The following is a 288358-nucleotide window of genomic DNA, read 5'->3' as shown; positions in this document are numbered from 1 at the left end:
ATAAGCCCAAAATAGGAAATTACTAAACTATCAAGAGCTGACAGGATCAGGTGAAAATAAACAGTATTTGTTACTGAGAATACTTGAATGACATGCAAACATCCACCAGATACACAAACTTGGGCAGAAGGGACATCCCAAGAGGAAATGCATAAGCAGCAATTCAGAAAAGCTGAACACAACAAAAACATTGAATAAATGCCTGTGTTCTTTTGAAAGATGATCCACCTTCAGAGCTGTTTTGTTACTCAGGTAATATTATCAGATCAGATCAGATCAGATCAGTCACTCAGTTGTGTCTGACTCCTTGCGACCCCATGAATCACAGCACGCCAGGCCTCCCTGTCCATCACCAACTCCTGGAGTTCACTCAGACTCATGTCCATCGAGTCAGTGATGCCATCCAGCCATCTCATCCTCTGTCGTCCCCTTCTCCTCCTGCCCCCAATACCTCCCAGTATCAGAGTCTTTTCCAATGAGTCAACTCTTCACACGAGGTGGCCAAAGTATTGGAGTTTCAGCTTTAGCATCATTCCTTCCAAAGAAATCCCAGGGATGATCTCCCTCAGAATGGACTGGTTGGATGTCCTCGCAGTCCAAGGGACTCTCAAGAGTCTTCTCCAACACCACAGGTCAAAAGCATCAATGCTTTGGCGCTCAGCCTTCTTCACAGTCCAACTCTCACATTGATACGTGACCACAGGAAAAACCATAGCCTTGACTAGACAAACCTTTGTTGGCAAAGTAATGTCTCTGCTTTTGAATATGCTATCTAGGTTGGTCATAACTTTCCTTCCAAGGAGTAAGTGTCTTTTAATTTCATGACTGCAGTCACCATCTGCAGTGATTTTTGAGCCTGGGTATCCTATAAATTTTTCCATTCATTTGTTTTTACAGTCTCAAAGCAATAAAACCACAGTAAATCCAAAATTAAAATGGTTGTCTTTTGAAATTATGCTATGGGATTTGTTATTACTCTACATTTGCTGACATACCAGGAAATATAAAAAGAGACGAAAATATTCCACATCTGATCCCTCAGAAAGTACAGATGATTTCCTTTGAAAATAAATAATTTCAAGGCAAATATTTGAACTTAATTTGCCCTTCATGCCTTGGCTATGGTTTGTGCCTGATGGGAAAAATAAAAAAGGAAATTCTTGTTTCTAGACATCCGTAAAGTCTCTGACTCCTATTTCTTAGCTCAAATATTCATCATAGAATCTTTGAGACTCAGTGTAGTGTCCAGCTTATAGTAGGCTTTCAGTGATATTTATTAAATGGATACATGAATGAACAAAAACATTAATAAAAATCCACACATTTTCATTTTTTCAATGATACTTTTCATTTGTGAATACACAGACATGTTCATGTTTATGATCAAATAACTTGAAAAATAAAAGAAAATAAATTTCCCATCATAAAATCTATATATTTAAAATATCCCTATACTAGTACATGCCAAGTCACTTTAGTTGTGTCTGACTCTTTGAAACCCTATGGACTGTGGCCCACCAGGATTCTCAGTCCATGGGATTCTCCAGACAGGAAAACTGGAGTGGGTTGCCATTTCCTTCTCCAGGGGATCTTCCCAACCTAGGGATCAAACTTGCATCTCTTACATCTCTTGCATTGGAAGGTGGGTTCTTTACAACTGGTGCCACCTGGGAAGCATTATACTGGAATGTTTACTAAGTCATAAAGTCATATCATATGCTAGCATTGATGATGAGGTCTCCAGAATTTATTCATCTTTTAACTGTTTTTTTGTTGTTATTGTTGTTGTTTTAAAGACTAATAGAGTTTTGCCAAGAAAATGCACTGGTCATAGCAAACACCCTCTTCCAACAACACAAGAGAAGACTCTACACATGGACATCACCAGATGGTCAACACCGAAATCAGACTGATTATATTCTTTGCAGCCAAAGATGGAGAAGCTCTATACAGGCAGCAAAAACAAGACCGAGAGCTGACTGTGGCTCAGATCATGAACCCCTTATTACCAAATTCAGACTTAAATTGAAGAAAGTAGGGAAAACCACCAGACCATTCAGGTATGACCTAAATCAAATCCCTTATGATTATACAGTGGAAGTGAGAAATAGATTTAAGGGACTACATCTGATAGATAGAGTGCCTGATGAACTATGGAATGAGGTTCATGACATAGTACAGCAGACAGGGATCAAGACCATCCCCATGGAAAAGAAATGCAAAAAAAGCAAAATGGCTGTCTGGGGAGGCCTTACAAATAGCTGTGAAAAGAAGAGAAGTGAAAAGCAAAGGAGAAAAGGAAAGATATAAGCATCTGAATGCAGAGTTCCAAAGAATAGCAAGAAGAGATAAGAAAGTCTTCCTCAGCGATCAGAAATAGAGGAAAACAACAGAATGGGAAAGACTAGAGATCTCTTCAAGAAAATTAGAGATACCAAGGGAACATTTCATGCAAAGATGGGCTCAATAAAGGACAGAAATGGTATGGACCTAACAGAAGCAGAAGATATTAAGAAGAGATGGCAAGAATACACAGAAGAATAGTACAAAAAAGATCTTCACGGCCCAGATAATCATGATCATGTGATCACTGACCTAGAGGCAGGCATCTTGGAATGTGAAGTCAAGTGGGCCTTAAAAAGCATCACTACGAACAAAGCTAGTGGAGGTGATGGAATTCCAGTTGAGCTATTTCAAATCCTGAAAGATGATACTGTGAAAGTTCTATACTCAATATGCCAGCAAATTTGGAAAACTCAGCAGTGACCCAGGACTGGAAAAGGTCAGTTTTCATTCCAATCCCAAAGAAAGGCAATGCCAAAGAATGCTCAAACTACCACACAATTGCACTCATCTCACATGCTAGTAAAGTAATGCTCAAAATTCTCCAAGCCAGGCTTCAGCAATACATGAACTATGAAATTCCTGATGTTCAAGCTGGTTTTAGAAAAGGCAGAGGAACCAGAGATCAAATTGCCAACATCCACCGGATCATGAAAAAAAGCAAGAGAGTTCCAGAAAAACATCTATTTCTGCTTTATTAACTATGCCAAAGCCTTTGACTGTGTGGATCTCAATTAACTGTGGAAAATTCTGAAAGAGATGGGAATACCAGACCACCGGACCTGCCTTTTGAGAAATCTGCATGCAGGTCAGGAAGCAACAGTTAGAACTGCACATGGAACAACAGACTGCTTCCAAAGAGGAAAAGGAGTACATCAAGGCTGTATATTGTCAGCCTGCTTATTTAACTTATATGCAGAGTACATCATGAGAAACGCTGGACTGGAAGAAACACAAGCTGGAATCAAGATTGCCAGGAGAAATATCAATAACCTCAGATATGCAGATGACACCACCTTTATGGTAGAAAGTGAAGAGGAACTAAAAAGCCTCTTGATTAAAGTGAAAGAAGAGAGTGAAAAAGTTGGTTTATAGCTCAACATTCAGAAAACGAAGATCATGGCATCTGGTCCCATATCTTCATGGGAAATAGATGGGGAAACAGTGGAAACAGTGTCAGATTTTATTTTTTTGGGCTCCAGAATCACTGCAGATGGTGACTGCAGCCATGAAATTAAAAGATGCTTACTCCTTGGAAGGAAAGTTATGACCAACCTAGATAGCATATTGAAAAGCAGAGACATTACTTTGCCAACAAAGGTTCATCTAGTCAAGGCTATGGTTTTTCCTGTGGTCATGTATGTATGTGAGAGTTGGACTGTGAAGAAGGCTGAGTGCCAAAGAATTGATGTTTTTGAACTGTGATGTTGGAGAAGACTCTTGAGAGTCCCTTGGACTGCAGGGAGATCCAACCAGTCCATTCTGAAGGAGATTATCCCTGGGATTTCTTTGGAAGGAATGATGCTAAAGCTGAAACTCCAGTACTCTGGCCTCCTCATGTGAAGAGTTGACTCATTGGAAAAGACTCTGATGCTGGGAGGGATTGGGGGCAGGAGGAGAAGGGAATGAGTGAGGATGAGATGGCTGGATGGCATCACTGACTCGAAGGACATGAGTCTCAGTGAACTCTGGGAGTTGGTGAGGGACAGGGAGGCCTGGCGTGCTGCGATTCATGGGGTCGCAAAGAGTCAGACACGACTGAGCAACTGAACTGAACTGAACCAGCCTCTCTTCATCTTCCCTACCCTCCAGTCTCTGGGAATCACTATTCTATTTCTACAAGTTTGCTTCTTTTAGATTTCATATACAAGTGAGAACAGACAATATTTGCCTTTTTCTGTCTTATTTCATTTGGCATAATTCTCTCAAGGTTCATCTATGTTGCTACAAATGGCAGAATTTCCTTCTTTTTATTACTGAATAATAACGCATTATATGCATCCCTTTTTTTTATCCATTCATACTTTATTGGACACAGGTAATTTCCATGTCTTGCCTATTAGGAGTAATGTTGCAATAAACATGGGGGGACAGTTATCTCTTTGAGATAGTAATTCAATTTCATTTGGATCTATATGCAGAAGTGGAGTTACTGGATCATATGGTAGTTCCATTTTCAATTTCTTGAGTAGCCTCCATAGAATTTTTCACAGTGATTTTTATAGCCCCACCAACAGTGCATGAAGTTTCTCTTTTCTGTACATCTTCAACCCATTATCTCTTGTCTTTTTGGCTAAAGCCATTATAATTGTTGAGTGGTGATATTTCATTATGGTTTTGACTTGAATTTTCTTTTTTTTTTTTTTTAACTTTACAATATTTCATTGGTTTTGCCATATATCAACATGAATCCACCACAGGTATACACATGTTCCCCATCCTAAACCCTCCTCCCTCCTCCCTCCCCATACCATCCCTCTGGGTTGTCCAGTGCACCAGCCCCAAGCATCCAGTATCATGCATCAAACCTGGACTGGCAACTCATTTCATATATGATATTATACATGTTTCAATGCCATACTCCCAAATCATCCCACCCTCTCCCTCTCCCAAAGAGTCCAAAAGACTGTTCTATACATCAGTGTCTCTTTTGCTGTCTCATATACAGGGTTATTGTTACCATCTTTCTAAATTCCATAGATATGCATTAGTATGCAATGGCACCCCACTCCAGTACTCTTGTTTAGAAAAATCCCATGGATGGAGGAGCCTGTTAGGCTGCAATCCATGGGGTCGCTAAGAGTCGGACACGACTGAGTGACTTCACTTTCACTTTTCACTTTCATGCATTGGAGAAGGAAATGGCAGCCCACTCCAGTGTTCTTGCCTGGAGAATCCCAGGGACGGGGGAGCCTGGTGGGCTGCCGTCTATGGGGTCGCACAGAGTCGGACACGACTGAAGTGACTTAGCATAGCATATACTGTATTGGTGTTTTTCTTTCTGGCTTACTTCACTCTGTATAATAGGCTCCAGTTTCATCCACTTCATTAGAACTGATTCAAATGTATTCTTTTAATTGGCTAAGTAATACTCCATTGTGTATATGTACCACAGCTTTCTTATCCATTCATCTGTTGATGGACATCTAGGTTGCTTCCATGTCCTGGCTATTATAAACAGTGCTGCGATGAACACTGGGGTACACGTGTCTCTTTCAATTCTGGTTTCCTCAGTGTGTATGCCCAGCAGTGGGATTGCTGGATCATAAGGCAGTTCTATTTCCAGTTTTTTAAGGAATCTCCACACTGTTCTCCATAGTGGCTGTACTAGCTTGCATTCCTACTAACAGTGTAAGAGGGTTCCCTTTTCTCCACACCCTCTCCAGCATTTATTGCTTGTAGAGTCTTGGATCACAGCCATTCTAACTGGCATGAAATGGTGCCTCATGTTGTCTACAAGAGACCCACCTCAAAACAGAGGACACATACAGACTGAAAGTGAAGGGCTGGAAAAAGATGTTCCATGCAAATAGGGACCAAAATAAACCAGGAGTAGCAATACTTATATCAGATAAAATAGACTTTAAAACAAAGGCTGTGAAAAGAGACAAAGAAGGTCACTACATAATGATCAAAGGATCAATCCAAGAAGAAGATATAACAATTATAAATATATATGCACCCAACACAGGAGCACCGCAATATGTAAGACAAACACTAACAAGTATGAAAGGGGAAATTAACAATAACACAATAATAGTGGGAGACTTTAATACCCCACTCACACCTATGGATAGATCAACTAAACAGAAAATTAACAAGGAAACACAAACTTTAAACGATACAATAGAACAGTTAGACCTAATTGATATCTATAGGACATTTCACCCCAAAACAATAAATTTCACCTTTTTCTCAAGCGCACACGGAACCTTCTCCAGGATAGATCACATTCCGGGCCATAAATCTAGCCTTGGTAAATTCAAAAAAATTGAAATCATTCCAAGCATCTTTTCTGACCACAATGCAGTAAGATTAGATCTCAATTACAGGAGAAAAACTATTAAAAATTCCAACATATGGAGGCTGAACAACACGCTGCTGAATAACCAACAAATCACAGAAGAAATCAAAAAAAGAAATCAAAATTTGCATAGAAATGAATGAAAATGAAAACACAACAACCCAAAACCTGTGGGACAGTGTAAAAGCAGTCCTCAGGGGAAAGTTCATAGCAATACAGGCATTTTCTTGATGATTAGTGATGTTGAGCATCTTTTAATGAAACTTTTGGTTACATGGCTTCTTTGAAGAAATGTATATTTAAGCCCACTGTCATTTTTTAAAAAAATCAAACTATTTGAAGTATTTTTCTGATTGTACAAGCAACTTATATAGTTTGGATGTTTTATATATTTTGGATGTTACCCTCTTACTAGAAAGATAGTTTGCAAATATTTTCTCCAATTCTGTAGGTTTCCTTTTCAGTTTATTAAAGATTGCCTTAGCTATTTGGGGGTATTTTGTGGTTCTATTTGAAATTTAGGATTGTTTCTCTATTTCTGTGGAAAATGCCAATGGAATTTGGAGAGAAAATACATTGAATTGTTTTATTATGTATCTTTTAACAATGCTAATTTTTCTGATCCATGAAGTCAAAAAATCTTTTAATTTATTTTATCTTCTTAAATTTCTTTCAACAATGTCTTACAGTTTTCAGTATACAGATCTTTCATATTTTTGGTTAAATTTATTTCTAAGTATTTTATCAATATTGATAGTACTGTAAATGATATAATGTTCTTAATCTTTTGTAAGCTATTTTTAGCATACAGAAATACACCTGATTTTTTATAGGGATTTTGTATTCTGAAACTTTACTGAATTTGTTAAATAATGCTTTTTTGGTAGAGTCTTCATATTCTCTATACATAAGATAGTGTTATCTACAGACAGTTTTATATCTTTCTTTCTTATTTTAAATACTTCTTCTATCTTTTGCTTCCTAATTGCCCTGGTGGGGACTTTCAGTGATGTGCAAATATGAGTGGTGGGAATGGACACCCATGTCTTGTTCCTGATTTTAGTGAGAAGGACTTCAGCCTTTCACTGGGGCATATAATGTTGGCTGTGGATTTGTCATATATGGCCTTTATTCTATCTCTGTATATTACATCAAGGTTCATCTCTCCTTGATCTGATTTACTGAGAGATTTTTATCATGAATTGATGTTGAGTGTCATCAAATGCTTTTTATGTATCTCCTGAGATAATTTTATAATTTTTACCTTGTATTCTGTTAATGTGACCCATAATATTATTTCATTTGTGCATGTTGAACCACATTTGCATCCTAAGAATAAATCCCACTTGATTATGTGCAGTTGAATTTAGTTTGCTAGAATTTTGTTGAGAATTTTTGTTCATAGAGAATATTGGCTTGTATTTTTCTTGTCATTTCCTTATCTGGTGATTGTATCAAGGTAATATTGGCCTTGTAAAATGAGTTAAGATTATTCTCTTCTCTGCAATTTTTGGGAAGATTTTGAGACAGACTGGTGAAAGTTCTTTATAAAATAATTGTTAGATTGACCAGTGATACCATCTGGACCTGCTGCTGCTGCTAAGTCGCTTCGGTCGTGTCCGACTCTGTGTGACCCCATAGACAGCAGCTCACCTGGCTCCCCCGTCCCTGGGATTCTCCAGGCAAGAATACTGGAGTGGGTTGCCATTTCCTTCTCCAGTGCATGAAAAGTGAAAAGTGAAAGTGAAGTCGCTCAGTCGTGTCCGACTCTTAGCGACCCCATGGACTGCAGCCTACCAGGCTCCTCCACCCATGGGATTTTCTAAGCAAGAATACTGGAGTGGGGTTCCATTGTCTTCTCCGATCTGGACCTGAACTTTTCTTTATTTGGAGAATTTTGATTACTGATTAAATATTCTTACTGGTAATATGTCTGTTCAGATTTTTTTTTTTTTCTGATTCAGTCTGTTTCTAGGAATTTATTCAAACCTAGGTCATCCAGTTTGTTGGTATATAATTGTAGTATTATCATGATCTTTTTTATTTCTGTGGTATCAACTATAATGTCTCCTCTTTCATTTCTGATTATTTGAATCTTTTCTCTTTTTTCCTTAGTCTAGCTAAAGGTTTGTCAATTTTGTTTATCTTTTTAAAAACAGCTCTTATTTTTGTTGATCTTTCCTATTGTTTTTCTGGTCTCTCTTTTGTTCATTTCTGCTTTGATTTCCTTCTTTCTGTTAATTCTAGGCTTAGTTTTATTCTAATTTTTATTCTATTATTTTATTCTAGTTCTAGCTCTTTGAGTTATAAAGTGAGGCTGTTTATTAAAATATTTTTCTAGTTCCTTGAGATATAAAGAGAGTTTGTTTAAGCTCTTTTCTCTTAATGTGGATCTTTTTTCACTATAAACTCCCTTCTTAGAACTGCACTTGCAGCAGTGTATAAGTTGGCAGAGTTGTTTTTCCATTTTTGTTTTAAACATATTTTAAAATTTCCCTTTGATTTCTTCTTTGATCCACTGATTGTACAGGAGTGATTTATTGATTTTTCCCATATTTTAGAATTTTCCAGCTTTCATGTTAGTGATTTCTAGTTTTGTAGTACTGTATTTGGAAAAGGTATAGGGTATGATTTCAGACTTGCTACATTTGCTTAGGCTTATTTTGTGACCTTATTTGTGATCTATCCAGGAGAGTGCTTCATACTATTTGAGAGAAAGTGTATCCCGCTACCATTGAGAGAAATGTTCTTTATATGTCTATTTATTCAGTCTATTTGATATAAAGGTATAGTTAACCTGGTTTTCATTCTGAGGGATAAGGATAAGAGGCTTATAGAAGTTTCTTGATGGGAGAGACTGACTGTGGGGGAAACTGGGTCATGTTCTGATGGGCAGGGCCATGCTCAGTAAATCTTTCATCCAATTTTCTGTTGATGGGCGGGACTGTGTTCCCTCTCTGTTGTTGACCTGAGACCAAACTATGGTGGAGGTAAAGAAGATAATGGCGACCTCCTTCAAAAGGTCCCATGCGTGCACTGCCACACTCGGTGCCCCCAGCCCTGCAGCAGGCCACCACTGACCCATGCCTCCACCAGAGACCCCTAAACACTAATGGGCAAGTCTGGGTCAGTCTCTTGTGGGGTCACTGCTTCTTTCTCCTGGGTCTTGGAGAGCACAAGGTTTTGTCTGTGCCTTCCAAGAGTCTGTTTCCCCAGTCCCGTGTAAGTTCTGGTGGGTCTATGGTGGGTTAATGGCTACCACCTTCAAGAGGGCATATGCCACACCCAGGTCTGCTGCACCCAGAGCCCCCACCCCTGTGGCAGGCCACTGCTGATCCATAATCCACAGGAGACACTCACTGAAAGGCAGGTCTGGCTCAGTCGCTGTGGGGTCTCCTGGTGTGCACAAGGTTTTGCTTGAGCCCTCCAAGTGTCTCTGGCAGGTATGGAGTTTGATTCTTTCAGGGGAGTGTGTAATTTCCTCAGTTCTGTCTTGCCGCAGCAAAAATTTGAAGCAACAGATGGACTAGTGTTACAGCTCAGTATTACACTCACTTTTATTTGTCAAGCAAAGGAAAATACATCCTCGAGGCATGAGGGTGGGCTGACCTAAAAGAAGTGAAGAGAAGAGAAGCGGTGGGGTGCGGGGAGCTCAATTTTTGGCTCTTCTTTTTTATGTTTTTTCTTCTCCCCCTGAGCCTGCACTATATAAATTGGGCTAGCAAACAGGGCTGTTTGCTTCACCTGATGTTCTCACTCCAGTCCTCAGACCTTCCTTTGTTCTATTTTCATGGGCTTTTTCCTTTCTTTGTCTTTTAGCCCCTGCTGTTTTGGACTCCTTTTTCCTATTCTAGCTACCTAACAATTCTAAATGTGATTTCACCCCTCCTACCATCTTGTTGGGGATTCTGCTTTGCCCTTGGACATGGGGTATCTTTTTTGGTGGATCCAACATTCTCCTAGCAATGGCTGTTCAACAGTGAGTTATAATTTTGGAGTTCTCACAGGAGAAGATGAGCTCACATCTTTCTACTTTCCATCTTGAGTGGTTTTAAAACGATAAACAAAATTGACAAATCTTTAGCTAGACTAAGGATAAAGAGAAAAGACTCAAATTGCCAACACTGGTGGATCATCAAGAAAGCAAGAGAGTTCCAGAAATCATCTACTTCTGCTTTACTGACTAAGCCAAAGGCTTTGACTGTGTGGATCACAACAAACTGTGGAAAATTCTAAAAGGGATGGGAATATCTACCACCTTACCTGCCTTCTGAGAAATATGTATGCCGGTCAAGAAGCAACAGTTAGAACTGGACATGGAAAATCAGACTGGTTTCAAATTGGGAAAGGAGTACATCAAGGCTGTATATTGTCACCCTGCATATTTAACTTATATGCAGAGTATATCATGTGAAACACCAGGCTGGATGAAGCACAAGCTGGAATCAAGATTGCCCAGAGAAATATCAGTAACCTCAGAAACGCAGATGACACCACCCTTATGGCAGAAAGTGAAGATGAACTAAAGAACCTATTGTTGAAAGTGAAAGAAGAGAGTGAAAAAGTTGGCTTAAAACTCAACATTCAGAAAACTAAGATCATGGCATCTAATCCCATCACTTCATGGCAAATAAGTGGGGAAACAATGGAAACTGTGACACACTTTACTTTGCGGGGCTCCAAAATCACTGCAGATGATGACTGCAGCCATGAAATTGAAAGATACTTGCTCCTTTGAAGAAACGTTGTGACCAACCTAGACAGCATATTTAAGAGCAGAGACATTACTTTGCCAACAAAGGTCTGTCTAGTCAAAGCTATGGTTTTTCCAGGAGTCATGTATGGATTTGAGAGTTAGACTATAAAGAAACTTGAGCACCAAAGAATTGATGCTTTTGAACTGTGGTGTTGGAGAAGACTTTTGAGAGTCCCTTGGACTAAGGAAATCAGTCCTGAATATTCATTGGGAGGACAGATGCTGAAGCTGAAACTCCAATACTTTGGCCACCTCATGCGAAGAACTGACTCATTTGAAAAGACCCTGGTGCTGGGAAAGACTAAAGACAGAAGGAGAAGGGGACAACAGAAGAGGAGATGGTTGGATGGCATCACCGACTCAATGGACATGAGTTTGGGCAGGCTCCAAGTGTTGGTGATGGACAGGGAAGCCTAGTGTGCTGCAGTCCATGGTGTCACAAAGAGTTGTACACAACTGAGTGACTGAACTGAACTGAATAGTTAAAGTACAAGGTTTCTTAACTGATAATCTGTCTGGATGATCTATGGATTGTTGAAAATGAAGTTAAAAATCCCCACTATCATAGTGTTGTCTATTTCTCCTTTCAGATGTGTATTTGCTTAGTATAATTAAATGCTCTGATGCTGGGTAAACAGGTATTAATACTTGCAGTATCCTCTTGATGAATTGACAACTTTATCATTATATAATGACCTTTGTCTCTTCTTAATGTTTCTGACTTAAAGTCCATTTTGTTTATATAAATACACCTACCCCTATATTGAACACATATTTTCAAGTATCTGTATTATGCCAGGGAACTAGCTATGACCTAGAGATTATTAAGTGAACCAAATAAACTGAATCATTGAATTTGTCTCCTATAAAATTTTAAATGGTCAAATACTACTTACATAGTTGCAATTATTAATGTATAAATTTATGCACAAGCACACAAACATACATACACAATTAGAATACTCAATGTTGAAAATTTTGGTAGGAATACAGTGAAAAATTGCTAATGAAATGAGAATTGACACTTCAACCTTAGAAAAGTATGAGAATATATTTTGAGTCATAAAAATTACTTGTACTATTTGATTCATTAGCAACTTCAAAGAAATTTCATGAGCAACAATTTAACCAAAGGAAAAGTATAAAATATGTTTATCACGTTTCATAGTGAAAAAGCATTTTTTCATACATAGGAATTTATATGTACTGAAGAAAATAGAAAAAAATAGTTAAAAGTAGAAAGCAGTGGAGAATGGGCATTATTCTTAGTAACATCTCCCTAAGACAGCCTTTGAAATGTTAATTCAGGTTAAATGGAAGAATATTACAAAATATAACACTGTTTGTAATTTGAGGGTTTAAATATTCCATCTTATTTAACTTGCAATCAAATGTTTGGTATCCATAAATAAAAATTTTGTCATATGTTTCCCTAAGTAGAATATATTTTATCTTAATTTCTCAACGTGCTGTCAAGACCAGATTAAACATACTTACTCTCCAATACCATTACCATAAACCAATCTCCCACCTACAACTCACTCTAAAAAGCACTCATCCCTGTGTACGAGACAGCAAAAGAGACACTGATGTATAGATCAGTCTTATGGACTCTGTGGGAGAGGGAGAGGGTCGGGAGATTTGGGAGAATAGCATTGAAACATGTATAGTATCATGTATGAAACCAGTCGCCAGTCCAGGTTCGATGCACGATACTGGATGCTTGGGGCTGGTGCACTGGGACGACCCAGAGGGAGGGTATGGGGAGGGAGAAGGGAGGAGGGTTCAGGATGGGGAACCCAGGTATACCTGTGGCGGATTCATTTCGATATTTGGCAAAACTAATACAATATTGTAAAGTTTTAAAAATAAAATTAAAAAAATTAAAAAATAAAAAGCACTCATCTAACACTTCTTACTCTCCTATATTGCCCAACCTGCCTTCTCATGGGAATGTCTCCCTGACTCATGGCATTTCTTCATTTTGCCTTATATGTCATCTCTGCATTTGAGAAGGAAATAGCAACCACTTCAGTACTCTTGCCTTGACATTCCAGGGACAGAGGAACCAGGCAGGGTACAATCCATGGGATCACAAAGAGTTGGACACTAGCTATACACACTGAAATCATATTCCTTCTTAAGGAACTATCTAAAATGCCAGCTCATTGGTAAAACGTTTCCAAATTCTGGCAGTAAGTCCCAATTTGGTTTTTTGGTGCTCTTTACTTATATTTGCCACATTTCTTTTGTTTTTTTTTTTTATGGATAGTCCCCTATATATTTTTCTGTCCAGTTAGGATATAAGTCTTTCAAAGTAGGATTTGTGCTTGTAAGGTTATATTCCTCAAAATAAAAACTAAAAACAATGTATTTTTCTCCTGGGAACAGAATTGATTCAGTATTGGTGTATGTCTCCGTGAATATGCTTCCCATTGGAACATAACAACTGAAGAGTCAATGCAGGAATATATAATTTCACACAATTTAATTTGTGCTCGAAAGTATCCAAATTTAAAAAAAAAAAAAAATTGCAGACCAAAAATCAGTATCCTATTGTTTTAACAAACTGTTATACTCTTATGACAGCAAATCCTATAAATCTGTGTAGGTGCTTCATTAATATAATGTTTGTGATCTACAAATTAAATTTCATATTTAATAAACATCAGTCTAAATGTAGTGTTTCTGGACTTTGTCTTTTCTTGTTTATCTCCATGTTCACATTGGGTGAACTCTTTTAGTCAAATTTATTATATATCATCTATATCAATAAACATTTCTAGCTTTGATTTGACTAGAATTAATTTATTTACTCTATGATATAGCCAACTAATGTCAAGTGGGCATTTTAAAATGTTGCCTAACACATCATTTTAAATCAGGATCTTTTCAAGTCCTCCATAGGAACCAAGAGGTGTCTCATTTGTTCATGATAAAATGTTCTGAACAATTGAGTGGCTTCTGATATTTCCTTTCTCTCTTGGTCTGACTCTTTCACTACTGCCACTGTGATGCACCCACTGATAAACTGTAAAGGTAACGATATAATTAACTACTCCCTAAATGACACACGAGTGTCTCACTGCTTCCGTATCAATAGCAGCCCTATAGTTACCCAGGGCCCTGTGATCCTTCTATACCTTCCATAAAATGCACTCTCATTGCCTCCTGCCAGTTACCGATGACACTAGTGTGGCATCGTACATCACTGCCCTTACAAGAAATAAATTAACAGCTCAGAATTGAATTGTAACCCAAGATGGTTGTTAGATTATCATTCCAAAAATCACTAAACTATGTTTTTACACACAATCTGTGTGGTACTTTTTAAAAATATTAAGACAATGTTTTTAGGGAAGTTAAATGTTCATAGCAAAATTGACAGCAAAGAACAGAAATTTCTGACACTTCCTGCCCCACACATACATGGCCTCTTTTATTTATCACCAATCCCCACCAAGCTAGTACACTCCTTTCAGCTGATGAACATACAATGATATGCCACGATCACCCAAAGTCCACAGTTGACATTAAGGTTCATTTTTTGTTGGGGCACATTCTATGGCCTTGGACAAATGCATAACAACAATTATCATCATTATGTATTATAAAGAATACTTTTACTGGCCTAAAAATCTGTGTTCCTTCTTTTCATCCCCATCCTCCAAGTCCTGGCAACCACTGACTTTTATACTGTCCATAGTTCTGACTTCTGCAAAATGTCAAATAGTTGGAATGATACAGTGTACAGCCTGTTCAAGCCTGCTTTTGTTTACTTATGTGCTCCTCTTTATCTTTTCATGGTTTGATAGCTCATTTCTTTTTTATGATGAATAATATTTCATTGTCTTTATGTGCCACAGTTTATTTATCCACTTACCAAATGAAGGACATCTTGATTATTTCCAAGTTTTGGCAATTATGAACAAAGCTGCTAAAAAACATTTGTCTTAAGGTTTTTGTGTGGACATAGTCTTCAGTGAATGATACTTTAATAATAATTTTCTTTAATAATGTCATTAGCTTGCGTGATTTTGAGCATTATCATTAGCAATTTAAGCTGCTTTTATCTTGAGTAGGATTCATCTAATTGAAAGCATGTTAAGGATTGAATCTTTCCCTCCAAAGCTGATCGTGACTGAATTAAATTTTTGATCCCATTAATTGCATATTTCAATATAGTAATATAAAAGTGCATTTTTAATGTGTGAAAAAGAGATTATTCTTGCTATCTAATCTAAGTCTTCCGTATTAAATAGTTCCTCTTTGAAGTCTTATCCCATTAGGACTTAACCTCTCCTTTCAGGCTTTAGCTTCTCAGGTAGCACAGTAATAAAGAACCATCTGCCAATGTAGGAGCCACAGGAAACATGGCTTTGATTCCTAGGTAGGCAGGATTCCCTGGAGGAGGAAATGGCAATGCACTCCAACATTCTTGCCTGAAAAATCACAGGGACAGAGGAGCCTGATGGGCTATAAAGAGTCAAAAACAGCTGAGCACAACACAAGGAGGCACATAGATATTTTTAAAAATCCATTATTTATGACTAGTCAAAATAACTGACTACCTAAAGCTTTACCTTACTTCCCTCACTAAAAGCCATTGGAATGACAGAAGAAAACCTCCTAGAAAAAAGGAAGTGTATCTTCAGAGGGCAAAGGTTATTGAAGAATTTCTTAAAGATATAAAGCAGATGGGATTTCATTGGAAAAGAAACCCCATAGAGGTGAACAACTGACAACTCCATAGGGACTTCTGAAAAAAGAAAAAGTTTCCAAATGTAACACCAGAAAACTCCCTAGGATCAGAGCAAGTCTGGCTTGGGAATCAGAGCAGTCCCCGGGGCAAATGGCAAAGTAATTAATTAAAATACTCATGGAAATTCTGTACCAGGACACAGCTCTCAGGTACAAGCTATGCTGTGCTACGCTCAGTGGTGTCCAACTCTTTGTGATCCTATGGACTATAGCCTACCAGGCTACTGGAATGGGTTGTCATTTCCTTCTCCAGGGGATCTTCTTGACCCAGGCATCAAACCAGTGTCTCTTGAATCTCCAGCATTGGCAGGAGGATTATTTACCGTTATGCCACTTGGGAAGCCCTAGTGAGCTCTAAATTTAATGGAGGATGCACTTTAGGGCACTACCAGGGTGGGCTTGGTGCCAGGAAGGCAGGGAGAGCAATGGTCAGCCTCCAGTTATACAGTAGATACTGAGTCCTTGCAAGTGGATCAATGAAATAAAACTAAAAACATACACAAAATTTTAAAATCTCAATAAAAATATGGTAAATATTCATGGAATTTGGGATGATAAAAAATATTATAAGCCTAATACAAATTCCAGAAGTCATAAAAGAAGGACTTGTATATTTGACCACATAATTAGTTTCACCTTCATTTTGACCAACCATATCACGAGGAAAGGTAAAAGACAAATTAAAGCACGGGAAGCATATTAACATTAAATGTAACAGACAAAAATTAAACTTCCTAATAGGCAAAACTGATGTAAATCAGTAACAGAAAGACAACCTAGTAGAAAAATGTCATATGAACATATATATATATATATATCCCTCAATATTTTAGACTATTAATTAGACTATATGTTTTTAAAATTACACATGATCAGGCAATGAAAGTAAAGATAATAATGCACTAATTGGCAAACATAAAAATAATATACAATGCTGGAAAAGTGGTGAGAAAAACAGCACTCTCATCTTACTTATTCTTGAACATAAATAAATTTATATAAATGTTTTAGAGCACAATTTGGCAGGTTTTACCAAAATTTAGTGCTATTAAATTGAATAAAGTTGGGGAAATCACTAGGCCATTCAGGTGTGACCAAAATCAAATCCCTTATGATTATACACTGAAAGTGACAAACAGATTAAAGGGATTAAGCCTGATAGAGTGCCTGAAGAACTATGGATGGAGGCTTGTAACACTGTACAGAAGGCAGTGACCAACACCATCCCTACAAAAAGAAAAGCAAGAAGGCAAAATGGTTGTCTGAGGAGGCCTTACAAATAACTGAAAAAATAAGAGAAGCTAAAGGCAAAGGAGAAAGGGAAAAATATACCCAACTAAATGCAGAGCTCCAAAGAATAGCAAGGAGAGATAAGAAAGCCTTCTTAAGTGAACAATGAGAAGAAATGAAGGAGAACAATAGAATGGGAAAGACTAGAGATCTCTTCAAGAAAATTAGAGATACTAAGAGAATGTTTCAAGCAAAGATGGCCTCAATAAAGGACAGAACAACAAAGAACTAAAAGAACTAATAGAAGCAGAAGATATTAAGAAGAGGTGGCAAGAATACACAGAAGAACTGTACAAAAAAAAAAAAAGATCTTGATGACCTCCTGGTCATTTATGATGGTGTGGTCACTCACCTAGAGCCAGACATCCTGAAGTCAAGTGGGCCTTGGGAAGTATTACTATGAACAAAGCTAGTGGAGGTGATGTAATTACAACCAAGCTACTTCAAATCCTAAAAGATGATATGTTATCCTGTTAAAGTAATGCACTCAGTATGCCAGCAAATTTGGAAAACTCAGCAGTGGCCACAGGACTGGAAAAGGTTCATTTTCATTCCAATCCCATGGAAGGGCAATGCCAAAGAATGTTCAAACTACAGCACAATTGTACTCATTTCACATATTAGTAAGGTAATGCTCAAATTTCTTTAATCTAGGCTTCAACAACACATGAACTGAGAACTTTCAGATTTTAAAGCTGGATTTAGAAAAGGCAGAGGAACCAGAGATCAAATTGCCATTATCCATTGGATCACAGAGAAACCAAGGGAATTCCAGGAAAACATATACTTCTGCTTCATTGACTATGCTAAATTCTTCAATTGTGTGGATGAAAACAAACTGTGGAAAATTCTTACAGATATGGGAAAACCAGAGCATCTTACCTACCTCCTGAGAAACCTGTTTGTAGGTCAAGAAGCAACAGTTAGAGCTAGACATGAAATAATGAAATGGTTCAAAATCCTGAAAGGAGTTTATGAAGGCTATATATTGTCACCCTGCTTATTTAACTTGTATGCAGAGTAATCATGTGAAATGCTGGGCTGGATGAAACACAAGCTGGAATCAAGATTGCCAGGAAGATATCAACAACCTCAGATATTTAGATGATACCATGCTAATGGCAGAAAGTGAAGAGGAAATAAAGATCCTCTTGATAAAGGTGAACGAGAAGAATGAAATATCTGGCTTAAAACTCAACATTCAAAAAAATGAAGACCATGGCCTCTGGTCCCATCACTTCATGGCAAATATGTGGGGAAAAGATGGAAACAGTGACAGACTTTATATCCTCGAGTTCCAAAATCACTGCAGATGGTGACTGCTGCTATAAAAGCAAAAGACACTTGCTCCTTGGAAGAAAAGCTATGACAAAGCTAGACAGTATATTAAAAAGCAGGGACATTACTTTGCTGACAAAGGTCCGTATAGTCAAAGCTATGCTTTTTACAGTAGTCATGTACAGATGTGAGAGAGGAACCATAAAGAAGACCGAGGGTGAAAGAACTGCTGCTTTCAAACTGTGGTGCTGGAGAAGACTCTTGAGATTCTCTTGGACAGTGAGGAGGTCACACCAGTCAATCTTAAAGGAAATGAACCTTGAATATTCATTGGAAGGACTGATGCTGAACCTGAAGCTGCAATCCTTTGGCCACCCGATGCAAAGAGTTGACTCATTGGAAAAGACCCTGATGCTTGGAAAGATTGAGGGCAAGAGGAGAAGGGGACAACAGAGGATGAGATGGGGGGTGGTATCAGTTGCTCAATGGATGGAAATTTGAGCAAACTCCAGGAGATAGTAAATGACAGGGAAGCCTGGCTCAGTTGATAAGGCTGCAAAGAGTCAGACACAACTTAGTGACTGAAAAATAACAATAGACAAAATATTTGTGCCCTCCAAAAATTCATACGTTGAATTTCACCATGATGATGCTATTAGGAGGGTCTTTGGGAGGCAATTGGGCTTTCCTTCTGGCTCAAAAAGAAAGAATCTGTCCTCAAGTCAGGAGACCCGGGTTCAATTCCTGGTTTCAGAAAATCCCCTGGAGAAGGGAATGGCTACCCACTCCAGTATGCTTGCCTGGAGAATTCCATGGACAGGGAAACCTGGAGAGCTACAGTCCATGGGTTCACAAATAGTCAGACACGACTAAACAACTGAAGACAGCACAGCACACAAAATTCTATGAACGAATGATCACAGTAGCTTTACTTTTAATAGCTCCAAACTGAAAAAAACACCCAGATGTCCTTCAATGGGTAAATGATTAAACATAATGTCATACCATGATCCATATGTAAGAAAATGTTGTACCATGGAATACTGCTTAGCTATCAAAAGGAACAAATTATTGATAGACATGACAACCTGGATGAATCTCCAGATATTTATGTTTAAGAAAAATTCTAATCCTAAAAGATTATATACTCTATGATACCACATATATAACATTTTTGAAATAATATTATAGAGCAGAGGAATAGATTAGTAGTTGCCAGGGCTTGCTAGGGAAGGAAAGGAGATAGCTCTGATGGTAAAAGGGAACATGAGCAATCTTCATGATAGAACCATTCAGTCTCTTGACTGTGGTTCAGTTCAGTTCAGTTCAGTCGCTCAGTCGTGTCCGACTCTTTGCAACCCCGTGAATTGCAGCACGCCAGGCCTTTCTGTCCATCACCAACTCCCAGAGTTCACTCAGATTCACATCCTTTGAGTCAGTGATGCCATCCAGCCATCTCACCCTCTGTCATCTCCTTCTCCTCCTGCCCCCAATCCCTCCCAGCATCAGTCTTTTCCAATGAGTCAACTCTTTGCATGAAGTGGCCAAAGTACTGGAGTTTCAGCTTTAGCATCATTCCTTCCAAAGAATACCCAGGACCAATCTCCTTTAGAATGGACTGGTTGGATATCCTTGCAGTCCAAGGGACTCTCAAGAGTCTTCTCCAACACCACATTTTAAAAGCATCAATTCTTCTGTGCTCAGCTTTCTTGACAGTCCAACTCTCACATCCATACATGACCACTGGAAAAACCATAGCCTTGACTAGATGGACCTTTGTTGGCAAAGTAATGTCTCTGCTTTTGAATATGCTGTCTAGGTTGGTCATAACTTTCCTTCCAAGGAGTAAGTGGTAGACGCTACACAAAAATTTGCGTAGCAATAATACGTAGAGATGAACACACACCTACAAAGGCATGCATGCAAAATCAGTGAAATCTGAATAAGGTAAATGAATTGTATTAAAGTCAATTTCCCGATTAATGTACCGTGCTATAGTTATACAAGTGGTTACCTTTGGTAGAAACTGAGTGAAGGGTGCAGAATATTAGGTCCGTGTTGTGTCTGACTCCTGCATATTCATCTGCCTTATTGTTGTCATTTAGTCACTAAGTCACATCCAACTCTTTCATGACTCTGTGGACTTTAGCCCACTGGACTTCTTTGTCCATGGGATTTCCCAGCAAGAATACTGGAGAGGGTTGCCATTCCCTTCTCCAGTGAATCTTCCCAACCCAGTGATCGAACCTGTATCTCTTGCATTGTAGGCAGAGACTCTTTACCACTGAGTCACCCGGGACTGCCATTATTTCAAATAATCTGCCATTATTTCAAAATAAAAAGTTAAAAAAAAAAAGAGTCAAAAAAAAAAAGAAAAAAGCCTAGGTCTATTTCACAGACTTATTTTGTTAAATAAGGGCAAAGGAATGTGGTAGGTTTTTGTTTTTGTTTTTTTTAAGTTCTTTAGGTAAATCTATGTGAATGACGTTAATAACTATAGCTAGATGTTATTACCCAGTTTAGACTGAATCTATTGCCATAGCATTTGCCTGAGGTTTGTCTGAATCTGCTGTTGTGTGAACTGTCTTAGACTGCATGGCTGTTCTTTCGGATTCCACCATTGCAGTGCAAAGGGCTTTCCAGATGATGCTAGTGGTAAAGAATCCACCTGCCAATGCAGGATATAAGAGACTTGGATTCAATCCCTGGGTCGGGAAGATCCCCTGGAGGAGGGCATGGCAACCCACTCTAGTATTCTAGCCCTGGAGAATCCCATGGAAAGAGGAGCCTGGTGGGCTACAGTGCATAGGGTCTCAGAGAGTTGGACACAGCTGAGTGACTAAGCACACAGACTGCAGTGCAAAATCACCCATGTCTTCCTCCCTCCTTCTCTCCCGCTCCTCTAGACTGAGTCTAGACTGCAGTCCCAGCCTACACTACTCAAAGCCAGATAATATCATGACATGCATTGCTATGTTTTTCTCAGTATTACTGTCAGTAACGTAACATTTTTAGACTTCTAATATATTATGTAAAGCATGCCAACAAACATGGTTTTTCAAAGGATGAGTATAAAATATTTCAATAACAATTCCAGAGATATTAACTGTTTTTGATTGTCTTGTTTTCACTGCTTTCATGTACTAGAGGTGATACTAGTTTGGTCTCATTTAAGGAAGCATTTTTATATAGTTTTCATGTGTTTTTCAATTTTTTGTTCTAAAACACAAGAGCTATGTCTAAAACATATGGTACTATAGACACTGGTAAACACTATTGGCAAATAAAAATGATAAAAGACAGGTCAAGTCTTATTTGGGTAGTACAGTTGTAGTGAATATCTATACACACACACATACATACAAACACACAGAGCTCATATTTTAGCTCACTTGTTTGAAACAAGTTGATTTTTCGATGACAGCTAACAATGTTGAACAGTCCTTTAGAGACTACTGTCATCAAATCAGGCTTGAGTCAGAAGTGAAAATGAATCTATGTTTTACTTCCTCCTAAATGTTTTTCTAGGCAACAGACAGTCTGAAATAAAGACTGTCAGAAGGAGCTGGCAAAAAATTACAGATTATAGTTCTAAAGCCACACAGCTTCTTTGTCACAGTTATTTTCAACCGTATTGTTTGTCTGGTTGGAGGCCTAAAAGGGATGTTAGAGAGGATCCCCAGAGTCATTTTTGATGGCATGGCACTGAAATTGCTTTTCGAACTGTGATAATCACTGCTACTGCCTTTGAGTGCCAGTGTATTTCTTAGAGAACCTTTTTCCCAAACAGGCTTGCAGTGCATTTCCTGTGAGCCTAGCATAGCTGATGGCCTCAGTAGTAATGGATGTCTTGGGTCACTGTTTTTTAATACCTTGTGATTACCCTTTCCTCTGACAGCTATGTAGGCTAAATGGCACTCCAGTAATTATGATTGCGGCAACCCAGAATTGGAATCAAATCACAGAACTAAAAGCCTGCCCTGACAACCACACAGCAAGTGCTCTTTTTTCTCATGATCATACAATTTATTGTTCTGTATTTAAAGCTTGGTCTTGTGCTTCTGTTGCTTAATGAGCAATGAGTGAATGAATCAATGGAGTTATTAAAAGAGTATTTAAAAGACTGAATATTATAAGAATCAAAAGAAACTGAAAAAAAAATGTGGCCAATACTGAGTTTTGCTAGAAACATAATCATTCCTTTTTTAAAAGGGAATATTTTTCTGGTGATAGTTTGGGGAAACCATGTAAATTCCTGGACTCCATCCCCAAAAGTTCTGAGTCAGCCTCGGGTAGCACATAGCAATTTTAACCTAGGCTTAAGCAAAGGGTTCTTAAACTTGAGAGTGAATAAAGGATCCATAAAGGAGTAAATGTGATAAACAGGTACATGTGATGAACTTGGTCTTTGAATGATACTTCTGAAAACAGAGTTTTAAGGTTTAAAAGCAGGCTGATAAAAAATAATCACAAAACATTCTATTTAATCCATGTTCACCAGATAGATGACCAGGTAGAAGTTCATGATAGAAACACTGCTCAGAATTAAGGAATATAAATTTAAAACTATGCATTCATTATACCTCCTGGAGACTGAAGAAACTGGGTGGATTCAGGTACAGTGGCTGACAAGAACATAAGACTTTGGCTTACTATTGTGTGGTTGTGGCATTCAAACGTATGCCCAAACCCTAGGCTTTTCGCCTTACACCTCATTCCATTTCCCATCCCTGCCACATGTGCTGGAGCTCTAAATCACAATTGTGCTGCTGCCTTAGTGTTCATGCCTGAGTTCTTTTTCGAATTTTTTACATTTAGACCAACATTTTCGCAGTTTTGGTGGCCTCCCTAATTTTTGTCATTCTCTCTCCATTCTCTCTGGGGTCACTTGGATATGATCCTGGGTATCACATTTCTTCCAGAGTAAAGAAATTATTCTCCCCTGTCTCTCTTTTTTTTTTTCCAGAGTAAAGGAACTGTTCTCCTTAGTCCAGTCTATATTCTGCTAAGTCTACCTGGAATGATGCGCTGTTGGTACTCTTTTTTTTTTTTTCTATTCCTTACTGGATCCCCAGAACACCTCCCCTTAGGACTAGGGTCTGTCTCTCTACCAGCTTAGTTCCAAAGCCCTGCTTCAAATGCTACTTATCTGGTTCTTTCATCACAGCCGATCTGAGATTCACAATGTCTTAATACACTTTGTCAAAGGCCACTAAATTTGCTAGAACAATTGTGGATGGATTATCCTCCCTAATTCATTCATCCAGCCAAATCATGGTAAGCTGTCAATACCAAGCATTTAAAAGAGAAAAGGAACCTTTTAATCAGGCATGATGGATAAAATAAATTGGAGGTAATGACAAGCATTTATCAGCTGTATTTTTCTAGTAATGGATCCAGAAAAGGCTATCAAAATAAAGGCATTTTATCCTTTAAAGTAACAGGGCTAGAAAAAGCATCAGCAACTCGTCTGGGTCCCTGTCTTTAAGGACATAGTAAAAATGAATATGTTCATTTTAGACTACATTATAAATTATAGGGCTTTCCTTGGTGGTTGAGAGGGTAAAGAATCTGTCTGCAATGCAGGAGACCTGGGTTTGATCCCTGGGTTGGACAGATCCCCCGAAGGAGGGCATGGCTACCCACTCCTGTATTCTTGCCTGGAGAATCCCCATGGACAGAGGAACCTGGCGGGTTACAGTCCATTGGGTCACAAAGAGTCAGATATGACTGAGTTGACTAAGTACACAGCATGATAACTTATAAATATCCCTGAGCGTAGCTCAAGGTCTTATAGCATCATGTCTTCTCTTGACAAATAAAACAAGATCCGCTTTTCTCCGGCCCATCTATGCCAAGGCTGTAACTCCTGAAATTATTTTCTCTTTAGACACATTCAGAGAAAGTAAGAAGTTCATTTTTATTGGATCATCTACTTTAACTTCCTTGCAAACATACCATTTTTCTAACACTGGAGTTATATGGTAAAAAGTAGGGTTGAAATTCATTTTATTTCTTGTGGATATTCCAGCACAATTTGTTAAAAAACTTTTTCCTTTCCCCATTGAAATGATTCATTCTCCTTTGTTGAAAATGAATGGACTGTACAAGTAAAACTATTTCTGAGTTCTGTTCCACTGGTCTATCATTCCTTATGCAATTACTCTGCTATATTGATTATTCTAACTTAGTAGGTGATTTCTGAATTCAGCTTATATAAGCCTTCCAAGTATATTTTTTCTTTTCTAATTTTCAGGGTTATAGATTCTTTGTGTTTCCATATAAATTTCAGAATTAGCTCATCAAATTCAAAAAGAGGGAGCAAAGGAAGAAGGGATGGAAGGAGGGAGAGAGAGATTGAGGGAAGGAAGAAGAAAGAAAAAAAGGAGAAGAAAGGAAGGAAGACTGTTAGACTAATAACTGAGAATGTGTTCAATTTATATATTATTTTGGTGAAAACTGACATCTTTATAACAGTGTCCTCCAACAAATACATTTGTTTTGTATTGTTTAATTTCCATTGTTTAAGTGGTATTTAATTTCTCTAAGTAATGTTTTCAGTGTTGAGGATTAATATGACTTTCATCAAATTTATTACTAAATATTTTATATTTATTGCCTCTTCAATATTTAGACTTATTTTAAAATTTCATACCAATTATTTGTCACTGTATAAAAATGTAATTTTTTAAATTAAGCTTCTACCCTGATAATTTGTTAAATTTATTCTTAGTTATAATTTTCAGAAGATTACTTAGGACATTCTGCATACAATCATCATACAATCATATAACATACAAATAGAGAAACTTCCCTTCTTTTCAATATTTATATTTTAATTTTCCATTTCTAGATTCACTTCTGTAGCTAGACTTAGCAGTAGAAAACTTATTGAGAGTTAAGTGTGATCATCTCATGAAGCAGGGCACTCAAAGCTGGTGCTCTCAGACAACCCAGAGGGATAGGGTGGGGAGCGACGTGGGAGGGGGATTCAGGATGAGGGGACACATGTACACCCATGGCTGATTCATGTCGATGTATGACAAAAGCCATCACAATATTGTAAAGTAATTATCCTCCAATGAAAATAAATAAATTAATTTTTTAAAAAGAACACTTAGAAGAAATAACATCTCAAAAAAAAAAAAAAAAAAGAGTGAGCATCTTTGCCTTGTTCTAATTTTAGGAGGAAAATAATTAGCATTTCACAATTTGGTATGATGTTACCTATACTTTAGTAACAAATGCCCTTGAATAGATTGAAAAATCATTTTATTCCAAGGTTTTTGCAAATTTTTGAGTAAGTATTAAAGGTTGTCCAATGTTTTTACTATATGTTTAAATGGTCATTGATTATTTTTCCTTAAAATCAAGCATTAAATTCATTGATCTTGAATATTAAATTATATGGGCTTCCCTGATAACTCAGTTGGTAAATAATCCGCCTGCAATGCAGGAGACCTGGTTTCAATCCCTGGGTTGGGAAGATCCCCTGGAGAAGGGGAAGGCTATCCATTCTAGTATTCTGGCCTGGAGAATTCCAAGGGCTGCATAGTCCATGGGGTCACAAAGATGGACACGATTGAGTACATGACTTTTTACATGACTTTTTGTAAATCTTTGAATAAATATTAAAGGTTGTTAAATGTGTTTACTATGTCTATTGAAATGGTTATTGAATATTTTTCCTTACAATCAAGCATTACAGTGAATGATTTTGAATATTAAATTAATCTTGCATTTCTGAGATAATTTAAATATATTTTGTTATTGACTTTGTAATTTGGGGGGAGTGGCTTTTAAGTTTATGCTGACTTCATAAAGCAAGTTGAAATGTATCCATTCCTTCCTTATTTTCTGATGTGTGCACTCAGTCATTTCAGTCATTGTGGCTGTATGGACTGTAGCCCACCAGGGTCCCCTATATATGGGGTTCTCCAGGCAAGAATATTGGAGTGGGTTGCAAAGCCCTCCTCCAGGGAATCTTTCCAAATCAGGGATTGAACCCACATCTTTTAGGTTTCCTGCATTGGCAGGCAGATTCTTTACCACTAGCACAACCTGGAAAGCCTATTTTCTGATTGACTACAGGAAATCATTACTTCCTTTAATATTTTATAGAATTCCACAGTAAATCATCTAGGACTGGATTCTTCTTTCTGAAAAAGTTTTTGATAATGAGTACAATGTCCTTAATACATATAGTTTCAGTTCAGTTCAGTCACTCAGTCGTGTCTGACTCTTTGTGACACCATGAATCGCAGTACGCCAGGCCTCCCTGTCCATCACCAACTCCCAGAGTTCACTCAGACTCGCGTCCATCGAGTCAGTGATGCCATGCAGCCATCTCATCCTCTGTAGTCCCTTTCTCCTCCTGCCCCCAATCCCTCCCAGCATCAGAGTCTTTTCCAATGAGTCAACTCTTCGCATGAGGTGGCCAAGTACTGGAGTTTCAGCTTCAGCATCATTTCTTCCAAAGAAATCCCAGGGCTGATCTCCTTCAGAATGGACTGGTTGGCTCTCCTTGCAGTCCAAGGGACTCTCAAGAGTCTTCTCCAACACCACAGTTCAAAAGCATCAATTGTTCAGTGCTCAGCCTTCTTCACAGTCCAACTCTCACATCCATACATGACCACTGGAAAAACCATAGCCTTGACTAGAAGGACCTTTGTTGGCAAAGTAATGTCTCTGCTTTTGAATATGCTATCTAGGTTGGTCATAACTTTCCTTCCAAGGAGTAAGTGGCTTGGATCACTTGGCTGCAAGCCAATCACTTGGCTGGATCCAATCACTTGGATCATGGCTGCAATCACCATCTGCAGTGATTTTGGAGCGCAAAAAAATAAAGTCTGACACTGTTTCTACTGTTTCCCCATCTATTTCCCATGAAGTGATGGGACCGGATGCCATGATCTTCGTTTTCTGAATGTTGAGCTTTAAGCCAACGTTTTCACTCTCCTCTTTTACTTTCATTAAGAGGCTTTTGAGTTCCTCTTCACTTTCTGCCATAAGGGTGGTGTCATCTGCATATCTGAGGTTATTGATATTTCTCCCGGCAATCTTGATTCCAACTTGTGCTTCTTCGAGTCCAACGTTTCTCATGATGTACTCTGCATATAAGTTAAATAAGCAGGGTGACAATATACAGCCTTAACGTACTCCTTTTCCTATTTGGAACCAGTCTGTTGTTCCATGTCCAGTTCTAACTGTTGCTTCCTGACCTGCAAACACATTTCTCAAGAGGCAGATCAGGTGGTCTGGTATTCCCAACTCTTTCAGAATTTTCCACAGTTTATTGTGATCCACACAGTCAAAGGCTTTGGCATCATCAATAAAGCAGAAATAGATGTTTTTCTGGAACCCTCTTGCTTTTTCCATGATCCAGCGGATGTTGGCAATTTGATTTCTGGTTCCTCTGCCTTTTCTAAAACCAGCTTGAACATCAGGAATTTCACAGTTCATGTATTGCTGAAGCCTGGCTTGGAGAAGTTTGAGCATTACTTTACTAGCATGTGAGATGAGTGCAATGCAAAGAAATAGAGGAAAACAACAGAATGGGAAAGACTAGAGATCTCTTCAAGAAAATTAGAGATACCAAGGGAACATTTCATGCAAAGATGGGCTCGATAAAGGACAGAAATGGTATGGACCTAACAGAAGCAGAAGATATTAAGAAGAGGTGGCAAGAACACACAGAAGAACTGTACAAAAAAGATCTTCATGACCCAGATAATCACAATGATGTGATCACTGACCTAGAGCCAGACATCCTGGAATGTGAAGTCAAGTAGGCCTTAGAAAGCATCACTACGAACAAAGCTAGTGGAGGTGATGGAATTCCAGTTGAGCTATTTCAAATCCTGAAAGATGATGCTATGAAAGTGCTGCACTCAATATGCCAGCAAATTTGGAAAACTCAGCGGTGGCCACAGGACTGGAAAAGGTCAGTTTTCGTTCCAATCCCAAAGAAAGGCAATGCCAAAGAATGCTCAAACTACCGCACATATAGTTTCCTCAACTATCAAATATGGATAATAATGCTATACCCTTTGAGGGGTTTTAATAAAAATTAGTTAATTTGTTACTTGTAAAACCCCTAGAGTACATCAGGCACGTAGGAAAGGATTAACAGATGTCTGTTAATAAAGTTTCTGTTAACATGTTAATGATTTATATTAAAATGTTTTGTGCATATATATTTCATATATGCTTTTATATAATACTAAAAACAAAATTTAGGTTATAATATATATGAATTATATATTCTTAAAATTCATTTTCTCATACCATTAATTCTTTGTAATTATATAATGGATAAGTTATACATATATCCCCATAACATACTGAAATATTTCTACTACTTAGAGAATTAAATCCTATCCAATGCTCATTTTTAAAATAAGGTATTAATATGAAATTTCCGAGTTAGATGCCTTGAACATATTTACATTCTTTGTATTAGTTATCAATGTTTTCCAAAAGATTGTCCCTTACCAAAAGTTTTTAATTGTACATTCATTTTGACACTGGATTCTATTATAATTCCCCCTGTTGCCTACTTCATTTGCAAACTTGAACAATTTTTGCTTTAATTTTAAAATTTCTAAGTGAGTTATGTTGAACATTTTTTTTATTACTTCTGTTGAAAATTATTTTATCATTTAGTTAGCCCTTCTTTTATATTTACCCTTGAGTTTTATTCATGTCTTTTGTCCATTTTCTACTACAACGTTAGAATTTTTATATGTTCATTTTTTAAATCTTATCATTTACCTTTGGTTTTGTTACCTGACACACCAAATGTTTCCTTTCCCAAGTTTATGAGTCAAAGCATTTAGTAATTAGCAATTTCCTTCATTTCTATTTATACAATTGTTGAAAATGATTTTAAAATCCAATACTCAATTTTCTAGTTTTTACTACATGTTAATTTTTTATCTTATAATTTTTCAGTACCCTCATTTTTTTTATTTATGATTTAAAAAGGGGCTTCCCAGGTGGCTCAGTGGTAAAGAATCCACCTGTCAATGCAGGAGACACAGGTTTGATCCCTGGGTTGGGAAGATCCCCTGGAGGAGGAAATGGCAATCCACTCCAATATACTTGCCTGGAAAATTCCATGGACAGAGGAGCCTGGTGGGCTACCAAAGAGTTGGACATGACTGAGTGAGAACACACACACGTAATTAAAAGAAAAAAAAAATCATGAAACATTTTATCATCTTCACTTAGCAGTGATTCCCAAAAGGACTACTTGACTTAGCCAGAAAGCATAGTTAGTAAGTAGAGCTGTGATTGTACCATCTAATTCCCCTGTTCCAGTGTCCATGCCTAAACTGAGGACAAGCATGCTGCCCAATCACCCATATATTTTTTTTAGTTTGCTTTCTCAATGTAAAATTTTAAGTGAACATATAAAGACATGTTCATGCTCTAAAATACATTTACTTTACATGTATTTATTCACAGATTGTTCAACTGTGAAACAGACTACCATAGGGTCCACTCAGAAGGGCATTGTGGGGGGGTGGTTATAAGGTGAGATGCCTTCAGGACCAGTTAGAAAATGTTATTCATACATATGAAGTGCAGTGCCATAAAACTGGTTAAACTTATGGTAAAATATAGAGAGCCTATTTTTCTCCTAAGTGTGTAAAAATTGTTTTTTTTGAACACTTGGTGTTCATACCAAGAAAGTCTGCAGAGCTGGACCCCAGGGTACCTTTAGATCCTTACCTTAATGTGTCTACTGATCTTAAACTATTATGTCACAATCTTTGCCCAATGCCAAGCAGTTCCCTACTTTCAAAGACTCAAACCTCTTGAGCACAAACCCCCAAATGCTATAGATGATCTCTGTCTCACCCCTCTTGAGAGATTACTGGGACTTTCATTATGGCATTCTCCCTCATGGGAGTGAATTCTAATCAGCTAGGCTTTGATTTACGAACAGGCTGTTCAGGATGTTTGAGGATTTTAATTCTTGCAAGAAAATGATATTAAGATTGAAGGTATGAACTTTGGTACATTGTGAGGAAAAACTGTTTTACTCAATTCCAAGTCCCCCCACCCATCGCCCCCCGCCCCGGCCCAATCCATGCTTGGTTTATATCTAACTGAGAGTAATAAGAAAGCAACAATACCGTGAAAATGCACACTGACAATCTGAAGAGGGAATAGGAAGAACTTTTTATACATGGTCATCCTGAAATCTGTGTGGGGCTTGGAGTTTTCTCATCAGGTAGATTATTTGCTGAGTTTTCTCATCAGGTCGATTACTTTTGCCCTTGAATAATTCCATAAAATGTTTAACCTCATTATTATTTAAAGACATTTACACTAAAAGCTATACTATTTTGTACTTGGTTTGTACTTTTGTACTTTTTTGTACTTGTAAAGATAATGCATGAAAATAAAGAAAGGGGGGGGGGACGAGATGGTGGAGGGGTAGGTGGACGTGGAGTATATATCTCTCCATGGATACATCAGATACACACCTTCAGACACAAATGTGCATGCAGAACACCAGCTAAGAGTGGACAGGAGTACCTGACCAGCGGTCGGGGTGAATAGAACCACGCAAAACTCAGTAGAAGAAAGGAAGCAGGGGAAAATACAGGAGTGTTAGTAGGACTGGACCTGCCCTCAGTGGGTGGGGGAACTGAGGCAGGGGTCCGATCCCAACATTGGGGCAACTGTCTGAGTCAGAGGAGAAACATTTAAGCCTGAGAGTGAAACAGCCGATCTGTAGCAGCCTAAATGGAATGAGAATCAGACAGTCCTTGCCGCAGCCATACATACCCTGAACATGGACTCAGGTACCCTGGAAGGCGCAGCAGTTGGGAGCTGGAGTTTAGGGATTGTGGAGCACCAGGGCGAGGACTGCTGTTGACTCCAGAGAGACAGATTGAGGGCATGTGAGGGAGAAGATTGTAGTGGGAAATGCCTGTAGAGGAAAGCCTGGCAGCCATGGAAGCAAGGCGATACTGCTGAGTCACGCATAGTGGGTGGAGCCATCACCATAGCCTCTCTCCCCCCACACACCAGCTTTGGCAGCTGAACAACAGAGTGGCTGTCCCATCAAATGCCTGACGCACTAAACTACAGAGTAGGACCCACCCAAGTGCCTGATGCACTGATGTACAGAGTAGGACCCCAGCCAGGGGGGCCCCTCTATCCCCAGGCAAGGGACCCTCTAAGTGCCTGAAGGGGCAGAGCTATGGAGAAAGACAGGCCAAAGAAGCCTTCTGATCGCCGGCTACAGCAGGCTCAAAAAAAGACTCTGAAAGGACCATAACTTCTGCAGCAGACGCAGTCCGTGTCCCTGCACACTTGGTGCCACCAGGGACCCCGAAAGCCAAGCTGCTGTGCCACCTTCATATTCAACTCTCACTAGGACAGAGCTGCCACAGGCAAAATTCTTGCGTCTATGTATTCGGGGTCGCTTTGGTCATGTCCAACTCTTTGCAACCCTGTAGATTGCGGCCTGCCAGGCTTCTCTGTCAGGGAGGTTCTCCAGGCAAGAACACTGGTGCATATTGGCCATACTGGTTGCTATACCCTTCTAGAGCACTATATTTCCTGCTGCCCTATCTGCCAACTCCCCTGAGTACCTGGTGCTGCCAGAACCCCTGAGACCCAAACAGCTGCACCATCTTCACACCTGGCCCTCACAGGGGCAAACCAAAGTCCTCCAAGGCAGCCTCAGGAGCAAACCCCAGTGGATGAACCACATGCAGAATTGGAAATAAAACCACAATTGAAACCCAGGGCAGTGTGGCTAAGGAAGAAGACCCAAAACCTTCCCACCAGCTATACAAGCTACAGATTAAATCCACATGATCAAGTAGGCTGACTCTGTGTGTATGGAATATATAAAAGGACATTGAAAGCTCTCACCAAAGAAAACTCACTAGTTCTGATAGCTGTGGACATTGGAGGCAAGAACACACAGGAGTAGGACCAGATTAGAATCTGAGATGTCCCCACAGCAGGTCCAGAGATCAGCACAGTTTTGGAGGTCATCCTAGGGAGGTGAGGTGGACTGTGACTCCCAGTGAAGGAAAGGACTCTGACAACAGTGATTCAAGAAAAACATTTATTATTTGTATGTTTTCACTTGCTCTGTAGATTCTTTTGGATTTTTTTTTCTGTTTTTTTTTTTTCCCCCTTTTTTATCCCCTTCTGTTGTAGTTGTCAATTTTATTGGCACTATGAAATCTAATTAAGTTTTTGAACTTTTTTCTTTTTCCTCAGTCACATTTTTTATTGTCATTATAAACCTCTGCCTCTACATTGGATTTTTGCAGTTCTGTGGAGTTTTCCCTTTTTTTTTTTCTTTTCTCTTTTTTTAATTTTAATTTTTATTTTTTTTTCTAATTTTATTTTATTTTTAAACTTTACATAATTGTATTAGTTTTGCCAAATAATTTTTAAACCTACTATTTTTCTACAATTATTCTTGTGTTTGCTTTTCCTACTGTTCTTTTCCCCTTGCAGTTAATCTTTAATGTATATAAATCTTCTTTATCTACCTCTGTTTAACTTTGCATATCTATTCTTTGTTTCTTTTCTTTTGTTCCTTTCCTCTCAACATATTTGTTAGTTTTATTTTCAGTGCTTTATTCCCCAATTGATACCTTGATTTAGTTTTCCAGCTTGTGCTTTAGTTAGTTTTGTTCTTAACTGGCAAATATAATTTTTGGTTTCCATTGTTCTCTGAGTCAATCTATGGTACTTTATTTTTGGTGGACTGTTTTGATTTTGCTTATGGGTGTATATGTATACGTGTATATTCATCACACTTTTTATTTTTGTTATAAAATCTCTGCCTCTACATTGCACTTTTGCAGTTCTGTGGAGTTTTGTTTCATTTGTTTTTTCTTTCTTCTTCCTTTTTAAAAAATTATTCCACGTTTTATAATTTTAACTTTAAATTTTTTTAACCTTTTATATGCTTTCTACATTTATTCCTTTGTTTATCTTTCCTACTGTTATTTTCCCCTTACACTTAATCTTTAATGTATATAAATCTTCAACTATCTCTGTTTAACTTTGCATAACTATTCTTTCTTTCTTTCCTTTCCTATCAACATACTTGTAAGTTTTGTTTTCATTGCTTTATACCCCCTTGGCACCTTACTTTAGTTTTGCTTTCCAGTTTATGCTTTAGTTAGTTTTGTTCTTAACTGGTAAATATAATTTTTGATTTCCTTTGTTTGCCAGGTCAATCTACTGTACTTTATTTTTGGTGGACTGTTTTGACTATGCTCATGTGTGTGTGTGTGTGTATATTCCATTATATTAATAATCATTTGCCTGATTTTTTAACTGCCATTTGACTGGGGTTCATCTCAGTTTCTCATTTTGGGGTATTTGTTTTAATCTCACTTAACGCCATAACAAACCACTTGTGGAATCTTCGCTCCTGACCAGGGATCAAGCCCTGAGCCTTTCGAGTGGGAGCACTGACTCCAAGACCCTAGATTACCAGAGAACTAACCCCAGGGAGTATAAAAGTGAGAACTCACACAAAGGAAACCACTTGAATACAAGACCCGGCACCACCCAACCACCAGTAGCACCCTGCAGGATACCTCATCTAAACAACAAGCAAAACAAAAATACAAATCAATCATAAGCAGACAGGATGACCACCTCACTCAGCCTTGCCCGTCAGAGGAAAAACAAACAAACGAATAAACAAAAAAGCTCAGCACAAATCTCACCCTATACAAAGCTTACACAAACTACTGGACCAACCTTGCTGCTGCTGCTGCTAAGTCGCTTCAGTCGTGTCCCGACTCTGTGCGACTCCATAGACAGAAGCCCACCAGCCTCCCCTGTCCCTGGGATTCTCCAGGCAAGAGCACTGGAGTGGGTTGCCATTTCCTTCTCCAATGCATGAAAGTGAAAAGTGAAAGGGAAGTTGCTCAGTCGTGTCCGACTCTTAGCGACCCCATGGACTACAGCCTACCAGGCTCCTCCATCCATGGGATTTTCCAGGCAAGAGTACTGAAGTGGGGTGCCATTGCAACCTTAGGAGGGCAGAAACCAAAAGGAAGAAAGAAATCAGCCTTGAAGCCTTGGAAAAGGAGACCTCAAACACAATAATTTAAAAAACAAATAGTGAAAAGGCAGAGAAATACTACACAAATAACGGAACAAACTAGAAACACAGAAGTCCAAACAAATGATGATGAAATAGGCAAACTACCTGAAAAAGAATTCAGAATAATGATAGAAAAATGATCAAAAACCTTGAAAAGAAAATGGAGAAAATGCAAGAATCAATTAACAAAGACCTAGGAGAATTAAAGAATAAACATACAGAGAAAAGCAACACAATTACTGAAGTTAAAAATACTCTAGAAGAAATCAATAGCAGAATATCTGAAGCAGAAGAATGAATCAGTGAGCTGGAAGATAAAATGGTAGAAATAACTTCTGAAGAGCAGAATAAAGAAAAAAGAATGAAAAGAAATGAGGATAGTCTCAGAGACCTCTGAAACAATATCAAACACACCAATATTTGAATTATAGGGGTCCAGAAGAAGAAGAGAAAAACAAAGGGCATGAGAAAACTTTTGAAGAGAGTATAGTTGAAAATTTCCCCAACATGGAAAAGGAAATACTCGATCAAGTCCAAGAGGCACAGAGTCCCATACAGGATAAACCCAAGGAGAAACACTCCAAGACACATACTAATCAAACTAACAAAGACTAAACTCCCTTGTTGCAAGGGAGGAGCAACAAGTAACATACAATGGAAACCCCATATGCTTAATAGCTGATCTTTCAGAAACTCTGAAGGCCAGAAGGGAATGGCAGAATATCTTTAAAGTATTGAAAGGGAAAAATCTACAACCAAGATTACCATACCCAGCAAGGATCTCATTCAAAACTGATGGAGACATAAAAAGCTTTTCAGACAAGCAAAAGTTAAGAGAATTCAATACCACCAAACCAGCTCCACAGCAAATGTTAAAGGGACTTATATAGTCAAGAAATACAAGAGAAGAAAAAAGATCTATGAAATCAACCCCAAACAATTAAGAAAATGGCAACTGGAACATATATATCAATAATTACTTTAAATGTAAATGGATTAAATACTCCAACCAAAAGACACAGACTGGTTGAATGCATACAAAAACAAGATCCATATATATGCTGTCTGCAAGAAACCCACTTCAGATCTCAAGATACATAGACTGAAAGTGAGAGGACAGAAATATATATTCCATGCAAATGGGAAGCAAAAGAAAGCCAGAGTATCAATCCTCATACCAGACAAAATAGATCCTAAAATAAAGATTAGAAGAGATAAGGAAGGACACTACATAATGATTAAGAGATCAATCCAAGAGGAAGATATAACAATTGTAAATATCTATGCACCCAACTTAGAAGCACCTCAATACATAAGACAAATACTAACAGACATAAGAGGAGAAGTTGACAGCAACACAATAATATAGGAGGCTTTAACAAAACACTCACACCAATGGACAGATCATCAAAACATAGAATTAATAAGGGAACACAAGTCTTAAATGATACATTGAATGAGGTGGATCTCATTGATATCTTCAGGACATTCCATCCAAATACAGAAGAATACAGCTTCTTCTCAAGGGCACATGGAACATTCTCCAGGATAGACCACATCTTGGGTCACAAATCAAACCTCGGGAAATTTAAGAAAATTGAAATCATATCAAGCATCTTCTCTGACCACAATGCTATGAGACAATATATCAACTACAAGAAAAAAACTGTAAGAAACACAAACATGGAAATTAAACAGCACGTTTCTTAATAACCAACAGGCTACTGAAGAAATCAAAAGGGAAATCAAAAATTTCTAGAAACAAATGACAATGAAAACACTACAACTCAAAACCTACAGCATGCAGCAAAAGCAGTTCTCAAGAGGGAAGTTTATAGCAATACAATCCTACCTCAAGAAACAAGAAAAATATCGAATGGACAGCCTAACTTTACACCTAAAACAACTGGGAAAAGAACAACAACAGAAAAAAATCCCAAAATTAGTAGAAGGAAAGAAATCATATAGAGCCAAGCAGAAATAAACAAAAAAGAAATGAAAGAAACAATAGTAAAGATTAATAAAGCTAAAATCTGATTAACTGAGAAGATAAACAAAATTGACAAATCTTTAGACAGATTATAAAGAGAAAATAATCAACAAAATTAGAAATGAAAAAGGAGAGGTTACAACAGACAACTAAGACATACAAAGGATTATAAGAGACTATTGTGAACAACTATATGGCAATAAAATGGATAACACACAAGACATGGACAGATTCTTAGAAAAGTTCAATCTTCCCAGATTGAACCAGGAAGAAACAGAAATTATGAACAACCCAATTACAAGCACTGAAATTGAAGCTGTGATAAAAAATTTCTCAAAAAACAAAAGTCCAGGTCAGAGGCTTCACAGGAGAATTCTATCAAACATTTAGAGAAGAGCTAATGCCTATCCTTCTAAAACTCTTTGAAAAAGCTGCAAAGGAACACTTTCAAACTCATTCTATGAGGTCACCATCACCCTGATACCAAAACCAGACAAAGACAACACAAAAAAAGAAAACTACAGGCCAATATCCCTGATGATCATAGATGCAAAAATCCTCAACAAAATTTTAATGAACAGAATTCAGGAACACATCAAAAAGCTCATACGTCAGGATGAAGTTGGTTTATTCCAGGGATGCAAGGATGTATATTCTTAAACAGAGGCAAACCAATCAATGTGATACACCATATTAACAAATTGAAAGACAAAAATCATATGATAATTTCAATAGATGCAGAAAAAGCCTTTGACAAAATTCAGCACCCACTTATGATTAAAACTCTTCAAAAATTGAGCATAGAAAGAACCTACCTCAACATAGTAAAGGCCATATATGATAAGTCTACAGCAAACATTCTCAATGGTGAAAAACTGAAAGCATTCCCCCTAAGATCAGGAACAAGACAAGGGTGTCTACTTTCACCACTGTTATTCAACATAGTTCTGGAGGTCCTAGCTACAGCAATCAGAGAAAAAAAAGAAGTAAAAGGCATCCAGATAGGAAAAGAAGAAGTAAAACTCTCACTACAGATGACGTTATACTGTACATAGAAAACCCTAAAGATAGTATCAGAAAACTGCTAGAGCTAATCAGTGAATTTAGCAAAGTTGCAGGATACAAAATCAATACACAGAAATAACTTGTATTTCTATATATAACAATGATAAATCAGAAAGAGAAATTAAGGAATCATCCCATTCACCACTGAAACAAGAAGAATTAAATATCTAGGAATAAACTTACCTAAGGAGACAAAATAACTGTACACAGAAAATTATATGACACTAATGAAAGAAATCAAAGATGACATAAACTTATCAAGAGATATTCCATGTTCCTGGGTAAGAAGAATCAATACTGTGAAAATGACTATACTACCAAACACAATCTACAGATTCAATATGTGATCCCTATCAAATTATCAATGACATTTTTCACAGAACTAGAACAAAAAATTTCACAATTCATATGGAAACACAAAAGACCCTGAATAGCCAAAGCAGTCTTGAGAAAGAAGAATGAAGCTGGAGGAATCAGCCTTCCTGACTTTGGATTATACTACAAAGCTAGAGTCATCAAGAGAGTATGGTACTGGCACAAAAACAGAAATTTAGACCAATGGAACAAAACAGAAAGCCCAGAAATAAACCCCAGCACCTATGGGTACCTTATTTTTGACAAAGGAGTCAAGAATATATAATGGGGCAAAGACAGCCTCTTCAATAAATGGTGCTGGGAAAACTGGACAGCTACATGTAAAATAATGAAATTAGAACACTTCCTAACACCATACACAAAGATAAACTCAAAATGCGTTAAAGACCTAAATGGAAGACAAGAAACTATAAAGGTTTTAGAGGAAAACATAGGCAGAACACTCGAGACATAAATCAAAGCAAGATCTTCTATGACCCATCTCCTAGAGTAACAGAAATAAAAGCAAAAGTAAACAAGTGGGACCTAATTAAACGTAAAAGCTTTTCAACAGCAAAGGAAACTATAAGCAAGGTGAAAAGACAACCCTCAGAATGGGAGAAAATAATAGCAAATGAAACAACTGACAAAGGATTAATTTGCAAAATATACAAGGACTTCATACAATTCAATACAAGAAAAACAAACAACCCAATCAAAAAGTGAGAAAAAGATCTAAACAGACATTTCTCCAAATAAGATATACAGATGGCTAACTGGATCATCAAAAGAGCAAGAGTTTTCCAGAAAAACATCTATTTCTGCTTTATTGATGATGTCAAAGCCTTTGACTGTGTGGATCACAAGAAACTGTAGAAAATTCTGAAAGAGATGGGAATACCAGACCACCTGACCCGCCTCTTGAGAAACCTATATGCAGGTCAAGAAGCAACAGTTAGAACTGGCCATGGAACAACAGACTGGTTCCAAAGAGGAAAAGGAGTATGTCAAGGCTGTATATTGTCACCCTGCTTATTTAACTTATATGTAGAGTACATCATGAGAAACACTGGGCTGGAAGAAGCACAAGCTGGAATCAAGACTGCCAGGAGAAATATCAATAAGCTCAGATATGCAGATGATACCACTTATGGCAGAAAGTGAAGAGGAACTCAAAAGCCTCTTGATGAAAGTGAAAGAGGAGAGTGAAAAAGTTGGCTTAAAGCTCAACATTCAGAAAACGAAGATCATGGCATCCGGTCCCATCACTTCATGGGAAATAGATGGGGAAACAGTGGAAACAGTGTCAGACTTTATTTTTTGGGGCTCCAAAATCACTGCATATGGTGACAGCAGCCATGAAATTATAAGACGCTTACTCCTTGGAAGGAAAGTTATGACCAACCTAGACAGCATAGTAAAAAGCAGAGACATTACTTTGTCGACAAAGGTTTATCTAGTCAAGGATATGGTTATTCCAGTGGTCATGCATGGATGTGAGAGTTGGACTGTGAAGAAAGCTGAGCGCTGAAGAATTGATGCTTTTGAACTGTGGTGTTGGAGAATTGAGAGTCCCTGGACTGCAAGGAGATCCAACCAGTCCATTCTAAAGGAGATCAGTCCTAGGTGTTCATTGGAAGGACTGATGCTAAAGCTGAAACTCCAACACTTTGGCCACCTTATGAGAAGAGTTGACTTATTGGAAAAGACCCTGATGCTGGGAGGGATTGGGGACAGGAGGAGAAGGGGATGACAGAGGATGAGCTGGCTGGATGGCATCACTGACTCGATGGACATGAGTTTGAGTAAACTCTGGGAGTTGGTGATGGACAGGGTGGCCTGGCGTGCTGTGATTCATGGGGTTGCAAAGAGTTGGACACAACTGAGCAACTGATCTGAACTGATCTGATCTGATCTGATGGCTGATTCATGTTGTGGTTTGACAGAAAAAAATAAAATTCTGTAAAGCAATTATTCTTCAACAAAAAATTAATTAATTAAAAAAAAAAGAAAGGAGGGGTGTTCCTTAGTATGATTAAATGTTAACCCAAATTAAAGAAGATGAAAATAGAATGAGGATGGATGGGCTGACCTTTAAGGATGGATTCACTTAACATAAATACTTTCAATAATAAAATATTACCAAATATATATTTGACAGTGGTATACCAAGTCTACAGGAATGATGTAAAGAAAATAATCTGTCCCAAAGAGAAGGAATATTTTATGACTGACATTTTTTTAGAATTGCCAGCACATCGTGAAAAAAGAAAGAACAAATTTTAGTTGGTTTTGAGTTTTAATATCATTTAAAATTTTCCATGGAAAATAATTCTTTTGGTGTCTCCACTATGACCAATCGCTCACAACACACAACACCCTCCCCAATTGCTTAATATGCTATCATTTATTGGCACTTTATAGATCTCAATTTTTATAAGAAATGCTGAGATCACTTCATGACAAAATTTAATTTTGGCTAGTACACTGAAGGAATGGTCTTCTGTATCAGAAGTTATTATAATTTCTAAATAAGATGAAGTGCCATGTGTGTCATAAAATCATATTTTCAGATAGGGAATAAACATCATACATGAGAAAACTGATAGTAATTGTTTGGAAAAGTTACAACTGTCTATTGTGTAACAAAACATAAATGCTTAGAGATTTTTCAACTTGTTTCTCTTTAACTTTTAAGAATGGACTACATATAACAGAATCCATAGAAGTAGTACATATAGTTTGGCCCTCCCAGAATAGCTTTTAATAAATAATATTAATCATTGAATTTCTAAATAGTAAATAAAAAAATAATTCACAGGAATTTACAAGAGAAACAGATTCACAGGATGGGTTATTGAATTTGAGAACTGCAGTCTTATTCAATAGAGCCCAAGGGGTGATTATGGTTCTCATTAGGAAAAAATGCCTTTGTTAGTTCTCCCAGAAAAAAATTTCCTAGTATTTTTCAGTTGCTGAGCATAGTTATTAACCTAAGTTTTAATACAGGATTCTCAATAAAATAGACTGTATTAAATCAAAAGACTTATCTTTCATTATAGAATAACTCAATTCTCAAGAATCTTAACTAAAAAAAAATAAACAACTACCAAATAAATGAAAATAATCAATGCCTCATGGATTCTAATGATTTTATTATTAATCCTGGTTAATATTTAAAATTCTTCTTAAAATTTAGGCCACTTTTTATCTTGTGTTGTATAATATGCTAAAATATATCCAAAGACTTGACAATTTAAGATTATGATATAAACATTGATTCATAAAAGTATTACCAAATTATAAATACATCAGTTCAGTTCAGTTGCTCAGTTGTGTCTAATTCTTTGCCACCCCATGGACTGCAGCACACCAGGCCTCCCTGTCCATCACCAACTCCCAGAGTTTACCCAAACTCATGTCCATTGAGTTGGTGGTGCCATCCAACTATCTCATCCTCTGTCCTTCCCTTCTCCTCCCACCTTCAGTCAATCCCAGCATCAGGGTCTTTTCCAATGAGTCAGCTCTTTGCATCAAGTGGCCAAAGTACTGGAGTTTCAGCTTCTTCCAATGAACACCCAGGACTGATTTCCTTTAGGATGGACTGGTTGGATATCCTTGCAGTCCAAGGGACTCTCAAGAGTCTTCTCCAACACCACAGTTCAAAAGCATTAATTCTTTGGCACTCAGCTTTCTTTATAGTCCAACTCTCACATCCATACATGACTACTGGAAAAACCATAGCCTTGACTAGATGGACCTTTGTTGGCAAAGTAATGTCTCTGCTTTTTAATATGTTGTCTAGGTTGGTCATGACTTTCCTTCCTAGGAGTAAGCATCTTAATTTCATGGCTACGGTCAACATCTGCAGTGATTTTGGAGCCCCCAAAATGTACAACTATATAGCGGCCCAAATTTCATTTTTCATTCTTCAAGTGTCTATTCAAGACCTGCTTCTCTTTACCAGGATTTGGGTAGACAGCCTAAGACATAAAAATAATGACTCTCTCCTTTTTTAATAATAATGAAAGCACATTTATAGAGCCTTTCTCTTTTCTTCTTTTGGCTGCATGGCATGAGGTGGGAGGATCTTAGTTTCCAACCAGAAATTGAACCCATGCCCTCTGCAGTGGATGGGGCAGATTATTAACCACTGGACTGCTAGGGAACTCAGCCAAGGGCCTTTTTTAATTATAAAGAAAATATTCAAATTCATCTTTATGAATCCAGATCTCTGCAAAAGGGATCCTAGATTTGATTGGCTCAGTGAGTGGAATTAAATCATGATGAAGCATTTCAGCTAGCAACATTCTCCAGGAAACTCACCAGCAGAGAAAACCTACCTCGACCATTCTGATTACAAATAGAAATATTCCTCTACACCTTTTTCTTCAGGTGCTGGCATAAGTTCACTTTTGTTAAATATCTAGGCCCACACATATGTTTAACATGTTGCTCTTCATGTTAAAAAAAAAAAGGCATTCATAGATGAAGTTTAAAGAGCTGTTAAATATCTCTTCCAGAGAGAGTAGATAGTATTCATCATAAGGTCTTCAAAGTTTTGATTTCCCACTAAAGATACACATACATGTAAAATTTGTTAACTGAGAGTTAACTGAACTTTGCCAGAAAAACATGTTATGAAAATGAAAGAACTCTATGACAACCTAGAGGGGTAGAATGTGGGGTTGGGAGGGATATAGTTACAAATGATGCACATTACTATATAATGATGCAGAAACCAACACAAAACATTGTAAAGCAATTATCCTCAATTAAAAAATAAAATTAATAAAAAATCAAAGAGAAAATATACATCATGCCATGTTTCTGATGAGGGAGAAGACAGGCTTTGCTATGCGTATATAACCACATTCCCAAGTACAAATCTCTGAAACAAGAAATCATGAAAAGTGTTGGATAAGGAACATTCTGTACACTAAAGAAAATTTGTGAAAATTACACAAAGGAGTTCAATATAAGTGATGAGAATTCTCTCTCTTTTGTAAACAAAGACTGTTACCCAGATGTTCAGGCTGAATAAAACATAACCATGAAGATGTCCAAAGAATTCTTTTTTGGCCTTATCCAATAGACTGATTAATCACTGGGATGAAACTGATCACAGATTAAATGACAAATTTATCTCCATTGGTTAAGGTGGTGTCAGCTCTGAGATAATGTAATACATGGACATTAACGTTAGGGATATATTTGTTAGAACACTGGTGATTTAATTTACTAGCCATGTGACTTCAGGCACTAAACTTTAAATTTCTGAACGTCATTTTGTCCTTCCATACAATGGGAATAATAATACACTGACCTACATTAGTCTGAAGATAAGGTGTGACTGCTGCTTATCATATGTACTATTTCTTAGATCCCCTCCCACAGGCTTAGGCTGAACACATGTGATTCAGAAGGGCAGGGTATAGTGTATTTTGAAATCTTAAGAGCTGATAACATTTTAAAAATTCATTTTCTATCTGGAAATCAATTTAAATTTTAAATACATTTCTATTTGAATTACATTGTAACATCTTTCTTTTTCAATTACCTAGCCAGTAAAATTAAATGCAAAAAAAAAAAAAATTTACTGCAACTGTAATTGTAACAGGTGGCCTGGATTTTACCTCCTACCTAGTTCTAAATTTAATCAATATGTCTCCATCACCAGCACTAAAATCATATTATTTTCCTTATGTAAGCCTTGTAAGATTTCAAAACTGCAACAAACTATTCTGGCTATTCATAGGAAAATGAAATCTAAATGTATTCCTTTTACTGAATTTCCCTGGAAACTACTAAATATAAAGGCACTGATTTTCTCATATTTATCTTTATATCAAAGTGGACCCACTTACAACTTTGCAAATACGTCATTGAACATACTGTGGAAAATTGCTGAGATGATAAGATAGACATTTGGAATCTATTTTTCCTTTTCCCTAAGAAGCAGGAGTATTAGCTAGTGATTAGTTGTTTCCATGACTAAATCCTTTCTTAACGTCAGTTATAAATTTAGTAAGCTAAATGGCAACCCACTCCAGTACTCTTGCCTGGAAAATCCCATGGATGGAGGAGCGTAGTAGGCTACAGTCCATGGGGTCACAAAGAGTCGGACATGACCGAGCGACTTCACTTCACTTCAAGCTAAAACTAATGCTACCAATATAGATAAGGGTAGACTAAGGAAAACAGAGCTTCAATTAAATGCTGAAAACTTTTTTTAACCTTAAAACATAAAGAAGTTAGTTATTCATTTAGGCTCAGTGGTGAATGAGAAAGGAAGAATTAAAAAAAAGTTACTATCATAATGAAAAAAATCTATTCTGAATCCTTCCTGTTACAGCTGCAGTTTTGGTACCTGCTCCCCACTCCCCCATATACATAACATCCCTTAAAGAAATATGTATGCAAGGAACCAGTTCAGACAAATGCATACAAACTTTTATCATTAACAAGATTTTGGACCCAGTACTCTATGTTATCTGTAGGCAAGCTAGACTCAAATAAAGTGTGACCCACTGGGCCCCTATTCAAACAGAAAGGAAATCTAGGTCAATCTGTCATATTAGTTGTATGGAATTTCAGCAGAAATAATAAGGACAGTGAAGTTGAAGAAATTTTCATTTTAAAAATTGGAATACAAGTAGACCTCTGTCAAAGAAGGACACATTTTGACTCTCTTACTTATCACTTTAAATCGCCCATTGCCTCAAATGTTGGACCAATGCATTTCCTGTACTGAACCCATCTCTAGCAATACTTTTCTGTCTTGAGGGTAAAGACCTTTGAACATCTAACAATGAAAACATAGCAATAAAAATTGAAGTAAAATTGAAGTTCTTTAAGAAGTCTTTGAGAAGGACTGACTAGGTCTAAACAGTCAATCAGGGGGAACAATCTTATTTTCTCTTAAATACAAATATAAAATTTTGTATTTCTATTCTGAAAATTTGCAAACACTCCTGTGCATCTCTGTGTGAATAAATGAGATGAGGATGTTTATTTCATAATTTAAAAAACTTTTTTTCTTTATTTTTTTGCTTGCACCAGGTCTTCGTTGCTGCACCTGCCTCTAGTTGCAGTGAATGGGGGCTACTCTTAAACATTGCAGTGCACGGGCTTATTGCAGTGGCTTCTCTTGTTGCAGAGCACAGGCTCTAGGCACATGGGCTCAGTAGTTGTGGCACACAGCCTTAGTTGCTTCGGGTCATGTGGAATCTTCCCGGACCAAAGATCCAACCCATATACCCTGCATTTGCAGACGGAGTCTTATCCATTGTGCCACCAGGGAAGTCCTCATACACGTTTTAATGAATGTTTCTTTGATGTCTCCTCCAAAACTTACTGAAATAGGTCAGGAAAAGACTTTTCTTAAATCTGCTTCAGTTCAATAGAAGACCACTCTCCATGCTAAACTAAGAAATCATCCCTATTCCATCTTGCATGTCAGGTTTTATTCATATAAAAGAGGCGATTACAACAAGCAGAATTCCCTGGCATCTCCCTGATGGATGGACAGTATGGCCAAGAAACAAATATGTATTGTTTTAATCCACTGAGATTTTAGAATTGCTTGTTGTTCTGAATAATCTGGAATCTCTCTTCTGAAGAATACACAGAGTACAAAGAGAATGAAGTTCAATTACCCACAAGATAATGTATTCTTCATTTTTCAATTCACACAAGAATAATCATATTAGCCCCTTGTAATAAAACCCTTGATGCTAGAAAGAAATTAAGTTCTCACTCAATATAGAAAACATCACTTTAAAGCATTTCTTTCTATTCTATTCAGATATAACCAGAGGGATCTCATTAATATACCCAGTTGGAATGTAAGTTTCTTTGTTAGTATCTGAAGCCAGAGCTTTCTTCATCTGGAACTCATGTAGATTTTTAAGCATATCCAAAGTTAGGCTACTCAAACTGCAAATCTCTAATATGATCCAATTTTCCAAAGTTCCATATAGACAAAAGGAAATGAAAGAAAATCATCGCACTAGTTCAACATCACCAATTCTAGAAAACACAAACACATCCCAGAATCAATTCTAATTACTGCATTTGCTTACTCTCTGCAGAATTATTTGACCATTACTGAATATTTTCCAAACTAAAATAGTGTGGCCCCAAACCACTTATAATTACCACAATTCTGGGCAGCCCCTTGGCCTCTCTTAAGCCACCATTGCCTTTTAAAGGAAAGCAAATTCAGCATCTTTTTGCTAAAATGATCTGAAATGAGGAAGGAGGAAGATTGTATACTTTCATCCACAAATATTTTTCTGATCCCTGGTTTCATAATTTTATATAGCACTTAGACTCTAGTCTCAAACAACACTGTTATTCTCTGCCACTGATATTAAGGAAGATAGTGTTTTATTTTTGTGAGCCAGAAGAAAAAGGAAGGAGAAGTTTTCCTGATTTCGACCCTTACTGTATGTAAATCAAGTCAGGCTATCTATCCAAAGTTCATCCCTGTTCATAGAGACAGAAATTCTAATTATGATCCTACAATTTTAATATCTAAGGAGACAAACAAAAGACATCACTATTAAAGATTCTTCCTTATGGAACAGCACCAAAATATATCTTGATCATTTTGTTTCTTTCTCTTTATACACACATGCATGATTATGAGCACACATACTCACACACATGTGTGTGTGCCCTGCGCCTAAGACTCTAGAATCCTTTGCTTATGTAAAGAACAACCTCAATGAAACAACCATGTGGTTGGAGTATCTCATCAAGACTGCACACAGGCTAAACAGATCTCCCATTTTAGTCCCACCAGGTGTCTCTACTCAGTGCTGAATGAAATTACAAAAAGAATCCATAAAAAGGTACAAAGAACACAGTCATGTCATCTGGGGCAGTCAGTTCTTTGCCACCCACAGCATGTAGTTCGGTTTAGTTACTCAGTCGTGTCCAACTCTTTGTGACCCCATGAACTGCAGCATGCCAGGCCTCCCTGTCCAACACCAACTCCCGGAGTCCACCCAAACCCATGTCCATCGAGTTGGTGATGCCATCCAACCGTCTCATCCTCTGTCGTCCCTTTCTCCTCCTGCCCTCAATCTTTCCCAGCATCAGGGTCTTTTCAAATGAGTCAGTTCTTCGCATCAGGCGGCCAAAGTATTGAAGTTTCAGCTTCAACATGAGTCCCTCCAATGAACACCCAGGACTGATCTCCTTTAAGATGGACTGGTTGGATCTCCTTACAGTCCAAGGGACTCTCAAGAGTTTTCTCCAACACCACAGTTCAAAAGCATCAATTCTTCAGTGCTCAGCTTTCTGTATAGTGCAACTCTCATATCCATACATGACCACTGGAAAAACTATAGCCTTGACTAGATGGACCTTTGTTGACAAAGTAATGTCTCTATTTTTTAATATGCTGTCTAGGTTGGTCATGAGGTTCTGGTAATTTAAGAGGTTTTCAGGCATTTTCTGACCATAAAGGAGTTGAGTCTGACAAACCATCTTTAGCATCACTCCCTGCCAAGGTGACAAAACTGTCCTGCTGTAACCTTTTATCATTAGTTGGTCCAGTGATCCATACAGCTAGGAAACTCTGGGAAGTTGGTTTAGAGTTCCTAACTTTTATTTCCATTTGGTCCCTTGCAGGGCACAGGAACATGAAGCAATGACTGAGACTTTCAAGTATACATACCAGGAAAGGCTAGTAGGCAGGGCCCTAAGAAGAGACCCAACTGCAAGCTACCAACTTTACATTTAGAAATGTGGGAAAGGTGAGACCTAAAATCGCTTACTACAAGAAGGCAGAAAATGACTGAAAGAGAAAATCCATTTCCCTAACTTTTTATTTTTTTTAATTTGTTTATTTTAATTGGAGGCTAATTACTTTACAACATTGTAGTGGGTTTTGCCATACATTGACATGAATCAGCCATAGGTGTACATGTGTTCCCCATCCTGAACCCTCCTCTCACCTCCCTCCCCATCCCATCCCTCTGGGTCATCCCAGTGCACCAGCCCTGAGCACCCAGTCTCATGCATCAAACCTGGACTGGCGATCTGTTTCACATATGATAATACACATGTTTCAATGCTATTCTCTCAAATCATGCCACCCTCACCTTCTCCCACCGAGAAGGATTCTTGCCAACAGGAAAGAACAATTTCTTTCCCTAAGAGATAAGAGCTAGAAGACAATGGAAGAAACAAACATGATTCCATGCAGACCAAGTCAAGCCTTCACTCTGCCATAAGCCTATGTCATCAACATCAGTCTATGGCCTCCCTTACCACTGGCCGCACTGTGTCAGTATCACTGTTATCACATCTTTCTATCGTCTGGTTTTGGCAGTGCTCTTGTATGTCTTTCCCCTACTAGCTTGAAAGCCCTAGAATGAGGAAGCTACTCTTTACAAATTCCAACTAGGGCTTACAATCCTAATGGTCTTCTCCTGAGTATACACTCAGATACTGGAGAAATGGAAAGCCAAGGGTTTATTCTAAACATATTTATCAGAGATGAGAAAACATTTCTCATAAGTACATAAATATTTTGAATGCCTTATATTTCCTTTCATTTCTCAGAATCTGATGGGCTGATGGAAATGAGAGAAACTTTACAAAAATGTCAGAATAATACACTGGGAATGGTAGATACACTAATGTTTTGCTTATTTTCACTTGGTTCAAGTAGCTACTAACTACAGAGATGCTTGAAATGATCTGTTTTATTCTAAGCTTGATTACCTACACATCCCTAAATTATTCTATCACAAATGACAGCTTATACTTAATGAAAGGGGCCACTTATTTAACTGCTGATTATTTCTGAGAAACCATTTTAACCTACTTCCCTATTTAAATGAAAATGGGGGGGAAATATACTTTCACAAATCTTCAAAGGAATGCATTTCTGCTTTTTATAGAAAGGAGAGTGGGATGAATACAGCAAGGCTTTCCTCCTACACACCCGTGTTAGGCCTAGAGATTAATATATATAAGTACTAATAAAAGCACCTTCTCCTGGGTATATATGATCCTCCAGAGACCACCAAGGGGGCTAAGAGAGTGGTGACCAGACATAGAAAGTCACGTGACCTCAGTCCCTGTGTTGGTTTCCCTGTATCACTGCAAATGGCCCTGACACTCCTGGGGAGGTTGTGCTGTTGATGTTTAGAGAGTAAGCTCAGATATAATTCTGTGAGGAGTAAGACAGTTTTCTTTTTTTAGGGCAAGATAATAGGTTTTATCCCTTCCCATAATTCTGAGCATTCTTTGCTTATGCTATTTCTAAGTGTGGTGAAAAGCTATTTAAATATGACTTTGATAGTGATAACCTTTCTACTGACAAATCTAATCATGAATCCCTCATGCATTGTATAATAAGTAGAATGAAACTATCAAAAAATCTAAGAATTTTCTTGTTATAGGTGGATAGTATGGATTTGGTGTTAGTCATTATTTTCTAAAAAAAAATGATGTACTTGTTCCTATATTAGTAATTTGCAATTGATTATGGAGATAATCTGTAAAATTATGGAGATAGTTTCCCTTTTTTCCCCAGTGTGTGTTTTATACTTAGAGTGCATCTTAACTCACACTAGTCAGATTTCAAGTACTCAGTTGCCACATGTGGCTTAAGGCTACCATATTGGACAGTACAGCTAGTTCTATGGAGTCACAGAAGTCTGTCAAAAGAATTTGGGATTACATTGGAGTTACAGTTTCTCATACATTTTGCTTGATCTTGAGGAAAGTAAATTGATCACTTAGGCTATAAGGCTGGAAGCTTTAAAAAAAAAATGTCTGCATTCTTAAGTTACTTAATATCACCTAAGTCAGTTAAATTTAGGGCAGATTCAAAGATATGTGATAATCAGTGCAAGTAAATTGTGTGTGTGTACACTCAGGTAGTTAGTCATGTCCAACTCTTTGCAACTCACCTAAGAATTACTTCCCACTGCCAGCCTGAGTCTAGACACTTGTATACCAGTCTCTATTATTTTGCACTAAGGTGCCTCCTAATTAGATCACCTGGATAAATTAACAGTCCATTCTTGATCTTTCCACCTACAGTTGTCCTGTTCAGTTCAGTACAGTTCAGTCGCTCAGTCGTGTCCGACTCTTTGCGACCCCATGAATCGCAGCACGCCAGGCCTCCCTGTCCATCACCAACTCCTGGAGTTTACTCAGAATCATGTCCATCGAGTTGGTGATGCCATCCAGCCATCTCATCCTTTGTCGTCCCCTTCTTCTCCTGCCCGCAATCCCTCCCAGCATCAGAGTCTTTTCCAATGAATCAACTCTTCACATGATGTGGCCAAAGTATTGGAGTTTCAGCTTCAGCATCAGTCCTTCCAATGAACACCCAGGACCGATCTCCTTTAGGATGGACTGATTGGATCTCTGTGAAATTAAAAGACACTTAGTCCTTGGGAGGAAAGTTATGACCAACCTGGATAACATATTAAAAACCAGAGACATTACTTTGCCAACAAAGGTCTGTCTAGTCAAGGCTATGGTTTTTCCAGTGGTCATGTATGGATGTGAGAGTTGGACTGTGAAGAAAGATGAGCACTGAAGAATTGATGCTTTTAAACTGTGGTGTTGGAGAATACTCTTGAGAGTCCCTTGGACTGCAAGGAGATCCAACCAGTCCATTCTGAAGGAGATCAGTCCTGGGTGTTCTTTGGAAGGACTGATACTAAGGCTGAAACTCCAGTACTTTGGCCACCTCATGCGAAGAGTTGACTCATTGGAAAAGACCCTGATGCTGGGAGGGATTGGGGGCAGGAGGAGAAGAGGAGGACAGAGGATGAGCTGGCTGGATGGCATCACTGACTCAATGGACATGATTCTGAGTAAACTCCAGGAGTTGGTGATGGACAGGGAGGCCTGGCGTGCTGCGATTCATGGGGTCGCAAAGAGTTGGACACGAGTAAGCGACTGAACTCAACTGAACTGAAGAGTTGTTCAGCTGACCCCAAAACAAGATTTGTTCTCCGTCTGCCCCTAAATTCCTTTTTCTTAGCAATCCTAAAGGGTAACTGCCTTCCACTCCCCAGAGGAATGTCTTGGTGGAATTGATTACAAGTCAAGTTTCCTTTTAACACACAACTCATGAACCCCCATCCAATCATCCTGAGCCACCATTTTTCTCCAGTAGCATGTTCAGGCTGGTCCATGGCACAGAAGACACCAGCAGCTACTCACTGTGTGATCTGAAGAAACCCTCAAAGCCGTCGCTGGTTTCTAACTAGGCTTCCCAGGTTGGCAATAGTGGTAGAGAACCCACCTGCCAATGCAGGGGACATAAGACATGCAGGTTCAATCCTTGAATTGGAAAGATCCCCCTGGAGGAGGGCATAACAACCCATTCCAGTATTCTTGACTGCAGAATCCCATGGACAGAGGAGCCTAGCAGACCACAGTCTATAATGAGTCCTCTCATTTAAAGAAAAAAAAAAAAACAAACAGAAAACAATTCTAATACCCACCACTCTGATATTTTCTTCTAGACTTTACTGAAAAGGCAAATGTGGGGTAGTCGATTCAACTGATAGGTATTCAGCATCATCCAGATACTGATGGATAGAGAACAATTAATTTTAGATTGAGACAGGACATTAAAGAGAAGGTAGCCTCTCTAAATGGCAAATTGCTCTTCTTGACTGGAAGACTCAAGACAGCAATAATCACCTGGGATACATGTGTGCTAAGTCATTCAGTCGAGTCCAATTCTTTTGGACCCATGGACTGTAGCCTGCCAGGCTCCTCTGTTCATGGGATTCTCCAGGCGAGAATACTGGAGGGGGTTGCCATTTCCTTCTCCAGAGGATCTTCCCCACCCAGGGATCAAATTCACATCCCTTATAGCTACCTGCATTGGCAGGCAGGTTCTTTACCACCAGCACCACCTGGGAATAACTGGGATACATGTAGGGACACAAAACAGAGTGACCAAAAAAATACATAAAGGAATATCATTATCATATAATTTTTTATTAAGCTGCATTTTCCCAATAAATCCAATATTGGGGATGTTTTCAAAATATCTAGTGTGTTTACTCATGAGGAGTATCTGTTCTACCTTACAAACTAGATTCTAATAAACTATATTCTAATATTCCTAAAAGGAAACTTATTTAAGGAATTGAATAAATAAGCTGTGGTTTAATATAGAAAAAAGTGAAATAGTTTAGTCTACTTTAACCTAGTGTTACTTTGGAAACGAAGTAGTCAAATAATTTGCTATACAGAAAATTGGGCATTTCTTTCTTCTACATTTTCAGAGAAAATGCTCTACCCTCTATTCTATTATTTTTGCATTGAAAGATTGAATGCTCACTTTGGGAAAATGTTCAGAGAATCCTCTCTTAAGATATAATTTTAATGTGTCAGAAACTATAATTTGTGTCAGAGAACAAAGTGATAAGGTTCATTGCAGGATTTTAAATACATTCCTGATGGTTTCTCAGTCCTTTTGTGAACTATTTTAGTGCAAAATGTTATTTATTTAATCAAATAGAGCCATTACTCACAATGGGAAATGCATAAGCCTGTCTCTGCTAACAGGAAAGAGCTTCTAGGATAAAGAACAGAACAGTGCTGGTATTTATGAGTGCAGATTTGAAAAGCAATGAACTAAACCAAATGAGTCTGGCTCCCTCTTCTATGATTAAGCTCACAAAATGGAATCCGTAGCAGAATTCATTATCCAAATGCCTTTCTAGGGAACTCTGCTCTTCAGAAGCTCTACAGCTGCTCAAGTAAATGTATATCTGCAATAAGTTTTTTTGTTGAAATCACAAAACTACACCCTAGGCTGATGTAGATTCTTTGCCTGTTCACCTACACAGGAGACATCAACCTGTTGGATGACGTGGGCTGGGGGAGCCTGCTTATATTGGGAAATGTGCTCAGAGCATCTTTATGGGGTGAAGGCATGGTAGTAATTAATGTTGCTTCAAGAAGGGAGTTATTATATGTATGGAGTGGTGCAACAACAGAAGGTAAGAGCTGCACCAAATAAAATGATACAGTAGCTAAAACCCAGGCTCTGAAATCTGCTAGTTCAATTTCAATTTGGCCATTTGCTAACAGGGTGAGAGCAGTCACAGTTCCAGGGCTGTTTTATATATTAATGGATACAATTGTCCCAGGTAGCTTTTCAAACAGTTATTATTCTTCATTTGAACGGATGGTGAGGAAACATGTTGAGAATGGAGCTCTTCCACAGGTAGGAAGGAGGAGCCTGGTTTTAATGTGAGTTGGCCACTGCAGAATCTGGGCTCTGAGCCAACATGTGGTATGGGCAATGGGGACTGCTTACTCTTATTTCTGTCAGTTAGCACTTGTTTTCTGTTTTATCACCTGTAAAACAAAAATAAACACAAGATCATCTAATGGGGTTAAACGAGATCATGAATATAACTGTAAAAAATAATAATAAAAAGAAATTTCAATTAGAGTTGAGAGACCAGAAGGGGGAGCTCTCACACTTATGACAATAGATGGCAGAGCCCAACTCAAAGAACATGTGTGTGTGCTCATTCACATCTCCCATGGACCACAGCCCGCCAGGCTCCTCTGTTCATGTAACTCCTAGCAAGAATACTCGAATGGGTGGCATTTTCTACTCCAGAGGATCTTCCCGACCCAAGGAGCAAACCTGCATCTCCTGCATTGGCAGGCGGATTCTTTACCACTGAGTCAATTGAAGAATAAAGATTCCTTTATTTCCTGCCAAGGACTCTGCCAATGAAAAGCCATGTATTCTTTGTTTGCTATTATTGTTGTTGTTCAGTCACCAAGTCACATCTGACTCTCTGTCACCCCATGGTTTGCAGCACTCCAGGCTTCCCTGTCCTTTACTATGTCCTGGAGTTTGCTCAAACTCATGTCCATTGAGTCAACGATGCCATCCAACCATCTCATCATCTGTTGTCCCCTTTTCCTCCTGCCCTCAATCTTTCCCAATGGGCTGGCTCTTCACATCAGGTGGCCAACATATTTGCTATAGCCCTCCTAAATTCCTTTCTCCTCTGTAAGATTGCTCTGTTTCCCTTGATGTGGGGAGCGAGCTCCGCCTCTGGCAAAGGTCATGAGGAAGGAGGCTTGGCATACGCAAAGGCGGGATCAAGCCTCAGGAGTCTCCCTGGAAATTCTCGAGCAATCTACCCCCAAAACCAGAGTCTGCCTACTTTCTGCTTTGTGCTTTCACCTACACCTCTGACTTTACGGGGGGCTGTCCCCCACTACCTCTCTGAAAAAAGAGTTAGCTTACAGCTCCAGTTAATAATTCCTGGGTGTGACAGTGTTTCAACCTACAAACTCCCTTGGAAGTCCTCTAGCCTGCCTGAATAGGTTTTTCCGGCCACATGTGATTGCTCAGAGCCTCCAAACTGAGAGGCATGAGATGTTCTAAACTGTCTAAATACAGATTCCTTTGAGCAGTTAAAAGATTGATTAGAAATTGTATTGGTGAAGGGATTTTCACTTGTTGGGCCAATGTTTGCTGCTAAGTCTCCATATCCCCTTCCTGCTGTGTCCCTGGCAGTGTATTGATTAATATAGTTGGTGTAAGTAGTAGCTTTAATGTTTGTAACCTGGGACCCTTGAGTTAATTCTTTTTCTTGTTATAGCCCACCACACCTTTGCTCTGTAGGAATGCAACTTTATCTAATGCTTTTTGGAGGCTGGCACCTGACTTCAGAATAATCACCTTTAGAGAAAAAGGCCTCCGGGCCAGAAGATGATGCAAATCACCTAAACTTTTGCATATGATAAGTTTGCAGGAAGAAAGCCTGGCTTACTGCATGACTCTACCCCTTCCCCCATTATCCTCTATGCATAACTTAAGGTATAAAAACTACTTTGGAAAATAAAGTGCGGGCCTTGTTCACCGAAACTTGGTCTCACCATGTCGTTCTTTCTCTTACCTTCTGGCTGAATTATTCAGCCTCTTTTCTCCACTGAATTTCCTCACTGAGCTATCCTCATTCTATTACTCTTTATATCCTTAATTAACGTTTAATTAAGCAATTGTTTCCTGATCCTCGCCGACGCCGTCCCCGCTTCGAATTCCCTGGATCAGCCGGGGCTGGTCCCCGGCACCTTACCATAATAGGACTTGTATGTGGCTCCTCATGATTACAGAGCCTCAGTTGAAATTCTCTGGTGATCCTCAATAGATTCATCTTTGCTGGTGAAATTTCTGGCAGTCTATTTCAGGTCAAGATGGTGAACTGAGCACAGTGCCTGAAACCCAATACCCAGGAAATGTAGTTTTACCAAAGGTATGCCTCCCTCCAGTCAGTTTCTGGAGAACAATTATTTTCTAAATGTTAATTAATCAAGACAGCTAAATCTGTTTATTGGCTCAGACTTTCACTCCATCTCACCTTCACATAGTTGATCAGTACCTCAAGCAGGTGTCATTTGAGATTGCAATTGTCAATCATTATCATTCCAACTGTGATGGTGAAAATATCATCATGATACCTGGTTATGATACATGGGGTGATTTATAATACAGCAAAGACTAAATTGCTCAGAAGCATGAGCCAAAGCCCTTATCAGGTACAATGACTGCCAGGACTGATCTGCCACATTTAAACCTTATTAAAGGGCAGGATCTGCCAGGTGGCAATCTTGAAGCATGCTGATATGAGTCAGCACTCCAACTACATAAATTCCAGCAAGGGAGCTGAAGGGACTGTGTACCAGTTATATGCATCTGCTCCTTCACCTTTAGTAGAAAAATGATATAAAGCAGCAAAAAGAACTTGTCCAAGTGAGACATTGTGAGACGCCATTAACACATATACCAGGAAGTGTTTAGTAAAAGTTACTGCTGCTGCTGCTAAGTCACTTCAGTCGTGTCCGACTCTGTGTGACCCCATAGACAGCAGCCCACCAGGCTCCCCCGTCCCTGGGATTCTCCAGGCAAGAACACTGGAGTGGGTTGCCATTTCCTTCTCCAATGCATGAAAGGGAAAAGTGAAAGTGAAGTTGCTCAGTTGTGTCCCACTCTTAGTGACCCCATGTACTGTAGCCCACCAGGCTCCTCCATCCGTGGGATTTTCCAGGCAAGAGTACTGGAGTGGAGTGCCATTGCCTTCTCCTAGTAAAAGATACTAGGTTTTCCTATTACAAATGACTTGGAAAATAAAAAAGTTAAGACCTGTAAATAAACAACATACACACACAGCATTCAACGAACAAGGGCAAATGATGAGAAATGACTTTATAAAATAATCCATTCCCAAATTTAGATTATCCTCTTATTAAATGATGATACAATTTTATAGGCTATTTTCAGTCTTTAGGGAGGAAGGTGATAGGTGGCTAAGAGCACTGATTCTGGATCCTGAAGGCCTAGGCTCAAATATTGGCTCTGTCACTTACTACTACCTTATTTTAATCAAATTACTTAAATTCTCTTTGCCTCAATGTCAATGCAGAAGGCAATGGCACCCCACTCTAGTACTCTTGCCTGGCAAATCTCATGGATGGAGGAGCCTGGTAGGCTGCAGTCCATGGGGTTGTTAGGAGTCAGACACGACTGAGCGACTTCACTTTCACTTTTCACTTTCATGCACTGGGGAAGGAAATGGCAACCCACTCCAGTGTTCTTGCCTGGAGAATCCCAGGGACGGGGGAGCCTGGTGGACTGCCATCTATGGGGTCGCACAGAGTCTGACACAACTGAAGCGACTTCGCAGCAGCAGCGGCAGCAATGTCAACTGTGAGTGATAACAATAATAGTACTGACTTTTAGGTTGTTATTAAGATTTAACAACTAATATATGAAACATGGTATCTAAGAAACAGAACAAGACCTGGCTTTCTACAAGTTATTTTTTAAATAAATTTATTCAACAGCTTTTAGTTTACATCTTAAAAGAAAATGTTACTAATAGGTGGTGAACTTTGTATTAGTAACATTTCCTTAAGATGTGAAGTAAAAGCTGTTGAATAAATTTATTTTATTAAAAAATAATGGTTTGTGAACTTCCTGGGCTTCCCAAGTGACACTAGTGATAAAGAGCTCACCTGCCAATGCAGGAGATGCAGGTTCAGTCCCTGCGTTGGGAAGAGTCCCTGGAGGAGGACTCGGCACCCCACTCCAATATTCTTGCCTAGGAAATCCCATGGACAGAGAAGCCTGGCAGGCTGCAGTGTATGGGGTCGCAAAGTGTTGGACACAACTGAAGCAACTCAGCACCATGAACTTACTGCTACTTCAAAGTCGCTTCAGTCATGTCCGACTCTGTGCGACCCCATGACAGCAGCCCACCAGGCTCCCCCGTCCCTGGGATTCTCCAGGCAAGAACGCTGGAGTGGGTTGCCATTTCCTTCTCCAATGCATGAAAGTGAAAAGTGAAAGTGAAGTCACTCAGTCGTGTCCGACTCTTAGCGACCCCATGGACTGCAGCCTACCAGGCTCCTCCATCCGTGGGATTTTCCAGGCAAGAGTACTGGAGTGGGGTGCCATTGCCTTCCTACCAATGCATTAATACATTGATAAAAATATGTCAACCTTTCAAGGTCACCAGGGTGCTATTTACTCCTCAAATGTTATTTTGCAATATTATAAATAGCTTCCTCATAGCAACACATACACCACTGGGGAAAAATAAGTTGCCAAGTGAAACTTGAAGAACAGAGTAAAATAGTAATCAAACTTATAGAGACATAAAAACCATTGAAATTTTAATCTATTATTCTTTACTGATAAATCAAAGAGCAATGTAAATTACTCATATTAAACAGAATCAATAAAAGTAAATATTAAGTGGTTCTTGTAGGATGTGACTATCATTAATTAAGTATTCCATTACAAATTAAGGAATTACTATCTAGTCAGCAGTCTTGAGAAAACAATATCATTACACTTCGAAGGGAAAGATAAATACAATTTAGGTTAACACCACAATGGCAGTACTAAAGAAAAGTCAAATTAGCAAGCAAAGAAAGCAACATTATTTTTCTCTTCTGTTACGTAGCTGATTTTGTTCTGAAGCAATGCATTTAGCAAAATGGAGTAATTTGGAGAGAAAGAATCTCATACGAGATGTGAATTCTGATGACAAATATAATAACTTTTTAATTAATTGTTCTGCTTGAAATTGACCCATAAAAATAGCAAAGTTGCTTATTTTCATTCTAAAGACCACAGACCAAAACGATAACTAGGATAGAAACCAATTATTTTCACATATCAACCAGACCAAAACAGGAAGTAATGATATTAAAATGAATTAGTCACAATATATCACAAATCCAACTTTGCAAAGAATGATTGCTCAATAACTGGCTTGCAAATTTCCAGAAGCTACAATTTTGTAACCACATTAGCATGCAACATTAGTACCGTTTTTTTGTAATGTACATTTTATGACCTACCTGGCCTTAAAAAATCATGAGATGTGTTAATTAGTGATTCCACAAAGAAAATAATAAGATCCATTATTACAAATCCAAATTCTTGGTTTTAACAAATTTCAACAGAGAAATTTTCACTATGCTTCCTCAGTATCATAGACCGACACTTGCCATGAAGATGTACTTTTTTCACACATTAAATTCATTTAAACCATCTTTAGCAAGACAGAATGCCAGCAACTTTTAAAAGTTTCATCAATGAATGGAAAGTCTCCTTAAGCAGATATATTAATACCATAAAGAATCACTCTAACACTCTCATGAACTTCCCCGATGGCTCAGCGGGTAAAGAAACTACCTACACTGTAGGAGACAAAGGAGACACGGGTTCAATTCCTGGATTGGGAAGACTGCCAGAAGGAGAGCATGGCAAAACACTCCAGTTGTCCTGCCTGGAAAATCCCATGGACAGAGGAGCCTGGTGGGCTACAGTCCAAAGGGTCACAAAGAGTCAGACACAAATGAGTGACTAAGCATGTGGGATAGCAGCATCCATGGTCCTGGGAGAAGTGTGTACAAAGATATATATATATATATATATATATATATATATATTATTTTTTGGCCAGGATTTAATGAGAGCCCCTTATTCCTTGCTTCAATGGCCTAGGCAGGTATAGATCGATTTGATAAGGCGCTCTGACTGTACAGCATGAAAGCATTACATACATTTCTCTTTTGCAAGTAGAAGGGGCCAATGCAACAACAGATGAAGCAAGTCTAATGAAATGATGAGGGGCAGGGACGGGACCAGACAGCTTACCCATAAGTAAGACATAAAAACAGAAAAAAGTATCTCTTGGCCCCACTTGTTGCAGGAACTTGAGCTGCTCAGGGAGTCTCCTGTGGCCACCTTATCACTGGGAAAGTGACTGTACACCTGAATTGAAACACCTATAGGACGGGGCAGAGTGAGGGGGTCAAAGAAGGATTAACCAGAAGACATTGTGATACATAGAGGAGAATCTTCACTGAGAGAAAACTGGACACTGGACTTTCACATTTACCAGGGCAAGATGATATCCTGACTATGGTGGGACCTGGGTTTTCTTTCCGTCGCCACCATTAAAACAGAATCTGCAAATTCTAGATTACAGGCTGCACCAACAGCTTCTTCACCATTTGGAGCAAGATGTAGGACTAAACGGGCGTCTCTGGTGGCTCAGTGGTAAAGAATCCACCTGCAGGAGATGTGGGTTCAAACCCTGGGAAGATCCCGTGGAGAAGGGAATGGCAACCCACTCCAGTAATCTTGCCTGGGAAATCCAATGGACAGAGGAGCCTGGCGGGCTACAGTCCATGGGGTCATGAAGAGTTGGGAATGACTTAGTGACTAAACACCAACATAGGGCTGAATACATCGTACACTCTGTCCATTGTGGTTCACTTTCTGGGCCCCCTTAGCACTTAGGGAGAAAATTTGATCATGGAGGAGAAAAGATTGAATTTCATGTTATGACCAATCAGTGTGGCCTCTAGCAATGCATTCTGGGGACTGAATGAGAAATCTCATTTCACCCCACTTTTAGAGGTGATCTTTTCCAGAAACGAACATACTATCATGACCCAGGGGCCAAGTCTGGCTTACTACCTGTTCTGTGTGGTCTGTGTGCTAAGAATGGTTTTTAGTATTTTTAAACCATTATATCTCAAATGGTTGTATAAGTACCTACCTAATATCTTCAGATTTGTCTCTTTCCTTCAAAGCCTAGAGTATTTAATATCTTGCCCTCTACAGAAAAATTCTACCAACTCATGCCCCAGTTCCACAAAGTAATAGTTGTTAGCTACTAGCAGAGTTCTTTAGTCAGTTGCTTAGATCTAGATAATTGTGGCTTTTTATTGATTAAATGTATTTTTTCTTTTTTTTCTTTTTGCTTTTGCAATTATGTTTTTGTGTGTGGCTACTTTTTAAAATTAATTTGTTTATTTTAATTGGAGGCTAATTATTTTTCAATATTGTAGTGGTTTATGCCATACACTGACATGAATCAGCCTTGGGTGTACATGTGTTCCCCATCCTGAAACCCCCTCCCACCTCCCTTCCCCTCCCATCCCTCAGGGTCATCCCAGTGCACCAGCCCTGAGCACCCTGTCTCATGCATCGAACCTGGACTGGCGATCTATTTCACGTATGGTAATATCCATGTTTCAATGCTATTCTCTCAAATCATCTCACCCCCTCCTTCTCCAAAACAGAGTCCGAAAGTCTGTTCTTTGTATCTGTGTCTCTTTTGCTGTCTCGCATATAGGGTCATCGCTACCATCTTTCTAGATTCCATATATATGCGTTAATACACTGTATTGGTGTTTTTCTTTCTGGCTTACTTCACTCTGTATAATAGGCTCCAGTTTCATCCACCTCATTAGAACTGATTCAAATGCATTCTTTTTAATAGCTGAGTAATATTCCATGTGTATATACACCACAGCTTTCTTATCCATTTGTCTGCTGACAGACATCTAGGTTGCTTCCATGTCCTAGCTATTGTAAACAGTGCTGTGATAAACACTGGGATACACGTGTCTCTTTCAATTCATTAAATGTTTTTATCTGAAACACTATAAAACAGATCCATACATAGACAGTATTGGCACATACAGCTCCTTGACTTTAAAGAAAGGAAATAATTCCTATACTGAGTAGCTTAACAGTAGCCATATTATTAATAACTCTAGGAGACCCCAGTTTGAATTCTTCATGTAGTAAATATAAGAATTCAAATGACTGTCTGGGTAAAGTAGCTAATATTCCAATACTAAGGAGGAACATTTTCATTTTCATTGTAAGGTTAGCATTTTCTAACAATAACTTACAGGTCATTATTGTCCAATGAGTTTTTAAGTTATCATATTGAGTAAAATTTGTGAAATTTTAGTGTAAAAACTCAAATAGGTTTTCCTACAGGACTACTCAAGATAACTTCTGGTGAACTATATTGTGTTTTAGTTTTCTTTCCACAAATATATCACTTCAGTTGAGGAGGCCATTCTACAATCTTTGTTCTTGAAGCTTAAGCTAACCCCCTGAATGACAGAAAGAGACACGGGATCTGGGAATCAGGCTATCAGTGGATGACAGTACTGATTGATAACCCAAATAAGCTTGACCTGAAATGTTTTACTGAATGGTTGGGACAAGGAAGTTTTTAAAGTTCTCTGTCTTCAGTGTTCCTACCATCATTTCTATAGAGAGCCTGGCATTCATATTTTAACAAACAAATTCTACTTGGGGAGATTTTCCATCAGTTTTGTATTTACAACTTTTTCTTTGCATATTGTTTTACTGATATAAAGAAGCATTTTGGGCTAATATTGCATCTGTGTGTATTAGAGTGAATAACAAATTACTCATGGTTCAACATTCTTCATGAAACACTCAACTGACCTACCATGAACAAAACATAAATACCGTTGATGGATTACCAAGTAGAAAAGGGGAAAAAAAATGAACAGCACACAAACTTGTATCATGCCATAGACTTCAAAAATATCATTCCCATTACACATAAATCATAGTTTACAGAGTAATAAAACTCTCTCAAACTGCTGCAGTGTAGCAACTGCCCACAGGGTAGTATGTGGAAGCCAAAAAAGATAAGCAGAAGTTAGTCTGGGTTCTGCATTTACCAAAATAATAAACTGTGCAATTACTTGCTGAAGAATAAATTATTTATAAAATTGAGATGTATTCAGAAAGATTTCCTTTACAGGAAATATAAAAGAAAAATTGAAAGACTTTGAGGTAATTATGATCTCAAGAATCATTGTCAAAATTTAACAAAAAGATGAACCTAATTCTGTTGCAGTCGATGCTTGCCTTCACAACCTGAGAGCAGCCAGCCTTGTGTCACTGATCTTTGGTACTGTGTTGCTTTATCTGCTGCTGCTAAGTCGCTTCAGTTGTGTCTGACTCTGTGTGACCCCATAGACAGCAGCTCACCAGGCTCCCCCATCCCTGGGATTCTCCAGGCAAGAACACTGGAGTGGGTTGCCATTTCCTTCTCCAATGCATGAAAGTGAAAAGTGAAAGTGAAGTCACTCAGTCGTGTCTGACTCCTAGCGACCCCATGGACTGCAGCCTACCAGGCTCCTCTGTCCATGGGATTTGCCAGGCAAGAGTACTAGAGTGGGGTGCCATTGCCTTCTCCGAGGGTCCTGTTTAACCATCTATTAAGTGGAATTAACAAGAATGTTGTCCTCTACCTATTTCATCTGGTGGTTGTAAGGATTAAATGGGTTAATGTATTTAAAACATTACCATCTAGGCAGTGGCAGTTGTCATTACATGTTTAAACACTGCACCCTGGGAAGGGAGGGTGACCTGATTTGCAGTGTTTGCTGATTTCTACGATATAATTTCAAGCTACCCATGAGACATCCTGGAACCAGGAGTTGAGAAGAGGAGAAGAACAATGGTCTCTTACAAAACAGTAAAGCAGATTCTAGCACATTTTGCATCTAGCCCTTTGTTTGTTTCATTTACACAAAGATGTGTGCTTGTCAGTCAAGATGAATACACTTCACAACTTGTGAATCAGTTCATGTAGGAGTCTGTAATTAGAAATAGAAACTCAGCACGGGAAGAAAAAAAAAAACAACACCCTCTTCTTTCTGTAGACATTTTTTATTTTTTAAACCAATATAGAGCTGCATCTCAGGGACTATAAATCTGTGCTTGAAACCTAAACACTCATATTCTGTTTATGACTTTGGCCCCTGTGTGGACTCCTAAGCAGTTGCTTAAGCATCCCTAAGGGTGGTCATGATGATTCAACAATAAAATATACACATGATGAAAAGAAGTATGGCATCTGTTTTGACAGCTATGAAATATATTTACAGATTATTCATATTCACTAGGACATTATTTATAAGAGCAAAAGATTTATACAACTTAAATGTTCACATACAGGAAAGTTGTTAAAATTACAGAAAAGAAAAGGAATAATGAAACATGTTTGTGAAGCTATATATATGAAATAGTACTCTGTATTGATGTGGGAAACGCTTCAAAATATATTATTAAGTGAAAGCGAGCATGTGTAAAATAATGGACATATGTGCTATCATTTTTTGAAAAGAGAGAAAATAATAATTATTGCTTTGACTATGCATAAAAATTCATCTTTGGAAGGATAAAAAAATACTAGTAACATTTGCTACTTGTTGGGGTAAGGAATAAAAACAGGGAGAATGTGGAAGATAGTTGAGGAGAAATATTTCATTTTGTATTGTCTTTATATTTTGTAAATGTGAGTTCACATTTTGTGAGGAAATCACCTCCCTTATGTAGATATCCTTCTCACTCCCACTAGGACTCTGGCTCCTGCTCCAGCCTGCAGGTTTCTCCCCAACCTCACACACACACACACACACACACACACACACATAGGGGAATGCCTTTCTCAGCCCCACATAATAATCAAGAACCCTGGCAATTACCAGGAAACTCTGATACAAAGAGTACTAGCCCTCTGCAGGCAGTGTCACCATCCCACTGGGGTCAAGCAACAATCCTATGACCACCCATTACCATCTCCTTGAGGGCTGGAAACTGGTATCTGGTATCTACCACAGTATCTAAGAAATATTGTTGACTGGACTAATAAATGAGTAGACACTGTTTTTCCTGATTTAGGAAGGAAGAAAATTCACAGAATTATTTACACCCTCTCTTATATTGGAGGAAAAAATCTAAAATAATACTAGAGGAAATCATGATAGAAGAAAAATCAAGAAGTTTAAAAAATTTCTCAAAATTAGAGAAGTAAAAAAATGTGTTTATTTTTCACACAGTAGATTTGCAGGATAGAGAAGAAAAATAATAGTACTAGTTAATGATAGTAATGATTATCAACATATGCCAATCACTATGCTAAAAAGATTTATGCAAATTATGTCATTTGATCCTTAGATCTATGCATTGAATAGAACCACTTAACTAACTCTCTTCTCCTGTTATACAACTTTCAGCAATAGTGTACAAAACTTAAAAAAAAAAAAAAGCAAAATTAGAAATTCTTTTTCCATTAATAGATGGGCATATACAACTTAATTACCCTAGGTCAGAGTTTGTAGCAAACTGTAATGGGAGTCATTTAGGTCTGGATATAGAAAAGGACATTCTATTTTTCATGCCCTGATTAACTCCCTAGGTATGGGGATCACACCATTTCATCATACTGCCCAATCACTTAATAAAACTGGGGTCTCATTCTGTACGGGCAAAGCCAAGCCAACTAAAAATGATCCCTGTGCACAAACAACTGTCATCCACTAACTCACTGAAGTCTGAGTCATGTACACATTTGCACATTTATGAGCCAAAGAAAGGGAGCTAGATTGACTCCCTTTGGTAAAAATGATTGGCTTAAACCACCTGGAGAATATGCCATGGATGGTCTTGATTATCCAGATGGAAGCTAGGCTCCTATCCTCCACCCTGACCCCGTTACTACATCCCCAACGAAAACTGAAAGCTAGGGGCTCTGGCTCTTTTTCTTTAATTAATTTATTTTAATTGGAGGCTAATTACTTTACAATATTGTAGTGGTTTTGCCATGCATTGACATGAATCAGCCACAGGCATGCATGTGTCCCCCCTTCCTGAACCCCCTACCACCTCCCTCCCCACCCCATGCCTAGGGGTAGTCCCAGTGCACCGGCTTTGAGTGTGCTGTTTCATGCATCAAATTTGGATCTATTTCACATATGATAATATACATGTTTTAATGCTATTCTCTCAAAACATCCCACCCTCGCCTTCTCCCACAGAGTCCAAAAGACTGTTCTTTACATCTGTGTCTCTTTTGCTATCTCGCATATAGAGTCATCGTTACCATCTTTCTAAATTCCGTATATATGAGTTAATATACTGTATTGGTGTTTTTATTTCTGACTTATTTCTTGATAATTATGTTTCAAAGTAGTGACTCACAGGTGCCTGAGAAATTTGTCCCTGGGTTGTAAAGCTAGTAAGAAGGTAGAAGAAAATCTGTACCTAAAAGGGGCAGAGAAAATTTATGATTTTAAGTTTTCTAGAGAAAATGCTCTAAAAAAAGAGAAGTCAAGAAACTAAAGACAGAAAGCCAGTTTTTTGTTTTTTTTTTTTAATCAAGCTGAGGGAAACCTTTAGGCCATCTTTGTCACTAAGAAGAGGAAACAAAAAAATAAGAAAAACAAAAAGCAAACAAAAAAGCACCTAATATTATGATCCCTGTATGAACTGGAATTTTTACAAAAAAAAAAAAAATTAGCCAGAGCTAAATCACATGATCCTTTTCACATTTTCTGTGGCTCACAGAAGTCACCCCTTTGGCTTCTCCTATATATAACTGACTTCCATATCATATGGCTAATTTCCACCATCCTCTAGAGAGATAAACCCTTAAATACAACTTCCTTCTAGACCTATCCCAACACATTTCTCCCTGATTCTTCGCATTAAACCTGCTTCAAACTGAACTTGCTGTCCTCACATTTTTTCCTTCATTGCATCATCATCTTAATAGATAAAATATAACTGATGTACAACTAAGATTATAGATTCAAAATATTTTATAACAGTCTACAACCTAGAGAGCTAGGTCCAATCCTTAACAGTGTGATTCTAACCTCCTTTTCTAACTGTATTGTACTTGATAGCATCTGCTGATCGTGGACTTCATTCCTTAGTCTACCAAAATACACTCGGAGCACACTGGTGCTGTTTTCACAGCTTTGTACCCTGGAAGGCTTTTTCTATTGGTGCAGAAAACTTAAATCTAACCCTCTCCTTCCTCCAAACCTCATACATCCACTCTTAAATCATGTTTCATTCCTTATCTCTTTAATACAATATTTGTCCCAGTCCATGTGTTTTTAAATTAAATTTTATTGGAAAATAGTTGCTGTACACTGTTGTGTTCATTTCTACTGTACAGCAAAGTGAATCATCTACATATATACATGTATTCCCTCTTTTTTGGATTTCCTTCCCATTTAGGTCACCACAGAGCTGAGTAGTTTCCTGAGATATAGTAGGTTCTCACTATATATCTACTTTATATTCAGTATCCATAGTGTACAAATATATCAGTCCCAATCTTCCAATTCATCTCACCCACCCCCCAGTGTCCATGTTTGTTCTCATCCGTGTCTTTATTTCTGCTTTGCAAATAAGATCATCTATACCATTTTTCTAGATTCCACATATATTCATTAATATATGATATTTGTTTTTCTCTGATTTACTTCACTCTGTATGACATGATATAGCCACTATGAAGAACAATATGGAGAGCCTTTAAAAAACTAAAAATACGACAACCATAGTTCCAAAAGGCAATGCTTATCGCAGCCCTATTCACAATAGCCAGGACACGAAAGCAACCTAAATGTCCATCAACAGAGGATTGGATAAAGAAAACGTGCCACATATATACAATGGAATACTACGCAGCCATAAAAGGAATGAATTTGGGTAACTTGCTTAGATTTGAATGGCCATCTTATGTTTTTAATACAAATAAATAAATAGTTCAGTCTTCTAGTATGTTTGATTTTTTTCCCACAACTTATATCATTATTTGCCCTATGTACCTAAATTTAACATCTTCTAAACTGTAAATTGTTTAAAATGTCTTATTTTTATAATCCCGTGTAACCTATCACAATGTCTGGCACATTTTAATTCCAAATAAATAGTTGTGAAATACATTACAAATAACTCTTTACATTCTATTCATGAAAGTGAAGGTGTTAGTCGCTTAGTCATGTCTGACTCTTTGCAACCCCATGTACTGTAACCCACCATGTTCCTCTGTCCATGGAATTCTCCAGGCAAGATTACTGAAGTGAATTGTCATTTTCTTCTCCAGGGGATGTCCCCAAACCGGGCATGGAATGCTAGTCACCTTTATTAACAGGTGAGTTCTTTACCGTTTAGCCACAGGGAAGCTATCACCTCAAAAGTTTTGAGGTCAAAGCAATAGAAAAATAATAGCTTGAATTACAGAAATTCCTCAGACTCCAAGTCACTAGGGTATGGAACTGTATTCAATTGTACATCATGTGTAGTTTGGGAGGTGAAAATGATTTCTCAATAATTTTCCAAGAATAAATACAAGCCACAAGTAAAATATATTTGAAACAAGATGTGAATCTCATTCCAGATTATTTTTAAGGAATGTTTAATTGACTTAAGTTATTATTTCAATTTCTCCCCAATGACTGCCCAAAGGGTAATATTTTAAATCCAAGCACATGACAAAGAGCTTGACCTTTATCCTGCTGGTGTAGGGCCATTTTCCATAAGATCCATAGGCTGCCTCAGGTTGGTGTAAAGAGCTACATCCTTGCACAAATCATAAAGTGTATCTGCTCAGGTTAAAACAAATTCAACTTAGTTGCTTTCAACAATTTTAACTAAAGGTGTTAATGGAACTTCTATTCATCTACTTAAACAAGTATGTGGTGAATAAATCTGATTTCTTAAAAGTGTATTTTGTGTCTGACTTACTTTTAAATTAAAAAGAATCAATACTGAAGCAAATGCAATGGAAGTATATTTGTAATTCTAATGGCAGCATTTATATTTATTAAAATTAGAACTTATCATCTATAGTAATTCTTCCTTGAAGTAAGATTCTCTTGCATTACCTGCTCCAGAAGCTGTGGGTCATCTCCTTGATAACTGACAAAACAATTGCCACCTCACGGACCATAAAGAAGGCTGAGCACCAAAGAATTGATGCTTTCAAACTGTGGTGGTGGAGAAGACTCTCGAGAGTCCCTTGGACAGCAAGGAGATCAATAACCAGTCAATCCTAAAGGAAATCAAACCCGAACATTCATTGGAAAGACTAATACTGAAGCTGAAGCTCCAACCCTTTGACCACCTGATGCAAAGAGCCAACTCATCAGAAAGACCATGGTGCTGGGAAAACTTGCGGGCAAGAGGAGGAGTGGGAAACAGAGGACGAGATGGTTGGAGGTCATTACAGACTCCATAGACATAAGTTTGAGCAAACTCCAGGAGATAGTGAAGGACAGGGAAGCCTGGTGTGCTGCAGTCCATGAGGTTGCAAAGAGTTAGACACAACTTAGCGACTGAACAATGGACAACATCCTGTTTGTACTTCCAAAATCGTAAAATATTTCTCTACAAAAACAGGCAGAACACTCTCTAACATAAACCATAGCAAGATCCTCTATGACTATATAATGTATATATAGAATAGTATAATGGAAATAAAAACAAAAATAAACAAATGAGACCCAATTAAACTTAAAAGCTTTTGCACAACAAAGGAAACTATAAGCAAGGTAAAAAGACAACCCTCACAATGGGAGTTGATAGTAAATGAAACAACTGACAAAGAATTAATCTCTAAAATATACAAGCTGCTCATGCAACTCAGTACCAGAAAAACAAACAACCCAATCAAAAAGTGACAGAACTGATATATAGAACAGTCTTTTGGACTCTGTGGGAGAGGGAGAGGGTGGGATGATTTGGGAGAATGGCATTGAAATATCTATAATATCATATAAGAAATGAGTCACCAGTCCAGGTTCGATGCACGATACTGGATGCTTGGGGCTGGTGCACTGGGACGACCCAGAGGGATGGTATGGGGAGGGAGGAGGGAGGAGGGTTCAGGATGGGGAACACATGTATACCTGTGGCAGATTCATTTTGATATATGGAAAAACCAATACAATATTGTAAAGTTAAATAAAATAAAATTTAAAAAAAAAAGTGACAGAAGATCTAAACAGGCATTTCTCCAAAGAAGACATACAGATAACTAATGAACACATGACTAGATGTCCAACAGCAGTAGTAGAGAAATGCAAATCAAATCTCCAATGAAGTTATCATCTCACACTGGTCAGAATGGCCATCATCAAAAAGTCTACAAACAGTAAATGTTGGAGAGGCTGTGGAAAAAAGGTAACCTTCTTACACTGTTGGTGGGAATGCAAATGGATATAGATATAGCCACGATGGAGAATAGTATGGAGATTTTTTTAAAAAACTAGGAATAAAGCTACCATATGACCCAGCAATCCCACTACTGGGCATACACCCTACGGAAACCAGAACTGAAAAAGACACAGGTACCTCTGTGTTCATTGCAACACTATTTACAATTGCTGGGACATGAAAGCAACCTAGATGTCCATCAACACATGAATGTATAATGAAATTGTGGTACATATACACAATGGAATATTCCTCAGCTATAAAAAGGAGCGTATTTGAGTCAGTTCTAATGAGGAGGATGAACGTAAAGCCTATTATACAGAGTGAAGTAAATCAGAAAGAGAAAGACAAATAGTGTATATTAATGCATACATATGGAATCTAGAAAGGCAGAAGTGATGATCCTACTTGCAGGGTAGCAAAGGAGACATAGACATTTTGGACACATTGGGGAAAGGAGAGGGTGAGATGATATGAGAGAATAGCATATACATTACCATATGTAAAATAGATAGCCAGAGGGAATTCAATGTATGATGCAGGGAACCCAAAGCCAGGGCTTTATGACAACCTAAGGGGGTGAGATGGGGAGGGAGATGGAAGGGGTGTTCAAGAGGGATGGGACATATGTATACCCAATGCTGATTCATGTTGATATATGGCAATAACCATCACAATATTAGGAAGTAATTATCCTGTAGTTTAAAAAATCTTCCTCAACAAAATTACAATTAAAAATGATATGCTAGCCAATCATAAATTGAATGAAATAAATCAGAAAAAATAAGAGAATCAAACTGATGGCTGATTACAGAACTAATACATCAAGATGTGAAGTCTTTCTGTTTGAAACAGTGAGCTAAAGGATTCCACTTATAACAACAATACTAAATATTAAAATCTTGGGAAAAATCTTAACAAAGATGTGCAGAATATATCTGGAGAATAATTTAAGACTCTCCAGGAAAACACAAAACACAAAAATGAAACTAGGCCACTATGAACATGAACAATGTACAGCCACTATGGAGAACAGTATGGAGATTTCTCAAAGACTAGGAGTAAAGTTTTTGAAAACCAGATAATGGTTTTCTCCAGTGAGTTATAATGTTCAATCTGATTTCAATAGAATCCCAACCAGAACACTTTTAAATCTCCAAAATAATAGTAAAGTTTATGTGGAAATTAATCTGTGCAAACGGCAGAGTTCTGAAGAAGAATCTTATGTTACTTTGCTTAAAATTATTACGAAATATTTCATACATATGAAATATTCATGATATGTAAAATATAAGGCCAAATAAAACTCTACCCAGCTTAATAAATTAAGCATTATCCATAGACTTTCTCCAATATTATTCTCTCCCTTATATCCAAGAGATTTCAAAAAGTCACATGATTTGTACTTCCCAACAAACCACTCAGTCCTAAAGGAAATCAACCCTGAAATTCATTGCAAGGACTGATGCTGAGGGTGAAGCTCCAATATTTTGGCCACCTGATGCAAACAGCAGACCTATTGGAAAAGACCCTGATGCTGGGAAAGATTGAAGGCAGGAGGAGAAGGGGACAACAGAGGATCAGATGGTTGGATGGCATCACCAACTCGATGGACATGAGTTTGAGCAAGCTCCAGGAGTTGGTGATGGACAGGGAGGCCTGGCGGGCTGCAGTCCGTGGGGTCGCAAAGAGTCAGACATCACTGAGCGACTGAACAGAACATTCCTTCAGACCCGTCTCCATCTCCATGCAAATCCAGTCAGGCTCACGTCTTACTATAGCCACAGAGGAGGCAGACAGGACAGTGGAGGCTTTGTCAAGCTGTGTGCAGGTGTGACATTACTGATTGGAGTGTAAAGGGAGGCCCCTGATGATGCCACCCACAGATGCAGATGTGATAATGCCTCCAAAGAGGAGAGTTTTGAAAGACGTTTTATGAGACGTCTCACAAGGCCCCATGGGATGGAGAACAGGCAAAGTGCAGTAGTAATCCTACTTGGCAGTTTCACTCACTTGCCCACCCACACAAAGGCAATTAGGTCTTTGTCTTCATCTCAGGTCTCTGGACAATATATACTAGGCACATAGCTTTCTTTTTCCTTTTTAAAAAATATGGCTATTTATTTATGTTTAGTTTGACCCCTGCCCGAATTTTCCAAATGATATAAATTCTTTCAAGTGTTTTGGGACTTAATTCATCCTGCAGTGCAAGTTCAGTATTTGTAAATGTGTTATATCCTTCAAAAGAATAAATATTCTCCAATTTTTATGGAGAATATTTTATGTGGTTCTAAATCTGGTTATAAGGTGTTTTTGACACTCACTTCTCTCACTTTTCTTAGACTTTTCTAGTGTCTGATAATTTCCCTTTCTCTTTTGATCAGCCTTTATTTTTTTTCTTAAAGAAATGTATCTATATAAACATATATAGATAAGGATATACACAGATATATATATTCACCTGGTCTTCCCAGCTGGCACACTGGTAAAAATCTGACTGTCAATGTAGGAGACACAAGAGACACAGGTTCAATCCCTGGGTCTGGAAAATCCCTTGGAAATGCAACACACTCCAATATTCTTGCCTAGAAATTTCCATGGACGAAGGAACCTGGTAGGCTACAGTCCATGGGATTGCAAAGAGCTGGACACGACAGAACGACTGAGCACTTACACATATATTCACCTCACCCCACAATTTTAAGAACCATATTTTAAAAATGAAGCACTTTTTTCCCTCTCACTTTCTCAGGAAATACACAGGAGAAATGAAAGTGAGCTACACATGTTTTCAACTATTCATTTTAATTATCAAAGATGTACATCAAATTGTAAAGTGAAAGTGAAAGTCACTCAGTCATGTCCACCTCTTTGCAACTCCATGGACTATACAGTCCATGAAATTCTCCAGGCCAGGATACTGGAGTGGGTAGCCTTTTCCTTCACCAGGGGACCTTCCCAAACCAGGGATCGAACCCAGGTTTCTGGCATTGCAGGCAGATTCTTTACCAGCTGAGCCACAAAGGAAGTCCTCTCACTGTGAATACAAGAGCAAATTGATAAAAATATACAGAATAATGAAGACTTACACTTCATCATAGTCCCTTTTGCTTTCCAATATATAAATACTTCCTTCACAATGAAGCATAATCACTAATTATAAACTTGATATATCAATATTCCTTAGATATGAAGGCTAACTTTAAAATAAAAATAAAACAATACGTATACTAAGATGAGGACGACTGCCAGAAAAAATAACTATCTGTTCCAAATCAATTACATTGGAGGTATGATCACAGTGACTCAAATTCTCAAGTCAGAATCAACTCTTAGACCTGGATTGTTTTCAAAATGCTCAGTTGTACCCCTCACCCTTACTCTCATCCCCAAGTACATTGCAGTTAATTACTATCATGTTAGCAGGAGTCAAGTCCCAGAGGATTACAGCGCAGATTTAAAGGCAAGTAATGAAAGAAAGAGGTTTCCCAGGCAGCTCAGTGGTAAAGAATCAGCCTGCCAATCAGGAGACAGAAGTCTGATCCCTGGCTCCGGAAGACACTCCAGCATTCTTGCCTGGAAAATCCCATGGACAGAGCTGGTGGGCTACTGACCATGGGGTCGCAAAAGTGTCAGACACAACTTAGCAAATAAACAACAACAATGAAAGAAACACAAAATAGAAAAGAAAGGGAAAAGCCACATTTCTCAACCATTAGTCTGCTCCAGAGTCACCAGGAGGACTTGCTCAACACGGGTAGCTGGGAGGGGAACCAGGCCCAGATTTTCTGACTCAGTAGGTCTTAGAGCCAAATTCAGACTTAAATTGAAGAAGATAGGGAAAACAACTAGACCATTCAGGTATGACCTAAATCAAATCCCTTATGATTTTACAGTGGAAGTGAGAAATAGATTTAAGAGACTAGATCTGATAGACAGACTGCCTGATGAACTATGGACAGAGGTTTGTGACACTGTACAGGAGACAGGGATCAAGACCATCCCCATGGAAAAGAAATGCGAAAAAGCAAAATGGCTGTCTGAGGAGGCCTTACAAACAGCTGTGAAAAGAAGAGAAGCGAAAAGCAAAGGAGAAAAGGAAAGATAAAAGCATCTGAATGCAGAGTTCCAAAGAATAGCAAGGAGAGATAAGAAAGCCTTCCTCAGCGATCAATGCAAAGAAATAGAGGAAAACAACAGAATGGGAAAGATTAGAGATACCTTATAATCGAAAACTCTATGATGTAAGTATATTCATCCTAACTTTAAAGACTGGGAAACTGAGCTCCAGATCATTCATAGTATTTCTTAAAGCTCATAAAGAACAGACCCAATTCTAATTCAAAATCTCTTTCCAGTAAACATTATAAATCCACAGTTTATATGAAATTGAACAAGTAATGGTAGGATACATTAGTTTGCTGTCCTCAAAATGTTTTATGAAATTATACTGTTAGTTTATTTCCCAGTAATCTTTGCCAGTAGCAAGATTAGTTTTCACAAATGAATCCATAATATTGTTCAGCAAAAATCAATTCCTGTAATTGTAACAAACTGCTTAGCACATTTTCTAAAGTGCAATCAGTGTATAGAAAGTATGCTATTACTTTCCAATAAACAACAGCATGCTCTTAAACAATTTTGCACACCTTAGTATCCTGAGCTATTTAAAATTCATCATTTACCTTTTCTCCAGATGCCTTTCCATTCTAAAATATAGTTTATTTCTTTAAAAATTCTCCATAAGCAAGAATAAATGACTTAGAATACATTAATATTCTATGTACGTCATTTACACATATTTTTACTTTTCTTCCCTAGAATCATCTAAACAGCAATCTTTAGTGCAATGATCCAACTAATATGCTACTGTAGTGCAGACAGTATAAAATTTCCTGCAATTCTGAGGCTGCAAATGTTTTGTGTAATGATTTTCTATGATAGTGAAGTAGATTGAAAAGGAATAAACAAGCATTGATCTTTCAGAATTAACAGTTTAAAACTGTGTAAAAAACAGGGGGATCTTCACTGACCTTCATCCAGCCTTCTTTTGTGCCTCTTAGCAATCAGAATTTAATACTTCCCGTCTTAATTACCTAGTTCAAAAGGTCCCTAAGCATCAAACCACACAATGACATCATAAGATCCATCCTTACTTCTTAAAATATTAGTAAGTTCATAACAAGAATTGGCAAATAAGGAGACAAAAATGTAAATCAAATAAGGAAAATGAGATGCTTTGATGTTTACTCTGTATTTTCCAACTATTTTAAAGGGTCACTTTTTCTTTTTTCCCTCTTAAAATTATATTAACATGAAACTCCAAATATATATAATAATATATATAATATAGAGTTTTAATCATCAGAAACCAAAGATGTTAAATAAAAACATATTTTTCTGATATGGATATGGGGAAATAGAGACAGAATTGATCTGGTGCCCATGTCAAACCACTTGGTAATTATTGTCAGTATCACCTGCATATGTCTAAATGATATAGAAAGGGCAGTTAAAAAGAAACAAATAGTCTACTACTGAAACTTTGTAAACCCTTTCAAGGGGATAATTTGATATTTACTCATTTTTTTTAGAGTGCAATCTGGAAAATAAACAGAAAAGCCATAAATTCCCAACTTTTTCCAAGGAAGTATTACTTAATCTTTAAGAAGATATGGCTTTAAATAATTAATTATTTAAATTACAGATCATTTCTACAATATTTTTAATGAATTAAATGGTTTTTAAAACTAACAGGAGATACTAACACAAATAAGATTTCAAATAAGCATCACATAAATATATACATATGTGATATAAAAGAGAAACACCAAAATCAATAGCAATTCTATTAAAATAATAAGAATTTTCTCCTCACCTTTATATTCCTTGTTACTTTCCTGCATAACTATTTCAGTACAAGATGCATTTTTATTATTCAAATGGATTTAATGCAAATATTCTATGTTATGATTACTTAAATGTTAAAAAATTAGCTTTTTCCACATTCATAAAACAAAGTGAAAATCTATTAATACAACAGATTACACATTCTAAACATGGGACAAATTATATAATTAGAAAGAATCATATCACTGGCATTGTCTTCAAGTATTATATGTTTCTGAACTAAGTATTCATGTCTTTTAGCAGATCTGTAAAATTCCATCAAGTTCATACATTCATTCACTGGTGTATACCCTACAAATACCCTCTCCAGCATGGTTAATGTCTTCTGTTCACTGATTTATTACTTGGAAGGATTGTATTGAGGGGGATGGGATGGATGGAGCAGGGGAGTTCAATGGAAGAGATTTTGAAAATGGCAACAGAAAGAAGAGGTAGGGGAGGCTGGAGTAAATGTTGAATTCTTGAAAACATCATAGCTGGAAAATGTTAAATCAACCTTTAATTTGCATCCATGACAATAAAGTGATAAACAAGTCCAAGTGTTCCCATTGTAATTTTATAATACTTTAAAGATTTTGGATGTAAAAACTCAGGGAATACCAACTATTTATTGGGGTAATTGAAACAAAGTTAAAATGAGCTTTCTTAAATATTTGAAATAGTATGAATTAGTCATTTTGGGAGAGGTTACTTTAGAAAATAAGCCACTAGGAAGAGATGGTCTCAAGATGGTGAAGTAGGAGGACCCTAAGGTCAACTCCTTCCATGAACACACCAAAATAAAGCTAGCTATATAATAACTCTCCCTTTGAGAATGACCTGAAGATTAGTGGAATGGCTCTTTTACAACTAAGGATACTAAAAAAGAAAAGCAAAATGGAGGTGAAGATAAATGAACTGGTCATGACCCACAGCACCAGCAGATAAGCCAAAAGAGGATACTGCAAACTAGGGGATATCACAAACTATCCCTAAGAAGCAAGAGGTTCAATCCCCACATTGGGAACCCCAGACCTGGGGTCTAGTACTGAGGAAAAAGTGGAGCTTACAACTAGGAGAACCAAAGAGCTGTAGGGAGCTTTTAAAGAATGCACATACATCCTTACTCCCCAAGTTTCAGTGCAGTGGTAGTAAAGTGAAAAAGTGCCTGGTGCTCTAGCTGGACTGTCAAGACCACACCAAAACATCCCACAGCCTGTACCAGTTTCTGACTCTAACATCCCACCCTACCTCCACCAAGACACCTGCCAGCAAACCCAAAGAGAAGTCACAGCTCACACTGGGCTCCAGCACTAGCCCCTCCGGTTCCAGGTCTGCCCCCACTAAGGCAGCAACCATCAGTGCACCCTGGAAGAAGCCCTGTCCTACCAACTCCAGCTCATCATTGCTAAGGTGATGGCCCAGTATATCCAGGGAAAAGTCCCAACCCACACTGGCTTCAGACCCAGCCTCCTACCAAAGCCACTGGGCATACGCAGCCTACACACAAGGATGCTTCCACAAAAGGATACATCTCCCAGACCAGGTAAACAATTGTTTCATCTAATTTCATACAGACAAAAAAAGTCAAACAAAATGAGAAGCCAGAGGAATATATTTCAAAAAAAAAAAAAAAACAGGAGGAAAACCGGGGGGAGGGGGAAAACATAATGACATAATGAAACAGATAGCAAGTTACCTGATGAAGAATTCAAAACAATTGTCATAAAAAATGAATTTAGGGAAAAACAAGGGAAAGACAGTCACAACCCCAACAAAGAATTAGAAAATGTAAAAAATAACCAGAGGTGAAGAGTACAATAAATGAAATGAAAAATTCAGTAGAAGGAATCAACAGCAGATTAGGTGATTAGGTGATATAGAAGAACACATAAGTGACCTGAAAGAAAGAAGAGTGGAAATCACCTAAATTAGAAGAGCAAAAAGAAAAAAACATTAATCAAGATATTTTAAGGGAATTCTGAGATATAAGATGTACCAACATTCACATTTACGGGGTCCCAGAATGAGAAGAAAGAGAAGGGCAGAAAACGTGTCTGATGAAATAATGGCTGAAATTTCCCTAATCTGAAGAAGGAAACATATATCCCAGGTCCAAGAAGCACAAAAAGTCCTAAACAGGAGAACCGATTACTAGGAATTATATTGAACCAGTAATCAATAAGCTCCCAACAAAATCCAGAACCAGATATCTTCATACGGGAATCCTATCATTCAAAGAAGAATTAAAATATAAGCTTCTCAAATTATTTCAAAAGGTTAGAAGAGAACACACTTCCAAACTCATTCCATGAGGTCTCATTATTCAGATACTAAAACCAAATAAAAATCCTACCAAAGGAAAAAAAAATACAAGCCAATATCCTTGATGAACATAGATGCAAATATCCTCAACAAAATATTAGGTAACTAAATTCAACAATACATTAAAAGGACCATATATCATGACCAAGTGGGGTTTATTCCATGAATGCAAGGATGGCTCAATATCTTCAAACCAACATGACACACCACATCAACAAGGCAAATGACAGATATCATACAGTCACCTCAGTAGCTGGTGCACTGGGACGGCCCAGAGGGATGGTATGGGGAGGGAGGAGGGAGGAGGGTTCCGGATGGGGAACACATGTATACCTGTGGCGGATTCATTTTGATATTTGGCAAAACTAATACAACTATGTAAAATTTAAAAATAAAATAAAATTAGAAAAAAAAAAACCCCAACATCTTTTTTAAAATTAATTAATTTATTTTAATTGGAGGCTAATTACTTTACAATATTGTGGTGGTTTCTGCCATACATTGACATGAATCAGCCATGGGTGTACATGGTATACATGTGTCCCCCATCCTGAACCCCCCTCCCACCTCCCTCCCCACCCCATCCCTCAGTGTTGTCCCAGGGCACCGGCACTGAGTGCCCTGTTCCATGCATTGAACTTGGACTGGTCATCTGTTTCACATATGGTAATACACATGTTTCAATGCTATTCTCTCAAATCATCCCACCCTCGCCTTCTCCCACAGAGTACAAAAGTCTGTTCTTTGATTCTGTGTCTCTCTTGCTGTCTCACATATAGGGTCACCATTGCCATCTTTCCAAATTATATTTATATATATATATACACACACACACACACACACACATATGTGTGTGTGTGTGTTAATGTATTGTATTGGTGGTGTTTTTCTTTCTGACTTACTTCACTCTGTATAATAGGCTCCAGTTTCATCAACCTCATTAGAACTGATTCATCAGTTCAGTTCAGTTCAGTTCAGTCGCTCAGTCGTGTCCTACTGTTTGCGACCCCTTGGATCACAGCACGCCAGGCCTCCCTGTCCATCACCAACTCCCGGAGTTCACTCAGACTCACATCCATCGAGTCAGTGATGCCATCCAGCCATCTCATCCTCTGTCATCCCCTTCTCCTCCTGCCCCCAATCCCTCCCAGCATCAGAGTCTTTTCCAATGAATCAACTCTTCGCATAAGGTGGCCAAAGTACTGGAGTTTCAGCTTTAGCATCATTCCTTCCAAAGAAATTCCAGGGCTGATCTCCTTCAGAATGGACTGGTTGGATCTCCCTGCAGTCCAAGGGACTTCTCCAACACCACAGTTCAAAAGCATCAATTCTTCGGCGCTCAGCCTTCTTCACAGTCCAACTCTCACATCCATAAACGACCACAGGAAAAACCATAGCCTTGACTAGACAGACCTTTGCTGGCAAAGTAATGTCTTTGCTTTTTTTATTTGTTTTACAAAGTAAAATTTATTTAGAAAGTATGATTTCTAAAAGATATCTTTGAGAAAACATAGATAAATACATGGAAATATTATTTTTATTTTAAACAAATAAAATTATTTTTATTTTATTTTATTTTTTTATTTTATTTATTTTTTAAATTTTATTTTATTTAACTTTAGGTAAGACCAGAAACTATAAAACTCCTAGAGGAGAACATAGGCAAAACACTCTCCGACATACATCACAGCAGGATCCTCTATGACCCACCTCCCAGAATATTGGAAATAAAAGCAAAAATAAACAAATGGGACCTAATTAAACTTAAAAGCTTCTGCACAACAAAACATTTCTCCAAAGAAGACATACAGATGGCTAACAAACACATGAAAAGATGCTCAACATCACTCATTATCAGAGAAATGCACATCAAAACCACTATGAGGTACCATTTCACACCAGTCAGAATGGCTGCAATCCAAAAGTCTACAAGCAATAAATGTCTTTGCTTTTGAATATGCTATCTAGGTTGGTCATAACTTTCCTTCCAAGGAGTAAGCGTCTTTTAATTTCATGGCTGCAGTCACCATCTGTAGTGATTTTGGAGCCCAAAAAAATAAAGTCTGCCACTGTTTCCACTGTTTTCCCATCTCTTTCCCATGAAGTGATGGGACCGGATACCATGATCTTCGTTTTCTGAAAGTTGAGCTTTAAGCCAACTTTTTCACTCTCCACTTTCACTTTCATCAAGAGGCTTTTGAGTTCCTCTTCACTTTCTGCCATAAGGGTGGTGTCATCTGCATATCTGAGGTTATTGATATTTCTCCTGGCAATCTTGATTCCAGCTTGTGCTTCTTCCAGTCCAGCGTTTCTCATGATGTACTCTGCATATAAGTTAAATAAGCAGGGTGACAATTTACAGCCCTGACGTACTCCTTTTCCTATTTGGAACCAGTCTGTTGTTCCAGTCCAGTTCTAACTGTTGCTTCCTGACCTGCATACAGATTTCTCAAGAGGCAGGTAAGGTGGTCTGGTATTCCCATCTCTTTCAGAATTTTCCACAGTTTATTGTGATCCACACAGTCAAAGGCTTTGGCATAGTCAATAAAGCAGAAATAGATGTTTTTCTGGAACTCTCTTGCTTTTTCCATGATCCAGCAGATGTTGGCAATTTGATCTCTGGTTCCTCTGCCTTTTCTAAAACCAGCTTGAGCATCTGGAAGTTCACGGTTCATGTATTGCTGAAGCCTGGCTTGGAGAATTTTGAGCATTACTTTACTAGCATGTGAGATGAGTGCAATTGTGCATTAGTTTGAGCATTCTTTGGCATTGCCTTTCTTTGGGATTGGAATGAAAACTGACTTTTTCCAGTCCTGTGACCACTGCTGAGTTTTCCAAATTTGCTGGCATATTGAGTGTGGCACTTTCACAGCATCATCTTTCAGGATTTGAAATAGCTCAACTGGAATTCCATCACCTCCACTAGCTTTGTTCCTAGTGATGCTTTCTAAGGCCCACTTGACTTCACATTCCAGGGTGTCTGGCTCTAGGTCAGTGATCACATCATCATGATTATCTGGGTCGTGAAGATCTTTTTTGTACAGTTCTTCTGTGTATTCTTGCCACCTCTTCTTAATATCTTCTGCTTCTGTTAGGTCCATACCATTTCTGTCCTTTATCGAGCCCATCTGATTATATGTGTTCTTTTTAATAGCTGAGCAATATTCCACTGTGTATATGTACCACAGCTTTCTTATCCATTCCTCTGCCAATGGACATCTAGGTTGCTTCCATGTCCTTGCTATTGTAAACAGTGCTGTGATGAACATTGGGGTACACGTGTCTCTTTCAGTTCTGGTTTCCTTGGTGTATATGCCCAGCAGTGGGATTGCTGAGTCATACGGCAGTTCTGTTTCCAGTTTTTAAAGGAATCTGCACACTGTTCTCCATAGTGGCTGTACTAGTTTGCATTCCCACCAACAGTGTAAGAGGGTTCCCTTTTCTCTGCACCCTCTCCAGCATTTATTGTTTATTGTTTGATAGCAGTCATTCTGACCAGCATGAGATGGTACCTCACTGTGATTTTGATTTGCATTTCTCTGATAATGAATGATGTTGAGCATCATTTCATGTGTTTGTTAGCCATCTGTATGTCTTCTTTGGAGAAAAGTCTGTTTAGTAGTTTGGCCCATTTTTTGATTGGGTCATTTATTTTTCTGGTGTTGAATTGCATGACCTGCTTGTATATTTTTGAGATTAATTCTTTGTCTTTGCTTCATTTGCTATTATTTTCTCCCATTCTGAAGGCTGTCTTTTCACCTTGCTTGTAGTTTCCTTCATTGTGCAAAAGCTTTTAAGTTTAATTAGTTTCCATTTGTTTATTTTTGCTTTTATTTCCATTTCTCTGGGAGGTGGGTCACAGAAAATCCTGCTGTGGTTTATGTCAGAGTAAAACTCAACACCTATTCATGAAAAATTCTCAGATAAATTGGTATAGAAACAACATATCTCAACATAATGTAAGTCACTTATGACAAACCTACAGCTAGCATCATACTCGATGGCAAAAGCTGAAAGCCTTTCCTCTAGTATGAGGAACAAAACAAGGATACCCCCTCTTGCCATTTCTATTCAACACAGGATTCAACACAGTAAGTTCTAGTCACAGACTTCCAATCAGATAAGAAAAAGAAATAAATGACATCCAAATTGAAAGGGAAGAAGTAGAACTGTCACTATTTGCAATTGGTGTGATAATATTTACAGTGAATCCTAAATAACGCCACAAAAAATCTGTTAGAAAAAATGAATTTAGTAAAGTTGCAGGACAGAAGATTAATATACAGAAGTCTGTTGCATTTATTTACTTTAATAGTGAATGATCACAAAGAGAATTCAAGAAAATAAAGTCATTTACTATTAAGTCACAAAGAACAAAATAGCAAGGAATAAATTTAACTAAGGAGATGAAAGACCTGTTGTACTCTGAAAAACTTAAGACATTGATAAAAAATTTTGAAGACATTATAAATAAATGGAAAGCTATTTCATGTTGTCGGATTGAAAGAATTAGTACTTTTTAAATGTTTATACTGCCCAAAGCAATCTACAGATTCAACAAAATACCACGGAATTCAAGAAAAATACCCATGGCATATTTCACAGAACTAGAACATATGATCCTAAAATGTGTATAGAAACCCAAAAGGCCCTGGGTAGCCAAAGCAATCTTGAATAAAGGACAAATCTGACAGCATCATGCTCTCTGACTTCAAAGCATCCTACAAACTACATAATTCAAAACAGTATGATACTGGTACAAAAACCTACACATAAATCATGGAACAAAATGGAGTACAGAAGTAAACCCATGCACATATAATCATTTCAACAGAGACAAGAATATACAATAGGTAGAAGAGTGTCTCTCTAATACGTGGTATCAGGGAAACTGGACAACTACACATAAAAAAATAAACGTAAACATTTTCTCATACCATATATAAAAATAAACCAAAATTGATTACAGACTGAAACAGAAGACAGAAAAACTAAAACCATAACAGTCCTAGGGAAAAAAAAAACATACACAGTATACTCTTTTATCCTGGAGTAAGAAAAATTTTTATGCGTCTGTCTCTTCAGGCAAGAGAAATAAAAGCAAAAATAAACAAATGGAACCTAATCGAACTTAAGAGCTTTGGCATAGTGAAGGAAACCATTAACTAAACAAAAGGCCACTTTCTGATTGGGAAAAATCTACCTACAATATGTCCAAAAAAAGGGGTTACTAACCAAAATATATAAAGCAGAGAGTCCCAGATTCTGGGATCTAACGCCTGATGATGTGAGGTGGGGCTGATGTAATAACAGAAAGAAGGTGCACAATAAATGTAATACATTTGAATTATTCTGAAACCACTCCCATCCTCTGGTCCATGGAAAAACTGTCTTCCATGACACCAGTCTCTGGTGCCAAAAATGTCTGGTAAAGGCTGATATAAAGAATCCAGACAACTCACTATGAAAAAAAAAAGTACCATAGCCCATTGAAACAATGAGTAGAGCAACTTCCCCAGTGGTGCAGTGGCTAAGAATCCACCTGCCAATGAAGGAAACAAGGGTTCAATCCCTGGTCCAGGAAGATCCCACGTGCCGTGAGTAACTAAGCCCATGTGTCACAACGGCTGAACTCACACTCCAGGGCCCGCAAGCCCCGGGTACTGAGCTCTCCTTTCACTTAGACCTGCGTCCGCAACAAGAGAAGCCCTGCAATGAGGAGCTCGTGCACCACAAGGAAGAGTAGCCTCCACTCAATGCAAGTAGAAAAAACCCCCTCAGAGCAATGAGGACCCAGCCCAGCTAAAGATTAATTAATGAATTAATTTTAAAAGTGAGCAGAAGACATTAATAGGCAATTATTTTTCCCAAAACAATACATACAGAGAGCCAACAGGCACATGAAAAGATGCTCAATATCACTAAAACTACAATGAAATATTACTTCACACCTGTCAGAATGGCTATTATCAAAAGCACAAAAAATAACAAGAGTTGGCAAGGATGTAGAGAAAAACAAAACCCTCCTACACTGTTGGTAGGAATGTAAATTGGCACAGTTACTGTGGAAAACAATATGGAGTTTCCTCAAAACACTGAAAACATGACTACCATACAATCTACTCCTGTGTATTTATCTGAAGAAAACAAAAACTCTAATTTGAAAATATATCTGTACCCCAGTGTTCACAGCACCATTATTTACTATACCTAAGATATGGAAACAATGACCTGTTTGTCCATCAATGGATGAATGGATAAAGAAGAAGTGATATACAATGAAATATTTTTCAGTCAGAAATAAGACATCTTGCCATTCACAACATGGATGGACCTGGAGGGTAATAAGGTTAGTGAAATAAGTCAGATAGAGAAAGACAATTACTGAATGTTTTCAGAAAGTATAGCATCTAAAAAAGCAAAACAAATAAACAAATGTAACAAAACAGAAATAGTCACAGATACAGAGACCTGTGGTTATCAGAGGGGTTATCAGTGGGGTGGGGGAGCGTCAAAATATGTAAAGGGGATTTGGAAGTACAAAATACCAACTAGAAAATAAGTCATAGGATGTAAAGTACAACTCAGAAAATATACCCAATGTTTTATAATAACTTTGGATGTCATATAAGCTACCAAATGTTTAATCACTATGTTGTACACCTGAAACTAATATAGTACTGTAAGTCATCTGTCCTTCAAAAAATACAGCCATTCACTTAGCACCACATGACCAAGAAGTTTCAAAAGCACTGTACACAGAAAACAAGGGTAAAATATCCAGGCATCTTCTTTAATAGAGGGATAGGCCTGAAGATGTACTTATTTTGCAATTAATGAAAGGTAAGAAGACCCTCTTTGAAAGTTTTTTTTGAGGGTCAATAATTAAATGTGTGCTCTGAAAGAAAGTCAAGAATGGCCAAACTAATCATTTTTGAATATTAATTTTAGAACCAGTGAAGAGAAACCCATTCTTAATGAAGTACAAAGAAAAAATACCAGTGATGTTTATTCTACTCGCCCATCCACTACTGGCCAAAAATTCCCCAAGAAACATTTCTTTCAATGTGTTCATTTTATTTCAAAGAAGGGATACAGGAAAGAAGAGGCTTTATTTTGCCTGTAGCACTAACAAACTAAAGAATCCTCTCTGCTTTGTCAATGGGTTGCAAACAGCCAGACATGACTGAAGAGATTCAACATGCATGCATGACAAAGAACATCCTTGAGTGCACGGGATTGGTGACCACAAAGTGTGTCTCAGCGTATACATCCATGATGACCATGGAGCTGAGCTCCTGTCATTCCCCAGAAGGAAGGTGTTATGTGTTAAGTCGCTTCAGCCATGTCTGACTATTGCGGACCCTATGAACTGCAGCCCACCAGGCTCCTCTGTCCCTGCCCTTCTCCAGAAGATCTTCCCAATCAAGGGATGGAACCCACCTCTCTTGCGTCTCCTGCATCAGCAGGTGGGTTCTTTATCTCTAGTGCCACCTGGGAAGCCCAGAAGGAAGGTGGAGGTGACAAATGGAAATCTGATAATAGATATAATGAAGATAAAATATTATAGTTGCATCTGAGGCTCCAAATGAGGGTGCTTCATTAAAATGAAGATTTTAATGTTGTCAACCATTTTAAGTGTTAAGTTGCTCAGTTGTGTTCGACTCTTTGCGACCCCATGGACTGCAGCCCACCAGGCTCCTCTGTCCATGAGATTTTTCCAGGCAAGGATATTGGAGTGGGTTGCCATTTCCTTCTCCAGGGGATCTTCCCAACCCAGGGATCAAACCCAGGTCTCCTGCACTGCAGGCAGATCCTTTACCGACTGAGCTACAAGGGAAGCCCCAAATGGCTGTCAACCATAGCTACCCATATTTCAAATCGTAGCAGTCTGGTAATCCACTAAGTCACATTTTGGTGGCATCCACCAAAATATACACAAAATTACTGACTTACATGGATGACATAGCATTTCAAAAAACAGGACAGTAATAGAGACTCAGATGTAGAGAATGGACTTGCAGACACAGGGCAGGAAGGAAGAGGAGTATGGGATGACTTGAGAGAGTGGCATTGACATATATACACTATCACATGTAAAACAGACAGCTAGTGAGGACCAGCTGTATACCACAGGGAGCTCAGCTTAGTGTTCTGTGAGGACCTAGAGGGCAGGGATAAGGGGAAGTGAGAGGGAGGCTCAAGAGGGAATGGATATATGTATACTATAGCTGATTCTCAATAATGACTTTTCAAAATTATATCAGCACTAGGACTTTCAGGTCGGAGAAGGCAATGGCACCCCCACTCCAGTACTCTTGCCTGGAAAATCCCATGGACGGAGGAACCTGGTGGGCTGTAGTCCATAGGGTCGCTAAGAGTCGGACACGACTGAGCGACTTCACTTTCACTTTTCACTTTCATGCATTGGAGAAGGAAGTGGCAACCCACTCCAGTGTTCTTGCCTGGAGAATCCCAGGGACGGGGGAGCCTGGTGGGCTACCGTCTATGGGGTCACAGAGTCGGACACGACTGAAGTGACTTAGCAGCAGCAGCAGCAGCAGGACTTTCAAGTAATTTCTGATCATGGGATATTCAAGATGAAGCACTGTTTGCATACCATTTAATTATGGAGGATTAAAAACCTAAACTTGTACTTTCTCACAGAACTTAAAGATTTTTTGTTTTTTTTATTTATTTTTTTTCCTTAATTTTATTTTATTTAATTTTACAATATTGTATTGGTTTTGCCATATATCAAAATGAATCCGCCACAGGTATACATGTGTTCCCCATCCTGAACCCTCCTCCCTCCTCCCTCCCCATACCATCCCTCTGGGTCGTCCCAGTGCACCAGCCCCAAGCATCCAGTATCGTGCATCGAACCTGGACTGACAACTCATTTCATAATTGCTCTTACACTCTGGAATGGAGGAGGGAATGGCAACCCACTCCAGTAATCTTGCCTGGAGAATCCCATGGACAGAGGAGCCTGGAGGGCTACATACAGTCCATGGAGTCCAAAGAGTCAGATACAACTGAGTGACTCACACTGCAGCTGATTGACTTTGTTGTATGGCAGAAACTAACACAACATTGTAAAGCAATTATATTCCATTTAAAAACAGTTTCACCAGTACAGGGCCTTGTTATGTATCTATTTTATCAATTAGTGTATAGTTTTATTTAAGTAGGTTGCATAGTATAATTTTTTTTCAAAAACTCCCTGCACATTAATATATTAATCTGCATTGCAGGCAGATTCTTCACCATCTGAGCCACCAGGGTAAGCCCATATACCATAAGTGTACAACTAAAAGTGAACTTCTGTAATCTACCCAAGCATAAACCTTATGTTGAAATGTGGATGTGAATATTTTACAGTGATATTATTAATCAGCTCCCCTCATTTTCCCTATCACCTAGATTTTAAAATTAACTTTCATCCTTTGCTTGTATTACCCAATTTCCCTCAGAAGAGAATGATCTTGTTTCTTTATGCCTATATTTTATGGTGACCTTAAAGACGTATAAAGGGAATGCCCTACTCACAGGTGAAGAAAGTTTATGAAAAACTTTATTCCTTTGTTTTTTCCTCCTTGCCTCTGAATGATTTCGTGGAAGAAATATAAATTGGTTTTCTACTCCTGAGAGAAGACTCTTATGAGCACGCTATAAAGCAAACACACACATTTTTCCAATAAGCACTACCCAAGCACTGTGTTAATAATTTATTAATTCATGTATTCAGTCTGTCAGCCAATAAGCATTAGGTGTTTACTGTATTACAGGTTTTGTGCTGGACTCTAAAAATAAAGGATACATCCAACATAGTTTAATAAAGAAATAAATGAATGAATTATTAAGAAAAATAGTCAATGAATGATTGATTCGAGATGGGATTGACTATTTATTGAATAGCATTAAATAGTTAACTCTGAGGGCTGAACAAATGTTTTTGACTAGGTGGATCAAATGAAGAAAGAAAACACTGCCTCCAAGCGCAATTTCCATTCTTCCAGAGAGATATTTGACCACAGACATCTGCTTTCATTTGGGGTCCATATTAGAAAGGTAAAGAGGTAGGTGGCTCTTGTTACCTTGTTAAACTAACAAGGTGCTAATTAGTGATTTTCCCATTAAAATATGCTGTTTGTGTGTTATCTTTTGCTGCTAAGATGCCTTTTACTTCCAAAGATTCCCTGAACACCTGAAGATTCACCTGAAGTTTTTCTGTTGATGTTGTTGTTCAATCACTCAGTCATGTCTGACTCTTTGCAATCCCATGGACTGTAGCATGCCAGGCTTCCCTGACCTTCACCATCTCCCAGAGCTTGCTCAAACTCATGTCCATTGAGTCAGTGATGCCATCCAAGTATCTCATCCTCTGTCATTCCCTTCTCCTCTTGCCTTCAATCTTTCCCAGCTTCAGGGTCTTCTCCAATGAGCCAGCTCTTTGCATCAGGAAGCCAAAGTATTGGAGCTTCAGCAACAGTCCTTCCAATGAATGAATATTCAGAATTGATTTCCTGTTTTTCTGAGCAATGAAAGAACCTCAAGACAGGGTAGAAGTTAAAAACATACTCATTATTAAGTTGATGGAATAGTAGAAATTGCACATGAATTTCCAACCTCAGCGTCATTTTGTGTGTGTGTGTTTATGCATGTATATGAATATATATGCATGTGCATGTATATATACAGCTTCCCTGGTAGTTCCATGGTAAAGAAACTGTCTGCAATGCAATGCAGAGACACAGGTTTGATCCCTGGGATGGAAAGATACCCTGGAGAAGGAAATGAAAAGCCACTCCAGTATTCTTGCCTGGGAATTCACATGGACAGAGGAGGCTGGAGGGCTACAGTTCATGGAGTTGCAAAGAGTCAAGCATGACTGAAGTGACTGTGCATGCACGTACATACATGTATACATCAGTTCAGTTGCTCAGTAGTGTCCGACTCGTTGTGACCCCATGGACTGCAGCATGCCAGGCTTCCCTGTCCATCACCAACTCACAGAGCCTGCTCAAACTCATGTCAGAGTTTGAGTTTTTTGTAAGAATATTTATTGGATTTCCAATTTGTCAATGGCTCTTTAATCAATTGATTTCCAATGAAACTGACAATTCTTATGTATCAGACTGGCAAAAATTACAAAGCTTTCCAATACACTTTAATGGAAAGTTTGTGGGAAATGTCTCATAAATGGACAGCAACTTAGAAATATCTATTAACTTTAAAAATCCACTTGCCCTTGTCTATAATAATTCTCCTTGAGGGTATTTAACCCTCAGGTATACCCCACACATAAAAGAAATGAAGTTTGTAAGATTATTGTCATAAACAAAGAGTGGAAACAGCTAAGGGTCCTCTACAGGATGTTCACGGTAGCATACCATGCAACTCTGAAAGGGTAGGAAGATGTAATCTGGAAAACTCTCCCGGATATGTTATGAAACAAAAAGAGCAAAGTTAAGGAGAATAAACGTAGCACATTAAATTGTGTAAGAAAGTAAGAGATGCAAAAATATAAAATATGTAAAAATATGTGCTTGTATTTGTAGATATATTGAAAAGATACAGAAAAGTCTAGTAAGAATGGTTACTGTGGGGGCAGAGATAGGAATAAAGGTCAAAGTAGAAATTAAACTGACCAATGCATGCCTTTTTAATCTCATTTTTAAAATATTTTGAACATATGAATATATCACTAGTCAACAATAAATTGAAAATGTATAAATACATTATTGTTTGATTTTAATTTTTACCTTTACCATCTTGACTGAAGTAAAATGATATTCTTTCTGGTCAATTGATGTTCAGAAATCTCAGTAGCACAATTACTTTGTCGTATCTATGAATTCTTCTTAGGTTTTATGATGGTAAAGATGAATATAATCACTTAATATTCTTAAAGATCCACTCTGATATTTGTGCCAGTCATTAGGGGTATCCATCAATATTATGATTCTCCTTCCTCCACATCTATTAAAGGACCATATTTTTGCTGCTTTTATTGAAATTAGGTGATATTATGTGTCTTTATTTGACTAAGGAAATATGCATGGAAGCAATATGTCACTTCTAGACAAAGGCATTTATTGCCAGAGCTACAGGTCCTTTATCCTGCTGAAGTTATTTTGGAAGACTATATTAAGAAGCTGGAGAAGGAAATGGCAGCCCACTTCAGTATTCTTGCCTGGAGAATAAGAATCTTCCATCAGGTCTTTAAAGTCTCTTGGAAAGCAAATTTCCCTACTGATCCATATTCATTGTGAAAAATGAGAAGAAAAAGGAAAAGACAAGAGGCTGAAGAGCATTTATTTGTAAGAGGGCTTTAGCCCTGACCAAAGAATAATATTCTCTCATCTGAAGACTCAGGGTTTACCCTATACTGTATATACATAAAGCTTCCTCAGCATGATTTGATGATACTAGCCTTTTAATTTTAACTTCAAACAAAAATTGTCTGGTAAGATATGCAGACTTGGAAGAGATAAGTGACTGACAAGGAACTTGAGTGCCTAATTCCTCATCAGTCATTTTCCTCAGTGTACATCAATTACTAACCAATCACCCAGAAGACAGCATTAGTCAGACCCTCCCTGGAAGCCAGATACCCTGTTAATACAAAGCAAAAGGAGAAGAGAGAGGCAGGGGATGAGATGGTTGGATAGCATAACCCACTCAGTGGATATGAACTCAGGGAGATGGTGAGGAACAGGGAGGCCTAGCATGCTGCAGTCCATGGGGTTGCAAACAGTCAGACACACTTAACGACTGAACAACAACACAAGGGAAACATCCAGGTTCCGGGTCTACGGATCTCAAAGTTAGACTCAGAATCATATGATCTTGTCTGAACAGCGTTAGCATCTTGTAATGAACCCTTGTGCTCACCACTCTTGAACCACAGCCCTCAGGATAACATCTACAATCCAGTTTTGAGGGAATACAGATTGTTATCCTCAAATCATCATTATTTTTCATATTAATAAAAAATGTCAAAATCCAGCTTATCAAAATCTATATGTCTATCAAACAACTATAAATTTTTGTAGTTCTATTTTACATATTGTTGTTGTTTATTCAACCAAGCCGTGTCTGACTCTTTTGCAACTCTGTGGACCAGACTCTTCTGTTCATGGTATTTCCCAGGCAGAATTCTGGAAAGGGTTGCTATTTCCTTCTCCAGGGGATCTTCCTGATCCAGGGATCAAACCCGTGTCTCCTGCAATGGTAGGTGATCCTTTACCACTGAGCTACCAGGGAAGCCCACTATTTTATATATCTTATAGGAAAAGAGTAGAAAGGCAAACTGTCAGGGTGTATGATCAACGAGCATATCAGAACAAATCATTAAACAACTCAGTTCTATTAAGGGCGAACATTGACTAAGTCTCAGTGGAATTCACACTGGCCAATGTGGCTTTTAAAGGTTTACAGGTGAAAAAAGGTTCAGATGTGAAAAGGTTTACAAGTGAAAACAAGTTCTATAAAATCTCCAATCTAATAAAAGCACACAAAAGTGCTGCTCATTTTGTTCTCACATTCATACAGTTCAATTAGGTTGTCAAAATTAAAATGAGGTTTAACACAAGTCAAATTTCCTCCTTTCAAGGTAACACTCAACATTTTTCTTTGAATTTTATAAGTTGTTGCTGACAAAGAGAGTACAGATAAAGAGCTGAATTGGAATAGTCAAGGAATCACATATTCATAAAGTTAAAACCTTTTCCTGAAGTCTTCTTTCAAAAAAAAAAACAGTTATCACTTATCTAATGATAAGTGAACTGCACTCAAAATGTAATACAAGCTTGGAATTTACATTGTGTGAGTGTAAGTCACTCAGTCATGTCTGATTCTTTGTGACCCCATAGACTGCTAGGCTCCTCTGTCCATGGAATTATCCAAGCCAGAATACTGGATTGGGTAGCCATTCCCTTCTCCAGGGGATCTTTCCAACCCAGGGATTGAACCCAGGTCTCCCACATTGCAGGTAGATTCTTAACCATCTGAGCCACCAGGGAAGCCATTAGCTAGCTGTAGGTTAATTTCTTAAATCACTGTGTCCACTCTGAAAGATGTGATATACTTCTAGTCTTATGATATATCCATTTAGTCTTTTTTTCAGCTTATAATTTTAACATTTAAAAATACTTTTATCAGAAAGAAAAGGAGAGATTTTAATCAGTCTTTGAACAAAATCAACAAAGCCAATTCTCTAAATGTGTCATTTCTGTCTTTGACAAATATATGAAACACTTTCATGATTCTTAGGCTCTTCTTCACTTTTCTCCTGCTCCAGTTTTTCTCCCTCATCTTTCTTCTTCCACCCCCTCCTCCCCTCTCCATTCTCTCTTCTTCCCCATCCTTCTCCTCCTCCTCACCCTTCACTTCCTCCTTATCTGTAATTTCAGCCTTCTTTTCACCATTAAGCTATATGTGCAATGCCTGCTTTGGTGACAGTATTAAGTTATGTAATGGAAAAAGAAAATGTTCGATTTGAGCTCTGATGAGAGATCTGCAGATGAACCAACATGGTTTATATAGACTCTCATTTATAATTTGTAATAACCAATATCAAGAATGTACATGTGGGGGAGTGTATTTACAAGTACAATGGCACCCCACTCCAGTACTCTTGCCTGGAAAATCCCATGGATGGAGGAGCCTGGTGGGCCACAGTCCATGGGGTCACTAAGAGTCAGACATGACTGAGCAACATCACTTTCACTTTTCACTTTCATGCATTGGAGAAGGAAATGGCAACCCACTCCAGTGTTCTTGCCTGGAGAATCCCAGGGACAGCAGAGCCTGGTGGGCTGCTATCTATGGGGTCGCACAGAGTCGGACACAACTGAAGCTACTTAGCAGCAGCAACAACCCAAACTGTGAGCTTGCCTGGTGGTTCAGTGGTTAAGAATCCACCTGCCAGTGCATCTAGCAAAGTAACGCTCAAAATTCTCTAAACCAGGCTTCAACAGTACATGAACCATGAACTTCCACATGTTCAAGCTGGATTTAGAAAAGGCAGAGGAACCAGAGAATAAATTGCCCACATCTCTTGGATCATCGAAAAAGCAAGAGAGTTCCAGAAAAACATCTACTTCTGCTTTACTGACTATGCCAAAGCTTTTGACTGTATGGATCACAACAAACTGTGGAAAAATCTTAAAGAGGTAGGAATACCAGACAAACTTATCAGCCTCCTGATAAACCTGTATGCAGGTCAAGAAGCAACAGTTAGATCTGGACATGGAACAACAGACTGGTTCCAAATACGGAAAGGAGTATGTCAAGGCTGGTTATTGTCACCCTGCTTATTTAACTTATATGCAGAGTATATCATGCAAAATGCCAGGCTGGATGAAGCACTAGCTGGAATCAAGATTGCCGGGAGAAATATCAATAACCTCAGATATGCAGATGACACCATCCTTATGGTAGAAGGTGAAGAAGAACTAAAAAGCCTCTTGATGAAAATAAAAGAGGAGAGTGAAAAAGTTGGCTTAAGACTCAACATTCAGAAAACTAAGATCATGGCATCTGGTCCCTTCACTTCATGACAAAAAGAGGGGCAAATAGTGGAAACAGTGACAGATGTTACTTTTATGGGCTCCAAAATTACTGCAGATGGTGACTGCAGCCATGAAATTAAAAGATGCTTCCTCCTTGGAAGAAAAGTTATGACCAACCTAGACAGCATATTAAAAAGCAGAGACATTACTTTGCCAACAAAGGTCCATCTAGTCAAAGCTATTGTTTTTCCAGGAGTCATGTGTGGATGTGAAAGTTGGACTATAAAGAAAGCTGAGCATCAAAGAAGATGCTTTTGAACTGTGGTGTTGGAGAAAACTCTTGAGAGTCCCTTGGACTGCAAGGAGATCAAACTAGTCAATCCTAAGGGAAATCAGTCCTGAATATTCATTGGAAGGACTGATGCTGAAGCTGAAACTTCAATGCTTTGGCCACCTGATGTGAAGAAGTGACTCACTGGAAAAGACCCTGATGCTGGGAAGGATTGAAGGCAGGAGGAGAAGGGGACGACAGAGGATGAGATGGTTGGATGCCATCACTGAATCGATGGACATGAGTTTGAGCAGAGCTTTGGGAGTTGGTGATGGACAGAGAATCCTGGCATGCTGCAGTCCAAGGGGTTGCAAACAGTCGGACATGACTGAGAGCCTGAACTGAACTGCCAGAGCAGGAGACTCGGGTTTGATTCCTGGGTCAGGAAATCTCCTGGAAGAGAAAATGACAACCCATTCCAGTATCCTTGCCTTGAAAATCCCATGGACAGAACGGCCTAGAGGGCTATAGTCTATGGGGTCACCAAGAGTCAGACCCAACTTCCTGACTAAGCACACAACACTAACTATAAGATGTTAGCTATTAAGTCCAGTAATTTTGAATCACTGTTGATTTCCTTTCACACATTTTAAAAGAAATTTTGTTTTAAAAATTTGCCAAAGGCATTTGATGAAAAAATTAAACTAAAAAACAAAAATAAATAAAACACCAAAATATAAAAGAAAGACATGATGGCTATAGTAGCTCACCTCTAAGTCATCATTAATATCTGTGACTGCTTCTGTGTATGTGGGATAGAACACAGTCCCCTTGACTCCAGTGTATCTACACATAACTCTAGCAACAGCAGCAGAGAGTCCCTATACCATGAGGAAGAAAAAACCGCAAAAGAGGAGCAAAGAAATGCAATTTCTGCCATGTAGAGCTTGCGAGAAACCATCTTTTCTCAGCTTTTGAAACTTTTGACAGTAAAACTTTACCTCAGTTTCCAAAATATTAACTCTTGTTAATTATAAAATTAAAATGATATGAACAAATAAGATGCTTTAAAAAGCTGTTTCTCTGAAGAATTGATGAAATCATTTATTCACTTATGCCATGTATCATTACATAGTAAAGGACATTGAGGTAAGCGCTAAAAGGAGATGTGAAGAAGCCTTAGATAGCACTGGTTAAAATACAGTACAGGAGGAAGATTCCCTGGAGTAGGAAATGGCAACCCATTCCAGTATTCTTGCCTAGAGAACCCCATGGACAGAACAGCCTGGCAGGGTGTAGTCCAGGGGGTCATGAGAGTCTGACACGACTGAGTGACTAAATGATGATAACAGGAAGAAGATTAATACAAAGATAAAGATTATTGAGAATTACTTGATTAAGAATCAGCAACTGACCTCTCATCTGGCTCGGTACAGTGGCAAGAAGACAGACTTGAAGTTAGATCAACTAGACTCTGAATATCAATTTCGATACTTGTGTGAGTAGAGGAGCTATTTAAACTTAGGTATTAAAGAGGGTAACACTCAATTTGCAATACACAGTACAGATGTTGACTTAATAACACACTGTGTGTAAAGAGCCTTCTATACTGCTTTCCCTGTAGTGGGTATTCTCTATGTGGCAGGAATCATTTGTGATAAAGTGGTGTTGTGCTATTAATAACATTTAATGAAAAAAAATTAAATAAATAAAAATATATTTATTTAACATCTATAGATGTCATTGTTACTTTGACAGTCTAAAAATATTTTAATATTTATTTTTAACATATTTAAGTTCAGATAACTTTTTCTTTACAAATTCGATCTTGAGAAACTGGTATTTAAATTTCAGAATTGTGTCCTTAGAGTACACCTGCTGACAGCCACCCGACTTCTACAATAGTTCTGCACATACTTTCATTATTACATTGAGGCATTCGCAGGAACATTCTTTTATGGCAGTTACTCGCATATACCAGTATTACTAACACAATATTACCAATATTAATATGATAAGCACTAAAGGAAAAGCTTTTGCTTTTCTTAAACACAATAGTTTATATTTTTAGCAGAAGTTCGTGTGAATTAACTCATTACTTTAAATATGTTACTTACACTAAATGTCACTGTTCACAAAGGTAATACATTATGAGTGGAATAGATAACAAATAGCATACATGAGTTCAGATGAAGAAGACAGTTATGAGAAGGCAGAGAATGATACTGATTGGAAATGCTACTCCAGGTCTAATTTTAACCAGCAAGAGTGATGGATGGATGATATTTCTTAGCCTCCCATCTGCTCTTCTGTATTACACTCTATAATTTTTTTAATCCTGGAAATTACATATCTCTGACTCCTTTCCTAGTTGTCTTTCTCTTGCTTTCTCCCAGTAGGAGTCAATGGTGGGAGATAGAAAAACAGGAGGAAGGGCAAAGCATTGGGTCAGCCTTCTCTAGGGTCTGCTTACGCAGGTACAACTCAGAACAACAGGCTGGTAGCTTCCAGACCAAAGGCACTATCAACTTGTTAATTTTAAGGTAGCACAGAATCTTCCTGTTGGTTCCTTCAATACCCTTATAACAAATACCTTATATTTATTCCTTTGTTTGAAGCATCAGAATGGTTCCTGATATTTTTTTATTGACATCAACGAAATACAGTTGATGAACCTGTATATTCTAATCTTTGCCAACTTAGAGAATATTTGAAGCACAAGGATAACCAGGAAAAAGGAGTCTGGGAAAGTCAGATCCGGTTGTCATATCTAGCTTGTCGCAGACAAATTCCACAGAGCTCAGAAAAATAAAAGCTGACCTCAAACTCTTAAAATGAATATAGTACCAGACCACTGGGCTTTTTCAAGAAGGAAATGCTATGATGATGTTGTGATTGTGAACGTACAACTTCCGTAAAGGTGAACCCACGTGAAGCACACAATGGTAGATCTCAAGCTGGCTGCAGCGGTGATGGTGATGGTGATGGTGGTATTCACCATTACCACCATGCTGCTGGCTGCAATCCCAAAGTGAGTGTTCTTAGTAAGGATAACCAAACTTTTTAAACTAGGAGAGTAAAAACCTTGGGGATGGGTATCCCTTCTATGGGAGTAATATTTGAGAGACCTGTCTTTGAGTAAACAAAGTTAGTTCACCCTCTCTCATGGATACTAACTTTGTGAAGCCTTTTTAATTTTTTCAGTTCCAACCAACATTTCCTCTTCCACAAATACACATACTACAGAACATTTAGGGAACTGCTCTTTAATCACAACTTTATATCCATCAAAATTCTAAATTCTGTCAGCCTTATGGAAAGCTGAGAAAATGCCGCTCGAAGAAAGGTTCTATAAGTCCCAAAGCTGAAGGGAAGCAAGTTCATACTCTAAGCATCGCTCTCCATCACCCACTTCTGTGTATAACTAAAAGTGTGCTCTCTTTGTGGGGTTCTCTTAGAAGTTGCTAAGTTTGGCATCAAGTCTAGAATTTACACTCTATCTTTTCTCTAAGGAAGAAAAAAGGTAGTCAGGGTGAAAGAAATTCCCAATGAGCAAGCCTCCTCGAATGCCCTCTCTCTGGATCAATATACCAAAATGACTGGAGAATCTGATGCACAGAGGGGCCTGGTGGGCTACAGTCCACAGAGTTACAGAGAGTCAGACATGACTGAAGCAACTGATCATGCAAGCACTCACTGTTCACTAAAAGACCATTGATGACAAATTCATACAACAGCACTAATGTGAAAGATTTGTAGAAAACAAAAATATGTTTGAGCTGGAAATGATCTGAAACAGTAACATAACAAAAATATAAAGCCAAATACACAACTTATATGAATTTTTAAAATAAGAAAGTTGAACTCCCATTGCATTTTTATTGCTTATTTTTCTTTCTTTATTTTACTTTAGCAAACTGTTTCAGGCTATGTCACTAGTCTGGTAGAAATTATTTCTACACAATTACTCCAATGGAATACTTTGATGAAAAAGTCTGCCCAGTTCTGTTACTGTCATTGATTTTAAATGACTGAAAACTGCAGATGATCATAAAATCAGCTTATTGTGTCTAGTTCTGATATAAGAATTCTTAATTTATTTGTTCAGCTCTGATTCAACTCGGTTGAATTCTTGACAAACAGGAAGGAAAATTGTATGATGGAAGCGAGAGAGATAGGCAGTCACTAGTGGACATCTATACCTGTTGCAAACTGCATAATTGCTCTGAATATTATAATTTGATTTGAACTATTTTGGTCAAGCACAATGCTAATGTTCTTTCTGTTCATAATGAAAGTGAAAGTGAAAATGTTAGTCACTTAGTCCTGCTTCACTCTTTGGGACCTCATGGACTGCAGCCCACCAGGCTCCTCTGTCCATGGAATTCTCCAAGCAAGAATACTGGAGTGGGTTGCCATTTCCTTCTCCAGGGGATCTTCTCAACCCTGGGATCGAATCCGGGTCTCCCACATTGTAGGCAGATTCTTTACTGTCTGGGCCACTGCTTCTATTCATACTAATAGCTGCCAAATAGATTGTGGGGTGGGATTAGATAACCATGTACAATTTTGTTCCCAGTATATAATGAAAGCAAGACTCACAACATTTGTATACAAAGCATTTATCAGGCAAGCCCTAAACAATTTATATAGCCTGATCTGTAAACACCATGAATTCTACTATCTTGAGACTGATCAAGATAGTCCAACAATCTTAATAGTTAATCCAAAACAGTCCAACATTCTTCCTGAGACAGGATTCTAAGACCCTTGGAATCTGTTAGTCAGTAAGAAACCCTCCAGAAACCAAGTTCTTGTTTCAAGATCCTTTTGAACTGTGGTGTTGGAGAAGACTCTTGAGAGTCCCTTGGACTGCAAGGAGATCCAACCAGTCCATTCTGAAGGAGATCAGCCCTGGGTGTTCTTTGGAAGGAATGATGCTAAAGCTGAAACTCCAGTACTTTGGCCACCTCATGCGAAGACTTGACTCATTGGAAAAGACTCTGATGCTGGGAGGGATTGGGGGCAGAAGGAGAAGGGGATGACAGAGGATGAGATAGCTGGATGGCATCACTGACTCGATGGACGTGAATTTGAATGAACTCCGGAGTTGGTGATGGACAGGGAGGCCTGGCGTGCTTCGATTCATGGGTTCGCAAAGAGTCGGACACGACTGATTGACTGAACTGAACTGAACTGAAGGGATACCATCCTAAAAATGCCAGCTACTGACCTTGCTAGATTTTCATATTTTAGTCCATCATATATTGAATGTCTTTAATTTCACCAGTGAGAGCCATCATGCTAATAACTCAGTATACTCAATGTATTAACTCACTGCCAGTTAGCAAAAGCTTCAAATATTGTCTAAAGCACAGACAGCAAAAGAGCTTCTATTACATATTTCAGGAGGGCAGCCATTCTGAAATATTACTAAGAGAGTAAGAAGTGGATTTGCTGATGAAACAACCCATAGAAGTGAAGTCTGAACTAACCCATACTTAAATTCCCATTGCTCATACTGAAACAGTTTAAATTACAGTTTCTATAACAATATACTTTTGATTGTCTTTTGGCTACTTTCTACTCTAAATATCATTATATTGTAGTTTTCAGTATCTGTGTCCCAAAGTATCAGCTGTTACAGGGGAAAAAGTTTAAATATGTGGATGGGTTAATGTAAACTTCATTTTTATGGAATACTTGTTATCATACAAAGAGAATTTACTTAGTAGTTCGAAGGAACATTTACCTAGACTGGTTTGGGATCCCACATAAAAATGCGTTTTGTTGTTGATGTTGTTTTAGAATAGTATTTCTGGATGGGGTATGGCTGTTAAAGAGAAGGAAACTTAAAATATTCAGGAAAAACCTTATTTCAAATACAAATTAAGGGTTTCATTAACTCATTGAAAATTCTTAACATTTCCAAAGTGTGCGTGAGGAAGAAACAGAGTGAATATATGGGTTTGATGATATCTATACAAATTTGATAGTCAGTACTTCTCTTGGACATTTTACTTCCTTTTATGATATCTTTAATTTCACACATGACAAAGTGCAAATTAACTATCACTCAAAAATTGCTACTGAAAATGTAGTCTGGCCATCTGGGTTCTTGTTAGAAAGATAAATTCTGGGGTTTCCCCTCAGTCTCAGGGAATCAGAACATCTTGAGGGACAGCCAGCAATGTGAGCTTTATTCTGACCCTCAAGATGACTCATAGTCAATGAAGTGTGAAAAATACTGGTCTAAAAGTTATCAAGTATCTCCAGAGTCACTTCTTTGTATTCATATCAAATCTATTAAAGTAAAAGCTAGCCATTTAAGATATTGTTTGATAAATCCTCTCACTCTTACTGTGTGATTGAAAGCATAAAACTTGCAATGGTTGTTGTTGTCACTAAGTCATCCGACTTTTGCGACTCCCTTAACTGCAGCACGCCAGGCTTCCCTGTCCTTCACTATCTCCCAGAGTTTGCTCAAATTCATGGCCACTGAGTCCATGATGCCATCCAATCATCTCATCCTCTGTCGCCCCCTTCTCCTCCTGCCCTCAATCTTTCCCAGCATCAGGGTCTTTTCCAATGAGTCAGCTCTTTGCATCAGGTGGCCAAAGGATTGGAGCTTTAGCTTCAGCATCCGTCTTTCCAATGAACATTCAGGGTCGATTTCCTTTGGGTTATAGCCTTTCAAATAAGGCAATATTCTGGCCCTTGCCCACTTGGGAATGGGGATTTATTGTGGGCTGTTATTAAACTATGCCAGCCCCAGTGCGACTCCTTTCTGAAGCTTAGGAGAAGTGACCTAGCCAAAGTTAACTCCATACTCATTCTATTCAGAGTTTCTTGGATCATATGGTATACCTAGTCTTCAAGGTAGTGCACTTAATTTTTATATCAATCAGCTTGAAATAATATAATTAAAAAAGAAACTGGGAAAAATTCTTAGCAAATGATTAAATCCATAATTTAATAATGTCTTTGTTAATTTCATTTTACTCTGAGGCATTCAATTAAAGTGTCTGCAATAAAAGCTGCTGCTACACTGGAATCCTAAATCTTAAAAAAATAAATAAATAAAATAAGAAAGGAGGAGGAAGATAAAAAGTATCCATATAAAAAGTACTGGGAGAGCGCATTGGAAAGAGAAATGGGCATTTCTCCTCATATGAGATGTTACCCTAGAAAACCTTATGTAAGTGAGAAAAGTAGAAGTGTTAGTCACTCAGACACGTCTGGCTCTTTGCGACCCCATAGACTGCAGCCCACCAGGCTCTTCTGTCCATGGAATTCTCCAGACAAGAATACTGGAGTGGGTAGCCATTCCCTTCTCCAAGGGATCTTCCTAACCCAGGGGTCAGACCCAGGTCTCCCACGTTGCAGGCAGATTCTTTACTGTCTGAGCCACCAGGGAAGCCCTGCTGCTGCTGCTGCTGCTGCTAAGTCGCTTCAGTCGTGTCCGACTCTGTGCGACCCCATAGACGGCAGCCCACCAGGCTTCCCCGTCCCTGGGATTCTCCAGGCAAGAACACTGGAGGGGGTTCAGGGAGGCACTAGAAGGGCTTATACTCGATTTTACCACAGATGCTCACAGGTGTGTCCACATTTTCCCCGTCCTTGAGCACCTCATCCTGAGCTTTGGAAGAACTTTTCATAGGAACAGAAGTTTCAATAATAACTTTAAAAAGTAAAACCAAGCCAGTTCAATCAATTTTTAGAGACTCAGAAAGATCCATGATTTATTATGTTAATATATGATCCTGTAATTATCTGAGACATTTACACTGGTAACAATGGGATCCAGCATAAACAAACTAATCCATATGTGAATACACTTTCTGGCATTTAAGTGGATTCATAAAATTAGATTATATTGTTAAGTGTAAGTGTACATTATGGCCTAAGAATGGCCTTTTAAGTAGTTTGAATATTAATCAAGACAGCAGAGGAAGCACTACATTTCTAGAAGAAAACAGGGTTTGGAATAAAATCAAATTATAAATGTTTTACTTCTATTGACTCCAAGGTTACTCTACTGAAGAACTTATAATTACTAGCCTTTCAGTTTAATGTGAAATACTCAAAGCTTGCCAGTAATTATTTAAAATCATAATAAAGTATTTATTAATATAGAATTTTATAGTAAAAATGATAAAATTTTATGAAGTCAAAAGACTGAATTTAAATAATAATGAAATCAATTAAACAAAAATCATGTGACTTTCCCAGTAATTAAGGTTATAAAATGCTATCAATAGTAACTTAGCTATATATGTTGAGTGTCTGCGTTTACATTATGTTATAGCTATCTTATATACTAGAAGGTTATCTTAATCTTGAATTTTTACGGCAATGGAGGTTTGTTTCAAAGACCACCAATAATCAATTTCTAAGTATAAAGCTGAATGGAAAATTTTTATAAAAACAAATTACATTTTAATTGGTTATTAGTTATGAATTAGTTATGAATGGGTGATAAGAATACATACAGATTTTTGAGGCACTTTCAAATAATTTCTCTAAAATAAATTAATCAAATATACAATATTTTAAAATTCAAAAATAGTCTTGGTTCCTTGTGACAGGAAAGGCTCCCTTGACTATTTAATCTGCTATTTAAATTATCCAGTATCAATCCTTGTGAATTTTGAACAGGTTATCAGAGAGGGTTAACGATGCCAAAAGCATGAGATAACTCCTAGTTACTCCTGCTATAACTGCCTTAATTTACAGTTCACTATTCATAGAAATTGATGTATTTAGAGGAATATCACCTTCTCACTGTCATTATTTGTTTTCACTCCTCTGGGTACTAATGTCATATTGGTGCCAAAGATTCCATTACCTTCTCAAAGGGCACATATTCTTCTGTAAGTACTATTTTGATTCTTCTGACTTGGGAACAATACATTATACAGGTATATGAGCCTGAGGGCAGTTTCTGGATGTACGCGTGTTAAGTTGCTTCAGTCATGTCTGACTCTGTGCCACCCCATGGACTGTAGCCTATCAGGCTCCTCTCTCCATGGGATTCTCCAGGCAAGAACATTGGAATGGGTTGCCATTCCGTTCTCAAGAGGATCTTCCTGACCCAGGGATTGAACCTGTGTCTCTTACATCCCCTTCATTGGCAGATGGGTTCTTTACCACTAGCACCACCTCTGGATGTATATGGAGATGTAATTGATTAGCTCTATGTCACACTTCCTTGGAGAAGAGCATGGCAACCCACTCCAGTATTTGTGCCTGGAGAATCCCATGGACAGTGGAGCCTGATGGGCTGCAGTCCATGGGGTCGCAAAGAGTCAGACAGGACTGAAGCGACTTAGCAAGCAAGCAAGCAATGTTGCACTTCCTTTCTGCACTTTGGTACACAGCCTGGCTTTGTTAAGTTGGGCTTTGGGGTTTTATGTGCCACTTAAAGTAACATGTGGTATTCTACATGATTTCGTAGAAGTAGTTGCATACATAGAAATGCTAGAAACTGTGAAATCAAATAAAACTTGGTTCAAATACTTGATTCAGATCTTTGCTAGTTATAACCCTTAGGTAAGTTATTAAGCTTTCTGTGATTTTAAACCCATGGTATTTATAATTTGTACAGACTCAGTTGTGTGAGTCATTTGGTAAAATGCCTAACATGTGATATGTGTTCACTGCATGCTAAATCACTCAGTTATGTCTGACTCTGCGACCCTGTGGACTGTAGCCCTCCAGGTTCCTCTGCCCATGGGATTCTCCAGGCAAGAATACTGGAGTGGGTTGCCATGCCCTTCTCCAGGGGATCTTCCCAACCCAGGGATTGAACCCACATCTCTTACATCTCCCAAACTGGCAAATGGGTTCTTTACCAGTGCTAAGTCGCTTCAGTCGTGTCTGACTCTGTGCGACCCCACAGACGGCAGCCCACCAGGCTCCCCCGTCCCTGGGATTCTCCAGGCAAGAACACTGGAGTGGGTTGCCATTTCCTTCTCCATTAGTGCCATTTAAATAGCATTTAGTACATTATTATTCTTGACTATAGCATAATGTCACATTACTTAGTGGATATAATTTTGATACCTTTTTAAAACTTCCTTGGCTACATTAGTAAATACTGGAATAATAGTGTAACACTGTCTTTCAAATCCTTTAGGAGTTCCCAACTAGGTCTACATGAAGCAAGAACATCCAGACTCATGGCTTCATTACTTCCAAATGTTTCAACAATTCATTTGCCTATTTGATAACATGAATCCATAAGTACAATGCATCAGTCGCCTCTGGGAGGAAGGTTCAAGAGAGAGGGAGGGAGGTTCAAGAGGTATACCTATGGTTGATTCATGTTGATGTTTGGCAGAAACCAACACAATACTGTAGAGCAATTATCCTTCAACTAAAGATAAATAAATATTAAAAATGTATAAAACAAACAAAAAAAGCCTCTGGAGATACCAAGACTGAGGATGCCTCCAATGAAGTCCTCATCACTTGCTTAGGCCCGCAATGAAGACATTTTACTCTTAATAGTCTCATACCATCTCTCTAAAAAAAAAATCAGAATTATGCTCATAAAACAGTAGGTACATGACTCCAAATCTCATTGAAAGTATAGTCTTATAAACATTAATTTTATCTTGTAATGTTTATTATCTGAGTTGATCAAATCATGGAGCCATATGAAGACCAATTAGAAAATTCATATTATTCACGCATGTGCCTTATTATGTTTTCATGAGTTATGTCAATGGATACACATATTTAAAGCAAAATATCAGTCATAAAGCATAAGAAGGAATCTATAAGCAATTATAGTTTGGTGTAGAACAACTCATAACTCTCAAAATAGTGTCTATCATGCATATTTCAAGAAGAGTTCTTGAGACAAACAAGAATGTCTCTGAAAGAAAAATATAAGAACCAAAATGTTCATGTTCAATTGCTTTAATGATGATTTTGAAAAAACTACATTCTCAAATTGGGCCTTCCCAGGTGGTACTAGCGGTAAAGAACCTGCCTGCCAGTGAAGGAGACTAAAGAGACACGGGTTCAATTCCTGAGTCAGGAAGACCCCCTGGAGAAGGAAATGGCAACCCACTCCAGTATTCTTGCCTGGAGAATCCCCATGAACAGAGAAGCCTGGCAGGCTACAATCCATGGGGTCACATAGAGTCAGACACGACTGAAGCAACTCAGTGTGCACATTCTGTTGCACTGGCATAATGTTGGCAAAGTAATGTCTCTGCTTTTCAATATGCCATCTAGGTTGGTCATAACTTTTCTTCCAAGGAATAAGCATTTTAATTTCATGGCTGCATGGTTTTTCCAGTGGTCATGTATGGATGTGAGAGTTGGACTGTGAAGAAAGCTGAGCACCAAAGAATTGATGCTTTTGCACTGTGGTGTTGGAGAAGACTCTTGAGAGTTCCTTGGACTGCAAGGAGATCCAACCAATCCATTCTGAAGGAGATCAGCCCTGGGATTTCTTTGGAAGGAATGATCCTGAAGCTGAAACTCCAGTACTTTGGCCACCTCATGCGAAGAGTTGACTCATTGGAAAAGACTCTGATGCTGGGAGGGATTGGGGGCAGGAGGAGAAGGGGACGACAGAGGATGAGATGGCTGGATGGCATCACCGACTCGATGGACATGAGTTTGAGTGAACTCCGGGAGTTGGAGATGGACAGGGAGGCCTGGAGTGCTGCGATTCATGGGGGTCACAGAGAGTCAGACACGACTGAGCGACTGAACTGAACTGAACTGAAGACTAAGAAATCTTAGTGATTGAATTAGCATTATTTTTCTCTAAGCACAGAACACATATACTGAGAGGTGCTCAAAGTTGCCCATGCAAAGATCAACCCATCTGAACTATGGGATGAGACTAAGCTGTACATCAGATTGGATATCATTACTTGTTTTATTCTGCAGGCTATTTGTTGGGGATGCATGAGGAAGACTAGATTCACTGTGTAAAATGGGTGAGTTTACATTTTCTCTGAACAACTGAATTGTAGGGTGAGTTAAGTTTGTTATCAGAGATATATGAATGTTATAAAAGGTGCCAACAAAATATTAAAACAATAATATATGCCAACATTTAAAAAAAAAAAAAACAGAAACTGGCATAATGTTCCCTACTTCAAGAAAGGGAAGCTTTATTCAAAACAAAAGCTCAGTGATTTTTGAGTGATTATACTGCACAGAAGTACAAAATGTCTCTGAAACCATAGCTGTTTACAAGGCTAGACTTTTTGGCACATATTTTGTTGAACCCTGCCAAATAGGTGCTTTCTAAACATGTTCCATTCTGAATGCAGCCAGGAACCATATTTGGTTTATGGCTTATATTTGAAAGCAAATGTTATACTAAGTAAGAGCAGTGTTTATATATTTTCCATGTCATAACTCTTCAGTAAGCAACACTGTCCAGAACTTTCCCTTTCCTGACCAAAGCAACTGAGGGTAATTTGTGAAGCCCAATGGTCAGAACACCATGTCAGTTACATAGAAGACAGGTCCTTAGGACTAGAGCATCCTTTAGCAAAGAGGGCTGAGAAGTCATTACAAATGATTTCTAGTCACCTTACGCCCCTGGAGACAGAGGACAGGGGAAAAAGGGGTGTTTGAAAACACAGACTGGAGTGGATATAAAATAGAATAACTAACACTCACCAACTCTTAAAATAGTCACTCTTTTCTGTTAAATACTAATGTAATTTACATGTATTTGATCTACTCATTTGCTTATTTTTCTTCATGCTATTTCTACTAGAATGGTTATTAAAAGTTTATACAGCAAAACTCAGAGACAGAAAAGGCCACCTCACACTGTGTAATGGACTGCACTATATTTTAATATATATTAAAACTCTTTATGACATTATTTGTACATGGCATGTAATGTTTGATTATGAAAACTGCTAAGAAACTTGGTCAAAATCAGACAAACTTTATCTTCTCTCACATATTTCCTAACCCTGTTCAAAGTTAAATTCTTGCAATTAAAATTCTGTTGAATGTAAAGCTTAAAGGAAAAAATTCAAAATATTTATATTGTAACATATTAATATTTTATAGGGTTTTGTGAAAAATATTTAATTTTCCATAAATATGATTGACAATGTATGTCTTTTTCATTGATGAGAATACTTTTTAACCATTACTAGAGACCTTTCGGAGAAGGCAATGGCACCCTACCCCAGTACTCTTGCCTGGAAAATCCCATGGACGGAAGAGCCTGGTAGGCTGCAGTCCATGGGGTCACTTAGAGTCGGACACGACTGAGCGACTCACTTTCATTTTTCACTTTCATGCATTGGAGAAGGAAATGGCAACCCACTCCAGTGTTCTTGCCTGGAGAATCCCAGGGATGGTGGAGCCTGGTGGGCTGCCGTCTATGGGGTCGCACAGAGTTGGACACGACTGAAGCGACTCAGCAGCAGCAGCAGCAGAGACCTTTAACTCCAACATAGTTAAGGATTGTTTTTCCAACTCTTACTGAGAACTACAAACCTTTTTCAAAGCAAATCTAACTGAAAATAATTCACTGTTAACTTCAAAAACTGTATATGTTTATAAGAAGGTATTACTGGCACTTTGAAGGAAGCTGGTCTTCCAATTCTCTGGGAGAAATTAGCAAATTAACTTTCTTCAGAAGGTAACATAATTTTATTATTCAATCAAAGAATCTCTTACTTATAAAACACGTTAGTGACTTTGCTCCTGTTACCCAGAGTTCTCATTCCTCTTTCATGTTGCCTTTTCACAGCTCCTGTGTAAACACACACTTTGCCTCTACACACTTACTATGTGCACAAACTCACCATGTCAGCTGTTCCCTATAATCAACTCCTGTAGAGTCCCCCTCTCTCCCGCACTTGTCTGCCTACTGATAACGGTGCCCCTGTGTCTAGTTCCCACTCCAGGTCACCACCCGTGCAATCCCTCAAAACCACACATCCATCCAGTTCACTCGCCATCTTTAAATCCTTTAATGATGTTGGTGCTGGAAGAACAACAGTAATACTGAAACGGCCTGCTGGCTACCACATATCAAATTTTAAATAAGACAGATGTTCACATGCAGGCAGGACCTTGCAAGTGAGGGCAAAATATGATTTGATTTCTTTGCCCAGCTTCTACTCCATATCCAACGAAAGGTCATAATCTTCTGTCTGAGGTTCTGTATCCATAAATGCTTTCTTTGATTCACCCTCTATCTACTCTAATAAAAATTCAGTCCCTTCATTGTTTTATACACCCACACATTAATACCCACACATGCATACACACACACATACAAGACTGAAGAGGCACCTGCCCTGTGACTGGCTTTCTCCCATCCATCTTCTCTCTCCTCCTCCAGCTACACCTCTTCAGAACAAATTCCACTCCTCGTCACTCTGGGATTATTGTACAGTGCATTTTCACTCTTGAGCATGATTGTTCACTCTTATTCCCCATTCCAAGCACATTTAACAATGTATTTTGTAAACAAAGAATAATTCTAGTGAATCATATTTTTAACTTTATTACCTTATTCTAAATGTTGAGGAAGAATGTAAGAAGCAGAAAATAATACAATATAAAGAAGAGAAAATACGAGGACAGTTTCAATTTAGGAGGAAAAAATAAAAGACCTGAAAATTCTAAGAGAACAATAATATTTTTCCACAAAGGTTTTCCACACTAGATAACTTTAAATTGTGGTCCTTTGCTGGAAATAAACATTTCTAAATTATCTACCCTGATCTAAGATTAAGTCATCCCACCATCAAGAAGAATATTGAAAAATCGTTGCATTAACAAATAGCCAGTGAGAGTTCAATGAATACTTATTGCAGTACACTGAATTAAGGCTATAGAGAAGATTCTGGACTCAACTTACTTTTTCTTAGAAAGAGTTTTGCCTTAAATCACAATACACTCTCCTTTTCTCTGTGTGTGTTGGGGTGCGGGGAGTGGTAATGGTTACCTTGAATCCCTCCCACTCATCCTTCTCCTCTGCTTCTCACAAGAGAGAAAGCCCTAAGTAGCCTGTACATTATTTTCTTATCCCATGACCCCACCCCAACCCTGATCAAGGTATGATAGAGAATGTTGTTGTTTAGTCACTAAGTCGTGTCCAACTCTTTTGAGACCCCATGACTACAGCCAACCAGGCTCCTCTAACCATGGGATTTCCCAGCCAACGATGAGTTGCCATTTCCTTCCTTCCTTGATCTCTGGCCGGGACCTTCCCAACCCAGGGATCAAATCCACATCTTCTGTATTGCCAGGTGGGTTCTTTACCACTGAGCTGTCAAGGAAGCCTATAATAGTGAACAGCACATTCCAAAGAAAAAAACCCTTAAGTTCCACCCTTTAGGGCTTCACTTCTGGCTCAGCTGATAAATAATCTGCCTCCAATGCCGGAGACCTGGGTTCGATCCCTGGGTTGGGAAGACCCTCTGCAGAAGGGAAAGGCTACCCACTCCAGTATTCTGGCCTGGAGAATTCTATGGCCTATATAGTCCATGGGGTCTCAAAGAGTCGGACACAACTGACCGACTTTGACTTCACTTAGGTCTCAAGGGACCTGAGAGAAAAATAAACAGAAAGAGAAATAGCAATGTGGCTTTCTGTCCACACCAAAAGTTTCATTGTCCACAGAGTTCTAGGGGCTTCTCACAGTTTGTAAGTATGGTTAGAAAAAAAAAATGGATAGACATAAAATTATTTATCTTCATTTATAGCTCATCAAGAAAAGGGGAAAAAAAAACCTATAAAATGCCGAGAAATTTCACTATTTGACATTTTCAACTTAAAAAAAAACTAGGTAAATAGCTTGCTTTCACTAAAATATAGTTATTCTAACTAGCTGTAAATTAACGATTTTTTACACAGGAGACTCTTGAGAACCACAAAGAACCCCCTCCCCCTCAGATGTGAGTATTTCACAAGCACCTGATGGTTCACCGACCTATAATAAATAACATGCAACTTGGCTGAGGCGTTAATCAGATTCATGGGGAGAAGCACTCCTTCAGTGAGTGGCTGACAGCATAGTATCTCTAACACAATAAGGCTTTGTACAAGACTTTGCATATCAACAGGCAGTGGGAGTGCATGTGTGACAATAGCTTGTGAAAGACTTTCACAGTGTTTACATCACAGGGAGAACATTCTGGTGAGCACCTAGGTGCAATCTGGAACTTAGCTGCCTGGGTGAACATCTTAGCACCACCACTAAGTAACCATCGAGGGTGACTTAGTCAGCCTCTCTGCAGTTCAGTTTTCTCAACTTCAGAAGAAGAAGAAGAAGAAGAAGATCATCCACTTCACTGGGTTGCTGCGAGGATTTGGAAAGGCTTGACATGGTGCATGGTGTGCTATGGTGATCTATAAACTATACATATGTATAGCATATAGACTATACACATATGATCTATACACTCTACATATATGTAGTATATAGTATATATAGCATATAGTATATATAGCATATATGTATAGATCTATATACATATATCATATGTAATATAATTTTATAAGTAAAAATAATGAGCCATCAAAGATTATATATAGACAATTATTTTATGCTGTATTTTATTGGGAAAATATTATGCATCATTCTATTTGGAAATATTGGACTCCAGAAGTTCTTGGGAACACTGGGGTCCCAAGTGTCCACTCTATTGTTCCATATTGCCTGTGGTTGCTGGGATTGTAGGAAGAGACTAATTCCTGTTGTTTTGGTGTATAGACTATATATTAATATAGTAATAAAATAATTATATTTTTATGTTTCAGATATAAGGAAAATGGAAATCTAAGAGTCAGGAAGAGAGCGGTCATTGGTAATATGGCTTCATTTGTTATTTTTCACTTTTTAGGCATTAATTTTCTTTCTTTCTTCATACAATTGATAATTTGAAAGAACAATATTGAGTACAGATATATATTAGGATTTTTTTTCCACTGATAGAATTTTTTCAAGGTAATGCTGAGGACCTAAAAGCTGACTATTGTGTAAAAATAGGTAATAAATTCTCATTGTGAGAATCTAATGTCAAATCCCTTTAGAATCATCACAACTTTTCATAGTTACTCGAGATTTCACATGGTGATTCAAATATGAATGAATTTGTAATAGCTTAGTTTCATATGGGCCATCTCCATTGATAGTACATGCTGTAATACCTTCTAGAATGGTCAGCTTTGTGGATGCTAATGTAGTATTCATGATGATAACTAATAATGAATGAGAGCCTTCCCCAGTGGCTCAGTGGTAAAGAATCTGCCTGCGATGCAGGAGACACAGGAGATGCAGGTTCATTTCCTGGGTTGAGATCCTCTGGAGGAGGAAATGGCAACCAACTCCAGTATTCTTGCCGGGAAAACTCCATGTACAGAGGAACCTGTAGGGCTACGGTCCATGGGGTCACAAGGAGTTGGACACAGCTGAAGCGACTGAGCACTCATGCAAAGCAACACCAGGGCTTCCCTGGTGGCTCAATGGTAAAGAATCTGCCTGCCAGTGCAGGAGATGTGGGTCTGATCCCTGAGTCAAGAAGATCCCCTGAAGCAGAAAATGGTAACCCACTCCAGTACTTTTGCCTGGGAAACCCCATAGACACAGGAACCTGGCGGTAACAGCCCATAGGGTCACAGAGAGTCAGACACAACTTAGCAAATAAATAACACCAATAAACCAAAACCAACAGAGGATGAGAGCAAATGGTCACATGACACGTGACAGAGTTGAGCTTTGACCTCCACCTGTAATTCTCTCAACAGAGTCAAGCCTAACACCACCTATGTTTAAATGCCTTCAAGGATTGTACAGTAATTTATAGTTTTGAGAAATGCTTTCCTTCAATTAATTTATTCCTTTTTCTCAAAAATTGCCTGAGAAGAAATTAGGATGCTGGATTTCAGAGATGTTGAGAGTTTGTCCAAGATCATAGGGATTTTAATGTAGAAACATTCACACTTGTAGCCAGATTTTTTCTCACTGTCCCCCAGCTTTTTAGTATGCATTCCTTCTCCTAGATAACAATAATCAAATGCTCATGTTTTATGACTAGTCCTAGCATTTTTCTTTGATTTAGCTGTTGAAATCTGAGAACACAAAGTACAGCTGCTGCTTCCCAGAGACCTGAGCCACTTTTTGACCTTGGCAATGTAGTTCAAGCAGAGGGAAATTCAACCATGAATGTTTATCCATCTGCCCAATTCCTTATTCATTTCCCCTGGGCTCTGATTCCCTGGACACCCACAGTTTCCCTATGGGCCTCACATGCATCTTTCCAGTACAAGCTGAATATTTAGAATTTAAATCAGAATCTGATCTTTTCTGTGTATCCATTACATCATAAAAATCAAACAAGTTCTTGTCATTAAACATAATGTTATGTGCTGTCTCCCTCTATTTTGGTTACCATTTATCTTCATTTGTAAACTTCCATGTTCTTCTCAATTTTATCCATGCTATTAGCACTTTGATGTTATTTATATGATACGTTTTTACCCTAAAATCACCCAACAAAACCATTCTGAAAAAAAGCACTAGTCACAGTAGCAAGGACATGGAAGCAACCTAAATTTCCATCAACAAAGGGATGGACAAAGATGTGGTACATATACACAAAGGAATATTACTCAGGCATTAAAAAGAATGAAACAATGCCATTTGCAGCATGAGGTCACAAAGAGTCAGACACAGCTGAAGTGACTTAGCACGCACACATGCACGAAGGGACCAAGAGATGGTCAGACTTAGGGAAGTAAGCCAGACACAGAAGGAGAAATTTGGTATGGCACCCTTTATATGTGGAATCAAAAAAGAAATGATACAAAGGACTTATTTATGAAACAGAAACAGACTCACAGACTTGGAGAATGAACCTATGGTTGCAAGTGAGGGGGGATGGGGAGAAGACACAGCTAGGGAGTTTGAGATCAACATGCAACTCTGCTATATTTAAAATGGATAACAACTGTATAGCACAGGCTGCTCAAAGTTGTGTGGCAACCTGGACGGGAGGGGAGACTGGGGAGAATGGACACGTGTATATGCACAGCTGAGCCCCTTTGTGTTCACCTGAAACTACCACAACATTGCTAATTGGCTATACTATAATATAAAATTTAAAGTTTCATAAAAACATTTTATTTTTCCCCATTATTAATTATGCCTGACACGGTCCTCTACTACTTTAAAATCCCTCCAAATTAACTTAAACTCAGCTTTCCCATTCCTAGTCATATTCATGCTAACACAGCGAGTGTCACAGCAAAGTATTCAGCTTCCTGAAAAAGATCAAGCATAAACAGGTAGAAACACGCTTTCAGTATCAGGTTTATATTCAGCAACTGATGATGTCACAACATCCCAATTTTTCAACAGTATGAACATGGGCAAGCATCTAACATATTTTAAAAAATATTTTATATCTCTATTTATCAAGATTCTGTGTGTATATAAGTTTCAGGACCATGAGCATTGGCCTGTATATTCCACACTACTTTCTGTTCAATGTAGCCAACTAAGTGCTTCCGAAACAATAAATGACACTACTTTTCACATTTTTGTAATGAACTCTCAGGCTAACAGAGTAGTTACTTCAAACAGTAAAAGTGCCAAACAAAGCACTGCAGTTACAGTGACTGAATTATGTATTGTTGTTGTTCAGACACTAAGTTGTGTACAGGTATCTGTGACCCCATGGACTGCAGCACCGCATGCTCCTCTATCCTTCACTATCTCCCAGAGTTTGCTCAAATTCATGTCTATTGAGTCAGTGATACTAACTAACCATCTCATCCTCTGCTGCCCCTTCTCCTCCTGCCTTCAAGCTTTCCCTGCCTCAGGGTGTTTTTCAGTAAGTTGGCTCTTTGCATCAGGTGGTCAAAATATTGGAGCTTCAGCTTCACCAAAAGTCCTTCCAGTGAATATTCAGGGTTGATTTCCTTTAGGATTGACTGGTTTGATCTGCATACAGTCCAGGGACTCTCTAAGAGTCTCTTTTCCAGCACCATAATTCGAAAGCATCAATTCTTCAGTGCTCAGCCTTCTTTATTATATGTAAATTCTGATAAATGATCATTTATAAATATTTAGGAATCAAGGAGGGGATCTCTAAGGTTCCTTTTTACAGCATTGCCAAAATACTTAAAAAGATGAGAACCATGAGAATGGATGGGGTTATCTGCCTTCTAAATCTAAATCTGAAAGGGAGCTATGCATTGTTATTGTTAACTACAGAGCCAAACTGAGAGGATTGGTATCTACATCTGTGACTAAAGAGCTGCACAGGGATGGTTAGGACCTGATCAGAGTCCACACATGGGACATACTCTGTCTATGCCCAGTCTGCCTAAGGATTCCTGAGCCACAGGAACTCCTCTGCCTCCCAAGCCCTTGGCAAAATAGATTTACAGTGCAGAAAGAATAAAAAAAGAAAATTGAAATTATCTCTAATCTATTCATACATGACCCCAGGATCAATACTGAATATTTTTTAAAATTTGGTCTATCAACTGATGTGTCAAATGACAAAATTTTCTACAGGATAATTTTGCAATAAATACCAATATGTTTTAAAACTTACCTATAATATGATGCAAAAACTGTAACTCTACAATTTTATTTTAGGCAATAATTAGAAATTCACAGAAAGACTCGTGTGTATTTAGTGAAGCATATATATATATATATATATATATATATATATATCTGTTTGTGAGTATTTACATATTTTTTCATATATATGTTTGTGTCTATACACAAATACATAATCATTTTATTTAAAATATCACAAGAGCATTTTCCTAAATTTATAATAATTCTACATCATTTAAATGGTTACACAGTGTACATTTTATTAGGCAGACATGTTAATTTTTTTAATTAATTGGTCTTCCACAATCATACTTTAGTTTCTATTCTTTTCTTCATAAACAAAGCTGTAAAACATTATTTTTGTGTAAATATCTGTGTATCTGTCTCTAAATCTTCTTTTAAGACAATGTTTTTGTGTGTGAAGAATTGCTGGTGGTTACATCTTGATGGTTTGAAGCACAACCTGGAATAAAGATTGCCGGGAGAAATATCAATAACCTCAGATATGCAGATGAAACCACCCTTATGGCAGAAAGTGAAGAAGAACTAAAGAGCCTCTTGATGAAAGTGAAAGAGGAGACTGAAAAAGTTGGCTTAAAGCCCAACACTCAGAAAACTAAGATCATGGCATCCGGTCCCATCACTTCAATGCAGATAGATGGGATAACAGTGGAAACAGTGGCTGACTTTATTTTTCTGGGCTCCAAAATCACTGCAGATGGTGATTGCAGCAATGAAATTAAAAGATGCTTACTCCATGGAAGGCAAGTTATGACCAACCTAGACAGTATATTAAAAAGCAGAGACATTACTTTGCCAACAAAGGTCCGTCTAGTCAAGGCTATGGTTTTTCCAGCAGTCATGTATGGATGTGAGAGTTGGACTATAAAGAAAGCTGAAGAATTGATGTTTTTGAACTGCGGTGTTGGAGAAGACTCTTGAGAGTCCCTGGGACTACAAGGAGATCCAGCCAGTCCATCCTAAAGGAGATCAGTCCTGGGTGTTCATTGGAAGGACCGATGTTGAAGCTGAAACTCCAATACTTTGGCCACCTGATGCGAAGAGCTGACTCCTCTGAAAAGACCCTGATGTTGGGAAAGACTGAGGGCAGGAGGAGACGGGGACAGCAAAGGATGAGATGGGTGGATGGCATCACCAACTCGATGCACATGAGTTTGGGTAAACTTGAGGAGTTGGTGATGGACAGGGAGGCCTGGTGTGCTGCAGTTCATGGAGTTGCAAAGAGTCAGACAGGACTGAGCGACTGAACTGAGCTGAAGACAAAATAATCTCTCCACTAGTTCAGTTCAGTTCTCCAGGGGTTGGGAAGATCCCCTGGAGAAGGAAAAGGCTACCCACTCCAGTATTCTGGCCTGGAGAATTCCAGGGACTGTATAGTCCATGGGGTCACAGAGAGTCGGACACGACGGAGCGACTTTCACAGTCACGTTTTTACTCCTCAGTTAATTACCATCATGTTTCTTACCCAGTTTTCAAAATTATTCTTGCTTTCATTTAGATTTGAAAATTCATTATGTATTAAGGATTAATACATTGTTTTAGTTTAGTTGCTAAGTCATGTCCAACTCTTTGTGACCCTATGGACTGCTGCCTGCCAGGCTTCTCTGTCCATGGGATTTTTCAGGCAAGAATACTGAAGTGAGCTGCCATGCCCTCCTCCGGGAGATCTTCCTGACCCAGGGATCTAACCCCCATCTCTTTCATCTCCTGCATTGGTAGGCAGAATCTTTACCACTAGCCCAACCTGTAAAGTCTGATTATTACATTACTTAGTGATTAATTAATGACTAATATCACTAGTAAATGATATATATTTTTTGCTATATTTTCAGAATAAACTCTTAGGCTAAAAGAACAGTTACTTTAAACAGTCAAAACACTATGTTTTCAGCAGTTTGACATTTATATTTGTAATTTTTACACCCATTTCTTTTGACAGTCTGGTATTATTGAGGCCACATTCTAGGAAACAGAAGTTTCAATGTTTTTCAACAAACTTGCTCTGCATGTGCATGCATGCTGTTACTTCAGGCATGTCTGACTCTTTGAGACCCCATGACTCTTTGAGACCCCAAGGACTGTAGCCCACCAGGCTCCGCTATCCATGGGATTCTCCAGACAAGAGTACTGGAGTGGGTTGTCATGCCCTCTTCCAGGAGATCTTCCCTACCCAGGGATCGACCCCGCATCTCCTGCATTGCAGGCAGATTCTTTACAGCTGAGCCACCAGAGAAGCCCATTCGTTTTGCATAATAAAGTTTAAACATTATTTATTTGGGGAAGTATTGTCTAGTGGTAAAAACTATTTATTAAGGATGCTTTTTATTTCTTTTTTTTTTTTTTATGCTTTATTTGTCCATGTCACTCACAGTCAACATTTCACCTGGACACATATTATTAGAAAATCATTATATAATATATAAATAGGTGACCTAAAGATAGAAGATCATTTATCCCAATTCTGACTTTCTTAAACCAAGGTTACTTATATTGGTACAAATGTAATTGTGGTTTTAGAATTGTTAAACTTTGCCATTTGACACTGGAATACATTCTTAAATACATGTGGTTATGTTATACATCATTTTAATGTGTATTTCTCACTTTATGATTTTAGTTAATGACTTACTATTTGCTGTTTATTTTATATTTATTTTAGACTATGGAAATGATGTTAGACAAAAAGCAAATTTGAGTGATTTTCTTATTTCAGTTCAATATGGGTCATAAAGCAGCTGAGACAACTCAAAACATCAACAGTGCATGGGGCCCTGGAACTACTAACAAATGTACAGTGTAGTGCTGGTTCAAAAAGTTTTGCCAAGGAGACAAGAGCCTTGAAGATGAGGAGCATAGTGGTTGGCCATTAGAAGTTGGCCATCAGAAGTTGACAACCACCAACTGAGAGGATTATCAAAGCTGATTCTCTTACAACTACACCAGAAGCCAAAGTTGACCATTGTATAATCGTTCAGCATTTGAAGCAAATTGGAAAGATAAAAAAGCTATAAGTGGATGCCTCTGACCACAAATCAAAAAAAAAAAAAAATCACTGTTTTGAAGTGTTGTCTTTTCTTATTCTATGCAACAACAAACCATCTCCCGATTATGACATGCAACGAGCAGTGGACTGCATTCGACAACTGGCAGTCTAGTTCAATGGCTGGACCGAGAAGTTCCAAAGCACTTCCCAAAGCCAAACTTGCAACAAAAAATGTCATGGGTCACTGTTTGGTGGTCTGCTGCTGGTATGATCCACGACAGCTTTCTGAATCCCAGCAAAGTGATTTCATCTGAGAAGTATGCTCACAAATCAATGAGATGTACTGAAAACTGCAGGCCTGCAGCTGATCAACAGAGAGGGCCCAATTCTCCATGACAATGCCCAACCACACATCACACAACCAAGACTTCAAAAGTTGAAAGAATTGGGCCACAAGGTTTTGCCTCATCTGCCATATTCATCTGACCTCTTGCCAACCAACTACTACTTCAAGCATCTCGACAACTTTTTGCAGAGGAAATGCTTCCACAACCAGCCTGAGGTAGAAAATGCTTTTCAAAAGTTTGTCAAATCCTGATCATGGATTTTTATGCTATAGGAATAAACAAACTTATTCCTCATTGTCAAAAATGTATTGATTGTAATTGTTTCTATCTTGATTCACAAAGATGTGTTTGAGCCTAGTTATAATGATTTAAAATTCATGGTCCAAAACCTCAGTTACATTTGCACCAACCCAATAACAAGTACAGTATCAATTAGTATGTATAATAATATTTTGCTTTTAGGCATTTTTTTATTAAAGTTGTTGGATTTACATTTCAAAGAAGGTATTTTAAGTCTTCATATTTCCATCAGAACATGGAAAGGTCAAAAGTATTCTTTTCCTGCCATTCTCATCACTAAAATATCAAAATATAAAGAGATATATGTTTTAGTAAATTGTATTTTATTTTTGGAAAATTATATTTTGAACCTATATTAACCTTTACAAATTTATCCTGCTTAAAATTGTTTGCTATACAACTTCTCCTATTTAAAATGTCCTTCTAATGTATCTTTATAGCATCATACAAAATTGCAATGAAGTCTTGATTTTTTATTTCACTTTCAATTGCTTAATGATAGGCTGCTAATGTAGCAAGAGATAAATAATTCAACTCTAATGGATTAGAAATTCAGAGAGAAAAGTAAGATTTAGAGAATCATATTCATAGAAATAAAAGCAAAAATTTGTTATAATATAGCTGCCAATTCACCCCAAATTTATATATATATATATATATATATATATATATATATTTCTAATGCAATACAATTAAAGTCCAAAGGATAAAACTGGAGGGCAAGCATAAAAGATATGAAGAATAACTATAAAGGTATATAAATAAAGCAGTGAGGCATTAAATCAAGAATCAACAAATTCACCAATGGAAGAAGACAGGAAGTCCAGAATCAGATCACACATATTCATTCATTCACCTGATATAACAATGATTATACTCCATTAGGGAAATCTAATATTTAAAATAAAGATGCTGATTAAAAAACCAATTCACATAGAAAAAATATGAACCTAAGTCCTACCTCCCATTAAACACAAAAATCAACTCCAAAATGGACTGCAAATTTAAATACAAAATAAAAAATGGCAAAACTTTGAGATGAAAATATAGAGAAATATTCTTGTTGCCTTGAAGCACACAAAAATCTAACTAGATAAAAAACTGTTAATGATAGACATATTTTGCTGGTCAGATTATAGTAAACTTACATTTTTTATTAAACAATATCATTAAAAGAGACAGAATATCCTATTTGGGGAGGAATTTGTAATATGTATAACTGCTTTAAAAAATCCATAATGTTTTAATGCTCTAAAAGTCACAACCAAAAGAAAAATAAATTAATAGAAGATATGGCAAAAGGAAACTGAAATACACAGGAGGAAGTCAAGAAATACCTAGAGTAACAGGCAAATTTGGCCTTGGAGTACAGAATGAAGCAGGTCAAAGGCTAATAGAGTTTTGTCAAGAGAACACACTGATCACAGAAAACACCCTCTTCCAACAACACAAGAGGAGACTCTACATATGACCATCACCAGATCGTCAATACTGAAATCAGATTGATTATACTCCTGCAGCCAAAGATGGAAAAGTTCTATGCAGTTAGCAAAAACAAGACTGGGAGCTGACTGTGGCTCAGATCATGAACTCCTTATTGCCAAATTCAGATTTGCATTGAAGAAAGTAGGGAAAACCACTAGATCATTCAGGTATGACCTAAATCAAATCCCTTATGACTATACAGTTGAAGTGAGAAATAGATTCAAGGATTATATCTGATAGAGTGCCTGAAGAACTATGGATGGAGGTTGTACAGGAGGCAGGGATCAAGACCATCCCCCAGAAAAAGAAAGGCAAAAAGTCAAAATGGTTGACTGACGAGGGCTTACAAATAGCTGTGAAAAGAAGAGAAGTGAAAGGCAAAGGAGAAAAGAAAAAATATATACCTATTTGAAAGCAGAGTTCCAAAGAATAGCAAGGCAGTGATCAGTGCAAAGAAATAGAGGAAAACAATAGAATGGGAAAGATTAGAGATCTCTTCAAGAAAATTAGAGATACCAAGGGAACATTTCAAGCAAAGATGGGCACAATAAAGAACAGAAATATCATGGACCTAACAGAAGCAGACGATATTAAGAAGAGGTGGCAAGAATACACAGATCAGATCAGTCGCTCAGTCGTGTCCGACTCTTTGCAACCCCATGAATCACAGCATGCCAGGCCTCCCTGTCCATCACCAACTCCCAGAGTTCACTCAAACTCACGTCCATCGAGTCAGTGATGCCATCCAGCCATCTCATCCTCTGTTGTCCCCTTCTCCTCTTGCCCCCAATCCCTCCCAGCATCAGAGTCTTTTCCAATGAGTCAACTCTTCACATGAGGTGGCCAAAGTACTGGAGTTTCAGCTTTAGCATCATTCCTTCCAAAGACATCCCAGGGCTGATCTCCTTCAGAATGGACTGGTTGGATCTCCTTGCAGTCCAAGGGACTCTCAAAAGTCTTCTCCAACACCACGGCTCAAAAGCATCAACTCTTCGGCACTCAGCCTTCTTCACAGTCCAACTCTCAAATCCATACATGACCACAGGAAAAACCATAGCCTTGACTAGACGGACCTTTGTTGGCAAAGTAATGTCTCTGCTTTTGAATATGCTATCTAGGTTGGTCATAACTTTCCTTCCAAGGATAAGCATCTTTTAATTTCATGGCTGCAGTCACCATCTGTAGTGATTTTGGAGCCCAATAAAATAAAGTCTGACACTGTTTCCACTGTTTCCCCATCTATTTCCCATGAAGTGATGGGACCGGATGCCATGATCTTAGTTTTCTGAATGTTGAGCTTTAAGCCAACTTTTTCACTCTCCACTTTCACTTTCATCAAGAGGCTTTTTAGTTCCTCTTCACTTTCTGCCATAAGGGTGGTGTCATCTGCATATCTGAGGTTATTGATATTTCTCCCTGCAATCTTGATTCCAACTGTACAAAAAAGATCTTCACGACCCAGATAATCATGATGGTGTGATCACTGACCTAGAGCCAGACATCCTGGAATGTGAAGTCAAGTGGGCCTTAGAAAGCATCACTACGAACAAAGCTAGGGGAGGTGATGGAATTCCAGTTGAGCTACTCCAAATCCTGAAAGATGATGCTGTGAAAGTGCTGCACTCAATATGCCAGCAAATTTGGAAAACTCAGCAGTGGCCACAGGACTGGAAAAGGTCAGTTTTCATTCCAATCTCAAAGAAAGGCAATGCCAAAGAATGCTCAAACTACCGCACAATTGCACTCATCTCACATGCTAGTAAAGTAATGCTCAAAATTCTCCAAGCCAGGCTTCAGCTATATGGGAACCGTGAACTTCCTGATGTTCAAACTGGTTTTAGAAAAGGCAGAGGAACCAGAGATCAAATTGCCAACATCCGCTGGATCATGGAAAAAGCAAGAGAGTCCCAGAAAAGCATCTATTTTTACTTTATTGACTATGCCAAAGCCTTTGACTCTGTGGATCACAATAAGCTGTGGAAAATTCTGAAAGAGATGGGAATACCAGACCATCTGATCTGCCTCTTGAGAAATTTGTATGAAGGTCAGGAAGCAACAGTTTGAACTGGACTGGAACAACAGACTGGTTCCAAATAGGAAAAGGAGTTCGTCAAGGTTGTATTTTGTCACCCTGTTTATTTAACTTATATGCAGAGTACATCATGAGAAACGCTGGACTGGAAGAAACACTAGCTGGAATCAAGATTGCAGGGAGAATACACAGAAGAATTATACAAAAAAGATATTCATGACCCAGATAACCACGATGGTGTGATCATTCACATAGAGCCAGACATCCTGGAATGCAAAGTCAAGTGTGCCTTAGGAAGCATCACTACGAACTAGCTAGTGGAGGTAATAGAATTCCAGTTAAGCTATTTGAAACCCTAAAAGATGATGCTGTGAAAGTACTGCACTCAACATGTCAGCAAATTTGGAAAACTCAACATTGGCCAAAGGACTGGAAATGGTCAGTTTTCGTTCCAATCCCAAAGAAAGGCTCAAACTACAACACAATTGCACTCATCTCACACCCTAGTAAAGTAATGCTCAAAATTCTCCAAGCCAGGCTTTAACAGTATGTGAACCATGAACTTCCAGATGTTCAAGCTGATTTTATAAAAGGCAGAGGAACCAGAAATCAAATTGCCAACATCCAGTGGATTATCAGAAAAGCAAGAGAGTTACAGAAAAACATCTATTTCTGCTTTATTGACTATGCCAAAACCTTTGACTGTGTGGATCACATCAAACTGGAAAATTTTTAAGGATACAGGAATACAAGACCACTTGACCTACCTTTTGAGAAATCTGTATGCAGGTCAGGAAGCAACAGTTAGAACTGGACATGGAACAGACTGGTTCCAAATTGATAAAGGAGTACATCAGGGCTGTATATTGTCACCCTGCTTATTTAATTTATATGCAGAGTACATCATGAGAAACACTGGGCTGGATGAAGCACAAGCTGGAATCAAGATTGCAGAGAGAAATACCAATAACCTCATATAAGCAGATGACACCACCCTCATGACAGTAAGCAAAGAAGAACTAAAAAGGCTCTTGAAGCAGTGAAAGAAGAGAGTGAAAACGTTGGCTTAAAGCTCAACATTCAGAAAACTAAGATCATGGCATCTGGTCCCATCACTTCATGGGAAATAGACAGGGAAACAGTGGAAACAGTGAGGGACTTTATTTTTGGGGGTCCAAAATCCCTGCAGATGGTGACTGCAGCCATGAAATTAAAAGACGCTTGCTCCTTTGAAGAAACGTTATGACCAACATAGACAGCATATTAAAAAGCAGAGACATTACTTTGCCAACAAAGGTCCATCTACTCAAAGCTATGGTTTCTCCAGTGGTCATGTATGGATGTGAGAGTTGGACTATAAAGAAAGCTGAATGCCGAAGAATTGATGCTTTTGAACTGTTGTGTTGGAGAAGACTCTTGAGAATCCCTTGGACTGCAATGAGATCCAACCAGTCCATCCTAAAGGAAATCAGTCCTGAATACTCATTGGAAGGACTGATGTTGAAGCTGAAACTCCAATACTTTTGGCCACCTGATACAAAGAGCTGACTCATTTGAAAAGACCCTGATGTGAGGAAAGATTTAAGGTAGGAGGAGAAGGGGAAGACAGAGACTGAAATGGTTGGATGGCATCACCAACTCAAAGGATATGAGTTTGAGTAAACCCCATGAGTTGGTAATGGATGGGGAGGCCTGGCATCCTGCAGACCATGGGGTTGCAAAGAGTCAGACATGACTGAGTGACTAAGCTGAACTGGACTGAACTGAGGGCAAAAGGCTGAACAGACATTTCATGAAAGATAATACCCAAATCGACAATAAGCTATGAAAAAATGGCTAACTTCATTATAAAACGCAGACTGAAACCACAATAAGATACTATTATACACTCACCAGAATTGCTAAAGTGAAAGATTAATTAACATGAAATGAACAAGGATATGGAAAACCCAAGGCTCATCTAATTTTTATGCAAATGTAAAACAATACAGCCACTTTGGAAAATGTGTTTGAAACATTTATGTAGGCTTAATACATGCAAATAGAGAAAGAAATGGCAACCCACTCCAGTATTCTTGCCTGGAGAATTCCATGGACAGAGGAGTGGGACACAACTGAGCAACTTTCACTTCACTAATACATGTAAGAAGAGATAAGAAAGCCTTCTTAAGTAAACAAAGGAAAGAGAGGAAAACAACAGAATGGGAAAGACGAGAGATCTCTTCAAGAAAAATGGAGATAACAAGGGAATATTTCATGCAAGGATGGGCACAGTAAAGGACAGAAATGGTAAGGACCTAACAGAAGCAGAAGCAATTAATAAAAAGTGGCAAGGATACACAGAACTATACAAAAGGTCTTAATGACCTGGATAACCAAGATGATGTAGCCACTCACCTAGAGCCGGATGTCCTACAAGGTGAAATCAAATAGGCCTTAGGAGGCATTACCACAAACAAAGCTAGTGGAGGTGATGGAATTCCAAGTGAGCTATTTCAAATCATAAAATATAATGCTGTCAAAGTTCTGCACTCAATATGTCAGCAAATTTGGAAAACTCAGCAGTGGCTACAAGACTGGAAAGGGTCAGTCTTCATTCCAGTCTCAAAGAAGGGCAATGCCAAAGAATATGCAAACTACCATACAATTGCACTCATCTCACATGCTAGCAAGGTAATGCTCAAAAATCCTTCACTAGGGTTCAGCAGTATGTTAACCAAGAACTTTCAGTTGTACAAGCTCGGTTTAGGAAAGGCAGAAGAATTAGAGATCAAATTGCCAACATTCATTGGATCTTGATGAAAGCAAGGCAATTTCAGAAAAAAAACAAAACAAAACAAAACATCTACTTCTGCTTCATTGACTACAGGAAAGCCTTTGACTGTGTGGATCACAACAAATAGTGGAAATTTCTTAGAGAGACAATGATACCAGATCACTTTATCTGTCTCCTGAAAAACCTGTATGCAGGTCAAGAAGCAACAGTTAGAACCAGATGTAGAACAACTGACTGGTTCCAAATTGGGAAAGGAGTATGTCAAAGCTGTATATTGTCACCCAGAACATTTAATTTATATGCAGAGTACATCATGTGAAATGCCAGGCTGGATGAAGCACAAGCTGGAATCAAGATAGCCAGAAGTATCAATAACCGCAGATATGCAGATGATACCACTCTAAAGGGGGCAGAAAGTAAACAGGAACTAAAGAGCCTCTTTATGAGGGTAAAAGAGGAGTGTGAAAAACCTGGCTTAAAATTCAACATTCAAAAAAGTAAGATCATGGCATCCAGTCCCATCATTTCATGGCAAATAGGGGGGAAAAAAGTGGAAATAGCAACAGATTTTATTTTCTTGGGTTCCAAAATCACCACAGACAGTGGCTGCAGCCATGAAATTAAAAGATGCTTACTCCTTGGAAGAAAAGTTACGACAAACCTAGAGAGTGTATTAAAAAGCAGAGACCTCACTTTGCCAACAAAGGTCTGTATAGTCAAAGCTATAGTTTTTTCCAGTAGTCACATATAGACATGTGAATTAGACCATAAAGAAAGCTGAGCACAAAATAATCAATGCTTTTGAACTGTTGCTGGAGATGACTCTTGAGATTCCCTTGGACTGCAAGGAGATCGAACCAGTCAATCCTAAAGAAAATAAACCCTGAATATTCATCGGAAGGACTGATACTACAGCTTCAAAACTGGGTCACCTGATGCGAAGAGCCAACTCATTGGAAAAGACCCTGATGCTGGGAAAGATAGAAGGCAGGAGGAGAAGGGGACGACAGAGGATGAGATGGTTGAATGGCATCATCACTTAACGGACATGAGTTTGAGCAAGTTCTGGGAGATGATGAAGGACAGGGAAGCCTGGAGTGCTGCAGTCCATGGGGTGGCAAAGAGTCAGACATGACTTATCCAGCAATTTCATTCTTAGGCATACTTCTCACTGATGTATATATATATATATATATATATATGAATGATCACCAAAACATTAAAAACAACTCTGCTAGGAAGTTTGCAGCAGTATTGCTGCTGTTGTTCATTCACTAAGTTATTCCTGACACTTTGTAGCAGTATGCTTAATAATAAAATTCAGAAACTAGCCAAAATACTCATTAGGATGATAATTTGTTTTTGATGTTCAGTTACTCATTTGTGTCTCTTTGCGACCCCATGGATCCCATGAAGTGATGGGACAGTCCCATCTTAGTTTTTTGACTGTTGAGTTTTAAGCCGGCTTTTTCACTCCTCTTTCACTTTCATCAAGAGGCTCTTTAGTTCTTCTTCACTTTCTGCCATAAGGGTGGTGTCATCTGCATATCTGAGATTATTGATATTTCTCCCGGCAATCTTGATTCCAGCTTGGGATTCATCCAGCCCAGTGTCTCACATGATGTACTCTGCCTATAAGTAAAGTAAGCAGGGTGACAATATACAGCCTTGACGTACTCCATCTCAATTTGGAACCAGTCTGTTGTTCCATGTTCAGTTCTAACTATTGCTTCTTGACCTGCATACGGGTTTCTCAGGAGTCAGGTAAGGTGGTCTAGTATTATCATCTCTTTAAGAATTTTTCACAGTTTTTTTGTGATCCACACAGTCAAAGGCTTTAGCATAGTCCTAAAATAGATGTTTTTCTGGAATTCTCTTGCTTTTGCTATGTTCCAGCAGATGTTGGCAACTTGATCTCTGTTTTCCCTGACTTTTCTAAACCCAGCTTGTATATCTCGAAGTTCTCAGTTCACATACTGCTGAAGCCTAGCTTGAAGGATTTTTGAGCATTACTTTGCTAGCATGTGAAATTAACACAATTGTGTGGTAGTTTGAACATTCTTTGGCATCGCCCTTCTTTGGGATTGGAATGAAAACTGATCTTTTTCCAGTCCTGTAGCCACTACTGAGTTTTCCAAGTTTGCTGACATATTGAATCAGCACTTTAATAGCATTATCTTTTAGGATTTGAAATAGCTCAGCTGGAATTCTATCACTTCCACTAGCTTTGTTCCTAGTAACACAAGAGACGACTCTACCATTGGACACCACCAGATGGTCAATACTGAAATCAGATTGATTATATTCTTTGCAACCAAAGATGGAGAAGTTCTATACAGTCAGCAAAAACAAGACAGGGAGCTGACTGTGGCTCAAATCATAAATTTCTTATTGCAAAATTAAGACTTAAATTGAAGAAAGTAGGGAAAACCACTAGGCCATTCTGGTACGACCTAAATCAAATTCCTTATGATTATACAGTGGAAGTGACAGATTCAAAGGATTAGATCTGATAGACAGAGTGACTGAAGTAATATGGCAGAGGTTTACATTTTACAGGAGGCATAACCAAAACCATCCCCAAGAAAATAAAATTCAACAAGGCAAAATGGTTGTCTGAGGAAGCCTTACAAACAGCTGCTAAAAGAAGAGAAGCGAAAGGCAAAAAAAAGAAAAGGAAAGATTTAATCATGCAAGTGCAGATTTCCAAAGAGTATTAAGGAGAGATAAGAAAGCCTTCTTAAGTGAACAATGCAAAGAAATAGAGGGAAACAATAGAATGGGAAAGACTAGAGATCTTATCAAGAAAATTAGAGATACTCAGGGAATATTTCATGCAAAGATGGGCACATAAAGGACAGAAATGGAATGGACCTAACAAGAAGAGATTAAGAAAAGGTGGCAAGAATCCACAGAACAGTACTATAAAAAGGTCTTAACGACCCAAAGAACCACGATAGTGTGATCACTCACCTAGAGCCAGACATCCTGGAGTGTGAAGTCAAGTGGGCCTTAGGAAGCCTCACTAGGATGAGACTAGATCAATGAATTGTGATATACTCATTCAGTGGCAGGTGGGAACAGTGAGCACACAGGAAATACTTGTAGTGACTACTTTGCAACAACAGGAAAGACTTGCAGTGAATCTCATAACCATATTGTTGAAGTGAAAGAAATGAGACACACAAATGTCTGGGACTCTGTGCAGGAAACAGGTCTTGGTAGACCTAGGCTGCTCAAACTCCATACATTCATGCCTGGCTCTTGGCTAGCTCCTTGGAAAATAAGCTCTGAGCTCTTGAAATATTCTGCCTGATAAGAACACTTTGTAGATGTGAAGAACAGAAATTAATTTGAACGTCTCAATACCTTAATTAAGAGGCTTGAAATAAAGACGCTTGTGTGAGTGCCACTGAAGACAGGTTCCTCATCTTTCCAAAGGAAAGAAGCCATATCAATAGAGACACAGTGTGAGTAGTTTTCAATTTCTAAAGCATCAAAACAACTGTGTATGAATTAAAGAGTGTTTTGAAAAGTAAAATTAAATTAGTAATTTGCCGCACACTAGAAATTTAACAAGATGGAAATAAAAGACCATAAACAACATCTTCTGTACGTCCGGGCTAATACCCCTCAAACTAGAGCTCAACGGAAAGAAAATTGCTTCTTGTCATTTCCAGAACTGTTTTTGTTGGACGAATTATTTTGAACAAATCTGAGGAACTTATTCAAATGCTATTATTTTTGATCCAGGTCACAGCATGCTGATGCTTTCCCATGCTGTGAGTTGAGTGCTTTCTGATGGGTTCAGCTCTTTAAAGATGAACAAGCCTACAGATTATCCTTCAGCTATTGAAAAGTACTTTCAAAAAAAGATTCTTTTTTCATAAAGGAAAATATATAGGAAATATTATTTTTAAAATGAAAGCATATACTCTGGCATTCTGTCTTTAATCTCTTAATAGTTTTACAATGTACTAAAGATTTAAAATCACTTAAGACATGTAAGGAGTTACTTGTTTTCATAAGAAAACGATTATTCAACTTTGATATTGAATACAAAACAATGCTGAACACTGATTTTTCCATAAGAATGGATTCTATAAAATATAAATGTTTTAGCACTAAATCAAGGAAGAAAATGTTTACTGTGATCTTTATTTCATTTAAGCTCTAAGTTCACTATTGATAGGTGCCTGTGGCATCTACTTTAGTCTTGATCCTTATGGTAAAACTAAAATAAGCAGGTATGTACACAAATACATTCATACACACACACCGAGTCTAGGCTCATTTTAGGATTTAAGAACACAACAACTTATAATCTGGATATTTGCATTTGAGCATTCATGGTCTTTTCAAGCAGTTTACCCCTCTAATATTATAGGTGAGATGTGAGAGACTAGCACTGAAACATGTATAGTACCATATGTGAAACAGATGGCCAGTGCAAGTTCAGTGCCTGAAGCAGGGCACCCAAAGTCAGTGCTCTGGGACAACTCAGAGGGGTAGGGTGGGGAGGGAGATGGGAGGGGCGTTCAGAATGGGGGGGACACCTGTATACCTGTGGCCAATTCATGTTGACATAGGGCAAAAACCATCACAAAATTGTAAAGTAATTGGTTGGTTTTAGTCGCTAAGTTGTGTACGACTCTTGCAACCCCATGGACTGTAGCCCACCAGGCTCCTCTGTCCATGGGATTCTCCAGGCAAGAATACTGGAATGAGGTGGCATTTTCTTCTCCAGAGGATCTTCCCAACCCAGGAATCAAACCTGGGTCTCCTGAATTGCAGGCAGGTGATTTACTGACTGAGCTATGAGAGAAGGCCAATTATCCTCCAATGAAAATAAATATATAATTAAAAAAAAAAAAAGACAGTCAGACACTTGTATTAAGTAACTTCTCAAAATTACAGTTTCATTGGCAGGCCCCTAATTCAGGACTTCTCCATTATACCACACCCTTTTCCCTCATTCTCAAAAGTAAATGGTTTTTGTAAACTGAGGAATATGACATATAAAGTAAAGGAGAATAAGATGATTTCTAAAAAGGATAGTACATACCTAGGAAGGTTTCATTTTGATTATTAAGATTCTGATTATTAGCTCCCTGACCAGGGATTGAACCCGGGCCATGGCAGTGAAAGAGCTAAGTTCTAACCACTGGACTCCCAGGGAACTCCCAAGTGAATATGTAATTGTTTTTATTTATTTTTATTTATTTATTTTTTTGCTTTCTTTTTTCTTTTCTTTTTTTTAAATTTTATTTTATTTTTATACTTTACAATATTGTATTAGTTTTGCCAAATATCGAAATGAATCTGCCACAGGTATATCCACGTTCCCCATCCTAAACCCTCCTCCCTCCTCCCTCCCCTACCCTCCCTCTGGGTCATCCCAGTGCACCAGCCCCAAGCATCCAGTACCGTGCATCGAACCTGGACTGGCGACTCGTTTCATACATGATATTATACATGTTTCAATGCTATTCTCCCAAATCTCCCCACCCTCTCCCTCTCCCACAGAGTCCATAAGACTGATCTATATATTGGTGTCTCTTTTGCAGTCTCGTACACAGGGTTATTGTTACCATCTTTCTAAATTCCATATATATGCATTAGTATACTGTATTGGTGTTTTTCTTTCTGGCTTACTTTACTCTGTATAATAGGTTCCAGTTTCATCCATCTCATTAGAACTGATTCAAATGTATTCTTTTTAATGGCTGAGTAATACTCCATTGTGTATATGTACCACAGCTTTCTTATCCATTCATCTGCTGATGGGCATCTAGGTTGCTTCCATGTCCTGGCTATTATAAACAGTGCTGCGATGAACATTGGGGTACACGTGTCTCTTTCCCTTCTGGTTTCCTCAGTGTGTATGCCCAGCAGTGGGATTGCTGGATCATAAGGCAGTTCTATTTCCAGTTTTTTAAGGAATCTCCACACTGTTCTCCATAGTGGCTGTACTAGTTTGCATTCCCACCAACAGTGTAAGAGAGTTCCCTTTTCTCCACACCCTCTCCAGCATTTATTGCTTGTAGACTTTGGGATCGCGGCCATTCTGACTGGCGTGAAATGGTACCTCATAGTGGTTTTGATTTGCATTTCTCTGATTATGAGTGATGTTGAGCATCTTTTCATGTGTTTGTTAGCCATCTGTATGTCTTCTTTGGAGAAATGTCTATTTAGTTCTTCGGCCCATTTTTTGATTGGGTCGTTTATTTTTCTGGAGTTGAGCTGTAGGAGTTGCTTGTATATTTTTGAGATTAGTTGTTTGTCCGTTGCTTCATTTGCTATTATTTTCTCCCATTCTGAAGGCTGTCTTTTCACCTTGCTAATAGTTTCCTTTGTTGTGCAGAAGCTTTTAAGTTTAATTAGGTCCCATTTGTTTATTTTTGCTTTTATTTCCAATATTCTGGGAGGTGGGTCATAGAGGATCCTGCTGTGATGTATGTCGGAGAGTGTTTTGCCTATGTTCTCCTCTAGGAGTTTTATAGTTTCTGGTCTTACGTTTAGATCTTTAATCCATTTTGAGTTTATTTTTGTGTAAGGTGTTAGAAAGTGTGTAATTGTTTTTAAATCAAGGAACTGGGTGTCCCAATATCTCAGCAATTTGAATATATATCCTTTAGCGCCAAATGTAATGTTTTAATGCTACTTTGAATTAGAACATATGTTTTATTATTCTCAGCAAAGATTATAATACTTTTCAGAGATGTTCATGTAAATCTCTAATAGCAAAATATATTCTAGACAAACTCATGAAACTGATGTACAGATATCAATTTTGGGCATTGTGGTTTGGAACAAGATGGAAATTAGAATAATTATTTCAGCATTTGTCTCATAAATTATTCAAATTATCCATAGAAATCAAGAAATCAGAGAATTTCTCTAATATGCTTTTTCATTTGGTAATTTGTATTGGCTCTAAAAACATATAATTGACAATAAAAATAACTATATCACATGATACATTAAAACTATACAATTGCTAATTTTTAACATGTTGTAGTATAAGCCCTTACGGTTGACATTTTTCATGTGTTAGTTTTTCATTTCACTCCATCTACCATACTTCCTATTTTCTCTTTTGCTTTTCTCTTTGATCTATGAGTTATTTAGAAGTGTGTTATTAGCTTATAAATATTTGAAGACTTTCCAGATATCATGCTATCAATTTTTATTTAATTCTATTATAGTCAGAGAAGTTACTTTATATGACTGATATTCTCTTAAATGTATTATGACTTGTCTAGTATCCAAAAATATCTTAGTACACCCTCAGTGAGATTTTGAAGAAATATGTATTCTGTTGGTGATGTGCTCTAGAAACACATTAATTAGATAAAATTGGTTGATAATGGTGTCCCAAGGTTCTATATCCTTGTCTTATATCCTTGTCTACTTCTCTCAAATACTGAGAAGTTATTGACTTTAGAGACTCTAAGACTGAAGCTTAGAGAACTTAGATTAGTGACTCAAGGTCATTGAAAAATAGCAATGCCAGAATTTGAACACAAGTAGTCAAATCCAGAGGGTCGAGGCACATGTTTACATTACTGTGTATATGCATGTAGGACTTTTATCATGGTTTGTGATAAGCAAATGTATCAGGGCCACTACATGCTAAGAAAATATTAGTTATTTCAGCTTTTTTGTAATTAGAATGTAACAAAGAAAAGATAATTTTTTTTTAATTTTATTTTTAAACTTTACAATATTGTATTAGTTTTGCCAAATATCGAAATGAATCTGCCACAGGTATACATGTGTTCCCCATCCTGAACTCCTCCCTCCCCAGAAAAGATAATTAAATTCAGAAATCATTTTGAACATACCTTTATAATAAAAAAAGATTGGTAAAGAATCCAAAATATGTATAATGATTATAATAGGATGGTGGCATTATTATTTTCTATCCTGGCTGTTCAAAACTTGCTATTATAATAAGTACTTTATAGTATTAGGTAAAGTAAATAAAATAAAGTAGCATTTAAAAATATGTATTTAGTTAAAGAGTAGTTAATTTAAGAAATATCAGTCTGCATGAGAAAATGCTTGAGGCATCTCACCGATCTAGGAATGCTGATTTCAGCTGAGAGTGAAAGAGATGTGGTAATATCATTACCTAGCTATCACAAGCAAAAATTATTAATGAAAATAAATATGTTTGAAGTGATTATTTGTATATGAAGTTATGAACACCAGAGTTTTTCTCATGATAAAATATCCTCATGGATAATTTTTGGTCACTGTAATAAAAGCAATCTATCTCCATAATATTTTGAACAATACTGATAATCTATTCCAGTGAATAACTTAGGAAGGGAATCTCCCATACTTACTAGTCCTGCTTGCTCCCTAACAAGCAGCTAAAAGTGTCTGCTTGCTCACTGCTCTCTCTTAGGCTGACCCACACAAATTAATGCACATAGCTGGTTTTGTCCCATATGTTCTGTCTGTCACCACCCTGATGCACAATTCCTCTCCAAGGACTTGAAGCCAATCCAAAGGGAACCAGACAACCCATAAATATGACTAAAAGTCTGAAGTATTTGAGGTACCTGGAGCACAGATGCAGCAAAGTGCACAGGATAATACAAAGCAAGCTCTAAATTTATCATCACACCTGCTCTATCATTCTAGAAGGACCCTTTCGGATAACTTGTGAAGAGTGATTAGAAATGGCTACACGTTGCAAGTCACAGATAACTGATGGCTTCTAAAAGCCATAAATTGGAAGCTTGAATATTATTAAGTTTATAAGATTAAAAAATGTTGTTTGCACAAAGTATTGTTCAGTGGAACTAGAGTGGGCATAGAATTATGCCAACTTCATTGATGAGATAAACTAACACAAATCATAGAGGATCCTGAACAACCTGTTCTTTACAGAGCAACAAAAATGGGCAGACATAATGCAGTAGTGATGGGAGTGGTAGTGCTTTAATAAAATGTATACTCTCAGAGATGTCAGTACTTAAATCTACTATTTATTTGGTATTCCACAGGGCTAACTTTAGAATCTCCTTTCTTTTTTTTTTTTTTTCAGTAACAGATGAATGAAAATAGTGTGAACACATCCCTCTCTGATGGCTTATAGTGATTGATATGAAAATTCACTGAAGCATATTTTATATACACTGCAATAAGGTTTTACAATAAATTAAGTATAAATCAAATCAACTTCAATTGAAAAGGAGCTTTGAGTGCATTCAAATCTGATGACTTAAATTCTTAGTAGCTTATTAACTCCTCAATTACAGGCCCTTAAAGTACAAATGCTTCTTTTAGAATCACAACTGAATTGACGGAGTACCAAATGTGTTCAAGATTGGCCTACATATATATTACATATACACACACATATGCACACATACAGCAAGAATGCTTATGTATGTTGAGATTTACACAGACTTCTCCAGGTCTCATAACTGTTTAACCTCCTCTACTATCACTTTCACCACCACATTTACAAAACTCACTTTTCTTAACACACACAGATTTCTAATTCCATATATAATGAAACACATAACAACAATAGACATTGTCACTCCTTTCTTCTTTCAGGATCTCAAAATTTCTTCCTTTCTTGACTTGAGGATACTAATCCATTTAGATTTTTTATTGCCTCTTGGCTGCTGTTTAGTCTCTTGCAGAATTTCCTTTAAAAAAAAAATGTCCTCATGTATTCGTATCCCATGGACTCTGTTTTTGACAGAGTTCTTGATCCACATAATCTGCTTGTAAACTTAATTAATTTCAATGACCATACGTATGCTGTTCATTTCATATTTTATTTCTCCATTTTGCCTTAAAATTTTATATTCAACAGACCACCAGGCATTTCTACTTGGATATCCCACTAATATAGACTCAGAAAATTGTGTACATCCAATACCACAATCTAAATGAGCCTCTCTAAACCATATTTCTTCCTTATTCCTTTTCTTACTTTATTCTTATCACATTTATACACACAAGAAACCTGAGAATCATCACTAACAGTTTAACTTCAAATGTTTTTGTAAAATCTTTCTAATCCTACCTCCTTCATAGGTCCTCAGTCTACTACGGCTTTACATTTCCATCATTACAGCTATACTCAGAAACTTATAACCACTAATATTACTAATTTAATGTTCTGCAAACTGGTTTCTCTGTCTCTAGTTGTCCCCTTGCAATCTAATTTCATCCTAAACCAGGGTTATATATTCATATATCACACTAGATACATAAGTATTGCATTATTTACATGTAATACTAACTACTATAACCAAGTACAATACAGAATTATATACATATACATTCTCTGTCTAAATCTTTTCAGTATTTCCTTATCAGTATTCTATCTATGCGAAAGAAAAGGGAAAGAATTTTATCTGAATCCTTCTAAAATTCTAATGTGTAGCCTCCCTTTTCAAGAATTATATCCAGAGAGCTGCTATTTCTAGTGGTAAAGCCTTACTTCTTTTAACTTTGTTGAAGCGCGCGCTCTCTCTCTCTCTAACTCACGCACGCACACACACACACACACACGCACACACGCACAGAAAAAGACCGCCAAGATACTGGATGAAATATATACCCTTCAGAGTAGCAAATGAAACCCTCCACAGAAAATCTGACTACTTACTCTTCATCTCTTTAATCTCACCTTTTCCAATTAAATTTAAGCATCCTTTGCCTCAAGAAACTTCCTGAATATTCCATCCCCATCCAAATCAGGCCAAACTAAGAAACTCTTCTTTTATCTACTCACAGCCAATATACTGGGTTGAAGTGTCTCCTTCAAATTTATGTCCACACAATCTCAGAATGTGACCTTATTGGGAAATACGGTCTTTGTAGATGTAATTAAAGATATTAAGATGAAATCATACTGAATTTAGGGCAGAGACAAAGCCACTTGTTTCGCAGTAGTTCGTTACAGCAGCCCTAGAAATGAGTACAATATTTTATATTTACCTTTAATATAGGACTTAATTACCTGATTGCATCAGTTATTTTATCTGCTTAGCCTAACCCTACAAGTCCAATTATATTTCAAACTCTTTAAAGGCAGAAATCTATTTATTCACATCAGCATCTATCAGTCAGTTCAATAGCTCAGGCGTGTCCGACTCTTTGCGACATCATGGACTGCAGCAAGCCAGGCTTCCCTGTCCATCACCAACTCCCAGAAAATGCTTACTATATTAATATATAAATATATCTAAAATGCATATTAAAAAGATAATTTTAAAATACATATTTTACATGAAAAAGCATATAATTTGGTCATAAGTTGCTAGGATTTTGAAAATACCAAGATTTTTAAACTTAAGAAATTCTTTTTCTTTTTGTATAACACATTATTAGTTCTCAGCACACAACGTTTTTTTCTCTTACCAAGGGAATAATTTGGTAGAAAATGTCTTGGGAAGGGTAATGGATTCAATAGTGAAAGTTCAACAGTGAAAGTTCAACCGCAGTATGTAAGACAAATCCTAACAAGTATGAAAGGAGAAATTAACAATAACACAATAATAGTGGGAGACTTTAATACCCCACTCACACTTATGGATAGATCAACTAAACAGAAAATTAACAAGGAAAAAAAAAAAATGTATCTATAAAGCCCACTAAAGCAAAGCACAGTAAAATGAGGTATGGCAATAAAAGGCGTTAAATTTATCAAATAAAAAAAATAAATAAATAAAGTGCTGAAAAATTAAAAAAATAAATAAATAAATTCAGTAATTAGACTCTTACACAATGATGGTCTAGAGAAAATTTCTTTTGGTAATGTAGATAGGTAATCAGTGAGATAAGCACTGCCATATGCTATCTTTGATGAATGTTTCAGTCAAAATGTTTAAGCATAGTACAAGGAAGAAATGCATTCTTCATATGAGAACAAGTTCTTGAGAAGAAAGGATTTTTCTTTTAGAGTTTAGTGCTTATTAATATCTTCTTTATAACTAAATTTAACTAAGAAGCAAGTTTATAATATACTGGAGACTTTGCAACAGAGGGATTAAAAAAAAAAAAAAAGAAAGTTCAACAGTGGAATATAAGATACAAAAAACCAGATACCTAGAACTGACTCTTACTGAATCATTATTATTAAGGAAAGGGCCTAGATATATAAACCAGGAAAGCAAATCTTTATAAGGTCTATGAACTCATAATACTCACTGAAGGAAAAATTTGATTATATTTGTGATTTTTCTGTGTCAGCCTACAACAAATGTTAAGTATGAATATACATTACTACAATATTACATCCTAAGGAGATACAATATTGTAATAAAGGGCCAGCATGCCACAACAGAAAACCTACATGAACACTCAATATGTTCACTACTGCTGATCTGTAATGATAAATGTGACCCATACCATTCAGAAGGTGATTCTTTTCTAATATTCTGTTTAAAAAAAAAAAAAAGATTAGCCCTTATATAATATCAACAGCAATGTAAAAATGAACAGCTGATTTCTCCTGATTTCCCATCAATTGTCTTCCCTGTTTCAAGGACCACAGTATGCAGCAAAAGGATTAAATAGCTCACTTTTCTTTCTTCTTTGTCTTCAAAGAATCAGTTGGTTTCCACTTTGTGCTCAAGTTTATGCAAAGAAGATTTAATTCTCTATCACATTAGGAAATATTTCAAATATGTGCTGCTATTTAAAACAAGGTTCACAATTTTCACATTTCCATATTTGATTAAGTCTAAATGCACAGAAAAGAATAAAATCTTCACTTCAGAAAACTTGATGTCTATCCAAGATTTAGGAAAATAAAGTTCCAATAAACCAAGTTTTCTTTGCCTTGTTTTGTTTTTAATGATTATTCCCTTTATTGGCTAAAATAATCCCTTGCTGGAATTCCAACCGAGCTATTTAAAATTCTAACAGATGATGCTACTGAAGTGCTGCACTTAATACGTCAGCAAATTTGGAAAACTCAGCAGTGGCACAGGACTGGAAAAGGTCAGATTTCATTCCAATCACAAAGAAGGGCAATGCCAACTACTGAACAATTGCATTCATTTCACATCCTAGTAAGGTTATTATGCTCAAAATCCTTCAAGGTAGGCTTCAGCAGTACGTGAACTAAAAAATTCCAAATGTACAAAGTGGGTTTAGAAAAGGCAGAGGAACCAGAAATCAAATTGCCAGCATTCACTGGATCATAGAAAAAGCAACAGAATTTCAGAAAAACATCTACTTCTGCTACACTGACTATGCTAAAGCCTTTGACTATGTGTATTATAACAAACTGTGGAATATTCTTAAAGAGATGGGAATACCAGACCACTTTATCTGTCTCTTGAAAAAGCTGTATGCAAATCAAGAAGCAACAGTTAGAACTTGGAACAACAGACTGGTTCAAAATTGGGAAATAAGGCTGTATATAGTCACCCTGCTTACTGAAGTTAGATGCAGAGTACCTCATGCAAAATGCTGGACTGGATGAATCACAAGCAGGAATCAAGATTGTTGGGAGAAATACCAACAATCTCAGACACACAGATGATACCACTAAAATGGCAGAAAATGAATAACTAAAGAGCCTCTTTAGTTGAAGGTGAAAGAGAGGAGTGAAAAGCTGGCTTAAAACTCATTCAAAAAAGTAAGATCGTGGCATCCAGTCCCAACACTGGATGTTGGGACATCCAGTCCCAACAAAATAGAAGGGGGAAAAGTGGAAATAGCAACATACTTAATTTTCTTGGGCTCCAAAATCAGTGGAGAGTGACTGCAGCCATGAAACTAAAAGACACTTCTTCTTAGAAGAAAAGCTATGGCAAATCTAGCGAGTGTATTAAAACATAGAGACATCACTTTGCAAACAAAGGTCTGTAGAGTCAAAACTATATTTCTTTTTTTTTTCCAGTAGTCATGTACAGATGTGAGAGTTGGGCCATAAAGAAAGCTGACTGCTAAAGAACTGATGCTTTCAAACTGTGGTGCTGGAGAGTCCCTTGAGAGTCCCTTGGACAGCAAGGAGACCAAACTAGTCAATCCTAAAGGAAATCAACCCTAAATATTCATTAGAAGGACTGATGCTGAAGCTGAATCTCCTATACTTTGGCTACCTGATGGGAAGAGCCAACTCACGGGAAAAGATCCTGGTGCTGGGAAAGATTGAAGGCAACAGGAGAAGGGGGCAGTAGAGGATGAGATGGTTAGATAACATCACCCACTCAATGGACATGAATTTGAGCAAACTCTGGGAGATAGGGGAGGACAGGAGAGCCTGGCGTGCTGCAGTCCGTGGGGTCTGAAAGAGTTGGGCATGACTTAGAGACTGAATACTATCCCAAATAATGCTGAGGAAACATATAGCAGACTAAAGATAAATACATACAATAAAAATTCCTGAGAAATACACAGATATATTTTTTCTTATTGAATGTCATGCTAAGTCAGTTTAGTTGTGTCTGAATCTGACCCCACAGAGTACAGCCTCTGTCCATGGGATTCCTCAGGCAAGGATACTGGAATGGGTTGCTATGCCCTCCTCCAGGGGATCTTCCTCACTTAGGAATCAAACTCTCATCTCTTAAATCTCCCTCTCCTGCACTGGCAGGCGGGTTCTTAACCACTAGCGCCAGCTGGGAAGCTCCTGTATGCTCTAAAGCTCAGCGATGAACGTGATTTGGAAATTTCTGACATTCTTAGGCTTCACCAGCAACCTGCTATTTATTTCCTAAATGAGAGGTGCAAAGATGCCACCACCCAGTTCTAGACCAGACATCAGGAGATTTCAGATTTTTGTCTTAATTTTGTTTTCAAATATTTCACCCACAAAATTACCAAAATTCATGCGCTATACCTTGGGGCCTACCTCAGTGTGCCACTAGAGGGTGCTGTAAAGCAGGGTTGTTGACACTTGGAGGGTATCACACACACCCCATCTCCTGTGGTCACACTTCCTAGAGACTCAGCAGACAAACATTCTAGTGGACATTACAGCTGATTGCATAGATGCGTGTGCGCAAAGTTGCTTCAGTCCCACCCAACTCTTTGCAATGCTATGGAGTGTAGACTGCTAGGTTCCTGTCTATTGGATTCTCCAGGCAAGATGACTGAAGTGGATTGCCTTGCCCTCCTCCAGGGGATCTTCCCAAGATACAAGACAGCAATTTATAACTGTTTCCACTAACAACTCCTAAAAGAATTGGCAGTTCATCTGGAGTGGATGATATCTATAATAAGAAATGATAAATTAAAAACTGGTGGAGGAAAGACTACACATTATCTGACCACTTATATGATTAAAGTGCCTGGGAGAAGAAGAGGGAGGGAAAGCACAAAATAATTGAGAGTCTTACAGGGTTGATGGACCTAAATCCAGTGACTCGTGGTTCTACTGCAATCTTGAACCAGTAGACAGAGAATACGAGTGGCACAGATTACATGAAAAGAAAAATATTGTGGCTTTACACATATTAATATACACACACAAGAATGTAGTATGTGCATCTGTGCAAGAGGGAAAACCTTCTTCATTCTCAGTCACTAATCTGATACATCTTTTTTAGTCCTAGGAATTTGTCTTTGAAAATTATCACAGGAAAATTCCTTGAGATTGCTGCTGAAGAGCAAGACGGAAAATGGAAGCTTGACATTTTCCTCCTTTCTAAGACAACTCTGATCTTCCTCCTTACTGAGCAGTGCTGTGTCAGGGAAGAGTGTGTCATCTGTCACTTTCTATCTGAAAGACCTGATTCTCACACCCTCTTTTTTCTCCATTATGAAATGTGCGTTCTAAGATTTAACTTATACAATTGTATGAATATTAAATTATGATGATAGAAAGAGTCTGATACAGAGAATGGCACAGAAGACAGATACCATAAATAGTTTTCTCGCATTATCCCTTCGGAAATCCCTTTAAGATGTTAATATCTTCAAAGGGGCACAGTCTCAGACACAGCTGCAAAAAAAAAGGAATCAGAGCAAGATATATGTTTTCCTGCTTACTGCTACTGCCAAGTTTTAAAATGACTATACATATTTATATGACTTGCATAAAAGGAAAAAAAATCTGACAAGTAGAAAGTATACTAATGGATGTCAAGTATTTCAAGTATTTTATTTGATCCACATAACATCTGCAGCCACATCCCTTGTACTTTATACCAACTGTGGCCTACATTTTCCCCACCCACCCCTCCCATTATGTTATCTCATCTGGTATATAGAAGTTGGGCAGAAACAGATACCTTCCTAGACACCTTTCCACTTCTCTCAGGATAATGAGGCAAAGGGGAGTGATGGAGTTATTAAAAAATTTTAAATTTCATATGGAGAAATATTTGTCACAGAAATATAGCCATAGCTATATTAAACCTTTAATTCCTAAAGTATCTTATGTCTATAGAGTTTCCACATTGGAATATTCATTTTTTTTTTTTTTTAAGAAAACTTCCTTTAAAAGAATGTATTGGTAACCAGGAAGTAAAATAACATGCAAAGATGCCTATTTTTCTACTTTCTTTTCTAATGGTTAGACACTTTCACAGCTGTTACAGACATCTTTAGTGTTAAGTTTTATGTGCTTGGTCAGAGAGGAGGTGATGGAAAGGAGGGGGTTTTAATGCCCCTAATCCCATGCAGCTTAATTCCTCAAATGCTTCAGCTGCCTGGAATCCCCTCTCACTTGTGGATGCATAGCGAGCTGAGGATTTCCTCCATCCCTAACATAGTCTTTGTTTTCCTAAGTCTTGTTCCCCCAACAAGTCTACTTCACATGAACTCTTGGGTATATGAGGTCCTGAGCAACCCACTGTGCATTCTGATTTCAGATACCACTTATATACAGATACCACTTATATACAGCATCACTTATATGTATCATGGATTAAACTCAGTGGTTTTCTTTCTAAAAATAGGCTTATCTTGTTAAAAGGCAACTCCTTTGAAATCTCTAAGAAATCTTTGTTTAAAGGCATAAAAATCTGTTATGCATTTAAAATATGTTTCAGACTTTCCCTGTGCCTTCTACCTTCCCAGCAGAGTCCCATGTATTGAGTCCAAATGATTTTTCCACTTAACCTTTTCTTGTTGCTTAAAATGAGCCCTGGATGAAAGTCAGGAGATAATGGATTCAAATACAAATTCTGTCTTGTTTCAATAACCCTCTAGGAGAGATGATGAGGGTGACTTGGTGATGGAGGCAACTGAAGAGAAGTCACAAGAATCTGGATATATTTCAGCATCAGAGCTGATAGGAATTGTTGACTAGAAGTAAGTTATGAGATAAAGAGAAGAATCAGGAGCTATTTTAATTTCTTCCCCAAGGGCAAGTGTTAGAATACTGATTTACTGAAACAGGGATGGGAGGACTGGGGCAGGATCTAGTTCTGGGGTTAAAATCAGGAATTTTGGGTATGATCCTGTTAAGCTGAAGATGTCTCTTGGACATTTACATGGAAATTTTGAGCTAGATATCGAAGTCTGAAGTTCAGGAGAAAAGTCAGGACTTGGGGTTTCGAACGTATCAATGACTTTTAAAGATTTCAGAAAAGAGTCGTAAGTCAGGAAATTTGTGTTGTGAGTATAGAAAAACAGTCTATGGATTGCGGAGACACCAATATTTAAAGACACTGACAAAGAAAACAGACTTGTGTACTCAGGCGAGTAGGGAGACGGTGGGACTAATTGAGAGAGGAGCATTGAAACATACACAATACCATACGTAAAATTAGACAGCCAGTGGAAAATTTGCTGTATGATGCAGGAAGCTCTAACCCGGGGCTCTCTGACAGCCTCTAGAGGTGGGATGGAGTGGGAGGTGGGAGGGGACATAAGTATACCAATGGCTGATTCATGTTGATACATGGGAGAAACCAGCACAATATTGTAAAGCAATTATCCTCCAATTAAAAACAATTTTTAAAATAAAAACAAAAAAAAGATTAGAGACTTGAGGAATGAACAGAGAAATAGATGAGTGAACTGAGGTAAAATGGGGTCTAGGACATCAGTTAGTTGAAGTTTCGAGCAGGGTCAAGCAACTACTGAGTGACTTGCTTCTGACAGAGGAAGCGAGGTGTTTATTTTGTTGACTCTTCCACTCCCTGTTGAAAATAAAGCTTGCCCCAAATGGAAACAAAACAAAAAATGCAAGCTTTGCCTTTGATTGTGTGACCTTAGAAAGAGTCATTTAAACTTGATATTATTTCCCTCCTTTGAGACTAGTAGAACAATACATTTTATTTACTGTGCACTGAGTGTATAAAAATTGGCCATGAAAAAGATAAAGTTGCGTTTCAAAATCAAGAGCAAAGGGAAGGTTTTTAAAGATTTCTTGCCAAGTTGAAAAGTGTTCAAATAGTTGAGATTAACCTCCCTGATTTCCTACTTTCACTGAGCTCCACTCCACCAGGTGCTTCCTGGTCAGTCTTCAGTCACTGCCAGCCCTAGTCGCTATCACCACATGGAGCAAATCCAGAGGTCAACAGTGAGAAAAGTTTCATACCTCCCAAAAATCTTTTTTTTTTTTTAAATTCACTTGTTGAACAGCATAATGCTTTTAAAGCAGAAGAGAGTCTTGACATAATAAAAGTACAAAAAAGATCTTCATGACCAAGATAATCACGATGGTGTGATTACTCACCTAGAGCCAGACATCCTGGAATGTGAAGTCAAGTGGGCCTTAGAAAGCATCACTACAAACAAAGCTAGGGGAGGTGATGGAATTCCAGTTGAGCTATTTCAAATCCTGAAAGATGATGCTGTGAAAGTGCTGCACTCAATTTGCCAGCAAATTTGGAAAACTCAGCAGTGGCCACAGGACTAGAAAAGGTCAGTTTTCATTCCAATCTCAAAGAAAGGCAATGCCAAAGAATGCTCAAACTACTGCACAGCTGCACCCATCTCACATTCTAGTAAGTAATGCTCAAAATTCTCCAAGCCAGGCTTCAGTAATACGTGAACTGTGAGCTTCCAGATGTTCAAGCTGGTTTTAGAAAAGGCAGAGGAACCAGAGATCAAATTCCAAACATCTGCTGGATCATGGAAAAAGCAAGAGAGTTCCAGAAAAACATCTACTTCTGCTTTATTGACTATGGCAAAGCCTTTGACTGTGTGGATCATAATTAACTGTGGAAAATTCTGAAAGAGATGGGAATACTAGACCACCTTACCTGCCTCTTAAGAAACCTGAATGCAGGTCAGGAAACAACAGTTTGAACTGGACATGGAACAACAGACTGGTTTCAAATAGGAAAAGGAGTACGTCAAGGTTGTATATTGTCACCCTGCTTATTTAACTTCTATGCAGAGTACATCATGAGAAACGCTGGGCTGGAAGAAGCACAAGCTGGAATCAAGATTGCCAGGAGAAATATCAATAACCTCAGATATACAGATGACACCATCCTTATGGCAGAAAGTGAAGAGAAACTAAAAAGCCTCTTGATGAAAGTGAAAGAGGAGAGTGGAAAAGTTGGCTTAAAGCTCAACATTCAGAAAACAAAGATCATGGCATCTGGTCCCATCACTTCATGGGAAATAGATGGGGAAACAGTGTCAGACTTTATTTTTGGGGGCTCCAAAATCACTGTAGATGGTGATTGCAGCCATGAAATTAAAAGATGCTTACTCCTTGGAAGTAAAGTTATGACCAACCTAGATAGCATATTAAAAAGCAGAGACATTACTCTGCCAACAAAGGTCTGTCTAGTCAAGGCTATGGTTTTTCCAGTGGTCGTGTATGGATGCAAGAGTTGGACTGTGAAGAAATTTGAGTGCCAAAGAATTGATGCTTTTGAACTGTGGTGTTGTTGAAGACTCTCGAGTGTCCCTTGGACTGCAAGGAGATCCAACCAGTCCATTCTGAAGGAGATCAACCGTGGGTGTTCTTTGGAAGGAATGATGCTAAAGCTGAGACTCCAGTACTTTGGCCACCTCATGCGAAGAGTTGACTCATTGGAAAAGACTCTGATGCTGCGAGGGATTGGGGGTAGGAGGAAAAGGGGACGACAGAGGGTGAAATGGCTGGATGGCATCACTGACTTGATGGACGTGAGTCCGAGTGAACTCCGGGAGTTGGTGATGGACAGGGAGGCCTGGCGTGCTGCAATTCATGGGGTTGCAAAGAGTCGGACACGACTGAGCAACTGATTTGAAATGACTGAATGGTTCTAGGAGGTGTAATATTCATCTCTGCATTATGACTGACTCTGACTGAACTCGTACCATAGAACCAAGTGTGTTGCTGTTTAGTTGCTCAGTTGTGATCTACTCTTTTAAGACTCCATGAACTGTAGCCCACCATGCTCTTCTGTCCATGGGATTTCTCAGGCGAGGATACTGGACTGGGTAGTCATTCCCTCCTCCAGGGGATCTTTCCCACCCAGGGATTGAACTCAGGTCTCCTGTTGCAGGTAGATTCTTTACCATCTGAGCCACCGGAGAAGTCCCATAACCTGAGAGTTATAAAATAAATAAGTCATGAGGATGTAATGTACATCACGGTGACTATCATTATTAACACTGTGTTGGCTATTTGGAAGTTGCTAAGAAATTAAATCTTAAAAGTTCTCATCACAAGAAAAAAAAAATGCAACTATGTGTCGTGATAGATGTTAACTAGACTTAGTGTGGCAATCATTTCTCAATACATGAAAATATCAAATCACCACATGGTACACCTGAAACTAACATGCCAAATATGTCTCAATAACATAAGAGATGTGGGTTCAATTCCTGCATTGGGAAGATTCCCTGGAGGAGGGCATGGCAACCCACTCCAATATTCTTACCTGGAGAATCCCAAGGACAGAAGAGCCTGGTGGGCTACAGTCTTTAGGGTCACAAAGAGTCAGACATGCCTGAAGCAACTTAGCATGCATGCCTCAATAAAAAGGATATTTCTACAAACAAAAGGTGAAATGCTTTTCATTCTATGCTCTTCATTCTAAAATCACATGCTCCCAGAGTTTTTCTTTTTTTAAAATAGGTCATAAGAACCAACTAATCCAGCCTCCTAAAATGAACTATTTTCATAGCACACCTGGCTACAGGTGGAACTGGTACCAGTAACCACAGCTGCTGATCTCAATCACCACTTATTACTGATTTTTTGGTTTTCGGCTTTTTTGCCATCATTAAAATATTTCAGCATTGGTTTTAAAGCATAATCTTCAGTTCTGGTTCAGTTCAGTTCAGTCACTGGGTCATGTCCGACTCTTTGCAACCCCATGAATCACAGCACGCCAGGCCTCCCTGTCCATCACCAACTCCCGGAGTTCACTCAGACACGTCCATGGAGTCAGTGATGCCATCCAGCCATCTCATCCTCTGTCGTCCCCTTCTCCTCCTGCCCCCAATCCCTCCCAGCATCAGAGTCTTTTCCAATGAGTCAACTCTTCGCATGAGGTGGCCAAAGTACTGGAGTTTCAGCTTTAGCATCATTCCTTCCAAATAAATCCCAGGGCTGATCTCCTTCAGAATGGACTGGTTGGATCTCCTTGCAGTCCAATCTTTAGTTAAAATAGTTAAACCCTTATTCATTTCATTCTAATTTTAGTTCTTTCTAAATATTCTCTTTAGGCAGGTCTAAATCTAAAAGAGACTATTAATTATAAGCTGCCCAAATCCACCATGAAATGTGATAGACGAGACATTTCTAAAATATTAAAATCCAAATGTCCAGCTCAGGGAGGACAGGATGTAGTCTAGGTAGTTTACCATATTTCTCACATTTGCTCTGAAATGAATAAAGTTGTTTTCATTAATTTTCTTTAGTTATTTTGTGTCTTACACTCACATTTCCTTTAAACGTTGATTGAAATTTTTATGGAGACCTTCTCAATCTATCCTACATTAGAGGTAAATACTCACTATTTAAATTTTTTCCTCTGATTTATTTTTCTTGGTGTTGATGTAATCTTATATATTTTACCAAATTTTCTTGTTTATTTTCTGTCTCTTAATATGAACTTCCAAAGAATAGATACTTGGGTCTCTCTATCTCTCTTTTTTTAAAAAAAAACAGGTCAGTCTCTAGAAGGAGAACAATACTTGGTGTCTGAAAGTGCTCAGTAAATCTCTGTCTCATTGCATGTATGAGTGAATGGAATGACAAATACTTCCTTCTTATTAAAGAAGATGTTTTACATCCTTCAACTCTCTGAAAGGTAGAACATACATGAGGGCACAGAAAAATGTTTTGATTGAAAGTCAAAGAGAGAAAAACAGAAATGTTTCTTAGCATGAAGAGCAAACTGGAATACCAGTCAGCCTCTCTTCTTATAACATCAGAAAGCTGTCTCTGAGTTGGGCTCTTTTTTTTTTTTTTTTTTTTGCTGAGAATAAGGTAGAACATAAAAGGAAAATGAATGGCTAGGGTGAGGCACACTGGGAATGATAAAGAGATGGGGAAGTATGAAAGAGTTTATTGTTCTTAAATTATGTGCTTGTTAAAATTGTCTTGCATGACATTGAAGCAAAGATATATTTTCTTGTTCTCCAGTTCTCAAAAAAAAATATTACAATGCAAGTGTTAAATATATACATATACATATTATATATATGTACATTTTTTTTATTTATATCTGGAGTGAAAGTTTTAACAGTTTCAAAAATCAGTGCCTAATAAGAGAATGTTTCTTCTCACCATTACAGTGGGTGTATTACCGAAGAATTTAAATTACTTTGAGAAACTTCACAATTTCTCACTTGCAGAAATAAACAGAGAAATGTGTTTCACTTTGGAATCTGCAATCTCTGTTCTAAGAGGTGTCTCAGTTGACATTCATCATGCTGATGATGTCACCACAGCCTGGACCTAACTCTCCAAGTTGCAAAAATACCACAGTTTCGACAGAGGCATCTGTTAGATGGTCAGTGGTTCCAGAGCTAATTTTTCAAAGGAAATCTTTTTAGAAATAGCAAATGCTCTAAACTCCTAACGCGTGTTTTTTTAAAAAGCACACATAATAACCTGGAACCCACTTAAGAAGCACTCATCAACATAATGACAATAGCCATATCTGCTTGCACTTTAGGCATTTTACAACCTATGACATTCCTATTAACATGCCATGATATTGGAGAAGGAAATGACAACTCATTCAAGTACTGTGGCCTGGGAAATCCAATGGACAAGAGGAGCCTGGCAGGCTACAGTCCAAGGGGTCACCAAAAAGGCAGACATGACTTAGCAACTAAACAACAACTATGCCGTGATACAGTCATAAGCAAGAATAAAAACGTCTGTAAGTTGCTGAAGACCTGATAGCATAGGTAGAAGAACAGTTTCTGCCTTTATTTGCTTCCAACCTAGAAGCTGAAGAGATAAAACTATCAAAATTTAAAAACTATAAATTTTCATAGCAGTTCAAAACAACATTGAAAGTAGAAGGCTGTTTTTCTTTTGCCTGGTAAGTCATTCAAAGGGAAATTATTAACTCAATGTCTTTGCTGTTGACATAATTATATATAAAGATGCCCCAGAAAATGAGGATGCCCCTGTGTTCTATACTAAATACTGTCAAGAGGGCAGCTGAGACAGCACAATGGATGTGCATTAGAAGGACATTTGAAGGCCCACCTCTGACACTGGTTTCATAACTGGTCAAATCATTTAATAACCCTTTGCTTATTTATACATCAAGGACTATTACATTTTCCTAGAGCACATATTGTGAAGAATAAATAAATAAAATGATCACTGGGAATCCCCTGGTGGTCCACTGCAGGAAGCATGGGTTCGATCCTTGATGGGGGAACCGAGATCCCTTATGCTGTATGCTATGCTATGCTAAGTCGCTTCAGTCGTGTCCGACTCTGTGCGACCCCATAGACGGCAGCCCACCAGGCTCCCCCCTCCCTGGGATTCTCCAGGCAAGAACACTGGAGTGGGTTGCCATTTCCTTCTCCAATGCATGAAAGTGAAAAGGGAAAGTGAAGTCGCTCAGTCGTGTCCGACTCTTAGCGACCTCATGGACTGCAGCCTACCAGGCTCTTCCATCCATGGGATTTTCCAGGGAAGAGGACCACAGTGGGGTGCCATTGCCTTCTCCAGTGCTATATAGTGCAGTCAATGAATAAACAAATAAATTAATCACTATTAGCCCCTTTTAAACTGTTAATCACTGTATAAATATATATATTTATACATACATATATACAAATATATATATTATATATATATATATTTATACAGTATTAAGAACTACTATGAAAATTTATAGTTTTTAATTTTTGATAGTTTTATCAAAAACTATCACACTTTATAGGTGCAACAATTATTTTGTTAGAGAATACGAGTTAGTCACAATATTTTATAATTGAAGAAAAGTTATAAAAAATTTCAACATGTCTCCATCTTGTGTTAAGCAGAATGTAAAAATAGAAAATTAATATATTTGCAAAGAAAGCAGTAGAAGAATATAGACAAAAATGATGACAGTCATTGTATATTAGTAGTAAGATTTTAGTTGATCCTTATTTTCTTTATGATGTACATTGATTTCCTAAGATTTCTTTAATGAAAATGTGTGAAAATTTTAAAGAAGGGAAACATGCTTGTATTACTGCAGTTACATTTTTATTGCTTTCAGTCATTAGGAAAGTAACTATGAACAGTCTCTACTGTTCAAACTAAATAGCAAGATAAAATATTGTGACTAACTCATGTAAATATTCTATAACTTAATACTTGTAGCATCTATACAATTATGTAAGTAACTATAGTTAGATAATTTCTACAATTTTCAATTATTTATCTTACAAATAATATTGCAGTAAACAGCTGTTAAGTATGTGTGCATTCTAAAACTAATGTGTTGATGTTTTAGAAGGAGAATTGCTGGGTCAAAATTAAAACACATATTTAAGGTTCTTATTAATTATTGCCAATTTTTTCCTGAAATACTAAAACACATGCTTGCTTTAGCAATATCTTAAGATGTCTGCTTCTCTTTTATTACTACCAACCACTGTTAACCTTAAAAAGATTTTCCAATTTGATCGGGTAAACTTATTTACTAGTCTTTATGCACTCATCTCACACGCTAGTAAAGTAACGCTCAAAATTCTCCAAGCCAGGCTTCAGCAATATGTGAACTGTGAATTTCCTGATGTTCAAGCTGGTTTTAGAAAGGCAGAGGAACCAGAGATCAAATTGTCAACATCCACTGGATCATAGAAAAAGCAAGAGAGTTCCAGAAAAACATCTATTTCTGCTTTATTGACTATGCCAAAGCCTTTGACTGTGTGGATCACAATAAACTGTGGAAAATTCTGAAAGAGATGGGAATACTAGACCACCTGATCTGCCTCTTAAGAAACCTGAATGCAGGTCAGGAAGCAACAGTTAGAACTGGACATGGAGCATCAGACTGGTTCCAAATAGGAAAAGGAGTTCATCAAGGCTGTATATTGTCACCCTGTTCATTTAACTTATATGCATAGTACATCATGAGAAATGCTGGACTGGAAGAAACACAAACTGGAATCAAGATTGCTGGGAGAAATATCAATAACCTCAGATATACAGATGACACCACCCTTATGGCAGAAAGTGAAGAGGAACTCAAAAGCCTCTTGATGAAAGTGAAAGTGGAGAGTAAAAAAGTTGGCTTAAAGCTCAACATTCAGAAAACGAAGATCATGGCATCTGGTCCCATCACTTCATGGGAAATAGATGGGGAAACAGTAGAAACAGTGTCAGACTTTATTTTTCTGGGCTCCAAAATCACTACAGATGGTGACTGCAGCCATGAAATTTAAAGACGCTTACTCCTTGGAAGAAAAGTTATGACCAACCTGCTGCTAAGTCACTTCAGTCGTGTCCGACTCTGTGCGACCCCAGACACGGCAGCCCACCAGGCTCCCCCGTCCCTGGGATTCTCCAGGCAAGAACACTGGAGTGGGTTGCCATTTCCTTCTCCAATGCATGAAAGTGAAAAGTGAAAGTGAAGTCGCTCAGTCATATCTGACTCTTAGCGACCCCATGGACTGCAGCCTACCAGGCTCCTCCACCCATGGGATTTTCCAGGCAAGAGTACTGGAGTGGGGTGCCATTGCCTTCTCCAGAAATGCATATAAATATAGTGTAATACAAGTAGTACGTACTAGCCAGTGTTTTTCTTTGACATTAGACTGACATAATGTCTTTCTTCCACAAAGTCTGTAATTTTTTTTTTTAATAATCGCTGCCAAAATATTTTATTGACATACAATAGAGATCTCCTTTCCTACATGTACTTCAGGTTCATCTCCATATCAGGTGATATGTTATATACTATATTGATAAGGGCATATATTTTGTTTCTGTAAGAAAGATGCAAAGGACTATAAAATAAGTTACTTTAAAAGACTAGAAACTTAAATGCAGAATAGGCATGAATGACATTATACAGATGTATAGATGGAGGAGCCTGGTAGGCTGCAGTCCATGGGGTCGCAAAGAGTCAGACATGACTGAGCGACTTCACTTTCCCTTTTCACTTTCATGCACTGGAGAAGGAAATGGCAACCCACTCCAGTGTTCTTACCTGGAGAATCCCAGGGATAGGGGAGCCTGGTGGGCTGCCGTCTATAGGGTCGTGCAGAGTTGGACACGACTGAAGTGACTTAGCAGCAGCAGCAGCATAGATGTAGATGTTTTTGCGTGTGTGGATGTAATTATGGATATAAAAATTGGTACTCCTCCAATGTATTCATTCTCATAATTTCAGGACTTTCAGCAACAATTTCTGTTACTGCTTGCTGCTTACTAAGTCAGTAAAATTTTCTTAGTGCCTGGCCTACCTTGATGTGTAGACTAACCATCCCTTAATGCTGTTTCAGTTCCTTAATGGTACTAAAAGGGACTGTTTACTTAATATCTCTGTGTCCTAGAGAAATTGATAAAATTTGGCCTAGAATAATTTAATTTCAAACTTTAGCCAAATCACTACAATAAAATCCAGTTGTGAACAGATCAAAAGAACTGCCTCACATGACTATTCAGAGGCCAATTTTAGAAAAGCCCACACTTACCCTCCATATTCCACTTGGAAAGTTATTAAAATCATAAATCTGAGTCCTAGAATTACAGCATTTTAAGATTATCTTAAGATCTTTCTCCCTTTCCAGAGAAAAACCGCAAAGGTCAAAGAGCTAAAGAGTCTAGTTCACAAGGCAATTGAGTAATAAACGAAGATTAGTAGACCAATTCCCAGGCTATTCATCTTTCCATGAGTTTCCCTGATTTTCCACTATTCCCAAGAATGTCTTTCCTCTTCTTGTGTCATTAACCAAATTCCCTAGGAACATCTAACTGCTTGTAAAGGGGATATGTTTTCCTCAGAAAGGATCATCTTTTGCAGTGCTCAAGATATGTCTTCTGGCTGAAGTTCCTTAAACAGGTCTTTCCTCAAATCATACTAAGTTTGTTTTAGTGTTAAAGTTGGTAACAGGGAGTTGAATGGAATGTTTCCTGTTATCCTGGAATTGTGGCTAAGGCTCAAGGCTTAGGATAAAAAAGCACACTTCCTAAAGCAAATATTCTCATTCTAAAGAAAGCCATAACAAAGGGGCCAGCGATTTTCCAAGGTCTCTTTGAGAGGTAGCTGAACTGGTAGTACTGAAGTCAATCACCCTCTTCCTATTAGTACAGAAGAAAAGAGCAAGGCAGTTGCATGGTTTTGGGGGTGAGACAAAGGAACTACCACCTCAGTCAGGTGCCACATGCAAAATACCATGTTTAAGGTCCTGCTTCCTTTTCCAAAGGCAAATTGAGAGCGAGTTCTGAGGATGCACTTGAAAAAATTAGTGAGACTGCAGAGAAGAACCTGTTACTTCTCCCCAGCTGGTTGTTCCAAGAGAAGCAAATTTTGTATGCCCATCATTCTACTGTCATTGGGAGCAAAGAACAGAGGAGAATTGTTGGGGGCCCTTGTCATATGTTCTTTATAGCTTGGGTTTTAATGTGAGCATAAGGCTGGTCTTGACATGTATTTGTAAATTCCTGGAGACAGAAGGTGCTTTCAGTAGTCAATACCAATAGGCAAAGAAATCATGGTATAACAACCTGGGAATAAAATAGGGGCAATCCACAGCTTCTGTTTGAGAGGATACAGAAGAGGAACTAAGCATTCACTTGGTTCTGTGTGAATGATCATGGAAGTTAGAAAAAGGGGATGAAGTTTTTGGATAACAATATATTATCCAAAATATTGGATGAAAATATATTCCCATAGAATATATGAAGCCTAAAAGAAGTCACGCCTGTTCCATAGAGGGCTCGAAGGTAAAGCTAAGCCCCACTGGAGAGAACCATGCACTACATTCTAGGGTCACCCTGACACATTCTAACAGATGCAGATGGAGATAAAGCCAAGCAGACCAAGATCAAAGCAGAGTGAAGCCAAGAGCAAGAATAGAAATGCAGTGATATAGGATAACCTCTGACTCTCTAGTCCTTACTTCTTAACCCAAATACCAGGAAGCCAGATCCAGAAGAAGGAGAAAAGAGAAACATTAAATCCTACGCTCTCCACTTTCCAAGTTTCTTACAACACAATCAGCCAGTAATGGGGCTACTAGAACTTTTGAGATTAGCGAGATTGACTTTTTTATAAACATAGGCAGAAAATTGGAAGGGAAAGAAAGTTTTAATATAATTGAAGGCAATAATTTAAAATATATTAGTGTCTTGTAAAGGTACAAATTGTTTATATTTTGTTTTTATACCATTCCTTTCAGTATTCAACAGGGTATCAGTTCAGTTCAGTTCAGTTGCTCAGTCGTGTCCCACTCTTTGCGACCCCATGAATTGCAGCACGCCAGGTCTCCCTGTCCATCACCAACTCCCAGAGTTCACCCAGACTCATGTCCATCGAGTCAGTGATGCCATCCAGCCATCTCATCCTCTGTCGTCCCATTCTCCTCCTGCCCCCAATCCCTCCCAGCATCAGAGTCTTTTCCAATGAGTCAACTCTTCGCATGAGGTGGCCAAGGTATAAGTATCTCATAAATATATGTTGAGTTTAACTAAATTTGTTATTTTAAATATTCAGATGAAATTTAGGGGTTTTTCACCTAAGAAAATAAAAATGAGAAATCTGTAAACAAAATCAAGAGTAACTGAGAAATGATGCTTGGCAGAAACCAACACAATACTGTAAAGCAATTATCCTTCAATTAAAAATAAACGTTCAGTAGGAGGAAAGAACAATAAGAGAATTATTAGATAAAATGAATAGTTATGGTAAGTATATCTGTTAGCTAAACAGTAAACATATAAAACTATCAGGATTAGCACAGAGGTCTACCACGAACACAATTATCAACAAATGCTAGTCCTCTTCACGATAAGACTCGATACTTTTAGCTGCTGTAAGCTGTAAATACTATGAAGTGACTAAGCAGCAGCATAGATTCAAGTATGATTTCTTCTTCACGACTAGGAAACTGACAATGGTACATGCAGTTCTTCCTTTCCGTTGGTTTAAGTCATCTACTCTCATTCGCACACCCTTATATCCTCCTGGATGTCTCACAAGCAAAGGTGGCAAAGTCAACAAGTCATCAACGTTCCCCACCCTCATCCTCATCTCCTCCTTATTCTGCTCCAGTGTTCCCAGCCACAGTAAATAGCAGCACCATCTGTTAATCAAGCCAGAAATCTGAATTCATCTGAAACCTTTTGTTCCTCATCCCACCTTCCAGCCAGTCACCTCGTCCACTTGCTTTAGCTCTTAAATGTTTTTCACACCTACTACCTTGTCTTGACTTCCCACACAAGAGAAGACTCTACACATGGACATCACCAGATGGTCAACACTGAAATCAGACTGATTATATTCTTTGCAGCCAAAGATGGAGAAGCTCTATACAGTCAGCAAAAACAAGACTGGGAGCTCACTGTAGCTCAGATCATAAACTCCTTATGGCCAAATTCAGACTTAATTGAAGAACGTAGGGAAAACCACTAGACCATTCAGGTATGACCTAAATCAAATCCCTTATGATTATACGGTGGAAGTGAGAAATAGATTTAAGGGACTAGATCTGATAAAGTGCCTGATGAACTATGGACTGAGGTTCGTGACACTGTACAGGAGACAGGGATCAAGACCATCCCCATGGAAAAGAAATGCAAAGAAGCAATATGGCTGTCTGAGGAGGCCTTACAAATAGCTGTGAAAAGAAGAGAAGCAAAAGCAAATGAGAAAAGGAAAGATATAAGCATCTGAATGCAGAGTTCCAAAGAACAGCAAGGAGAGGTAAGAAAGCCTTCCTCAGTGATCAGTGCAAAGAAATAGAGGAAAACAAAAGAATGGGAAAGACTAGAGATCTCAAGAAAATTAGAGATACCAAGGGAACATTTCATGCAAAGATGGGCTCAATAAAGGACAGAAATGGTATGGACCTAACAGAAGCAGAAGATATTAAGAAGAGGTGGCAAGAATACACAGAAGAACTGTGTACAAAAAAGATCTCATGACCCAGATAACCACAATGGTGTGATCACTCACCTAGAGCCAGACATCCTGGAATGTGAAGTCAAGTGGGCCTTAGACAGTATCACTAGGAACAAAGCTAGTGGAGGTGACAGAACTCCAGTTGAGCTATTTCAAATCCTGAAAGATGATGCTGTGAAAGTGCTGCACTCAATATGCCAGCAAATATGGAAAACTCAGCAGTGGCCACAGGACTGAAAAAGGTCAGTTTTCATTCCAATCCCAAAGAAAGGCAATGCCAAAAAATGCTCAAACTACCGTACAATTGCACTCATCTCACACACTAGTAAAGTAATGCTCAAAATTCTCCAAGCCAGGCTTCAGCAACGTGAACCGTGAACTTCCAGATGTTTAAGCTGGTTTTAGAAAAGGCAGAGGAACCAGAGATCAAATTGCCAACATCTGCTGTATCATGGAAAAAGCAAGAGAGTTCCAGAAAAAACATCTAGTTCTGCTTATTGACTATGATAAAGCCTTTGACTGTGTGGATCACAATAAACTGTGGAAGATTCTAAAAGAGATGGGAATACCAGACCACCTGACCTGCCTCTTGAGAAACCTATATGGCAGGTCAGGAAGCAACAGTTAGAACTGGACATGGGAAAACAGACTGGTTCCCAAATAGGAAAAGGAGTTCGTCAAGGCTGTATATTGTCACTCTGCTTATTTAACTTATATGCAAAGTACATCATGAGAATGCTGGGCTGGAAGAAGCACAAGCTGGAATCAAGACTGCAGGGAGAAATATCAATAACCTCAGATATGCAGATGACACTACCCTTATGGCAGAAAGTGAAAAGGAACTAAAAAGCCTCTTGATGAAAGTGAAAGAGGAGAGTGAAAAAGTTGGCTTAAAGCTCACCATTCAGAAAACTAAGATCATGGCATCTTGTCCCATCACTTCATGGGAAATAGTTGGGAAAACAGTGGAAACAGTGTCAGACTTTTTTTTGGGGGGGGGGGGCGTGCTCCAAAATCACTGCAGATAGTGATTGCAGCCATGAAATTAAGATACGCTTACTCCGTGGAAGGAAAGTTATGACCAACCTGGACAGCATATTGAAAAGCAGAGATATTACTTTGCCAACAAAGGTCCATCTAGTCAAGGCTATGGTTTTTCCAGTGGTCACGTATGGATGTGAGAGTTGGACTGTGAAGAAAGCTGGGTGCTGAAGAATTGATGCTTTTGAACTGTGGTGTTGGAGAAGACTCTTGAGAGTCCCTTGGCCCACAAGGAGATCCAGCCAGTCCATCCTAAAGGAGATCAGTCCTGGGTGTTCATTGGAAGGACTGATGCTAAAACTGAAACTCCAATACTTTGGCCACCTGATGCAAAGAGTTGACTCATTGGAAAAGACCCTGATGCTGGGAAGGACTGGGGGCAGGAGGAGAAGGGGACGACAGAGGATGAGATGGCTGGATGGCATCACTGACTCGATAGATGTGAGTCTGGGTGAACTCTGGGAGTTGGTGATGGACAGGGAGGCCCGGCATGCTGTGATTCATGGGGTCACAGAGTTGGACACGACCAAGCGACTGAACTGAACTGAACTAAACCTTCTTCTTATGTCTGTTGTTGCCTCAATGCAAATGGTCAATATCCCTGGTGACTCAGACGGTAAAGCGTCTGCCTGCAATATAAGAGACCTGGGTTTGATCCCTGGGTTGGGAAGATCCCTGAAGAAGGAAATGGCAACCCACTCCAATATTCTTCCCAGGAAAATCCCATGGATGGAGGAGCCTGGCAGGCTACAGTTCATGGGGTCACAAAGAATCAGATACAACTGAGCGACTTTACTTTCACTTTTTCTTTTACCCTGGCTTTGGCTTCCTTTAAACCATCCTCTCCACATCACCCAGAGAGGAGGACCATGGCACAATCCTGCTAGAATACTTCACTGAGTCTCTACCATTCAAAGCGTAAAAGCCAAACTCCTAAGAAGAGCGTCACCATGAGGGTGCTCTTCCCAGTTCACTTCCTATTCTCTCCATCCGGTTTCTTACTCTCTGGAATGCAGCAGTTTTTGTTACATGCATACTGCATGGTGGTACATGGCTCTTTGTCTCTGCTCAAGCTATTTCCTTCTAACCTCTAACAGTTAGCTTTCAGGATTACCCAGGAGATCTTTCCTGATTCCCCACAATGCACAGTATACCCACTGCATGGCTTTATCATGCTCCTGCTGCTAAGTCACTTCAGTCGTGTCCGACTCTGTGTGACCTCATAGACAGAAGCCCATCAGGCTCCCCCGTCCCTGGGATTCTCCAGGCAAGAACACTGGAGTGGGTTGCCATTTCCTTCTCCAATGCATGAAAGTGAAAAGTGAAAGTGAAGTCGCTCAGTCTGTCCGACTCTTAGCGACCCCATGGACTGCAGCCTACCAGGCTCCTCCGTCCATGGGATTTTGCAGGCAAGAGTACTGGAGTGGGGTGCCATTGCCTTCTCCGGCTTTATCACAGTATGGCTTTATCATAGTATGGTGAAATAAGATGTTTTCTCCTTAACCAGATTCTAAGAACCTTTATTGAAGGGCAAGTAATTGACATCTTTCTAATCTAAGTTCCTCACAGAAAAAGAGAAATAAATATCAATTTAAAAAATAAATAACAAATAAAAAGAGAAATAAATAAAAGACTAAACTGAACTAAATATTAGAAAGTAAAAATTAATAACAGGTAGCATGTCTACGGGGTCCCACAGAGTCAGACACGACTGAAGTGACTTAGCAGCAGCATGTTACACAAGCCCCTTAAACCTGCAGATATTATGCTAAGAGTTTTCTACCCATTATTTAATCTTTATAACATCTCTGTGAAGAAGGCTGATCGCTGAAGAATTGATGCTTTTGAACTGTGATGTTGGAGAAGACTCTTGAGAGTCCCTTGGACTGCAAGGAGATCCAACCAGTCCATTCTGAAGGAGATCAGCCTTGGGATTTATTTGGAAGGAATGATGATAAAGCTGAAACTCCAGTCCTTTGGCCACCTCATGCGAAGAGTTGACTCACTGGAAAAGACTCTGATGCTGGGAGGGATTGGGGGCAGGAGGAAAAGGGGACAACAGAGGATGAGATGGCTGGATGGCATCACTGACTCAATGGACGTGAGTCTGGGTGAACTCTGGGAGTTGGTGATGGACAGGGAGGCCTGGCGTGCTGCGATTCATGGGGTCGCAAAGAGTCGGACACAACTGAGCGACTGTACTGAACTGAACTGAACATCTCTGTAAGGTAAGTAGTTTTGTGGCCCTTATTACACAAATGAGGGGCATGGGGCCCATGGGCTTAAGTAATTGATCTAAGGTCACAGAGGCATTTATGGCTAAAGTCAGAATTCCAAAGTTTGACTCTCAGGCTTCAGTGCTCAACTAACATGCTGCTGGCTGACTTGCAAAATTACTTTCTGTATGTGACTAAACTACAAATTCATGAGATGAACTGCCCCGCCCCAAAACAGAGACTCTTTTAGGAGCTAAGTCAGTCACTGCTGTGTTTGTGTAATGTTAGGCCTTTTCACTACCAGAAAACGATGATGAGTGATGTGAAAGTCACCCAGTCGTGTCTGACTCTTTGTGACTCCATGGACTGTAGCCCACCAGGCTCCTCTGTCCATGAAATTTTCCAGGCAAGAATACTGGAGTGGGTTGGCATTTCCTTCTCCAAGAAAAGGGTGGACTTTACTCTAAACCATTTAATTATGCTCAGTTTCATCAGCAGTCAGGCTGTTATCTTCCATTATCTCTGACTGAAAAAGCATGCTTGATTGGTAAATTCCTACTTATAGAAGAAAGAGTATAAAGGTAAATTGCTAGGATCAAACCTATGAGTTAAGTTGACCCCTGACTCAAGAGAAGTCCAATTACACAGCGTAAGCAAACCCCAAAATGATACCCCTTCCTGGCTTCTGTGAGCAGTTAAACATAGAAGAGAAGAAGCCAACATACACTGAAAAATTCCTAGAGAAGATTGACAGGTATAATGAACGACAAGTCTACAAACGGAGAAGGTGAACAATATCAGACAGGCCTGGGAAATGAATTCAATCAGGAGCATCTCTGAAACAAGTAACAGATATACAATATTCCTCACAAAACATGTCTATGGACTTTCAGACTTCTCCATGGCTGTATTTTAAGATTTGGAAAATATTTTAGTAAGCATAAAAATCTAACATGGAGTTAAAACTGTAAACAAATTATTGTCATCATGTAAAATGTTTTCTTAGAAAATCAGACTTCATGGTAGCAAATCAATGCTTTCAGACACATCGCTAATATTTCCTAAAATAAAATCACCACCTGGAACTTAACATGGGTATCAGCCACAGTAGTGATCATGGAAAATACTACAGGCTTCATCAATCTGGGAATTTACACTGATGTGATGGGAGGCCTTTGGGTAGACGGCCAGGCAAACTCATCCAGAACAGACAAGCTTGCAGACCAAATGAAAACACTTGATTCACACAGCTTATTGAATCAATCTTCAAGCACAGCAACAAGCAAGAGGAAAGAGAGAGGGGAAGTTAACGCACATAGGGTAGGGTACAGGAAATTCCTGAATCTTTCTCCATGTTCTCTTGTTTTGAATGGTTCATGACTGTTTTTTGTCTAAGCCCTTCTGTATTCATGTTAGGAAAGCAGAAACAAGGTATCAAAACTGGGCAGCTTACACAACAGAAATTTCATGTCTCAGTTCGGAGGCTAAAAGATCAAGGTTCCCTGTTTATGTTCCAGTTCTAGTGGTTTTGTGGCAATTTTTGGCATTCCTTTCCTTCTGCATCACCCTGATCTCTGCCTTTGACCTGGTGTTCTCCATATGTGCATGTCTGTGTCTCAACATTCCCTTTAATAAGGACTCCGGTCATATCAGATGATGGGCCTACTCTACTCCAGTATGAACTCATCTGAATTAATACAACTGCAGCAATCCTATTTCCAAGAAAGGTCCCATTCTAGGCAACAGGGGTTAGGACTCCCACATATTAATTTGAGAGGATGTGATGATTAATTTTATGTGTCAACTAGATTAACCCATAGGATGCATGGATATTTGGAAAGCAATATTTCTAAGTGTGTTTGTGAGGGAGGGTGTTCCCAGAAGAGATCAGCATTTGCTTTGGTGAACTGAATGCAGCAGATGACCCTCCCCAGTGTGAGTGGGCATCATACAATCCCTTGAATTCAGTTCAGTCGCTCAGTCATGTTCAACTATTTGTGACCCCATGAACTGCAGCATGCCCAGCCGCCCTGTCCATCACCAACTCCCAGAGTCCATGCAAACTCATGTTCATTGAGTCGGTGTTGCCATGCAACCATCTCATCCTCTGTGGCCTCCTTCTCCTCCTGCCCCCAATCTTTATCAGCATCAGGGTCTTTTCAAATGAGTCAGCTCTTCGCATCAGGTGGCCAGAGTATTGGAGTTTCACCTTCAGCATCAGTCCTTCCAATGAACATCCAGGGCTGATCTCCTTTAGGATGGACTGGTTGGATCTCCTTGCAATCCAAGGGACTCTCAAGAGTCTTCTCCAACACCACAGTTCAAAAGCATCAATTCTTCAGCACTCAGCTTTCTTTATAGTCCAACTCTCACATCCATATGTGACTACTGGAAAAACCATAGCTTTGACTAGACGGACCTTTGTTGGCAAAGTAATGTCTCTGCTTTTTAATATGCTGTCTAGGTTGGTCATAACTTTCCTTCCAAGGAGTAAGCGCCTTTTAATTTCATGGCTGCAATCACCATCTACAGTGATTTTGGAGCTCCACACACACACAAAAAAGTCAGCCACCGTTGCCACTGTTTCCCCTTCTATTTGCCATGAAGTGATGGGACCAGAGGCCATGATCTTCGTTTTCTGAATGTTGAGCTTTAAGCCAACTTTTTCACTCTCCTCTTTCACTTTCATCAAGAGGCTCTTTAGTTCTTCACTTTCTGCCATAAGGGTGGTGTCATCTGCAAGCATATCTGAGGTTATTGATATTTCTCCCGGCAATCTTGATTCCAGCTTGTGCTTCCTCCAGCCCAGCGTTTCTCATGATGTACTCTGCATATAAGTTAAATAAGCAGAGTGACAATATACAGCCTTGAAGTACTCCTTTTCCTCTTTGGAAGCAGTCTGTTGTTCCATGCCCAGTTCTAACTGTTGCTTCCTGACCTGCATATAGGTTTCTCAATAGGCAGGTCAGGTGCTCTGGTATTCCTATTTCCTTCAGAATTTCCCACACTTTATTGTGATCCACACAGTCAAAGGCTTTGGCACAGATAATAAGGCAGAAATAGATGTTTTTCTGGAACTCTCTTGCTTTTTCCATGATCCAGCAGATGTTTGGAATTTGATCTCTGGTTCCTCTGCCTGTTCTAAAACCAGCTTGAACATCTGGAAGTTCATGGTTCACATATTGCTGAAGCCTGGCTTGGAGAATTTTAAGCATTACTTTGGTAGTGTGTGAGATGAGTGCAATTGTGTGGTAGTTTGAGCATTCTTTGGCATTGCCCTTCTTTGGGATTGGAATGAAAACTGACCTTTTCCAGTCCTGTGGCCAGTGCTGAGTTTTCCAAATTTGCTGGTATATTGCATTCAGCACTTTCACAGCATCATCTTTTAGGATTTGAAATAGCTCGACTGGAATTGATCACCTCCACTAGCTTTGTTTGTAGTGATGATTCCTAAGGCCCACTTGACTTCACATTCCAGGATGTCTGGCTCTAGGTGAGTGTGAGTGATCACACCATCATGGTTATCCGGGTCATGCAGATCTTTTTTGAGTCCCTCGATTGCCCTACTAGAAAAGTTGAACAGATCCTTCCTCCTCCCTCTTCTCTCTCTCTCTCTCACCCTCTCCCTCTGTCTTACTGTTTGAGCTGAGACAATCTGTTTTCCTGCCCTTGGGCTATACCATCAGCATTCCCGATTCTCAGATCTTCAGACTTAGACTGGAACTCAAACCACCAGCTTTCCTGTATCTCCAGCTGACAGACAGCAGACCACGGGACTTTTCAGCCTACAACACTATGAGAGCTAATTCCTTATACTAACTCGATCAATCTCCCTGTCACTCTCTTTCTCTGATAGTCTTCTAATACTGTTCCTCTGCAAAACTCCAACAAATTAAGAGGCTAGTGGCGCAACTCCACCCATATCATCTTCCATCACTTCTTGTCTTACACCTGTTCTGTTCATCACCGTCAATACATCTCACAAGTTATGAATACTTGCTTCTAGAGCATATGGCACCCATCTCCCTTATCTTACTTCTCTTATTTCAATAGATAAAATATCCTTAAACACTGCAGCAAATATGTATCATAAGACCAAATGTTTTCATCTGTAAAATACCACAAATATACAGGACACCACTGACCTACAGTTTTTAGTGATTCTGCCAGGTATATGAAAATTCTGTCATTGAATTGCCATCACCCAGACTGTCTCTTTATCCATTATTATCAAATGATCCGGTTCTTGTATCAAAGGTGACACTTTTCACCTCTACCCAGGGACAGGAGTCTACATGACAGCAGGTTTCATATCCATAAAATTACATAAGTCTTGTGAAGCTCATAAGGAGATACAGTGTCTATTTTATAAATGAGATGAAGGAAAAGAGATGGAAGGAAGAGAGAGCTCTTTTCAAGAGATGTTTTTGATCAGTTCTTTGCAAATACTGAAGGATAGTCTGTTTCCTCGCAGTCTCCAAGCTTAACAGTCTATTTTTCCTTTCATTAAACATTGATTTTTATGCCAGAGGAACTGTGACACACCATAAAATCCGGGCACTACCTAGGAAATGGTTCTTCTCAGTAAAGATAAAACACTACAAAGAGTAATGAGATAGAAACTGTAAGTCACAGCCCTTTTGAGTTATCCAATATTTGGAAATCCACAGCACAGGTGCAAAGGTAACACACTATTTTACATCACAAAGGTTAAAGTTATATATAAAGACAAACTACCAAGGTCATGGTTTGTCCAAGACAAACCCTGCAAGAAATTTAAGATTCTCTTTCTGCTTTTCTACCTGCATTTCCTTCCTCTTCCCTGGAAATTCGTGGCCTGTAATTGCTGAACTTGTAAAGACATTAATTAATAGCGACTTTATTAACTGCTAAGAGTTTAAGTTAGATCTCAGCAGGTTTGCATGTCAGAATCATCCGTGGAGGCTGCATTCCAATCCCCCAAATTCTAATTCAGCAAATCTAGGACTGTGTTTAGCACGATTTTAAAGAAACTTCTGCAAGAGGTCTTGATCAGCCAGTCTGAGAACCTCTAGTTCAGTCGCTTAGCAGCTAATACCATCATCTGTAGTCATTCTAAGGAAAAATTTCCCTCCCCCAAACCACACTGTTCTCCAGAGAACTGTTTACCAGAATACAGGTTTCCAAAAGTTTCTGTTCCAAGCTCTATTAAAATAGTTTTGAGCATACACTGCCAATATGTGACTTGTCTCATTTATAAACTATATATCTGTGATAGTGTATTAATACATTTAATTATCACAGAACATACACAAAGGCCAAGTTCAATAGGAAGAGATAAAATGAGTGCATTCAGCAGTAAGTAGATCATCCTGAGACACCAAGAGCTGGATACACTCTGTGTGGGGTTCCCTTCACTAGTGCTTTTGAAGACTAACACAATTCAGCTTTCTGCCCCTCTCTATGGCTTTTGGATGATGCCTTCCTACATTTCAACAGCACTCTACAGCATGCAGAGCATGTTCGTGTCCACAATCATATTTTTCACTCAAGCATTCTAAAAGAATTTTTATTGGTGGTGTTGTCCAGTTGCTAAGTCATGTATGACTCTGTGATCCCATGGACTGCAGACCTATAAGAATAGATTTAGTTAATACTAATAATCTGTCCTAGAGGGGGACACTAACCCTCAGCCAGGACATTCTCAAGGTCTAGCAGTTAAAAATGGCGGGACTAAGACCCAAATCCCAGTCTTTTATCTCAGAAGAGTGCTTCATAATGCAGGGCTCAGCTAGGTTGTCCAGAATGATTGTGTTTGCCTTTTACTCTAAGGCAGAAGACAAGAAAAAGTTGCTTTTTAACTACACTTATTTTAGAGATTAACAGAGCTGCCTGCTGGAATTATATGTATCACCTGATGAAGAATTTAATCAAATTTTATAGGCTAATTAAAAACAAACAAACCAAAAATCCCTCCACGTACAACCTATAATGCAGTGTGTTGCTATTGTTGTTCAGTCACTAAGTCGTGTCTGACTCTTTGAGACCCCATGGACTGCAACATCCCAGGCTCCTCTGTCCTCCACTATCTCCTGGATTTTGCTCAGATTCATGGCCACTGAGTCAGTGATGCTATCTAATCATCTCATCCTCTGCCATCCACTTCTCCTGTTGCCTTCAATCTTTCCCAGCATCATGGTCCTTTTCACTGAGTTGGCTCTTCGCATCAGGTGGCCAAAGTATTGGAGTTTCAGCATCAGTTCTTCCAATGTATATTCCAGGTTGATTTCCTTTAGGATTGACTGGTTTGATCTCCTTGCAGCAGTGGTTCTCAACCTGGGATGACTCTGTCTCTGGGGGAACATTTGGGCGTGTCTGAAGATATTTTTGATTGCCAACATGCAAAGGAAAGTTGCTACTGACATAAAAAATTTTATAGGCTCAAAATATCGATAGTACTAGATTGTGAAACCCTGCTGTAATAGATCTGAAAGTTTTAGTTACAAATCCCTGTAAGTGGCTGATGAAATCTATTCATTCTCCAAAAGCAAATGTGTATGCAGTCCAAATATTACACATTTCCAATGTATTTACTGGTTTTCACAGACCATAATGTAAGAACCCCAGATCTAGTAAAAATAACAATAGGTCCAAGACTTCATTGAATCGACTTTGTTTTTTTAACTCCTCAGAGACATGAATCACTATCAGACGTGTGTTCCGGGACTCATGTTATTAAACCATAAAGTCAGAAGCTCATAAGCAGCCTATGGATCTGATGTATGCTTTGGGGGATATTAAAGTCATTCATTGCCTAATCAAGTAATATGGGAACAGTTTAATTGAGAAGGAGGTTCATATAATCTCATTCCACAAGACATTTTTAATTAAAAAGTAAAAGACCACTAATCTGAAAGTGGACTTGGTGAGTTATTTTATTGCTTCTAGTCCTTTTGAGAGAGATTAGAGGATTTGCTTCATAAAGTCTATCAGGTAGTGATTAAGGGAGCCCCTGGTGGATTATAATATTTTATCTCATAAGGATGAGAATGAATATTCTATTAAAGACTTGTCACCTGACTTCCTGAATTTAGGAGTCAGAAGGGGAAATTATGAAGCAGGCTGTTGTTCTTCAGTTAACTTTACTGTCTTCCTCTACCATTTCTTCCCTTTTGGGTCCAAATTCTGTCTGTCCAGTTCCTTCATGCTTCCCCCATAGAAATCTGTCAGTCATATACTAAGAACATTAATTCAAGCAGCATGTACTTTTCCTATAAACATTGCTGAAGCTTAAAAAAAATCACAAAATGAAAGCTATTCTTGTTATCCCACTATTAAGTATTATAAGCCTAAATACAGGGGTTAAGAAATATCTCGGAACTGGAGGTACCTAATCTAACAGCATGAAATATTGGTCCTGCCCAAGACATACAGTGATTTAAAAGCCAAAAACTAAAAAAAGGGTAGCTTTTAGGCTTCCCTGGTGGCTTGGTGATTAAAAAATCCACCTGCCAATGCAAGAGACACGAGTTGTCGAGAAAGATCCCACATGCTTCAGAGCAGCTAAAGCTCTTGCACCACAACTATTGAGCCTGTGTTCCAGAGCATGGGAATCGCAACTACTGGGCCCATGCACCCTAGAGCCCACACCCCTCAAAAAGAGGCAACGGCAATGAGAAGCCTGCTCCCCACAAACAGAGAAAAGCCCATGTACTGCAAGGAACACCCAGCAGAGCCAAAAATAAATCAATAAAATTATTTTTTAAATGTATATTTCAATGTCTCTTAAACATTATAATACCATACATGAAATATACATTATATATATATTAATATGGAGAAGGCAATGGCACCCCACTCCAGTACTCTTGCCTGGAAAATACCATGGATGGAGGAGCCTGGTAGGCTGCAATCCATGGGGCTGCGAAGAGTCGGACACGACTGAGTGACTTCACTTTCACTTTTCACTTTCATGCACTGGAGAAGGAAATGGCAATCCACTCCAGTGTTCTTGCCTGGAGAATCCCAGGGACGGGGGAGCCTGGTGGGCTGCCGTATATGTGGTCACACAGAGTCAAACCTGACTGAAGTGACTTAGCAGTAGCATATATTAATATATGTATGATATATATTTGGGCTTCCCTTGTGGCTCACCTGGTAAAGAATCTGTCTGCAATGCCGGAGACCTGGGTTTGATCCCTGGGTTGGAAAGATCCCCTGGAGAAGGGAAAGGCTATCCACTCCAGTATTCTGGTTTGGAGAATTCCATAGAATGTATAGTCCACGAGGTCACAAAGAGTCAGACACGACTGAGAGACTTTCACTTTCATGATATATATAGTGATCCCATTTTATCTTAGCTGAAACAAGTCAAACACATTTCTTTCTTAGCATATTAAATGACTTAAGTAAAAAATTTACACTTTAAAAAATTGTCCTCCTTATCAGTAACTGAAATCTTATTTGATATCTCTCATGTTACTTGGGGTTAACAACATGGAATTTTTGCATAACTATTTAAATTCAACTATTTTTGAAGTTTTATTATCTGTAGGATCTTTGAATCCAAAAAATATCCCAAATCTAATTAGGTACAGAAATACTGGTCATTCAAAAATAAAGCATTAAAAGGGAGAATTTGATTCAAAATATAAGCAAAAGCATTAAATAAAAATATCCTTATTTAAGTCTCTCATGTGACAGAGAAATGGAGAAAGATAAACTCAGCATGTAAGCAGGCCAGGGAGAGAGCCAAGAAGCTCAGGGTCTCCTCTTCTAAAATAACAACACTCTCAAATGCTTGGGACACATAAAGTTTTTACGAAGTTTCAAAATCAATTTCTTTGCATTTGTGTTGTCAGTTCAGTTCAATCACTCAGTTGTGTTCCACTCTTTGGAATCCCAGACTGCAGCACACCAGGCTTCCCTGTCCATCACCAGCTCCAGGAGCTCACTCAAATTCATGTCCATCGAGTCAGTGATGCCATCCAACCATCTCATCCTCTGTTGTCCCCTTCTCCTCCCACCTTCAATCTTTCCCAGCATCAGTCTTTTCAAATGAATCAGTTCTTCTTCGCATCAGGTGGCCAACGTATTGGAGTTTCAGTTTCAACATCAGTCCTTCCAATGAATATTCAGAACTGATTTCCTTTAGGATGGACTGGTTGGATCTCCTTGCAGTCCAAGGGTCTCTTAAGAGTCTTCTCCAACACCACAGTTCAAAAGCATCAATTCTTTGGCACTCAGCTTTCTTTATAATCCAACTCTCACATCCATACATGACTACTGGAAAAACCATAGCCTTGACTAGATGGGCCTTTGTTGGCAAAATAATGTCTATACTTTTCAATATGCTGTCTAGGTTGGTCATAGCTTTTCTTACGGGGAGCAAACATCCTTTAATTTCATGGCTGCAGTCACCATCTTCAGTGATTTTGGAGCCCCCCAAAACAGTCTGTCACCATTTCCATTGTTTCCCCATCTATTTGCCATCAAGAGATGGGACCAGATGCCATGAACTTAGTTTTTTGAATATTGAGTTTTAAGCCAGCTTTTCACTCTCTTCTTTCACTTTCATCAAGAGGCTGTTTAGTTCTTCTTCACTTTCTGCCATAAGAGTGGTGTCATCTGCATATCTGAGGTTATTGATATTTCTCCCAGCAATCTTGATTCTAGCTTGTGCTTCTTCCAGCCCAGCGTTTCTCATGATGTACTCTGCATAGAAGTTAAATAAGCAGGGTGACAATATACAGCCTTAACATACTCCTTTTCCTATTTGGAACCAGTCTGTTGTTCCCTGTCCAGTTCTAACTGTTGCTTCCTGACCTGCATACAGGTTTCTCAAGAGGCAGGTCAGGTGGTCTGGTATTCCCATCTCTTACAGAATTTTCCACAGTTTATTGTGATCCACACAGTCAAAGGCTTTGGTGTAGTCAGTAAAGCAGAAATAGATGTTTTTTCCAGAACTCTCTTGCTTTTTTCCATGATCCATTGGATGTTGGCAATTTGATCTCTGGTTCCTCTGCCTTTTCTAAAACCAGCTTGACCATCTGGAAGGTCTCGGTTTACATACTTTTGAAGCCTGGCTTGGGGAATTTTGAGCATTACTTTGCTAGCATGTGAGATGAGTGTAATAGTGTGGGAGTTTGAACATTCTTTGGCATTTTCTTTCTTTGGGATTGGAATGAAATTTGTGTTGGGCAACACTATAACGAACCTATCACAATTTCTTCCCTTTCAAGATACCTATTCCAATCACTGCTACACACACCAACACACACACACACACACACACACACACACACAAGGTTTAAGGAAAGATATTTTATAATGTTATAGTCTACCAGCCTCACCAGTGTAACCCAACCTTCAGGTGGTGTCTCACGTCTATGTTTACCCCACTGGATATGAAGGTACACCCCCAAATGATGACCTAAAAAAATTCAAAAGTTAACAGTCAAAAGGAAAGACTATTTGTTTTTCCATCCCAGACTTTTCACTAATGTTATTATATACTCTTCTCTAAATACTCCTGCTGCTGTTGCTGCTAAGTCGCTTCAGTCGTGTCCAACTCTGTGCAACCCCATCGACGGCAGCCCACCAGGCTCCCCTGTCCCCGGGATTCTCCAGGCAAGAACACTGGAGTGGGTTGCCATTTCCTTCTCCAAGGCATGAAATTGAAAAGCGAAAGTGAAGTTGCTCATCCGTGCTCAACTCTTAGCGACCCCATGGACTGCAGCCTACCAGGCTCCTCCATCCATGGAATTTTCCAGGCAAGAGTACTGGAGTGGGGTGCCATTGCCAAATACTCCTCATATTTATACAAATTACTCTTGATACCAGTTACCTCCCTCATACAACTCTCATGCTCTTTTTCCTGTGGTGGACAATTTCCCAAGGAATATATTAATATATGGAAAGTAGGGTAATATGTCCTCAGACAATCAAAAAATGTCCAAAATATTCCACTGTGGATCTGACTGCAGATTTGGTCACTGGTTCTTAGGGCTTTCCTGATAGCTCAGTTGGTAAAGAATCCTCCTGCACTGCGGGAGACCTGGGTTTTATCCCTGGCTTGGGAAGACCCCCTGGAGAAGGGAAAGGCTACCCACTCCAGTATTCTGGCCTGGAGAATTCCATGGACTGTATAGCCCATGGGGTCGCAAAGAGTCAGACATGACTGAGTGACTTTTACTTCACTTCACTTCTTCACCCTCACATATCCATATGGTGGGCTAGCTACTGCCATCCCTTACTTTGTGTCATGCCAGTGTTTATCTCTTCTTTCTCCATCTTGATTACATCTTCCTCCTCTCTGCCCTTTAGTTCTTGTTTCTACTCTGGACTCAATCAGGAGGATACAAAAGTGTTAAAGATTTTTGTAAATCTGGTCAGTTACTATGATTACCTAATATATAACAAAAGATACTAAATGTATAACCATGCCTGAAACCTGACAACCATGCCCATGATTGTGGTTCCCAGTGCCACATGAACATGCAGGGTTTCTTGTTCATAGGGTAAGAAAAACTGCCAAAGGCACTGAAATATAAACTGATTTCCTTTTTTTTTTTTTTTGCAGCTTCTCTCAAATATTCGTGGTGTTTTCCATTTGTTTGCTGAGAGAGTGAGGACCTTCCCAACACACTGGGAACTTTGTACTGCAACTCAGTACATGTGTATTCCTGGCCCATTAGCTGTAGGGCTCCATTTTTAACCAGGCATTAAATGAGACATCCACACCCATTTCCTCATAAGTGTTCAATGCCAAGTCTACCAAATACAGGACTCAGGAGAGTATTGGAACTTCTTCACCAACACAGGGCTGATAAATGAGTAAAAGAGTAAATGAGATGAAAAAGAATGGCCTTCTAATTGCAAAACTTCCTACTTGAGCCTAGTTTTGCTGTGGTTTTTCTCAGCAGTCTAACTGACCTACACACCACTAAGATCTGTTCTGTTTGAGATGCAGAACACCCTACAGAAAAGGGGAAAGAAGGAATGGGGAGAGGGACCACAGTTCACTGCAGAAGTACCACAGAGATCACACTGAAATGTTTCGTCACCATAAAACACCTATGGGTAATCCACCAACCCTTAAATTTAATGCTGTATTGACATAAACATTTTAACTAAAAGCTGAAAATATTTTTCCAGTATTCATGCTTTTGGGGAACGTTGAGTAAAATAATCTACAAGCTCACTTGGTATGCTTCTGGTAAGATCTCCCAGAATTGAGCGTGCTTCACCCTCTGAGTTAGACTGCACATTGATTACTTAAAGGCTTTGTAATGGAAATTTCTAGACCAGAGGAGAGAAAGAGTATGCGTGTGTATATGAGAAAGAGAGAGACAGACAGACAGAGAGATAAAGGGTTTCACCAGACTATTGCTTATATAAACAAAGGTTCAAATTACATTTAGCTATTATGCTCTCTGCTGTAATTCAATCTTCCAAATACTCTAGTCCCCAGACCTAGAAGGGTGCCTTTCCAGACTTGAGGAAGACAATAACAGTGTGTTTTCCAGGTTTATCATTGACAACATCATGCAGGACTAACTCGGACTCCCCATACATCAGACAGACATGTTGTCCCTTTTATAATGAACTTCTCATGCCTTGGATTGATTTAAACTAATACAAGAGGCAAAGCTCCTAGACCTCACTCTCATGAAGACTTTCTTTTACCTTATTAGGGAAACAAAAAAGAAAGTTACTTCCCAAAATAGACCACAGAGACAGGCATATAAAAAGTGTTTCAGGCAGAGGATTTGCATATGGTCTTAATTTAATCCCCCTCAGTCAATGCATGGAGCTGTCCCCTAGGCAAGAGCACATTGATGGAAGTTGGCACCTTTAAAGGACCATGGCCTTGGTCTTTTATTAGACTCTTGATTGTTTTTTAAAAAAACATATTTCATTAGAGATGTAAGAATATTTTGAGCCCATGTTGGAATTTTCTTAAGGATCATTCAAAATACCCTCTATGGAAAGAAAACAAGCAATTTGACACACTATAAACAGTTTATAAATAATTACATATAACGGACTTTAACAGTGAATATTCCCATTTTTTTTAAACTCTAAAGTAGTTAATTAGCTTATCTGTGTCACAGAGTTCTAAATATCTAAAGATATTTTGTGCTACAGAGCTCTAAAGAGATGATTAATACTCACATGAACAGTAACCAGATATAGGATTTCAAGTACACCTTTAATGGAAAATATTTTTCCCTTTTTATCCCAGGTTACAAGAGATAATTCTTCATGTATTAACCAGCCAGTAGGCAAATGAGAATTGGGAGAAATATGATTAGTGTAATCTTTCCCTAGATATTAAAAAAATGTTTACTCTGACTTCTATGTATTAAACAAATAAAAGGAAACTATCCTTACTATTACACCTCCAAAATGACTTACTAGTTAACAAAAATATTAATTTTACAGTAATAATGCTGCTTTTAGTGACAGTATATATACAAATTCAAGTAGTACAGATTACGGAGAAGGCAATGGCAACCCACTCCAGTATTTTTGCCTGGAAAATCCCAGGGATGGGGGAGCCTGGAAGGCTGCAGTCCATGGGGTCACGAAGAGTCGGACACAACTGAGCGACTTCACTTTCACTTTTGATTTTCATGCATTGGAGAAGGAAATGGCAACCCACTCCAGTGTTCTTGCCTGGAGAATCCCAGGGACGGGGGAGCCTGGTGGGCTGCCGTGTCTGGGGTCACACAGAGTCAGACACAACTGAAGTGACTTAGCAGCAGCAGTACAGATTATACTTACATATTTAAATCTGATTTTATTAATAACTTTAATTAATTTTTAACTGTGTTAGCAAGATTTCTGAATAAATTATTTCACAACAAAGGTTTTCAGGAGAATGCTACTGCTGCTGCTAAGTCGCTTCAGTTGTGTCTGACTCTGTGCGACCCCAGACACTGCAGCCCACCAGGCTCCCCCGTCCCTGGGATTCTCCAGGCAAGAACACTGGAGTGGGTTGCCATTTCCTTCTCCAATGCATGAAAGTGAAAAGTGAAAGGGAAGTCGCTCAGTTGTGTCCAACCCTCAGCGACCCCATCGGCTGGAGCCCACCAGGCTCCCCCATCCCTGGGATTTTCCAGGCAAGAGTACTGGAGTGGGGTGCCATTGACTTGCTACATATATGAGATGTTATCAGAGTTCAGGGATAACAGTTTTAAAATGTCATCTATTAACACAAATTTTGTATATAATAAAAATTACATTATAGCCTATAAATTAATTTCTAAGAACTCTTATCAGACATATATTTATTATGAATATTTTAAAAGTGTGACAGAAAACACAGCATGCCTGTGATGCTAACACTTTTATTTTGAGGTACAATTTCTCAGCTTACACATTTTGGTAAATACAGAATCAATGGCTTAATTTTCTTCACATCTGGTATTCTCTCTCCCACCCTTCCACTTTCTCTCCATCCTTCCCTCCCTCCCTCCCTCCCCCTCTCTCTCTCTGTCTCTCCTTTCCAAAATAAAGACAATATCTTCTACACAGGTAACTCTTCCTATTAACATCTAATATAGTATATATATGGGTTTTCCTGGTGGCTCAGTGGTAAAGAAACTGCCTGCAATGCAGAAGATTCACATTTGATCCCTGGGTGGAGAAGATCCCCTGGAGAAGGAAATGGCAACCCACTCCAGTATTCTTACCTGGAAAATTTCATGGACAGAGGAGCTTGGTGGGCTGTAGCATGCCCAGAGCCATGGGGTTGCAAAAGAGTCAGACATGACTTAGTGACTAAACAACTCAACAGTATTGTATATACACTTCTTTTAAATAATATTTGACACGTGAGCATGTACCTATTTGTTTAACTCATAATAGCTGCTTCCTTCTCAGGCCCCATTCTCATTATTTACTTCGTACAAACATCCTTTCCAACTGCTGGTGAAATTATTGCATCTCTGCGTATAAGAATTCCCAACCAATAATTCAGCTTAACAATATAACAGGAAGAGAGATCATTTAGTTTAGAAATTAGTATTGTTTCTGCACAATTATTAAATCCCACTAAGTATTCCCTGAAGTCAAACTCAAATCTTATCAATCAAAATCCAGTCATAGATTTGGAAAAAGAGGATGGGTTATTAATGACTGAAAGCTGCTGTATTTATTGAGCCACTGTGACTTTTAAAGCTCTGTTTCAATAAACATGAAGGAATAACAAAGAGATAAAATATTCTTTTAATTCTTAAAGGCATTAAATTTGAACTCTTAGGCTGCATAAAGAGAGATGTTGTATAAATACAACAGATACTAGTGGAAAAGGAGAGAGAGAAGCAGGAATAAGAGATAATTAATTTTTAGCATTAGCAAGTGGATTGTAATATGAAATAAAAGGAAACAAAAAGTGGGAGAAAATTATGATTTTAGGACTAACATATTAAAGTAGGCAGCAAAGGAACCAACAAAGGAGGTTGAATTGGAGGTGACTGAAGGAAAAAACTTGAAAAGAAGATGAGATCTTATAACTATGGTTGTCATTTTAGGCATACTGTAAGCATGGGAAGATGGTTAAAACCACTGAAGTCACTTCTTCCTAGAAACTCGTATTAGAGGCACAAATTAGAGTTCAAAAGCTAAGAGGGAATCTCCAACCTCAACAGTGGAAGGAATGCAGAGCAGCCCAGAGAATTAAATAAAAGAGGGCAAGAATTAGACAGCACTGAAAAGGGTTTGGTCACTAAGCTAAACACACTTAGAATAGAACTGACAGAGAACTAAGAAGAGATAAGCAACAGATTTAAAGCTAAGCCTGTATCTCGCATTTCATTCAAACTCCTATTCTAGGAACTACAATCTGGCTCAACTGAGCTAAACATGTGAAAGAAAATGACAAAACAAAAAGTCACTGATCAAATATAGAACCCTACTGTCTATGAATTTCCTAGTCATGAATAGTCTACTGATGATTACTCTTTGGAGCTATATGAAGCATCTATTTCAAATGGAATAAAAGAGGAAAATATAGGCAATATTTGGTAGATTTTAAATTTAATGATATTTGCAAATCTGAGTTAACATAGAAAAAAGGTCTTTGATTTTAGGAAGTTTGTTTCATTTCTTATTATGATAAACTCCAAATTATCATTTTTTTTGTTACTTCTTACATTTACCACAAGCAACATGTCGAGGAAGATATAGATCATTCCAGCCTAAGGAAATACCCTGCTTTTTACTGATATATAGATTTTTAGTTTTCAAATATAATTAATTATTCACCAGATTGATGCTTTACTACTCCTCTATAAATTGCTCTGAGAGAACCTAACCTGCTATTTAAAGTGCATTGATTCCTTTAAATTAATTTCCTTTTTAGATCCCTCATTTGTTCATGCTTCTCTCAGTTCTTGGCATTCACACCTACAATTATATTCTGCCTGCTGCTTGGAATTATCTAGCCCCTATTAGAATCTGCATGATTTCCCACACTTCAGATTTACATGAACATACTTGAAATTATAATTATAGTCTTGTATTTTTGTTCAGTAATTTTAAAGTATCTGAAAGCAATGAATCTTTTGCCAACAGAGATTCTGGAACATACTGTATGTAAATGGCTCTTTATCTTTTGGGGGTTTTGGACCTCTTTTAAAATTGGATAAATGTCTGTTTTTCTCTAGTAAAATGCATGAATCCACACAAACACACATTTCCATATATATTTAAATTATTTCCTTAAACAAATTTATTTACTTCCTTATTTAATTTAGGCTATTACAAAACTACTACACTAAATGTCTTCTAGGTTATAAAAAAACAAATCTCTTTCCACACCCCACTTTACGAAAGTTCCATAATAATGCAAAGTGTCTTCTTAGACAAAGCTGGTGTCCATGGGTAGCATCCTTCGTTCTACCTTATTTCTATGTTTTAATAACACCAAACTGCAAGAAGTTTCAAACATTCTATGCTTTTTCTTTCTTTTGTGCCATTTCTTAATGCCTATTATGTCTTCTTTTGTGACTCTATGGACAGAGTGCTGAAGAACTGGTGCTTTCTAATTGTAATGCAGATGTTGATTGCAGCCATGAAATTAAAAGACACTTACATCTTGGAAGGAAAGTTATGACCAACCTAGATAGCATATTAAAAAGCAGAGACATCACTTTGTCAACAAAGGTCTGTCTAGTCAAGGCTATGGTTTTTCCAGTGGTCATGTATGGATGTAAGAGTTGGACTATAAAGAAAGCTGAGCGCTGAAGAATTGATGCTTTTGAACTGTGGTGTTGGAGAAGACTCTTGAGAGTGCCTTGGACTGCAAGGACATCCAACCAGTCCATCCTAAAGGAGATCAGCCCTGGGTGTTCATTGGAGGATCTGATGTTGAAGGTGAAACTCCAATACTTTGGCCACCTGATGTGAAGAGCTGACTCTTTTGAAAAGACCCTGATGCTGGGAAAGATTGAAGGAAGAAGGAGAAGGGGACAACAGAGGATAAGATTGTTGGATGGCATCACCGACTCAATGGACATGGGTCTGGGTGAACTCCAGGAGTTGGTGAAGGACAGGGAGGCCTGGCATGCTGCGGTTCATGGAGTTGCAAAGAATTGGACACAACTGAGCAACTGAACTGAACTGAACTGAATTGTAGTGCAGGGGAAGAATCCTAAGAGCCACTTGGACTGCAAGGAGATCAAATCAGTCAATCCTAAAGGAAATCAACCCTGAATATTCATTAGGAAGGCTGTTGTGGAAGCTCCAATACCTTGGCCATCCGATGCAAAGAACCAACTCTTTGGAAAAGACCCTGATGCTGGGAAAGATTGAAGGCAGGAGAAGAGGGCAAAGAGAATCAGATGGTTCAATAGTATCACCAACTCAGTGGACACGAATTTGAGCAAACATAGGGTATACTGGAGAGCAAAGGAGTCTGGCATGCTACAGTCCATGGGGTTGGAAAGAGTCTGACATAGTTTAGCGACTGAACAACAACAATACATCTTCTTCCTTCTGTACCCTTTACCTCAAGAAAATAGCTTCTACCCCACTGCTCCTCCAGTATCATCAAAAATCTTCATGATTCTACATCTCACAGATGGTTTTTGGTCTTTATTGTACTTAACTCTGCAGTAGCATTCAGTGTTGTTGCCAATCGCCTCAAATTTTAACTACTTTCCCTTTCTGACTGCCATAATCCCTCACTTTGTCTTTTCTTCCTCATCAGCTGCTTCTCTTCTTTCACACAATTTGTTCATTTCAAGTACTACATGCACTGTTTCCTAAGGTTGCTCATAGATCTGTTTATCTTATTATACATTCTCTTCCTAGACAATTCATTCTAACCATGGCTTCTAACCAATGACGCCTATCTTATTTTCTAGCCAATTCTGTCCTTTTCTGAGCTTTATGTACATGTATCCAAATTCCTCTTTAGTATTTTTTACATCTAAATTAATCGAGTCCTACCAGACGAATGACCATTTGGTCCTGTACCTAAACTTTGAACAATTATTTCAAATCAGTGAACTACACTTCACAAAGTAGAAGCCCAGGGATTATTCTTGGGACCCTGCTCTCATAGTCTGGGTTCCACAGAATGCAGAGCCTAAAGCAAGGAGGTAGGTGTTACCTCTTCATTAGGGAAGAAAGTCAAATGAATCTACATAGAAAAACATGGGATGTGAGACAGAAGCGATTAAAAAACAACATGAACATGTATACTTCGTGCCACTAACTGCTCCATCTCCCAGACAACTCTGTCCAGCAGGCATAAACCGCATGTCAAGACTATTCATCCAGAAGGAAAAGGGAGAAAGATTTTACTCACTAAGTTCACTTTTCTAAGAGTCAAAGAAACCAAGCCTTTCCACCTGGATAAGATTGAGTTTGCAAAGATGGGAAACACAAACTGCTTTTGGGTTACTGGCAAGATAGTGAGAAGAACCAACCCTAATTCCACTCATTGGTTACCACACCTGTATATTTTAGGTGTTGTGGACAGAGTACTGCATATCACCTGTTGGATTATTACACAAATCCACTAATGGTGGAAGGGTAAGACAGTGAATTCTGGAGACACAGACATCACATTTCCATGGTTATAAAATGTGTCCCTTGTTCTCATACACATTCCCTGGGCTAAAATTTTCAACAGACCAGTCATTCTGTAAGTCTTTAAATATAACCAAGACTAAATTTACAAATGAACATTACAGGACCCTATAGAAAAATAGAGCTCTAGCTCACAATCTGAAGCAACCAGTCTTGTTTAGCTAAACCACAACCTCTGTAGCAATTAGCTCAAAGTGGTTAGGACTTTATCAATAACTGTAAACTTCCCAAATTTTTGCTTCATTTTTTCCTTAGCATGAACTGCTGCTGCTGCTGCTGCTAAGTCATTTCAGTCCTGCCCAACTCTGTGCGACCCCATAGACAGCAGCCCACCAGGCTCCCCCGTCCCTGGGATTCTCCAGGCAAGAACACTGGAGTGGGTTGCCATTTCCTTCTCCAATGCATGAAAGTAAAAAGTGAAAGTGAAATCGCTCAGCCGTGTTCAACTCTTTGCAACCCCATGGACTGCAGCCTACCAGGCTCCTCCGTCCATGGGATTTTCCAGGCAAGAGTACTGGAGTGGATTGCCATTGCCTTACTACAGAAAGCCAGATATGCTACCCTAATAACAAAGGATGACCACTTCTAGTTAACCTGGTTCCAAGTTTCCAATGTCAAAAACCTCTGTGTTTAGTTGCTCAGTTGTGTCCAGCTCTGCAACTCCGAGGACTGTAGCCCACCAGGCTTCTCTGTCCATGGAATTTTCCAGGCAGGAATACGGGAGTGGGTTGTACCTCAAGCCTGTATTTACAGTTCTGCCCTCCCTTCTCTGCCTTTGAGTGTTGACCAAATGAAGTAAACTTCACTGAGTTCCTTGCTATAGCAATCTCTGAATAACTGATCATTGCTAAGCACTGATCAGAACCAAAAAACAGTTTGCTTATATGCATGTCTTCTAGCTTGATCATGACATTTTCAAGGATAGAAGTCTTATTTGAATTTATTTGAAATCCTTAGTGATGTGTTTGGTAAGCAAATTCACAGGTAATCAGCATTTTGTTAGCTATATGAAGAAAAACAAAAAATGTACAAGAAGAATAGCTGTTCACATATAATAGCAAAGCATGAGAGAGACCAAGAAATAGAAGTTGGGGAAATAAGTTATATAATTATAAAAATGTTTATATATAAAAACAAGAAAATTATATAAGTTAAACTCAAAGTTATAATGGTGGATTAAACAAGTTCAAAAGTGGAGAAGATGATAAAAGTGAATTTTGAGAAAACTGATGACTGAAGTAAACACAGAGTTCATTAACCATGAAGAATTGTTATGACTCAGTTCACCATAGAGAGAACGGTTTTCTCAAAAGAATATGGATTTTAGCATCAAAAAAAAATCTGGCTTGAATCCTGACTCTGATATCAACATTTAGTAAACCACTAACATCTCCAGTAATTTAAGGAAGAAACAGAAGATATTAAAAAGAAGTGGTAAGAATACACAGAACTATAGAAAAAAGACCTTAATGATCCAGATAAACAAGATGGTGTGATCACTCACCTAGAGCCAGACATCCTGGAGTGCAAAGTCAAGTGGGCCTCAGGAAGCATCACTAGGAACAAAGCAAAGTGATAGAATCCCAGCTGAGCTATTTTGAAATCCTAAAAGATGACGCTGTGAAAGTGCTGCACTCAATATGCCAGCAAATTTGGAAAACTCAACAGTGGCCACAGGACTAGAAAAGGTCAGTTTTCATTCCAGTCCCAAAGAAAGATCAAACTACTGCACAAGTGAACTCATCTCACGTGCTAGGAAAGTAATGCTCAAAATTCTCCAAGCTAGGCTTCAACAGTATGTAAATCGAGAACTTCCAGATGTTCAAGTTGGATTTAGAAAAGGCAGAGGAACCAGAGATCAAATTGCCAACATCTGCTGGATCACAGAAAAAGCAAGAGAATTTCAGAAAAACATCTACTTCTGTTTCATTAATGGCGATAAAGCCTTTGACTGTGTGGATCACAACAAACTTGGAAAATTCTTCAAGAGATGGGAATACCAGACCACCTGACCTGCCTCTTGAGAAATCTGTATGTAGATCAAGCAGCAACAGTTAGAACTGGACATAGAATAATGGACTGATTCCAAATTGGGAAAGGAGTAGGTAAGGCTGTATATTGTCACTCAGCTTATTTAACTTATATGCAGAGTACCTCATGCAAAATGCCAGGCTGGATGAAACACAAGCTGGAATCAAGATTGCCAGGAGAAATATCAATAACCTCAGATATGCAGATGACACCACACTTATGGCAGAAAGCAAAGAGGAACTAAAGAGCCTCTTGATGAAAGTGAAAAAGATGACTTAAAACTCCACATTCAAAAAACTAAGATCATGGCATTTTGTCCCATCACTTCATGGCAAATAGATGGGAAAACAATGGCAACAGTGACAGAATTTATTTTTTTGGGCTCCAAAATCACTGCAGATGGTGACTGCAGCCATGAAATTAAAAGACACTTGCTCCTTGGAAGAAAGTTGTGGCCAACGTAGACAGCGTATTAAAAAGCAGAGACATTACTTTGCCAACAAAGGTCCATCTAGTCAAAGCTATGGTTTTTCTAGTAGTCATGTATGGATGTGAGAGTGGACTATAAAGAAAGCTGAGTACCGAAGAACTGATGCTTTTGAACTGTGGTGTTGGAGAAGACTCTTGAGAGTCCCTTGGACTGCAAAGAGATCCAGCCAGTCCATTCTGAAGGAAATCAGTCCTGAATATTCATTGGAAGGACTGATGTTGAAGCTGAAACTCCAATACTTTGGCCACCTGATGTGAAGAACTGACTCATTTGAAAAGACCCTGATGCTGGGATTGACTGAAGGTGGGAGGAGAAGGGGATAGCAGAGGATGAGATGGTTGGATGGCATCACCGACTCAATGGACGTGATTTTGAGCAAGCTCTGGGAGTTGGTGATGGACAGGGAAACCTGGCATGTTGTAGTCCATGGGGTTGCAAAGAGCTGGATATGGCAGAGCAACTGAACTGAACTGAATTTAAAGAAATACTTGGTTGGTTTTTAAACACGGATCTATAATACCAAGAATATAACCAATTAATACACAGAGAATGTAACCTGACACATTGCTTATCCTCTTTTTAAAATACTGATAAGAAAAAAATCCTCTGATCTTCAATATTCTTGTCCAAAAGGTAGACATTTACCTCTTGATACTATTTATGAGGATAAGTATTTTATAATGAAAGAAAGTGAAAGTGAAATGTTAGTTGTTCCGTTGTGTCTGATTCTTTGGGACCCCATGGCCTCCTGTATTAATGAAAATAAAACATCTGCAGTGTACTTTAATCTGTGAGGCACTTAATAATATTAGTTTCTGTCTCCCCAAAGACACCAACTAAAGGTAGATTTTAGTTATGAATCCTATCTATTTATGATTGTTTTTGATAAAATTTCTATGAATTCCAAGTGACTCTCAATTAATACTTTTGCAAACATTTTACCACAATAAATTATCCTTTCCCTTCATAAAGCTTTTTTTAGAATAAGATAAAGGGGTAGCTAATTTTAACTTGAGAAATTGGCCAAGGTTTCCCAAAGCATTTTAACTGGATATCGAAAAATTTGAAAAATTAGAGTCATGTTGATAGATTAAACTTTTAGGAAAGAGCATTTTTGGCTGAGGAAATAGAAATTGCTAAGAAATGAAGACAGAGATGTGAAAGAGCAGTCTAAAAGCACAGTCTAAGAATTACTCATTTAGTATGAGTAGTTTATAGGATGTGTCTGTTGTCTAAGAGAGAAGCAGGTATAAATGATGTGGGAAGAAACCATTTAATTAGGGATCAGATGATGAAGAGAAATGAAGCTGCCAGGGGTTTTTCTAAAGGCAGAAAAGAGACTCCATAGGTTTCTAACCAGCAGAAAGTGAAGAGGAACTCAAAAGCCTCTTGATGAAAGTGAAAGTGGAGAGTGAAAAAGTTGGCTTAAAGCTCAACATTCAGAAAACGAAGATCATGGCATCTGGTCCCATCACTTCATGGGAAATAGATGGGGAAACAGTGTCAGACTTTATTTTTCTGGGCTCCAAAATCACTGCAGATGGTGACTGCAGCCATGAAATTAAAAGACACTTACTCCGTGGAAGGAAAGTTATGACCAACCTAGATAGCATATTCAAAAGCAGAGACATTACTTTGCCAACAAAGGTCCGTCTAGTCAAGGCTATGGTTTTTCCAGTGGTCACATATGGATGTGAGAGTTGGACTGTGAAGAAGGCTGAGTGCCAAAGAATTGATGCTTTTGAACTGTGGTGTTGGAGAAGACTCTTGAGAGTCCCTTGGACTGCAAAGAGATCCAACTAGTCCATTCTGAAGGAGATCAGCCCTGGGATTTCTTTGGAGGGAATGATGCTGAAGCTGAAACTCCAGTACTTTGGCCACCTCATGTGAAGAGTTGACTCATTGGGAAAGACTCTGATGCTGGGAGGGATTGGGGGCAGGAGGAGAAGGGGACGACAGAGGATGAGATGGCTGGATGGCATCACTGACTCGATGGACGTGAGTCTGAGTGAACTCCAGGAGTTGGTGATGGACAGGGAGGCCTGGCATGCTGCGATTCATGGGGTCGAAAAGAGTCGGACATGACTGAGTGACTGAACTGAACTGAACTGAGCCTTTACCTGTTACTCTTATCTCCTGTTTTGGCAATTGCCACAAACTACAACCAGAACATCATCTCAACTAAATTCTACCTCTTCAAAATAAAGAGGCTCACAAGTTTCTATACAAATTTAAGGAAATGTACTACAGCCAAGAGTGTCACAGCTGTTTAACTATATTATGAATCAGACATCAAATGAAACTAAATGGGGAAGACTTTAAGAGTTTTGGATTTGATTCAGGGCTCAGTTTATGATACTTACAAGATTAGGATTTAATACAGATATGTATACTATAGCATATTAACTATAGTTTTTATGGTTTCCTTCTTCCCAGGCTATTACTTCATGCCAATATTGTGATGAATGTAAAGAATACCATATGTGTGTGCAAAAAGTAACATAACCATTGTAATGGAATGAATTATTATTACAATAAACTATCAGTCTGAGGATGGGAAAGACTATTCACTGAAGGGATTGTGTGGAAAAAATAGTACCAGATGGACCATTGTGTTGATCTGCGTGAATTCAATAGGATTTAACCCTGAAATGACCGATGTCCCTGTTTTGTTTTGTATTTTAACACCTCAAGGGTATCTTCCTTTACTGCCTTTCTAGTCTAAAATATCAGAAAGAGCCCCAGAGGCACTGGCACCACCAATATACTGGACTGTGATTATCAAAATGCATTTAAAGAACTCAGTGATATTTCTATAGCTCTGTGGAGTCACATACAAATATAAACTGTCAAATCCAACACAGTGATTTAATGGATAAAATATATGTGGAATTAAGAATCAAATTCTGTTCCTGACTTTCCTAGGAACGCAATGGGTGTCTGGAGAGGAATTTTTTAAATTATATAGTGATGCAATTTTCTTCACCACTCCAGTAGGAATATAGATGATTAGGTTCACATGACTACAGATGTAAACTATGTGAAGTCCTAGTCAGGGGGCTGTACGTAAATACATTTAGGATAAATTATTCCAAAGCAGTAAAAATATAATACTTTGTCATGCTAACGAGAATGATCTGCTTAAGAAAATGTCCCTGTTGGTTAGAACTAGGTTTTAATTGTCTTTTGCCTCTCCCCCCACCCCCCCATAATCGGTAGGGACATTCTTATCTAGGGGGTAATATAATGAAATCTAATTCCATCAGAACTTTACAAAGTTGAACCAATATGTCCTTTTTATTCTCCCTTAACAGAGACATTAAGAGCATTCCTATATTCTTTTTTAAACTGTTTAAATAAATATTAGAGTTTTTCCAGTAAAGTCTGTTTAGTACAGTGCTCTACTTAATAGCTCAGAATGCTTTTATCAGGAGAAAGACAAAATTGAGACCTCCTTGGAAAAGAATAATGTGTATCTTAGCTTACTTTCACAATAATTATAAACACATTTTACTTCAGACTCTTCTCCCCTGGAGAGGAGTCATAAGAAATCTCATAAAAACCAACTTTCCTAGTTTAAAAATAAAGGAAAAAGAAAAGAGAATGCTACATGTTCTACTCACCCTCTCTAAGTTTTCCGAAATCATAGACAAAATGTTAAAATATCCAAAATTTTGTTTCTGGCTGATCTAATCACAAAACCTTCTTTTAAGAAACAGCTATAAGCCTTCTTCATGACAATTCCATGAAAGCCATTTTGAGATTTATTAATATGAAATCTGGGGGCTTCCCTAATGGTTCAGTGGTAAAGAATCTGCCTGCCAATGCAGGAGACACAGGACACCCAAGTTCAATCCCTGGGTTGGGAAGATCCCCTGGAGAAGGAAATGGCAACCTACTCCAGTATTCTTGCCAGGAAAATCCCATGGACAGAGGAGCCTGGCCGTCTACAGTCTATGGAGTTACAAAGAGTTGGACACAACTTAGCGACTAAGCAACAACAACAAAATATGACATTCTAGCACTTTCAAAATATATTTACATTCAACTTCACATTTGAGCCTCAAAATATTCACTGTATTAACATAGCAACCAACAAAGGAGATAATTTTTTCTGGTTTTTAATAGTGAGACTAGAGCAACTTGGCTTGCAAGCTGAGACATTAGGTTTATAGACTCAATGTGAAATAAAGTCAGTTATCACTGACTGAGAATCTTTAGATATTACGTACTCTCATAGAGAGTTAAATTTATTAATTCAAAATCCAAAATATATTTCAAGATATGGGTATTTTCACATGATGAAACTGAACTTCTGAAAATGTAAGCACTTTGTAGACATTGAGTACATACAGAGATATTAATAGCACGTCAACTTTAGTCTATTTGCCTCCAAAATGCAAATTTTTCTTCACTTACGTGACCACCTAGTATCTCTGCATCTGGCATGATGGAATGAACACTCAGTTACAGGTAAGTTAGGAATAAGAAGGTGAGGAGTTTTTTTCAACTGGGTTTACCTAATAAGATAGTCCAAGAAAGGGCTTCTCAACTGCTGGGTTTATAATGAGGAGGGTAGGCTTCCTTATTGAATAAACTAATTTGCCCCCTTTTATTCCCAAAGAAATGACAGAAGAGGAGTCGACTTTCTCTCCCGTCTTGAGGTGCTGCTCTCCAGAGTTCTCCCTGCCAACCCACTGCCACCCACCCTGCAAAGTAGTCTCCATCATTTTGTCCCATGAAATAACCGCTCCCTCAGTGGATCTCAGTGAAGGCTAAACAGACTCAATTGTTTTTTTCCCTTTTTTAAACATACTTGATATCTTCTTCGATGGTCCTATGAGAACTGATAAGAATGAGATACACTGAAAGTGAAAAGGAATAAGTTCTTCTAATCCAAATATAAAAATCTGTCTTTGATGCTCTATTATAAATTCTTTCCTTTCGTTCACATTTTTCTTTTAAAAGCCTTTTCTCAGTGAGAAACCGCTTCCATGATTCTAATAGTCAAAATATGAAAATCATTAAAAATCATAAGTGAGAGTAAATATAGATATTTCTGATACTGAACTCTATTTTGAAATAACTACTTATCACATATTTATTTATATAAATATGTATTCTGTTGATTGCATATTTTAACATGTTGCTAAACTATGGGAAAACTGTCAATTTAAAAAAAAAAACTTATTTTATTTTAATTCTCCAATAAAAAAAGATGCTCCCTTGAGGAAGGAGAAAGGGGAACTTATCTTCATCCTTCTGACAAATCTTTCATGATGTTTTCTCTTCACATTTCTATAGCTTCCTAATTTTACTCAAGTTATTTGACATGTTATTAAGAGACCTTCCAAGTACCTCATTAATTCCTAAGAAATATGTTACTTACTGAAATATCTGAATGAACAAAATTATATTTGTTTTCTTTTAAGGAGGCATTAGTTGGCTCTCCCCCAAAATTAGCTTACTAACCATAGCCAATAGTGTCTGTTTAAGCAAGTCCCAGAACAAGGTCACAGTATTAAAATTAAGCATTAAAGAGTTGAGCTGCTATTACATGTAGAAACTTGCATGCACTAACAAGGCAAGAGCATGTGGAAGTTTTTGGTTCAAAAAAAGTTCCTCACAAATAATGTTTTATATGCTTCAAAACTGCTATGAGACTAGATCTGAATGTTCTCACCACAAAAAAGAAATAAGTATGTGATGTGATAAAGATGTTAGTTAAAACTACTGGTGTTAACCATATGGCAATATATAAATGTATAAAATCAATACACTGTATACCTCAAATTTACACAATGTTTAATGTCAATTATACCCCAAAAATAAAGAAAAACTAATTTAAGTGACTATATCATAAAAATCTCAAAAATTATCATGGAATTTTTCAAACTTAATAGTGCTCACATTTTTTAATAAGCTAATACTAGATCAAATATACTCTCAGGATAACTTTCCATGTTCAAGGAAACAAGGTTAGGATTTTTTTAAGTTTGGGAAACACTGAACTAAAGAGATGTATATTTAATATCATTTAAAAAGAAAAACAATATGAAGGAATTTATTCTTTAAGCTTCAGTATTCAGTTTTATTTTCTACATTTGGGGTACACTGCTTACTCCAATTACAATTACCCAACTAAGTTTTTAAATGCTGATTAGAATCAGTTTTTCAACACATAAAACATAGCTTGGTTATCAGTCTTTCCACAAAGGATGTGCATTATTCAGGGTTCATGGAGGGAGTGGGCAACGTCTAGACAATCCAGGTTATCTCATAAAAAGAAGTTAACAAGGAAAAATAAATCTGCTAAAGACCTGAAAAGAAAACCTCAGGCGAATTGAGGCTGCCTAGAAAGTTGCTAATACCCTTAGGGACAAGGGTGGGAGTGGGTATAAGTGGAGCCAAGGGGCTGGGGCCATCAGCTGTCCTGTTGGATGGGTGCTGGGACAGTGAGAGAGAGACTGCCCCGATGGAGCTGAAACCCTGGAAGTTCCTCCTCAAATAATTGTTGGGAATTCTTGAAAAATGAATTACATTAGTCCACCAGGAAGTTTTTTTTTTTTTTTCCCACCTTCAAGAAATCTTGTTCAAAATGGTCACTTGTCTAGCATATGATTTTCCCTGTATGCTCGACAAGTGGACACTAAAGTGAAGTGAAAGTCATTCAGTCATGTTCGACTCTTTGAGACCCCATGGGCTATACACTTCATGGAACTCTCCAGGCCAGAATACTGGAGTGGGTAGCCTTTCCCTTCTCCAGGGGATCTTACCAACCCAGGGATCAAACCCAGGTCTCCTGCATTGCAGGCAGATTCTTTACCAGCCGAGTTATTAGGGAATCCCTACAAGTGGATAGTAATGATAGCAAAATAGAATCATTTATCATCTGATAACTGGCTTCACTGAACTATTTGCTGGCCTTTCACATTCCTTCTCCTACACTGATTCTCAAAAGGCCAGCTAAATCCAGGTGATGCTTTAGCAAAGATTTACAGAAAGCTCAGGGACACTAATGGAAAAACAAAAGAGGACAATTTCAAAGTGGATATTTACCAGCAGTCTGAGTCAGCTGAGCACACATTACTACAAAGAGCATTCTGCCCAGGCTACCCCTCAACTTAGGACCTACCAGCCATTATGTTCAAGAGCTGGTATACATTCTGTCATGTCACCTTGTACCTGAGTACAAGCCCCAGACCAAACAACACAATTCAGAGGCGCTACTCAAATCCACAATGAAGACAGATCATATGGATGTGCAAAGTAATGTGATTCTTTAGTGCTCTGAATGAAGTGATTTCAAAATGACATTGAAACTTTCTAACGAAAAACTCCATTAGATCATTTTTTTTCCCAATACCCACCAGAAAAGATCAGTCTTCTTCTTCTAAACAAGAGTAGTAACAGGAGTGGTAATAAATACATTGCTAACATCTTCAAATTAATTCCACATTTCTCACCCATAGGGTTCCAGCAGTATTAACCAGACTCAGAGTATCTCTTCATGCAGTCAGGTACATTGTTAAGCTTTTTATATACATTCTCTTTGGTCTTGCCCTCAAGTTGACAAGGATAATTACAGGGATTAACAATTAAAAAAAAAAAAAAAGCATAGTTCCTTACTATAGAATTTATTTCCACACAGATATGATGCCAGTATATAACTAAAAAGAGAGACAATCCAAGATGTGGCTAAATTTTATTTGGATTTTTTGAGAGGTTTTCTTAGGAGGTGACCCTTGAGATGGACCCGATGAGAAAAAGGAGCCAACTAGTTGAAAATATGAGGGAAAATATAATTGTTAAGAAAGGCAAAGGCTTTTGGATCACAAGTAAACTTGTTATAAATGAAAAGCAGAAAAGGGAAGTAAAGGAAGAAAAAATGTAGTACAATAGATAGGGAATAAGAAACTATCTTAGGGAATAAGAAACTTCTGTAACCAGAAGAGGAATAATACAAGTCCTTGTGGAAATGTTAAGGGTCTGATTTTTTTCCCTAAAATGTAGGTGAAAGTCCCTGGAGGATTTTAAGCAGGAGAGTGATATGGTTTGATTCTCATTTTTAAATTATTACTCTGACTGCTGAGAATGGATTGTGGGGGGGGGGGGGGGGCGGGGAGACTAACTATTTAAAAATCTATTACATAAAATAAAGTACTATTTAAAAATCTATTACATAAAATAAAGTGACTGATGACAATTTCTTGGGCTAGGAGGGAACAGTGAAGCTCAAGAGAAACACAATTGTTTTGGAGGCAGAGCTGACAATCCTTAATGGATTGATTGCATGTGGAATGTGAGAAGAATCAAGATTTTTTTGCTTATTTTTTTCTATTTTTGCTTGTTTGGGGGTTGGGTATCTGAGTAGAACAGAATCAAGTAGGAACAGGTTTGGGGGGTAATATCAAGATTGCAGTTTTGATCTATTTACTTTGAGACCTATTGAAATCTGAGTGAATATGTCAAGCAGGCATTTGATATCGAGGGAAGATTTACAACTAGAGGTATACACCTGTGAGTCACTAAAGTATAGACGGTGTTTAAAGTCAGACATTTATAAATGACTTTTTAGAGAGTGTGCATTTGAGAAAAGTATAGTGTTCAAGACTAAGCCCAAGGCCTCAGAATTACAGGTTATGTAGGGGAGGAATACTAAGTAAAGTAAATTGAGCTAAAGGAGTTAGTTGGTAGCAAGAAACTCAGGAGAATACGATAGGATAAAAAATAGGATAAAAAAAAAATTCAGTAAGAATGAAATGGCCTACTAATTGTCTGTTGTTGAAAGACCAAATAATATGAGGAGTGATGAAAAGTGATCTCTTTCTTTGGCAAAATGGAGATTGTTGTTAACCTTGACAAGAGTAGCTTCAACAAAGTGTATAAGAAGAAAGCCAAAGAGTTGAGCAGACACCAGAATCATCATAAGACCCTACCTACCTGGAGCTCTTTCTAACAGAAACTTCACATCATGTCTTTGCAAATAAGGAACCTTAAGGCAACTCATATATAACTTACAAACCTACTCTTATCCTCCAAGACCACAGATGATTGGGAAAAGACTTTCAGGTGGTTTGATCTATTTTATGTCAAGCCCAATGATAAGAGGCCAGATCAATCAAATTCTCTCCCTGTGGTCTGACTTTGAAGTGTAAAATATAAAGAATCAGTGCAAACCGAACTTACCAGATTGGCAGAGCAAGGCCTAAAGACTGGAGCTTTGATGGATCATTGTTAACAGACATTAGCTATGAGTTACACAAAAACCATTCAGGACGGAGGATAAGATATCCACTTCTTAGCTCATAAGACCCACAGAGACTGGAAGAACAGAGATGAAGACACTAACCACAGCTAAATGTCTACAAACCTCTTGATACTAACATCTCTAAGAGGCCTCAGAATCACGAGTAATTGCATTCCCAGTTGGTACTTTGGTTCCAGCTCTCTCCTAAGTCTTGTTCCATGGATCTCATAAGACATGAGGTCCTGTTTCGTGGATCTCATAAGACCTTGATTATCTTACTGCTGTAGCTCTTGCAGCCTTAAAACAAACCATTTACCCTTAAGGTTTCTGACTGTGGTTTTCTCCTAAGCAATCAACAGATTCTCACTAATATAAGACACTGTACACAAGGAAACGTTTATCAGACACTTAGGATAAACAAGTTAAATAAATAAGCACTGACAGGGCATTCGAAAACACCAATACAGTATACTAATGCATATATATGGAATTTAGAAAGATGCTAACAATAACCCTGTGTACGAGACAGCAAAAGGGACACTGATGTATAGATCAGTCTTATGGACTCTGTTGCAGAGGGAGAGGGTGGGAAGATTTGGGAGAATGGCATTGAAACATGTATAATATCATGTATGAAACGAGTTGCCAGTCCAGGTTCGATGCATGATACTGGATGCTTGGGGCTAGTGCACTGGGACGACCCAGAGGGATGGTATGGGGAGGGAGGAGGGAGGAGGGTTCAGGATGGGGAACACATGTATACCTGTGGTGGATTCATTTTGATATTTGGCAAAACTAATACAATTTGTAAAGTTTAAAAATAAAATTAAATTAAAAACAACAACAACAACAACAGATTCAAAAAATGACTTTAAAAAAGAAAGTGTTAATGTACTCTTTGGAGTTGATGAGTATGTGTTGACTCATTGAATTACTTGCACTGTAGTCATTCACTTTACACTAGAAAATAATGAAGTGTTGAAAACTAGAAGACAGGGCAGTTGATTCTGTATAGCGGGAGTGGCCAGAGCTATGTTTAATTTTTGCTCTTTTGCTAAGTGTTGCTGTTACTGATCACAGGGAGATGCTGAAAAGTATAAGTATCATCAAATTACATGTATGTGTCTGGAGTGGGAAAAAGATAATACAAGGGAAATGCCATAATACAAAAGTTTTTTTTTGTTTTTTGTTTCTTTTTAAATGATGTGCAATTAGCTACCTCATTCTTCCTTTTTTCTTTTTCCAAAACACTGGTGGCATTTTTGCTGACAGAATTTTTTCTTTATCTAAGTGTACTTGATACACTTAAAAACACAGATAAACTTAAAAACACAGAAAGGAACACAGAAAAAGTGTCCTTTCCTCTACCAAAATAAAAAAGAAAGAAAGAAACTGTATATACTATGATTAAAGATGAGAAAGGTTATTAGTTAAACTTCTCTTTTCTCTTGGCACTTTAAAAGTAATGAAGCTTGAGAAACTTACCTTCTAAACCCTGGTAACATGGTTGGTCAAAAAAAAAGAAAAGAAATAAGAATACAAAATATACGTAAGTGTTGAGAGATTATCCAAATAAGCCTCCCAAGGCTGTATTATGATAAAGCTGATGACTAGGACCATAAAACAAGGCTTCTCAACCTTAAACACAGCACGCATCTCTTTAGGATGCTAAATATACTCTGGCAGAATGCGAGCAGGCTTTTTCCACTGCCCAGATAATGTGATCTTGAGCCCCTCCAGCTGAGCTCACCATTAAAGGGCCCAAACAGCTGCAAGGCAAAAATCAGAGATGCCTCTACTTTGTTTTTAATCACAATCTACTCAATAAAAAATCAAAGGATCCCACATAGAGTCTAAGTTTGCTAAGGGAAGATGAGAAATACCAGTATTTGATATTTCCTTCCTGTTCTATAAGCAAATCTCAGAGAATTATTAAATTGCTTCTCATTTCAATCAACAGCATAACCGAGAAAGAATAGGATTGCCCCACATTCAGAAAGAGGTAGTGGGTAAATGGGGCTTCCCTGGTAGCTCAGCTGGTAAAGAATCCACCTGCAATGCAGGAGACCCTAGTTTGATTGCTGGATCAGGAAGATCCCCTGGAGAAGGGAACGGCTACCCACTCCAGTATTCTTGCTGGAGAATTCCCATGGACAGAGGAGCCTGGCAGGCTACAGTCCCTGGGGTTGCAAAGAGACATGACTGAACAACTAAGTACAGCACAGCACAGTGGGTAAATACTCAATTTCACACAATAAGCATTTACACAAAATTCATTTTTTCCAATTTCTATGCCCTTTGTCCTCTGCTACTCTCCTCCTCCTCTTCTTTCTGGATTAACCCATATATAGATATGAAACTGAAACTGAAAGTCGCTCAGTCGTGTCTGACTCTTTGTGACCCCATGGACAGTCCATGGAATTCACTAGGCCAGAATACTGGAGTGGGTTGCCATTTCCGTCTCCAGACGATCCTCCCAACCCAGGGATCAAACCCAGCTCTCCTGCACTGAAGGCGGATTTATATTTATGCATATAAATATATATGCATATATATGGATATATATATATATACACACAATAGCACAGATTCATATGCATAATAAAGAAAATATAGTATGTATTTTTCTGTCAACAGGCAACTAGGCTGTTTCCATGTCTTGGCTATTGTAAACAAAGCTACAATAAATATGGGAATAGAAATTTCTCTTCAAGATTCCAATTTCATTCCCTTTGGTTACATACCTAGTAGTCAGATGACTGAGGGCTTCACAGCTGGTGCCAGTGGTAAAGAACCCACCTGCCAGTGTAGGAGGTGTCAGAAAAAATTCATTTCCTGGGTTGGGAAGATGCCCTGGAGGTGGGCCTAGAAACCCATTCCAGTATACTTGCTTGGAAAATCCCATGGACAGAGGAGTCTGGTGGGCTACGGTACATAGGGTCGCAAAGACTCGGACACAACTTAAGTGATTTAGCATGCGTGCATGCACAAAATGGCTGGATCACACGGTAGTTCTATTTTTAATTTTTTGAGGGGCTTCAATATTGTTTTCCATTGTAACTATATCAGTTTTTATTCCCACCAAGAGGGTACAGGGTTTCCTCTTCTCCACAGCCTGGCCATTACCTGTTATCTTTTATCTTTTTGATAATAGCTATTCTAACAAAGTGTGAGATACTGTCATTAAAAATACTGTGTCGTATACTTGAAATTTTCTAAGCAGATATATCTTAAGAGTTTTGATCATGAAATAAAGAAAGACAAAAAAGAAAGAAAAAGATATGTATGGGGATAAATATGTAAATTAGCTTGACAGTGGTGATCCTTTGACAATGTATATACATATCAAAACATGAAATTGTATATCTTAAATATATACAATTTTTATTTATCAATTATACTTCAGTAAAACTGAAAAAAAAAAAATAAAAAGAAGCCTAAAGGATATAAGCAATAGTAAGATTAAACCTAGAAAGAAAACTTTGCCTTAAGACACAGGCTGTGTTCATTCCCTTTCAGTTAGAAACCAAAATGAAGCAAACATAACATGAAATTTTGCTACATGCTTGCAGACTTTTGTCTGCAACAGTCCTTATGGGATATAAACCCAGGACTTATACATAAAAGTCATATTTACCCTATAATTGTTTAAAATGCATGAGTACAAGACCATTTATTTGAAGTTCTTTTACTTTGGCTTTTCATTTTTAGAAACTCATTGATTTGCTTCCTGATATGCCACTAATAGTGAAAGTGTTAGTCATTCAGTTATGTCTGACTCTCTGCAACCCCTGGACTGTAGCTTGCCAGGCTCCTCTGTCCATGGGATTCTCCAGGCAAGAATACTAGAGTGGGTCGCCATGACCTCCTCCAAGGGGTCTTCCCAACCCTGGGATCAAACCCGAGTTTCATGCATTGCAGGCGGATTCTTTACCGTTTGAGCCACCAGGGATATACCACTAAGTCGCTGAAAAATATAGACTTACATTTTATAAATAAATGCAAAGCCCAAAGACTTGAATGAATGTCATGTGTTTCCTCTTTACAGCATAAGAAAAATACACATTAATTATAAAACTATTATCTTCAAATGTCTTTTTTAAAACTATAACATAGTTGTACATAGGTGTGTGTATATATATATATAAATACATATATATATAAATATATATGTATAAATATATATACATACATAGGTGTGTGTATATATATAAATATATATATACACAAAAATACTTATTCTCACACTTGTGTATATAACTACATGTTAAACATATGTATATCTACATGGTATATATCAGTTCAGTTCAGTTGAGTCACTCAGTCGTGTCCGATTCTTTGCAACCCCATGAATCACAGCACGCCAGGCCTCCCTGTCCATCACCAACACCCGGAGTTCACTCAAACTCATGTGCGTCGACTCGATGATGTCATCAGGCTATCTCATTCTCTGTCATCCCCTTCCCCTCCTGCCCTCTAATCCCTCACAGCATCAGGGTCTTTTCCAATGAGTCAACTCTTTGCATGAGGTGGCCAAAGTATTGGAGTTTCAGCCTCAGCATTAGTTCTTCCAATGAACACCCAGGACTGGTCTCCTTTAGGATGGACTGGTTGGATCTCCTTGCAGTCCAAGGGACTCTCAAGAGTCTTCTCCAAAACCACAGTTCAAAAGCATCAATTCTTAGGCACTGGGCTTTCTTCACAGTCCAACTCTCACATCCATACATGACCTCTGGAAAAACCATAGCCTTGACTAGATGGACCTTTGTTGGCAAAGTAATGTCTCTGCTTTTGAATATGTTATCTAGGTTGGTCATAACTTTCCTTCCAAGGAGTAAGCATCTTTTAATTTCATGGCTGCAGTCACCATCTGCAGTGATTTTAGAGCCCCCAAAAATAAAGTCTGACACTGTTTCCACTGTTTCCCCATCTATTTCCCATGAAGTGATGGGACCACATGCCATGATCTTCGTTTTCTGAATGTTGAGCTTTAAGCCAACTTTTTCACTCTCCACTTTCACTTTCATCAAGAGGCTTTTGAGTTCCTCTTCACTTTCTGCCATGAGGGTGGTGTCATCTGTATATCTGAGGTTATTGATATTTCTCCTGGCAATCTTGATTCCAGCTTGTGCTTCTCCCAGCCCAGCATTTCTCATGATGTACTCTGCATAGAAGTTAAATAAGCAGGGTGACAATATACAGCCTTGACATACTCCTTTTCCTATTTGGAACCAGTCTGTTGTTCCATGTCCATTTCTAACTGTTGCTTCCTGACCTGCATATAGGTTTCTCAAGAGGCAGATCAGGTGCTCTGGTATTCCCATCTCTTTGAGAATTTTCCACAGTTTATTGTGATCCACACAGTCAAAGGGTTTGGCATAGACAATAAGGCAGAAATAGATGTTTTTCTGGAACTCTCTTGCTTTTTCCATGATCCAGCGGATGTTGGCGATTTGATCTCTGGTTCCTCTGCCTTTTCTAAAACCAGCTTGAACACCTGGAAGTATATATTGCTTCAATAACAAATGAGAAAACCTTTATTCAAATAAATGTAAAAAATATAATAACTACCAATGATGGCAATTTGCATAACAGTGAGTAGAATATCAATATCATCTGATTTAATTTATATAAAAACATAAAATTATAAACCTGCCATCACATTAAATGTGTAGTAAATGATAACTCAGAGTTTCATTATTTTTAACTTTAGAGTTATTCACATCCACACTCTTTTCTTCCTTTTCCATCTCAGGCTCCCCTTTTGCTATTCAAGTGCCCCAACCACAGCTCCCACTTACTTCACAGACCTTCTGAGATCTTCACAACTAATTTTAAATCTCTGGTTCTGATTTTCCAACTAGACATTGTCTCTACTTCAATTATGAAATAGGCTGCACTCCAAAGATTGTCATTCATGCATCTGAAAATCACTATAGATATTGCCATAGGATCAATAATCATGTACAATACTGTGTAAAATTTTTAGTTCCCAGATGAGCCTACAATTATCAATTTGCCCATGATATTTCAAAGCATTATATACGCATATATTATATATGCATATGAAAAGCATGTCACGGGTCCCATATATCACAGGTTAAAAACAATTCTGCTACAGAAAACTACTCAAAGAGTAGCTTTCTCATCTTTATAATGAGATGAAAACATCTATTTTCCTATTTCCTAATTCTCTGATTTTTATTTTTTTTATTTTTTATTTTTTTTTAAACTTTACATTATTGTATTAGTTTTGCCAAATATCAAAATGAATCCACCACAGGTATACACGTGTTCCCCATCCTGAACCCTCCTCCTTCCTCCCTCCCCATACCATCCCTCTGGGTCGTCCCAGTGCACTAGCCCCAAGCATCCAGTATCGTGCATTGAACCTGGACTGGCAACTCATTTCATACATGATATTTTACATGTTTCAATGCCATTCTCCCAAATCTTCCCACCCTCTCCCTCTCCCACAGAGTCCATAAGACTGTTCTATACATCAGTGTCTCTTTTGCTGTCTCGTACACAGGGTTATTGTTAGCATCTTTCTAAATTCCATATATATGCATTAGTATACTGTATTGGTGTTTTTCTTTCTGGCTTACTTCACTCTGTATAATAGGCTCCAGTTTCATCCACCTCGTTAGAACTGCTTCAAATGTATTCTTTTTAATGGCTGAGTAATACTCCATTGTGTATATGTACCACTGCTTTCTTATCCATTCATCTGCTGATGGACATCTAGGTTGCTTCCATGTCCTGGCTATTATAAACAGTGCTGCGATGAACACTGGGGTACACGTGTCTCTTTCCCTTCTGGTTTCCTCAGTGTGTATGTCCAGCAGTGGGACTGCTGGATCATAAGGCAGTTCTATTTCCAGTTTTTTAAGGAATCTCCACACTGTTCTCCATAGTGGCTGTACTAGTTTGCATTCCCACCAACAGTGTAAGAGGGTTCCCTTTTCTCCACACCCTCTCCAGCATTTATTGCTTGTAGACTTTTGGATCGCAGCCATTCTGACTGGTGTGAAATGATACCTCATAGTGGTTTTGATTTGCATTTCTCTGATAATGAGTGATGTTGAGCATCTTTTCATGGGTTTGTTAGCCATCTGTATGTCTTCTTTGGAGAAATGTCTATTTAGTTCTTTGGCCCATTTTTTGATTGGGTCATTTATTTTTCTGGAGTTGAGCTGTAGGAGTTGCTTGTATATTTTTGAGATTAGTTGTTTGTCAGTTGTTTCATTTGCTATTATTTTCTCCCATTCTGAAGGCTGTCTTTTCACCTTGCTAATAGTTTCATTTGATGTGCAGAAGCTTTTAATTTTAATTAGGTCCTATTTGTTTATTTTTGTTTTTATTTCCAACATTCTGGGAGGTGGGTCATAGAGGATCCTGCTGTGATGTATGTCAGAGAGTGTTTTGCCTATGTTCTCCTCTAGGAGTTTTATAGTTTCTGGTCTTATGTTTAGATCTTTAATCCATTTTGAGTTTATTTTTGTGTATGGTGTTAGAAAGTGTGTTTCCTGCTCCCCACATACATTTACTATTGAAGATATAGTGGAGAATAAAACTATGTCTCTCCTCCCTGCATATTGAATTTCTGTTAGAGAGATAAAATTATACAAGTAAATTAGATAGCTACAGAAGATTGCAATCACAACGTCAAAATAAAAATTTATTTTTCATGTAAATGTCAAATTTCACATTAACTTAAGCCAGGAGTGTCCTTAAATTTTACATAGTATTGGAATAATATGAGATACTCTATTTTGTAAGTTGGAAGAGTTGGACTTTGATGAGGACCAATGTTATTAGGAATGCCTGTAAACCCCAAAATGTTGCTGAATATCCTCAATCTCCAGGATAGAGCTTTTCGGTGAAGAAGCATTCAGGAGGAAGTGGGACTCATGGGACTGAGATTTCTATGGGGCCATGATGAACAAACTCCATTATAATGTAAATTTCTACCATGTGCAATGCCAATCAACTTCCTAAGTTTCCCAGTGTTGGATTTCTCTGTTTTGTTTTTCATGTCTTCAAAAACTGGCCTAATGTTTCATTTTTATCAGTTGCTCAGTCATATCTACCTCTTTGCAACCCATAGACCATAGCCCACGAGCCTCTTCTGTCCATGGGATTTCCCAGGCAAGAGTACTGGAGGAAGTTGCCACTTCCTCCTCCAAGGGATCTTCCCCATCCAAGGATCGAACCCACACCTCTTGCATCTCTGCATCGACAGGCGGAGTCTTCACCACTGCACGACCTGGAAAGGCCCAGTGCTTCCTTTCCCTCACCCTATACGTTACTTTTAACAGAAGGTTTTCTTCTTTAACCCCAATCTGTCTTCACAGCACCAAAAATGATCCCACACTTCCATTCAGGTTTTGTGTGAATTTTTATAGCTAATAAGCTGGAAGATAAGTGACATGCACCAAGACTGAGCATTTCTATGCTTCGTTTTTTTCCACCACTAAGAAAAACCAATACAGATAATAAAAGTAAAAAATAATACATTTAACTTACACTTCAGGGTAAATTATTGCTGAGACAGTAACAAATCTGAGAAAGCTACTGAAACAACAGTCAGCAGTTCACTTAGCAAAACAGAGCAGCTTAGAGCTGCTGCCAGCCTTTCCTGCACAGTGGGAAAAAATAGAAAATTGTACCTCATCAGAGAGGAAAACATGGAAAAAGAAAATTTCCTGGAAAAAGATATTTCCTCTTTGTGGACAGAACTGAAAAACACATAGAGCCCTTTCCAGTACACGGTCCCCCTTCAGGGCCAACTGCACAGAGAACCCAGACACAGACATGATTAAGGGCGGTGAGGTGAACTTTTGTGCTTAGTCCTGTCGCTCTTTGGGGCCCCATGGACTATAGCCAACCAGGCTCCTCTGTCCATGGAATTTTCCAGGCAAGAATGCTGTAGTGGTTTGCCATTGCTTACTCCAGGGAATCTTCCCAACCCAGGAATTGAACCCACATCTCTTGCATCTCCTGCATTGGCTGGTGGATTCTTTATCACTGAACCACCTGGGAAGCCCGAGGTGAACTCAGCCAGGCCTTGGAAACCAGCCAGCCCTGGTCCACTACACTTTAGCAGACTGTCTGGAAAAGGCAAGGAGGAAGAAATATGGCCCTGACCTGAAACTAGACCTACTACTGTAACTGTAACTGTAAGTCGCTTCAGTCGTGTCCAACTCTGTGCGACCCCATAGACGGCAGCCCACTAGGCTCCCCCATCCCTGGGATTCTCAAGGCAAGAACACTGGAGTGGGTTGCCATTTCCTTCTCCAATGCATGAAAGTGAAAAGTGAAAGTGAAGTCGCTCAGTCACATCCGACTCTTAGCGACCCCATGGACTGCAGCCTACCAGGCTCCTCTGTGCATGGGATTTTCCAGGCAAGAGTACTGGAGTGGGGTGCCATTGCCTTCTCTGCTAGACCTACTAACCAGTGACAAATATAAAACAGAATTTCATGCAAACATTTACATGTAGAAATGGGTACATCATGACAGTAGGTACTCCAGTAACAAGAAACAGATTCTCAGAGGACATGGTGCCAAGGGAAGTAAGACCTTCAAATGCCAGTCAGAACTCTACTGAAAAGCAAAGACCAGAAGGGGAGCTGGATAAGCAAGGTAAAAACCTGACCCAGAAGGAATGTGGAGTTTGAAAGTTTATCGAGACAGACATTCAGCCACAGAGGAACAAGCCAGAGAGCTTTGATCAGACAACTGTGTGGGAAGTAGGTCAGTGAGTCCCAGTGGATGGGTTTTAAGCTTCTCAATTGTCTCCTACCTAAAATTAGGTATTATCCTAGGGATCAGAAGAGAGCTGAGTGGTGATTTAATTGCTCCTATCCCTTGGACATGACTGAGTGAATAACACACATATCCCTTGGACAGAGGAGCCTGGCAGAGTTGCAAAGAGTCAGACACAACTGAAGTGACTTAGCACGCATACAGCATAAGGTAGAGAAAACCAGATAAGGCTTAACATTTACAGCTATTTATAATATTTTTAACCATAGACTGACAATTTAGTTCTTCTATGGCTGAGTTGGGATAGAGGTACAGTGGAAAATGGTACCTGAGATCATGAATACAGATCATGAAGTGGGGAAAGAGACACCCTCAGTAAGGAACAGGCATAAGTAAAATGAATAGGGGAACCTATTTTGAAGTCACAGCCAAGAGGAAGAACAGCTAATGGGAGTTAAGCAAAGTAAGTTGGAGATTACCCCATAGCATTATTTTTCCTATATGTCAAACCTTTGTTCACAATGCCAGAAAATATCAACTCCATTGTGCTTTTTATAATACTGACATGTCCTTCAGTTATAGTCCGAAAAAACAAACAAGGAAAGCAGCCAGAAGTAATCGACATTGACTGGCAGTCCTATTTTCCAAAGTATTGATATTAAAAGGAGAGAAGACAGTTAAACACAGGAGGGTACTATCTCCTGGAGAAGGAGCTCAGCATATGATAATAAGCTCGGTTTTGCCGTACACCAAAACAAGAGACTCACTACTTTCTAATCCCGCCTTTTTGTTCTGAAATTGAGTCATATAAAAGAGCTGTAAAACAGCAATTTGAAAAAATATGGTTCTACTACAATATCAGCACCTTTTCACATCATGGAGATAGCCTGTAGCAAAAAGAAGTAAGACACTGTCAAGGTTAAGAGTAAAAAGCTAATTCCATTTCATATAAGTAGGTGGGTAAACCTTTCTTTTAATCAAAGTCAGGTTTTTATAGCTTCTACTACCTCTACGCCACAGCTGCAAGAGAAAGAAGACAGAGACCATAGATAACTTCACAGTCCCGAATACTAGCACGGCGACGTTTAACTTTTTCTCATTAGGAAGAAATGGCGAAAAACAAATAAATAGTAAGAGGCAAACAAAAACATTGACTTGAAATTCTGTTACAAATCCTAAGGCATCTAACATGGCAGTGTTAGTCACTCAGTCCTTTCCAACTCTTTGCAACTCTATGGATTGTAGACCGCCAGGCTCCTCTGTCCATGGAATTCTTTAGGCAAGAATACTGGAGTGAGTAGCCATTCCCTTCTCCAGGGGATCTTCCCAACGCTGCCATCAAACCCAGGTCTCCCACATTGCAGGCAGATTCTTTACTGTATGAACCACCAGGGAAGCCCAAGAATACTAGGGTGGGTAGCCAATCCCTTCTCCATGGGATCTTCCTGACTCAGGAATTGAACCCAGGTCTCCTGCATTGTAGGTGGACTCTTAACCATCTGTCAGATCAGACAGTAAAGAATCTAACTTATACCTGCCTATTTGAGACATAAGCCACCATAAGGAAACAAAATGAAAAGATCTCTAAGACAAAATTTTTTCACATGCAATTTGTTAAATTCAAATAAGTATTTTTTCCTAAACCTAGATGTTCATGTTAACTGGTGATCTGACTTCAACTATGTTTAGTGTTCTGAACAGACACATTTAAGAAGACCTGCTGTACAAAAATTCCAATGGCGACTTCAGAGAAATCTGAGGAGGATTATTTAATAAGTTATGCCTATCCATATATTTTGATTAATAATATCATTTTTATAGGAAAGAAAAATCATTTTATATGATATTATTCTATTGTGATACAGGTTTTGATTATTTAAAGTACTTTTATTAGTAATGAAGAATGATTTTTAGAACCCAGCAAATGTATATTGGCCTTATTTACTTCAAAATGATAAGTGTTCTCATGACTCAATTTGATTATCTAAGGACTTAAACTATTTTTCAAACTCCATTAAGTTTTCCTGGGGTTGGTTGTTTTCTCTAATTATCTTTACACCTAATGCAAACCAAAAAAATTTCACCTTATTAGCTTGCTGATGCCTTTACTTATATATTAATGGTTTATTTTAAAACTATCCTTGGATTTGGAAAAAGTTCTCACCTAAGCAAGCAAACAAACCAGAGAGTCTATAATAGTTTAACTATTTAAACATATTTTCTCTTTTTCCATTGTATACTAATGTTTCACATATACAGGTAAAATACCATTTAAAGCAACTTCTCAGTGAAAAATATTCAACTACATAATATTATTATATAAAAATTATTTCATAGTTTGAGGGATTCTGCATTATTTTATTCACATTATTTTATGTCTTCTTTATTAGCATTTACAAAATTTTACTTTCTATGGTAAAAATGGCACCTTTAGCTCAGTTCAGTTCAGTCACTCAGTCATGTCCGACTCTTTGCAACCCCATGAATCGCAGCACGCCAGGCCTCCCTGTCCATCACCAACTCCCGGAGTTCACTCAAACTCAGGTCCATCAAGTCGGTGATGCCATCCAGCCAGCTCATCCTCTGTCATCCCCTTTTCCTCCTGCCCCCAATCCCTTCCAGCATCAGAGTCTTTTCCAATGAGTCAACTCTTCGCATGAGGTGGCCAAAGTACTGGAGTTTCAGCTTTAGCATCATTCCTTCCAAAGAACACCCAGGGCTGATCTCCTTTAGAATGGACTGGTTGGCTCTCCTGGCAGTCCAAGGGACTCTCAAGAGTCTTCTCCAACACCACAGTTCAAAAGCATCAGTTCTTTGGTACTCAGCTTTCTTACAGTCCAACTCTCATATCCATACATGACCTCTGGAAAAATCATAGCCTTGACTAGACGGACCTTTGTTGGCAAAGTAATGTCTCTGCTTTTCAATATGCTATCTAGGTTGGTCATAACTTTCCTTCCAAGGAGTAATCATCTTTTAATTTCATGGCTGCAGTCACCATCTGCAGTGATTTTAGAGCCCCCCAAAATAAAGTCTGACACTGTTTCCCCACCTATTTGCCATGAAGTGATGGGACCAGATGCCATGATCTTCGTTTTCTGAATGTTGAGTTTTAAGGCAACTTTTTCACTCTCCACTTTCACTTTCATCAAGAGGCTTTTTAGTTCCTCTTCACTTTCTGCCATAAGGGTGGTATCATCTGCATATCTGAGGTTATTGATATTTCTCCCGGGAATCTTGATTCCAGCTTGTGCTTCTCCCAGCTCGGCATTTCTCATGATGTAATCTTCATGTAAGTTAAATAAGCAGGGTGACAGTATACAGCCTTGACATACTCCTTTTCCTATTTGAAACCAGTCTGTTGTTCCATGTCCAGTTCTAACTGTTGCTTCCTGACCTGCATACACATTTCTCAAGAGGCAGGTCAGGTAGTCTGGTATTCCCATCTCTTTCAGAATTTTCCACAGTTTATTGTGATCCACACAGTCAAAGGCTTTGGCATAGTCAATAAAGCAGAAATAGATGTTTTTCTGGAACTCTCTTGCTTTTTCCATGATCCAGCGGATGTTGGCAATTTGATCTCTGGTTCCTCTGCCTTTTCTAAAATCAGCTTGAACATCTGGAAGTTCACAGTTCACGTATTGCTGAAGCCTGGCTTGAAGAATTTTGAGCATTACTTTACTAGCGTGTGAGATGAGTGCAATTGTGCGGTAGTTTGAGCATTCTTTGGCATTAATGAATTTAATTACGTATTCGATAAAATGGAAAGTGAGAGTCATTATTCTTCTTGTTTGTTTTTGCCCAGAATAAGAATCTGAAGTTACCATGTTGAATGTGCTGCAAGGGAGAACAGTCACTGAGAAGGTGATTGTAGCATTTCTGCCATAATGTTAATAGAGACTGACAAAGCTTCCAGTCTCTATTTTCTATTTAAAAAATAGACAATGCATTGGAATAATCATTACTTTTAAAAGTTCCATTCCCATCTGGGCTATCGTTGACCTCTTGTCCCTAAAGAAGAGTTTAGTCAAACAATTTCATCTTAGGATTGATTAAATTCATATTTTATATTTACTTTTCAGTATTCCTCTCTTTGCAGAAGTTTTGAGGAGGTTGTTAAAAAAAATCACACACACCTTATTCTTCAAACCAAGATAGGACACAATTGAGCGACATTAGGCAAAAGACAATTACCAAAATACATAACAAATACTCTGGTAACATAAATGTGTTAGTAAATAACACACACACAAAAAATGCCTCTGAATTAACATTTTAACTAGATTGCAGGGAAAAAAGTTGAGATGTCAATGAGCTTATTTTTATTTTTCTAGTAAGTCTTCCTGTGGGAGAATAACTTCTTTTAATAAGATAAAGTCATGTTTATTTCCAGAATATTACTCTTCTTAATGACCTGTATAATTTCAAGTTAAATAATATTTTTATGTGCTTATATACCCTGATTACAAAGAAGCTAAAAAAAAAATTGGTTTAATTCCATACACTTGTGCAATATTAATATATATTTTCTTCCCTTGCTGTAATACTTATTTTTAATTTCTACATTTTTCTTTAATTAACTGAATTCTCTAAACATATTTTACCTTATTTCAAGGCTGCTGCCTGTAGTTTTGGAAAGAGAAAGATAAAAAAAATAAGTAAATAACCAATGAGTCAAAGTCCAAAACATTCAGCAACAAAATATTGGCATTCAAGATATAATGCTATTATACTTACCAAGCATTTCAAAAAATTTCCCCCAAATTCTTTTTAGGACTATTTTAATGTGCTATTTTGGTCTTCCATCACCATGGTTACCAAAATAAAACCACAAGAGTAAATTTCAATTTGATGTTAATTTCCTTCCAATTATTATAACTCTTTGCATGGCACAGAATTCCCATTGATTGCATAAGAAGCTTTACGTGTGAGACAACAGTGTGGTATTAAAAGCACAACAAATACTCATTCTACTTAACTTTTGTTTACACAGTTGCTTTACTAGATATTAGTTTCCTGAAAGCAACAGAAGATCCTAAATAGGGCAAAAAATAGCAAAAGAAAAGAGAACATTATCTGTAGAGATTGCACTGTCCTCTTTATTAGCCTTCAGAATATTGTAAGATTTTCAAATAATCTTGCCATCCATTCAACTTTCTTTCATAAATCTTCAGACTTAGCAACTGTATTTGAGAGCTACAGAATCAAGTCAGTTGAAAAAGAGGACATATTATCTGCATGTATTTATGTTTATACATTTTACATATTTAAATAAATCATAGAAGTACATGTGTATATACATATATAAATGAATAAGATACATTATATATATAAATCTAGATGAAACATGTGAATCTATGTCAAGCTTTATATCATCACCCATCCAAAGATCCACGCATTAAATAAGTTGTCCTCAGCCTAAGACCTATGTCAAAGTGGTAATTATTTTTAATATTTTATATATATTTATATACATATAATATTTTATATAATATTTGAATATCTTTTTTTAATACTTCATCAGGGGACTCTTAAGCAGAAACTATGAGACAGATGATGCCTAGATATGAAATTAGGAAAACTAAAATAGCTTTTTAAAAAGCTGAGGAACACTGTTCTGTGCTTTCTCTTAATATCAGGTACAACTCTCTCTATGATAATGGTTGTCAACTCAAGATGATGTTGACTGGAGACTTACTAATGGTCACGACTTGGGGGTAGGGATAGGAGAAGTAGTCGCTACTGGCTCCTAATGGCTAGAAGCTGAGCATGCTATTAAGCATCCTACAATGTACAGGGCAGACATCCACAACAAACCTGGTTCATAGTGTAAACAGTGTGAATGTTGAAAAGCCCTGCTGCTGCTGCTAATTCGCTTCAGTCGTGTCCGATTCTGTGTGACCCCATAGACGGCAGCCCACCAGGCTCCCCCATCCCTGGAATTCTCCAGGCAAGAACACTGGAGTGGGCTGCCATTTCCTTCTCCAATGCATGAAAGTGAAAAGTGAAAGTGAAGTAGCTCAGTCGTGTCCAACTCTTAGCGACCCCATGGACTGCAGCCTACCAGGCTCCTCAGTCCATGGGATTTGCCAGGCAAGAGTACTGGAGTGGGGTGCCATTGCCTTCTCCTTGAAAAGCCCTACACTAAGTAAAAAATAACAAGATATTTTAATTCTAAGTGTCCCTTAAAATCAACAGTGGCTAATGGAAGTGTTTCTCCTCTCTCCATTTTTTTAAGAAAGATTTTGAGGCTATTTTCAATTATGAGGGAAACAAATCAGTAGTTCAGTGATGTCTGCCATACATGAAGGCTGAGGATCAGATGGGGGTATATTTTCTATTTGTATCCTAAACTCTATGTATTTTAGAGTTCTAATTGTTTGCCTGTGATGCACCAAATGGCTAAGAAGCTAAGTTCAGTTCAGTTCAGTCGCTCAGTCATGTCTGAATCTTTGCAACCCCATGGACCACAGCACACCAGTCCTCCCTGTCCACCATCAACTCCTGGAGTTTACTCAAACTCATGTCCATTGAGTTGGTGATACCATCCAACCATCTCATTCCTCTGTTGTCCCCTTCTCCTCCCGCCTTCCATCTTTCCCAACATCAGGGTCTTTTCAAATGAGTCAGTTCTTCACATCAGGTGGCCAAAGTATTGGAGTTTCAACTTCAGCATCAGTCCTTCCAGTGAATATTCAGGACTGACTTCATGTAGGATGGACTGGTTGGATCTCTTTGCTGTCCAAGGGACTCTCAGTAGTCTTCTCCAACACCACAGTTCAAAAGCATCAATTCTTTACAATACTGTATTGTAAAGTAAAAATAATAATAATAATAAAAGAAAAAAAAAAGACTAGAAGAACAAATGCATCAATTCTTTGGCACTAAGTTTTCTTTATGGTCCAACTCTCACATCCATACATGACTACTGGAAGAAACATAGCTTTGACTAGATGGACCTTTGCTCTTGCTATTTGGTAATTCCGTATCTTCTGGTTCGAGTTTCCCAGATGGTGCCAGTGGTAAAGAATCTGTATTCCCCAATGCAGGGGACATAGACATGTGGGTTCAATCCCTGAGTCAGAAAGATCCCCTGGAGGAGGGCATGGCAACCCATTCCAGTACTCTTGCCTAGAGAATCCCATGAGCAGATGACCCTGGCAGGCTACAGTCCATGGGGTCCCAAAGAATTGGACATGACTGAGATGCTACCACACAATTGCACTCATCTCACACGCTAGTAAAGGAATGCTCAAAATTCTCCAAGCCAGGCTTCAGCAATACGTGAACCGTGAAATTCCTGATGTTCAAGCTGGTTTTAGAAAAGGCAGAGGAACCAGAGATCAAATTGCCAACGTCCTCTGGATCATGGAAAAAGCAAGAGAGTTCCAGAAAAACATTGACTATGCCAAAGCCTTTGACTGTGTGGATCACAATAAACTGTGGAAAATTCTGAAAGAGATGGGAATACCAGACCACCTGACCTGCCTCTTGAGAAATGTGTACGCAGGTCAGGAAGCAACAGTTAGAACTGGACATAGAACAACAGACTGGTTCCAAATAGGAAAAGGAGTACGTCAAGGCTGTATATTATCACCCTGCTTATTTAACTTATATGCAGAGTACATCATGAGAAACGCTGGACTGGAAGAATCACAAGCTGGAATCAAGATTCCCGGGAGGAGTACCAATAACATCAGACATGCAGATGATACCACCCTTATGGCAGAAAGTGAAGAGGAACTCAAAAGCCTCTTGATGAAAGTGAAAGTGGAGAGTGAAAAAGTTGGCTTAAAGCTCAACATTCAGAAAACGAAGATCATGGCATCTGGTTCCATCACTTCATGGCAAATAGATGGGGAAACAGTGTCAGACTTTATTTTTTGGGGCTCCAAAATCACTGCAGATGGTGACTGCAGCCATGAAATTAAAAGACGCTTACTCCTTGGAAGGAAAGTTATGACCAACCTAGATAGCATATTGAAAAGCAGAGACATTACTTTGCCAAAAAAGGTCCGTCTAGCCAAGGCTATGGTTTTTCCTGTGGTCGTGTATGGATGTGAGAGTTGGACTGTGAAGAAGGCTGAGCGCTGAAGAACTGATGCTTTTGAACTGTGGTGTTGGAGAAGACTCTTGAAAGTCCCTTGGACTGCAAGGAGATCCAACCAGTCCATTCTGAAGGAGATAAGCCCTGGGATTTCTTTGGAAGGAATGATGCTAAAGCTGAAACTCCAGTACTTTGGCCACCTCATGCGAAGAGTTGACTCATTGGAGAAGACTCTGATGCTCAGAGGGATTGGGGGCAGGAGGAGAAGGGGACGACAGAGGATGAGATGGCTGGATTGCATCACTGACTCGATGGACGTGAGTCTGAGAGAACTCCGGGAGTTGGTGATGGACAGGGAGGCCTGGCGTGCTGCGATTCATGGGGTCACAAAGAGTCGGACACGACTGAGCGAGTGAACTGAACTGAACTGAGATGACCTAGCACACACGCACATCTTCTGGTTACCTTTGCTTTCCTATGTGTTTGGGCAAAGAAAAGCTAACTTGAGGTGTGGCAAAAAAGTGTGGAATCCTTATGAGTTTGGAGATGCTTTACCTCACAGTCTGTAGGAGTAACCTCATTCCATTCTGAGTTCCATTAGTCACCTTTAACATGCATTTATACACACCTGAAAGTCAACTGTTCTTTTTGAGTGTATAAGATGATATAACAGTTAAAGCTACATATTTGGAAAATTTAACAGAAGATCATTAGGCTTAATATCTTGTTTTATATTTAGATCACTACTGGCTGCTTGGACTGTTAGTTTTTTCCTCACTACTGGTTGTTTATGATAGAAAAACAAGATGGAAATCAACACAATAATAACACAGTAAAGTGTAGCAGGGTTTCTGGAAAGTATTTTCTAGGTTATATTTATTGATATACAGAAATTAAGTCATGGTTCCTTTACCAATCACAGAGAATATAACATTTAAAACTATCCAAAAATAACATCTTGATTATTATGTCCAGAATTCAATACATTCTGTTTCCGAAATCACCAAGCAACAAAAACATGTTTTGCAGAAAATGATACAGTATCTGCCAAGAGGGGGTGGTAATTACCATCAGCTTTTATGTTTAACTGTGATAGGATGTTATTACAGCCATCATATCTAGTAGCTGTCTTATAATCAAGTTTAAACATAGTCTTGGGGACGCTGAGCCCAGCTCTGTGATTTAGTGGCAAAAAAAAAAAAAAAAAATTCCTGAAAGGTTCTAAACATACTGAAGAAAGAAAACAAAGTCACTCACACAGAGGTATAGCTAACCCTCAGTTCTCCCCATCAGGTTTCACTCTCTGAACTTAATGCCTAGAGAAAGAAAACTAGTCTCTTTCTAGCAGTACATCTATCATTGTTTCTATGATTAGCACATCATTTTCTTCTTTCTAAGATTTATCTACCTATCTATTTGTTTAGGCTGCTCTGGGTCTTCCTTGAGGCCCACAGTCTTTCTCTCGTTGTGGTAAGTGGGGCTGCTCTCTAATTGCTTCTCATCATGGTGGCTACTCTTGCTGCGGAGCACAAGCTGCAGGGCACGTGGGCTTGGCTGCGGCATGGGAGATCTTCCCAGACCAGGGATCAAACCCGTGTCCCCTGTACTGGCAGGTGGATTCTTATCCACTGAGCCACCAGGACGTGGGCTTGGCTGCGGCATGGATCTTCCCAGACCAGGGATCAAACCCGTGTCCCCTGTACTGGCAGGTGGATTCTTATCCACTGAGCCACCAGGACGTGGGCTTGGCTGCGGCACGGGAGATCTTCCCAGACCAGGGATCAAACCCGTGTCCCCTGTACTGGCAGGTGGATTCTTATCCACTGAGCCACCAGGACGTGGGCTTGGCTGCGGCATGGGAGATCTTCCCAGACCAGGGATCAAACCCGTGTCCCCTGTACTGGCAGGTGGATTCTTATCCACTGAGCCACCAGGGAAGTCCTAAAGCCATGAACCACTAGACCACCATGGAAGCCCTAGCACATCATTTTCATCCTTAAAATTTCCAGTGGTTTTCTGTCCCTGAGTAAAACAGAAGTCCTTACTCTGGTCACAGGGTCCTGCACAAGCACCCGTGCACTAGCTCCCCGACTTCTTCACTGCACTGTCCTCTTGGGAATGCCTCTAAAGCACTAAACGGGCTCCTATCTCAGGGACTTTCATTTACTACTTGCCTTGGAAGAGGCATTCTTCCTCTAGATTTCTGCATTATTCCATCTCTCAATTCTTCACTGTCTCCTCTATTCTCTTGGCTGTTTAAGAGTGTAACTCTCACTCCACGCCCCACCCAGCCTCATCAAACCCTGGTTATCCTTTCCCCTCCTTCCTGCCTCATATTTCTCCAGAAGGGTGTATTCCCTTTCCTGTTATATTTTCCTAGATAGTCTGAATAAGTTATGCATTAATTCTTATCTGTCTCTTTCCATACCATTACTCATAAGGTATTTTAATACTATGAGTATCTGAAATGCTCCAATGATAATGTTCCAATCTGAAATAGATCTAAAACTATTATTTAATTAAAGCCTTTGTGGGATTTTTGTTGTTGCTCTTGTTTCCCTTATGCAGCATAGATAACTTTGGTGAGTTTCCCTGAAATATGTAGGTTTTTTTAAATTTTTTATTAGCCAAAATAAAGGGTGAAAGTTAACCATTTGCAAAAATCATGTGACGGCAAACATTAGTGACTTTGCTGTTATTCTTATTTTGTTCCCCTCATTTTTTAAATTCTTTTTAATTACTAAATGAAGAATACGAGAGCATTTAATTGATATTTGTATTTCCAGCTTCTTCTACTGTGCCTAGTACATACCAGATAATCATCAAATGCTGGTTACATTAAAGAATAGATTTAGTAACAGAAATACTTAGTAATCAGTAGCTAGATCTAGTAATATAAAACATTTAAATCCATCTTTTAAAGCAAGCACTCTCTGATTTGATTTGTGTGTTTCTCTAGTTTCAAATACATGTAAATTATGAAACAAGTACCTCCTATGAATGATCTTTGTTTCCAAAACTAAACTGATTGTTTGCTTTCTAGTTAATTTCTTACTTAACAGTGATGTCAGCAGGAAGTGCCTTTCATCTCAACTTTAATTTAAAAAACTCTCTTTGCCAGAAGTCTAGAGTCCTTACATCTCTTAGAATGGCATGCGTTCTCACTAGCTGATTACACGATTACATTACAGATCATCTGTATTTAGTAACTGATTCTGAAAATAAAACTGTACACCAAAAAATAAAAATGAAGCCTTCCTCTAAGTTTCCAAAGATAAAAGAATCTATGAAAAATTTAACTTATTATGTCACATTTTGGTCTCAACTCTCCTGCAAGCTGTATCAGTTTTTGAGGACCACTGGAACAAGCTACCACAAATGAATGGCTTAAAACAGCAGAGATGTACTGTCTCATGGGTTCTCATGGAAGCTGAAGCTCCAATACTTGGGCCACCTGATGTGAAGAGCTGACTCATTGGAAAAGGCCCTGATTCTGGGAAAGATTGAAGGCAAAAGACAGGGGTGGGAGAGGATGTGGTGGTTAGAGAGCATTATCGACTCAATGGACTTGAATCTAGCAAGATCTGGGAGATAGTGAAGAGCAGGGAAGCCTGGCGTGTTGCAGTCCTCGGGGCTGCAAAGAGTTGGACACGACTTAGTGACTAATCAACAACAACAATGAATTGCCTCACAGTTCTGGATAGTAGATGTCCAAAATGAAGCTGTCAGCAGAGCCATGTGACCCCTGAAACCTGTAAGGATTTTCCTATAAGAAAATTCTTCCTCACCTCTTTGTAGCTTCTGACAGTTTACTGGCAACCCTTAGCACTCTCTGGCCTGCAGTTACATTGCTTCAACCTCTTCCTCAGATGTCACACAGCATCTCCCCTTCAGCATCTCTGTGGCCTCTTTTTATAAAAACATGAGCCCTATTGAATACAGCCCCCGCCCCCGCAACTCTTGTGTAACCTCCTCTTAACTAATTACATATGCAGTGGCCCAATTTCCCAAAAAAGGTCACTTTCTGAAGTTCTAGAAGTTAGGACTTTAACATATCTTTTGGGGAAGCACAGTTCAACCCATGTGAAAGAAGTTAAAGTGTTAGTCGCTCAGTTGTGTCCGACTCTGTGTGACTCCATGGACTGTAGCCTGTCAGGCTCCTCTGTCCATTGGATTTCCCAGGCAGGAATACTGGAGTGAGTTGCCATTCCCTTCTCCAGGGGATCTTCCTGACCCAGGGGTCAAACCCGTGCCTCCTGCATTGCCAGTAGATTCTTTACTGTCTAAGTCACAAGGGAAGCCCATTTAACCCATAGCATTGGCATTTTTCTAAGAGGGATAAAACTGTAACACCCTGGTATTAGGGATACATCAAATGAGGTTGTGCATCAGGATGTTATATAATGCAGTGGTTAAAAGCACAGAGCCCAGTAGAGATGTTTGACTGATTCCTATAGGAGCAAGAGCTAACACGAGTGGAAAAAAGACAGTTCTAACAGCAAGAATCAAACCGCAGAGTTGTAAGGGGCACCAGGGAAATGGTGTTTTGAAGTCAATAAGGCAGAAAAAGTGGTGTCAAAAATAATGAAAATTCTTCCTCAAAGAAGAATACCAAGTAATAAATATAGAAGGAAGGAATGAGAAAAGTTTTAAAATATTACCATTAAACACCACAGTGATAACCACTGCAGGGAAAACCCACTAATGAATGCTAAAATTGGTGAGCAAAACTTAAAGGAAAATAGGATATTTGCAAAGCCCCAAAGTACCTCCCTCAAATTATTAATTACTGCATAGCTTTAACATATCTCCAAATGCTAGTATTTCTCCCTCCAGGAGACATAGCTTAATTCTCTTATCCCTAAGCATTAACTGAACTCAGTGACTCATTTCTAATGAATCTAATGAAGGGAGGGAAAGCACAGGAAGTTTATGAAAGATAATCCCGGCAGATATTGCCTTATAACCAAGTGATCAAGATGAACATCATCTTTAATAAGTCCTATGGATATCATGTGCCTCAAAATGATGTGAGGAGAAGGGTACTTCACACTTCTGTGGTATCCCCTCCCAGATTTCACAACCCCAGTCCAATCATGAGAAAGCATCTGATCAACAGGTTAAGAAAATAAAAGGACTTCTTATATGCAAGAGCAGGGGTGAAGTGAAGCCATTTTCATCTAAACCATGATCCTTTGAGAGGAGAGTGTGGTATTTCAGATTAATTTCTTCTCCTCTGAGTGTGGAACCATTCTAGAAAATAATATCATCCAAGAACTGAAACCAAGAGATGAGATACGTCAGTCTTACATCATTACTTCAAATTGCAATCCCCACGTAGTAGATGTGGTGCCTACTCCGATTCTCAGGTGTGCAAGAGGGAAAACCTAACTTTATAAATGATCAGTTCCTACTTTAATCCTCTAACCCACAAATGGAGTAGTACCAATCCAATGTCAATCAATCAAGGGCTCCTCATTTTCCCAGATCAGGTCTAACATCCAGGGTCCTTACCAAGTTTGGGGGACTGATAATGGTTCATCAATTAACCACTGTCCAACACACCTAGGCACTGCAACAGATAACTTTTGTTCTTTATGTAATTTAATTATAAAATCCATATGAGAGGTAAATTCTAATTTACTGAGAAGGAAACAGAGGACATTGTTATTGTGGTTAACTATGCGTAAAGTTTACCATTCAACAATGTTAAATGTATGATTCAGTGGTATTACATTTACAATATTCTTCAACCACCACCACTATGCATTTTTAAAACTGTTTCAATATCACAGAAAGTCTGCACTCAAGCAATGACTTCCCTTTTCTCCATTTTCCTAGCGCCTGTCAACCTCTGTTCTACTTTCCCTATCTGTGAGTTTGTCTTTTCTAGGTGGCTAACATAAACGGAACCATCCAGTGCTTGTCCTTTGATGTCTGAGGACACTTAGCATATTTTCAAGGCTGTGGTGTGTATCACAATTTCATTGTTTTTAAGGCTGAATATCATACCAATGTATGTGCATTTCACATTTTGTTTATTCATACACCAGTAGATGGACACTTAAGTTGTTTCTACTTATTGGCTACTGTCAATAATGGTATGAACACTGTTGCAGTATATCTGTTTAAGCCCCTGTCTTAATTCTTCCATGTATATACACAGAAGAAGAACTTGCGGGTCACACGGTAACTCTATGTTTAACTTCTTGAGCCAAACTGTTTTTTATGCTACCTGTACCACTTTACATTCCCACCAGCAATGCAGAAGGGGTAATCCTTACCACACTTGTTATTTCCCTTTTTCTATCCCTTTAATAGCAATGGGTGTGAATGGTACCTCACTGTGGGTTTGATCTGCTTGTCTCTAATGACCAGGGGTGTTGAACATCTTTTCATTTTCTTAATGGTCATTTGTGTATCTTCTTTGGAGAAGTGTCTATTTAAATCCTTTGTCCGCTTTTGAATTGGGTTGTTTGTTTTCTAAGGAAACTGAGTTTTAAAGCATTTGTAATTTGCCCAAGATTGTTCAATATACAAGTGGCAGAAACAGCATTCAAAATCCATGCGGTAGGCTGCCAAGCCCTCGCTGTCTTTATAATTCCAAAAGGCTTGCCTTCAAGCCAAGGCAGTTTAGCCAAGATTCATTCTCCCTGACATGATGGACTCCATCCAAGAGGGAAAACAAACATTCATAAATTATAACAGCTGCGGCCCCCACTGTGACCACCTCTCAAATAACAAACCGCGGCATCACTGCTATAAAAGTGATAAGCACCCCTCCAGGTACTGGCTCACTTTTCTGGTTTTTATTCAGAAATAAAGCTTTTCAAAGGTTATTACCTAATTTAGGTAACATTTTCATTTTACATAAAATTCCTACTAGCACAAATATCTTTTCAAATGCCTCTCCAAAGCACAAATGTATACCCACCTTCTAAGTACAGTGTATAAAAAGTACCCTACTGACAGCAAGTGATGGAGAAAACGCTCCAGTGAAGGCAGTAATAATAAGCATGGGGTCAGTTTTTTCTTTGCTTCCATTCAGTTTCCTATATAGAGGAAGAACTATGTATGGAGTCAAGCATTTTATCTAAAAAAGCTGAAGTCCAGATTCTTTATTTCTTATCAAGGCAAACATGTCATACATACACACACACACACACACACACACATATATATATATATATATAAATGATTGACAGATTGGTTTTAAATCATCTGTAGGGAACCAAGATCTTTTTTATATGGAAATAAATGTATTTTCTGGGGAGAGAAAGCCAACTTAATTTTGGCTGTAGAGACACTGGTTTTGAAGGAGACTTTGATGGCAGTGGCTAGGGAAAAAGAATTATGGCACAGCATATAAAGACTTGATCAAGCTTTAAAGAAGGAGGCCACAGAGGAGTCTCATTTAAAATTGCTGCCTGAGCCTGGGGACAACAGCGGCACTCCAGGCAACAGAGGGGGCTGGTCTCTCAAATGCTTCTTAGCAGGTGGCCCACAGACGTCACTTCATCCGTCTGCAAATTAATAGGGTTGCGGCAATGCTCCACTTACAGCACAGTCTGACTTCTTTTACCCAATTCCCATGAAAACGGTGACTATTATCAGAATGACAATGAAGAAGGTCACCAGAAGGGTAATTACAAACAGAGTCAAGAAAGGCAGAGCCGTACAACAAAAATAAGGCCATCAAATAAAATACCGCTTGATATTTCCAAGTGTGTTTCTTTACAGTTGGAGCTATTTTTAGCCTGCCTTCTATTTTTTAAATGTAGCTATATATTTTAATAATTAAACTGAAGCTCATTCATTTGGGAACGCAGCGTAAATCAGCATGCATGCCTTCATTGTCTCGAGATTGAAAGAGTTCAAGTCAAGCATGAAGGCAGCCAGGAGACAATGTGTCCTTAAGAAGAGTGTCACTTGGCTAAGGAAAGATACATCTAAAAAACCTTCCAGCAATGTGTGCCTCAAAGCCCCCTTATAATTGTTCAGTCCCTGCACCAGGGAACTGGTTTTTATCATGCAAAAATTTTCCCAGCCTCTTTGGAATGATGCTCGCCTTTCTTTTCATAGTATCCCCCCACCCCCCACCCCAGTGCTGTCCCTTTAGCAAGGCAGCTCTAAACCTGTGAATAAATGAAAGGACTCTGAGCCTGTTCTCAGCAGACATCTGTATTTGCAGAATCACTTAGCTCCTGCTTGTTTCTGATTGATATATGTTTAAAATCCAGTTGTCAAAGAGTAACATATGGTTATACATAGTAGATATTGATTTTCCACTGCTAATTCAAAGTTGTTGCATGCATGCTCAGTCACTCAGTAATGTCTGACTCTACACAGCCACCAGGCTCCTCTGTCCATGGGATTTCCCAGACAAGAATACTGGAGTGGGTTGCCGTTTCCTTCTCCAGGGGATCTTCCCAACCCATGGATCAAACCCAGGTCTCCTGCATTGGCAGGCAGATTCTTTACAACTGAGTCACCTGGGAAGCCCTTAATTCAAAGTTATCAATGAAAAAAAAGTGAGTTTTGACCCTAAAATCATCCTGGGCATATGTGAGGAGTCAGTATATAAAATCTCTGGTACATTCCTTGTGTGTTAGTCACTCAGTTGTGTCCGACTCTTCGCAGCCCTATAGACTATAGCCCGCCAGGCTCCTTTGTCCCTGGAATTCTCCAAGCAAGAATTCTGGAGTGGGTAGCCATTCCCTTGTCCAGGGGATCTTCCTGACCCAGGGACTGAACCCAGCTCTCCTATATGGCAGGCAGATTCTTTACCATCTTAGCCACCTTGCGGCCACAACTCCACATACTAGAATTGTTCTCAGACCTATTTATGAAGAAAGAAAGTGAAGTTGCTCAGTCGTGTCTGACTCTTTGCAACCCTTTGGACTGTAACCCACCAGGCTCCTCTGTCCATGGGATTTTCCAGGCAAGAATATTGGAGTGGGTTGCCATTTCCTTCTCCAGGAGATCTTTCCAACCCAGGGATTGAACCCAGGTCGCCCACATTATAGGCAGACGCTTTACCATCTGAGCTATGACTCACTCACAAAAATCAATCTCATCAGCATAATTAAACATAGGCTTGATCAACCACCTTATCCACCAAGCTTGGCTCCAAATATCTGTTTTTTCAAATTGAATTCTTGTTTAAAGTATGAAGATTTTCATTTACTGCCTCATTGTAGACAGATTTGTAAATGCCACTGGGAAATTCCCAAGGAAGAGTTCAAAAATGATTGACAACAAAGGCAACATCTTTTGGTCAGTAAATACCAATGTCCCCAAAAGACATCAATTTGAAGTTAGCTCACTCATCAGGATGTATATTTTGCCATGATACTTTGAATGTACTACTGAGGCAGGAGTAGATGGAACTCAGGCTGAAGAGTTTCTCCCCTGTGGACCAAAACTCCATTAAAGCAGGAGGATGGAGGAGGCTGGACCCTGCCCAGATAAGAGATAAACATCCCATATTTCTTATTCTTGGAGTTAAGGGGAACTCCCCAATTACACATTTGCAGAAAAGTTCCTTGGAGGTCAAAAAGGGAGGGCGTGCTGTGATTCATGGGGTCGCAGAGTCGGACACGACTGAGCGACTGAACTGAACTACACCAAAATAAGTGATGTCAACTACCCATAGGCCTTTTGGCTAGATTCCACCTTGGCTAAGAGGTGCGCACACACAGAGGGAAGGGCCCTGATACACCAAACACAGACTCAGACAAAACAAGAAAACTGGCCAAAGGAAACCCAGAAGAAATGGCCCATAGAAGTGATTCAAACTACCACAAGGGTGCAACTCTGTCTCTGAGCCCACCCATGTGTCAAGCCACATATACTGTACTATTTTTCCTCCTCGTAAACATTTACTTACATCACTACTTTCTGGCTCTATGTGGAAATTCATTTCTATACAGCTGATGGGCCAGGGTCTTGTCACTGGCCACTGGTCCTCGGTGGTCTAGTGTCCAGGATTCAGCGTTCTCACTGAAGCTGCCTAACCTCAATCTCGGGCTGGGAATGGAAATCCTGCTTCAAGTTACTGCAGGTCAAGGCCGCTCAAGATAAGCATCCTGACTTTGCTAAGCATATTTTTGTTTTAGCAGAAAGGAGTTCATTTGCTGTTGAACATTAAGATGATATTATAGGTTAGTAATAACACACATGGTAGAAGTTTCGTAAAAGATAACACATATGCAGTTTACCAAATCTAATATGGAATATAGCAACTCCTGTTGCCAAATGCAAGTTCGTGTGCTTTTAATATCAATCTCACAAATTTTGGAATATACATGCATGCATGTGTGCTTCAGTCATGTCTGACTTTTTGCAACTCCATGGACTGTAGCCCACCAGGTTCCTCTGTCCATGGAATTCTCCAGCTAAGAATACTGCAGTGGGTTGCCATTTCTTCCTCCAGGGGATCTTCCTGGCCCAGGGATCAATCACATGTCTCTTATGTCTCCTGCATTGGTGGGCAGGTTCTATACCACTAGCACCAACTGGGAATATGCATCTACAGCTAATAATAATCTTCAATGTCATATCCTAGCTGATTTATTCTGGGTTCAGTTCAGTTCAGTCGCTCAGTCGTGTCTGACTCTTTGAGACCCCATGAATTGCAGGACGCCAGGCCTCCCTGTCCATCACCAACTCCCGGAGTCTACCCAAACCCATGTCCATCGAGTCAGTAATGCAATCCAGCCAGCTCATCCTCTGTCGTCCCCTTCTCCTTCTGCCCCCAATGCTTCCCAGCATTAGGGTCTTTTCAAATGAGTCAACTCTTCACATGAGGTGGCCAAAGTATTGGAGTTTCAGCTTTAGCATCAGTTCTTTCAATGAACACCCAGGACTGATCTCCTTTAGGATGGACTGGTTGGATCTTCTTGCAGTCCAAGGGACTCTCAAGAGTCTTCTCCAACACCACAGTTCAAAAGCATCAATTCTTCAGTGCTCAGCTTTCTTCACAGTCCAACTCTCACATCCATACATGACTATTGGAAAAACCATACCCTTGACTAGACGGACCTTTGTTGACAAAGTAATGTCTCTGCTTTAAAATATGCTATCTAGGTTAGTCATAACTTTCCTTCCAAGAAGTAATCATCTTTTAATTTCATGGCTGCAGTCACCATCTGCAGTGATTTTTGCTACTGGTTCAAAATTACTTACATGCAGAAACATATATCATTCATTTATATCATACCACATTGGTTATTTTTGATAATTACACTCAAGTTAAAGAAAAAAGCTACATAAGTTAGAAAAACAATATAACTTATAGAAAGTTGGAAAGCTGTTTAAACACAAGCAGTCTGACCCATCAGAGATGGCTAAAGTGGCTGATGGCTAGATGGCTACAACATCCTTTGTTTACTGATATGGCAGATGACATTTTTTTGTCCACACACCAGTATTCAGAAAACGTAATAGTCCAAATGAGCTCTGATTATGATTTTATAAAGCAGAAAGATGTAGTTTCCAAATACTTTTCGTGTCTTCCACCAGTGAAGCCTAACTAGATTCACTTACTATAAATTCTATGTTCTGGGGAAGGAATACACTTCAGGTAAGCAGAACATGCATGAGTTTGGTATCCTGAGCTCAAGTTTAGATTCTACTACTAAATGTATTTAGACAAATTGCTTACCTCCACTTTCCCGTCTTAATATGACTCTAATACCACCTCCTCGTAATGTTATTGTGCAGAGTAAATTAAGTTAGTATAAACAGCCAGGATCACGTGCTTCCAGTGAAATTAATAGTTCCCTATGCTCTAGTGGCTGGGAGTGGAGGAGTGTTGTGGAGGGAGTCCCTGTGTTTCTCTTTTCAAGTAAAAAACTCAGGCTGGGAATTATAGTCCAAGAAAAATATACTTTCCTTCCTGTTATCCTGTTTGTACTGTGTCTTTCCTATGCCTTTGTAGTCCACACTGCCTCCCATGAGATTAATTTAATGCACTTTTAAACAGCTCTTCCACATCAATAACAAAAACATTAAACACAACCAGATGTAATAGCGTCTCCCCAAGACGTCCTGGCAGCCCTGGTAAATAGCTCCCTTGCTCCATCTCCCGTTTCCAAGCCCAGGATAACTTCTGATAATATCCATCACATGTAGGGATCAAAAATCAAAGTCATTTGGTGGATCTAGACATTAAAAACAAAGGAAAATGTTGTTCCATGACATCCTCAGGCTGGCCTCAGCAGATTCTGTGTTAGAACACGTCCCAGTTCATCACTGTTTCAAAATGCCTTAGGGAAGCCATGTTTAAAATGAAATATTTTGGAACCACCAGTGGTCTCATTATACAACAGTCTGAACAGACAATGATATTAGAAGCCAAGAACTTAAACTTTCTCTGATTACATGATATACTTCAGTTTCGTAATGAACTCCCATTACGATTAAAAATTAATAAACAAAAACATTTATTCTTTACACAGTTAAGTTAGGCATTAAGTTAGGCAATATTTGAACTATATTGTTGGTTCAGAACATAAAGAAAAAGAAACTGAATTTATTCTCTCTCATTCTTTAAAAAAAAAACAAACTTCAAATATGAAACTGTTTCAGAAATGTCTTAAAAATTTCCAGGAAGCATAAGCAAATGAAAAGCTGAAAATATCCAAATCATAACTTACATTGGCTTCAAGAAATGGTATTATTTTACATCACTTTTATTTCCAAACTGGTTTTTCAATATACCTGAGGTTAAACTCAGAGCAATATTCAATTTTAAAAGCAAACCAAAGGATTTTTAGTATTAACACAGAGGTAGATTTTCTTCTCAAATGCTATAATCATACCTTGACTAAATTTAAAATATTGATTAATTTTATTTTATAAATTCTGACTTAGAATGATATCTTTTTTACAAATGCTTCTCAAAATGTATCCACAAATTTCAGTCCATTAATACTCTAGTTTACTAGATCCCCAGTGGGAATATTCATTCAGGACCAATTCATTAAGTCGATAAAGAATCCAGTCATTAAGAAAACAAGAGACAATGGTTTTGTTTTTCTGGTACAAATGTGAAGTTATATAATGTTGGATGTTCATGAGGAGATAAATTCTTGATAATAATTTAGGAAGGATATAGGAGATAAACATTATAAGTAGCACAAAGAAATACATTTTAATAACTGTGGTATTTGAGCAATAATTGAAATGAATGCTGATCTTATACTGCCCAAAACTAGTTTTAGAGATGGATGCAGTTAACCTTACAGTTTCATTTTGGAAGATAGTAAGTAAATCCAACATCATTTTCAAATACTATGATATGAAGCATTACAGGGCTCCTACCAAAATATACTTGAATGTCTCAGATGAAAGTAAGATAAAACAATGATTCTTTGGTAGTGTTTTAAAGAGGCTAACAAAGAAAGGATGAATTTTTTCCTGCCAACATTTTATTATCAGGGGATATGTAGTCCATACACCTATACAAAAGTTCAATGTTTATCCTATACTCTTATTTTCCTTATGTCAGTATTGTATCAAGTTTATGTTACAGTTGAGTTCAGTTCAGTCGCTCAGTCGTGTCCAACTCTTTGCGACCCCATGGACTGCAGCACGCCAGGCTTCCCTGTCCATCACCAACTCCCACAGCTTACTCAAACTCGTGTCCATCACGACGGAGTCAGTGATGCCATCCAACCATCTCATCATCTGTCGTCCCCTTCTCCTCCCACCTTCAATCTTGCCCAGCATCAGGATCTTTTCCAGTGAGTCCGTTCTTCACATCAGGTGGCCAAAGTATTAGAGTTTCAGCTCCAGCATCAGTCCTTACAGTGAATATTCAGGACTGATTTCCTTTAGAATGGACTGGGTGGATCTCCTTGCTGTCCAAGGGACTCTCAAGAGTCTTCTACAACACCACAGTTCAAAAGCATCAATTCTCAGGCGCTCAGCTTTCTTTATAATCCAACGTTCATATGCATACATGACTACTGGAAAAACCATAGTTTTGACTAGACAGGACTTTGTTGGCAAAGTAATGTCTCTGCTTTTTAATATGCTGTCTAGGTTGATCACAGCTTTTCTTCCAAGGAGCAGGTGTCTTTTAATTTTATAGCTGCGGTCACCATCTGCAGTGATTTGGGAGCCCCACAAATTAAGTCTCTCACTGTTTCCATTGTTTCCCCATCTATTTGTCATGAAGTGATGGGACCAGATGCCATGATCTTAGTTTTCTGAACATTGAGTTTTAAGCCAACTTTTTCACTCTCCTCTTTCACTTTCATCAAGAGGCTCTTTAGTTTCTCTTCTCTTTCTGCCATAAGGGTGGTGTCATCTGCATATCTGATGTTATTGATATTTCTCCCGGCAGATTTGATTCTAGTTTATGCTTCATCCAGCCTGGCATTTCACATGATGTATTCTGCATATAAGTTAAATATGCAGGGTGATAATATACAGCCTTGACATACTCCTTTCCCGATTTGGAACCAGTCTATTGTGCCATGTCCAGCTCTAACTGTCGCTTCTTGACCTGCATACAAGTTTCTCAGGAGGCAGGTCAGGTGGTCTGGTATTCCCATCTCTTTCAGAATTTTTCAGTTTGTTGTGTTCTACACAGTCAAAGGCTTTGGCATAGTCAATAAAGCAAAAGTACATGTTTTTTCTGGAACTCTCTTGCTTTTTTGATGATCCAACAGATGTTGGCAATTTGATCAAGCTAATTGCTAAGAGGAGACCATGTTATTTAACCTGATGCAAAAAAAAAAAGTATGCATGCTGTATATTAAACAATGTCAACACAAAATAGATGCTTTCCTATTACTTTGGTTCCATTTAAAGGCAGAACCAACAGAAATTAAAATAAGGACTGTTTCAAAGCATTTCCAAAGAAAGCTCTCACTGAGTTAACAATATTAGGTAAATGGCTATGCATGTTGCATGAGGACTGTTTTGGAGTGGGTAAACAAAGATCTATATACTTGGTGTACATTCTGCTAATTCGATGCATACCTTCCCCAAGAAATGGGAAATGTGAAAAAATATATTTGGATACATGTTCATGTCTGTATATATTTAAATTATACCTATGCCCATAAAACTATGTGTACCTAATCTTATGTATATGAAATGTATATATATACATTTATGAACAGAGAAGTATATAAAACTATATAGCACTTACAAAATGCACATTTTTTTCTGGAAATTTTTATTTACTCAGTGATTTACATTCCTATTTAAATCTTTCAACAACTTTTTAAGGTACAGCTTCATATTATCTGTTTTCATCATACAAAGAAATTTAGACTCAGAGAAGTTATTTTACTTTGACATCGTAACACATATAAGTGGTAGAGTCATTATATATATATATATAGGAATGAATATCATCTTGAATCTATCGCATGTTCCCTTATGTGGTTAATAAGAATAGTATATGACTTAACTCTACTCACACTGAACTACACAAAGATGAATGTATAGTTTGGCTATGGTTTCAAAGTCCATTACAAAAAACTTGACTCTCAATACCATGGCCAACTCATATTTTTCTCACATACAGCCATATTTAAATGCTAAACTGATTAGCATTTAGAGGCTATATACTAATGATAATATTGTTAGGCATCATTTGATATCCAAGGCCTAATACTGCTTATCCACTGGTGTGAGATTTTGTGGTTGAACAAGAATATGACCTACCCTTCCATCTATATTGGCCATTGTAACAATTTTCAGTTGTAGTGAAAGTTCATATAACCTTAAACATCATGATAAAATACTAATAATCAAGGACTAACAGACATGATCTTCTTCAGAGACATGAATAATTATTTATACTTTATGTACATTTTAAACTATTTTTATAGACATGACCCCAGCCAGATAGGTTTTCTTTCCTTAGTCTGCTGTGTAAAGAATCACTTTTGGAGGTTTATTGAATATTGTTTGTCATCTTGTGATCATTTGACATGGAGAATTTCAACCAAATTCATAAACAAGGAAGTGCGCATAGAAGAGGAAATACAATGATTTCTTTGGTTCTTTTCCCAAAACCATCTGGGCAAAGAGACTTTCACACCCCAAAGCTCCACGTCTGCAATTGCAAAATAATTAACTCGTTGCCAAGCCATTGTGCGCATTCCAGGACACCAGCCAAGATCTAATACTGGCATCGTTAAGTGAAAAATACTGCAATGTTAAATACTGTATTTCCCTGCTTCATGTTGCCAATCAATGATGTCAGTAGTATCCTGTTCTTTAGGAAACTTAATTAAATTCTTTCATTCAGATAATCAACATTTGTGCTTCCAACCACTCTTTAAATAGACTCATTCTTTGTCTGGCAGCTGTGAGAACTTTTTACCCCATCCCCTAACAGAAACAAATGGAGAGGGAAAAAAAACTTCATTTAACACTTAGATAATGAAATCCTGTTTAAGATACCATTCACTGGTATGTTGCAGTTATAACAGTAAAGCTGAATCTTGGGGTTTATTCAAGCTAAGTGGATATATGTGTCAATGAAGTCTGGTAAAAATGAATTAAATGCCTTAACTCACCATATCAAAATGTTATTTCTCTATTTCATGCCTTATCAGAAAACGCACATACTGTGAATGTCACAGCTTCACTAAAATTTGAAGATGTATCAAACCAAAATCCTACATTTCTGATGATGGTTAATGTAAAAGGAAGAATTTTAACTACGAAGAGACCTTTATACTAATCAGAAATAAACATTCATTAATTGTACAGCATCTTCATAAAGAGAAAACCTTGAAAGAGTGTATGTATGCATTCAAGGCAGGATCTTTTTATTTTATTTTAAAATAAATAAATTTTATTTTAAAATTTTTGGTCATCATATCCTTACTGTTCCTTACTAAATTTATCAATAAATAGTTGCTTCTCTTTCTTTCTTTCATATATACACACTTGTGCTTATGCATTATACAGATTTATTTAGGCCATGAAAAAACAAACATATATTACCTGGGTTGTTACATGCATATTTTTCATCTATTTCTGTATCTCTAATACAAATTATATATTTGGAGACTGAGGATTAAATTGTTACTTAGACTTTCAAAAAAAGACATTTGCAAATATTTAAAATGTTTATGAAAATCCTGGTCTTCAAACTCAGAACACCTTTGAGAATTAGTTTATATTTTAAAGCCACAAATTTTTGGCTGTTATTCTCTTCCCTCATATATAAGCCTTAAAATACAAGAGCTGAGTGCTAGAAAAATAATTCATTCTCACCATCTTCTTAGCCTGCCACCAAACTCCAGTAGCAAAGTTTATAACCATTTATCCTATATGTATTTCACACTTATAATAGTATATACCATATAATAAAAATATTGCTGAATTGACAAATTTAATTAGATAATATCTAAAAATGATGTTAGAACATGCCTTCGAATAGTTTTTATTTGAATTATTTTAGTTTATATTAACACAACCTAAGCTAACTGAAACTCTCCATTTTTTTTGTTTCATATGCACAAAAGACTTTTCACTTTAACTTGGTTTGAGAAAGTCTCTTTGAGAAAGAACTAAACCTCTTTTGACTCCGGCTGTGTTTGATGTCCCCCTGCTAACCTCCCCAAAACAAATAATGGCCCAACACCTGCTTAGTTACCTTTAACAACAAACTTTTAGCACTAAGCATATTTGGCATTAACTAGGAAAAAGGGAATCTATACCTCAGATTATAAGAAGACAGTAGAATAGTCTTCATAATACATAAGCAATATGTATATATTGATCAAGTTTGCTTGATACCCAAACAGGACACATGAAGCAATGAAATAATAAATGTATCGGTTATTAAAAGTAAAATTCCAAATACTATGATTTAAGTAATTAGCAATCAGCACACATACCTCTTTGGATAAATTCAAGGTAATGCAAAAGCCTTATTCTGAGAGAACAAACCTACTGCGAATGAATAGAGCAGTATTTTTCTCAAGCAATGGAATCAAAGTGCTTTTATTTCTTAATGGGTTTTCTATTTTTACACTAAAAGTATGCTGTATTATGTTCTCCATCACATGCAGGAGAAAAACATAGTTTTCCAGCACACCTGCTGAAAATGAAAGATTTCTCTTCGGTTTGGAGTTTACCTCCCTCTCTGGCCACGTGCTCGTTTCTCAGATCACTGCTGAACTCACGTTTCGTTTGCATGTGAGCAATGTTTGAGCTTCTATATTAGAATTCCTTTTCTAGGATAATTATCCCAGTCACTAAAAGTATCTATTTTTACCATACCTCAGAAATCTTATGGATGTTTCCAACTTACTGAGAATATGTGCAGCCCACACATAATGAATTTCGAAATGCTTGAACAGATTGTGTGCCTTGTAAATAGGGTATAATGCCCTTTGCTGAGAATGAACAGGCATATGTGAGTCTTTAGCCACAGCCAGCCACCAGCGTCCCTTTTTCACAATGAGTTTTAAAAAAGAATGCCCCTCATCTGAAGAGGAACATGATATGCTTTGCTGTGATACCTTTACAATTTATCACATTGTAAACACTGCATGTGAGTCAAAAATTCAATAGGCCTTTTCTTAGAATCATAATTTATGTATGATAATGTATATATAATTATTTATACATATGATAAATAAATAATTGCTTCCTTTGGTTTTCACCAGCAAGTGATCTCTTCTGACTTAATAGTGATTGAAGAAAGATGAACTGTAGGTGTTAAGATTAGCCATACCAGCCACACTTGTTTGGAATTCATTTTCATCTTCTTTTAGTAAGTATAGATGGTTAAATACATAAAAGAGAACAAAATCTTCTGCGAAACTTCTCCCTGGTTACTAGACCAACGCATAATGAGCCATTAAAAGAAGATCCTTCTGGAAAATTCAAAATCACTCCAAGCATGTTTATGTTTTCAGCTTGGCTTAGAAGTACAATTATTTTAGTTAAAACAAGAAAGTGTTATTTTTCATCCTTCACACTGGCAAATCAGTTTTAAAACAATAATACAAAGTTAGCCAGAGCAAAGGAAACAGAAATGCTCATATATGGCTGGTGAGAGAGTAAACTGGTCCCATCACTGCAGGTCTCAGGCTTGTGGCTTTAAATATGATGGATCTGCCAATGACAGAATGAGTTCTTGTCATCAAGCGAACTTATCTCTATATCCACAGCCTCTGTCATGTGACTTTGTCTTTCTCCCATAGGAAATAGAATGAAACTCCCCACTTCCTGACTTTGGGGTTGGCCTTGTGATTTAGTTTAGCCAGTGAGATGATATTAGACATGGGCTTGAGCAGTGGGGGCTATCCTTGTATGCCTCTGTTATCAATATAAGAACCGCTGCCCCTTAAGCCTGAGCCTCAGAATGAATACACATAGCAAAGATCAAAACCCAACCCTAAGTGAAGAACAAAGTCCAGCATGACCCTTAGCTTAAGTAGAAACCAGACAAACTCACATCTGATGAACCAATACTGAGTCAACTTGCAGACATGTGAGAAATAAAAATTTTATTGCTCTTTCTCTACTCAGATTCTCTGGTTATTTCTTACATGGCAGTAACTGACCAATAGATGCTAATGATTTCCAAAATGCATTTCTCTTTGCCTAACTGTTCTCTTAAGTCCCACTGCCACTGGCTACTCAACATTTCTCATATTTCAAACTTGGCATGTCCAACACTGAGATCCTGACATTCCTCCTCAACCCTACTCCTGCCTTCCTTGTCTAATTATTGGCACCTCATATTTCCTGTTGCTCAATACAAAAACCCTTTGAGTCATCTTTGATGATTTTCTTTCCCTCACTCCTACTTTTAATCTTTTAATAAATCCTGAAGACTCTATACTCAGGACGTGAACACTTGCTTTCGTTTTCATTACTTAAATGTTAGTAGCAACCTTTGTATTACTTAAAAAACTAAAAGCAATAAATAGCTTTTAAATCCTTTAAAAGGGGGAAAATAAACCCATTCCTTCTTTAAGAAGGATGGCTCACTTTCTGAGGGCAAGAGAAATGAACCCCTGCTGAAGTTGCTGCCTGGTATGCTCCTTACACTGTAAGCAGGCAAGGTTTTCCTTTCAATTCACAGGGTCTCTATTTCTCCAGGGTCTTTACAGCTACCAGTGACATGAACTACACAAAGTGGGGGTGGTAGGGAATCATGGAGATGAGAAGGTAGCAACTGCTCTACAAATCACTCAGGATGCCCTGCTGCTGCTGCTGCTAAGTTGCTTCAGTCGTGTCCGACTCTGTGCGACCCCATGGACTGCAGCCTACCAGGCTCCTCTGTCCATGGGATTTGCCAGGCAAGAGTACTAGAGTGGGTTGCCACTGCCTTCTCTGCAGGATGCCCTAGAGCATGTTATTTCACCTTGGGTAGAAAAAAGAAAAAAAGAGAAAGAGAGGTGGGTGGGGGGAGAGAGAGGTCATGCAGATTTAGTAAATTAACTGCTTTCCCATTGGTGGGGGACAGAGGACATGAGAAGACACTGATTTTATTTGGGACAATAAACACTGTCTTGCACAACTAGATGTATAGGTGTGTTTCTTTGTCTGCCAACTGATTTAAGGCGTGTGGGCGTCTGAGCATTTGGCTTAGAGCTGAAAATGCCACACTGAGGTTTGTCTTTGCTCTGTAGGAATCTCTCAAATTAGCAGAAGCAAACAAACACCATATGAAATGGAGTTCCTGCTCCTCTGTAAAACTTATAACAAATAGGCTGGAACTCTACAGCTGTGGGTGACTCAGACTCACAAAACTTCAAAAACAGCCTCTCTGTTCTCCTTTTCACTATCAGTAGCAAATTGATTAGACTGCTTTCCCATTATCCCAAGCATTCCATACTTTAATAGTCTTTGTGTGCTGGAAAAGGCTGGGGCCCTCACACAGAGAGAGGTCACCCTGGACTGATGATTCTAGATATTGAAAACAATCATTAAAATCACAGAGGAAAAAAAAATTCATGTAAATTAAACTAGGTAATCTATGCAATTATTACTAATTGATCCATTGTCATCAGTCTAGTCCTTTAAAACCTGACATACATATATATATATATATATTCATACATATATATACTGCACAAATGTCATTTATATATACACACACAAACACATACATTATCTATTTCTGCAAAAAGTGCTCATACATTATATATACATATTTTTCATACCTACAAACACCTAATCCATAATGATGAAAAAGAAGCTAGAATATTAAAATTTATGACAGTGAAGGACAAAAGTGTCCCCCAAACAGGTAATTAGAAAGAAACCCAATTATCAAAGTAGGTGCTAAAATATTTGAATCACGTGAAGTTACAAAGTTTAGTGAGAAACAGTCTGAGAATAAAATGGCAAAGATCAATGATTCAACTTGCAATGCTTTGTTAACCAGGACTTTCAAATTAAACAATGATTAAGGTATAATTGTATCACTCCTTTAATTTTATTTTGAACCAAGTTGCTTCAGTCCTATCTGTCTCTTTGTGACCCCATGGACTGTAGCCCGCCAGGCTCCTCTGTCCATGGAATTCTCCAGACAAGAATACTGGAGTGGGTTGCCATGCCCTCCTCCAGGGGATCTTCCCAACCCAGGGATTGAACCCATGTCTCTTTTATCTCCTGCACTGGCAGGTGGATTCTTTACCACTAGTGCCACCTGGGAAGGCCTAGCATTATGGAGAGGTCAGAATTTAGCAGAATTAAGACTATTTTTCAAATTCTATAGATTAATGTCAGTATGGTGACCTCTGTTAGATTCTTAAACATTAGTATGTAAGACTTGCTGTACCTACAGATATGTATATTGTAAATTATGAAACTTTTATTTTCTTTAGGGTGCAAAGATTTCATCATTATAACAATCCATGTGCAATTGGGAATACTCTTTGTTCTGTGGCTGTGATTTTTGAATTGTCATCTACATTCTAGAGGATTAATGATGTTCTGGTTTCTCGAAGCTGAGCTACGAAATCTCAACAAAAACTGACATTCTCAGTACTGCCTATTTTGAGCAGCATGGTGAGTCTACATAGAAAGCAGATTTATTAAATGTTCCATGAATTACACCTTAAAGAAAAGAGGAAAAGAGATATATTTCTATGTGGCTAAGCTAGCCATTTATCACAATTTAAAAAAAAAAATTCAGATACGGAATAAAAAGGATATCCAACCTATGCATTGATGAAGCCATAGATGAAACACCAGATGTGCCTGAGATCTAAACTCTGTGCTTGAAGAGGCTGCCTTTGTAGTTGACATGAAATGCAGATTATATTACAGTTCTACAACTGTCTTCTCCCCTCCTATTCATAAGTTTTCTATTACCTGCTGGACTGTTGTGTTACTGGCTGTAACATACAGGACTTTGTACAGAAAGACCATCCACAAAATAAGCAGCTCTTTATCCAGCTGCTTGCAAAACCAGCTTTCAGAAACTAAATGCACTGCTTCCCAGGATGGAACAATTTTATCCGGTTACTAATGGGAAAAGTGAAATATAGGTAGGAAAAAACTTCCTATTCTTTTGAGCCTTCACATTACTTGAATATCAACAGGTTTTTGGTTTTTCCAATGCTGTCGAGGCATATTTTCCTTTAATCACTTTAAATTCTAAAAACTGTGGGCAACATGTATACCTGTGGCGGATTCATTTTGATATTTGGCAAAACTAATACAATTATGTAAAGTTTAAAAATAAAATAAAATAAAATTTTAAAAAATAAATAAATAAATAAAAAATAAAAACTGTGGGCAACAAACTTGGAAGAAACTGGGAAATCAAAGATATGCAATCTATCTCTTTATTAATAGATTTTAGGGAAAAATATAAAGTGACCCATTAGACTCCTAAGCACTCTGACTCTTCTGTAATCTATGAAGTTAATCATAATTAAAATTACAATATTAGATCTTTGGTTGGTATGAGAGAAATAAATTCAATCTTTATAGGGATAACACTATTAAAGCATAAGGGACATTTTCTGTTGTGAAGCAAAATATGCTTCTTAATGTTTTTTATTCTTTGGGATCATAACTTGAGACCACTTGGTTGACATTTCAGCAGTAATTCTTACAGTAACATAAGTCATCGTGTCTGCTAGGTTCATTCTCTTCCAAGGTGTTGTTTGAATCAGTAAGTCAGTGGTTCTGATGGCTGCTGCTGCTGCTAAGTCGCTTCAGTCGTGCCCGACCCTGTGCGATCCCATAGACTGCAGCCCATCAGGCTCCACCGTCCCTGGGATTCTCCAGGCAAGAACACTGGAGCGGGTTGCCATTTCCTTCTCCAATGCATGAAAGTGAAAAGTGAAAGTGAAGTCGCTTAGTTATGTCGGACTCTTAGCGACCCCATGGACTGGAGCCTACCAGGCTCCTCTGTCCATGGGATTTTCCAGGCAAGAGTACTGGAGTGGGGTGCCATTACCTTCTCCGTCTGATGGCTAGTGTTACCCAATTGAAAAGATAACTTTTTCAGATAACCTATGTTAAAAAGAAATATATACAATAAAATGGTGAAATAAAAGAGTAGTTTGAAGAGAATGGTTAGTTTATTCACCCGCATTGCCACTTTCTAAATTTGAAACTGTACTGTGCAGGAAAACATAAAAATTAGAATGAGAAAGAGTATCTTTTGCTGCCAGACTCTGAAAACATAATTAAATAAACAATGAATCTTCCTATATGTAGCAACATGAAGTTCACTTAAACCAGAATAATGCCTCAAACTGTATTCATTTTGCTAAAACTGGGTCATACTTTAATATAGATTTTTAAAGAGCAGCTCTCAATTACAAGGACAGATTTTTAAAATACATGTCATCCCACCCAAAATGAAGGCATTTTTCAATTTTATAGTAATGGAGAATATTGAGTTACCACTTCCAATCTTAGAAAAGGGGTTCTCAAAATGCAGTCCAGAGACTTCTGTGAGTGAGTGTTAGATGCTCAGTCGTGTCCGACTTTGCGATCCATAGACTGTAGCCCACCAGGCTTCTCTGTCCATGGAATTCTCCAGGCAAAAATACTGGAGTGGGTTGCCAGTTCCCTTCTCCAGGGAATATTCCCAACCCAAGAATCAAACCCAGGTCTCCTGCACTGAAGGCAGATTCTTTAGCATTTGAGCCACTAGGGAAGCCCCTGGGAGTCCCTGAAAGCCTTTCAGGGGGTCTATTAGCTCAAAATTATTTCATAATAATACTAAGATACTATTTTGTTATCCATTCATTTTCTCATGGATGTAGAGTGAAATATTCCAGAGGTTCAGGATTTGCTATTACAATAGAAATAGATATGAGATTCCAGCTGTCTTTTCTAAATCAGACATTATTGAGATTTGTGAACATGCCAAACAAGGAAACTCTTCCCATTAGTTATTTTTGTTTTAGGAAACATTTCTAACAAAAATATGCTGTTTATGTTAATATTCAATTGGTTTATTATTGCTATTTTAAGTTCCAAAAATTTAGTGCCTCAATTTTAATTTCTAATACAGTAAATATTGATAGGTCTAGACCACATTTTAAAATATTATGGGGGTCCTCAGTCATTTTTACGTATGTTTAAGAAACTCCGCCTTAAAACATTCTTGACCTTTAAGACATTTTCTTCCAGAAATCTTATAAATTAATAAGAATACTAAATGCAGGTATCAGTCCAAAAATTTCCTTTATATCTGCTTTTCTTACCTAAAACAATGTGGTCCCTGAACAGGAGTTCAGGAAATAAAAATTGATAAGACAATGTTTTAATTGTGGAAAAGAGTAAAACCAATACAGGTTTCTAGGAGTTTGGCAACTGCAAAAACCTCCCTGGAGGTAATTTTATCAAAATTGTATCATTTCCTCCAATCATATTTTTCCTCACAGTGTGGTAAACTGTTTATAAAAATAATATTCTAGGCACTGCTCAAGATAATGAGTCTGCCATGCCTAAAAGTAGTGATAGATGATGTCTGGGTGAGAACTTGCATTTTTATTTATTCAGTGAGTTCTCTGCCCTTTCCCCAGCAATGCCATAATGTAGCTAGTATAAAGCTGCCTTGGTTATGTTTAATATCATCCTACTCAATATATGAAGACCAAGGCTCTTCCCAAAATAGAAGCCAGAAATTAAAAGTCAGTTTAAACCTCTTCTAAAAAATGCTGTCATACGTGTTCTAATCTAACATATTCTCATTTGAATTAAAACCAAGGACTTATAAACTGAGATTGTTCAGTATATCTAACATTTTCTCAGGCAGATTCTCACAAGATGATAAATATTCAACACTGAATTTAGCTCCCAGACTTGGATGTAGGTTTGCTTCTTTTCATTACTAATATTTAGATAGGTGTTAGCCTGTTACTACCAAGTTAGTTTCAGATATCATCTTGATATTCTAAATCTAATCTATATATATTCTGAAGAGTAACTTCAAGAAAAGCAGTATTTCCCTTTTTTTGGACTGGTCAATAATTGTGCCATTCTGTTCGCTACTGCTCTAGAAGGAAAGAAATTTCTAACTAGTTGGGAATAACCAACTTTAGTTTGCCAGACTACAGTCACCTTAGATAAATTCAGCCATTAAGTGATCCAGGTGTAGGATAACATTCTCTCTTAACAACATGACTTCAACTGGAATCTTCAGGATGATCTTTTAACAACTACTGGGACGACCCAGAGGGAGGGTGGGGAGGGAGGAGGGAGAAGGGTTCAGGATGGGGAACGCGGGTATACCTGTGGCAGATTCATTTCGATATTTGGCAAAACTAATACAATATTGTAAAGTTTAAAAATAAAATAAAATTTAAAAAAAAAAAAAAACTACAGGATGGTATGATGAGTAGAAACCACATAGTTCAGTTCAGTTTAGTTCAGTTGCTCAGTAGTGTCTGACACTTTGCAACCCCATGGACTGCAGCACACCGGGATTCCCTGTCCATCAGCAAATCCCAGAGTTTACTTAAACTCATGTCCATCAACTCGGTGATGGCATCCCACCATCTCATACTCTCTTGTCCCCTTCTCCTCCTGCCTTCAATCTTTCCCAGCATCAGGGTCTTTTCCAGTGAGTTCTTTGAATCAGAAGGCCAAAGTATTGGAGATTCAACTTTATCATCAGTCCTACCAATAAATATTCAGGACTGATTTCCCTTAAGATTTGACTGGTTGGATCTCCTTGCAGTCCAAGGGACTCTCAAGAGTCTTCTCCAATACCACAGTCCAAAAGCATCAATTGTTCAGCAATGAATTTTCTTTATAGTCCAACTCTCAAGTCCATACATGACCACTGGAAAAACCATAGCTTTGAGTAGAAGGACTTTTGTTGGCAAAGTAATGTCTCTGCTTACTAGTATGCTGTCTAGGTTGGTCATAGCCTTTCTTCCAAGGAGCGCCTTTTAATTTCATGGCTGCAGTCACCATCTGCAGTGATTTGGGAGCCCAAAAAAATAAAGTCTGTCACTGTTTCCATTGTTTCCCCATCTATTTGCCACAAAGTAATGGGACCAGATGCCATGATCTTAGTTTTCTGAATGTCGAGTTTTAAGTCAGCTTTTTCACTCTCCTCTTTCACTTTCATCAAGAGGCTCTTTAGTTCTTGACTTTCTGCCATAAGGGTGGTGTCATCTGCATATCTGAGGTTATTGATATTTCTCCTGGAAATCTTGATTCCAGCTTGTACTTCATCCAGCCCAGCATTTCACATGCTGTACTCTGCATGTAAGTTAAATAAGCAGGGTGACAATATACAGCCTTGACATACCCCTTTCCCATCTTGGAACCAGTCTATTGTTCCATGTCCAGTTGTAACTGTTGCTTCTTGACCTGCATATAGATTTTTCAGAAGGCAGGTCAGGTGGTCTGGTGTTCCCATCTCTTTCAGAATTTTCCACAGTTTGTTGTGACCCACACTTCAACAGCTTTGGCATAGTCAATAAAGCAGAAGTAGATGTTTTTCTGGAACTCTCTTTCTTTCTTGATGATCCAACAGATGTTGGCAATTTCATATCTGGTTCCTCTGCCTTTTCTAAATCCAGCTTGAACATTTGGAAGTTTACAGTTCACATATTGTTGAAGCCTAGTTTGGTGACTTTTGAGCATTACTTTGCTAGCATGTGAGATGAGTGAAATTGTTCAATAGTTTGAACATTCTTTAGCATTGCCTTTCTTTGGGATTGGAATGAAAACTCACTGTTTGCAGTCCTGTGGCCACTGCTGAGTTTTACTGATTTGCTGGCATATTGAGTGCAGCCCTTTCACAGGATCATCTTTTAGTATTTGAAATAGCTCAACTGGAATACCATCACCTCCACTAGCTTTGTTTGTAGTGATGCTTTCTAAGGCCCACTTGACTTCACATTCCAGGATGTCTGGCTTTTGATGAGTGATCACACCATCGTGGTTATCTGGGTCATGAAGATCTTTTTTGTACAGTTCTTCTGTGTATTCTTGCCACCTCTTCTTAATATCTTCTGCTTCTGTTAGGTCCATGACATTTCTGTCCTTTATTTTGCCCATCAATGCATGAAAATTTCGCTTGGTATCTCTAATTTTCTTGAAGAGATCTCTAGTCTTTCCCATTCTATTGTTTTCCTCTATTTTTTGCATTGATTGCTGAGGAAGGCTTTCTTATCTCTCCTTGTTATTCTTTGGAACTCTGCATTCAAATGGGTATATCTTTCCTTTTCTCCTTTGCGTTTTGCTTCTCTTCTTTTCTCAGCTATTTGAAAGGCCTCCTCAGACAACCATTTTGCCTTTTTGCATTTCTCTTTCTTGGGGATGGTATTGATCACTGCCTCCTGTACAATGTTACAATCCTCCATCCATAATTCTTCTCGCACTATTTGAAACTTCCACTGTATAATCATAAGGGATTTGATTTAGGTCATACCTGAATGGTCTAGTGGTTTTCCCCACTTTCTTCAATTTAAGTCTGAATTTGGCAATAAGGAGTTCATGATCTAAACCACAGTCAGCTCCCAGTCTTGTTTTTGCTGACTGTACAGAACTTCTCCATCTTTGGCTGCAAAGAATATAATCAATCTTATTTCAGTATTGACCATCTAGTGATGTCCATGTGTAGGGCCTTCTCTTGTGTTGTTGCAAGAGGATGTTTGCTATGACCAGTGCATTCTCTTGGCAAAACTCTATTAGCCTTTGCCTTGTTTCATTTTGTACTCCAAGGCCAAATTTGCCTGTTACTCCAGGTATTTTTTGACTTCCTACTTTTGCATTCCAGTCCCCTATAATGAAAAGGACATCTTTTTGGGGTGTTAGTTCTAGAAGGTCTTATAGGTCTTCTTAGAACCACTCAACTTCAGCTTCGTCAGCATTACTGGTTGGGGCATAGACTTGGTTTACTGTGATATTGAATATTTTGCCTCGGAAATGAACAGAGATCATTCTGTAATTTTTGAGATTGCATCCAAGTACTGCATTTCAGATTCATTTGTTGACTATGAGGGCTACTCCAATTCCTCTAAGGGATTCTTGCCCACAGTAGTAGATATAATGGTCACCTGAGTTAAATTCATCCTTTCCAGTCCATTTTAGTTCACTGATTCCTAAAATGTCGATGTTCACTCTTGCCATCTCCTGTTTGACCACTTCCAATTTACCTTGATTCATGGATCTAACATTCCAGGTCCCTACACAATATTGCTCTTCACAGCCATGGACTTTACTTCCATCACCAGTCACATCCACAACTGAGTGTTGTCTTTGCTTTGGCTCTGTCTCTTCATTCTTTCTGGAGTTATTTCTCCACTGATCTCCAGTAGCATATTGGGTACCTACAGACTTGGGGAGATCTTCTTTCAGTGTCCTATCTTTTTGCCTTTTCATACTGTTCATGGGGTTCTCAAGGCAAGAATACTGAAGTGGTTTGCCATTTCCTTCTCCAGTGGACCGCGTTTTGTCAGAATTCCCTGCCATGACCCGTCCTTCTTGGGTGGCCCTATATGGCAAGGTTCATAGTTTCATTGAGTTAGACAAGACTGTGGTCCATGTGATCAATTTGATTAATTTTCTGTGATTACGGTTTTCATTGTCTGCCCTCTAAGCCATAAGGATAAGAGGCTTATGGAAGCTTCCTGATGAGATAGACTGACAGAGGGGGAAACTGGGTCTTACTCTGATGGGTGGGGCTATGCTCAGTACCTCTTTAATCCAAATTTCTGTTGATGGGGCTTGTGTACCCTCCCTGTTGTTTGACCTGAGGCCAAACTATGGTGGGGGTAATAAAGATAATGGTGACCTCCTTCAAAAGGTCCCATGCATGCACTGCCACACTCAGTACCCCTGACCCTGAGACAGGCCACTGTCAATCCATGCCTCCACCAGAGATTCCTGGACTCTCAAAGGCAAGTCTGGGTCGTCCTTTCTCTTGGGTCCTGGTGCACACAAGGTTTTGTTTATGGCTTCCTCATTGCTCCTTTCTCTTAGGTCCTGGTGCACACAAGGTTTTGTTTATGGCTTCCTCATTGCTCCTTTCTCTTAGGTCCTGGTGCACACAAGGTTTTGTTTATGGCTTCCAAGTTCTCTTTCCCCAGTCCTGTGTAAGTTCTGGTGGCTCTATGGTGGGGTTAATGGTGACCTCCTCCAAGAGGGCTTATGCCATACCCAGTTCTGCTGCACCCAGAGCCCCTGCCTCTGCAGCAGGCCACTGCTGACTCATACCTCCACAGGAGACACTCAAACACTCAAAGGCAGGTCAGATTCAGTCTCTGTGGGGTCTCCTGGTGTGCACAATGTTTTGTTTGAGCCCTCTGAGCATTCTGGCAGGTATGGGGTTTGATTCTAAACGTGATTTCGTCCCTCCTACCATCTTGCTGGGGCTTCTCCTTTGCCCTTGGACGTGGGGTATCTTTTTTTGATGGGAGCCAACATTCTCCTGTTGATGGCTGTCCAGCAGCCAGTTGTAATTTTGGAGTTCTCACAGGAGATGAGAGCACAATCTTCTATTCTGCCAACACTCAAGCTAGATAGCTAGAAAAACCTCTATTTCCTTCAAGCTTTGATATTTACTGGCTTATATGTCATTACCAAGTTAATTTTAACCATAATGAGTCCCAGTTTTCTTTATGTAATATGGAGATAACAATGTCTATCTGGATGGACAGTTAGGAGGCTATATAGAAAATCCCAGCACATTGATGGGCACATGGTAGACAGTTAAAAATTGCAATTATTACATAGCTAATAAGGTGTTTTTTCTTTAATTTACTTAAAAGTGTCTGTTAATCTATAGAGTTTAAAGAAAGCTGGAAGGGATGAAGCAAATTTGCCTAACCAGTCTGAAAACCTAATGGAATGAATGGGATCAAGAACTCCATCTGCTTTTTCAAGGTAAAAAATTCTGAATTTGTTCATATAGACTAGGATGACAAGACCATGCATGTTAAATAATGCTATATATTTGGACTATTTAGATTTGGATGATTATAACAGTAATCATAATCATGATATAAAAATATCTTGGGGAAAACAATATCCAGTAGCAGTCAAGGAATCATTCAGAATTAGGGAGAAATGTCTGAGTTTGTCTCGAACTACTAAGTAAAAGCAAACACAAAAGCAGTTAACTACTGTCTTGAGTGAGACATTACTTGGCTGAAAGGCCAGGATGGGACAGGCAGGGAAAACACTGGGTTTGATGTTTATTTAAATAGATGACTTTTGAGTACTGTAATTTGGTACCCTACTGGGTACCTCAGTTAGAAAAAAATACCTAATCAACAAGCAGAGAAACACACACAGGACACTCTGACTTTTGTTCTGTAACCCAGCCAGCTTTACCAAGGGCCACTTTAGTAATCTTAGATTAGAATCAATGCTATCTGACCACTTGTTTTTTGCACAATTTGAGGTGATTGTGTAGGGATGCAGCCAGAAAATGGAAATATACTTGATGCTAGGAAAGCTTCTTACTAATAGTGTGACCATAAAGAGAATGTAGACACCCTAATTATTAGAGAAGTCCTTATGTGACTCTATGATGTTTACATAGACAGTCAAATGGGGTTTCATTGAAAGTTATTCAAAACATGAAAATTATTTTTTGCCAGCCTATCTCTAAAACTGTGGTATTTTAAAACATCTAATTTCTTAAGAGGTATATCAAGGTCAGTTTATTAAATAGCTTTCTCAAGCTAGATCTTTAACTAGAGCAATTTCCATAGATTGACTCTCAAAACTAGAACTCAACATGTATAATATCATGTATGAAATGAGTTGCCAGTCCAGGTTCGATGCACGGTACTGGATGCTTGGGGCTGGTGCACTGGGACGACCCAGAGGGAGGGGAGGGGAGGGAGGAGGGTGGAGGGTTCAGGATGGGGAACGCGGGTATACTTGTGGCGGATTCATTTCGATATTTGGCAAAACTAATACAATATTGTAAAGTTTAAAAATAAAATAAAATTAAAAAAAAACTAGAACTCATTCATCCCCTTACTTGTGACCACTACTATCAAAAGTTCAAATAGTTCTCAGAATGTGCTACTCATCAACAGAACATTAAAAGCCTAGTTAGCACATTATGTGAGCCCAGATGCCCAGCTCCAGGTGGTCTTGCTAAAATATTAAATCCCCCTGGAGAAGAGAATGGCAACCCATTCCAGTATTCTTGCCTGGAAAATCCCACAGAAAGAGGAACCTGGAAGGCTACAGTCCATGGGGTTGAAAAAGAGTTGGACATGACTTAGCAACTGAAAAACAACTAAGAACAAATCAATCATGTTGATGTTTGGGAGAAATCAACATAATACTGTAAAGCAATTATCCTTCAATTAAAAATAAATAAATTAAAAAAAATTAAATCCTACATGCCCTTATAACAACAGATCCTTCCTGGTGGAGTCTTATATTCACCCTTCCCCAGGCTAACACAATCAAAATACATTTCTATATTGTTTTCCAAGGTCCTGTCGGTGCATATTAAATGGTTACTGCAATTCCTTTGAAGTCTAGGCTATTTAGCAAAAAGTTTATAACTTCCCTGTTCAGGCTGTTCTAAGATTTGCTTTATGTTCTACGCCTAGGAGCAATGAAGAGTTGTGGTAATGCATCTTGTGGAAAACAGGCACCATCTTAGGAAGTACAAACTTACCAAAAAAGGTTTTTTTCTGGCAGTGAGGAGAGAACATTTTTGGTCAGACAGAAAGTTCTGGGAGATTCAATTAGGATTCAAGACAGTCAAATGAGGTTGACTGGCCCGGCAAAGTGTCACTCTACATGTTTCATAATTTTACCCCTTCTCCAGTAGAACCTTGTCTTTGACAGAAGATCTATTGGGGCTAGGAATTTAGTCCCTGTTTCTGTATATCATCAAATCCTAGGCCTGAAGTTTAGCAAGTCTGCCCTGTGGCTGCAGGAAATAAAAATCCCTTTTACAGCTGCCATAGAGGCCCTTTGGCTTTAGAACATGACTTCTACATTCACAATTAACTACACTATACCTATTATTTTCCTTTCGAAGTCTCCTGCATCATTAAAATAGTTAACCTACTTTATTAGCCTTAGAAGTATCACTGTCCCATAATAATCTAGTACCACAGGTACTTGATGTCTAAAGTCTTTCCTTCTAACTACTCTTCTTCCCAATTAATCACAAGTTAAAGTTTGATGTAATGATGATGTCATCGCATGCCAGAAGTTGATGTCCCACCACTCTCACCAGGAAAGGGGTCCTTATGTGTTTTACACAGATGCGCAGGCCTCCTCCTAGCTTATCCTAAGAGTTTTCTTCCTAGAACCTCTCTGGTTTCCTAGAAAACAGATCCTGAGGCAAGGATTAACTACCAGTAATTTATCTGGAGGTGGAATTCTAAGAAAACAAAGCAGAGAATAAGGAAATGAAACAATGTGCTGTGTGAATGCACAGAGTTCTACTTCAGGAGAATTCTATCAACTGCACATGCCTATCTATGTGAGAAATCTATGAAAAAGGGTGAATGGAGATACCGTGCCTTGACAAATTCCATTAAAGGGAGAAGACTAATTTATCCACCCAGTTTCCTTTTATCTCCTGTCTTCAAATGGTCAAAATTTCCCCCAGTTGGATTTAATTCCCTCATAGTTTTGGACCACATCATCCAGCCCCTTTGGCATTCAGGTGGAAGACAAGTCCATGCTCTTCCACAACAGATTGTTACCCAAGTCCAGAAGTGAGAAGAGAAACTAAATACTCAAGATGACATTGGTCTCAGAGGACAAGAACACTGGTTAGTAAGTTGTTGGTCATCTGTGGTCATTGCTGGGGTGGAGTATCACAGCTCAGATTCCAGGGGATAGTTGAGCCAAGAAACTCTGAAAAATTACAAAACATATATATATAGGTTGCTAAAACTTGCTCAAGATGCATTTAAAAAGCACAAAACAAGACGTAAGAGGGAAATCTCTCACACCTAGTATTTGAGACTGTTTATAATCTCAAGGTGAATGACGATCATGAAATGCTCCAGCAGGCAACAAGGAAAGGTGAGAAGCAGAGGGCTGTGTAGGTAAACCTCCTGACCACTTTGCAGATGACTGGGAAAGAGAAGTTGGCTCATATTCAAGACTAAAGACCATATTATAGAGGAGTGAAGAAAACAGGTCTTAGTTTAAATGAAGCCATTCAAGATCTGGATGTTTAATCACAGACACTCCCTTCTAGCATCTTCCGGTTACTAAAAGGTGGGGAAAAGAAGGAAGAACTTGCTCAGAGCAAAAGGAGAGGAGAAAACAGTAGAAAGGGTGATAAACACCACTAGCAAAAGGCATATCACAGCTGCTGCTGCTGCTGCTAAGTCGCTTCAGTCATGTCCGACTCTGTGCGACCCCAGAGACAGCAGCCCACCAGGCTCCCCCGTCCCTGGGATTCTCCAGGCAAGAACACTGGAGTGGGTTGCCATTTCCTTCTCCACAGCAGTGCTTCTCAAACTTTTATGTGCATACACATAATCCAAGAATCTTATTAAAATACAGATTCTGATTCAGTGGTCCTGGATTAGGATCTGAGATTTCACCTATAAAAATTTCAGAGTTAATGCTGATACTAATGATCTGAAGATCACATTTGTAATACTGCAAGATACTATGTGGTACTAATGGTTTTTAAAAATGATGCCTAATACTACCAGAGAAATCCTGAGAGAGCTTCAATTGTTTCCAGAAAATATGATTAAGAGTTTTTCTTTTTCTTTTTTAATAATCTGGTGAACAGCTGGTTTTTGAGATCACATCACAAAATGTACAAAACCAATCTATTTCCAGTGTGTGCATGAGAAGCATAGGCAAATGTTTTGAAAATTTGCAAATGAAAATAAAAACTGTACTATTACAAAAAGTGAAAGGAATCTAGGGAAAGTTGGGTGATAGTAAAGGAGCTTGAGGAATGATCTGCTCTTGGCACCAACAGAGCAGTCTTATGCCAAATGGGATTGCAGCCTCTATGTCCAATGATGTATGAAGTGGAGGGAAGAATTGGTGATGTAGATGGAAGGAACTGTGGTCTCAGTATCTGTGGGTATTGGTTGCAAGTGGTTTCTAAATCATTTAAATGGAGAAATCTAATCCTGACCTCCACAAAAATCAAAGAGATTAGAACACTGTAGATTGAGTACAGGTATATCTCATTTTATTGTGCTTTACTTTATTGCACTTTGCAGATACTGCTTTTTTAGCTATTAATAATTGAAGTTTTGTGGCAACCCTGAGTGGAGCAAGACTGTGTGTGCCATGTTTCCAATAGCACTTGCTCACTCCATGTCTCTGTGTCATATTCTAGAAATTCTCACAATATTTCAGATTTTTTTCATTATTATTAATTGTAGAGATCTGTGATGTTTGATGTAACAGTTATAATTGTCTGGATGTGCCACAAGCCACACTCATATAAAATGGCAAGCTTCACCAATAAATACCATACTATATGGTATTTATGACTTCTTCATCAACCAAGTATTCCTCCACTCATATCCCTCTCCTCTGGTCTCCCTATTCCCTGAACTATGCTGAAATTAGGTCAATTAATAACCCTACAATTACCTCGAAGTATTCAAGTGAAAGGAAGAGTCATGTGTCTCTCACTTTAAGTCAAAAGCTTGAAATTATTAAATTTAGGGGGTAAGGCATGTTAAAAGCCAAAATAGACCAAAAGCTGGCCTCTGGCACCAGTCAGCCAAGTTGTGAATGCAAAGAAAGTTCTTGAAGGAAATTAAAAGTGCTGGTCCAGTGAGCACATGAATGATAAGCAAGTGAAACAGCCTTATTTCTGATATGGAGAAAAATTTAATAGTCTGGATTAGATAATCAAGCCAGTTACAAAATTCTCTTAAGCCAAAGCCAAATCCAGAGCAGGATCCTACTTCTCCTTCAATTCTAAGAAGCCTGAGAGAACTAAGGAAACTAGAAAAAAAGGTGACACCAGCAGAGGTTTGTTCCTGAGTTTTAAGGAAGGAAGCCATCTCCATAACACTGAAATACAAAATGACACAGCAAATTCTGTTGTAGAAACTGCAGCAAGTTATCTAGAAGAGCTAGTTAAGATAGCTCAATGAAAGTAGCTACACTGAGTAAGAGATTTCCCATATAGATGGAACAATCTTATATTGGAAGATGTCATTTAGGACTATCATGCTAGAGAGGAGAAGTCAATGCTTGGCTTTATAACTTCAAAGAACAGGCTGACTCTCTTGTTAGAGGCTAATGCAGTTGAATTTCATGCTTCTGAAAACCCCAGGGCCCTTAAAAATTATGCTATATCTACTCTGCCTATGATCTATGAATGGAAGGCTTGGATGAAAACAAAATCCGGATGACAGCACATTTATAACACAATTTACTGAATATTTTAAGCCCACTGTTGAGATCCACTACCCAGAAAAACAATAATTCTTTCAAAGTATTACTGTTCATTGACAGTGCAGCTTGTCACCCAAGAGCTCTCATGCAGATGTGCATAAGATTCATGTTGTTTTCACACCTGGTAACACAACATCCATTTTGCAACCCAGAGATCAAAGAATAATTTTGACTTTCAAGACCCACTCTTTCAGAAATACATTTCAGAAGACTATAGATGCCGTAAATAGTGATTCCTCTGGTGGATTTGGGCAAAGTCAATTGAAAACCTTCTGAAAGTCCCCATTCTAGATGCCATTAAGAACATGAATGAGTCAAGAGAAGAGGTCAAAGTAGCAACATCGATAGGAATTTACAAAACATTGATTCTAGCCCTAATGGATTGAACTTGAGATGTTCAAGACTTCAGTGCAGGAAGTAGTTGTAGCTTTGTGGTACAAAGAGCAAAAGAACTAGAACTAGAAGATGTGACTGGATTGCTAGAATCTCATGATAAACTAAAACAGATGAGGAATGGCTTCTTATGGATGAGCAAAGAAAGTGTTTTCTTAATATGGAATGTATTCCTGGTGAAGATACTAAGATTGTTGAAATGACAACAAAGAATTTAGAATGTTACACGAACTTAATAAAGTGGTGAGACGGTTTGAGGAAATTGACTCATTCTGTGGCAAACTTCCTTGTTGTCTTATTTTAAGAATTTGTCTCAGCCACAACAGCCTTTAGCAACCACCACCTTGACCCATCAGCAGCCATCAACATCAAAGCAAGACCTTCCACCAGCAAAAAGATTACCACTCTGAAGGCTCAGATGATCATTAGCTTTCTTTTAAGCAATAAAGTATTTTCAATTAAGATATATACATTTGTTTTTTTAGACACAATGCTATTGCACACTTAACAGACTACATTATACTGTAAACTTAACTTCGATATGCATTGACAAATGAAAAATTCATGTGACTCACTTTATTGTGATATTCACTGATTGCCATGGCCTGAAACCAAACCCTCAATGTCTCTGAGGTACACTTGTACAATAATCGTTATGTCTCTCAATTGTTTCTTGTGTCACTAGAATTTCCTGACAGACAAAAGATTTTCAAAGAAGAGGAAAAAACTGTTCAAAATTTTGAACCCAGATCCAAAAAACTCTGTGTGTGGAGCGGTGGGGTAGAGGCTGGAGCTTTCTTTGTCAAGATTGACTTTGAGGACTTCCCTGGTGGTCCAGTGGCTAAGATTCTGCACTCCCAATGCAGGAAGGCTGGTTCAATCCCTCATCAGGGAACTAGATCCCACAGGCAGCAACTAAGACCCAGCACAGCCAAACAAATAAAAAGATAAATAAATAAATACTTTATTAAAAAAAGATAAACTTTGACCCCCTTTAAACGTTTGCCTAGTGTTTTGCATAAAACACTTAAGCAGAAGCTTACATGAAAATAGGAGTAGAAAAGATACAATTCCTTTATTATCCATCTGCTCTTCAGAGAGAAATATAATTGGGTCCTGTAACTTCAATTCAGAAAAGTCTGTTCCTAGGGATTTCTCAATACTTAAAAGGTGAAAGGGAAAAAACCAAAAAGAAAAAACTGAGAAGCTATCAATTGAGAAAAAGGATTTTCTCCTCTACATAGACATGGTGTGGTCTAAGTGGATCTTCATGGCTGACAATATCCAGACACTTGGAACTGATCTGTGTGTGAAAGTTGCTCAGTTGTGTCTGACTCTTTGTGAGTCCATGGACTACATAGTCCATGGAATTCTCTAGGCCAGAATACTGGAGTGGGTAGCCATTCTAGAAAGAGTAAAAACTTTAATGCATGCTTTGTTAAGATCCTGCTAATACTTTCTTGATGAAATCATCATGCTGAGTGCCTAACTTCATTTGTTTCTCCCACTGTGCAGAAATAGGACAAGAATTCCTCAGAATTTCTAGAACAATTATACAAAGAACCCCATGAATGGAATTGATGAAACTCAAATACTGAATAACAGCTTTTCTGGATTTAATAACTTATGAAATAAAAATATCAAAATATGTATTTCAAAACCAGATGCTATCTTTCAAACTGCACTTAATAATGTATCTTTTCCTTGATGTCCTATGGGTACCTCAAACTCAACACATGTAAAATTATACTCATTATTCCCTACCACCAAAACTTGTGGGTTTTTTTTTCCTTTTTTCTTTCTTACTACATTTGTTCCAATGTCAACATCATATACTGAAAAAATCATAATCAGAAGTCAAAGACTTGCCTTAGCTCCCTCCTTTTCATCTCCTACATCCAAATCTTAAGTGACTCTAAAAACAGAAAAAACTCTCTACTGCATATAAAATTTCCATTATTTAAGATCTCATTTATCTTCCAATGAGACTATTGCAGCAACCTTCTAACTAATTTCTCTATCTCTAGGCTCACTGTCCCCCTCTCCCAGATATCTCAATACTGCTACCAATCTATAGCATAAGTCCGGTCATGTCTTCCACCTGGAGCTAAGATTTGTACTGATTCCTTATTTTGCATTGTTGAGGAGGAAGAACTTTTCTTCTACCTTTCTAGGTTCTTCCAGCTGGTCTAGAATTAAACTGACATGAAAGAGACTAATAGGAGAAAATCAAACAAATGTTTAATAACATGTATACATGGGAGAGACCCAGCAAAACTGAGTAACTCACCGAAATGACAGAAACTCTCACTTTGAAAACGGTCTTCAGCTAAAGACAAAGGCAGATGTTAGGGGTAGTGGTTTGGGATGCCAAAGAGGAGGAAGGCAATTCACATGAGGATGGGAATTTTGGTAAACAAATGTTTGCTGGGTCAGCAGAGACAATAGGACAGAGAGGAATTTTAACAGACTTGCTAGTTTCCTCCCTGTCTACACACTAGTTCCTACTGTAGTTTCCTATGATGAGGGAGACACTGCTCCAGGTCTACATCTACATTTTTTAAGCAGTTAAAGGGAAAGAGCAAAGTTTCTCCTGAATCTCTTAGCCCTGGATTTTTTTCAGCTTGAATTATTAATAATCCACATGCCAAAGAGATATTTTGAGGGTGATAAATTTTTCTCCCCTGCAGCAAATCCCTTTAAGATTCCAAACTCTTTAGATGAAATGTTCAGCTTTATGTAATTTTTTTACCTAACTAGACATGTTCCACCACTCCAACAACTTTTGGCTCTGCCCTAACAAACCGACTATAGATCAGCAAACACATCCTGCTCTGTTCCTTTCCATTTGCTATAGTCTCTTCCTGGAATGACCTTTCTACCCAGCTTCCCACAATACCTGGAAATTCATGTTCATTTTCAAAACTCAGAATAACCATTATTGCCTAAGAGAAACCCCATACTCTATACCCTACCCCTGAAAACACGGTTAACCACTTCTCTTCTGAGCTACTTGTACATTTTATACACAGTTTTTGCATTATACTTGGTATATTCTATGGCAGTTTATCCACATATCTATGCTTATTACTTGAACATGACACTAAAGGTAAGTATAAGACTATTCTTATCCACTTGTGTAAGCACTGTAAACTGACACACTTAATACATCTGTAATGTGTAAGTTCATACATATGTGAATACTTGCATGTAAAAATGAATGAATTAACTAATGCTTATGAAGTCCTTTACAGTTTCAAGCTATCCAACTTTTTCTGGGTTTCTCTCTGTATCTAGCAATCATGTTAATCCTCTGATGATATGCTCTTATTCTTAATACAGTAACCAATCCTTACATGTAATAACAATAGCAACACAATTTAGAAACCTCAAAAAGATTTGCCAAATTGAATGTATTTTCTGAGTTTTTTTTCCCTCAACTACAAATGAAATATAAATGCAACTAAGTCAATTATGGCTTCCCTGGTGACTCAGTGGTAAAGAATCTACCTGCCAAAGCAGGAGATATAGAGTCAATCCCTGAGTCAGGAAGGGCACAAAACGCAGGCCCATCTGAGTCTGAGCCTTTGTGGAGTACCTGAGAACCTGAACCTGAGCGGCTTAGACCTGGGATGTGCACGCAACCCAGGGCCTGCTTTAAACAGTTCCCCTGCAGGGCAACCTGAAGCCTCAGCAGTGTAGACCGGGAAAGCACACACGCCATGAGCAGGGGCAAACCCAGTGTGGCCCAGACACTGCGAGCACTCCCCACACAAGCCAGTGATATTAGTTTGCAGTGTTCCTCCCTCCCTGCAGCATAATTGAACAAGTGAGCCTAAATTAATGACCACTTTCACCCTCTTATGTCAGAGCAGAAATTAAGCACTGAAGAGACTTGCAAACAGAGGAAGCCAAAATAAACAAAGAAGAGGGAACCGCTTTGGAAGTGACAAGTGCAACAAATTAAAACCCTGTAGTTAGCATTGACTACATTGCAAGGGGTCCACAGACCTTGAGAAGAAGTATAAGCTGGAACAAGGAAATATCTGAAACTGAACTGACCCCACACTGCCCTCAACAGCTCCAGAGAAATTCCTAGATATATTTTACTTTTATCATTTTTAATTCTTTTATTTTTAAGTTCTTTATTACTCCTTTAATTTTCATTTCTAAAATCTGCTATTACCTTCCCCCAAAAAAGATTCTACTTTTAAAGCAAATTTCAAATACATATTTTTTACAATTTTTGCGATTTCTTTTTAATATTGTATTTTTGAGAGTCTAACCTCTACTCTAGATTTTTAATCTTTGCTTTTTGGTATTGGTTATCAATTTTGTACCATTAAGAATCCAATCTTCAGTGCCCATTTTTACCGAGGAGTGTGATTACTGGTTTGATTGCTCTCTCCCCTTTTGACTCTCCTTTTTCTCCACCAGGTCTCTTCCCTCTATCTCCTCCCTCCCGCTTCTCTTCTCTACTTAACTCTATGAATCTCTTTGGGTGTTCTGGGCTGTGGAGAACACTTAGGGAACTGATTACCGTATAGATTGGTCTCTCTCCTTTTGACTCCCCCCTCTTCTCCTCCTTGTCATCTCTATGTCCTTCCTCCCTCTTCTCTTCTCCATGTAACTTTGTGAACCTCTCTGGGTGTCCCTCACTGTGGAGAATCTTTTCACCATTAACCTGGATGTTTTATCATCAGTGCTGCACGGTTGGAGAAGTCTTGAGACTACTGTAAGAATAAGACTGAAAGCCAGAGGTAGGAGGTTTAAATATAAAACTTGAGTACACCAGAAAACTCCTGACTCGAGGGAACATTAATTGACAAGAGCTCATTCAAAGGCCTCCATACCTACACTGAAACCAAGCTCCACCCAAGAGCCAACAAGTTTCAGAGCAAGACATACCAAGCTAATCCTCCAACAATTCAGGAACATAACCCTAAGCATTAAAATACAGGTGGCCAAAAGTCACACCAAACCCATAGACACCTCAAAACTCACTACTGGACACGTCATTCCACTCCAGAAAGAAGAGATCCAGCTCCACCCACCAGAACACCAACACAAGCTTCCCTAACCAGGAAACCTTGACAAGCTACTTGTCCAACCCCACCCACAGGGAAGAACCTCCACAATAAAGAGGAACCACAAACGTTCAGCATACAGAAAGGCCACCCCAAACACAGCAACCTAAACAAGATGAAAAGGCAGAGAAAGAATCATCAGGTAAAGGAACATGATAAAGCCCACCAAACCAAACCAAAGAGGAGGAGATAGGGAGTCTACCTGAAAAAGAATTCAGAATAATGATAGTAAAAATGATCGAAAATCTTGAAAACAAAATGAAGTTACAGGTAAATAGTCTGGAGACAAGGACTGAAAAGACGCAAGAAAAGTTTAACAAAGACCTAGAAAAAATTAAAAAGAGTCAATCAATAATGAATAATTCAATAACTGAGATCAAAAGCACTCTGGATGGAACCAACAGTAGAACAATAGAGGCAGAAGATAGGATAAGTGAGGTAGAAGATAGAATGGTGGAAATAAATGAAGCAGAGAGGAAAAAATAATTAAAAGAAATGAGGACACCCTCAGAGACCTCTGGAACAATGTTAAATGCCCCAACATTCAAATCATAGGAGTCCCAGAAGAAGAAGACCAAAAGAAAGGCCATGAGAAAATATTTGAGGAGATAATAGTTGAAAACTTCCCTAAAATGGGGAAGGAAATAGTCACTCAAGTCCAAGAAACCCAGAGAGTCCCCAACATGATTAACCCAAGGTGAAACACCCCAAGACATATCTTAATTAAATTAATGAAGATCAAACACAAAGAACAAATATTAAAAGCAGCAAGGGAAAAACAACAAATAACATACAAGGGGATTCCCATAAGGATAACAGCTGATCTTTCAATAGAGACTCTTCAGGCCAGAAGGGAATGGCAGGACATACTTAAAGTGATGAAGGAGAAAAACCTACAACCCAGATTACTGTACCCAGCAAGGATCTCATTCAAATATGAAGGAGAAATCAAAAGCTTTACAGACAAGCAAAAGCTGAGAATTCAGCACCACAAAACCAGGTCTTCAACAAATGCTACAGGATCTTCTAGACAGGAAACACAGAAAAGGTTTATAAACTTGAACCCAAAAGAACAAAGTAAAAGACAGTGGGATCGTATTTATCAATAACTACCTTAAATGTAAATGGGTTGAATGTCCGAACCAAAAGACAAAAGACTGGCTTAATGGATACAAAAACAACAAGACCCCAATATATGCTGTCTACAAGAAACCCACCTCAAAACAAGGGACACATACAGACTGAAAGTGAAGGGCTGGAAAAAGATATTTCACACAAATGGAGACCAAAAGAAAGCAGGAGTACCAATATTCATATTGGATAAAATAGACTTTGAAATAAAGGCCATGAAAAGAGACAAAGAAGGACACTACATAATGTTCAAAGGATCAATCCCCCAACATAGGAACACTGCAGTATGTAAGGCAAATGCTAACGAGTATGAAAGGGGAAATTAACAGTAACACAATAATAGTGGGAGACTTTAATACCCCACTCACACATATGGATAGATCAACTAAACAGAAAATTAGCAAGGAAACACAAACTTTAAATGATACAATGGATCAGTTAGACCTAATATCTATAGGACATTTTACCCCAAAACAATTAATTTCACCTTTTTCTCAAGTGCACACAGAAACTTCTCCAGGATAGATCACATCCTGGGCCATAAATCTAGCCTTGGTAAATTCAAAAAAAATGAAATCATCTCAAGCATCTTTTCTGAATACAATGTGGTAAGATTAGATGTCAACCACAGGAAAAAAACTATTAAAAATAAAAACATATGGAGGCTAACAACATACTTCTGAATAACCAACATATCACAGAAGAAATAAAAATATGCATAGAAATGAATGAAAATGAAAACATAGCAACCCCAAACCTATGGGATTCAGTAAAAGCAGTGCTAAGAGGAAGGTTCATAGGAATACAAGCCTATCTCAAGAAACAGGAGAAAAATCAAATAAATCACCTAACTCTACACCTAAAGCAACTAGAAAAAGAAGAAACGAAGAACCACAGGGTTAGTAGAAGGAAAGAAATCATAATAATTAGGGCAGAAATAAATGAAAAAGAAACAAAGGAGACCATAGTAAAAATCAACAAAGCTAAAAGCTGGTTCTTTGAAAAGATAAATAAAATAGACAAACCATTGGCCAGACTCATCAAGAAAAAAATGGAGAAGAATCAAATCAACAAAATTAGAAATGAAAATGGAGAAATCACAACAGACAACACAGAAATACAAAGGAACATAGAAGACTACTATCAGCAACTATATGCCAATAAAATGGACAATGTGGAAGAAATGGACAAATTCTTAGAAAAGTACAACTTTCCAAAACTGAACCAGGAAGAAATAGAAAATCTTAACAGACCCATCACAAGCACAGAAATTGATACTGTAATCAGAAATATTCCAACAAACAAAAGCCCAGGACTAGATGGCTTCACAGATGAATTCTACCAAAAATTTAGAGAAGAGCTAACACTTATCCTACTCAAACTCTTCAGAAAATTGCAGAGGAAGGTAAACTTCCAAACTCATTCTGTGAGGCCACCACCATTTTAATACCAAAACCTGACAAAGATGCCACAAAAAAAGAAAACTACAGGCCAGTATCATTGATAAACATAGATGCAAAAATCCTTAACAAAATTCTAACAATCAGAATCCAACAACATCATGACCAAGTAGGGCTTTACCCCAGGGATGCAAGGATTCTTCAATATTCGCAAATCAACGTGATACACCACATTAACAAATTGAAAGATAACCGTATGATTATCTCTAGATGCAGAGAAAGCCTTTGACAAAATTCAACATCCATTTATGATAAAAACCCTCCAGAAAGCAGGAATAGAAGGAACATACCTCAACATAATAAAAGCTATATATGACAAACCCACAGCAAACATTATCCTCATGGTGAAAAATTGAAAGCATTTCCCCTAAAGTCAGGAACAAGACAAAGGTGCCCACTTTCACCACTACTATTCAACATAGTTTTGGAAGTTTTGGCCACAGCAATCAGAGCAGAAAAAGAAATAAAAGGAATCCAGATTGGAAAAGAAGAAGTAAAACTCTCACTGTTTGCAGATGACATGATCCTCTGCATAGAAAATCCTAAAGACTACACCAGAAAATTATGAGAGCTAATCAATGAATATAGTAAAGTTGCAGGATATAAAATTAATACACAGAAACCCCTTGCATTCCTATACAGTAACAAAGAGAAAACAGAAAGAGAAATTAAGCAAACAATTCCATTCACCATTGCAACGAAAAGAAGACAATACTTAGGAATAAAGCTACCTAAGAAACAAAAGATCTATATATATAAAACTATAAAACACTGATGAAAGAAATCAAAGATGACACAAACAGATGAAAAAATATATCATGTCCATGGATCGGAAGAATCAATATAGTGAAAATGAGTATACAACCCAAAGCAATCTGTAGATTCAATGCAATCCCTATCAAGCTACCAATGGTATTTTTCAGAGAACTAGAACAAATAATTTCACAATTTGTATGGAAATACAAAAAGCCTCAAATAGCAAAAGCAATCTTGAGAAAGAAGAATGGAACTGGAGGAATCAACCTGCCTGACCTCAGATTATACTACAAAGCTACAGTCATCAAGACAGTATGATACTGGCACAAAAACAGAAATAGAGATCAATGGAACAAAATAGAAAGCCCAGAGATAAATCCACACACCTATGTACACCTTATCTTTGACAGTGGAGGCAAGAATATACAATGGAGAAAAGACAATCTCTAACAAGTGGTGCTGGGATAACAGGTCAACCACTTGTAAAAGAATGAAACTAGAACACTTTCTAACAACTATACACAAAAATAAACTCAAAATGGATTAAAGATTTAAATGTAAGACTAGAAACTATAAACCTCCTAGAGGAAAACATAGGCAAAACACTCTGACGTAAATCATAGCAGGATCCTCTATGACCCACCTCCCAGAGTAACGGAAATAAAAGCAAAAATAAACAAATGGGACCTAATTAAACTTAAAAGCTTTTGCACAACAAATGAAACTATAAGCAAGGTAAAAAGACAGCCTTCAGAATGGGAGAAAATAATAGCAAATGAAGCATCTGACAAAGAATTAATCTCAAAAATATACAAACAACTCCTGCAGCTCAATTCCAGAAAAATAAGTGACCCAATCAAAAAATGGGCCAAAGAACTAAACAGACTTTTCTCCAAAGAAGACACACAGATGGCTAACAAACACATGAACTCATTACCAGAGAAATGCAAATCAAAACCACGATGAGGTACCATCTCATGCCAGTCAGAATGGCTGCTATCAAGTCTACAAACAATAAATGCTGGAGACGGTGCAGAGAAAAGGGAACCCTCTTACACTGTTGATAGGAATGCAAACTAGTACAGCCACTATGGAGAACAGTGTGGAGATTCCTTTAAAAACTGGAAATAGAATTGCCATATGACCCAGCAATCCAACTGCTTGGCATACACACTGAGGAAACTAGAATTGAAAGAGACACATGTTCCCCAATGTTTATCACAGCACTGTTACAATAGCCAGGACATGCTGCTGCTGCTAAGTTGCTTCAGTCATGTCAGACTCTGTGCGACCCCATAGACGGCAGCCTACCAGGCTCCCCCGTCCCTGGGATTCTCCAGGCAAGACCACTGGAGTGGGTTGCCATTTCCTTCTCCAATGCATGAAAGTGGAAAGTGAAAGTAGGAAGTTACTGGGTCGTGTCCAACTCTCAGCGACCCCTTGGACTGCAGCCCACCAGGCTCCTCCGTCCATGGGATTTTCCAGGCAAGAGTACTGGAGTGGGTTGCCATTGGACATGGAAGCAACCAAATGTCCATTGGCAGATGAATGGTAAGAAAGCTGTGGTACATATACACAATGGAATGTTACTCAGCTATTAAAATGAATGCATTTGAGTCAGTTCTAATGAGGTGGATGAAACTGGAGCCCTTTATACAGAGTGAAGTAAGTCAGAAAGAAAAAACACCAGTACAGTAATATTAACGCATATATATGGAATTTAGAAAGATGGTAATGATGACCCTATACGTGAGACAGTAAAAGAGACACAGATGTAAAGAACAGACTTTTGGACTCTATGGGAGAAGGTGAGGGTGGGATGATTTGAGAGAATAGCATTGAAACATGTAAATTATCATATGTGAAATAGTTTGCCAGTCCAAGTTTGATACATGAGGCAGGGTGCTCAGGGCTGGTGCACTGGGATGACCCTGAGGGATGGGATTGGGAGAGAGGTGGGATGGAATGTCAGGATGGGAAACACATGTACACCCATGGCTGATTCATGTGAATGTATGGCAAAATCCATCACAATATTATAAAGTAATCAGCCTCCAATTAATATATATAAATTAAAAGAAAAAAAAAGTGCAATGCCTTTTCACAGATGTTTCTGTCTTCTATCCTCTATCTCTGTGAGTTTCTCACTATTTATTCCTTTTATAATGATCAACTGGGTAAGCCAGCCAGGTGGAGAAATATAAACCCTATCTTTTCTGGCATGTTTTCTCCTGACAGTTGGTAGATGGTAACTTAGTTCTAAATTGAAAAAACAGAAGTTGTAAATCACCCATTCATGTGCAGTACTTCCCAGATGCTACCCAAATAGAATTATCTTGGAATGGACAAGAAATATAATTAATCTAAATTATCTATTATCTAGGAGTATAAGAATTCTTGAGCACGCACACACACACATATATATATCATTCTCAAACTCTTCCAAATTTTTTCCACCTTCATCTATAGGGGAAGTTATTAAAAAACCACAAACTAACTTGTCTGTAATTCTATCTCCTTTCTCTACTCTTATGTGCAACAGGAAAACAAAGCTAGAAACATAAAAGAGACTAGTATAATGTACAGTCTTAAAAAAGATCCTTACCTCTGAAATGATGGATACATATCATTAAACATTTGTCCAAACCTGTAGAATGTATAACAGCAAGAGTAAGCCCTAATGGTAACTATGGACTTTGGATAATCACAATGCATTAATTTATGTTCATCACTTATAACAAATGTACCATGAAGGTGGGATGGTGATAATAGGGAAGGCTATGCATGTGTTGGGGCAAGAAGTCTATGGGATATCCCTGTACATTCCTTTCAATTGTTCTGTTAACCTAAAATTACTCTTAAAAATAGTCAATAAAATAAATTCCCCTCTCAAAAGCTAATGCATCCATGATAGAGAGATGAGGTACTGAGGGTGAGAGAAAAGGTATAAGGGACAATGGAGATGGATGAAGCATGAAAACCAAATGTCAGAGAAAAGCTCATTTAGAAATTCATGTAAAGTTCTTTTAGTTAAGAAATTCAACCCATTTTAAATAAAATAAATAAATCTCATAGGAAGAACTTTTACAAATGGAAGATGATAAAAGTTCAAAAAATACACACTCTTGATACTTTTATGCTTCAGTATCAGTGATTCATAACCAACCTTAAATTTTTGCAAAGATAGAGAAAGAGAAGGAGGGACAGGGAGAGGTATCCACAAAGTCTTAAATCTGAGAAGAATTTACAGATTTAGTGATAATTTATAAGTTATGAGCAATTAAGTTTACACATATTTTGAAAGGAAGAAAAAGAGGAAAAGAATTTTCCGGGGTAAATTATTTTTTTAAACTGTTTTGTATTAAAATATTTTGATAGATGAACAAGTCTATGTAAATTATATCTCCAAATGACTATGATTATTTAGCCTATTTCAATCTTTTATTCAACACATATTTTTGAGCAGGTACAGTATGACTGATATTATTCCAGGTGTTGGAGATGCAGTGGCGAACAAGGCAGATAAAGTTCCTTTCCTCACAAGGTTTGCATTCTAATACAGAGCAGGGAATAAAAGTCAACAAGTAAATAATAGTAAACAGCGAATTTCAAATACTAAATAGTGACACATGTTATGGAAACATTTTGAATAAATAATACTTGATACTTTTATTGGTGGTAGAGAATAAGTTTGGTATTTCCAGGATAAAAAGTTATAGATATATGGAGACATTGTACTAGTTTCTAGCCAGAAACATACTGAGTGCTGAATCCATTATGGTTTATGATATATTTTCTGTTTCTTGTAAGCACTTAATTCCTAGTTCCTGGTATGCATTTATTTTTGCTCCAAGCAAATATATACTCAAACACATATAAAGAATACTATAGATTTCCCTTGTAGGGACAGCACAGTTTTAAAGCATAATTCATTATATAGAAACTACATATGTACATGCACACACACAGATATCTCTGGGGAAAGGTTGATTTGTATGGCTCATGGTCTTCATAGAAATTACTCATTGGTCATAGGAAATTAAGATTGTTGGTACAGTAAATACGGTTTTCCTAATCTGAATTATGAATAGGAAAGGTTCCTACTGCTAGGGAAACAGTGACTGAAACTGCCCACCCTGGCCAGGCAGCATAGTAACCATTTGCATCAGTTATTTTATGACAGGAAGTCCTGGTAAGGAGCAAAGAACTAACAAGCCACCACCAACTGGAAGAATTCTGGACAAGGTTGAAAGGAGACACCGCATGTCCTCGCACCTCCCAGACTCCTCCTTGTTGGCACCCATCTTGGCTGAGCGATGCGTGAACCATCAGGAAGGACCCTGAGTCAGAATAATAGGCCAGAGATAATCCTGAAACCAATCCCATTACCATAAAACCTGAGACGGCAACCCACATGACAGAGCAGCTCTCCTGGGTTCCCTTACCCTCCTACTCTCCACCCCCTCAGGTGCCCCTTCCCAATAAAGTCTCTTGCTTGGTCAACAGTATGTCTCCTAAGACAATCCATTTCTGAGTGTTAGACAAAGACCCACTCTCGGGACCCGGAAGGTCCCCTTTCCTGCAACACCACTTGTCATTTTCAAAATATAATGTCCATGTGATTGTTAATGAAAACTCAAATTTTAAAAAATTTACCTAGAGGTTGTTTTTTTTTTTTTTTTTTTAACTTAAGCAGCGTTGCATCTTATGTGAAGCTTTGTGTGCTATGTAATGTTGGGAGGAGAGACGAGGAGGACATGTTATTGGCATAAAGAAGGCCCCATAAAGATATGATTATTTCCTCAGGGTGAGCTTTGGAAATGCTTGTGCATTTTCAGAAGGATTTAGGAAACAATTTAGTTATTATGAAGGATTTAATTTCAATCTCTTTTCTTTCAAACATCGTAAAAATAAAGATGAAAGAAACATCTTCAGAACTCACAAATTTCCACAACTGCCCCTAGTCTCTTTAAAAAAAAAAAAAAAGACTAGTTTTGAAAAATCCATGGTTTATAGAAATGGGAAACATCCCAACAACAGCTGGTTCAGAAATGGTTTATCGTTAAATTACTTTGTACAGCTTAAGGTTTGCACAGTAAAACATAAGCTTTGATATTTAACAGTCAAAAAAGAAAAAAGAAGTGTTGTATGTTTTGCTTCAGTTTTGAGAAGTAAAGCTCACCACATAGCAAAGGAAGGAAACATGGAAAATATCAGTAGAATAACATGGAAGAAAATGATTGCTAAAGGGAACCAGTACTCCAGATGACAGAGTTAATTGAAATGTAAGCCTAGAGGGATGGCATGATTTTAACCACAGAGCTGTGCCCCATAGAATCTGCTGGAACATGAAAATCTCAGCAAACATATTAGAAACATGAGATGTGGTGAAATACTTTCTGTTTATCCTTTTCCATAGGGAACCTGTGCAGGTAAGTGAGGCATGGAACAGTTAAAAAGAGAAAATTTTGAGTACTAATCCCAGGATGGCCACAAGATTGTTCCGCAACCTTGGCCTGCTGATCAAACATCTGTAAAGCTGTGTTGCTTCTTCCTCTCAACAGAATCAATCCTTGAGCCCACAAGCAAGAGGAATACTAGTGGGCATTTCATAAACAGTGGTGCTGATAATGGTTGTCATGGGAGATAACTAACAATTATAAGATGGACAATTTAAATGCAAATTGATACATAAATGCTGAGCACTATAATAGAGTCTACTCTGAAAAGAGAGTAAATAGCATATTTTAAGGAAGTAATACACTAAGGGAATAAAGGTATTACAGCTAGCATGTAGCCAACCAAAGAAACCAGAAAGATTGGGATGTTTCTAATTATCTATTTCCTGACCACCATGAATATAGAGCTAGACTATTTTTTTTAAATACAAAAGAGTTAATTGAGTAGACTGTATATTGAAAATATCCGTTAGTAAAAATAAAATTCAATTTACCTATGCTGTTTATTATAGTATTGATAATAGAAATAATTACTTTCATCTACTGAATAACTTGAGACACGAGTTTCAAGGTACAAAAAGGACAAGATGCATATAAGAAAATAGGAAAGAGAAGTACACTTAAAACAGATGTATGCCTTCACGGGTCATTGCTTTTTAAAAAACAGATCTATAATTCTCCTGTTTATTGTATAAAATTAAACGATGCTTCCCTGGTGTCTCAGTGGTAAAGAATCCAACTGCCATGCAGGAGACGCGGATTCAATCCACAGGTTGAGAAGATTCCCTGGAGGGGGAAATGGCAATCCACTCCAGTATTCTTGCCAGGAAAATCCCAAGGACAGAGGAGCCTGGCAGGCTGCAGTCCATGAGGTCGCAGAGTCTGACACAACTGAGTGACCAAAAACAAACATACATCACAATGTACTCATAGTGATGCCAACTGGGTCCCTGTGGGATTCATGGGCACAGAGGTTTCCTTGTCCACCATTTATTATAGGCATGACTCAGCCTTCATGACCTTCTCTCAGTTCCAAATGACAGAACAGTCGCTAATCAAAGGAATGTTGGTGGTTTCATCGCTAAATTGTGTTCCACTCTTGTGGGAAACAGCAGCAAAACCACCTGAGACAAGATTAAAAGACCAGGGAGTCTCATTCAGTTTGGGAGACTGGATCACCTAAGACCCTGAAAGTAAAAGTGTCAGTCACTCAGTCCTGTCTGACTCTCTGTGGTTCCATGGACTGTACCTCACCACGTTCCCCTGTTGATAGGATTCTCCAGGTAAGAATACCGGAGTGGGTTGCCATTTCCTTCCCCAGGGGATCTTTCCAACCTGGTGATTGAACCGGGTCTCCTGCATTGCAGCCAGATTCTTTACCATCTGAGCCATCAGAGAAGCCCCACATAAGACCCTGTATATGGTCTAATTTTGTCAGGAACCACACCATTTTGAACTTTGCAGAAGGAAGAATACAAGACTGTTATTGCCTTGATCCCTATCACATACTCCTGCCTGACTATATAACTTTTCCCTACTCACCAGGGAGGGGGGACCATTTCTTGAGGCCACTAGCCTACTGTGTTCCCCTTTTGCCTGGCAAAGTAATAAAGCTGTTCTTTCCTTCTTGTCCATAATTTTGTCTCTGTATTTCCGTTTGGCACCAGTGCACAGACAGCCAAGATTTTGGCAACAGTAGGACTGTACCATCACCACCACAATCTGATTTTAGATCTCTTCCCCTCTAAGAAAACCCCTTCTCCTTAATAATCACTCTGCATTTGTCATGCCTAGCACTAAGCAATAACTAATCTATATTCTGTCCTTATGAAGTTGTGGTTCTAGACATATATCGTATCTATGAAATTAAATAATACACATTTTCATTTCAATCCCAAAGAAAGGCAATGCCAAAGAATGCTCAAACTACAGCACAACTGCACTCATCTCATACGCTAGTAAAGTAATGCTCAAAATTCTCCAAGCCAGGCTTCAACAGTATGTGAACTGTGAACTTCCAAATGTTCAAGATGGATTTAGAAAAGGCAGAGGAACCAGAGGTCAAATTGCCAACATCTATTGGCTCATCGAAAAGCGAAAGAGTTTCACAAAAATGTATACTTCTCCTCTATTGACTATGCCAAAGCTTTTGACTGTGTAGATCAAAACAAACTGTGGAAAATTCTTCAAGAGATGGGAATACCAGACCACCTGACCTGCCTCCTGAGAAATCTATATGCAGGTCAAGAAGCAACAGTTAGAACTGGCCATGCGTCAAGGCAATATATTGTCACCCTGCTTATTTAACATATATGCAGAGTACATCATGTAAAATGCAGGGCTGGATGAAGCACAAGCTGAAATCAAGATTGTCAGGAGAAATATCAATAACCTCTGATATGCAGATGACACCACCCTTATGGCAGAAAGCAAAGAAGAACTAAAGAGCCTCTTGATGAAAGTGAAAGAGGAGAGTAAAAATGTTGGCTTAAAACTTCAACATTCAGAAAACTAAGATCATGGCATCTGGTCCCATCACTTCATGGCTAATATATGGGAAAACAATAGAAACAGTGAGAAAATTTATTTTCTTGGGCTCCAAAATCACTGCAGATGGTGACTGCAGCCATGAAATTAAAAGATGCTTGCTCCTTGAAAGAAACATTATGACCAATCTAGACAGCATATTCAAAAGCAGAGACATTACTTTGCCAACAAAGGTCCATCTAGTCCAAGCTATGGTTTTTCCAGTAGTCATGTATGCATGTGAAAGTCGGACTATAAAGAAAGCTGAGCAACGAAGAATTGATGCTTTTAAACTGTGGTGTTAGAGACTCTTGAGAGTCCCTTGGACTGCAAGGAGATCCAACCTGTCAACCCTGAAGGAAATCAGTCCTGAATATTCATTGGAAGGACTGATGTTGAAGCTGAAACTCCAATATTTTGGCCACCTGATGCAAAGAACTGACTCATTTGAAAAGACCTTGATGCTGGGATTGACTGAAGGTGGGAGGGGAAGGGGACGACAGAGGATGAGATAGTTGAATGGCATCACTGACTCAATGGACATGAGTTTGAGTAGGCTCCGGGAGTTGCTGATGGGCAGGGAAGTCCATGGAAGTGCTGCCGTCCACGGAATTGCAAAGAATCACACACAACTTAGCCATTGAACACAAATTTTTTAGGCAGCTTGGGGGAAGGTCAAATTTCTTTCAGAGTGTTTTAGGCCTTGTTTTCAGCTCAAAATAATCTGCATGCCAGAGACACTTTTTGGCAAATTTTGTTCCCCTATACCATGATAGTAAGAGTTTATTTCTAGTCTCTCATATATCCTTAAGCCAGTTACTATAATGTCTTATTTACTGCAATTCTGCAATATCTTAAGTTAGGCAATCTGAGTCCTCAAAATTCATTTTTCTACAAACAATTATTTTGATCATTTTAGGCATCTTGCACTTTCATATGAATTTTGGAAAAGGTATGTCAATTTCTAAAAGAAAAGTCATCTGGAAATTTAATAAAGATTGTATAATTCAATTTGGGACTATCAACCTCTTAACAATATTAAGCACTCCAAATAGCAAACTTGGTAACTATAAATTTCTCTCTAAACATGGTTGTATCTGATTTCATGAATTTTAGTATGTTGTGTTTTTTTTTTCCCCCAAACTTTTCTAACTCTAATTTCTTCTTTTATTGTTTATTAGGAATGTGTTTTTAAATTTCCAAATATTTGAATTTTCCAATTTTTCTTGCTATTAATTTCTAATTACATTTCATTGCTGTTAGAAAACAAATTTATATATTTCAATCCCTTTAGATTTATTGAGATTGTTTAATAGCCTACCATGTGGTCTACCTTGAAGGATGTTCCACATGCAATTAAGAATGTGCTTTTGTTGGGTGAAGAGTTTGTAGATGTCTTTTACATTTAGTTGGGTGAATCATTTTCAGGTCTCCTTTTTACTAGTTGATCTTCTGCCTAGTGGTTCTTTCCATTATGCAAGTTGTTCTATTTATTATTATTTATCTTCCTTTTTTATTTTTGAATTGTCTGTTTCTCTCTTCCATCCTATTATGTTTTGCTTCCTGGTTTAGGGTTTCTGTTAGATACAAATATGTTTATAATTGTGTGTTCCTTTCTAATTGATCCCATTTATCAACATAAAATTTCCTTTGTCTCTAGTATGAACTTTTCTCTTAAAGTCTGTTTTAACATTATTATAGTTATTCCAGCTCTCCTTTTGATATTGTTTTTCTACCCTTTTACTTACACTCTATTTGCATTTTTTTTAATCTATAATGTATTTTCTAGAAATATCAAGAATTCAATTAGGTTTCTTTTACCCATATAGCAATCTCTGTCTTCTGATTAGATTTTTAATCCATTCATATTTATTATTGATATTGCCAGATGAACATTTGCCCTTTCATTTTTTGTTTTCTATGCATCTCATTTCTTGTCTGTTCTTCTATTCCTCCTTTATCAGCTTACTTTAATGATTTTTTAAATTATAGTTTTGTCAGACTCTACTTCAGATTTATAATAACTTAGTTCCAAAGGAATATGGAAAATTTATTCATCTATAAGCCAGTTTCCTCTTTGCCATCGTGTTTGTGCTATTAGTGGCATACATACCTGTATAAGCTACAACTCCACCAATACATTGTTAATTACTACTTTTTATATGTCTTTTTAGAGAAGCTGAGAGAAGAAAGGACAGCCAGTATATAACCTTTCTTTCTTTCTTTCTTTTTTTTTTTTTTTTTACCATTTCTGGTTCCTTTTCAAAAACTTCTTTTATTTTTTTGTAAGTCCAGTGTTCCAGCATCCTAACCACTCAGTTTTCCTTTATCTGGCAGTATTATTTCACCTTATTACTGAAAGATAGTTTTGCTAAATTTAAGATTTTTGACAGCTTTTTTTTTTTAACATACTTTTAGCACTTTGCCTATGTCTTCCCACTGCCTTCTGACTCTATTCGTTTCTAAGAAGTTAATCGTTTCTGTTACTGAAGTTCCTGTGTACAGGTTGAGATGTTTTTTCACTTTCTGCTTTCAAAGGTTACCTTTGTCTTTGAACACTTTTACTATAATGTATTTCATAATGGGTCGCTTTCCATTTGTCCTGTTTGAAGTTTTTCAACTTCTTGGATGTGTAGACTTGCACTTTTCTTCATATCTGCAAAGTTTCCAGACATCATTTATTTGATTCATCTCCTGTCTTTTCCCCTCTTCCTATTTCCTCTAGTATATCCATCACATAATCTTGTGTGTTTAATTGTGTCCCAAATTTTTCTGAGATTTTATTCTTTATTTTTTCATTGTTTCTTTCTCTTTTCTCCAGATTGCCTAATCTCTACTCATCTGTCTTCAGTTGGCTGATTCTTTCTTCTGACAGATGAAGTCTACTATTGAGCCCATCTACTGATTTTTTGTTTGGGCTATCGTACTTTTCGTCTTCAAATTTTCCTTTTTTTTTTTTTTTAGTACTTTCATCCCTTTATTTTTATTCATGAGGCATTATCATCATATCTGCAATTCTTTAAGCATCATTTCTTTTAGTTTTTAAACATATTTATAACATTAAAGCTGTTTTGATTTCTGTCAAGTCTGCCAGCTTCCCATATGGGCCTCCTTCAAAGTAATTTTTATTGCTTGCTAGATTATTATGCATACAGATTATACTTTATTCTTTCCTTGCATATCTCAATTGTATTGAAAACTGTACATTTCAGGTATATTTAAGCAAATCTAGATACTGATAACACTCTGAGTGTTTCTCTTGTTTACCAAGTCATTTGCTTACAGTTGACCCTTGAACAACATGGATTTGACAGGTGGACAACAGGTCCACTTATACACAGATTTCTTTCAGTAAATATGTCCTACAATACTACATGGTCCATGGTTGGTTGAATCTGAAGATGAGAGGCCACAGATATAGACGGCCAACTAAAATATCTACAGACTTTCCACTATACAAAAGTGGCATTCCTAATCCTCACGCTATTCAAGGGTCAAATGTTTTTGTTCAATGAACTAATTCTGAAAAGTCTAATTCCTTCCCCATGTGCAGGTCTAATTTTGGCTACTCAGATTTCATCCCATTGTTTTCATCTCTTGGTCTGACTCCCTAGGAGCTATGCTTGGTTGGTACGAGCCACTTACTGGTTAAAACCTATGTGGCTTGGAGGATGCTATCACACTTGAGTTTGTTTTGTTGCCCTGTGTTCAATCAGGGACAAGTAGCTAAGAGAATCCCATTCTGATCTCTCCCAAGACAAAGTAGCCTTGGATCTGCACAGTTTCCTAGTCTATTGGTGATTTCTGTGATTTTATTTTTACACCTAGCTTCCTAGGAGCAGCCCCAGGTAAAAGGAGCTTATTGTTCAATATATATTTGATCAGAGTTTATGTTTAAGGCCCTTATTGTAGTAAGGGTTCTGCCCTGTACTGATGAATCTTGTGTAGCTTAGGGAAATACCTGCTCCGATTGCTACTGAATGGGTATAGCCCAGTGCATGTGACAACCTTCCTGACTTCCAGAACTGACTAAGGTCCCAGTAGGGCTCTTCTTGGTTATCTTTTTCTCTCATTCCATTAAACTTCTGGTTGCTCTTTTTTTATGTATAAAATAATTATTTACTTGCTTTTCCTTCTTGCCAAGGTTTGATATGTTCTCCTACCATCACTGAAGTCTAGCCTACAGGAGACATCATATTCCAGCATGCCAAGCCTGCCTGAAAATTCAAAGCAAGCAAACAAACCAAAAACCCAAACCACAGCAAACACCAAAGATGCTATTAATCACTTGGTATTATCTGTAATTACAAAGATTTTTCCAATCACATCACATAGAGATCATTTTATCCACTGCTCTGTTTGGCTGCCAATCTCTTATCTCTCTCCTCAGCAATGGTAAGGTGAATACCCTTTCCACAGGGAAGAGAGATCCATGGTTTGTTGCCTTTGCCAATAATTAAAATGTTTGAGAGTCATGTGGCAAAGCTGTTGCTGTTACATGAACCACATCAAAAGAACCTGGATGTCTCTCCTGGTTTGTAATCACATCAATTCTTCCCAGATTAACACCTCCAGTCACCATGCACAGGTTATCAGTGTCAAATTTGATGAAATCAGTAATCTTGCCAGTCTCCAAGTCAATCTGAATGGTATTATTCACCTTGATGAGGGGATCAGGGTAACAGATGGTACAAGCATCATGGGTTACCAGATGAGGGATTCCTTTTGTCCCCACAAATATCTTTCACTTTGCACAGTTTATACTTGGCCTCCTCAGGTGCAATACAATGAACAGCAAAGCGACCCTTGGTGTCATAGGTCAAACGAAAATTCTCTCCAGTCCTATCAATGCTGATGACATCCATAAAACCAGCAGGGTAGGTTATATCTGTGTGGACTTTGCCATCGATCTTAATGAAATGCTGCATGCAAATCTTCTTTACTTCATCTCCAGTTAGGGCATACTTAAGTCTATTCCTTAGGAAAATGATTAGGGGGAGACATTCCCTTAGCTTGTGGGGGCCAGTAGATGGATGAGGGGCAAACACACCAGTCAGTTTATTCAGCATCCAATGTTTTGGAGCTGCTACACATTTCAGATGCTTCTTGGGACCCCGAGCCATGGCTGCGCTAGGCACGAAAAGAGCTGGTTGCTCTTTCTTAGTTGCCCTCAACAAGAGGTCCACATTTTAAAATCACCCTTAGGTACAGACTTCTCCATGATGTGTTCTAAATAAAGCCAGTTTCCTTAGGCAGAACTGCAGAGCTCATTGTCTTTATGGGCTGTGTTTCTTCCTGGGCCGAACCTTTGTACCATTTCAGCAGAGCTTTGGGTAAGGACCTGCTTTTCCAAGACTGACAACTTGGTGTATGCGTGGCCACAAGGGGGAACGCAGGGTGGCTTTCCTTTGTTTTCTTGGGTTGCTCCTCCTGACACGGACCCCTGCCTTATAAAATTGGGTCCTAACCTACAGCATTTGAGGTTGAATTCCTGCTTTATGACCAAGGATTGGATAGGGAAAGAGAGACCTATTTCTCTCAGCCACATCTGCAGTGGGTAGGCATTCTGCAACACTGGGCTGGGACCAGGGTAAGAAATGAAACTGTAGCCTCAGACCGGAAGCTCAGGCAAGAGGGAACCCATCTCTTCTGACTGCAGTACACAGGGAAGAGCACCTGGAATAGAGCTTCTGTAACACAGAGCTAGGGTAGGGTTAAGGGAGCAGGTTATGACTCAACTGCCACAAATTCAAACTATTCCTCCTGAGATTTAGAACATTTTTTTTCTTTTCTTTTTTTTTTTTTGAATGGACATTTCTTCATTCACTCTCTGCCCTTAGGACAATATCCAGAGACTTAAAATTACTTTTACTTACAATCAGTAAGTGATTTTTATCAGTGAAAATGGTGTTTTGCTGGGAAGAGGGTTTATTAAGTACCTTACTCTGCCGTCTGTAAGTCCCACCTGCCTCACATTCTATCAGTTCAGTTCACTCAGTCGTGTCCCACTCTTTGCGACCTCATGAATTGCAGCACGCCAGGCCTCCCTGTCCATCACCAACTCCACGGAGTTCACTCAAACTCATGTCCATCGAGTCAGTGATGCCATCCAGCCATCTCATCCTCTGTTGTCCCCTTCTCCTCCTGCCCCCAATCCCTCCCAGCATCAGAGTCTTTTCTAATGCGTCAACTCTTCGCATGAGGTGGCCAAAGTACTGGAGTTTCAGCTTCAGCACTAGTCCTTCCAATGAACACCCAGGACTGGTCTTCTTTAGGATGGACTGGTTGGATCTCCTTGCAGTCCAAGGCACTCTCAAGAGTCTTCTCCAACACCACAGTTCAAAAACATCAATTCTTAGGCACTCAGCTTTCTTCACAGTCCAACTCTCACATCCATACATGACCACTGGAAAAACCATAGCCTTGACTAGACGGACCTTTGTTGGCAAAGTAATGTCTCTGCTTTTCAATATGCTATCTAGGTTGGTCATAACTTTCCTTCCAAGGAGTAAGCATCTTTTAATTTCACAGCTGCAATCCCCATCTGCACTGATTTTAGAGCCCCCCAAAATAAAGTCTGACACTGTTTGCACTGTTTCCCCATCTATTTGCCATGAAGTGATGGGACCGGATGCCATGATCTTCGTTTTCTGAATGTTGAGCTTTAAGCCAACTTTTTCACTCTCCTCTTTCACTTTATCAAGAGGTCTTTTAGTTACTGAATGTTATATCAAATATTACCCTAAATATATAAAAATAATTACACTTAAGCAATATGGTTATCAAGAACTACTTCTAACCAACAAAGGCAGGTTGGTATTTCTCATTATTTATTCTACCAAATATTTACTCCTAGATTCCTATGAAAATTGATATTCACTGGCAACACTTATATTTCCACTTTATCTAATTACATCATGTCTCATCAGTTGTGGTTGATAAGGCTTTACTTCCAATAGTGACTTTTTCATATATTCCTCTATGATTTTAATTACTTTGAAATGAATTTTGTGCTTTAAAAAATGCTATTAATACGCTAGTAATGGCTGTATATGGTAGTAAAGTATGTTTTTTCCATTTTGTAAGTTTATATAGAAATATTCTATAATGTATGAATATTTACTGGCACATATAAACACAAGTAACCAGTAATACTAACAGCAAAATATCAAATATTTATGAACTACATACTAAAAAATAAAATATGCTTTGCAAACATCCCTTAGAAATGAGAAGAACTGTAATGAAGTTTATCTGGTTTGCTTAAATGAGACTTTAATCAAGTCTTGGTATACTTTTTAAATCAGCACTGTTCAGTGGAAATTTAACAAGCTATATGAATAAATTCTAATTGTCTGGTAGCCACATCAAAGAAGGCTTTTAAAAAAGTAAAATTAGTCATTGTCTTTTGCATTATTTTGAATCATCAAGAATTTTTATACAAAAATTCATTATTTACGAGATCAGATCCTGTTACAAGTCATTTAAAAGTTTGTTATGCACTGGATTTTTCATTTCAGCTGATGTGTTTTGTTTATTCTTTCTTAAATTTTGACTTCACACTGCTAATGTGATTGATTTTTTTGTTAAGAGTAAATATCAAATTTACCATCAATTTGTTCAAATCATCCATTTTATTTTTTTTAATTTTACACAACAATGAAATAGCTTTTTGGTTCTGCTCTGTCCTAGTGACTTGCAATTGCTGTTCACCATGCAATTTATGACCTCTTTTTTTTTTTTGCTTTACTAGTTTTAACATCTCCACTCAACGCTACATCCACAGTAAGCCTTCATTTCAAATCTGAAAATGAGTCCATACTTATTTTTAGGTAAAATAACAATTACAATTAAAATAATAATTAGTATTTCCTTTTAATTACCAATTATTAATTACCTAGGTATAAGGAAATGGCAACCCACTCCAGTGTTCTTGCCTGGAGAATCCCAGGGACGGGGAAGCCTGGTGGGCTGCCATCTATAGGGTCACACAGAGTCAGACACGACTGAAGCGACTTAGCAGCAGCAGCAGCAATGCATAAAATCTCAAGTAAACATGTCATAATTTTACATGGGCGTATAGAAAAAAGTCACATCAAATTGAGTCAATCCATGGACAGTAAGTACATGCACACACCTGATCTGCACATGATAAATAGCAACTGATACAATGCAACAGTTAAAGCGAAATGTCATTCTACCAAGACAATGAAGTTGTGCTTCATAGAAAAGTATTCTACACTACTTCCATTCTGAAATTTAAACTTCAGTAACTTAAAATTATAAATTTAAAATTTAGTTCCTCATCACAGTGGTTAATAGTTGCTACAGTTCTATCTAAATGTTCACCAGATCTTACTCGTTAAAAACAGTTAACTATTAGACTGAGATATTCCTAGGATTCCTTAGGTTATCACTCTGTGCTAGTTCTCAGGGATTTTGTCTATCCACAGAGAGCTTGCTATTAGATCTAGCAACAGCTAAAATCCTGGGGCAAGAAGACAGATTTGGGAGCTTGCGGGAGAATGTGGGAAGCCAGGCATATTAAGCTACTGATGTACCACGTAATGTGGTCAGGGCCAGTAGTCAGGAAGGTGAACAAGCAACATTGAGGAAAAGCTGGAACATGCCACCATGTCTATGTTTCTGACCATACCTCACACCAGCCATCATAGAACAACAGCCACTACTGGATTTTCATCTTCCATACACCTTTCTCTCTGGTCGATTCTAAACCAAAGCCACAGAAGGAAGGGGGTTTGGAGAAAATTAATTCCAGCTTAACCAAGTGTACCCAGTATAAACTACCATAGACTCTGAGTTCAAGAGTCTCCCCTAAAATATAGAAAACACTATGGTATTTATTCTGCTTCATTGTTGGAAAAGACAAAATTGCAGTGTCAACCATGGTGTCAACAGAAGTATAGCTAAGGGTTTAATTCATGGTCTCTTACTTGAAAAAGATTAAAACTTAATGTTTCTTCCCAGTTAAAAAATAATTTTAGTCATAATTTGCCAATCTTCAAGAATATTCTGCCTAAAAGACAGATAAATCAGGGAAGAAATCTAAAATCATCCCTAGGTCGGGTTACTACTGTTGAAAGAAGAACAAGGTTGCCTGTCATGGACAATAACTCCTAATCATTGCAACACAAATATTACCTTCTCAGGACAAATACAAGTCATGTATCTAGTAGTACAAAAATGCTAACGTAGGTCTAAAAAATCTATGTAAACATGATCTCTAAAATGAGATTATCTGTAACAAGCAGTACATACTTCTCCAGAGAGGCACCTGATCTATAATTGACACACTTCTCAGAACAAGATAAGTATATTATCTAAGACCAGACTTATTAGCAATTATCAAAGAGATCAAACCAGTCAATCCTAAAGGAAATCAATCCTGAATATTCACTGGAAGGACTGATGATGAAGCTGAAGCTCCAATACTTTGGCCACCTGATGCAGACACACTGGAAAAAGAGTTGGTGGGAAAGATTAAGGGCAAAAGGAGGAGGCGACAGAGGATGAGATGGTTCGACAGAATCACCAACTCAACGGACATGAATTTGAGCAAACTTTGGAAGATAATGAAGGACAATGAAGCCTGACATGCTGCAGTTCATGGGTTGCAAAGAGTTGGACACAACTTAGCAACTGAACAACAATTAGCATGTGTTTTTGCAGGAATGCTATTTCAGGGAAATAAAGGTGAAAGCTACCTTCACCCTCAGAAAGAATGATACCCCAGGCTATTTTAGTTTTCTACCTTCAGAAATTTCTATTTAACCCCAAGGTTAAAATTTTAAAAGCTGCTGTGGATCTTTTAAACATAAATGGTCAGGAATTAGAAAAACTAATACATGGTTTCAGAGGAGTAAAATCTTTGTTTCTATTTTCTTCTTTGGTTGGGGGAACAGTAAATACATAAAAGATTGTTTGGACTACACATGCCAGGTGGGTAAAAAATTGTCTTTGGGTGAAAATTCTTCTGCCCAAAATATACTCCTATTCATGAACTAACATAATATGTCTAAATGGGAAAGAAGGACTTTTGCTACTTTGCAGGTTTTTGTTTTTTTTTTTGTTTGTTTTGTTTTGTTTTTTTTGCTTTACTATTATAAATTCAGTGGTTTGTCAGAGGAAAATAATGACTCCCACCAGAAAAACTTCTCCAATGGGCCAGTGTCAAGGAAGGGGGAAGGGAAATGTGGACGGATTGAGAGGTGCATGATCATCTCACACCACCTAGATTACTTTACCTGTATCTACTGTTCATCTCTCCATGCCCTCTGCCATAATGGTCATCACAATGGACGTCCTGGTATTCCAAGAGCAACTCTGCTGCTGCTGCTGCTGCTGCTAAGTCGCTTCAGTCGTGTCCGACTCTGTGTGACTCTGGGAACACCAAAAGAAGATTCCACTTGGGAGCAAAAGCTACTAGGACTTTTCACTGGTGAAACACTGAGAAATGTCATTCTTTGACATAGAAAGTCTCAGTGGAAAGATAAATCATATTCTCAACCTTCTTGGGAAGCAAGTAGGAATGAGAAACCAATCAGCAGCAAGCATGAGCCATTAATTATGGAGAAGGAAAGATGACTCCGAGAATGAAGCCAAGAGTGCAGAGGAAAAGCCTCAGAAATCCATTTCCAAGGAAGCAGAATTGAATGCTAGCTGAAAGTGTTAGCATTCATGCCTAACTAGATTTCAATTAGATTTCAGGATTTCTTGGCACAAGTGGCTTCCATGTGCCTCTCACCACCTTCCCCACACCATTTTGAAAACGAATGTCTATTGTGGTTATTCTATCCCACCACTGGATGTGGGGTATTTTGAAGGACAACTAATTTGTCTCTTTAGTTCACAGGACTTCAGATTGAAAGGAACCACACTTGCCTCATCCTGATTTAAATATCAAGATTCTGACCTCAAGCCTGAGTCTAAACTAATGATGAGGTGAAACTTTGGGGATTTGGGGGAAGGAGGAAGTTTATTTCCTAGTTGATGTTAATTCGACAAGGAGACCATTAGACTGAGGTGACTCTAATGCCTTTGGCAGCCTACATAAGCAAACCAAAACCTCAGCCTATAAATCCCACTAGGTTAAGTCATGGAAACCAAGGACAATCAATCACCAACAGACAACTAGTCTTTTCCAAATAAGAGAAACACTTAAACTACAGTCCCTCAAATAATGTCCTTGGTTTGTTTTTTCACCTGTTACATAGAAGCCTTTCTCCTAACTTCTGCCAGTGAGCACTTCAACTACTTTCTGTTTGGCACTGCCCAATTCAAATAGATTTTTGCTCAGATAAACCCTTAAGGTTTTTAATATGTTTCTGTTTATATTTTAATATTGGTGAGATTATAGTTATTATGGGTTTACTATGGCTATATTGGATGAAGAGAGGGCAACTAGAAGATCGTTGCACCTCTAAGTATTTTTAAAATATATATTATTCTCTATATTAGGAAATGTCAGTTGAATTAGATAGAAGTAAATAGAGTCAAATGATACATAAGAGAAAAAAAAACTTTAAGTTTTGAAGACTGCTTGGAGGTAAGTGTTGAAAGAAAACTAGTATTTTAGGATGACTCTATTTTAAAGTCTATACCTTGCAAAAACTAAGTGGATAGTGATGCCATTCACTGAGATAAGGAGGGAAGAAGAAAATCATGGTGAAACATGCAAGGTCAATTTTAGATATTGAGTTTAAGGTGCTTATGAAACATCCAAGCAAAGATATTCAGGACACAATTACATACTGTTGGAATACAAGGCACAGACCCAAGATAGAGTTACTTATGCTAAGCCTTCATCACCAAACCAAGACTGATTTACAGTTTTGGCTTTCCTAGAAATGGAATCACAAATAAACCAATCAATTAGGAGTCTCCCCATCAGAAATAGTGAGGTAGTCTACATGATAATCCCCTGCTGCTGCTGCTGCTGCTGCTAAGTCGATTCAGTCGTGTCCGACTCTGTGTGACCCCATAGACGGCAGCCTACCAGGCTCCCCCGTCCCTGGGATTCTCCAGGCAAGAACACTGGAGTGGGTTGCCATTTCCTTCTCCAATGCATGAAAGTGAAAAGTGAAATTGAAGTCGCTTAGTCATGTCCGACTCTTCGCAACCCCATGGACTGCAGCCTACCAGGCTCTTCTATCCAATGGGATTTTCCAAGCAAGAGTACTGGAGTGGGGATAATCCCCTACCATCCCCTAAGGAAAGTAACTGCACAAGAACCAATTCATTTTTGTCTAGAATCAGCTTTATTGTTCCCTCTCCACTTTGCCTATAAAAGTCTTTCATTTTGTACAGTTTCTCAGAATTCCTTTGCTAGGTAGGATGCTGCCTGATTCTAATCAATTTTCACTCAGACTTTTAAAAGTTTTAATATATTTCACCTTATCTTTTAATACTGGATAAAATACTTGGATAAAGCTCAGGAGAGATGTGGGCTACACATCAGTTCGATTCAGTCGCTCAGTCATGTCCAACTCTTTGTGACCCCATGGACTGCAGCACGCCAGGCTTCCCTGTCCATCACCAACTCCCAGAGCTTACTCAAACTCATGTCCATCAAGTCGGTGATGCCATCCAACCATCTCATCCTCTGTATCCCCTTCTCATCCTGCCTTCAATCTTTCTCAGCATTAGGATCTTTTCCAAATGAGTCAGTTCTTCACATCAGGTGGCCAAAGTATTGCAGTTTCAGCTTCAGTCCTTCCAATGACTATTTAGGACTGATTTCCTTTAGGATGGACTGGGTGGATCTCCTTGCAGTCCAAGGGACTCTCAAGAGTCTTCTCCAACACACAGTTCAAAAGCATCAATTCTTCAATGGTTAGCTTTCTTTATAGTTCAACTTTCACTTCCATACACGACTACTGCATAAACCATAGCTTTGAGTAGATGGACCTTCGTTAGCAAAGTAATGTCTCTGCTTTTTAATATGTTGTCTAGGTTGGTAACAGCTTTTCTTCCAAGGAATAAGCATATTTTAATTTCATGGCTACAGTCACCATCTGCAGTGACTTTGGAGCCCAAGAAAATAAATTCTCTCACTGTTTCCATTACTTCCCCATCTATTAGCCATGAAGTGATGGGACCAGAGGCCATGATCTTAGTTTTCTGAATGTTGAGTTTTAAGCCAACTTTTTCACTCTCTTCTTTCACTTTCATCAAGAGGCTCTATAGTTCTTCTTCACTTTCTGCCATAAGGGTGGTGTCATCTGCATATCTGAGGTTATTGATATTTTCTCGGCAATCTTGATTCCAGCTTGTGCTTCATCCAGCCTTGCATTTCACATATGTACTCTGCATATAAGTTAAATAAGCAGGGTGACAATATATAGCCTTGATGTACTCTTTCCCAATTTGGAACCAGTCTGTTGTTCCGTGTCCAGTTCTAACTGTTGCTTCTTGATCTGCATACAGATTTCTCAGGAGGCAGGTCAGGTGGTCTGGTATTCCCATCTCTTTCAGAACTTTCCACAGTTTGTTGTGATCCACACAGTCAAAGGCTTTGATATAGTCAATATTTTTCTGGAACTCTTTTGCTTTTTCAATGATCCAGTGGATGTTGGCAATTTGACCTCTGGTTCCTCTGCCTTTTCTAGATCCAGCTTGGATATCTGGAAGTTCACAGTTCACATGCTGCTGAAGCCTGATTTGGAGAATTTGGGCATTACTTTGCTAGCATGTGAGATGAGTGCAATTGTGTGGTAGTTTGAACATCCTTTGGCATTGCCTATTTTTGGGATTGGAATGAAAATTACCTTTTCCATTCCTGTGGCCACTGCTGAGTTTTCTAAATTTGCTGGAATATTCAGTACATATTGAGCTACAGATACAGATTTTTAATTTTAATTGAAATCCTATGTATAATTCCTGTATCATGGTAATTATTCATAAAGCCTAGAGGGAGCACGCAGCATAAGCAAATCAAGCCTAAGCCTAGAGGGAGCGTCCAGCATAAGTGAATCAAGCCTAAAGTGAACACTACTTAATACTAGAACTTAAGAGTAAGGAAGAAAAAGAAAAGAAAACAGAAACAAGGAGTCAAAGAACAGGAAATTCATAGTACTCTGACATCATGGAAGACAAAAATGTTTTATGAAAGTGAAAGGCCCAGGTAAAAGGGAAGACATAGAATCAAAGCGATGGTAGAGGGAACAACATTAAATAGGAGAATAAGTTATCCATGGAAATAAGAGAACATAATGGGAGAGGTACAGAAAATTTACCTACTAGTTTCTACTTTCTCTATGACACAAAAGTCAGTGTTGTGTTTTGACAATGAAAAGAATGGGCAAGGGCAGGGATGAGGAAAGAATCGATAATTTGACAGAGAGAACTAGAAATAGGGAACCAATCAGAAAACAGAAAAGGCTAGTCTGAGAGCATTTGAGAATCATGTTTGGAGGCCATAAATATACAGTTCCACCCTTCCACTGTGGAGCGTAAGAAGTGCTGATTACAGTTAGTAATAGGCAGGTCACTGTAAATTTGCAAGGGCCAGTTCTGCAGATTAGTGAGAGCAGATCCCACACTTACGAGAATGTTCTCTGGAAACTACATTTTAGGCTTCATAATCCAGTTCTAAACTGTCCACTTTTGTGACCTCAAGCAAGAATTTTTAACCTAATGTTCCTTTAGTTTCTTCATACATATGATGAAGATAAAACAACATCCACTATGGAGCTGTCAGTATTAAAGTAACAAGTACATGTAAAGAAATTCAATAGGGTTGGGCATCCATTAAGGATTCAAAAATGTTGACTATTTATAGTAATATTGTTATTCCATTTAATATTAGTTTCAGTTTGGAATTGGTATTATTAATATAGTCTGTGTGAAAAGAGAGTGTTTAATAAGCTATGAAATCCAACCTCAGAAAGATGGGAGGTTACCAGGACAAGCAGCTGATACTTTGAGGCAAAGGAGAGGTTTGGTGCACAGGGGGATCAATCCTGAATCTCAAAATTACATTAGGTTTGAATAACTGGCTAAATAACTAAGCTTGATGAAAGACAGAAGTTACAGACAGAGAGCTACTTATTCAAATTAATTATTTAAAAAATAAAGAATTTCCAAGTGTTGGTTGTGTCCAAGGCATGGTCTTGGGAGTGAGTAGCTGAGGGGAAGAATATTGGAAGTAAAGATGTAAGTATTGGATGCGATATCTACATGAATCTGTGCTCACCAAGGAGTATACTGGGATCTGTATATATAAACAATTGAAGGAAAGAATGCAAACTCTGAGTCTTGAAACACAAATTGGTTTTTTTTAACTTAAAATATCAATGCCAAAATTTATTATGAATTTAATAATTAACACAATAGCACACTTGGGTTAATGTGCTTTGCCACAAGAGGTGTTTCATAAATATTTGATGGCTTCTAAATTTTTAATTAATCTACTCCTCTACTCAGCCTACTGTGAGTGCTTTTAAATCTTTGAGAGTTGAATGTCTAGCCTTACCTAATAATTTACTGCACTATTTTGCTTTCATAGTAAGGAATTTCTTCTGTGTACTTTTATTTTTTCAACACATATTTATTGCATGCTTATCATGTGCCAACATTATTCCAGATGCTAGGTATATACATCAGAGAACAAACCAGATTTTCTCTTGGTTCTTACATTTCAGCAGGAGAGATAGAATCATAAATACAGTAAGTGTATGACCCTTTAGAAAGTGATAAATACCATGAAAAAAGAACATGAAACAAAGTAAGACTCCAGATGATGGTGGATAGGTGAGTCTAAGTTTAGAATGGGATGGTCCAGGGGAGCCTCACTGAGAAGACACCATTTAAGGAGATACTTCCAGCAGCATTCTAAAAATGTCCCAACAGATTAGATTGTCCTGCACTTTATTAATGTATTTCTTATTCCTTTCTTTCTTCATTTTCCTTTCAATAACTGTGATATAATTTATAGATGAAAATAAAGAATGTTGATGAAATGTCTATCAGTTAGAAATAGCTTAGATAGACAAATTCACTTGTGGGATAACTCAAACCTCATTTTTTCGCTATTTGCTCTTCTACTGAAATCCTGAAGAAAATGATTCTTGACCTTATAAACAGCATTCTCAATCTTTTGCTGTAAACTTTAATTAAAATAATATTGCCTTAAAGATGAATTTTATAAAATCAAAATCTAGATTCCTTGCTGGTTTTGCTGATGAGAGAATTGCTAATTTCATAACAACTTCATTTGTTTTAAAATATCCAACCTGGAATATGCCATGGTAACCAAACACTTCTGCTCCTTGTTTGTTTAGGGTTTACTATTTGATTTGGTTCTCAGTTACATATGTTTACCAGATACTATTTAGAAACTGAAAACCACCATGATGCACACTGAAAGGACCGTAGAGTTTCTAACAAGAAGGAAAGAAAGAATATAATAAAAACACTTAAAATTTTGATAAACACACATTCTTATTAGCTTCAGTAATGTTGCTGTGAAATATTAATTGCATACTTCCTGGTTATGAATCTAATTTTAGCTAATTTAGAAAGATCAGTAGAAACAAATCTAGATATCTTTGCAGTCTACCCAATAGTATTATTTATTTCTGTTTTCTTTTTATTTATAGCTCTTTTTCCTTTTGGTTCAGTCCCCTTGTGAATTCAAACTATACATGCATGAGCAGCCTTTTTTCTGCAAAAGTAAGATCATGGCATCCACAATGCTCTGCAGCTTGCTCTCGTCACTTTCATTTCAGACAAACTTCCTTTAACTATTGTAGAAATTATTTGATTAATAACATGCAAAGGCTGAAAAAAGTTCATACTGTGCAGTTTCATGTACCTTAAGAGATATCTCACCACTTTGCAAACCCAATATCTAGCCAAAAAACACACTGCAATAATGTATTCTGTCCAACTCTTTGCAACCCTTTAGACTGTAGCCCACAAGGCTTCTCTGTCCATGGTATTTTCCAGGCAAGAATACTGGTGTGGGTTGCCATTTCCTTCTCCAGGGGGATCTTCCTGACCCAGGAATCGAACCCGTGTCTCCTGTGTCTCCTGCATTGCCAGACGGATTCTTTACCCACTGAGCCATCAGGGAAGCTCATTAATTAATACATTAGACATTAAAAACTCCAAAAGATCCATCTGAGTATGTGCTGTGCAGTACTTAGTCACTCAATTATGTCTGGCTCTTTTCGACCCCATGGACTGTAGCCCACTAGGCTCCTCTGTCCATGGGACTTCCCAAGTAAGAATACTAGAATGGGTTGTCATTTCCTCCTCCAGGGAATCTTTCCAACCCAGGGTTGGAACTGGGGTCTCTCGCATTGCAAGAGGATTCTTACCATCTGAGCTACCAGGGAAGCCCACATATGAGCAGATCACTTTTTAAAGTGTAAGCATGTCATCTTTTTGTATTTTAATCAAAAGATTTCATTTATTCATTTATGAAAGGGTGTTCACTTTAGCATTGCTTGTAATATGGAGACAACTTAATGCCTAGCCACCAGGTCCATTTAAATAATGATTCAGTTACACAATAGAACAATATAAAGTTATTAAACTAAAGCAGATATGTGTGTGCTAGATTTCAAAGCTTTGTTATGTATCGTTAAGTAAAATCTATTCACCAATGTTCATTATTACTAGGTTTATTATGGCTTCAACAGGTAGAAATATAACTGTTCTTCCCCCAAAGAACCAGCACTTGGTCCAATGCCACATAATGATAATTATTTGAAGTCTCACTTTATTATTGTGAAATTCTCATTGACATTGATCCTATTTCTTACTATATTCTGTTTCATTTAACCCAGAAAAATCTTACAAAGCTTTCAGTACTGTAACTTTTCCAAATGAATTTCAAAATCAGTTTGTCAAATTTTAATAAGAATGCCATTTTTAAAATTTTGAACATCTTTAAATTTATAAATTTGGAGAGATTTGACACATTTATATCCCCTGGAGGAGGAAATGGCAACCCATTCCAGTATTCTTACTTGGGAAGTCTCATGGACAAAAGGTCCGTCTAGTCAAGGCTATGGTTTTTCCTGTGGTCATGTATGGGTGTGAGAGTTGGACTGTGAAGAAGGCTGAGCGCCAAAGAATTGATGCTTTTGAACTGTGGTGTTGGAGAAGACACTTGAGAGTCCCTTGGACTGCAAGGAGATCCAACTAGTCCATTTGAGGAGATCAGCCCTGGGATTTCTTTGGAAGGAATGATGCTAAAGCTGAAACTCCAGTACTTTGGCCACCTCATGCGAAGAGTTGACTCATTGGAAAAGACTCTGATGCTGGGAGGGATTGGGGGCAGGAGAAGGGGACAACAGAGGATGAGATGGCTGGATGGCATCACTGACTCGATGGACGTGAGTCTGAGTGAACTCCGGGAGTTGGTGATGGACAGGGAGACCTGGCTTGCTGCAATTCATGGAGTCGCAAAGAGTCGGACATGACTGAGCGACTGAACTGAACTGAATTGATAGGGAGCCTTTCAATCCAAAAGCAAGCAATGTATTTCTATTTAGCCAAGCCTTCTTTCATAGTTGTTTTTTATTTTAATTTATATTCATTATAGTTTGTCTTAAATTTATTTCTTTATACTTTCACTTTATTATTTGCAATGAGGTATCTTCTCATATTCTTTAATGCACTGTTTTGTTTATATGAATGCTAGTGATTTTTATATCAGCTTTGGAATGATAAGTTGTAGTGAAACATGTCTTTTCTATATCATTTCTCATTTAAAAATCAATTATTTGGATTTTTCAGGTAAATATTACATCAACTGCAAATAATAAATTTGCAACTTCCTTTCCAATACTTTGAGTTTCTCTAATCTTACTAATTAGAATTTATAGAGTGATAATATATAGAGATGAGAGCGAATGGCATTTTTTTCCCTAGACTTTAATAGAAGTGAATTCATCATTTTGTCATTGAGGATGACACTAGTTTTGGGTTTAAAATAAGTTTTTATTGTGTATGTATGTGTTTTTTAAAAAGGAGTGAGTATAAATTTTATCAATTGTTGTTTTAGGATCTTTGGAGATGATTATGGTTTTCTTCTTAACTTGAATGGTAAATTATACATTTATTAACAATGGATTGCCTTTACTATCTTTCTATGAATTTTACTTGGACATAATACCTTTTTGCTTTAATGTGACCATTTTATTATTTAGGATTCTGCAATGACTTTTTAAAGGAGTCTGTTTTCTAATTTTCCTTTATTGTCTTTGTCATATTTTTATACAAATGTTATGCTCCCTATAAAAAAGAACACACATTTTTCTTCATTGTCTGTGGTTTGAAACACCCTAAAAACATCTGAGATAATTCAAAAAATGTTTGATAAAGCTGAACAAGTCATCTGGGTCTGGAAACAAAGTAACTGACAATTTTATGTCTATGTTAATCATTCTGCTAAGCTTTTATATCTCTTCTTGTGTAAGCTTCAGTAACTTACAGAGTTCTATGGATTTATTTATTATAGGTTTTTAAAAACTTAATTTGCCTAGAGTTAAGCTAACCCACCTCTTTGATTTGGCAAAAATATTTTCTAACTATGGACATCCATGCTTTGCACAGTACTGTGTTAATAGAAATTCCTATTTATAGGAGCTATGCAAAATAAGACATGGTTCCTATGTCTTACATATATACATATATATATATACACACACACACACAAAGACATATATATATACACACATATGTATACATATATACAAAATATCTAACAGCAGGGAAAAGTGACAAAGGACTATACAGAGAAATTTTCCATTCTCACTTTTTACTTTGTACAATTGGGCTTTTTTTCCTTTTCTTGATTACATTGCTTGTTACCCAAAGAATGAGACTCTATATTACATATTAATTAAGCCATTTTCATCTTTATTATTTCAGTTCAGTTCAGTAGCTCAGTCGTGTCCGACTCTTTGCGACCCCATGAATCGCAGCATGCCAGGCCTCCCGGTCCATCATCAATTCCCAGAGTTTACCCAAACCCATGTCCATTGAGTTGGTGATGCCATCCAACCATCTCATCCTCTGTTGCCTCCTTTTCCTCCTGCCCTCAGTCCCTCCCAGCATCAGGGTCTTTTCAAATGAGTCAGCTCTTCGCATCAGGTGGCCAAAGGATTGGAGTTTCAGCTTCAGCATCAGTCCTTCCAATGAACACCCAGGACTGATCTGCTTTAGAATGGACTGGTTGGATCTCCTTGCAGTCCAAGGGACTCTCAAGAGTCTTCTCCAACACCACAGTTCAAAAGCATCAATTCTTCAGTGCTCAGCTTTCTTCACAGTCCAACTCTCACATCCATACATGACCACTGGAAAAACCATAGCCTTATGTCCTTTTATTTTTATCTTTTCTATTTCTTCCTTCTGTTTACTTTTTTACCTTAATGTTTAATTAATTTTGCTTCATTCTTTCTTCTTTAAGAATTATTTAAGACTAGAAGTTTTCATGTGTTACACTATTACACTGATTTTTAACATGTATGTTTTTTATTATTACTATGTACCTGTTCTTCTGCAGATTCAGATTAAATTCCACTTTGATCCAAAACTGTTGACTTCTCTTGTATGTGGATACTCCTCCTGTCTGATTCTTCAAATTCTTACACATCTACCGGTGCTCTGCAAGCACATCTACAAGGCTTACCATTATTATTATTACTACTTCTATTATTATTAATTATTTCAACCTAACACATAGCAAAGAAGTGCAGAATGTCATTATCTGAAAATCTCAGTTCAAAGTAAGGCACTGTTTGATACTACCTACGTGTGTAAAATACTCTCAGAGTACCGACATTACATTGTAACCTCTGGTGGCTTATGTCGTCCACCTGTGCCCTCTCTTGATTGGGTTCAAATCAAGAGAAGTATGACAAGTATTTTGATAAAGGTTGTGTATGTCTTTTACATACATGGATAATGCTCTTTTTTTCCTTTTGTTTACGTTCAGTTCAGTTCACTTGCTCAGTCATGTCCAGTTCTTTGAGTCTCCATGGACTGCAGCACACCAGTCCATCATCATCTCCCAGAGCTTGTTCAAACTCACGTCCATCAAGTTGGTGATGCCATCCAACCATCTCATCCTCTGCCGTCCCCTTTTCATCCTGCCTTCAATCTTTCCCAGCATCAGGGTCTTTTCCAGTGAGTCAGTTCTTCGCATCAGGTGGCCAAAGTATTAAAGCTTCAGATTCAGCATCAGTCTTTCCAATGAATATTCAGGACTGATCTTTAGGATGGACTGGTTTGATCATACTTAGCGGTTTTCCATTGTCCTGATATAGAACAATGAGGTATGAGTGCTATTACTTTATCATCTTCAAGCTATTAATTCTGATAGTTTAATATTACTGGGTACAAATAAACTTAAAAAGACTATCTTATATGTTTATAGATGAAGAATTCATCCAAAATGTCTGAATAAAATACTTCTCACTCTTTTCTTACCAACTTTAAAGAGAAAATGTATCATCATACTCATTCAAAAGCAAAGTTACATTTTTTAAACATGGCTTGTTTAAAAAGTGTAAATCTTTTTAAAGAGTGGAAATCTTAAAAGAGAGCAATAATGTTAGAAGCATAAAACAAACATAACATCAGAGGGATGGTACGGGAAGGAAGGTGGGAGGGGGGTTCAGGATGGGGAACACGTGTACACACGTGGCATGTTGATGTATGGCAAAATCAATACAATATTGTAAAGTAATTAGCCTGCAATTAAAATAAATAAATTTAAACTTAAAAAAACATAACAAATAGATATCAATAGCCCTGGAAAAGTTATCTCTACAAACAAAATTTAGTAGATAAAGGAAATTCCACTCCCCCATTTTAGAGTACCTGATAGCAGAACTTCCCTCCCACTGCAAACAACTTAAAAACTGGATCATCTCCTGTAATTTCCAGACTTTTTACTCATCTTAAATTCAGCAAAGATCTAGCATTTTCCACACTGTATGCTTCTCCATTTCCAGGTAGTCTTCTATTCTACAAGCTAAGCATCCCAGTCACTCCAATTTATCCTTGCATGGCCTGATTTCCAGACTCTTACATGATCTCATATTTCTGTGAATGTACAAAATCCTTCTCAAACTATGATTGTTCAAATTGTGGATCCTATCTTAGCATTTCTGTGACCACTGTGCAATGTGATGTAGGAAGTAACCAAAGACATTATTATCTTGTTATATAACAAGAACTAATCACTATTATCTCCATTTTAAAACAGAAGGAAAAAAGTCCAAGTTGACAAAACCAGTAAATGGCAAAACCAAATCTCTTTATTAATCATGATTTGCATATTCCATATCTCCTATTTGGTGGCTTTTTCTCCTGTAATTTTAGATCATGACAAGCTTAGAGATAATTAAATTCCAGAAAATTTTGCATAGAAACTTTTGCGAAACTTGGATTCTCCTCTTCTTGACATATGATTGATTTCCCTTGTATAAATATAACCAGCTCCAATTACTCAAGCTAGCTCATCATTTTGTCTATGCAAGTTTTCTGCATCAAGATACAGTCAAACACGTATCAATGACGTTGTCAATGGGAATTCTGCTTTTGTCCTTTTTGACATTTTACAGAGTTCTGAATGTAAATTTAAGGATACATTTAGAACTCAAGTCTTAGCAGAGCTGGACAGAGTAGCAAATGAAATATATTATTTTTCTAATTAATTATAATGATTGTTATATTATAGTAAATGTATTGTCTCCTTTCAATAAATAGCTAGCTTTTCAATTTACATATTGTTTCTAACGACTGAAGTGTTGGATCTGTTACACCAACTTTTAATTAAAATTCAGCAGAGGAGGAGGAGCAGTGGATGGTGGGAGATCAAAGCAAACATACTAACCTATTGAAGGGTATCCCATTCACTGGATAATTACTCTGTGTTAGACATTACAGGTAACAAGATTAATAAATTATGGTCCTTAAAGAGTTCATAGCACAACAAGCAGGAGAACTGAATATATGAATAGTAATTTGTTTATATAGAGTATTATTCAATATTCAAAATTCAATTATAGCACAGAGTGTGTGTGTTAGCCTCTGAGTTGTGTCCGACTCTTTGCGACCCCATGGATCACAGCCCACCAGGCTCCTTCGTCCATGGAATTCTCCAGGCAAGAACGCTGAAGTGGGTTGCCATTTCCTTCTCCAACAGCACAGAAAGGGGGTAGCTCTATTAGCCTGGGGGCTCATAGTCATATCAACTATTAGATAGCAGTGGGAGTACAAGTTTCCCTTAAGGCTATTTTGTAATAAAAGTGAAATTTGGCTACAACCATATAGAACAAAAGAAACGATCAAGGGAAAATTGAACTTGAATCCTGAGTTGAGCACTTTCTAGTCTTGGGATTTGGTTCATAGGCTTCCATTTCCTTGTCAGCATAACAGATAATAATGCCTAAAATGGGGGATTGTGGCAAATTAAGACTTAAATCTAGCATGGTATTTAACACATGAAAAGAGTCATGTCCAACTCTGCAATCCCAAGGACTTTAGCCCACCAGGTTCCTTTGTCCATGGAAATATACAAGCAAGAATCCAGGAGTGGGTTGCCATTTCCTTCTCCAGGGGATCTTCCTATCCCAGGGCTTGAACCCTGGTTTCCTGAATCGCAAGTGGATTCTTTACCATTTGAGTTACCAGGGAAGCCCAAGGCATGTACCTAAAACAATCCTAAAACAATGGGAGATACTGATAATAATGAACAGATTCATAGGCAAAAAAGAAATGAGGAAATTTAACGCACTCAAGTAATGATTTTAAAATTAAGGACTTGGTAAAAAAAAAAATCTTAAGCGACACCTTCGTTTTCAGGGATGACAAATCTTAACAGTTATAATTTTAATGTCCCAGTTTGTAATGGAGAGAACACTTGTTACTAACAATCATTTAGACTCATTAGAGAACTCCAGAAAAGTGAAAAGAGGTTAGGACATAGCTAGGCTGAGCTGAGGCGTCTCTCAGATGGACAACAGACCCTTAGGGAGGTCACAGGAGATGATTTGTTTCAATTGAAGCCCATCTGTGAGCACAAATTGCTTCACTCCAAGAAAGCACTTTGCTCTGGGCCACCACACAATGGAAATTAGATTATTAAGAATGTAGGTTACACAAATAAGGATAGGCAGCATTCTAAATCAGCTTAATATTCAGCTCAATTAAAGAAAAGCCAAGCATGTGTATCACCATAGGTTTGCTCTAGAAATACTGCTGCAATTTTCTGTGTTGCTGGTCCAATGTGCACATTACAACGTGTTAATAAACTTGCAGCTTGACATGTGGAGAGTTGCTCCTATAAATGTGATTTAAAATGTTTATTAAAGAGGGTTGTAGAGAAGTCTTAATCAGGCTGTTTTTGCTTAGCTGAAGTACAAATGAAAGTAATGGCAATTCAAACTTAAAAAGATCAAAAACTAAATGCCCAGCAGTTGTCGGCATCAGGAGAATGCTGAAATAATTGCAAAATTAAGTTGTTTATGTTGATTTCAAATTACTCAAATAAGCAAAACAAAAGAAAAATTCTCCCTAACCCTTATTAAGTCCCACAGTCATTAATTTATACATGCAATTCTTTTCACTATTTGCTTAGATTTTGTGTACCACTTCTCTTTCCAAAAAGAGCAGACTATGTGAAAGAGATCAGAAATGTGAAAGAGAAATTGAATTCACAGCACATGGCATAAAAATTCGCTGCATAATTAGTTCAGTTTTCAGAAATAGAATAAATATCAAGAGATTCACTGGGTTAAAGTGAGTTTAAATTTAATCTGAAAGAAGAGAAGAAATTTTAAAATTTTCCATGATTGACAGGCCAAAATATAAATCACTGTTAGTTTTCACTAAAAAAGTGCTTTCAAAGTTAAAAAACATGAGTAAAATTTCACTGCTGCTGCCTAACAATTAGTTTTTTCTTTAAAAAAAATACCTAGGAAATTTCTCAAAATAGTCAAGGGATAATGTAATACTCACGCTATCATTTTTTATTTTAATTATGAATTTCAGAAACTACAGCTGTTCAAAAACTGACAAGCAAACAAAAGTACTTAACTTTGGTCTTCCACCACACGACAATTAACCACAGTCAAGGACAATTTGGGATTCATACTTCCGATCTTTACCTGTTATTATTTATCACTGTCAACACAATTACACATGCATTTTATTTTTTAAAAATGAACCATATAAAAGAACATGTTTTTAAAAATGGGGAATGTAAGTTTCAGTACCTAGACTGTAGGAATAGTGATTCCTGAATTCCTGAAAACCAATTTAGCATGGTCACACAGATCCAAAAAGTTTCTTAAAAATGCAAGCTTCTAGACCCCAATTTTAGACATTCTGATTTAACAGGTCTGGCTTAGGACATGGAAATCTATTTAACAATTTCTCTAGTTACTACGGATGCATAACTGAACTTCAGAGCTGATAACATGCTTAGAAAGGCATTAATCAAGCTATTTACTAAATCATATCATGAAGATATTTTAAGGAAATGTTAGAATACATGCCTATACTCTACTTTTTCATTATCAGAGCAAAATTCAGATTATAAACACAGTGAGATCAAGGATGCTGTCCATCTAGTTTCCTATTGTTCCCCTAGGACCTAACACTGGTATGTAGTAGGCAATGTGTCTTTGGTTTTGTTCTAACTTTTTGTTTTGCATTGGAACATGGGTAGCACAGTGGTAGTCTGCCTGCCAGTGCAGACACAAGAGATGCAGGTTGGATCCCTGGGTCATGAAGATCCCCTGGAGAAGTAAATGACAACCCTACTCCAGTATTCCTGCCTGGAAAATTCCATGGACAGAGGAGCCTCATGGGCTACAGTCCATGCAGTTTCAGTGCTGGATATGACCAAGTACACACAGCAGATGAACAATGTTGCCACAGTTTCAGGTGAACAGTAAAGGGACTCAGCTACACATACACACGTATCCATTCGCCCCCAAGCTCCCCTCCCATCCAGGCCATAATAGGCAATATGCTTCTGATGAATGAACAAATCACTGAACTGTTAAACCATATTTAATTTCCCAATAACTCTCTCATGCTCCCAGAAAGGACAGATCAAGAAATGGCATCTTAAAAAACAAAAAAAGGAAGGAGGAAATGGCATTCTTTCATTAACCCACAAAACAAGTTATTTATCATTTATTTATACTAACAATGAAGCAGTAAATGAAAGTGTCCATATTCCTTATCATCATACTCCTAAATGGTGCTTATTTCTCATGAAAAATAAAGCCCTCTTTTTTTAAATCTCCAAAATGAATGGTATTCCTTGAATACCCAAGTGTCTGCAAAGGTGACTGTGATGCAGGAGGGAGTCACGGCAGTAAAATCCCATGCAACATTTCACACTCTCTGTGACTTTTTTTTTTAATTTTATTTTATTTTTAAACTTTACATAATTGTATTAGTTTTGCCAAATATCAAAATGAATCCGCCACAGGTATACATGTGTTCCCCATCCTGAACCCTCCTCCCTCCTCCCTCCCCATACCATCCCTCTGGGTCGTCCCAGTGCACTAGCCCCAAGCATCCAGTATCGTGCATCGAACCTGGACTGGCATCTCGTTTCATACATGATATTTTACATGTTTCAATACCATTCTCCCAAATCTTCCCACCCTCTCCCTCTCCCACAGAGTCCATAAGACTGTTCTATACATCAGTGTCTCTTTTGCTGTCTCGTACACAGGGTTATTGTTACCATCTTTCTAAATTCCATATATATGCGTTAGTATACTGTACTGGTGTTTTTCCTTCTGGCTTACTTCACTCTGTATAATAGGCTCCAGTTTCATCCACCTCATTAGGACTGATTCAAATGTATTCTTTTTAATGGCTGAGTAATACTCCATTGCGTATATGTACTACAGCTTTCTTATCCATTCCTCTGCTGATGGACATCTAGGTTACTTCCATGTCCTGGCTATTATAAACAGTGCTGCGATGAACATTGGGGTACACGTGTCTTTCTCCCTTCTGGTTTCCTCAGTGTGTATGCCCGGCAGTGGGATTGCTGGATCATAAGGCAGTTCTATTTCCAGTTTTTTAAGGAATCTCCACACTGTTCTCCATAGTGGCTGTACTAGTTTGCATTCCCACCAACAGTCTAAGAGGGTTCCCTTTTCTCCACACCCTCTCCAGCATTTATTACTTGTAGACTTTTGGATCGCAGCCATTCTGACTGGAGTGAAATGGTACCTCATAGTGGTTTTGATTTGCATTTCTCTGATAATGAGTGATGTTGAGCATCTTTTCATGTGTTTGTTAGCCATCTGTATGTCTTTTTTGGAGAAATGTCTATTTAGTTCTTTGGCCCATTTTTTGATTGGGTCGTTTATTTTTCTGGAGTTGAGCTGTAGGAGTTGCTTGTATATTTTTGAGATTAGTTGTTTGTCAGTTGCTTCATTTGCTATTATTTTCTAGTCAAGATCTGGGATCTGGTTCATTTTCTCTGTGATCTGTGTGGGACTAAATGCTCATTTTCTCAAAACAGAAAATGTGATTCTCTCAGAAGCAAAACTTTTAAATCCATGACCTCTTCACCAAAATACATTCTCTACCAGCTTTTTTATTTTATTAAACAAAAAGTTTAAGAGGAAAAAAAAAAAAAACCCTAACACACATATGCATCAGTATTTTCCTAACCATGCATATGAAAGGCATCACATGAAGACTGAAAAGGATACCCAGGGAAGGCTGTTTAGATAAACAGAGTAACTATGGAACTGTAAATGAAAGAAAAACAGTCAAGTCAGATGAGAATCTGATTTGTCTATTTCCTACCTCTGAATTAATTTCATGGAAAACTGTTAAAAACAGATCTGGCATCTTATTTTCTTAAGAGGAAGATGAACCATTTCCTCATTGCTTTCTTAGAAGATCTCCAAAGAAAAACATCTGCCACTAAAATTTTAGTTTTCTCCAGATCTTTAAGTCATTTTCATACCAACTCTTAGGCTTTTAAATGGTCCTATTCATTTTAGAAATTTTCTTGAGTCCCACACCCCTACCCAGAGCAACAGGATCTTAAGTGGATTTGAATTTTTAAATATTTGAAGGAGTCCTAAACAATAGACGTGAGTGGATGATGACATTGTGAATAAGCAAAGCCAAATCAGTATACCTATTATGTGAGTTCTCTGGTGAAAGTCTGAACACTGTCATATTCCTCTAGTTAAATATGGAAACAGTGAAAAAATGTATGTCAGCTAATTTACAGTCTTGGTTATAAAGTGTATTTTGTGTTAATGGGGAAGACGGTGACCTAGAGAAGTGTTTAATAAAAAAGAGTATGACTATAGTTTTAGAAAAAGAAACTTTCATATTAAGGGAACTTAGTACACCAGGTTTGGAGAAGGCAATGGCACCCCACTCCAGTACTCTTGCCTGGAAAATCCCATGGACGGAGGAGCCTGGTAGGTTGCAGTCCATGGGGTCGTGAAGAGTCGGACATGACTGAGCAACTTCACTTTCACTTTTCACTTTCATGCACTGGAGAAGGAAATGGCAGCCCACTCCAGTGTTCTTGCCTGGAGAATCCCAGAGATGGAGGAGCCTGGTAGGCTGCAGTCTATGGGGTCGCACAGAGTTGGACACAACTGAAGTGACTTAACAGCAGTAGTACACCAGGTTAAATGCTCAAAGGATCGTAGAGTTTGCAGTAGGCAATAATAGTGTAAATTTGGAACTTCCCTGGTGGCTCAGACAGTAAAGAGTCTGCCTACAATGTGGGAGACCCGGGTTTGTTCCCTGGGTTGGGAAGATCCTCTGAAGAAGGAAATGGCAACCCACTCCAGTACTCTTTCCTGGAAAATCCCGTGAACAGAGAAGCCTGGTGGGCTACAGTCTGTGGGTTCACAAAGAGTCGGACACGACTGAGGGACTTCACTCAAATTAAACACTTAATTTTCTCTAGGGTGATCACAACTCAGAAACTTTCACTAACAATTTCAGGAATATACAGTGTTTGGACTTACTTCAATTTGAATAAATAAATAATCATGCATTATGTGACAATTTTGCATAACCTGAGCAAAGGAACTGACATAACAGATGCAAATTTTATTTTACTTAGTTTAATTATTATGTTATTTGAATGAGAACATTCAGATTTCTGAAGTAAGTGTTTATCAAAGGGCAAAGAAAATAATGACTCATTTCAGGTATCCTGGACTCAATTTTTATCTTCAGAGAGGGTATTAAGTAGGTGTGGTTTTTCCTTTGTTTTGTTTCACAGTGATCTGTGAAAGCCGAATCAGTACCCAGCTCTTCTAAATCCCACAGCAGTGTACTGTGAAAAGCACCAGACTTAGTAAAATGTGATAAATAGATATGTTGGCTTGTAAATGTCATGCCCATTTCATTTCCCCATGCTTAAATAGATTTTAAGCAGGAAACA

At 38.2% G+C, this 288358-nt stretch overlaps 1 long non-coding RNA gene and 1 pseudogene across 1 annotated transcript; both read right to left on the bottom strand.

Moving 5' to 3' along the window:
• Positions 1–53128: 53128 nt before the first annotated feature.
• LOC112446324 (uncharacterized) lies at positions 53129–165971 on the bottom strand. Its single transcript, XR_003034256.2, has 3 exons — positions 165745–165971; positions 55087–55225; positions 53129–53338 (listed from the first exon to the last, which is right to left on the bottom strand). It is a non-coding gene; the product is annotated as an uncharacterized lncRNA (long non-coding RNA).
• Positions 165972–263195: 97224 nt separating this feature from the next.
• On the bottom strand, positions 263196–264061 carry LOC781728 (small ribosomal subunit protein eS4, X isoform-like; annotated as a pseudogene).
• Between the last annotated feature and the right edge of the window lie 24297 nt (positions 264062–288358).

This window comes from Bos taurus, chromosome 4, assembly GCF_002263795.3.
Source record: "Bos taurus isolate L1 Dominette 01449 registration number 42190680 breed Hereford chromosome 4, ARS-UCD2.0, whole genome shotgun sequence".
Taxonomy (NCBI): domain Eukaryota; kingdom Metazoa; phylum Chordata; class Mammalia; order Artiodactyla; family Bovidae; genus Bos; species Bos taurus.
The sequence above is the reverse complement of the archived record's forward strand: the minus strand, read 5'-3'. Positions and strand labels throughout refer to the sequence as shown.